A 288358-nucleotide genomic window follows, 5' to 3' on the forward strand; every position below is an offset into this window, starting at 1 on the left:
TTTTTTAAATGGTTTATGCATCTTCAGGATGAATCTGGAAAGTCTCTACCTGGGACACATCCCAGGAAACTCTGACCCGCATTGACGGGATATTTGGGTTACTGAGGATTCACAGGCAACCTGGGTGTGCATTTTCAGGATAGTGGTGGATTGATCATTGTGGACACACATCCAGGAGGATTTTGCAGGAGAGGAAGCAATAGAACAACTTGGAGAGATCTTTAAAACATAGTAAAAATAGAAAGAAGAAACAATAAGATATCTAACAGTGCCATGTACAGAAGTTGAAAACGCATGCGCATAGAACAGCAGTACACATTTTGTAATAATATATCAAATAGAATGCACATTAACACATTGAAATGTTGAGGGAGGGAAGCATGGGTATGGAGTATGGGTGGACTTAATGAATTAATGATTCAAGCAAACAGCCCAGAAAATCAGCAATCATTTACTCTGAGCTGAAGAGTATGACTAACTCAACCCCTGTACAGGGTCTTACAGAAATGTGATCTCTTTCAGAAATTTTCTCTGGGACTGAGGTAATTCTCTTCACAGACTTTAAGACTACTTGCTTTGTTAAATATTTGACAGGACTCATTTTACACATGGATTATGTTGTCCATTGTTCAAAATAGTGACTTACAGATTTTTGGAATAAAAGAACCAGAGTCGTCCTTTAAATGCAGATATCAACAGTTATCTAATGTTCAATTTGCTAAGAAAGGAAATATCTTTTTTAAAAAAGGCTAGGTATTTCCCCATAAGTCCTATTAGCAAAATTGCACGGATTTTCTCTCTGTCTTACCTATGCTATACAGACATATATACATACATGCATAATAATATACACAACCCACTTTCCTTTGGGCTGGGAAAAGCATCCTCACAAACCAGTGTTTCTCAGCCTTGTTTTCATTATCTTTCCCATTCCCCCACAGAGTCTTTTCAGACAATTTTTTCCTAATCATACAACCCCATGAAATTTTAATATAACAGATATACTATATATCTATGTCTTATGGCCCTTGGGAGAGTCACCAACCATTGTAAAATATGAGAATTTTTTCAGCCCCCAAGAACCAATTTTCACCCTCTTGGGAACAATATCACCCCCATTGAGAATGCATACCCTACACTAAAGCCAGTCTGTGAACCAGGATTCAAAACCACTCTCGTAGGAAGTAAGATTCCAAGAAATATTATCCCACCTTTGTGTCTGAAATCCCTCCTTCAGCAATTCATTGTTTTGTGTTCATCACTTTCCATTTTCATCCTGTCTCTCTTCTAAGTATCAAACATGTCAGAGACACAAAATATTAGGAATACAAAACATCATTTTAAAAATTAAAATGGAGGACACCTGCTAAGAACAATATGCTTTGCTAAACACTAGGAAGGATTGAGAGTTGACTCGGCTGCAGTCTCATCTCTCAGAGGAGTTCAGAACTGGTGAGACTAGAGACATGGGTACAAACAAGTGAATGAAGGTGGGAGTGGAGGTAATTAGTGTGGGCTGGAGCCTCAAAGTGAAAAACTGGAACACTCCCTTATCATCATGTCATTAAGTTTATTCAGTCTTTCTTCTGGCAAGTGGAGAGAGCAAAGGAAGGAGCTGATAAGCTTGAGTAGGAGAGATATGCATTCATTCATTCAACAAACATTTACTGAGAACACACCATGTGCCAGGTACTGTGTGTTGGGGGCTGATTCGGAGACCCAGTGTAGGGCACTGAGTCTTTACCTTCAAGCCCATACTTCTCCCAGGGTGGATGGCTGGGGAGAGCTAACATTCCAGCAATAATAGCAGGAGCTCCTCTGCTTTGTCAGTCACTGCCACACTGGTCCCAGGAACTCCACTCCTGAAACTAGTGTTGTTTCCTTTCTCAGGCTGGGCTGTCAGCAACACGGTAATGAGATGGGCACGTTGTACAACAACCCAGTCTCCCCTGCGACTGCCTGACGGCGCTTAGAACCGTCTGTCACGCAGCTGAACAGTGAGCTCCAAGCCTTAGCAAGGTGGCAATTAAGAAAATTCAAGCATATCTTCATTTACCCTAGTGGAGTTCTTCATTCTTGACAGTTTGTGAAATTACAATGTTAAGTAAAGACATTGCCAGAATGTTCTTAGCTTATTTGAAAACTCGTTAACTAGAAAATAGTGCAGTAAATTTATACACCTAAATGATGTTTACAGTTCTGTGCTGTGTCTGGAGGTTTTTTTTTTCTTACTTTTTCCTTTTTTTGTGTCATTCTGTCTCATTTTTGGTTTGATGCTCTCTGAATTTCAGGAGTTTTTGTTGTGTTTTGCTTTTTCCTTTGATTTTAAGTAACATGCTATGTTTGGTACTGTGTAAAATGAGGTTTACCTTCTGCATAGTCTGAAAGAGACGTTTATGGAAAGTCTAAACTTTGGCGCTAGGCGTTGCTGAGGAGTTTTGCCCTTAATTATTCCCACAAATGCTACGGATCCATGGTGTGGGTGATCTGCAAAGCCTTTCCAATTAGTTTTGGGATACAAGCTAACTCAAAATATTCAAAACCGAGACCTCTCTCCTCAAATGTTGGATGTTATTCTTTGTGTACCTCATTACAGCTGAATTATATTTTGTTCATTGTGGTACAAAAAGCTGGTCTCTGAAATAAGGACTAGGTCTTAAACCAGCTCTGTTATTAACTAGCTGGGTGACTGTGTCAGTCAGTATAGGCTGATGATGGTGCATTAACAAAGGGCCTCACCTGTCAGCTGACAACAGCAAAGCTTTATTTCTTGTTTGCATTGTTTCAAGTTGGCTGTGGCTCTGCCTTGCTTCATCCTTGATCTGGAACCCAAACTGAAGCAACAGTCCCTATACAGGACGCTGCTGCTCATTGTGTAGAAAGAGGTACAGAATATGATAGAACCACATGATTGTTCTTAAAATTCCTGTGTGAAAGTGGCACACGCCATTTCTACTCATATTTCATTGGCCAAAGTAAATAACGTGGTAAAATCCTATGGCAGAGAAGTGAAGACGTAAAACCATTCCACAGAGAGGAGCAGCAAATATCTTGAAGAGTAACAATCTACAAAGTAACCTTGGGGAGGTATTAGACTTCAGTTTCCTAATGTGTAAAATGGGAGGATAGGATTGGGCATTTCTGAAAATCCCATGCTTCTAATAAAATGAATGTAACATTTGAGAAGCTGGGAAAGGTGCATATTGGGAAATCCAGGCTGAGATTAAATATTGTCTCTGGGAAAATGGGTAACTTCTCTGGACAATACAGTACAGCGTCTACATCACGTGAGATGAAGGAGCGGTGATAGTTGCTTGATTTTTGAAAGAGGGTTTCACACAGTAGCTAAGCAAGCCATCCAAATGGCATGATCTGAGGCATGCTAAATCCTCCCCTACCAAACCTGCCAGATGTCTAATGGACTAAGGTGGCAGGGAACACCATATTACTTCAAGTTCTTGGGGACCTGATGGTGGGTTTCGTAGGTAATTCGCTCTATTGTTTTGGTTACCAGCAAAGTGGTCATTGTCAGCTTTGCACAACATAAAGCGAAGTGTACGTAGGATTACTTGAGGCATAAACAGGCAATATTTGGGCATGTGATGCGGTTGGTTTTAGCACGTCTGTTCAATGATCTCATTCTTTCATATACACTTATACGTTTTACCCCCAGAAGCTGCCTCAGTAAGTGTCTTCAATAGTAAGGGTCAAAGCACCTCCAAACAACCAAGGGCTGAGGACTCAGAGAAAAGAGCCAGGTTAAATGTCCCCAGTGAGCCTCCTGTTGGCCAGCTGTGTCTAGAATGGCCCTTTCTCTGATGCATTGGTCTCTCTGTTCCCACAGCGGTGTCTTGCAGCAGACAGCCAGATGGCAGTGATCTATGCCTCTGCGCTGGAGAGCAGGTAGAGCGAGAAGGAAAACGAAGGGATTTGCCAAGCACTTTGTGCAGAATAGAGACCTCAGTCAAAGGAAGTGGGAGATGGGCCATTTGTCTTGGACCTATCATCACTGCCTCTTTTCCTGTGTGCTCACGACCCGCCTTGTGAGCTCTGTGTCAGGGCAGTCAGTGACTCTGAGGCAGGGCCCAGGGCCTGGGTTTCTCACCCTTGGCACTGTTGCCACTGGGGGCTGGGCAATTCTGTGTTGCGGGCATTTGCCTAGGCATCGTAGACGGTGTAGCAGCATCTCTGGCTTCTACCTACTAGATGCCAGTAGCATCCATGCCCCAAGTTGGGACAACCAAAAATGTCTCCTGCCATTGCTGGATGTCCCCTTGGGGACGAAGTCACCTCCAGTTGAGAACCACTGATCTGGAGGATGTGGGTTTTGAGCCACTTGAGCCGGTTGATTGTTGACTGCAGCACACGGACCTGTGCCTTGCAGTGATGAGTTTCTGTGCACTTTGTGTTTAAAAGTGTTAAAGAATGATCAAGAGTCTGGCTCTCCCAGGTTAGTAGTTACCTCTGTTATTCATTTCCCAAATCAACCCAGTCAAATGAATCATTTTTATCTCAACCCCTCTGCCATGGTTGACTGATTTTGCTCCCCTCTTGTTTCTAGTTTCATGTAATGTCTGATTACCATAGAGAAGTATTCAACATGGTTCTCATGTAAGAGTCATTACAAATAGGCTTATTCCTCAGCTTTAAGTAGGAATGGACGAAGGGTTTTATATCACTTTATTGAAATAAATGTCTCACTAGAAATAAAATGCTTGAACATTGCACAGATTGATAGAATAATACAAAAAGCCCAAATCAGTCAATACCGGGACCTAATCCTTTTTAAATATACTAACAATGCATATTTCTGATTTGCTTTCATTTACGTTGTACAAATTAGAGCATCAGTTCGCTGGAAAGCACCCTTAAGTGATAGATATAATTCTTCTCACTGGAATTCTTGGAATATATCTGTTGGATTTGTATGGTATTTGCTCCTTTTTGAAAATATATCAGGAGCTCCTGGCCGATCTTGGGGACAAACCTTGACAGATATAAAATAGCGTGTAAGGAATGGGCTTTTAGCCTAGCGAGTGTTTGAATCCCTGGCAATAAATTAAGCCTGTGGATGGCATATCCCCTTGCTCAGCTCCTGCAGGGCCCTCCCACCTACTATGAGAGCAATGGTGTACTGTAATGCTGCCTTTCCATCATGTGATACAACCATAAAATGACTGTCATGAGCTAGTCGGGGAGAGACAGAGGGGGCCCTAGGGGGAGTCAGGAGGGGCTGGTTGGGAGGCATGGGAAGGTGAGGAGACAGCTGAATGCACTACTAGATGGCGTTCAGACTCAAGGGAGGGGGGCCTGGGGTTCTCTTCAAGATCAGGAGTGCTCTTTCCCCAGGACCGTGCTTTTGGTTTTAAGGGCTGAGCCGACAGTTAAGCACTAGGACCCACTATGTTAAAAGAGCCATGATGGGGTGTTTTTCCCAAGCACCATGTGGCCGCACACCTCGTCTGGCACAATTACATGGTAGTTTAGAGCACGGATTCTGCAACCGAACTGCTTTGGTTCAAATTCTGGCTCTGCCTCTTACTAGCTGGTCATCTTGGGCAAATTACTTAATTCCTCTGTGCCTCAGTTTCTTCCTCTGGGAAAAAGGGTGAAGTACTAAAACCTTCCTCATAGGTTTTTGTAAGGATTAAATCAGTCAAAATGTGTCACGTGGCCACAGTCGAGCCTGGCACATAGTAAGTGCAATATGGTGTTGACAGGAATATCTGTAACACTTGGTAATCCCTCTTTTATAAAAACAGTAAGCGTCAACCGAGATCCTTCTAAATAGAGTTTCCAGATTTAGTCAATGTAAATACAGAATGCCCTGTTAAATTTTAATTTCAATACCCCAAATTATAATTTTTTAGTATAAGTATGCTCCATGCAATATTTGAGCATACTTTAACTAAAAAAATTAACGACGGCTACCGCTGTTCATTCTGAGACACCAATCCTTAAGAGAGTGTCCTAGTCTCTTCACTGATACTTTAGATGTTGTAAAATGAAATATTTTTCAGTTATGCCTCATAATACTGTTTTCTGGCCCGCATTTATAAACAGCCTCCTTCCACCCTTATAAAAAACATACAACTCTTCAAATACTCCTAAATATATACTAGTCCCTACCTTCTAGAAAAATCTCATAGTAAAACCCAATTCTTCCAATAAGCTTTTTCTCATTAATCCCATCTAGCTCCCTCTCTCTCTGCAATTTTTATTCTATTTGTTTTATCAGTTAGCAGATAGTTAAATGTTTCCTTGAAATGTTTTCTGATATCTCCCATGGACTTCCAATGGGTTGCTTTATAACTTGAAGCAATAACTATATCTTATAAATATAAAATATTTCCCAATTGTACACACACTGAGTGTTCAAAGGGCTGATGAATATTGTACACACGTATGATGACACAAATGCCCTATTAGTCCAGTGGTTCCGTATTTGTTCATGTTTGAGTTGCACTGGCCTGAAGAGCTTTGAATAAAGTGGCAGAATGCAGATTATCAGTTGAATTACAGCCCTTTAAGAAGGAATTAGATGTATTTTTCCCTAAGTGTGGGTCACATAAACTCATCTTTCACAGAGTCAGATGTGCTTTAGGAAACCAGGAGGACACCTGTAATTCATAGCTTAACTCGCGGGCACATTATGCTGGCTTATGCCGCAAAGTTTATGGTAAAATTACAGTGTCATTTCCCTAGAGAAGTTGGTAGTAAAATAGAGTAAGTGGGTCTCTTAAAACTGTTTCAGTTCATCTTGTGCTCCTTTTAGATAAAGATCGCTTGAGAAGCGTGAGAGTGATTTTTCCATGCTTCTAATTGACATTGAAAGATTCTGATATGACCTAGAACCAATTTTCTCAGACCCTATTTGCAGACAGTAGTATTCAATACCAACATTTTATTTTGGAAAACCCTGAGGTCAAGATACTGATGATTTCACATTATGCCTCACAGTCTCATGAATGTCAGATTGGAAATTCCTGCCTCATGTCCCTCCCTCTGTTTTAACACTTAAGAAAATGGATGCTCTGAGATGTGATATAACTTCCTAGGGTCACACAGCTTGGGAGTGTCTGTTTTCCTTCCTCCATTACAGGAACATGGTGAAGAGAAAAGAAATATATACTAGATTCTTTAGCATCTTTTGAAGAAAACTCCATAGAAATGGAGGCCTTGTTATTAATAACATTTTCTGTACTGTCTTGGCAACGGTGTGTGGGCTCAAGATTCACGGTAGCTTCAGTGCTGTGTTTTGGGTGGTCCTGCCTCCGAACTAGGTGTTGACAGAAAAATAACACAGCACAGCAGGGCAATTCAGGGAAGAGTCTCATAAGGACATGTGGGACTTGCTGGCTCCCTCAACATCCTTTCAGTTGTAAGTGACAGTATATATTTCAAATTTGCTTCAGTACAAATGGAAAATAATGTGTTCACCTAAGTAAGAAATCCAGGTGTTAGATTCAGGCACACCTGGATCTACAGGCTACACTGATCACTCTGTCTCTCTATATCTAGATTCTGCTTTCTTCCCAGGTAGGTTCTCTTCATGCAGTGAGCATGAAAGCCCCCAAGCTTACCAAAGCCCCCAAGCTCACATCCTTCTCATTATTGCAGAGGGAGTCTATTTCCTGGTAGCACCAGGAGAATTCATAGAGGGGTTTCTCATTGGCCCAGCATGATGCAGTTTCATATCTCTTGACCAATCACAAAGGAGAGGAATAGAGGAATCTGATTGGCTAGGCTTGGGTCCCATGTCCAGCCCTTGAGCTGTGGGGTAAGGAAACCACCACCAAGAGCCACATATACAGAGAAGAAATGATTGGGGCTTTCCCTAAAAGAAGGGACATTAGACAAACCACAGATGTTGTGTCTATGTATTTATTTACATGCTCACGTGCGTGCACACACACACACACACACACACTCCTATCGCTGCTGCACCTGTTCCTGATTGTAGCCTAATCCAATCCATGGAGTCAGCAGCAGAGTTTAAAGGTATTTATGGATGGTTTAATTTCCCATTTCTCTTAAGATTGCTTAGCTCCGTAAGGATCTCTTTTCCTCGTCTAGTCAAATAGTGAGGAAAATCTGCTCTGTGGCTCTTTGTTGAGGTATTCATGACCTACAATTTGTTTCCGACTGGGACAGCTGCAAGGTGCCGTTGGTCTCGTGTAGTTGTTTCCATAGAGACAAAGAAGGTTACAGAGCTCATGGAATTAACCCTCAAGCGAGTCAGAAGGCGTGAGACCTAGAATCCCAGCTGGATTATTAAAACCTGAAAGATACTGTTGGTCTTCAGAGAGTCTTGGAGGCTCCTTCATTTATTTACCAAACATTTCTTGAGTACACTATGCATCAGGCATGGTTTTGGGCATAGAGTTCAGGGGGGTAAACAAGGCAGACAACAGCCCATTCTCACAGAGCTTACATTCTGGTGGCAGAGGGAGAAGATTATCAAGTAAAACAAAGAGGAAAATAGAAATGAGGAGATAGGAGAATCCCTGGGAGGGCAACTCTTAAGTGGAAAGTCAGGGAAGGACCCTCTGGGGAGACGTCTTGAGCTGACACTTAAATGATGGAGGAGCCATACATTCAAAGATTTGGGGAAGGAACATTCCTAGTCAAAGACTCTGAGGTGGGAAGAAACATAGTCATAATATCAGTAATAATAACTAGTACTTACGGAGCACTTACCATTTGTCAAACTCTCTGTTAAGCACTTAGGTGAGTGTTCTCATTTTAATCTTCACAATCATGTTCATAAGGAGGAAACTGAGGCTCACAGTGGCTAAATAATCGCCCAAGATGCTTCTGGTAAGTGGCAGAACACTGAATGGGACCTGAGCAGTTGAATTCCAGAGCCTGCAAACTTAAACCTTTCAGAAAATGTAAAAGGATTCAATAGCTGCTTCTTTACTTGAAGGGATACCATGGGAGAAAGACTGGGCTTATTTTATGAAACTGTGATTGTCAGGAAGTATGTAAAGTATGGGAGCAACAAAGTTCTGAATGCCTGAACTTTCCAGAGTGGAATAGGCTGCTCCAGACTGGAGAATGGCCTGAGTTTGGTAGGACTGCTTAGAGAAAACTCAAGTATTGCATAATTGACCTCATCTTTAAACTCCCTCCTAACAATGAGATGCTACTTTTTCAATTTATTTTTCTAGCAAGGTCAGAATCAGGAAAGGACTCCTCCAGACATACTCACAAAATCGACTTTAAAAACTCAATAGAAAGGCAACTTATTTTACAACAAAACTTAGGATTTATCATAAATCCCCATGCTTTTGTAATAAACGCTGCTGTGCCATATGCCCCCTTCAGTTCAAGTTTGAGTGTAAATCATAAAAAGTCCATAATCCAAAATGCTTTATGTTTTTATGATCACAGAAGGCTGCCTTGCCTTTCCATTCATGATTCATTTTTCTTGATGGCTCCCTCTAGATCTTAGAAAATAATTAAAACTAATGAACAATCCGCAATGGCAGTAAAGCAATGAGCATATTGTTTCCTGTCTGGGCTCCAAGCTTGATGAAAGGAAAGACTCACTGAGAAACAACCCGCTGATGTTTTGTACTTCACTTCCTGACCACCCACTGAGAACAAATGACAGCTTCGGGGAAAATCATGAATTAAGATTTTTTAGCACTTTATAGAATAGTTAGAGTTTGCAAGAATACAATTAGTCGGTATAAGTGCTGATTCCCCAATAGAGAAGGATTCTAAGATATGCACTTCTTGTTTTCTCTTACTACTTTCCTGTATCGGTGGGATCATGTTTCCATTAAACCAGATCTGCTAATCACAAATAGCACCTAAACCAGAGGGACTGATGTGCCCAAGTGTTGGTGGTATGGTGATTAGCATAGCTGCCTTCCAGAGTGGCTGATATAAAAGAGAGAGCGAGAGAGGCACTCATAAATTAACCATCGTATCACATTTTTCCAAGGTGAATGATGTGTTTTCAACAGATATTAATAGAGAATATTTTATTCAGGGGGTTTATCTAATCAAAGAAAAGTAGAAAAGCAAAGCTTCAGGTTAAATCAGTCCTCTCGGAGATTGGAAGTTTGAATTCTGAGGTTTTCTCCAGAAAGTAAGAGAGAAGTGAAATTTGGGGGGAGAATTGATTACTTCCATTCATTTTCTATTGTGTATTCTGTATCTACATCTATGGAAAAGTCCTTGACATTTTTGGTTGACTTGATACTTAACTCAATTTAATTTGACTGGTCAAGCGATTAACAAATCATAGTCAGTAAAAATAGAAGTTCTGTCTTCTTTTGCTTTTCTTCTGCAAATGACTTTTTAAAAATAAATCCCATGCACTAAAGATACAGCAAAAGTGAATTAGCTTTTAGCATCGACCTCAAAGGGGATTTAGATGATAATAAAAATACAGTCAATTCTTAATTGCTTTGAAGCCGACATTTGGGGCCTTCTAGAGAGTTTCTTCCTTCCTTCATTTCCTGTCTTTCTGTTTATTGTCTCCATGTGGGAAGGAAGAAACCACAGGTGCTCCAAAAATACTTTAAAAAGACTTTGATGTAGAAGAGTTGCTGGGAGTTGGTTAGATTTTGATCATCCAAGCTTGCTCCACCCGCTCGTTGGTCCAGCAAATTGAAAGTTGACAATACAATTCCAGACACCCAAGTTAGGAAGCTTCTGTGGATTTGCCATCTGTATTGGCCCCAGTAAGGCAGCGAAGAGAGCTGAGTTCTACCTTCGGAATGCCCTCAGCGGCCACACCTTCTTCTGTCTTTATTAGTATAGAATCTTAAAACCTCAAGAATGGAAAAGTTCAGCCGTGTCCTCCCTAACCCCTCAGGTCAAAACTTGCTCTCAGAAAAGGATCTCACACCTGCAGAATTGCAGATGACTTTTTAAGTCTTTTTATTTACTGTGGAATAAAATTGGTTTGGGGTTGAAAAGGGCAGAAAATATCTGTGAGTTGGTTGAGGAAGGATCTTAGGGGTTGGGAGACATTCAGAGTTTGAAACCACCTTGGGTGTTAAGTCATATTTTATACAGGAAACACCCACTTAACCTGTGTTCAGGATTGTCCCTGTCCCTTATACATAAGTGAGGGCAGAGTTCTTTTTTTTCCCCACTTTATATTTTATTTTATTTTCTTATGTCTTTTTTTAATTGAAGTAGAGTTGATTTACAATGTTGTGCCCGTCTCTGCTGTACAGCGAAGTGACTTAGTTATACACATATAGACATTCTTTTTTTATATTCTTTTCCATTATGGTTTATCCCAGGATATTGAATATAGTTCCCTGTGCTAGACATTAGGACCTTATTGTTTATCCATCCTATATATACTAGCTTGCATCTGCTGATCCCAAACTCCCACTCCATCCCTCTCCCCCCACCCTCCCCCTTGGCAACCACAAGTCTGTTCTCTATGTCTATGAGTCTGTATCTGTTTTGTAGATAGGTTCATTTGTGTCATATTTTAGATTCCACATATAAGTGATATCATATGGTATTTCTCTTTTTCTTTCCGACTTACTTCACTTAGTATGATGATCTCTAGTTGCATCCATGTTGCTGCAAATGGCATTATTTTGTTCTTTATTATGGCTGAGTAGTATTACATTGTATATATACATGTACCACATCTTCCTTATCCATTCATCTGTTGATGGACATTTAGGTTGTTTCCATGTTTTGGCTATTGTGAACAGTGCTGTTATGAACATAAGGGTGCATGTATCTTTTTGAATTATAGTTTTGTCTGGGTATATTCCCAAGACTGGGATTGCTGGATTATATGGTAATTCTGTTTTTAGTTTTCTGAGGAACCTCCATACTATTTTCCATAGTGACTGTACCAACTTACATTCCCACCAACAGTGTATGAGGGTTCTCTTTTCACCACACCCTCTCCAGCATTTGTTATTTGTACACTTTTTAATGATGGCCATTCTGACTGGTGTGAGTTGGTACCTCATTGTAGTTTTGATTTGCATTTCTCTAATAATTGGTGATGTTGAGCATCGTTTCATGTGCCTACCGGCCATCTGTATGTCCTCTTTAGAGAAATGTCTATTAAGGTCTTCTCCCCATTTTTCGGTTGGGTTGTTTGGTTTTTAGTTGTTGAGTTGTATGAGCTGTTTGTATATTTTGGAGATTAAGCCCTTGTTTGTTGCATCACTTGCAAATATTTTCTCCCATTCCATAGGTTGTCTTTTTGTTTTTTTGTTTTGTTTATGGTTTCCTTTGCTGTGCAAAAGCTTGTAAGTTTGAATAGGTCCCGTTTGTTTATTTTTGTTTTTATTTCTATTGAAGGACAGAGTTCTTAACAAAGATCTAGTTCAGGGTACAGCAGTCTACAGTCCACATACCAAATCCAGCCCCCCCACCTGTTTTTGTACGGCCTGTGAGCTGAAGATGACTTCACATTTTAAAATGGGTGGAAAAAAGTAATGAAGATTTTGTGACACATGAAAATGATATTTTGAAATGAAATTCAAATTTTAGGGTCCATAAGTAAAGTTATATTGGAACACAGCCATGCGCACTCATTTGCATATTGCTTATGGATGCCTTTGTTCTACAAAGGCAGGGTTGAGTTGTCATGACAGTCCATGGAGCCTAAAATACCTGAAATAGTTCTTATCTGTCCCTTTAAGAAAAAGGTTGCCAGTGCTTAGTCTGGGTCAGTGTTTTCAAAACAGTTTCCTAAAGATCCTCGTTGTTCAACAGAGCTTAACCTTAGAGCAGAGAATGGGAAGGGGAGGCCCCAGGGAGAGGCTCCCTGAAGATGTCCCATCTGCTCAGAATGGTTCTGCTTTTACTTCTCATACTTTAAAATCTACAAATGAATGTATAAAAGTTTAAAGCCACTGCAACAAGCAGTAAATTTTGAAATCATAAAGTGTTTTAAATCTTCTTAACACTTTTCCAAATTAAATGCCTAGTAACAAGCGATATACTTTCCAGGAAACAAGGATCTGCTGTCATTATTTCACCATAAAAGCAGAGATTTCCATGGAAGAAGGAGAGAACTGGAAACTTATCAGGACCCAAAGCAGTGCTAGGGATCTACCTTCTTTTCCTCACTCTTCTGGCCTTCATCTCTGTCTACATCTGTTCTCTTTTCCTCCTCTCTCTCCATACTAATTTCCTCAACCTCTTCACACTTTCTTATTCCTTCCTAAATGAAGGTGACATGTGGCTTTGGCTTGCCATGGCATCCTGTAAGTTCTGCTGCATTATATTGAAAATTCTTTGTTTCTCTCCAAGAGAGAAAACCTAGCAGTTAAAGTCATGAGCTTTTGGAGCCAGATTGCCCTGGTTTGAATCCTGGCCCTTCTACTTACCAGCTGGGCAGGTTACTTCACTTCTCTCTGCTCCAATTTCCTTGTGAGTAAAATGGGATAATAATTTTATCTATCTCATAAGGTTGTTGTGGAGAATTAAATAATATTTGTAAAATAGAACTATGGCTGGCAGATAGTAAGCATGATGTAGGTGTTTGCTATTATTAGTATGTGATTGGCTCACTCAAGCTGTGGGTGTGCCCCGGTCAACGTCAAAGTTTTTGAGGGCTGATCTTCTGTCAGCTATCACCCCTCAGTCTAATCAGCAAAGGTTGGGTGATAGGGTCTGTAGACTGCATTAAAGGCTTCAATTCTTTATCCCTCCCTGTATCCATTCCCTGTGTTGTATAAGGTTGCAGTATCCTCCTGTGTTGGTGGGACATCTTTTCCATGTCTTGACTCTGTGCTTGATATGTGACTTGCTTTGGCCAGTGGGAAGTTGGCTGACAGTACAAACAGAGGTTTGAAAAGTGCTTACACATTTGGGCTCATTCTCTCTGCCATCTCTGCCATTGTCATGAGAAGGTCATGCCCAAGTTGACCTGCTGATTTCAGGAGGAGACTAAAAAACATGGGCAGCAGAGCCATCCCTGGCCCAGGCAGCCTAGAAGGGCCAATCCCCAGTCAACCTGCAGACTGATGAGAAATCAGATATGATTGGTGTCTTATGCCTTCAGGTTTTAGGTGGTTTGTTACACAGCATAAATCATTTTAGGGAGAAAAATAACTGATTAAATCCAGTTACTTATCAACTTATTCAATAACAAAACACTCCTCAAGTACGTTTATATTTTTTCACTGATTTCATTAAGATGTTTTTTTTCAAATAAGCTATTCAGAATTCCTAACTCCAAAGTTGCGAATGTTTTCTCTCCTTCCATTGACTCTTCTGGCTTTAAATCTTCTTACATCATTTTCCTTGTAAACTCCACAAGTCTCTCCATCGGGTGGAGACAAGATGTTTTGCCCTGCCAGTGCAAATTCTCTTTGGAATTCTCTTAAAACTCGTCTGTTGTCAAAGGGCACTGCAGGTGGTTTGCATAGCCATGGAGGGTGAAATCAATTTCCAGACATCCAACTCAGCAGGCTTCCCATGGGGGTTGAGGAGAAAAGGAATGGAGGAGCAGTCTGAGTTCTACAATATTTGTGAACTGGAGATATTTTCCTTCAGGGGAGGAACAAAACCGACAGATACAGACACACACGTATAAACAAAGTTCACTTCAAAGGGAAACCTTTTCTTATAGAAATCCATCTACTAAAGCTGAGAGTAGAGACATAGGGCCAAAATAATGTATGATTGCAAGTCAAGATGTTTAGCCTTTGGTCCCAGATGCGTTTATTTTCTACATGGGCCATGCAGTCTGGGATCAGAATACAATTTACAGTCAGCTAAAGATCACATGAAGAACTGTCTTCTGAGAAGGGGTCCTGACTATCATGTCTTGTATCCTGCCTTCTAGGGTGGCCCTTTGAGTTGTATTGCCCCATGTCTCTGAAGCAGCAGTGTTGAGCAGTGGTTAGTGTTGAGCACTAACCCTGGAGCCAGGTTACCTAGGTTCAGATCCTGGTTCTCTCACTTGTTAGCTGTATAACTTTGGGCGAGTTACTCAACCGCTCTATCTTCTCATGGGGTGGTATTGAGGATTAGATTAATTAAAACATTTAAAATGCTCAGAAGAGTGCTGGGCACGTACTAAGCACTCTATAAACGTCTGTAGTTGTTACCATCCTTGTTGTTACACCTGTGACAACTCTTTTGCTGAAAAACCCTGCATGTCTTCTGGGAACCCACCCCTTCCTTTACTTTAGTTCATAGTCTGCAAATGCTGGCTCCGCCCTCCGTAGTCCTGCCTCACCAGTTAGAGCCGTCATCGCCTGGCGCAGTGATGCACTGAGGTCTGAGTATGTGACTCAGTCTAACCAGCGAGCTGTAAGCTTTAGATTTGGCGGGCTTGTGAGAGAGAGGCATGCTTTCTCTTCCACTGGACATCAACTCATAAGGAAATAAATTAGAATGGAGCCCGTTACGAAGAGCAAAGCCAACAGATGGAACAAGAGCTGGTCCCAGTGACAACATTTAAACCCCTAGATTTAGCCCTCCCTGCTATCGTGGATTTTTTTTTTTTTTTAATGTGAGGCTATAAATATCCTTTTGGCTTACATGAGTTGAAGTTGGGTTTAACAGAAAGAGCTCTTATACCCCTTCTAAATATTTTTTCAGAAAGTTTTATTGAAACTTGGGTCCCTTTTTTGAAGTTTTTCCTGTAGATTCAGGCCATTTCAGATCAAACTTGAACGAGCAAACATAAATTAATCAAAATATGACACTCTCATTCAGACTGAACTGCCAGGAACTGTCATTTTAGGGTACTTTTACTTTTGTGGGGTTTGGGGGTATAGGAGGTTACAGTGGAAATCACCCCCTTATACCTCTGTCCTGAGTTGTGTATTAAACCATGTCAAATCTAAGAATTCATGGAATATAAAACTGGCTAATAAAACAAAGCAGCTTTGATCTTCCCCCTTCATGAGGTTTATTCTGACAGTTTGCAAGTAGATGAAATAGATAATTGAAGTCCGTTGTCACAATAACTCAGTTCAAATGTATTGTCAGATTAACAGACTTAGTTATCCACTCCACCAAAGGACTGTAAGAAGCAAGGCTTCACATCATCCCTTCTCATAAACATCAGAAAGGATTAAAAAGGATTCCCAAGTACATGAAATTGTGAAGTGGGCAACTTTTGCCTTCAGTGAGCTATGCCCTATTTCCCCTTCCTAGGCATGGATTATTTGTCCTTCTTTCTTCTACATTCTTGCTTCTAAAACACTTGTCTTTATGCCTAGGAAGAACCTCCATTTCTTTTCTAGTAATGGTCCCGTTTATGGGGCCCCAAGGGTGTATACGTAGTCCAGGCTGGGGCAATGACAGTCCTTCCCCTCCACAGTCAAAGTGATTGGTCCAGAGTATGGGCATGTGAAGCGAGGTTAGCCATTTACAATCCTTTGGCAGATTTTTCTTTTTAATTTGAAGCTGAAAAGGAGGGTTCTTTCCTTGTGTGGTAAAAGATCTGTTAGGGTGTAAGTATAGAGCTGCCTGCAGCCATGGAGAAAACAGGTCAGCAATCAGCAATCGTAAAGAGTTAGGCTGTAATAGGGAGAGTCAAAATGTAAAGAAGCAGTCTTGGCAGCATTCAAGGCCTTAGTCCTATTCATTCCTGAGGGAAGCTTTATCTCTGCCCTGCCCATGAATTTGTTGTATAGGTAAATAAATATGTCATCATTTCTTGATAGAGATTTCTGGTATCAGCTCTGACATGTAAAGAGCTGGGAGACAGCTTCCCATCCTTACAACAAGAAAAAACTTGACAAACTGAAAATCAATTAATTTTCTTTGACTTTTATTGAAAGTCCCAAGGACCAACAGGTTTTGGAGAACCCATTCTTCCATGATCATCACCCCCAGGGACCCCACTAGATTCTCAGTCTAAAGTTCCCAGAATGAGCCACTCATGGCTCTGGAAGGGGCAGCGGGAAAGTAATCATAGTAAAATTCACCCAGAACCTTCTCTGTAACAAAGATCTACTCTCCAGGAAAAAGATTTTGCCAGAGTCTTATGCCAGTAGAGGAAGGACATTCCTCCACTTCCAGCACCTCAAGCCTTCCTGTCTGTCCTCTGAGGAAGTGTGGAGGCTGGAGCAGGGGGGGCCACTCAACAGGGGTCAGGGCTTCAGGGAAATCAATAGCAAATGCTGTAGGCAAGGAAGGGAGTAAGAAGAATGTGGGTAAAGTTATACCACTCGAGAAACACTTGTGAGGGTGACAAGCCCAAGATTCAGGCCACTAAAACACTGAGATTTCATCAGATTATAATGCTCCCCTTTCCCTACATTAGTACCACACCAACAGGGCCTCAGTATAATAACAGTAGATTATAGCTGAAAGAGCTACAAGATGCAGACTCTTTCTGAGGAAGTATACTTGGGGAAGCCCAAAATCTAGAGAGGAGATAAGAACAATGACACTCGAGAAATTTGAAGCTTCTGTTACCTGTAGCTATGACAAACATTAAACACAGTTCCATTCCTAGCCATATTACCATAAATCCTCATGCTAAAGTCCTATTTATCTCAAATTTCATTACTTGATATAATGTCTTGCTTTCAACCACAATTTATAAGACAAGCCAAAAACAAGGAAAAAAGGTAGTCTGAGGAGACAAAGTAATTGTTGGAAACAGGCTCAGATATGACATATATGTAGGAGTTAGCAGATAGGATACTTAAGATGTATGATTAACATGATGTGGACACTAATGGAAAAAAATAGACAATGTATAAGAACAGATGGGTATATTAGATGGAAATTCTATGAGAAGATCAACAGGAAATACTAGAAACCAAAAACACTGTAACAGGAATGAAGAATGCCTTCACAGACTTGACACATTCGAGGAAAGAATCCATGAGCTTACAGATAGATCAACAGAAACCAAACTGAAAGGCAGAAAGAAAAAATAGCAGAAAACAAATGAACAAAAAAAATCCAAGAACTTTGGGACAATTTCAAAATGTATAAGATACATGTAATTGGAATATCTGAGAAAAGAGAAGGGAGCAAAAGAGATATTTGAATAATGACTGAGAACTTTCCAAAATTAATGACAGACACCAAACCAGAGATCCAGGAAGCTGAGAAAACACCAAATAGGATACATACTTAAAAACTATGCTTACGTATAACATATTCAAACTGCAGAAATCCAAAGGCAAAGAGAAATCTTGGAAGAAGTCAGAGTAACACAATACCTTAACTGTAGAGGAAAAAGGATAGGAATTAAAGCATACTACTTGTTAGAAATCACGCAAGCTAGAGCATGAAGTGAAATATTAAAAGTGGTGGAAAAAACTGACCTACCAACCTATAATTTTATATCCAGCAAAATTAATCCTTCAAAAATAAAGGTTATAGAGAGACTTTTGCAGACAAACAAAAACAGGGAATTCGTAACCAGCAGACCTGCCCTGCAAAAAATAGTAAAAAAGTTCTTCAGAGAGAGAGAAGGAAAATAATGTCTTGAAAACTTGAGTCTACATAAAGAAAGGAAGAGCTTCAGAAAACGAATAAGTTAAGGTAAAATAAAACAAAACATTTTTCTTACTCTTAATTAATCTAAAAGATAACTGTAAAGAAATAATAGTAACAACATATTGGTAATTATAGCCTATGGATCAGTGAAATGAATGCCAGCAACATCACATGAGACAGGAGGGATGAATTTGGAATACTGTTACAATGTACCTGAATTACAAAAACGAATATAATGTTACTTAAGGTGAAGTCATATTAGTTTAAACTGTATATTGTATAATGAGTGCAAAGCTTCAGTTTGGGAAGATTAAAAAGTTCTGGAGATAGTGGTGATGCTTAGGTAACAGTGTAAATGTACATCTAAAAATGGTTAAAATTGTAAATTTGTGTTATGTATATTTCACCAAGTTTTTTTTAAAGACTATAAAAATGTATATTGTAAACTCTATGGGCACCACTAAAAGTGCTTTTTAAAAAGTTTAATTAATATTCTAAACAAGAAATAAGATGGAGTCATATTAAATGCTCAATTAAAACCAGAGAAGGCAGAAAAAAACGGCAATAGGAGGTAAGGGTAGGTATCAAAGAATAAATACAATGAATAAAGAGCTGTTGAAAACATGATAGAAATTATATCAATAACCATTTTAAATATGAATGGTTTAATTATGCCAATTAAAAACAGAGATTGTTACAGTGGATTAAAAACAAAACAAGACCCAACTATATGTTATCTATAAGAAACCCACTTTAACTGTAAAGACTTAGATAGGTTAAAAGTAAAATGATATTCTGTACTGACACTAATTTTTAAAAATCTGGAATAGCCATATTATTTCCAAACGAAGCAGATTTTGAAACAAGGAAATTATCAGGGACAAATGGCGCATTACGTAATGATAAGGGAGACAATTCTCCAAGAAGACATAACAATCCGTACTGTGTATGCACCTAACAAGAGTGTCAAAATACATGAGGCGAAAACTGATAAAACTGAAAGGAGAAATAGGCAAATTTATTATTATAGTGGAGACTTCAACACTCTTCTGTCAGTAATTGATAGATCTAGCAGGCAGAAAATCAGTAAGGATATAGATGACGTGAACAGCAGTATCAATCAACTTGATCTAATTGACAATTATAGAAGAGCAAAATACACATTCTTCCCAAGCTCACATGGAATCTTCACCTAGATAGACCACATTCTGGATCATAAACTATACCTAAACACATTTACAAAAATCATAAAAAGTATGCTCTCAGACCACGGAATTAAACTAGAAATCAATAATAGAAGCTTAACTGGAAAATTCCAAAGTATCTTAAAAATTAAACAACACACTTCAAAATAACATGTGCATCAATGAAAAAATGTCAAAAGAAATGTTAAAATATTTTGAATCAAATGAAAATAAAAATACAATTTACCGGCTTATAAAATTCAGCTTACCAGTGCTTAAAGGGAAATTTACCTCATAAAATACATATATTAGAAAAGAAGAAAGATGTATAATCAATAATATATGGTTCCACCTTAGGGAACTAGAGAAAGAAGAGTAATTATTCCTAAAGCAAGCAGAAGAAAAACAATAATAAAAATTAAAGGTGATATCAATAAAATTGAAAATAAAAATAAAATAGAGAAAATCAACCAAACCAAAAGCTAATTCTTTGAAAAGACAGTATCTTAAAATTGATCAGATTATCTCCTGTTACTTACACCCAAAAGTTCTGATTAATCTATATCACAATTATCTCCACCTTCTAAGTGTTCAGCAGTTTTTCTCTTTCCCACCTGTCCCTCTCTACCCTTTGTAGAGGAATTTTTTCTGATAAGTGGGTTCACACTAAGGCATTAATGAGGTAATAAAAATAATTCTAGGCTTAGTGTGCACTTCCGTTTCAGCAGTGCCTGGTATGATGAACGTGCTCAATAAATATTTCAACAGGAACCACTGGAAGTGATGAGATCATCTTTAACGCTAGATACTTGGAAACCACTGAGTCTAGATTGGGGAAGCTTAATGTGACAGGTGTCCTTCAGTTGGGCCACCTCCTGAGACCAGGTCTCATCCAAAATTAGATTGACGGGCTCACCTCCATGGTTCATATTTGCCCTTTCTCCCTAACTCCAAGCTGGAGATGACCCTTGTGGTGAGCAAATGGAGAATCTCCTTGCCGACTGGGTCTGTTCAAGTCCAGGGTTCTATGTGTGGGAGCAAGAAGTGCGTGTTTAGCCTTTAACCACCTACCACACCCCACAAACAGAAAAGAGTCTGTTAACAGACAAGTCATGGCCTTTGTAGGATAGGACAATTTGTAGTATGAAATTTTAGGAACCAGCTTAGGGATTTTCAGTCTGCGCAAAACAGATGTGTTCCATCGCTAAATTGGAATAATTGCTGGGTTTTTGCGATTTTCAGAAAGTATAACTTAACGGATAAAATTTTCTCAATTTTAAGCTTTTCCTTGGCAAAATTTTCTAGGCTTTCTGCATCTGCGACTGCTCATCTGCTGGTGAGTGCTAGCTGATAACAAATCAAATGAATAAGTAGAAAGCAAAAGTTAAGGCAAACAACCAATCACTCTTAATTCAACAGCATGTTTTTGTATGGATGTGTGTTTGTGGTTATGATTTTATATTGTGACATACAATACAGTCTTATTTTCTGTGTGGTGTTGTTCCTGGAATTAAATGTATCAATATTTCATGGTGTTCTATGAAAAGCGTAATAAGCTCCAAGTGTTCAGTCATTATGAACTCTTCTTAAAAGATCCAGAAAGTATAGTTTTTGTAGATCGTATGCCAGATATGGAAATCACGTTGTCTGGCATCTATAGCCTGGTAACCCCCAACCTCAGCTCAGTCAAATAGCCAGAAGAAGGAGGGGCACAGCTGGGCCCCTCATCTTACATTTCCAGGACTCTCCATATGGCAAAACCATGAGGGAATGCTAAGAGGAGGAAGCCCACAAAGGAGGAATGTTCATGTGCGGTGTTCATGGGGCCATATTTTACTAGTGAGCAGGTGTCTTAGTCTGCTTGGGCTGCTATAACAAAATACCATAGACTTGGAGGCTTAATCAACAGACATTTATTTCTCCCAGTTCTGGAGACAGGGAGGTCTACAGTCAAGGTGCTAGCTGACTCAATTCCTGGTGAGAGCTCTCTTCCTGGCTTGTAGATATCTGTCCTCACATGAGAGAGAGAGAAAGAGAGAGTAAGCTCTCTACTGTCTTCTTATAAGGATATTAATCCCATAATAAGGGCCCCACCCTCATCTAACCAAATTATTTCACATAGGTCCATCTGCAAATACTATCACATTGGGGAGTTAGGGCTTCAGCAGATGAATTTGAGAGAACACAATTCAGTCCATAGCAGCAGGATACCTGTGCCTTGCCAGAAATGCAACCACGCTCCACTTTGCTTCTGAATTCCTGTCCCAGTTCTGGGAGGATATTCTTCCCACCACCTTTTTAAGTTCCTGCTTCCATATGATAGAGATGAGAAGCTTAAGTCCAAGGACCAGGCCAGATGTTCAGATTCATGTTCCGATTTGTATTCATCAAAAAGGCCATCCCCAGGACTTCCCCGGCGGTGCAGTGGTTAAGAATCCGCCTGCCAATGCAGGGGACCCGGGTTCGAGCCTGGGTCCGGGAAGATCCCACATGCCGCAGAGCAGCTAAGCCCGTGCACCATAACTACTGAGGCTGTGCTCTAGAACCTGTGAGCCACAACTATCGAAGCCCACGTGCGTAGGTCCTGTGCCCCGCAGCAAGAGAAGCCACCGCAATGAGAAGCCCACACACCGCAATGAAGAGCAGCCCCCGCTCGCCGCAACTAGAGAAAGCCCTCGTGCAGCAACAAAGACCCAACACAGACAAAAATAAATAATAAATAAATAAATTTATTTTTAAAAAAAGGCCACCCCTTGGGATTCAGCATTAGCCAAGTAACTACTAAGCTCTTACCTTATTCCCCATTCTGTGAATTATTCTTCCTTGGATGTAAGCTTGTTGCCTGAACAGCCCTGGTGGAAAAGAGGTACCAAGGCAGGACTCAGCTCCCCAGATTCTTCGCATCAACTGTTTACTTTCTTTCCTACCAGAGGATATTATATAATTATGTACCAAGTCATGGCCTCCAACTTTATTTCAGCCATTTCTATGTTCTGTGCTCTGGTAAATGTTACCAGTGTCCTCCTAATTACTCAATCAATAGACTCCTTAGTCACCTATATTATTTGAACTTTCTAGGTCATTTAGTATTATGGACTGCTCCCTTTGTTAAACCTTTTCCTCCTCCCTTAAGTTCCAACACAGCCCTATCCTTAGTATCTTCCCACGTTATGTCCACCTAGCATGGGGTTACTGGATGCTCTTCCTTTGTATTCCCTTTTAAGGCACTGCCCATATCTCCCTTTCTCTTCTCCCTCCACCTGCTCTACCTGGGTGCTCTTATCCAGTCCCATGCATCCATCTGTCACCTATGTACACATGGTTCCAAAACAACATCAGCAGGTCCTGGCCAATTTCTTCATTTATCCCTAACTAGATGCCCCACAGGCATCCCAAAGGAGCATATCCCAAGTGGAACCTGTCAACAGTTGACCTAACTTCCCCTGAATTCTTCCTCTTCCTACATTCTTGAATATGATGATGGGGATATTAACAAAGATGAAGAAGGAGGAGGAAAGAAGAAGAAAGCATATAATTATAAACTCTCTCTTCCAGTGCAGTTCTAAGTGCTTTGTGTATGTTCAATCATTTAATCCTTCCATTAATTCTATAAGGTGTGTGCTATTACTGTCCTGAGTTTACAGATTAAGAAATGGAGGCAAAGACATAGTGAGTAACTTGCCCAAAGATACGTACTGAGTAGTGTCAGTGTCAGGATTCAAACCCAGAAGGACTGGCTTTCAGTGCCACCTTGCACACTACTTCTCGCTGACTCTAAACATGGCACTGGTACTCATCCAGTCACCTGAGAATGAACCTAGATACTCCGTCTTCCTCAGTATCCAATCAGCCACCAGCAGGAAACTTGAATGCTCGGGAGGGAGGGTTGTGGAGAAGGAAGAAAAAGGCCCTTCCATTTTTCTAGAGTTCTGAAACATGGTAAATAGATGAACAGGAATTAAAAAGCACTCATAATTTTGAAAATTCCTCATAGCCCAGTCTGGAATGTCATGTCCCATTTCTGACTATGTTTCAAGTATTTATTCTACACAAGCATGACTGATATAAGAAATGACATGAAAATGATGCTTCAGTAGCAGAGTGAAATTCAAAACTTGTGCCTGTGTAAGATGAGATGTGTTAGTCTCATTCCAAAGAAGATTTTTCCTTAACGTGGAATCAGAACAAAGGGTGGATCCTTTGGAGAGATGGGATGGTCTTTAAATTCCATCACAGGTGGGCCCCGTATGGTAGGATTATAACATAGATACTGTGGCCTTGTTAGTAAAATCCTTTTGGTCCATGAATAATGGACCATTGGTAGGAGGAGCCTATCTCAGCTAAACTTTTCTTTGCATGAGGAATATGTGAAGACTGTGTAGTATACCTCACAGTTTTCAAGCTTGAACATTGGGAATACATTACAGATGTTGATTCTACTACATAAATGTTACAGATAGGGGGACAGGAGTGAGTTTGTCTGAAAGTTAGTCTTTTAGTAGAGACTATTTTGTAAAGTTTTCCCCAATATTTGAGGAAGATAAGCTAACATAACGACTATATCTTATAACATGAGCTGTTTTCCTTTCAAGAAATATTTGAGCAAAGGCACTATGCCAGGCACTAGGTAGCTGCTGAGAACACAGCAGTAATTAGACAGATGTGAACTTTGCCCTCAAAGACCTGGGAGACAGAGTTAAAAATAAATAAATAAACAAACAAAGAAATAAATGGAAGCAGACTAGTCAAATAATTATGTCATAAGAATGTTATGAAGGAAACAAAAAGTAGGCCTAATATGAAACATAATTCATAGGATCTCTCTAAAAGCAATCAAGGTAGACCTCTCTGAGGAGGTGACATGCACACTGAGTCCTGAAAGTTGAAATATTAGCACTTGCCCCCTCCCCTACCCCAGCCCCAGGATGGGGATAAAATGCTTGTCTTCTCTTTGCTGTGTCCCCATCCACATTCATCTTCCTGGTTCCGTTGATCATACAGAGTGCATTTCCCAGCACTCTGAGACGTTCCAAAACCTGAGGCCACGTTCTGTTCACCGAAGTACCTTGCCACTGCTATTGAAGTGATACCACTCAGTTTAAAAACGGGCTAATGATCTGAATAGACATTTCTCCAAAGAAGAGAAAAAAATGGTCACCAAACAGATGAAAGGATGCTCAACCTAATTAGCCATCAGGGAAATGCAAATCAACATCACAGTGAGATACCACTTGACACCCGCTAGGATGGCTATAATCAGAGAGATGTAAATACTAGCAAGGATGTGGAGAAATTGGAAGCCTCACACCCCCCCCGCTGGTGGGAATGCAAAATGGTGCAGCCAGTTTGGAAACAGTATGGCAGCTTCTCAAAAAGTTAAAAATAGAATTACCATATGACTTAGCATTTCCATTCCTAGGAACACACCTAAGCGAAATGAAAACATATGTCCACACAAACATTGTACATGAATGTTTGTAGCAGCTTATTCATTAATAGTCCCAAGGGGGACACAACCCAAATGTCCATCAGCAAATGAGTAAATAAACAAACATGGTATATCTATACAATAGAATATTATTCTGCCACAAAAAGGAATGAATGCCTGAGTGGATGAACCTTGAAAATATGATGCTAAGTGAAAGAGGTCAGTCACAAAAGATCACATATTGTACAGTTCCATTTATATGAAATTTCAGAATAGGCAAATCCATAGAGACAGAAAGCAGATGAGTGGGTACCTAGGGTTGAGGAGAGGGGAGAACTGGAGGATACCTGCTAAAGGGTCTTTTGGGGGTGATTAAAATAGTCTAAAATTGATAGTGGTGAATTATGCACAACTCTGTAAATATGCTAAAAACCATTGGATTATACACTTTACCTGTGTGAATTATACAGTATGTGAAATATAAATAAAGCTATTATTTTAAAAAAAATAAGTGATAGGAAATGGAGTCTTGAAATGGAGGGCGGGATACAAGTGTAGAAAAGGATTATTTTTCTCCACGACAACTCTTCACCTTTAAAGTCACCTCTTTCTGCCTTTGTCCAAGAGGAAATTGCTGTATACAACCGGGCTGTTATGGCAGTGATAGATGGTGACATCCTAGCTCTAACACTGAAAAACAATCTCCTTCCACACATGGAAAAAAATGGGCTCTTGGCTGACTTCACCCTAACGTGATTTTTATTTCTCTTGCAAAAAAAAAAAAAAAAAAAATTGCTAGGAGCAATCATTTTGTATACTCTAGAATCAGAAATCTATCATGAGTCGTGCCTAGACATGGGTCACAATACAGTGAGACATGGAAATGTTTAATTGATCCCTTCATTGAAATTGCATTTGTTTAACAACTGTATGAGAACTCTGTGTTTTGAGTGACAGAAACCCAACTCAAACCAGCTGCCTGAAGAAATGGAGGGAATGAAATGTGTCAGTATTTATACCTGGGGAGTCCAAGTGTGGATTTAGTTCTCGGCTGCAGGGATTCGGAGTGTGAATGCTCTCTGATGCTCTCTCTGTGTCGTGTCTCTCTTGTGTCTCTGAGAGCCCTGGCCTATGTGTTCATAACCTGTGAGCTGAAACCGAGAGCAAGCTGTCTCTCTGACTGATTTAGTCAGGTGTGAACATGGAATCTGATTGGTCTGACTTTGGTCACAAGTCTGTTCTTGAGCCAGTCACCATTTCCAGAGGGAAGTACACTGACTGGCCCAGGCTGGTCTGCACACCCACTCCAGTCCCAGTGTTGGGAGAGGGGCATTGTGACTGACAGTCTCACAAAGACCACCTGTACTGATGGAGGAGTTGCTCAAAGGAAAGGGGGTTCTGTTACCAGAAGGGAGATGGGAATACACACTGAGCAGGTAAAACCACAGCCCACTGCAGTGCCCATCACGTGCAGAAGGCTTTACTGCCAAGTTGTGGGGCAGAATGAGGCAGAACCACCCTCTGAGAGGGCTGCCCGGCCTGGACTCCAGTACCATCCACCTGGGGCTGCCACCTTGAAGGTGCAGGTGGCACATTCAAGGTGGCAGCCCCAGTCTCCACTATATTTCACCCTGTATCCTCCCTTTCCCTTTTGAAATCATTTATCGTCACAGGAGAAGGGCAGACGTTGGATGAACTGCAAACACTAATGAGGAACATCATCCGTGCCGCCATCTGAGTACAAGTAAATTAGGTATCACAATACACTCTATCAAACATTTTAAATGGCGCAATCAAATGAGAGGTTTATGATTCCAGAAGCACTAATGATACATCTATACTTGTTGCAAATTGTTGTTTTATGCAAAGAGTTTGTCATACCAGCTGCTGTGTTGTATGAACTGCTCCTTTTTTATCTTTGACCCAAAGATACTTCAATCAAAGATTCATTCTCCTATAAACAATGACTTGCCACCCACCAAGACTGGCCAAGACATGGAAAGTACATGTAAGAATAATTGCTTGAATCAGGTTTCTTTTGGTCCCCAAAATGCTTTGTCAATCTGGTTGAAGAGAGAAGTTCTTTGAATTATCTCCGAGATCCAGATGTGTAGGAAAATGGCAAGTGTTTCTGCAAGTCAGACTTCAGTATCTAGATCTTATTAGTTAAATGTAGAGGTGGTTCTGATTTGTTTTTTTTTTTTTTTTTAATGAACTCAGTGTCTTGATCATTAAATTGTCAAATGTAATACAGTGAGCCCAGCTGGTATCAGGAATCAAGGAAAAGAACCACATTATCGACATGTTATGTGGTAGTAGGAGCCACAGAGGAAATATTTATTGAGATCCAAGTGTTTCCACCCTATGCTCACAAAGAGGCCTTACACAAACTAATTTGGGGAAGGAAAGGCCATTCTCTATTTTTCAACTATGTACAGGCCTCAGTGCCTTTGGTAGAAATGAGGAGACTTAAGAACACTGATCTCCATCATGGAGAACGTCTTACTACCATTAGTAACCAGAAGACTGAGACGGAAGTGTAGTTCAAGGAAGCTACAGATGCACAGTGTCAGGGGCTGTTCTGGAAGATATGATGGCCTCAAAGACATCCAGGCATGTCATATCCCCAAATGGCATCTAGTTAAGGAAAAATGAGGCACCTAGAAACAACTCACTTCGAGGGAAATGGTGGGCTCGTTGGGGGAGACACCACATTACTTGTGAGGTTGATCCATCAGAGTAGAGAGTGATCCTTCTCCATGTGGACCCTCTAAAATTCCACTTGTAAACGGTCTTAACAAGACTCCAGTCTTTAGATTCCTGAGGCAAAGAGAATTGGACTGTGGTTATGTGGAGTCTATCTGTAGGTGAGAGCCTTTCCTTTATAAAGCACTGTGGAATTATAAAACACTACCACAGGCAGGGTCTCATTTAATCCTGACTAAAACCCTGCAAACTAGTTTTTGTCATCAATCTTACAGGTAAAACTAAACCTACAGAGATAAAAACCACATTCCAACCTAATAGCAAAACCAAGGGTGGCAGCATTATCACGTATTCGAAGTCCTCTGCCCCTTCCACTCTCCTATCGACATTTATCTCCGGCTCCAGATTCTTTTTCTTCCTTATCTAGTCACCATTCTTCCTGCCACTTCTCTCTCTTCCCATTGCCTCTTCATTAGTTTGGACCACTGTCCCTATGTGTCAGGATTAGAATATTGCCTATGTAGTGACCACCCTGTTTTCATCTTGCTCCCGTCATCCTTCACACAGCAACCAGCATTATCTTTCAAAAACGCAAATCTGATTAAAACCATTATCTTGCCCTTTGGATCAAGTCTAAACTCCTTCAGGATCTAGACCTTGCAGATTTCTCTTACCTCCACCCATATCCCATCCTCTACTCCAGTCACACTGAGCCACTTTCAGCCAATCCCTATTCACTCTCATCTCCAGGGCTTTGCATGTGTTGTTCCCTGTGCTTGAAATGCACCTTCCATCACCCACTTTTCTGCCAACCCCTTTGATCTTCCCTGGGCCCTTCACCTTGGTATCCACTCATCATTAAGGTGCTGCTTATGTTTTGTCTCAGTTTGGATGCTTCCTTAATCTTCCTCACCACTCCTTTTCTAGTATCCCATTGCACGTAACACTTCTGTGTCACTTCTCACAGTCTGTTGAACTTGGCTTTTGTATCATAAGTAAATCTTAGTTTCTATAATATATAAACACAAAAATGTTAATGGACATTAGAATATATGCTTTTTTTTTGGCTTAAACCACAGTCTGTTGAACCTGAACAGTGCAGGTATTCAACAAAGCAGCCTTCCACTTGGGATTCAGGAACCCGGGCTCCTTCCATCTTGTGGCTTTGCCATCTTCCACAGTCATTGCAGAAGAGAAAAAAGAGTGAAGAAATTAGACCCAGTTCTTTTTTTATTTTTTTTTTGGACCTAGTTCTTGACTTAGCTTGAAAATGACACACATCACATCATTCCCATTCTATTGTCAAGAAGTCATCATGCGGCTACACCTGGAAGCACGAAGGATTGTGAAATATCCCTGACAGGGCAGCTGCTTCCTAGCAGCAATGCTACTTGTGGAAAAGGAACATATATCTTTGGTTAACTGACTGTCTATGCCATTCCTTAGTCCTTTGTCTTCCCTGATACCTTGAAAGTGGGAGTTGTGTCCCTCTGTCTATCCTCTAGACAATATTTGGGAAATTAATATATATGTATATATATTTATGTATATATTTATAATACAGATCAGTAACTTTAATATTTTGTGGGTCACAGACACCACTGAGTTTATGTCATATAAAGAGATAAAGTCATGTACATTTTCTCCAGAAAAAAATGCAAATTCATAAAATTTTACCTATAATTTCATATCTTACATGTCACAGAATAGGTAAACTCATCACCTGTTCTCAGATAGAATGAAGGCGGGCCCAGGAGAAAATCAAGCCTGCTCATAAAATCTATAGGGGGGTCCTTGGACTCCACGTTAAGAACTGTGGTGTAGGACATATAGTATATGTGAACAGGTTCTTTGCATCTTTGGTTGGTTGGTTCAAACACAGATTTTTATTCCTGGGAAATACCATATAAAGTGGCTATCTTGCCGTCATGATTAAGCACTCTCTCTTCTATGTTCCCACACCATTTTCTATGTCCCTGTATCAGTGCCCAATGGATTTAGAAGCTGGTCTCCCATCTAAGTTGGTTCACTTCATCTTCATCACCTCAGAGCACCTAACACACAGTAGAGCACACTAAACACATCCTGAACAGTGAACTGGATCCGTTGAGCATCAACCCTCTACACCACATGTCCCAAGGAAAATCAGCTCAAGGTCTACCCTAGAGAGAAAACCCAGCACAGCACAGGTAGTGACTGAAGGGACAGTTACATTCCAGAATGACTCATTCCCAGCTAAAGGGGAAGGCAGGATCCATCTGGAAAACAGATGGAATGCTCCCTTTTAGCACACATAAATTAAATCTCACTATCGGCCAAAACAGAAAGTTAACATTGATTTTGTGGGGGTTTTTTTCCTCCTTAAAGAAAAAAATCCCTTTGTTTATGAACTAAAACTTCATGACAAATTTTTGTTCCATATTGTGATTGTAACACCTAATTTCCTAATTAAATATGCTAATTGCGAGTTACCTCACAACTACAAAGCACAGAAGTATAATTATGTAATAAACAGCTTTTATGAAACTTTTGTGGGGAAGAGGGCTGGCTGAGGAGACAGCTGCTTAGCAAGAACAAGATTGGTGCTACCTCGGGGCCCCTTGTGTCTGAATTGCCCGTGGGTAACAATTACAAGTTGGCTCCTTGCTTGAATTTCTCAAGTTTTAAGTCTGAGAAAACCTCTTTCTGTAACGGAGGGCATGGCAACAAAGCCACTGTGTGGTGGGAAAGGAGAAACCTCTTCATGGAAAAAGGGGTTCCAGGGTGAGACTGGAACAAACCACAACTTTCTCTGTGGTGCTTCAGTACCATGGGATTGCTCCCAGTGCCCCCTCCCCACACGCACACACACAACTTCCCCCCATCATTATCTACCCACTAAGAAAGTCTTAATGACTCTAGTTTCCCAATCTTTTATGAAACACAATCACAAGCAATAAGAAGATCAGAGGGCGGTGTGGCCAAGATGGCAGAGTAGGAAGACCCTGAGCTCACGTCCTCCCAAGGACACATGAAAATTACAAGAAGGAGATCAGAGGCAAGTGGATAACTAGTAGAATGGACCTACATAATAAAGACCTGGGAAAAAAGGAATAAGAATAGTGGAAGAAAAGCCCTTGAACTTAGGCTTAAGAGTATTTGGTGATTTGGTGTAAGTATAGGAAGGAGGTTTGGGGACGTGTTGCTGATCAGTATGAGTGGGGTTCCTTTCAGGAGGCACAAGTAAGGATTGGGATTTCTTTTAAATACCCTGCAGTGCCAAGACTGTGCTTCTTAGAACGCAACTTTGTGTAAATACTGGACCATGTCAGGCCCACAGATATATTTAGGCTACACGTTATCATCTTACCCATATTCATTCCCAAAAAGCAAATATCTTGTATTTATTTCTCTGCTGTTTTTCTCCCCTACATAACTTACTCACCTTCAGCATATATATATGTGTGTGTGTGTGTGTGTATATATATATATATATATATATATATATATATATATATATATATATATATATATATGGATGGATAAATTCTAGCTGCCTTTTTCTCTCTTTCTTTGGTTGTCATTTTTAAAATTTTTTATTTGCATACAATTTTAGGGGTTACCTTCCATTTACAGTTACTACGAAATATTGGCTGTGTTCTCCATGTTGTACCATACACCCTTGAGCCTGTCTTACACCCAATAGTTTCTACCTCCACTCCCCCACCCCTACACTGCCCCCTACCCCCAATGGTAACCACTAGCTTGTCCTCTAAATATACAACAAACTAGTGAATATAATAACAAAAAAGAAGCAGATTCAGAAATATAGCTGCTTTTTAAAATAAATCAACATTATTATCACAATTATTACATCCACAAATATTTCCCAGTCCTGTAAGACCTCACATTCAAGCATCCCTTCCTTTTCTCTTGGCTCTTTAGGGTTTTTGGTCGGTTGTTTTGTTATTCCTCAGTTCACTGCCATCAAATCTATCAAGTGGGCTTTAATTTTTCTAATCAGCAGTCCAAAGTTTGAGGCAGGTAAACACTTAAGCTGAAGCATTCAGAAGAAATTGATAGAGAAAAGTTGAAACTGTGTCATGTCAACTGACGGAGCTGCAGCCACTGTAAAGTCCCATAATTATGTTCCTGTTACTCCCTACAAGATGCTACGTAATCCTCTCATGAGACTGTGCATTTGAAATATTATCCATGAGCAAAATTATCAGGTTAGATTGATTTTCCCTCCCATGTTACTTACATAATTGAAGCTGTAGTCCAGCAGCCATAAATCAAGTCACATCACGTTGAAGTGACTGAGTTGCTGGTGGGGTGTTGGAGAGACACTTTGATAGCACCCTGTCAAGATTTCGCTCCTGGTTCTTCCCTCCTGTGAGGTGAGAGACCAGCTAAGCCTAACGTTTCCCAAGCTGACTGGTGTGATAGCATAGTCTCATTTATTTAATGAGGGAACTCATAGGCACTAAAATTTATTTTTCCAGAGTGGAATACAGCAAAAATTTCCTGAACCCTCACATAACCAGTGGCATCCAGGGTAACACAGGGAGACCAAAAAAGCCACCAACAGCCACCCAGGGCATTTTTGGTGGCACAAGCTGATCAGAAACAATTTCTCCAGAGAAAACAGATAGGCTTATATCTAGAATATTCCACTACATATGTCAGAAAGAAAGATTTTGAAGTGAAGGTTATACAGTATGAAGGAAAATGTATACTCAGGAGAGCACATTACTTAGTTCATAGTAGGAGAACCGTAACGATTGGTTAAATAAATATTTTTAAGTTAAAAGATGTTGATGGTTTAATTTTTCTTCAACCTTTGTGCTTATTTTGATAAATTCTATACACAATTCCATAAGTTTCATGAAAGGGGAGAAATGGTTTTTTTTAGATGCCATAATGTAGAAAATTCTCCTGGGTTTTGGTTCTTAAATTCATTTTTCAAAACTTTTTATTTTGAGATAATTTTAGACTTAAAGGGGCAAAAATAGTGCAGAGTTCCCACATTCTCAGCTTCCCCTTCTGTTAACCCCTTACATAACTGTAAAACACTGATCAAATCTAAGAAAGGAAACTTCTACACTGCTATTAATTAAACTGCGGAATTTATTCAGGTCTCACTAGTTTTCTACAGTTGACCTTTTTCTGTCCCAGGATGCAGTTAGGATCCCAAATTGCATTTAGTTGGCACGTTTCCTTAGTCTCCTTTTATCTGTGACAACTTCTTTTTCTTTCCCTGTCTTCATGACCTTGTCACTTTTGAACAGTACTGACAGTTGTTTTAGAGAAAGTCCCTCAATTTGTATTTGTCTGATGTTTCTTCACTATTAAATTGGGGGTGTGCATTCTTGGAAGGGATACCACACAGGCGATGTGCTTCTCTCTGTATCAAATCAGGGGGTATATGATCCTTGATAGGTATTATGGGTGATGTTAACTTGGTCACTTGTCTAAGACAGTTTGCCAGATTTCTTAAATATAAAGTTACTTTTTTTCCCTTTGTTATTGCTAAATACTTAGAGGAGATCCTTTGAAACTATGCAAATACTCTCTTCCTGCTTAAACTTTCACCCATGAACGTTAGCGTCCGTCAGTGTATCTTCCCAGAGGCAGTTGTTACTCTGGTGTGCCACGGATGATTTTCTGTTTCATTCTGCTTACATTTATTAACTGAAATTCTTCTGTACAGAAGAGTCATCGCTTCTCCCTCTTTTATTTGTTCGTGCATCTACATCAGGGTGGGCTCATGGGTATTTATTTTGTACTTTGGGTTATAATCTAAAACTGTCATTTATTTGATGCTCACGTTGGTCCAGCTTTAGCCATTCAGAGCTCTTTCAGTATGTACCGTTTCAATATGCCCCATCCTTCTTGTTTTGTTTTGTTTTGTTTTGGTTTGGTTTGGTTTTTGAGCCCTTCCTCACTATCTGGCACTCCAAGATGCTCCAGATTCATCTTCTATTTCCCCTGCCCCAGTCCTGGAATCAACCAATTCACCAAAGAGCCCTTAGTTGCTTTTACTGGAGAATGGTGTTTAAAATGGTGATATTGAAGTGTCACAGATTCATCATTTTTAACATTTATTTGCCAGGTCAGTGCTTCAGGAATTCTCTGTTATGGACTGAATGTGTCCCCCCAAATTCATATGTTGAAATCCTAACCCCCAGCGTGATGGTCATTGGAGGTGGGGCCTCCAGATGGTACTGCAGTCTGAAAGTTTGTGTCTTCCCCAGGATTCGTATGTTGAAATCCTAATGCCATCGTGATGGTATTAGGAGGTAGGGTTTTTGAGAGGTATTTAGCTGATGAGGGTGGATTCTCATGAATGGGGATAGTGCTCTTATAAAGGAGACCCCAGAGAGCTCCCTCATCCCTTCTGCCAGGTGAGGACACAATGAAAAGGCTGTGAACCAGGGATAGGGCCCTCACCTGACACCAAATCTGCCAGTGCCATGATTTTGGAGTTCCCAGGCACCCAAACTGTGAGAAATAAATGTTTTTTGTTTAAGCCACCTAATCCATGGTGTTTTTGTTACAGCAGCCCAGACAGACTAAAACAGTCTCCCATCCCATCCGCCCCCATTCCCCCACAAAACATAAAACACAAACCCTCAGCCCTAAATATATCTAACACATTGACACATAATCGTGTTGACCAAGAGCAATATTTTTTTAAATTCACAATCATGGCATGGGCAACAACCAGTCGCATTGAATGCTAGCCTGAACCCCGGGGCAGGGTCCTGGACTTGCCCCCTGTGACAGGTATTTACAACCCTTTATTTCTAGGTCTTGAGGAGATACTGGGAAAGTGGAAAGTGTAAGGGGGACCCATAGGAGGAGCCACAGCAGCTTAGGGCCAAGCGACAGGCACGCAGGGGACCCAGCGGTAACAGTTTCCCACTGGTAGGATTGTTTCTGTACTTTAAGTATTGGTAGAGCCATCGTGATACCGTGATTTATAATGAGAAATATATATTTGGTCTTCATCCCCATTTCTGGCACAGAGCTCCTAAAACCACTGGAATTTCATAAGTTTGAGAGTGATAAAGATGTCTCTTCTTAGGTTATGAGTTGAGTTTTGGAAAGCACCTGAGGAGGTGGGCTGGTTGGCAGGGGACCCAACCATGTGATTAGAAGGTTCGAGCTTTCAGTCCCACCCTCCCAACCTCCTACCTCCGGGAAGGGGAAAAGGGCTGGTGATTGAATCAATCGCCAACAGCCAATTATTTAATCAATCATGCATATGTAATGAAGCCTCCATAAAAACCCAAAAGGACAGGGTTCAGAGAGCTTCCAGGTTGGAGATTCTAGGAGAGCAGTGCATTCAGCGGGCATGAAAGCTCCACTCCCTTTCCCCCTACCTAGCCCTATGCATTTCTTCCATTTGGCTGTTTCTGAGTTATACCTTTTTTACAATAAACTAGTAATCTAGTAAGCAAAATGTTTCTCTGAGTTCTGTGAGTCACTCTAGCAAATGAATAAAATTCAAGGAGGGGGGCATTGGAACTTCAAATCTGTACCCAGTTGGTCAGAAACACAGGTGACAACCTGAACTTGTGATTAGCATCCGAAGTGGGTAAGGGCAGTCTTGTAGGACTGAGCCCTTAACCTGTGGGGTCTGATGCTGTCTCCAGGTAGTACATAGTGTCAGAATTGAGTGGAATTATAGGCCACCCATCTGGTGTCTGAGAATTGCTTGGATGTATGGGAAACCGCCCCCTCCAAACACAGACACACACACAGACACAAATCAGAACAGGATGACATAATTGTTAGCCCTTCATGTACACAGCAGCTGAATATCAGGCTCTGTGTTGATACCTTATAGGCCCGGTCCTCTACAAACTGGATGCTAATCCTGAATAGTGATACTGCATATGGGTCAGTTTAACCTTCTAGCTGAGGGCCAGGACTTTGGAGTCAGCTCAAACTGCATTTGAATTCCATTTCTACCACGCACCAGCTGTGTAATGCTAGTCAAGTTACTTGTCCATTCTGAGCCTCAGTTTCCTCAGTAGAAGCAAATAATGAGAATACCTACCTCAGCAGCATTATATACATGATATAATCCATATGACATGGCATAGTGCCCAGCCCAGAGTACTGGCCCAGCAAAAGTTAACACTTTACTGCTACTATTATAAATAATAATAATAAAGATAATAATGTTAGTCATTATTTGATCTATCATTGAGTTTACTTTTTTCTACCCTCCATAGAACCAACAAACATTCCAGTATGTTCCCTGCCAAAGGGAGGGACTCTGCAATTTTGTCAAGATGATGCTACGACAATGAGATGGAGCATTCCACCTCCAGTTATTAATTACCTGGCATGTTTCACAAAACTGATCAACTTTGCATGGCATGGTAAGAGAACGAAATTTTGCTTTGTTTTGTCTTTACGAAGCCAGAAACGGTAATTGCATAGAAGAAATTTGATCTCTGTTGGCATGATTAGGTAGGATGTTAATTAGTCTTCATGCTATAAATATCTTGGGCACAATTTTAAGGTTTGCACCACCTGTAATTATAGAGTACTGCAGGCAAAAGTAATCTTAATGAAATTTTAGTTTGATAAACTCGTTGTGCACAAAAGAAAATTGAAAACCAGAAAAGTAAAGGGACTTTTCCAAGGTCACACAACAGCATAGTATGTTTACCTCAGGACCCCAGTGCTTTCTTTCAGACACAAAATACCATTCTGCAGATAATTAATTAGTACGCACTGCTTAGAGGTGAAAATTGTGCCCTGGTGACTCCAGTGTTTAGCTGACTTGTGTTGTATGCCATGTCTTTAAGCTGGCAGCATCTAAAGAGGTAAGCAGAGAAAGCTTCATAATGGTGATAACAGTATCCTTTCAGATTCCACAAATGTTACCTCATTTTATGGTCAATACATCCCTGTGATCACTGTACTGTAGATAAGAACACTTAAGCTCCTGGATCTTGGATTTGGAATGATGCACTCCTCTTGTGGCAATCAAGGAAGACTTTGTGGAAGAGGTGGTGTCGCAGTGAGCTTGGGCTGTTATAACAGAATACCATAGACTGGGTGGTGTAAACAACAAACATTTATTTCTCACAGCACTGGAGGCTGAAAGCCCATGATCAGGGTGCCAGCATGGTCGAGTTCTTGGTGAAGGCCCTCTTCCTGGTTTACAGATGCCCATCTTTTCATTCTATCCTCACATGGTAGAGAACAGAGAGGGAGGAAGCAAGCTCTTATCTTTTCTTATTAAGGGCACTAATCCCATTCATGTGGGCTCCACCCTTATGACCTAATTACCTCCACAGGCCTACCTACTAATACCATCATATTGGATGTTAGAATTTCAACATATGAATTTTGGGGAGAATTCATTCATTCCATAACAGATGGCATTTAATTTGGGACTTGAAGGATAACGTAGAATTTTACTCATGGAATCAGAAAAAAAGGGGAGACGTTTCAGGTAGAGGAAATAGGGTGAGCAAAAACAAGTGGTTTATCAGGGTGTTAACAAACTCCCCCTTATGCCTTGATTTAATGTATTAAATACTACATGGGAGGTACCAAATGAAAAAGGTATTTTCATTGGTTGTAGAATTTCAAGGGCTTATCAAACAGTTAATGAGCAAGAATTGTGTACATTTTGTGGTTACAACTTTAACATATAGGCAGAAGGGGAATTTGAATTTTATCTTCCAGTGGCCATAAAATAGTATCATGGTACTGTAATTATTAACATAATCATTAAAAAAAACAGTTTAGTTAAATTTAAGAAACCCTAGACTCATGAAGGCATAGTGTCTTCATCAAAGCAGCTCTAGTCCAGACAAAGCGAGCCTTCTAAATTGACTGTGATGCTTTGAAATAATTATAGTGTGTTCTGAAAAGTAATTATTATCAGCCGCCACTGCTTTCCACCATGAGTTCTAATTTAATTACATTTCCTCTGTTTAAAATGTGCTGTACTCTAAGGTACAGCAATGGAAAAAGGAGTTTGTTACTAAAAAATATAATAAAGGTATTTTTTACACTGAAGGTAATTAGTCTTGGACATAACTGCTTCCAAGAGAGACGTGGGATTATGAACTCATTAATTTCAAGTGGTCATTGCTACAAAAGAATGTTCATCTTCAGAGGTGGGGAAATAGTTATCTCCCGGGTGAAATGGGTATAGAAGGAAAGAGACAGAGCGTGTTCATCTATTCACCCTACCAGCTGCTCAGTGCCTTCCAGGGATCTCTTTCAGCCAGGCTTCCTTATTCCAAGAAAAATGAAGCTTACAGATTTGTTTTATCGATTGTGAATATTTAAAGCACTTTTCTTTTTTTTTTTTTTATAGCTACTTTATTTATTTATTTTATTTTATTTTTGGCTGTGTTGGGTCTTCGGTTCATGCGAGGGCTTTCTCTAGTTGAGGCAAGCGGGGGCCACTCTTCATCGCGGTGCAGGGACCGCTCTTCATCGCGGTGCGCGGGCCTTTCACTATCGCGGCCCCTCCCGTCGCGGGGCACAGGCTCCAGACGCGCAGGCTCAGTAGCTGTGGCTCACGGGCCCAGCTGCTCCGTGGCATGTGGGATCTTCCCAGACCAGGGCTCGAACCCGTGTCCCCTGCATTAGCAGGCAGACCCTCAACCACTGCGCCACCAGGGAAGCCCGATTGTGAATATTTAACAATTGCATTTGGCTTCCAACTCCTGTTGATGAAACAACCATTTTGCACAACTTGTAAATTCACTTTTCCCATATATAATGCTGAGAACAAAAGTGGCTGTGCGCTTCCCTGGCAGAAAACCAAGCCATACTGACTTTTTACAGAAAAGTCTTTCCCCATCATTCTCACAGCACATGGCTTATCTGGTGGCACTAAAATTCCTCCTGTTTCTAAATTCGCCGTCTCCCTGGATGGTGGTGAAGAATCATTGCATTTTGTGGGTGGAAAGAGTCCTTTTGATCACAGGCTCACCGATTTTATACAGATGACGTGATTGAGAGGTGTGGGCTTTAAATGGACTCCTCAGGTCACCAAGATGCCAGGCAGAGCAGAGACTAGATGCCAGGTCATTCCATTGAGACAGGGAATATTCTATGGGAATGAAATTGGCATTTGACCTTGACCTGTAGAATGAAGTTAGTCTCCACACTGCCCCACAGTTTTGTTTAACTGTGATTAGTCACTGCTTCTCAGAGTCTTCCTAACAGTGTTTCAAATCTGCCATGTGAACATTCCTTTAAGACAAATTTTAACTGCACATTTCTGGATCCTATGCCAGACCTATTCGATCAGAACATATCACAGTGAAGTTTTAAAATATTGCTCTTCCCCAGTAGCTCTCAGTCTGGGTGGAGGAGCTTGATGTAAAATTCAAGGAACCTCTTTGGAAGCACACATACCAAGTATTCCCTTCATTACTACCCCTGGTGATATACCTAAGAATGGACTGTGAAAAAGAGTATCCCCCAATATGAAAACCATTGCTCTGAAGAACACCAGCAACAAAAATATACCAGGTTAAATATCCTGCAGTAGAATAAATGTGTTCTGTGTACTTATTTCTAGCTGCTTATAGGGAAAGACACAGATAGAATGATTAAAAACAAAGAAAAAGTAAAGAGCAAAGTCAATGAAATAAAGATGTCTTGGGAGAGAAAAACTGTACAGAAAATGGAGGTTAATGCAACTAAGACAGAGCACATAGCAACTTCTGAGCTTCCTGGCAACCAATGCAAAAAGGGAAATACAAAATGCTGCAGTGCTCTCATACTCTAACAGCAGTTCAAAGGAGTACTGGGTTTTTCTAAGCATGAAATTCTGAGAGAATTTAAGAAAATAACATTGAACATCATGGGAGCAATGTTTGTCCTTTTGCATGGTTGTTCTAGCACTTTCTGAGTATTGTGAGCCAAAGCAATAGGACTCTGATCCCTATATATCCCTTGGTCTCATCTCATTGTGCATCGTGGGGAAACAAGAGAAGCAGAGGCAGAAAAGGACATTTTGGAGGAGTAATAACAGCCTACCTCAGTTTGCCTGCATCATGCAAACAAAGATTTTCCACGTGAAGCTGTTGCCATGCACAAGAAATTTGGCAGCTGCCACGTCCCCGTCAAGCTAATGACTCCTGTAGAGATCCAATCGGGGCAACTTTGTATTAGATGCACTGCAGTTCACCAATGCCACAACCCCAAGAACACAGCCTTAAAGACTCAGACATCCAACCAATCATATACTTCGGAGAATTCTTGGAGAATATGAGCTCTGGTTCACTGCAGGAGCTTACTGCAGCACCCCTTAAATTACCATCCCCAATGTGTCAGTGTAAAAACCAAGCTGCTCTTCCCTTTGGCTGAAAATTCTATGACGTGAGTGGTGTTCTGTCAAAATATTTCTCAGAACTTTTCTTGAGGCTATAAAGCAAACTAAACAACACAACTTATCTACAGGTCAGTTACTCTCCAGAGAGCCATAAAGATAATTTTTTGTTTATGTAAAGGGGAAAAAATTATTAAAAACAAAACCACAAAATCTGGCCTACAGGTTTTATCTGACTCCTTTTGAATGCTCTGATGAAACTCTAAACTATAGTAAGTTTGCCCTCCAAAGGAAGAGGCTATCAAAAGTAATGCAAGTAGTCTATTTTAGCCATGTTTTCTTGAACAAGTAGATTAGGACTTATGTGATTTCATTCTTCTCATAGTGAGATGCTGTATATTTTTAAGTCTTGTTTTTAAACATGCAGCCTATCACACCAAAAGATATTATCAGGCATATTGGTATATCATCTCCCAGGAGGAGGAGGCCTCAGACGCAGCAGACAGTTTTGTTTGAGCTGCCAAGTGCTCTGGAAGAAAAATATCACCCCCTCACCAAGGGGATTTCACTCTGGACCATGACTCATATTGCTAATTGTGTGCCTGATTCTCAGGTCATGCTTGAAATCATCCAGTTCAAAGGGGAGCTCCTCAGAGATTTTCTTTTGCAAATTTGACACTCAAATCAAAGAACGGAAGTTACAAGTCTCCAGGCCTCTCCTTTCCTTATCCATCCTTACGAAGACTTTACTCCTCTGCTGTTCCATCTCAGCCAGAGAAGTCTGAGGTCCTATGTCAGTCTCAAAACACTGAAGATTTTTCTTCACTGGACATTTGTACCTGAAAGCTAGCCCTGAATTGTGTCCCTTCACTCAGGGGTGGACTGAACAAAGAATTGGATGGTTGTCAGACCCTTTGGGAGTGGGAGGAGGTGGTATCAGCGTGACGCTGAAGCTGAACACTAGAGCTTGAAGTCTAGTCTCCCCCCGCCCCCCACCTTATAGAATCACCTACTGCGCCACCCGTTGTCCCAGATATGAGCTTTGTACTCCTGGAGGACCCACATCACCTCTCAGAGACACAAAGCATTTCTAGGAAGGGTTCTCATGACTCTTAGAGATGCCTCTGTCATTCTCTTTCTCTCCTAAAACAGTCGAAAGTTCTATAGGTAAGTATGAAATGGCTCCCCAAATCACACAAGAATGTGCAGATTCTCAAGGAGGCTAAAAGCTGCCACGATGACACACCCCATAAAATCCTCCTGATGGGACCAAATATGGAATAACGGTAGCCTTGAGCATCCCCTGACTCCAGGGCTGGTGACCAGTAGAGAGGAGAGAGCCCATCTAAACACACTTCCCCCCTGCTTCACCTTGGGCTGAAAATGCAACTTCCTACATTCGTTTCGAAATGTAAATAGGTTCTGTCTTATTTTTCTCTGAGACAGGCTTGAGTCAGAGGGCAAAGGACTTCGTGACAACAGAACAGAAAAGGGGGAGATCCGTGAGTGGCACAGAAATCAGAGGCAGTGTTTGCCGAAGGAGAAACCTCATGTTTTCAGTATTTTTGCCCTAGGCCCCAGTTCAACTTAAAGGCAAAAAAAAATTTACTCTGAAGAGCTAAATATCATCCTCTTACTATACATTTTACTAAGGATTTCCAAGGACAATATTTTATTTAAGCTTCCTAATAATAAGGCTAGTTAACATTATTATCTTCTTTTTTTACGAGAGGCCTAACACCATTCTCATTGCTTTATGGATACAAAAAATAAATAAATAAATCTCATCGGCCCAATATTACTTGGAAACATTAAATGTCTAACAGGATGGAAGAAAACTGAAATTCATTGTGATTAGGGGAGTGGAAGAAAAAGCTAAGACACTCAGAGAATAAGAAAAAGTAGCATAAATGGGATAACCTCTGAGCACGTTCCAGCCTTCAGCATTCCAGGTCAACATTTCCCAAAGTGCCGTCCTGCAGACGCTGAGCCTCAGGTTCACAGGTGTGCTGAGAACACAAGTGTCCCATGCTCCAACATGTTTGGGAAACTAACAAAATTCTTCGCTGCAGGTCTTCCTAGGGTTATTAACGTGTATAAAATATTTCCTAAAGGTCGTGGGTAGGCATAATTTACCCACCACTTTTCAGGTTTTTGCAGGCCTCTTCCTTGCTGATTTTTACATCAGGAATCCAAGATCTTTGGCTCTATAGCTACTTCCATATAGTTGGTGAAGTAACTCAAAATACTGACCCTGGGTTGTTGCATCCTTGCTACTCTCTGCTCTGAAGGACTGTGGATAAGTGAATCCTGTAAATAACGAAGGAAAAAAAGAAGAGGCAGTCACAAATACATTGGATCAGTCAATGTTCACACCCATCCCTAAGAATCCAACTTCAATCTGATTCAAGGGCTTTGTGAGCTCATATTCAAAACAAAAGGAGAATCTATGTTCTGCATCAGCCAGTGATATTTGGGTCTGAGGCATCATCACTGGTTCTTTATGGTAAAAGGCAGTTTCCAGTGATTTCCAAATCAGTCGGTATTTTAAATCTTCTTCCCTCCAACCCACTCCACACAGACAGAACAGAACACTTAAACTGAATGATCACGAAAAACAAATGTCAGAAGTTTATCATATACACACAGATGCGATTTTAAGAATCTGCTCTATGGGCCTCCCAGGCTTTATTCTTGGCTTAACTAACTTCCCTTAAGTCACTGAGAGTCAGCTCTCAAAACCAAACATGGAACTCCAAGGCTTTTGTGCCAGGAAGGCACCAGGGTGGTATGAAGATGTAATCAAGCCAGGTGGGAAGGGGTGAGTGAGATCTCTTTGTACTTCTAGGTGATCTTCAGTGATGGTCATCAATATAGTGTTACTGAGCAAAATTATATCAGGCAGACCAAATGGAATAATCCCTTAAAGAAGAAGAAATTGTTTGCAGGTGCAAACAAGCATGAAATAGAATCCTGCTAATGAGTTTCTATTACTAGTTAAACACATAATCAAATTATTTAGGCTCAACTCATGACAGTGAGAAATCAATTATTTATCATAAATCTGGGGCTGTGTATTGACCATCTTGGTATGTGTCTAACCTGGTCTGTAATGAATAAATGTTTTGGTTTCAAGAGTGTGTTGTCATTAGCACATAGGTAATGAAAAATCATAAACAGTTGAAAAGTTCTGAAGTGATGAAAAATCAAAATGGCTAAAAAGTTTTCCTTCACGGTCTTTTAAACAAAAGAAGTGTATGAGGGTAAAAATTAAATTTCTTCTTTTTAAGAAATGGTCCTGAAACAGTTGGCTATCCATGTTCAACAAAATAATCCTGAACCCAGATTAGCTAAATTTAATAAAAATTTAACACAAAATGGATCATAGATCCAAATGTGATACCTAAAAGTACAAAATTTGTAGAAGAAAACCTTTGTGACCCTGGGTTTAGTAAAGATTTCTTAAGACACAGAAAGCATGGTTCATAAAAGAAAAAGAGTGATAAATTGGATGTCATTAAAATTAAAATCTTATTTTCAACAATACTGTTAAAGAAAATGAAAATAAAAGCCATAGGCCAAAGGAAAGTATCTGCAAAATTCCTATCTGATAAAAGACTACAGTCAAGAATATATAAAGAATTCTCACACTCTATAATAAGAAAATAAACAACCCATTTTTTTAAATAGGCAAAAATTTGAACAAACATTTTACCGCAGAAGACGTATGGTGGCAAAGACATACATGAAAAGATGTTCAACGTTATTAGTCATTAGGGAAATGCAATTTAAAACCATAATGAGCAATGATTATACAACCATTAGAATGACTTAATTTTTTTAATTGACAATATTATATGCCTGTGAGGTTGCAAACCATGGTTGGCAGAATAATGCTGCCCACCTACCCAGCCCCCAAAGAAGTCCACGTCCTAACCCCCCACACCTGTGAATATGTAATGTTACATGGCAAGGGGCAATTTTGATTGCAAATCAAAATAAATTTGTTAATCAGTTGACTCTAAAGTAAAGAGATTATCCTGGACTAGCCAAGTATCCAGCATAGTCACAACGATCCTTTAAATGTGGAAAATGAAGGTGAAGCATCCGTGTCAGAGTGAAGCCATGTGAGAAAGACTCCACCAACCATTGCTGGTGTGGAAGATGGAAGGGGCCACAGGCCAAAGAATGTGGGCAGCCAAGAGGAGCTGGAAAAGGCAAGGAAATCTTCTCATCCTAGAGCCTCCAGAAAGAAGTGCAGTCTGCCACCACCTGCCATCCTCTATTCTTCTGACTCTTTCTTTTGAATAGTGTTTACTACATGTTTTACAAGCCTGATAACCTATATTAGATTTTTTAAGGGAGAAATGAGATGTTTTGGATATCTGACCTCCAGAACTACAAAATAATAAGCGTGTGCTGCTTAAAGCCACCAAGTTTGTGGCAATTCGTTATAACAGCAGTAGAAAACTAATACAGAAACTAATTGGAACGCTCCTAAATGTCTGATGAATGCATAATGAGTACAAAAATTGTTGTGATGGGAAAGCAAAACTTGGCATTATCTAATAAAGTTAAAAATACATCCACCATATGACCCAGCAATCTCATTCCTAGATATTTAAACATTGATCCACTCAAATGTTTATTGCTACTTTTTTCATAATTTATCTCTGATTAGTAGATAAATATGTAGTGGTATATTCACAACGGAATGCTCAGTAATAAAAAGGGGGTGAACTCACTAAAGAAAAGGGATGCAAACAGTAACAAGGATGACTCTCGAATGTAACAAAGTGAAAGAAACCAGACTCAGAAGTCTATGTATACTCTGTGACTATGTTCATATGACTTTGTGGAAAAGACAGAACTATAGGGAGAGGAAACAGGCCACCGGTTCCCAGGGACTGGATGGGTGAGGGGATTGATGGTAAAGGGGGTGATGGAACTATATCAGATTGTGGTGGTGGTTACATGCTTGTATGTGTTTGTCAAAACTCATAGAATTGTGTACCAAAAAAGGGTAAACTTCACTGTTTGTAAATTTTCCCTCAGTAAGCTTGAATATATGTATAAATTCTCCATGCAAGACAAGCTGCCTTTGAAGTCAAGGAATCTAAGAAACCCTGTCTACTGATGGCCCCTTGCTATTATCTCATAAGAGTTACTTTTTAGAAAAAGAAATTTTAGAACTGGAAGGAATTTTTTTTTTTTAACGTCTTTATTAGAGTATAATTGCTTTACAGTGGTGTGTTAGCTTCTGCTTTATGACAAAGTGAATCAGCTATACATATACATATATCCCCATATCTCCTCCCTCTTGCATCTGTCTCCCTCCCACCCTCCCTATCCCACCCCTCTAGGTGCTCACAAAACACCGACCTGATCTCCCTGTGCTATGTGGCTGCTTCCCACTACCTATGTATTTTACATTTGGTAGTGTATAATGTCCATGCCACTCTCTCACTTCGTCCCAGCTTACCCTTCCCCCTTCCCGTGTCCTCAAGTCCATTCTCTACATCTGCATCTTTATTCCTGTCCTGCCCCTAGGTTCTTCATGACCTTTTTTTTTTTAGATTCCATATATATGTGTTAGCATACAGTATTTGTTTTTCTCTTTCCGACTTACTTCACTCTGTATGACAGACTCTAGGTCCATCCACCTCACTACAAAGAACTCAATTTCATTTCTTTTTATGGCTGAGTAATATTCCATTGTATATATGTGCTACATCTTCTTTATCTATTCCTCTGTCGATGGACACTTAGGTTACTTCCATGTCCTGAACTTTCCCTTTTAAGATTCTGTGCTCTGCAAAGGGGAAAGGTGGAGGGGAGGGATAAATTAGGAGTTTGGGATTAACATATACACACGGCTATATATAAAATAGGTAATCAACAAGGACCTAATGCATAGCACAGGGAACTCTACTCCATATCCTGTAATAACCTGTACAGGAAAAGAATCTGAAAAAAAAAAATGAAGTATGTGAATTTCACTGTACATATTCTCACATTACATGAGACCAAATGGATTTCTATAGTATCTTATTACACAGGACAAGAATAAGGATTGGTGGCTTTAAGTAGCTTTCAATAGAAGGTAGATGCAATATGGTCTCAGTTCATTAATGTGAGTCTGATTCTGTTAGTTCCACTGACCTCCTGGGATCTAGTCCATAATATCCAGTCAGCACATCTTTCATTAAACAGCGATGTATAGCAGGGATGTACTTGCTTCATTCATTCAGTAATTTACTGAGCACCTACTATGTGCCAGAACTGGGCTTAATGTTTTCCATCCATTACCTCAGTGAGTCCTGTATAACATTCCTAGAACAGTCCAGTCCTTCCTTCAGTTTTCTGAGCCACTCCTGTGTCTCTCCCAGCTGGTGACCCAATACATGGCATTCTTGTTGGTTGACTTGTTTTAGACCAATTCGAGATGGATAACTTGTAATTGCAAGAGTCCTGACAAATAGAAAAGAAATCACTAAAGAAGAAATCCAAATGTCATTGTATGTATGCAAAGTTCTTTACCACCCTAAGAATTAATAAACTGAAGTGAAATAGTAATATCATTAGCTCTCTATCAAACTAAAGAAGACCAAAAGGTATACTGATACTCAGGGCTGGTTAAGGTACAGGAAGTGAACTCTTATAAACTCCTGGTGGGCGTGTAACTTCAAAAGCCACCTGAACGTGTGAATCAGCATGTGGCATGTGCATTCCTGTTAACCTAGCAATTCCTCCTCTAGTAATTGATTCTGAGGAAATAATTGTATAAACTTACAAAGGTGCATGTACAAGAATGTTTACTGCAGAATTGTTCATAATAATAAAAAATTGGAAGAAGCCCAAACGTCCCTATTTGGGGGATTTTTGGGGGGTAACATTTGATTTATAACATTGTATGTTTCATGTGTATGCCATTATATTTCTACTTCTGTATGCCCTAGAATGTGCTCACCACCAAAAATTTATCCTCCGTCCATCACCATACAGTTGATCCCCTTTACCCATTTCTCCTTACCTCTGGCCTCTTCCCCTCTGGTAACCACTACTCTGTTCTCTGTATCTACTTGTTTTGTTTCTGTTTGGTTTGTTTTGTTCATTTATTTTGGTTTTCTTTGTTTATATGCTTTTTACTTCCTCACATGAGTGAAATAATCTTTCTCCACCTGACTTATTTCACTTAATGTAATACCCTTAAGGTCCATCCCTATTGTCACAAATGACAATATTTCATCTTTTTTATGGCTGAGTAGTACTCCATTGTGTTTATGTTTACATGTATGTATGCATGTATATATCACATCTTCTTTATCCATTCATACATTGATGGGCACTTAGGTTGTTTCCAAATCTTGGCTGTTATAGATATCTTTTGAGATTAGTGTTTTCATATTATTTGAATAAATAACCAGAAGTGGGATACCGAGGTTACATGATAGTTCTATTCTTATTTTTTGAGGAATCTCCATATTGTCTTTCATGGTGGCTGCACCAATTTACATTCCCACTAACAGTGCATGAGGGGTCCCTTTTCTCTACATCCTTATCAGCACTTGTTATTTCTTTTTTTTTATAATAACCATTCTCATAGGTGTGAGGTGATATCTCATTGTGGTTTTGATTTGCATTTCCCTAATCATTAGTGATGTTGAACCTCTTTTCATGTGCCTGTTGGCCATCAGTGTGTATTTGTTGAGAAAAAAATGTCTTTTTAGCTCATCTGCCCATTTTTTCATTGGAGTGTTTGGTTTTTTGTTGTTGAGTTGTATGAGTTCTTTATATATTTTGGGTATTAGCCCCTTATGTGACCTATCTTCTGCCATTCAGTAGGTTGTCTTTTCATTTTTTTTTTGATGGTTTCCTTGCTGTGCAGAAGCTTTTTAGTTTAATATAATCCCAATTGTTTATTTTTGCTTTTGTTTCCCTTGCCTAAAGGGACACATCTAGAAGGCTATTGTAAGACCAATATCAGAGAACATACTATATATGTTTTCTTCTGGAAGTTTTAGGGTTTCAGGTCTTATATTGAAGTTTTTAACCATTTTGAGTTAATATTTGTGTATGGTGTGAGATAGTGGTCTAGTTTTATCTTTTTGCATTTAGCTGTCCAGTTTTGGGGAAATTAACTTTTTAAATGATGGTATGGTGATAGAGTAGAATACTGTTCAATGGTTTTAATGATTACAGCAGATCCTTAAGTAGTGACATTTGAAAATGTCTACAGTGTACTTTCATGTGATCGAAACGCGATACAGAATAGGAAATATAGCGTGACCTATTTTTCATTTAAGATGTATGTGTTTATATGTATGCATAAAAGAATCTGGGTGATCTGGTTATCTCATGGGGACTCAGGATAATGAGGGAAATTTTACTTCTGCTGAATTGTTTAAATATTTCACAAAAAGTTTATATTATTTAAAAGTTCAAAAAATATGTTGCCATATTCTTATGGGAGGAAAGGATGTAGGAAAAGGATTAGACCCATAGCCTTGGGAATAATCACATCATGGAAGAAGTGAGCTACTTAGGCTTTAGTTAAACCTTCCGTGAATGCGGAGTAGCTACAGATTGACAGACAAGATTTGGAAGGAACATGTAAAATTTTCATATGGTCCAAAACATAGGAGCTAATCTGGAGCTGGGTTAAATCTCCACAGCTTTTCCCCCTTCTGTGCCAAGTGCACCACCATTAGAAGTAGACCCCTATGCCCAGCCCCTACTCCACTAACAGCAGTTTTGATCTACTGGATTCAGTGACATGACTCCATCACTGGGATTTGTAGAACACTGGCAGTCTTTACTGAGAGGGCAGAGAAGGTTTAGGTTTCGCCACTTTTAGGTTGAACCCTTTGAAATTACCACCACTGAACCACTTTGACCTATAGAAAGGTCAACCTATGATTCATCAAAACACACTCTAACACAGAAGTTTATATTTTATACAGTCTGTACGAAATGGTGTCTTCAGCAGCCCATAACTACTGATCAAGAGGCAGCATATATTCAGTCTGAGTGGGTATTTGGTCTCCCAAGTTTGGATGATACAAAAAGGCATGGTTGCACGATCTGAACTGTGTACAGTTGCTAACGTTATTTCAAAAATGTTGGTAGAAACTCATTTCAAAGCTCTCCTCCTGCCACCACCCACGTACCACACGAATTTCTATCCCATCTCTGTTTTTTCACACTTACTAGAAGAAGCTTTTAGAATATCTTGTTGTTTTTGCTTCAGAGAACTATTAAACACAGAGGCAAAGCGTAAAATCAAACTGTGAAGGTTCTCAGAAGCTAAAGTATGCTCTGTCAAAGATGTGAGAGCAAAGCTAAATCAAATAATGACTTGTAATTTTTAGGTGGCCTAAGTTATAAATTGCAAGGCAGCAAAGATAATTAAGAATAATGTTCGAAAAGGTAGACTCAACATAAATCATATAAAAAGGATAACAAGGTTTATCAACTGGACCAATTTTGAGGCAGGTTTTAAGTTGGGTATATTTGGAAGGCACCAAAGCAGATGATTAGATACAGTATTCAGCTTAATGTGCAGGAAAAGCAATTGGGATGAAGCAAATCAGTTTCCTGACTCTGATGCAGGGAATGTGGAGGGGTTTATTAAATATAAATTTAAATTTAGATTTATGGCCAATGTTGATCAACTAGAAAGAAACTGACATTATCGTATCATTATTTTTTAATTTCTAGCTTCAGATGCCTTATTAAACAAACAAAAAATAGACTGAAAGAAAAAAGTCAGCATCAGTTTCAGAATAAATTTTGCCTTTTCCCATAATTATTTCATTCTATACTCATTTATTCCCTGCATCAGTGTCACAGAGAGCGCACTGCAAGTATAGAACATTATGTTAAGGTGTAGATGAGACACAGGGGGAAGACATTTTCTAATATTGACCTTTTATATAAATGAATCAAGTTATTCACATTTTAAAAGATCTTTCTATGACTGATGATGCCAGAAGCAATAGAACTTGTCTAGGGAAAGTAGTGCCAGGTGTCCATTTCTTAGGAGGTGTTTTCTAAGCAAAGTCAGATGTACTGAGGTATGAGGATGAGCAGAGAGGACAGATGTGGGAGGTATCCAGAGGGGTTGTCACTCCCATGTACTGGGGTGAATAAAACTCAGCTACTTCATTCTGGGAGATGCTGCTGAGTGCTGGTGTGACAAGGCAGTGTCCCCCTTTCAGACACTCCCCCACCCTTATGCTGCTTTGCCTAGGAGACCCAGCACGGAGTGCAAATGAAACCAGTGTAAGGTGGAACCCTGGAGAGGGATGTTACTCAGGTTTTACCATGTAACGGGAGGGGGCAGAGAACAGCTTAAAAACTTGAGATGTGATTAGGTCATGAATGTGGAGCTATCTGGAGAAACCGAGGAGAAAGAAGGACTATGCCCTACTCTGGAATAAGCCAGCTGCTGAGTTTCCGTGAATGGTGAGTTTATTTTCCGGGGTCATCTACCAGGACCTCTGCCATTGCTCAGGGTTGTCCGAAGTCCCAGATATTCCATTCCCACCACTGTATGGGAGTAGACCCACCTGTCGCTGCTGATTGATTCCTAAATCCTTGATCCCCAGGTGTGAATATAGTTTCCCGGTGCAATTCCCACCTGACTGGATTGTCAAGGCGTCGTGCCTTGGCTGCCTGACTCAGAGTCTCTACAGATTCCTTCCCGTTAGCAGACTTCTGGTCATTGCCATCTGAAGGCCACCTTGTCCTTTTGCCACTTCTAGCCTGTCAGGGAAATAGCTCAGTCCTCCCCTGCTCTGGGGGATTGGAAGAGAGCCTCTTTCTCCCCTAGAGGGGTTGGAATGAGAAGAATTTAGGGCAGATGGGTGGAGATGGGTGTTTTATCTTGCCCATTTGCTAATATTGTTAGCACTAAGTAGAAAATGAGTTTCTGGTCCCCTACGCCACACCCAAGCCCCACTTAGGAGGCCCTCGAAGGCCCCAGTGAGCCCCAACTCCAAGTCACGTATCCATAATGGCAGCATTTGTTTCCATAGTGCACATGTGATACATCGTGATAGGTTGATGACGGAAGATACCCAGGATAGTTTTCAATGGTATAAATATGTACCCGATGACTATTTGAGTAACATAACTATCACATTGCATCAAACTCATGAATTTATGGATTGTGTAGGATGAAGCTATGGTAGAAGTGGTGAGTTTATTTAAAGAATAAACATACAGGTGGTACAGAGATATTGAAAAATAATGAAGGGCCGCACAAATGACTGGAGGTCAAGGGCACTCACGCTAGAGGATTTAGGAGCACAGGTAAGACACCCACAGCAGCGGGCCTGGATGGTTCTACCAGGAGCCTTGTGCAGAGCTGGGTCCTTGATTTTACACTCCGCCCTAGAGATTGCCATGATGCCAGGTTGAAGCAAACTTTCCCTTGTCCAAAACGTTTGGCATGTCCCAGTCCATGAGCCAACACCAGAATGCAGGATAAAGATGAGCTCCCGTTGTGTTTGCCAACTTTGGACCCAGGTTCCAGCTTCTCCCCTGGACCCTCAAACACGAAAGTGTTGACGATGCTTCTCTCAGTACCATGGTGGTTGGGGCCCCTCCTTCTAGGGATGGCTCCGCTGAGTGCTGCTAGACAACCCGGTTGGGGCGGGTGGATGATTCATGGAGGGACTCAGACGTGAGCTCCCCCACCTACCCTCAGTGGGGATCAAGGCCGTTTGGGGGTACTATCCTCCATGGAGCCAGGGGAGGGGAAATTTTCTCCATCAGTATCTGTAATAATAAGGGTCAGCATTTAGAGTGGTCCTCTGAGTCAGGATCTGTGGAGTAATGTGAGAAAATATTCATGGATAAACACTGATATGGATATTCAGAAATTTTACTTGTTTTCTTCCTGGTTCTGGGCATTGTTAAAACTACTTGAGGTTTTATGGTTAGTAAGTGAGGAGTTACTGAATATTAATAGAAAATACCTATATGGTAAGTGTATTAGTTTCCTAGGGCTGCTATAACAAATTACCACAAACTTGGTAGCTTAAAATAATAGGAACATAGTCTCTCACAGTTCTGGGAGTTCAAAATCAATGTGTCAGCAGGACCATGTTTCCTCTGGAGGCTCTGGGGAGAACCCGTTTCTTGACTCCTCTGGTTTCTGGGGGACTTTTCGTATTCCTTGGCATTCCTTGGCTTGTGACCACATTACTCCAATCTCTGCCTTCATCTTCACATCACCTTTTCCTCTATGTGTGTTTCTCCCCCTTTGTCTGCTTCTTATAAGGACACTTGTGACTGAATTTAGAACCCAACCCAGATAATCCAGGATAATCTCTCCACCTCAAAATCCTTAATTTAATCACATCTTCAAAGACCCTTCTTTCAAATAAGGTAACACTCACAGGTTCCAGGTTATATTAGTCATAGTATTCCAGAGAAACAGAACCAACAGGATGTGTGTGTGTGTGTACACACAGAGAGATGCATATATATGTCCACACACAATAGGGTGTATATGTGTGTGTATATATATGTACACACACACCTCAGAGATAGTGCAGGTTCGGTTCCAGACTGCCACAATAAAGGAAATAAAATATCACAATGAAGCAAGTCACATGGATTTTTTTGGTTTCCCAGGGTATATAAAAGTTTTGTTTACACTATAATGTAGTCTATTAAGTGTGCAATAGCATTACGTCTAAAAAAAGAAGTACATACTTTAATTTAAAAATACTTTATTGCTTGAAAATGCTAACCATCTTCTAAGCCTTCAGTAAGTTGTAGCAGTAACATCAAAGATTGCTGATCACAGATCACCATAACAAATATAATAATAATGAAAAAGTTTGAAATATTGTGAGGGTTACCAAAATGTGACACAGAGACATGAAGTGAGCAAATGCTATTGGAAATATGGCGCCGATAGACTTGCTCGATGCAAAGTTGCCACCAACCTTCAGTTTGTAAAAAAAAAATGCAATATCTGTGAAGCTCAATAAAGCAAAGTACAATAAAATGAGGTATAGTATGCATATATATACATATATGTGTATATATGTGTGTATACACACACACACACACACACACACACACCACACACATAGATTGATTGACTGATTGATTGAGAGATTTATTTTAAGGAATTGTCTGATGGTACTGTGAGGGGCTTGGTGCGTCCAAAATCTGCAGGGTAGGCCAACAGGCTGCAGACCTAGGAAGGAGTTGACGTTCAAGTCCAAAAGTAGTCTGCAGGCAGAATTCCTTCTTGCTCAGAGAAGGTCAGTCTTTGTTCTATTAAGGCCTTCAACTGATTGGATAAGGCTCACACACATTATGGAAGGTAATCTGGTTTATTCAAAGTCTACTTATTTAAATGTTAACTTCATCCAAGAAACACTTCATAGAAAAATCTGGAATAATGTTTGACCAAATATTTGGGCACCATGGTCCTGCCAAGCTGACACATAAAATTAACTATCACCCAGGGATTCAGCTGTGGGCATATCTTTGGGAGCCATTATCGGCCTACCATAATAAACATGTATTATTTACTATGGTAGGCTGATACCATAGTAAATACATGCTTATGTACTTCTCTAAACTTTTATATATTAACTCATTTAATATTCACAACAACTTTAGAGGTAGAATTATTATTATCTCACCTTACAAAAACAGAAACTGAAACAGAGAAGATAAGGAATTTGACTAAAATCACACAGTTTGTAAATGATGGAGCCAGGGTTTGGAGTCAAAGTCTGGTTTAATCCATCAAATTTGGACTAAGGGGTCATCTTTCTGGTAAATCTCCATCTTTATTGTGTCATGGACCTTTGAATTACATTCAGTATTTCACATTTCTGCTGTATATTTTTTACTTGCTAATTCATTGTATGAGAATAATAAATGCTAAGGGTAGGGCAGTTTCTGTAGTAATTTCTCCTTTTTCCTCTTCTTTCTCATCTTCCTACTGCAGCGATTATATCGCACCCTGTTTTGACTTCTTACACCTACCTCGAAAGTGGCCTCTGCCTTCATTTGACACTTGATAAACACTTACCGGGTCTTGTCTCATGCCAGGCCCTATTCCAGGTGTTGGAGGCACAGTGAGAACTCTGTGTTTTATGTCAGGGCTAGCAGCTTCCTCCTGAACCCATGTGTTATTCCATTATCTTTCCCTGAGCAGATGCCAGAAATTGGCTCAGAGGAACTAAGAGGAAGGCTGTCCTCTGATTCAGTTCAGACCTAAAGGGGTCGGTGAGATACTTTGAGTATCTGCTGATCTTGGGAGAAGATAGCAAGGGTGTTAAAGTATTTATAATCATCCAGGCCTTTCCTTATCTCAAAACCTGGGTATGGCCAAGAAATCCAGCACATCACAAAGATGAGCCGGACAGATGTAAATAAAGATCCAGGTAGAGCTTAGGCAGCCTTATGCTGCTGCTGCTTCCCGGGCTTCCAGCAGAACAAAGAGAATCTCCATCTTCTTAAACTGAAACTTCATAAAACTAAGGATATTTCAGTATCTGTTTCCCTCTTCCTAAAAACTGCTTTCGAAAGATTGAGATTTTAATATCTAATGTTGTGTATTTTCTGTTACAATTAAAGTTTAACGAGAATCCTTTTCTATTTCAGTAGGGCTTCTGTTTTCTAAGTGCTTTCACACATGTGATCTGGTTCAGCCTCCCAACAACCCCACTGGATAGATAGGACAGGAAGGTGCCTCATGTTATAGATGAAGAAACCCAGACTTGGGGGAGTGAAGTGCCCAAAAAAGTCTGAACAGTAACCACAGGCACCTCTGTTTTAGAAAGATAAGAACTGCCATGGTCCTTTATCATCTCTCCACCATCGAAATGATTTTCTTGAGCTGGCTAAGGCCTAACAGTTCGTTGAATAAAGTCAGGTTATTGAAAATGACCAAATACATTCTATGCAAAAATTTAAGTACTCTACATAATTTCAGTCCAATATAACCTATTATGATACAATGAGGGAAACATATTAATTTTTATTGCACTTATTTTTTGTAGCACAGGCTCATGACAGAAACTGAGCCACTTGGATAAAACTGCTCCAACCTGACCTGATTAATTGGTCAATCTTTAAGTCCTAGCTACAGATGAATATATAAAGAATCCTTTTTGCCTGGGAAAATGTGAATGCATATTCTACATGGGGGGTTTTAAAGTGGTGATTTTACTCTCATATTATTTACGCTAACAGTTTTCTAAACCAAGTTTTACCAGAGCTTCTAGAGCACGTATACCCCACACATGGAGATACCTACATACATACACTAGATACAGTTAAAAGCATAAACTGAGGTATCGGACCACGCACATATATCAGTAATAAGCTCTGTGACCTTAGATAAATTACTGAATCTCTCTAAGAATTGTCTTCATTTTCCAGAGATAGGAAATTAATCATTTGATCTGTCTCATGGACTTGTTTTGACAATTAAGTGATATAAGGACTGGACAATGGTAGGCGTAATTGCTTGCCGGTGATTAAGGCTCAGTACGTATTACCTATTATTGTTACATTCACAGGTCAGTCTCATCTACCCAAAGTGCCTTAGGCAGCAATACAAAGGAGAGTATAAAAGAGAACCAGAGGGCAAAAATCAAAAGGCCTGTGTATTCCTTTCCTACTGCTGTTATAACAAATTACCACAAATCTACAAGTAAAAAACAACATGAATTTATTATCTTACAGTTCTGGAGATCAGAAGCCTGATATCAGTTTCACTGGGCTAAAATCAAGGTGCCAGCAGGCCTGCATTCCTTCTGGAGGCTCTAGGGGAGAATCTGATTCCTTGTCCTTTCCAACTTCTAGATTGAGTATATATAAGTCCATGCCACTCTCTCACTTCGTCCCGGGTTACCCTTCCCCCTCCCCGTGCCCTCAAGTCCATTCTCTACGTCTTCGTCTTTATTCCTGTCCTGCCCTGTTACTTTTAGAGGCAAGCCTTTTCCTTCCATACTTTTGAAGTTAGTTTTAGATAGGATTTGGAGTATCGGGTTGCCTTTTCTCCGGGTTTGAGGAACAGGAAAATTAAGCTTAAATGCAAAGTTGCCTCCAAGTTACCAAGTGTTTTGGTAAAGTACAACAACTGGTGAGGAAAGAAAGAAACCAGGCAGTCCCATAGAAAATAAAGGCATCAGGATAGGGTATGGATTTTTAAAGCCGTGTGTAATCTTTTCAGCATGTCTGAATAATTTGAATTAGAATGTTAGAGCCCATTATTTTCTGTAGTTTTAAAATGACCATGAAAATGTATACTCGTCCACAGCCCAGGGTTAGGAGAAACAAAGGTACCAGATGGAAATCACAGAGTATGTTTGATGAAATCTCTGTACTTAGGAGACCTCTAATACCCTTTGCTGCTCTGTTCTAAATCTTATTTTAATTTGGCTTTCGTGAAATTTTGAGACTAGAATAGTCTGGACTCAGCTCAAGAATAAATCAGTACCAAATTAAAGGCAGTCATACAAATAAAAACCTCTTCCAGCCCTGGCACCGCGGTTCCAAGTTTGAAGTGACCAGAGAACACACATTTGCCTTAGAATGACCCCCTATTGACAAGGTAAGTTGACTAGATGAGGTTAACGTCTGAATCTCCATGTAAGCCACCCTCTGGAATCAAAGAGTTGCTTTTCTGCAAAGGGGGAGATTGTAAATACAAATGAAATACTAGATATGAAATTCTTTTGAAAGGTCTAAAGTACTACACAAATGCAGACTGTTAACATTTTCAGTAGATTTGTTCATATTCCACAGAGGCATGTTTGCTGCAGATCAGGTATCACATGCCTATTGGAATCAGATCCGGTTTCAAAGCCACCATTTACTAAACATCACAGCCTACGCAAATTTTGTAACTTCACTGAGCTTTAATTTTTTCATCTTTTATTGGGAATAATAGGAACTTCATAGTCAGGAAGGTTAAGCAAGAAGGGTCTGACACAGTGATTCAGTTAACATTAGTTTCATTCACTTACTTCCTCACAGCACGAGGGTCGGTAACATCTCTCTATGAATGTGGATGTCCTCGGTGCAGGATTTTGCACGTGACTGCTGAAACTCTGAACCTACAGTGAATAGAAGTCACCATTAGATGTGGTCCTTTGGCTAGCCCAAACAGGAAAACACTACATGCCTCGAAGTAAACCAAAGGTTAGGTCACCTGGCACAAATTGGAGATGTTGAACCTTATCAGATGGAGTGTTTGCCTACCTATCAGGCGAGCCCTCCTGGCTGAAGTTCACAAACCTCTTGAGTCTGAGAAGAAATTAGAAATGTCAAGGGCAGAAAGTGCCTGTGACTATTCTACACAGTGATAATTCAGAATCTTACACCATTTGAGAGAGAAGGTCAGGGCAGGGAGTAGAGGGAGAGAGAGAGAGAGGTTGAGAGGTTTCACTTCCATAAGATTGCTAACTGCCCCCGAGACTCAACGTCAAAGACGGGCATTGTTTTTGAGAACTGGCACTTTTCAAAACCCTTGTGTGCCAGTTATGTTCCAAGCATGCTAACTACTTTACATCCGTTATCTCATGTAAGCCTCAGATGACAACTTTATGAAGAGGTACAATTATTATCACAGTTTCTAGGTCACCACGCAGGTTATCCAGCTTTAAAGTCCATGCTGGCAATGATCTTGTGTTGTCATGTCCTCAGGAGAACCTCTTTCAGATAAATCCACAGATAAAAGAGAGTATTTCGCATTGTGTGCGATTGTACCCCTGGCTGTTTGAAGATAATTTTAAGTTGTTCATAACATTAAGTAACTTTGACTAGCATAGTAAGAAAATTACTCCCTTCCTTTTTTTGTACCACAAGGAGAACCTCTCAGCCTGGTGTTGGCATCTCTTAACTCCTCTAACGCTTTTTAATCCCCGAGAGAGCAGACCTCAGGCTGATGAGATTTCTGTTGCCAGTACTGTCTAGCTAGAAATTAATATCTGTTCTTACTTTCAGTATGTATATTTAATTAATTTCTAATTACTGCTGTACTCCTATTTATGGGAGTGGGATACATGTTTCCTTTTTAAATATATTTCCATTTATTATAAATTTACTTCCATTAAAAATAGCTTTAAGGTGTATACCTAAGACCAATATGTTGTATGTCAATTATAAATAAATAAATAAATAAATAAATAAATAAATAAATAAATAAATAAATAAATAGGAGGAAGAGGAGGAAGGGGATTCCCACCAGGAAAATGAGAAGTAGACAGAGCTTTCCTCAGCAAATCTCCATGTGAGGCTCCCTCCATGCAAAGTCAGGGTGAAAAATAGAGTTAAGAGGATGACTGATGGAGCAGTGAGGGAGATGGGACTGTCTTGGGTGGCTGCCAGGTTTCAGATTAGATTCAACTTTTCTCAGCCAAGATTCCTGGAAGCATCAAAAGCTCTGACGTACAGAGGTGTCTACTGTATATAGTAAATTAATTCACTATCCTCCTAAGCATCTAGAATGGTTCTATCTGTGTGCAAAGAAAAAATAGCTTTTAGGAATGTTACTGAGTAAATAATAGTACAGGTGGCATAAAAATCATCAAATGTGGTACAACAGCAATGCTCAGAAACGTGGTGTATTCTAGACCAAAATTTGAGACATTCTCCACTGAAATACAATAGAGGCGCCCTAATAGAAGCCACTGTAAAAGGGTGAATCCTGCCCTCAAGTAAGAGCTGCAGTCCCAGTGGTTTTCCATCAGGGGCAGTCTTCTCCCCCTGGGAACATTTGGCAATGTCTGGACACATTTGGTTGTTAAAAATCTGGAGGATGGAGATGGGTGTTGTACTACTGGCATCTAGTGGGTAGAGACCAGGAATGTTGCTAAACATCCCACAGTGCACGGGACAGCTCACAACAAACAGTTACCCAGTAGTGTTGAGGGGGAAAAACCCTGCTCTGTCCTGACTGTAAGTGTTGGAAGTTCTTTCAGCTACTGCCACTTATCTTATCTGAAGGCCAAGTCCCTATTTGATAAAGTTCAGATATCACCTTATGGTTGACAATTCTTGTTGGGTGATTTGACCATTGGTTGTAATTTTCTGCTTGTTCCAAACACATTATTTGATTATAAAGTATCTTTATTTTAACTTTAAATTCAGAGAGAGCCCCCAGCAGTGAGGTACAGTCTTGTCCTTGGTCCTGTTATAACCAGATGTGTGGGCCTTTTGCTAACCATTTTTTAAATTGTTTCAACTTTAAAAAGGAACCTCATGTGGGTAGTTCTGATCAAAGGAGTGTGATAGTTTTTATTTCAGCTGCTTGGACCATTTCATTGAAGATTTTCCTACAATTTTTATCTTTTAGCTTATTTTTACCCTTTCACTTGTAATCTATATTTTATTTTTTTAAATCTTCCTATAATGGCATGTAACTCATGGCATGCAATTAAACAGGTGTGATGTTAGCATTCTGAACCTCAGTTTCTATTATTGGAGAATGCACAGGGGCCTGGTCTGAAATTGTACCAACCTTGGTCCATATCCAGAAACTGGATTTTCAGGCACATTACATGAGCTCATTTTCTTGTCTCTTTCTCCTCAATATAAACTTCAGAAAATAAAAATTAGTTCATTGAAGGTTCTATCACTGGGGAGATTAAAAAAATCAGAATTTTTCTGTAATGACATTATCCTGTGTTCAGTGAAAAATACTAGTTTCACCCCTAAAACGGAAACGAATCATGCAAAAGTCTATAAATTCATTTTTATAAAAGAATGAAAGAATATTCAATTGCTTGATTTTTATCCTAGAATTACCTGAAGGCGGGGAATCTTGAAAGCACAACAGTGTTTACTAATAACTGACCTCTTACGTAGTTAGCCCCTACCCTCGGACTCAGGCTATTTGTCCATGTTGGGTGGTACCTTATTGACTGAATATTTGTCAATTCTGTGCTTCAGCAATGCAAAGCAATTACAAAATAAAATTTCAAATCCTACAAATCTTGCCCCCAAAATGTAGGATTTCAGAAAGTCTAGAGTAGGAAAACTGTTCTAATTGAACACAAAGCCATTGACACATAAGGGTCTAAAGAGTTAGACAGTTAGCAATTAAGAGAAAATCGACAAGAATGATTGCAAGATAAATGCCTCAGAAGAGAAAGATTTAAATATCAAAGAGAAAGAGAGACCCCTGGGAAAATTGATGAAGCCTTCAAACACTTTTACAGAAGTGACTCACTTGATTATCACACTGTGAAAGTCAAACATGAAATAAAGGATATTGTTTCACTCTACTCTTCAGATTGGTCAGAAAAAAATTATTCTCGCCCCCAAATAATCAATGCTTGGTTCAAGCTGTGCTCATTCTGATATTTTATACATAATTACATTTATAACTTAAATGTTGTTAACGTTGCAATAAAATTTTATAATTTTGATTTCATTTTTCATGATATCATTCCAATCAAACATTTCACTATTTGCTATGAATTTTTGGTTCCCATATTAATTACATTCATTTAAAATAGGCTTTTGACAGTACCAATTATCCATGGACAACTATCACCTTTTGTAATAGCATCTCCTAAAATAGTAGAGTTGAAAGAATTTTCAGAAGGCCTTGAGTTCGCCACTCTTTTTCAAATAAAGAAATTAAGACTGAATGAGAATGTCACCTGTCCCAAGATTACAAATTATACAGAACATTTTTTCCTTTTTAATTTATTTATTTTATTTATTTTTGGCTGCATTGGGTCTTCGTTGCTGCGCTCAGGCTTTCTCTAGTTGTGGAGAGCAGGGGCTACTCTTTGTTGTGGTGCGCGGGCTTCTCACTGCGGTGGCTTCTCTTGTTGCGGAGCACGGGTTCTAGGCGTGCGGGCTTAAGTAGCTGTGGCATGCGGGCTCAGTAGTTGTGGTTTGTGGGCTCTAGAGCGCAGGCTCATTAATTGTGGCACATGGGCTTAGTTGCTCCGCGGCATGTGGGATCTTCCCGGACCAGGGCTCGAACCCGTGTCCCCTGCATTAGCAGGCGGATCCTTAACCACTGCACCACCGGGGAAGCCCTGTACAGAACATTTTAATAGAGTATAAAGATCACTATAGGCCAATACAATAATTTCTAGACAAGAAGGATAACTCTTTTGAAGACCCTTTGTTGGTGCTTCTGAATTTGAAATTGTTTATTTATATAAGAGTAAAACGTATAACTATTTTTGCCCATATTTTTTTCAGTCCCCTTTATGTTTTCAGTAAATGGGTAAGAGAATAAGAATTATCCCTTATTTACCACTGCCTCTGGATTAGTCATTTGCTGCTTGCTCCTCCTGAAAATCTATTCCAGCTCAGTGTTTATTTTTATTTTCTCCTTCACTTAGTGTAATCTGTGATGGATCACTATGCAATTAATTCAGATTACCAACATATCAGTATGATAATCTTGTCAACTACCTTGTATTGAATATGGTCCTTATTTGACAAGTTCTCACGGTCTCGTATAAGAAGCCATATGAATGCATCTGCTTTTGTCACACTCTGAGGATGATGGAATTACCATGTTCTTACAGTGTTTTTTCTCCCCACTTCCATCCCACCCACCCCATTTATCCCAGACTTCTCATAAGTCCAAATTTCTAGCTTCCCTTTGGAAAGGGGGCAGATCTTGGAGTATCAATTTGCAATATGCACCAGTTTGCCAAGGCTTGGTAACACCTGGCCCCTTTTTACAGAACACCCGTTTTGTAGTGTGCCTCAGTAGCGTCAAGTCCTATCGCCTCTGTAAAGACAAAATAACAGTTGCTATGTTGTATTTGTGTGAGTCTTTTTCTTACAGTGATGTTGAGGTGAATTATTTCATGTATCCATGTCCATAGAGAAAGAGGGAAGATGAACAAAACAGAGAGGGCTGCGTATCTCACAGAGAATAGGAAGGAGCTTTCTTACACTCAGTTGTTTCCCCCAGGAATCCCGTCAGCACTTGAGTTGGCACTCTCTGATTTAACCTATTGTTCTCCATCATTTAAAGTTTATATTAGGCTTCTCAAGAGAAACAGAATCATTCGGACTTATTTAAGGTAGCAGTTCATGTGATTATGGAGGCTGAGAAACTCCACAATCTGCCATCTGTAAGCCTGAGACCCAAGAAAGCTGGTGTTGCATTTCAAAGGCCTGAGAGATGGGGAGCCAATGGTGTATATTCCACTCCAGGTCTGAAGACCTGAGAACTGGGAGCATGAAGGGAAGGAGAAGATTAATGTTACAGCTCAAGCAGTCAGGCAGAGCTAATTCAAACTTCTTCTGCCTTTTTGTTCTGTTCAGGCCCTCAACAGATTGCATGATGCCCCCCCAACACACACATTGGGGAGAGCCATGTGGTTTACTCAGGACATCAGTTGAAATGCTAATCTCATCTGGAAACACCCTCACAGACACACACAGAAATTATGTTTAACCAGCTATCTGGGCATCCTGTGACCCAGTCAACTTGACAAATAAAATCAACCATCACAGTGTTCTTGTTGAGGGCACGAAAAGTATGAATCAACAAATGAATTAACACAGAAGAGAAGTGTGTATATGCTTTATGGACCAAGGAAGCCCGTCCATGGGGATATTCCACCAGTGTTTGAAAGTGTATACCACAAATCTTATACCCGAGAGTTTTTTGTACTGGTCTACTGGGTATTTGATTATCATATTGTTTATTCCCAATCCCATGCCTTTTCCAGAGAAGTTTGAGTTCTGCCAGAAATTTACATGAAAAGAGGACAAGACAACAAAAAGTCTCTCTCTGGTATTTAGCGCTTTAAAATCATCTTGGATTTACTTACTCATTTTTTACTTCCTTCCCTCCTCCTTTTATAAGGTCACCATAAGGAGGTCTCATGCTATCTAAAACTGATTTCAGCTTAAATGGAAAGATTTGCTTGCTTATCTTTTTTTTAATTGAAGTATGATTGACATTATATTAGTTTCAGGTGTACAGCAGTCATTGGGCATTTGTATACATTGTGAAAGGATCACCACAATAAGTCTAGTTATCGTCAGTCACCATATAGAGTTACAGATTTTCTTTCTTACGATAATAATTTTTAAGATTTACTTTCATTTTTAGAATACAGTATTATTGACTACAGTCACCACGCTGTCTGTACCTTACATCCCCATGGCTTACTTATCTTATAACTGGAACTTTGTACCTTTTGATCCCCTTTACCCATTTTGCCCACCCCCAATCCCCCTCCCCTCTGGCAACCACCAGTCTGTTCTCTGTATCTACGAGTTTTGTTTTGTTTGTTTATTTGTTTTGTTTTTTTAGATTCTACATATAAGTGAAATCATACAATATTTGTCTTTCTCTGACTTATTTCACTTAGCACAGTACTCAAAGTCCATTCATATTGTCACAGATGACAAGATTTCATTCTTTTCTGTGGCTTAGTAATATTCTATTCCATTATATTATATATAAACATATATATGTAACATCTTTATCCATTCATCCGTTGATGGACACTTAGGTTGTTTCTACATTTTGGCTATTGTAAATAGTGCTACATTGAACATAGGGGTGCATGTATCTTTTTAAATTAGTGTTTTCATTTTTTTCGGATAAATACCCAGAAGTAGAATTGCTGGATTTTATGGTGGTTCTGTTTTAAATTTTTTGAGGAAGCTCCATACTGTTTTCCATATTGGCTGCACCACTTTGCAGTCCTACCAACAGTGCACAAATGTTGCCTTTGCCAACACTTGTTTTCTCTTGCCTTTTTGATGCTAGCCATTCTAAGAGGTGTGAGGTGATATCTGATGTGGTTTTGATTTGCCTGTCCCTAATGATTAATGATATTGAGCATCTTCTTCATATACCTGTTGACCATCTGTTTGTCTTCTTTGGAAAAATGTCTATTCAGATCTTCTGTCCATTTTTAAATCAGATTGTTTGGGTTTTTTGTTGTTATCGTTATTAAGTTATATGAGTTCTTTATATATATATATATATATATATTTTTAACATCTTTATTGGAGTATAATTGCTTTACAATGGTGTGTTAGCTTCTGCTTTATAACATAGTGAATCAGCTATACATATACATATATCCCCATATCCCCTCCCTCTTGCATCTCCCTCCTTCCCACCTTCCCTATCCCACCCCTCTAGGTAGTCACAAAGCACCGAGCTGATCTCCCTGTGCTCTGTGGCTGCCTCCCACTAGCTATCTATTTTACATTTGGTAGTGTATATATGTCCATGCCACTCTCTCACTTTGTCCTTCCCCCTCCCCATGTCCTCAAGTCCATTCTTTAGTAGGTCTGCGTCTTTATTCCCATCCCGCCCCTAGGTTCTTTGTGACCTTTTTTTTTTTTTTTTTTTTAAGATTCCATATATATGTGTTAGCATATGGTATTTGTTTTTCTCTTTCTGACTTATTTCACTCTGTATGACAGACTCTAGGTCCATCCACCTCACTACAAATAACTCAATTTCATTTCTTTTTATGGCTGAGTAATATTCCATTGTATATATGTGCCACATCTTCTTTATCCATTCATCTGTCGATGGACACTTAGGTTGCTTCCATGTCCTGGCTATTGTAAATAGTGCTGCAGTGAACATTGTGGTACATGACTCTTTTTGAATTATGGTTTTCTCAGGGTATATGCCCAGTAGTGGGATTGGTGGGTTGTATGGTAGTTCTATTTTTAATTTTTTAAGGAACCTCCATACTGTTCTCCATAGTGGCTGTATCAATTTACATTCCCACCAACAGTGCAAGAGGGTTCCCTTTTCTCCACACCCTCTCTGGCATTTATTGTTTGTAGATTTTTTGATGATAGCCATTCTGACCGGTGTGAGGTGATACCTCATTGTAGTTTTGATTTGCATTTCTCTAATGATTAATGATGTTGAGCATTCTTTCATGTGTCTGTAGGCCATCTGTATATCTTCTTTGGAGAAATGTCTATTTAGGTCTTCTGCCCATTTTTGGATTGGGTTGTTCGTTTTTTTGATATTAAGCTGCATGAGCTGCTTGTAAATTTTGGAGATTAATCCTTTTTCCGTTGCTTCATTTGCAAATATTTTCTCCCATTCTGAGGGTTGTCTCTTCGTCTTGTTTATGGTTTCCTTTGCTGTGCAAAAGCTTTTAAGTTTCATTAGGTCCAATTTGTTTATTTTTGTTTTTATTTCCATTTCTCTAGGAGATGGGTCAAAAGAATCTTGCTGTGACTTATGTCATAGAGTGTTCTGCCTATGTTTTCCTCTAAGAGTTTGATAGTGTCTGGCCTTACATTTAGGTCTTTAATCCATTTTGAGTTTATTTTTGTGTATGGTGTTAGGGACTATTCTAATTTCATTCTTTTACATATAGCTGTCCAGTTTTCCCAGCATCACTTTTTGAAGAAGCTGTCTTTTCTCCATTGAATATTCTTGCCTCCTTTATCAAAAATAAGGTGACCACATGTGCGTGGGTTTATCTCTGGGCTTTCTATCCTGTTCCATTGATCTATATTTCTGTTTTTGTGCCAGTACCATACTGTCTTGATTACTGTATCTTTGTAGTGTAGTCTGAAGTCAGTGAGCCTGATTCCTCCAGCTCTGTTTTTCTTTTTCAAGATTGCTTTGGCTATTCGGGGTCTTTTGTGTTTCCATACAAATTGTGAAATTTTTTATTCTAGTTCTGTGAAAAATTCCATTCGTAGTTTGATAGGGATTGCATTGAATCTATAGATTGCTTTGGGTAGTATAGTCATTTTCACATTGTTGATTCTTCCAATCCAAGAACATGGTATATCTCTCCACCTGTTTGTATCATCTTTAATTTCTTTCATCAGTGTCTCATAGTTTTCTGCCTACAGGTCTTTTGTCTCCTTAGGTAGGTTTATTCCTAGGTATTTTATTCTTTTTGTTGCAGTGGTAAATGGGAGTGTTTCCGTAATTTCTCTTTCAGATTTTTCATCATTAGTGTATAGGAATGCAAGAGATTTCTGTGCATTAATTTTGTATCCTGCTACTTTGCCAAATTCATTGATTAGCTTTAGTAGTTTTCTGGTAGCATCTTTAGGATTCTCTATGTATAGTATCATGTCACCTGCCCACAGTGACAGCTTTACTTCTTCTTTTCTGATTTGGATTCCTTTTATTTCTTTTTATTCTCTGATTGCTGTGGCTAAAACTTCCAAAACAATGTTGAATAATAGTGGTGAGAGTGGGCAACCTTGTCTTGTTCCTGATCTTAGTTGCAATGGTTTCAGTTTTTCGCCATAGTTCTTTATATGTTTTAACATTGACCCCTTACTAGATATACAATTAGCAAATATCTTCTCCATGTGCTCAGAGAGCTTTCTGCCTATGTTTTCTTCCAGAAGTTTTATGGTTTCTGGTTTTACATTCGTGTGTTTAATCCATTTTGAGTTAATTGTTGTGCATGGTATAAGAGAGTGGTTTGGTTTCATTCTTCTGCATGTGGCTGTTCAGTTTTCCCAGCATTACTTATTGAAGAAACTGTCCTTTCCCCACTGTATATGCTTGCCTGCCTATCTTGAGAAGAGCTGACTAATGCCTTTTTCTTCTCTCCAAGTAAAGAAATCTCTAGAATGTGAAAAACTGTGGATAGCAGGTCCCAATTCCCAACAGACAGACAGCTCGTTTACTTAACATTCTGCTTTGGAGGCTACACTTAGAAGTCAAGTTCCTAATCAAAGCTCCAGTGGAATATTTTTAAATGCAGCCAGTAACCATGCAGATAATGTCCATACAGGAGAGGTAAAAGCTCTTTGGCATATTTATATCTGATCTCATCTATTAACCTCGAAGAAAGGTAATGAAACTTGCACTCAAGAGAGATTATATTATCTACTTCAGAATAAATCTGTTTAATGAGTAAGTAATAAGCAAATTTTTAAAGAAAATAAAATTCCTGGGGACTCTTGAGAAAAAATTTAAAATCACAATTTGGGAATGTGTTTACCATATAACTATGTAAATGATAATTAGCTCACAATTTCTGAGCCAGAAAATTTCTTCATTAGTAAGTAATGCACTAGAAAGAAAACAAACCACTACCACAAGATCTGCCATGACCATCGGTTAAATATGGATTTCTAGAATCCTGTTTTAACTAGCTGTATTAAACTACCCTGTACCAATATCAAACAGTAATAAAGACACTTGGAAGCGGGGGTGAAAGAGAAATGAAAAAGCTGTGATAAATTTTTTAAAAAAGTACCTTTATCTTGAGTGATCTATAGAATTATGAAAAGGATAGGAGATGGTTAACTGTGGTGAAGGAGATTCATTTGTGTTGTTTGCCTATTTACGGGGGGGTAAGACAGAGGTTAAATGATAGAGCTTATTAATGCTTTGCTCAACCCTTTTAAGTCCCTTCCCCACCCCCAGCCATTACTTTCCAAGGCAATTGGAAACTGCTTCCGGCGTTCAGAATCCTTCACCATCTGGCCTTTGCTTCTGTGTTTTAAACAGATTTCCTACTACTCCCCTCAGAAAGTAGTAAAGCCCAAGGTTATGCGTCTGGGTTTAATTTCTAATTCTACCATTAACTGTGTGTGGGACTTTGGATGAGATAGTCTCCATCTGTAAAAGGAGTCATTCATCATAGGCCTACATGAGGATTCAATGAGATAGCCTATGTCATGGACTTAGCTCCGTGTTTGACATAAAGTCGGTGTACCAGAAATGTTAGCTATTACGAAGATAAATTTAACTTCTCTCTGTTCACTAGCGGTGACCTAGCTTCAGGCTTTTGTGTGTATTAGTCCTTCCAGCTCAAAGAGTCTTCCCACCCCCTCTCTTCAAGTCCAAATCCATCCTTCACGTGCCTTTTCATAAAGCTTCCTGACTCCCCACCTCCTCTGAATGTCACCTTTAGCTCTCCTGCTTCCTCTTCTTTTCCCTGAAAGACAGGCAGTCCGCAGTGGACCGCACACTCCGTGAGGACAGGAGCATGTCCTGGTCATCTTAGTTATGGTCACGGTGCCAATGCCAGCGTCCAGTGGGCAGTAGGTGCTAACCCTGGGGCATGAGAGAGGCAGAGAGAAAGGAAACGAGGGGAGAGGAATGGGAGCCAGAGGGAGAAGAGGCAAATGGAAGATGAGAACACAGATACATATAAAAGAAGCCCCCCCACCCCACCCCCAGAGGGCTGAGGAAGGAAGGACTGAGTGGGGGAGAAGGAAAAGCAGATCAGAGGTATATGACTATGGTTTTCCCTCTATGGTTGTTGCTGCCAGCCAGTAAATGGCTCCTACAGCTCTTCAGTGGGCTCTCTGCTAGAATAAAGCCACTCTGTGTAAACAGTATCCCTGTGTGGTCATCAGAGAATGTGCAATAGGCTCTCTGTGCAAGGGACCATATAATAGGCTCTCTGATGAAGCTGCTGCTTAGACCCCTTGCTATCTCTGTGCACAGCTCTAATGAAATCTCAGAGTGTGTTAAAACTAGGACCACTGGAATTATAGTGTTGGAAGGGATGGAGGGGGGAAGGAGTTAGTCTTCCTGAGGCTCATGAGCTCTAAAAGGATGACCCCTTCCACCACCACCCCGGGATGCAGCCAGCCTCAGTGTCCATGGAAATAATTCTCACTGTGATGCTTGCTCACAATTCTGGTTCTTCCCTTACCTACACTCTACAGCTGCTGCTGCCTGTTTTCTCTACAAGGTAGATTTGGGGGATTTCTGTCTATTTTCAGCCATCCTGTTAGAATTTAATAATCCTCTTCCAGGGTTGTCTCTGCCTGAGATTTTCATTACTTGAGGTCCAGAGCAGCCGCTGGAGAGGTCCTGATAAGGAAGGTTGAGGCTGGGTGTCACTGGGGACAAGAGGGTGTCACTCCTGAATTCTCCTCCCTGGAGCCCAGCTGTCCGGAGCTCAGGGCCGATCTTGCAGACTTCAGAGACAGCTGTTCATGATGTGTGGTTTCAGGGGCTTCTGAAGGGGCTTTGCTCCCAAATTCTCCCAGGTCAGCCTCTGTTCTTTGAAGGACCTTGGACAAAAGTAAAAGCTCAGCATACAAATACCTTGAGATAATAGATACAGTTTGATGTCATACTATGTGCTTAGTCTCACACTATGCATTTTACAGACATTATGGGCTTTAAGTTAATCCCTAGATCAGTTTTATTCGTTTGTATATTCATGACATTTACAAAGCATCTATGCTGTTTCAAAATATGGAGATAAAGCAGTTAACAAAATAAAGTCTCTGCTCTCCTAAAACTTACAGAAATAAACTAATAAATATATAATATTTCAGGCGGTACTAGTGCCCTGATGAAAATGAGCAAAGCCCAGACAGGGAGAGGGGAGGATTTTTGTTTTATATAAAGAGGTCAGGGAAGGCCTGCCTGACAAGGTCATTCTTGAGCAAAGATCGGAAGGAAGCCGAGTAAACACGCTGGGAAGAGCCGTATAAGCACAGGGGCCAGAAGTGCAAAGGCCCTGAGGCAGGAGCATGTTGACTGTGTCCCAGGAATAGCATGCAGGTAGGTGTGGTGGGCTTGGAGTGCGGCAGAGGAAGCGGTAGAGGTGAAGGCAGGCAGGAAGGAGAGCATCCTGGTCATGCATGCTCTGGTCGGGGTTAGAATTTTGGATTTCCTTGAGTGAGATGAGGAGTGCTGAGCAGGCAAGTGCCATGAGGTAAGTTGTGTTTCACAAGATTCACTCCTTCTGCTGTGTGACAAACCACAGGAGAGAAAGTAGAAGGCGGCAAGAGTCAGCAAGAGGTGCTGGCTTGGACTGTGGTGGTCAAAGTGGTGAGAAGTGGTTGAGTTCTCAATACAGTTGCTAATGCATTGAATGTGAAATATGTATAATAGAAAGAAACGAGCCAAAAAGATCTCCAGAGCTTTCAGCTAGACCATTGGAGTTGCCATTTTCCAAAATGGGAAAGGCTGAGAAAGGAGCAGGTTAACCTACATCTCTGAGGTAGGGATTGTTGCCCCATTTTACAGATGGAGAAACTGAGGCATTGCCCAAGATCACATAAGTAGAAAAAGATGAAGTGGATTTGACCCTAACCTTATTTGATTCTATCAACCTTAATTCCACAAGGCAAATATAAATTACAAAATATATAATGTGTGATAATATGTCTTATAAAATAAATTATATTACTTACGATTCTCTTAGTTACAAGTGGCAGAAATTCTAGAGAAGCTAACTGAGGCAAAAATATAGAAAATAAAGTAAAGGAGAGGGTAGTCAACTCTGTTGAGTTGTGTGGCTGGGAAGTATACTGGGGTAGGTAACTCATAGAACCGAAGAACGAGCTTTGGAACCTGGGGTCTCAGAACCTGAACTGAGGGCTCTGAGCCAGTAGGGCTGTCTCTCTGTGCACCTGGCATCCTCTTCTTGCCTTCTTCTCTTGAGCATCAGACTTAATGTCTCCCATCTTTGCTGGGCCTCTTCCACAGGATGTCAAACATGGACATTAGCAATTACAGCTGTAGATTCCAGACAGAATAGAATTTCTCTCTCCCAACATTTATATACCAATCCAAGGTATAACATATTATTATTCAAAATAATTATTCCCCCAATCCCTATAAGAGGATTGTACCTCCCTATCCATTGCCATGTGACTTGCCAGGCCTCCTATGGGATAAGCCTGCATCCCACTTCATTGGCTTTGAGCTTGGCCATGTGATGTGCTTTAGTCCCTGGAATGAAAGTGAACAGTGTATGTCAGTTACAAACATAAGCTTTATAGCTTTAAGAGACATCACAGGTTTCTGCCAGCCCTCTTGCTTTTCTCCTGTGTCATGAGACCAGGCATACCCCTTACAGGGGCTGCTCCATAGGCCTGGGTCCAAGAATGAAAAGATACATAGAGGCCCAAACCCAACATTAATCTGCTGATGTGTAACATGAATGAAAAGATGTTTGCTGTTTTGAGCCACTGAGCTACTGAGGATGTTTGTTACTACAGCAAAGCTGCTGGATAGGCCAAGGGGTCTCCCTTTGGTTATCTTAATGTCACATGCCCTCCCTTGGACCAGTGACTGAGCCAGGGGAATGGAGCACCATGTTACTGAAGGTAGCCTAGGCTGTACTGTGGTAACATTCCCCACACCTTCGTGGTTCAGCCGATCAAACTTTATTTCTAATCATACAAATACCAGTGTGTATCAGCAGGGCTCTCCTCCATCACATCACTCAGGGGTCTAGGCTCCCTTCTTCTTACACCACTTGATCTAAATACCTGGCCTCCAAGGTCCCGAGACATTGGAAGAAAGCTAGAAGTTTATAAAGGATGTCTTTAGGGGCCGTGATTGGAGATTGCCATACCATTTTCATCCATAGCCCACCAAGTAACATGATTCCACCTAATAGCAAAGCAGGCTGGAGAATAACAAAGTTCTCCCATGTGCCCAAGGAAAAGAAAACGAAAGTGAATTTGGTTATCTGGTGGCGCATTCTCTGCCATAAGAACTAGGTTTGCCCAGCCTAAGCCATGTCCCACCTCTGTGGTCTTTATTACAAAAGGAGAATAGGAAAAGTGAGAAATCCTGAACAGTAGAAACCACTGTGCACTCTGCGAGGTAACATTGCTCTGGGTCACTAACTGTACTGGCTTAGGAACCAGGAACCAGCTCTGGTCCTGTATCTTTAACTTAGAAAGAATAGCAGTAAACCCTTTATCCAGGAGTCTACTTTCATCATATGTAAAATGTCAAAATTAAATATTACTATTTCGGGGGTCATGGACCTCTTTGAAAGTCTTGCAGAAGCCAAGGACCCAAAAATTGCATAGACACAAGAAAGATTTAGTGGGTTCAACATCCTTCAAAGCTTATGTGCTTCAGGTCACAATCCTAGAAAATGATACATCAGGCCCCTTCCAAGTCTGACACTTCATGATTCAACTGGATAGATCTGAGGGAAAAAATGGAGGGAAAAAAGGAGAGCTGTTGGGCAGTGGAGCAGAGACCTAACCTACAGGCGATGAGCTCTGCAAACCTGCCCCATGGACTCTCATCCTCTCCTTTTCATCTGCAATAAAACTTACCCACAGACATTTTTATTGGGTCCCGCTGGAACAGATCAAAAATATATATATCAGGTAGATTTATTTTCACACATTTTCAATGAGTTGACAGTCTCTTATTCTTAACTGAAACATGGTTTTGGCGATATCACCTCATTTGCAACGCAGCCCACTTTGTGCATCTGAATGACAAATTGTTGATCTACAGGTTGGTAAATAAGGAAACAGCCATCAGCTGTGCCCTGTTTGGGATCGATCGTTAACATGAATCAGTTTTACATGATGCATCGTATATCTTGGAGCAGAGAAAAGAGCATCTCTGGAAGGCAGAGATTGGAGAACATCTTGATTACACCACCAACTTCTCTAGGTAGTTTGGCACTTATACCGTCTCCTACTTTTCTGTTTATCAGGAAAATTGGTCTCAGTCCCTTTCATTAAAATGTTATTCTTAGGAAAGAAAGACACCTAGTTGCACCTCACAGGATTGGGGTGTTGGGGAGAAGTGGAGAGGTTAGCCTCACTCTATTCTGCGGCCATAGCTGAGATCCTTGCCTTAGACTAACCACTGTGTAAATGCCCAAGGTGGTTTTTGTGGCAGAGACAGGATGGGGCAATTTGAAGGTATTGTTACTCCTAGAATTAAAAAAAAAAAAAAAAAAGTTTAAAGGGCAATCCCTAACTCTGGCATCTTCACAATTGAGAGTTTGTTCATTCCCTCATTCAGAAGACATCTATTAAGTGCCCCAAGTGCATTGGGTATTGTTCTGAGATGACAGAGGTCCTGTTCCAAAGTTCAAGAGTCCTATTTGAGTTGGGGAGATAAGATACCTATCACAGAGTCACCTAGTTAACAAGGAGATTCTAAAGTCAGCATCAGAGGCCCAAAATGCCCATAGTCAGCATTCTGCACGAGGTCCCAAGGAAAGGTGTGGGCAGTGTTGAGGACCAAGGTGTCTTGCTCAATAAGTCCAACAGAGCCAGATTTTCCAGTAGTTGGAACAGATCATCAGTTCTTTGGTTGAGTAGGATATGAAGGAGTTGACTTCCCAGAAAGAGGAAAATCAAATCAAATTTGGTGATCCTCAGTGCTGTCTCTGCCTTGGGAACTACATCTGGTGCAGCATAAGCCATATACCCACCTCTGTAGTCAAGGTTCACTATGTGAACCTCTCAGTAAACTGTATGGGACAAGTGTTTAAAGATACATGTTTGTATTACAGCATGTCCTAAAAGCATGTCCATGGGGGCTGGAACCCAATATTTATTCTTATCTCCCATCTGGGTCCATTCCAGGGCAAATAACCATTGAATGGAATGACATGTGAAATAGTCTATTGTATATAAATTTAAAACACATCATTTATCTTTCTTCTTTTATCATTTGCTACATACCTTTTTTAAGTTAAAATAACCTTTTACAAATTTTTTACTCTGTACACTTAAATATATTTCAAGCTAGAGTGTGAAAACTGCCATAAGACATGGACAATCAAATGCTACTAGCCCCTTACAACAGAGGAATGGTTACTTCCAGGTGAGATCGTTGAGACTGACTTCATGGAGAAGGTGGAGTTTGAACTGATCCCAAAGGATGGTGAGATCTAAATATTTAGAGGTTGGGAGAAAGACATTTCAGCTGGAGAATATAATCAGAAAAGGCCTAGAGGTGGCCATGTGTGCATGTATATCACAGAGGGCAGCCATAGTTAATATCACAGAGGCAGCGATAGGTAGTGATAGAAAATAATTTGGAAGAGAAAACTGCAAGGCTTGAATGCCAAGCTTAGGGTTTTGAGGAGGACGTAGGGAGTCAGGACGTTTTTCAGGTGAGAGTAACATCATTAGTCTAGTGGTGGCGTAGTGTTGAAGCATTAGAAGTGGAAAATTTGGAGGTTTGAAAGCCTCTTAGTATACAGCCCAGAGGTATAAATCTAAACTAGTCAAGATGTAGGAGGAGGGGATAAAGAGGAGGAAAATGGTTCTATGGGGGCTGACTCCATGACTTTAGCAGTTAGCTTTACAAAGGGATGAGAAGAGAATGAAGAATTAGAGATGCATGTTCCTGTGTGTGTGTCTCTCTCCCCAACTAGACTGTTAAGTCTTAGAGGGAAGGGACTCTGTGTTCGTGTCTGTATCTCCTGAAGTATCTAACATAGTCCTTAGTATAAAGTCGAAGCTCAATAATTGTTTGCTGAATTTCATCCCATCCCACAACATTTTTGCTGTCTATTCCCAGAAACTCTGCTCCCTAGAGGATAGAAGTCAATTGGTCCCCATGATAAAGCAAACCTAGGTCTTTCTGGGTCATAATATCATGGATAGTCCTCTCAGGTTTAGACAGAGAATGGAGCCAGCCATTGGTAATGGACTTGAAAATTGATTTCCTGTATGGGTAACAGCTAGAAGGATATCTACCCTTTCTGTGGTTTCATTGTTTGATTATTGCTTTTTAGTGACTTGGAATAATAGAAACTCAGAAACAGACCACTAGTCCAATGTTTCTTACATCCTAAAACTCCTCACTGCTTTGGCTAGACTTTCAGGCTCCTTGCTTGAAGATTTCCAAGGTCAGAAGATCACTGCCCTGACATTATTGGATGATTCTATTTGTTTCCAAGTTCTACAACTTTTACCTTTCTCCTCTGTGGTTTTTATGTCACAGCTATGGGCTGCTATGTACGTGTAAACACCAGCCTGACCACTGCCGTTTTCGTATGGTTGTGATCCCTTCAGGACCTAAGGTTGCCTACAAATAAGATAGAAGACTATTTAGAAGGATCTTGGGAGACTTTATTAACACATCACATTCCTGTGGAATAGGAACCATGCTATGTTCAAATTCAGGCATGACTGGGGAAGGAAAACCTTCACAAATATTTTTAAGCTGAATTTTATGATATTTGCAGTAGCTTTCCCCAATCACCACAGCGTCCCACATGGCAAAAAGGGCGTGGATGGGGAGTCTGATTAGGGGCCTCATCTCATTCTTGGGTTTTCCTAGATTAATAATATCAGATTAACTAACCTCCTTGTGATTTGACAATCCAAATTTTGCTTATCATTGGAGTTGCTGGGGAGAGAAGGCGAGAGATACTGTAGAAAAAAACAGAGATACTCTAAAGCATTTAGTTGAAGCAACAGGAAGGGGAAACACATCACAAAAGCCATCTTGTAATTCTACATCAATTCCTGAAAATCCACTTAAGGTCCTTTTGCCTTGAGAAATATCTCAGGTCTTTGGCAGACAATAGGGTGAAGGGGACATGATATTCTCCGGTATCACACAGCAGTAATCTGCACCTACCAGCCCTATTTTTTCCCCCTAGAGAAAGTCAGATGCTTCTTCCACATTGCAGCTCTCACATCTCCATTTTCTTCATGGGGCCATATGTTCTCAGTTCTTCCAGGCAACCAGCTACTTGGGGATTCAAAGATGATCAAGACTCAACCTCTGCCTTAGAAAGTTCACAGTCTCCAAATTGTCAGGGTTTCCAGACCCTCCTCCCCTGCCTTTCCAAGAGCCTTTTCTACATACTCTATGATGTATCATTGTTCTGTGAAATGCGGCATTTGGGATCAAAACCAGTAGCGTTTATCTAACCTGACCAGTTTGGAAGGTAGTGGGACAGAAACCTTCCCTGTGTGTTAAACATTATGCATTTGGTAATGAAACCTAAGAACCTGCCAGCTCACGATGAGCATATGCTTAACTGGAGCTCTCTGGTCCAGATATCCTGTGTGTCTTTGTGCAATCTTCTTCTTTAAACTTTAGTAAAAGGCTATATATATATATGTGCTTTCCCATCAGATTTATCTTAATGATTTGGACTCTTGATTTGTGGTTTATTAGTATCAAAATCCTTTTTAGATGCCAGACCCTAGCAGACCCTCTGGTCTGCCAAATGTGAAGTAATGAACTATAAGAAGTCAGGTGCTGTCACTTGCAAATCCCTCACCATGGAGTACTCTAGAAAAGGGAACAAGAAGAGTTGAGGTTCAACACTGAAAAGAATACCTGCAGCAAACTCTGCCTTTATAGGGAAAAAAAAAGTGAAGCTCTCTATGAAGAATTTGAACATTCCCATTCAGACTGTTTTAAAGATATAAATCTAAGTTCATCCATACAACGCTGAATGGTTTGCTTAATATCTGGCACACCCGGCTCACAGGCTAACTCCCTCCCCCATGCCTGCGTGCGAGTATCACATCATCTGGAAGGAAATGGCAATTCCATAAGCTCTTTCAAGGAATTTAGTGCTCCAGAAGGAGCTATATTTTTCAGGGGCTCCCAAACTCACCCCTGAGGTACCATAAAAGATTAAGCTTGCCTCATTCATGGGAAGTAGCTTTTTTTTTAATCCTGATTTATTTCAGATTTGTGTAGTAAAGCATTCTGCTCGACCCCATGTGGATAAGAGAAACAAAGAAAATAGAAATCATGACACAGAAAACATTTTCTGAAAACTGTTTCCTTTTCCCATCAAGATGCATTTCAACAATATGCAAATTAGGTGGTGCCATTGTACAGTAATTATGTTTTCTTAATGTTTCCACAACAGCTCTGCTTTTGCCAGACTTCAATATTTTAGCAGCCTAATGGTCACTTTAGAAGGGATGAATACCCATTGTATCTAGAGAAGGAAGACCTTGGAAAATCAAATTCAGATAATGCAAAGAATACACTTTCCATTGCTAATTTGTTTCGCAGTTATCTTAGCAAGGGAGAAAAATAGAGTGCTCTCTCCAGGAAAAAAAAATATTGGATAAAATGCAAGTGAATTAGAAACATCCTGAAATGCAAATCCCTCAAATTCTAAACCTATACTTAAAAACCTTCCCAGGACCCTTGGACACACAGGCTGGATCGATCCCAGCGTATCTGTGACTCATCAACGTGTGAGCCACTGGATGCAAGTTCTGGGCAGTTAATAAATGCTATCTTTTGTCAAGTCCGTTTGCAAAAATGCATTAGATTAAACAAAGTTAACCAAGTTTTATTCCTATAGGAACATTCTTTAATACGGTGATATTGAAGAGTTGTCCAAAGCCAGATAAAAGCATTCCCAAACTATGTGGAAATGGAACCCTGTTTTCACAGAGACTCAAGAGATCGGTGTGCCAAGAAATGCTCTTTGGGGAACACTGGCTACACCAGTCCCCATTATTAAAATAATAAAACTGTAGCCCAGGAAATTAAAGAGACTCTTCTGAGGACACCCAAGTGACTCAAGGTCAAACTAGAAATAAAATCTCAGATTCCCTGATTCTCGGCTCTCCACTCCCTCTTGCTCAGTCACTGCCTGCCTGTTGGCAGAAGCTCATCTGATATTGACACATTTATAAATGTTTCCTTTTTAGAAGATTCCAGAATTTTTCTATAGGGAACAACAGATTGGTAATATCCTAGTGTATGCTTTTCATATCCTAGATGAATTTTACAGTTTAAAAAATGCATATCTGCCCCTAGATAATTGTTTAAATAGATGCAACCCTTTATAGCAGCGGTCCCAAGCCTCCCTACCTCCAGGGCCGGGGAGGGACTGCACATGAAACTGCTCAGCTTTAGCCAACCACTGCTTTGTGGAAATCTGAGCCCTCGTTACTAGTTCTGATTTTTTTAAGGAGAAAGCCAAAAGTGAATGTTTTTGTGTGAAAATCATCTACTTAAAATTGTAACAAGTGTTTCAAAATAAAAAATAAAACAAAATGTTGGCCAACAAAATAGATCTACAGGTAGAATTTGGCCTGTTTTCAGGCTGCTGGTTTTCCATCTCTGCTTTACATTTTCAAATTATTCCAGTTCTCTCCTTTGGCTCTGGTCAGGGCAGGCGCAGTGGTGGGAGAGAGACTCTGGGAGTCCTGGGACAGAGGCAGACACTCAGCAGGTCAGAGCTGTTGCCCACTTCCATCTTCCATAACGACCAAATGACGCAAAAGAAGAGAGAAAGCCCGAGAGAGACAGAGAGACGGCCAGAGATAAAGAGAAGGAGAGAGAACAGTTAAGATCCTGGGCTCCTCCCACTCCACTTTTATCTCTGTCTTCTTTTTGATTTTTTAATGTATTTTTAGTAGAGTTTGTTTTTTAGAGCAGTTTTAGGTTCACGGCGAAATGGAGTGGAAAGTACAGAGAGTTCTCGTATACCCCCCGTTCCCACACAGTGTCCCCCACTATCAACATCCAGAACCAAAAAGGCACATTTGTTTCAATCAAGGCACCTACACCGACCCATCATTAGTCCGTGGTTTACACTAGGGTCACTCTTGGTGTTGTACATTCTATGGGTTTAGACACATGTATGACACAAATCCATCATTATAATATCACAGTGAGTATTTTCACTGCCCTAAAACCCTCTGTGCTTTGCCTTTTCATCCCTCCCTCCCCCCAACCACAGGCAACCACTGATCTTTTTACCTTCTCCATAGTTTTGCCTTTTCCAGAATGTCGCATAGTTGCAGTCACACAGTATGTAACCTTTCAGATTGGCTTCTTTCACTTAGTAATATGTATTGAAGTTTCCTCTGTGTCTTTTCATGGCTTGACAGTTTGTTTATTTTTAGTGCTGGGTAACATTCCATGGTCCGGTTATACCAGAATTGATCCATTCCCCTACTAAAGGACATCTTGGTTCCTTCCACGTTTGGCAGTTATGAATAAAGATGCTATACACATCTAGTGCAGGTTTTTGTGTGGACATGAATTTTCAGCTGCTTTGGCTAAATAGCAAGGAGTGAGATTGCTGGATTGTACAGTTATGTTTGGTCTTGTAAGAAACTGCCAAACTGTACCATTTTGCACTTCTACCAGCAGTGAATGAAGTTCCTGTCGCTCCACAGCTCTTATCTCTTTTAATACCTGATATAGCTCATTGTTCTCAGCTTACTGATGGATATGTACTCACCGAATGATGTGGTAGAGGAAGTTTCTGCTTCAGGGGCTGGGTCTCAGAATACCTGAGGGATGAGAGCCCTTCTTCTGTTTCTTGTGGGTTTGGTTCATTTTGGAAGTTGGATGTTGCCTGGCAAAACAGCTTCTCACCAGGGTCTGGCCATAGGCCCCAGGCCCTCACGAACTCTCTCCCGACATTTTCATGGGGAGAAATCCATTTCCTCGCTACTATTCCAGGAAGAAGTTGGGCAGCATAGATTGTGAAAGATTTTCCCCTCCGGCTTTTAAAATAGCCCAGCCTTTGGTCTGAGAGTTGGCAAATTGAGCTGAGTAGAGCTATGGATAAAATTAGAAAGTCCTAAAGCCTGGATGGCAGCAAACTTCGCTTTTTAACTTCTGTAACACTTTTCTTACGTAGCTGGGCTCAATGACATGCAGGCAGAAGACAACTTTATTGTCTCCCATTATATGTTCGAATTCACCACTTGGATGAAATCTTGGTCTGATCTCAGAACTTGCAGATAATTATAAAATCTCCCCATCACTTTTCATCCTCAAAACAATCTCAAATCAAGGAATTAAAATCTTCATTCCAGTGCAAGAATCAAAACTCTAAACTCTTATCTGATAGTAAAGATTCTCAGCCCCAGGCTCAGAAGTGCTTTGAGTCTCTTAGTTTTGCTGAAGCCAGAGGAGACAGAGGGAGCCCCGTGGTTTACTTCTTGGTCTCCTGGTCCTCATCAGCTGATTTACCCTCCAGGCCTGGGACCAGGGGGCGGCAAGCAGGTGAAAAGAGCTCAGTCGCATGTGGCTGATGCTGCCATGATTTGGCATCAGGACCCTCTGCACTTGGAGGATGTTTGAATCTATCTCTTTCTCTTTGGTGCATTTTTTTCTCTAGTTGACTACTTTTGTAGGTTTCTCAGTGATTCCCTTCTAGGAACCTCCAATTGCCCCGCAGGGATATTTCTCTTCATCAAGTCTCATAAGATTCCCTCCCTTAGGCTCTGGAATAATACCACAGGGGTTTACACCGATAATTGTGAATAAATTACCCAAACCCCTGATGTCTCAGTTTCCCCACCTTTGAAACAAGATGATAATAGAGTCTACCTCATAGGGCTCTGCAAAGGATTTAATGACATTATTAATGTAAAATGTTTAGACTAGAGCTTAGCATATAGTAAGATCTAGTAATAAATGTTGTTATTGTTAATATAATGTACAAGTAGTTTGAAGGCAGTGTCTAGAAGATTATTACCAAAGACACAAATTCCGTGTCGAAGAGGCTAAGAACTAGCTACAAAGAATTCTGGCATAGAGAAATGAAGAAATATGTTCTAAAGTTACACATGATGTCATGGTAAATTAGAAAAACATTGGACTCACTTTCAGGAGACCTGGATTTTAGTCCTAGCTCTGCTATCAACTGCTGTGTGTTCCTGAAACTGTAGCAGAAACTGTCTGTTCTGCACCTCATCTTCCTCCCTGAATTTAGATTAAGAAACATGATTTTCAGTTCACCTTTTGATTTTGCTGGTTTGGTACTAGCCAAATTGTACAGTCCTCAGTGTCTTCGTCTTCAAAATGGAATCAGCAGCCCAGCCCACCCCAAAGTTTTGGTAAAGATCAAGTGAGATGCTCTGTAAATGAGCACACCATAAACTCTAAATCCTTCATTCAGTCACTCAGCATACATTTATTGACCAACTCCAGGCCCAGATGCTATGAAACTGTAAACTATCGCTAACATCACCATGAAGGAACTCGGTCAACTCCAGTGTTTCTTCTAGCGCTAAAATTCTTGGAATCAAATCATAAAAAAAGGAATCCTTCCCATTGTCCATGAATGGTTTGCACCTAGTAGTGTAGAGAAACATCGGAAGTAACTCTATCCAACTGAACATCCTGTGGTGATGGAAACATTCTGTGTCCGTACTGACCACTATGACAGCCACTAGCCACATGTGGCTACTGAGCACTTTAAATGCAGATAGTGCTACTGAGGGGTTGACTATTTAATTTTACTTAATTTAAAATAACTTATATTTAGGAGAACTTGCAATGTGTTTCAGTGGCGCTGTTTCACCTGTTGTTGGAGCTCATCGGGCTGGCTAGCCCCCCGCCTCTCCACCAGTTGTGACGCATTCCTTCCACATCTACCTACATGAAAGCATCCGTCTGTGATGAGGACGGTGCAGTGGTCCACACAGAGTCCAGCACCAAGAGGGAAAACCGTGTGGCTGACAGGGTCTTGGTGCTCCGGCTGGGTGTCAGGCCTGAGCCTCTGAAGTGGGAGAGCGAGTTCAGGACATTGGACCACAAGAGACCTCCCAGCCCCATGTAATATCAATCGGAGAGAACTCTCCCAGAGATCTCCATTTCAACGCTAAGACCCAGCTCCACTCAATGACCAGAAAGCTCCAGTGTTGAAGGACACCCCATGCCAAACAACTAGCAAGGCAGGAACATAGCCCCACCCATTAGCAGAGAGGCGGCCTAAAATCATAATAAGTTCACAGATACCCCAAAACATACCACCGCATGTGGTCCTGCCCATCAGAAAGACAAGATCCAGCCTCATCCACCAGAACACAGGCACCAGTCCCCTCCACCAGGAAGCCTACACAATCCACTGAAGCAAACTTACCCACGGGAAGCAGACACCAAAAACAACGGGAACTACGGACCTGCAGCCTGCGAAAAAGGAGACCCCAAACACAGTAAGTTAAGCAAAATGAGAAGACAGAGAAATACACAGCAGATGAAGGAGCAAGGTAAAAACCCACCAGACCAAACAAATGAAGAGGAAATAGGCAGTCAACCTGAAAAAGAATTCAGAGTAATGACAATAAAGATGATCCAAAATCTTGGAAATAGAATGGAGAAAATACAAGAAACGTTTAACAAGGACCTAGAAGAACTAAAGAGCAAACAAACAAGGATGAACAACACAATAAATAAAATTAAAAATTCTGTAGAAGGAATCAATAGCAGAATAACTGAAGCAGAAGAAAGGATAAGTGACCTGGAAGATAAAATAGTGGAAATAACTACCACAGAGCAGACTAAAGAAAAAAGAATGAAAAGAATTGAGGACAGTCTCAGAGACCTCTGGGACAACATTAAATGCACCAACATTCACATTATAGGGGTCCCAGAAAAAGAAAGGGACTGAGAAAATATTTGAAGAGATTATAGTTGAAAACTTCCCTAATATGGGAAAGGAAATAATCAAGTCCAGGAAGCACAGAGAGTCCCATACAGGATAAATCCAAGTAGAAACACGCAAGACACATATTAATCAAACTATCAAACATTAAATACAAAGAAAAAATAGTAAAAGCAAGGGAAAAACAACAAATAACATACCAGGGAATCTTCATAAGGTTAACAGCTGATCTTTCAGCAGAAACTCTGCAAGGCAGAAGGGAGTGGCAGGACATATTTAAAGTGATGCAAGGGAAAAACCTACAACCAAGAGTACTCTACCCAGCAAGGATCTCATTCAGATTCAATGGAGAAATGAAACCTTTGCAAACAAGCAAAAGCTAAGAGAATTCAGCACCACCAAACCAGCTTTACAACAAATGCTGAAGGAACTTCCCTAGGCAGGAAACACAAGACAAGGAAAAGACCTGCAATAAGAAACGCAAAACAATTTAGTAAATGGTAATAGGAACATACGTATCGATAATTACCTTAAATGTAAATGGATTAAATGCTCCAACCACAATACATAGACTGGCTGAATGGATACAAAAACAAGACCCGTATATATATGCTGCCTACAGGAGACACACTTCAGACCTAGGGACACATACAGACTGAAAATGAGGGGATGGGAAAAGATATTCCATGCAAATGGAAATCAAAAGAAAGCTGGAGTAGCAATTCTCATAACAGACAAAATAGATTTTAAAATAAAGACTATTACAAGAGACAAAGAAGGACACTATATAATGATCAAGGCATCAATCCAAGAAGAAGATATAACAATTGTAAATATTTTTGCACCCAACATAAGAGCACCTCAATACATAAGGCAAATGCTAACAGCCAAACAAGGGGAAATCGACAGTAACACAATCATATTAGGGGACTTTAACACCCCACTTTCACCAATGGACAGATCATCCAAAACGAAAATAAATAAGGAAACACAGCTTTAAATGACACATTAAACAAGATGGACTTCATTGATATTTGTAGGACGTTCCATCAAAAAACAACAGAATACACTTTCTTCTCAAGTGCTCATGGAACATTCTCCAGGATAGATCATATCTTAGGTCACAAATCAAGCCTTGGTAAATTTAAGAAAATTGAACTCGTATCAAGTAGCTTTTCCGACCACAACTCTATGAGACTAGATATCACTTACAGGAAAAACAACTAAAAAATACAAACACATGAGGGCTAACCAATACACTACTAAATAATCAAGAGATCACTGAAGAAATCAAAGAGGAAATCAGAAAATACCTAGAGACAAATGACAATGAAAACAGGACTATACAAAACCTGTGGGATGCAGTAAAAGTAGTTCTAAGAGGGAAATTTATAGCAAAACAATCCTACCTCAAGGAAAAAGAAATCCTACCACCAAGAAACAAGAAACAAGAAAAATCTCAAATAAACAACCAAACCTTACACCTAAAGCAACGGGAGAAAGAACAAAAAAACTCCAAAGTTAGCAGAAGGAAAGGAATCATAAAGATCAGTTAAGAAATAAATGAAAAAGAAATGAAGGAAATGATAGCAAAGATCAATAAAACTAAAAGCTTATCTTTGAGAAGATAAACAAAATTGATAAACCATTAGCCAGACTCATGAAGAAAAAAAGGGAGAAGACTCAAATCAACAGAATTAGAAATGAAAAAGGAGAAGTAACAACTGACACTGCAGAAATACAAAGGATCATGAGAGATTACTACAAGCAACGATATGCCAATAAAATGGACAACCTGGAAGAAATGGACAAATTCGTAGAAAAGCACAACCTTCCGAGACTGAACCAAGAAGAAATAGAGAATATAAACAGACCAATCACAAGCACTGAAATTGAAACTGTGACTAAAAGTCTTCCAACAAACAAAAGCCCAGGACCAGATGGATTCACAGGCGAATTCTATCAAACATTTAGAGAAGAGCTAACACCTATACTTCTCAAACTCTTCCAAAAAATTGCAGAGGGAGGAACACTCCCAAACTCATTCTATGAGGCCACCATCACCCTGATACCAACACCAGACAAAGATGTCACACAAAAAAGAAAACTACAGGCCAATATCACTGATGAACATAGATGCAAAAATCCTCAAGAAAATGCTAGCAAACAGAATCCAACAGCACATTAAAAGGATCATACACCATGATCAAGTGGGGTTTATCCCAGGAATGCAAGGATTCTTCAATATATGCAATTCAATCAATGTGATAAACCATATTAACAAACTGAAGGAGAAAAACCATATGATCATCTCAATAGATGCAGAAAAAGCTTTCAACAAACTTCAACACCCATTTATGATAAAAATCCTCCAGAAAGTAGGCATAGAGGGAACTTACCTCAACATAATAAAGGCCATATATGACAAACCCACAGCCAACTCATTGTCAATGGTGAAAAACTGAAACCATTTCCTCTAAGATCAGGAACAAGACAAGGCTGTCCACTCTCACCACTGTTATTCAACACTGTTTTGGAAGTTTTAGCCACAGCAATCAGAGAAGAAAAAGAAGTAAAAGGAATCCAAATTGGAAAAGAAGAAGTAAAGCTGTCACTGTTTGCAGATGACATGATACTATATATAGAGAATCCTAAAGACGCTACCAGAAAACTACTCGAGCTAATCAATGAATTTGGTAGAGTAGCAGGATACAAAATTAATGCACAGAAATCTCTTGCATTCCAATATACTAATGATGAACAATCTGAAAGAAAAATTAAGGAAACACTCCCGTTTACCATTGCAACAAAAAGAATAAAATACCTAGGAATAAACCTACCTAAGGAGACAAAAGGCCTGTATGCAGAAAACTATAAGACACTGATGAAAGAAATTAAAGATGATACAAACAGATGGAGAGATATACCATGTTCTTGGATTGGAAGAATCAACAATGTGAAAATGACTCTACTACCCAAAGCAATCTATAGATTCAGTGCAATCCCTATCAAGCTACCAATGGAATTTTTCACAGAACTAGAACAAAAAATTTCACAATTTGTATGGAAACACAAAAGACCCCGAATAGCCAAAGCAATCTTGAGAAAGAAAAACGGAGCTGGAGGAAACAGGGTCCCGGACTTCAGACTATACGGCAAAGCTACAGCAATCAAGACAGTATGGTACTGGCACAAAAACAGAAATATAGATCAATGGAACAGGATAGAAAGCCCAGAGATAAGCCCACACACATGTGGTCACCTTATCTTTGATAAAGGAGGCAAGGATATACAGTGGTGAAAAGACATCCTCTTCAATAAGTGGTGCTGGGAAAACTGGACAGGTACATGTAAAAGAATGAAATTAGAACACTCCCTTACACTGTACAGAAAAACAAACTCGAAATGGATTAAAGACCTAAATGTAAGGCCAGACACTATCAAACTCTTAGAGGAAAACTTAGGCAGAACACTCTATGACATAAATCACAGCAAGATCCTTTTTGACCCACCTCCTAGAGACATGGAAATAAAATAAAAAATAAACAAATGGGACCTAATGAAACTTAAAAGCTTTTGCACAGCAAAGGAAACTATAAACAAGATGAAAAGATAACCCTCAGAATGGGAGAAGATATTTGCAAATGAAGCAACTGACAAAGGACTAGTCTCCAAAATTTAGAAGCAGCTCATCTAGCTCATTATCAAAAAAACAAACAACGCAGTCCAAAAATGGCAGAAGACCTAAATAGACATTTTTCCAAAGAAGATATACAGATTTCCAACAAAGACATGAAAGGATGCTCAGCATCACTAATTATCAGAGAAATGCAAATCAAAACTACAATGAGGTATCACCTCACACTGGTGAGAATGGCCATCATCAAAAAATCTATAAACAATAAATGCTGGAGAGGGTGTGGAGAAAAGGGAACCCTCTTGCACTGTTGGTGGGAATGTAAATTGATGCAGCCACTGTGGAGAACATTATGGAGGTTCCTTAAAAACCTAAAAATAGAACTACCATATGACCCAGCAATCCCACTACTTGGCATATACCCTGAGAAAACCATAATTCAGAAAGAGTCATGTACCACAGTGTTCATTGCAGCACTATTTACAATAGCCAGGACATGGAAGCAACCTAAGTGTCCATTGACAGATGAATGGATAAACAAGATGTGGCACATATATACAATGGAATATTACTCAACCATAAAAAGAAACGAAATTGAGGTCTTTGTAGTGAGGTGGATGGACCTAGAGTCTGTCATACAGAGTGAAGTAAGTCAGAAAGAGAAAAGCAAATATCATATGCTAACACATATATATGGAATTAAAAAAAAATGGTTCTGACAAACTTAGGGGTACAATAGGAATAAAGACGCAGACGTAGAGAATGGACTTGAGGACACGGGGAGGGGGAAGGGTAAGCTGGGACGAATTGAGAGAGTGGCAGGGACATATATACACTAGCAAATGTAAAACAGATAGCTAGTGGGAAGCAGCCAAATAGCACAGGGAGATCAGCTCGGTGCTTTGTGACCACCTAGAGGGGTGGGATAGAGAGGGTGGGAGGGAGACGCCAGAGGGAGGGGATATGGGGATATATGTATACGTATAGATGACTCACTTTGTTATACAGCAGAAACTAACACACCATTGTAAAGCAATTATATTCCACTAAAGATGTAAATAAATAAAATAACATATTTAAATAGCCACACTTGGCTAGTGGCTACCATATTGGAAAGTGCAAATTTCTAGCACCTAAGCAAACGGTGGTGCAGGACAGAAAAAGAAATGCAGGCCATGGAGTCTAATTTGAGAGATGTATTTGCAACTTGGTGGGAGTGTATGTTTGACTGCAGATATTTGGTTTTTTTGTTTTTCAGTTTTGAACCCTAGAACTTGGATAATTTGGATGTATCTGGAAAAGACTCCAACTTAAGTTGTAAAGATTTGCCCAGTTCCTTGCCCTGAAAAAGGAATGGGGAAAATCCTTAAACTTTCTGTTCTTACAGAGTATAATTATGTGCGTTTTATGAACTAGGAAGAATCAGGGACTTTTTGAAATTTTCCACTCATTGGTCCTTAAAACAGGCATGATTTAAGAGGTACTAGGTACAAACAAATGCATTTCCTCCTAAGTGTACCATTATTGGGGATGTGATAATGAATGATTTAGAAAACATATATTAAGTGCCTCTAATTGTGTAAATTCTGTAAATCAGACATTGCTGGATGGTATTAGAGGCAGGTAGGCTTACAAATTCGCACCCTGAGCAACAGGTTGGCATGTCTTTTGGAAAACAGATATTCTGAAATGCCTGGTGTAACCAAAGGGATGATAGACTCCAAGTTCACTCTCATGCCAGGCCCGGGCTTTTCCCCACTTCTATGAAAGTGGTGAAATTTCCCAAATCTATTAAAATGAGATAGCCAGACAGGGGAGACAATGTATACATAGGAAGAACTCTGTGTTTCGCCTCTACTATTCATGCAGAACACTTCTGTGACGTGATGTGTCAGCTTTTTCCCACACCAACCAATTCTGTAATACTGGCTGGGTGTCCTACAGTTCAGTTTGGTTCTGACCCTGACTACCTAGAGTTAGGCCAGAACCCCCAAGTTACGGGTCCAGACCTACAGGACTGCCCCACTTCAGATGCCCAACCACAAGTCCCAGGTTGTCACCTGCGCTCTAACCAACCAGCTATAAATCGGGGTTCCTGCAACCCTTGGACTTGATCATTTGCTAGAATGGCTCACATAACTCAGGACAACATAATTTACTGCTTTATTATAAAGAAGATAATAAAGGACAGAGATGAATAGCCAGATGAGAGAAGCTGTTTCCTTACCTTTTCCACCTTCTAGATTCCTCCTGCTTTCCTTGGCCTGTGGCCTCTTTCCTCCATCTTCACAGCACATTGGTTTAACCTCTGCTTCTGTTGTCCTATCTCCCTTTTTCTCCCCTTGACCCTCTTGCCTCCCTCTTAGAAAGATGCTTGTGATTAGATTAGGTCCACCCAAATAATCTTGGATAATCTCGCATCTCACGATCCTTAACTCAATTACATCGGCAAAGTCCCTTTTTGCCATGTAAGGTAACATTCGTAGGTTGTGAGGATTAGCCTGTAGACACGTGTGGGGACCGTTATTCCATCCCGGAGTCCTAAGCAGGTAACAAGCGACTTGAACAGTGAGCAGTGTGCCGCAGGCTCTCTGCTTTGCTTGGACCAGTTGTTCTCTGAGTGTGTTTCCTGGACCAGCAGCACCTGGGAACTTGACAGAAATGTACCTTCTTCAGCCTCACCTCAGACCTGCAGAATCAGAAACTCTAGGGAAGTGGAGCTCGGCAATCAGTATTTTAACGAACACTTAGGATGATACTGACGCACCGCTGAAGTCCGAGAACCACTAGCCTGGGGAATGATGTGGGGAATCAAAGATTGATATTCTTTTCATGCTCTTGGGAGCAGCTGTCTTTCCTGTATTCTCTGTCAAGGAGAGATGTCTTTAAGTTTTTTAGAGGCTAAATTTCTTTAAGATTGACTATCATTATGTATGTGTCATAGTTATTCCCTGCATTGCTCCAAGTGGGGTTTAAGATGGCTTACAAAATCCAGTTAAGTCATCTTAAGTAGGTGAAGTTTTAGTCCAGTTTTGTTGTCTCTGGGATATTTGTGCAGGGGAGGCAGGGTTTTGAGGAGAGGGCAGTGGAGGGCGCTACCCCTTTTCTCCTTTTTACCACCCCATTCTCCACTCCACCGGAGCAGCCTTGCATGTATTAGTTATGAGTCAAAAAACACGTTGTTGGAGGAGGTGGGATAAAGTAGGAAGCCACTGATTTACAGAATTAGAAAATGTTAGAACCAGAAGAGGTCTCCAAGAGCATGTTTCCAAGGCTCTCATTTTACAGAGGACTCTGAGGCCCAAAGAGGTCACACACAAGGTCACACGGTTAATGTGCGGAAGTCAGTACTAGCGGCCCAGATCCCTGATTTTATGCCAGTCACGTAGCACCTATAAGACAAATAAAAAGTATGAAGTGTTTTCACCTAAAACAAAGAAACGTGACTAAAACAAGGTGACTCTGACCTGCTCTCATTTTCATTAAGGCTCCGTACTGTGAGGGAAATCAGGTAGCAAAATGTGAAGATGAAGATATTGGCTGTAATGTGGAGCAGAATGAAATTGAAATCTATCTGAGGTGTGTCCAGAGCAAGAGTAGGCATAAGAAATCATTCTAGTTCTATAGAAATAAAAACCCTTTGAAAGCAAAGGTAAGAATTTTAGAAAATCAATGGGGTACTTGAGGTTTCTGAAGCCAGTTGCTGGGGCAGGTGGATGGGGGAGTGAGAAGTTGCCTGTACAAAGGAGAGGGGTTATGAGAATAATGTGAAAATCCAGATGCTAAATTATAGAGCCAACCCAAGGAGTTCTTGAAATTTCTTTATAGAAATGAAAATATACAAGAAAAGTGTTCACCAAGAGAGCTAGCTGAAGAATGAAGACCAGGATTTCCTTTCCTTTAACACAGAGGATGAAAATGTTGATGATTTAATAAACAGGAAAGTGTATAGAGGTGCAGGTGGGGCAAGACAAGGAGGGGGAGGGTGATCCAGTGAAGAAGTAGGAGAAAAATGTAGAAATTTCTCACCACGGTCTAACGCATTAAAATGTGGGGCTTTAAAAGTAACCAAGAGAATATTTTCCTGGTTTCTCTTTTCTTTTTATTTGATGGTTTCTTTCTTTTTTTTTTTTTTGTCTTGGTGAGAGGGAATAAGTTTATTCTAGTGGTAAATATGATTTGGGAACTGATGAATTCAAATCATTAGCTTCAGTATGAATAGTCAGACCTCCTAAGAGGGACTACTGACCCACTTACTAATTTTCACAGGCAAGGTTAGGGGAAAATTTTTCCACTTTTAAAAACTTAGTTGAGCAATTTTTAATGCCTTTCTTTTCCCATCTGTTTTCGTTTCTTTATTCATTAAGTAGAAAGAGAGCGTGTGTGTGCGCGCGCGCGAGTGTATGTGCCAGAGAGCGCGAACGAGAGATCCAATTTCCCCCCATGCACTCTCTGTAAATGTCAACTGCGCCATCTGGTGGCAAATGGGTATTGGTGCACCTGGCCTAAATTTCTCTTTGAAAGATGAACATCAAATTTGAAAAATACCAATATCATGATTTCGCATTACCTTCAATCATTAGATACCAATTCTGATGCCCTGAATATTAAGTAGGATTCAAAGTGAAAATTAACTAGATGCTTGTCGTAAAATATTTGTTATGAAATGAAGGGCAATTAAAAATTTAATAGATACAAAACTTTTATCAGGTTCTTACCCATAAACAAAGCTTAAGAAATTGTCCAGGTCTGTGATGACAGCTGGGAAGGCTTTTATTTTCCACCCAAAGTCAAGGGGGCCCCCCTCAACCCTCATCCTTCTCTACTTAAGCCCCTTATTATTTCTTTCATATTTATTTTTTATAATTTCCTATTATTTTTATTTGCTTTTTCCTCCAGCATTGCTTTTAAAATGAAGTAAATTTCACAAGATTAGGGATTGCTTTTGTGTTTTTCACACTTGTACCCCCAGTGCTTATAGTAGATGCTCAATAAATATTTGTCAATGAATTTAGTTGAACTAAAAATACTTCATAATAAAACCTGAAATTTAAGAAAATCAGTTATATGAACAACCAAATTAGAAAAATCTCTCTGAGTGAAGTAGACTAACATTTTTCAAGAAATTCAGTCCAAGTGGTATGGATATATCCCCGGTAGTTTCAGAAACTGCAGTTTTTGAGGCCATGCTTCTGACAATAAAACTGCTAGCATGCATCCATTTTTCAGTGGAGTGGCATTCGTTTTAAAAGCCCCCTTATTTAGGCTGGGGTCTTTAGCAGTTAACTGGTGCCTTTCAGAATCAACAGTCAAGTCAAAGAACAGCTGGAAATACACATTTCGATGTTTGCTAGATTCCACTGGGTTATTAAGTGACATTTAGATAACTGAGTTAAGCCCCACCATTGGGAGCTTCATAACTAGCTAAGCTTGTAGATGTCAACGCATTGGAAGCAAAGTGCTCGGGCTCTGCTTTCTTGGACATGAACTTAGTCATGTCATGTGAAGCATTCATTTTCAATCATAGTACCACACTTGTACTTTGACTTCTGACAAATGCCAAGTGTTTCCTGACATACATATTCTTATCATGCAAACCTACTTGAGCAGCAGAAGAAATGGTGGAAAGATAACTGAATTGCACATGGATTTGAGGTGGACATGGTGCAGATTTCATGTTCAGTTGAGTACATTCAATTTAGAGAGCAATCTTGTAGGTTCCCGAAGATCCTTCTAGGGGCACTATCCACTTTACTGAAAGTTCAAGAACCTCCCAAAGGAAAATGGGGTGCAGAGGAATTAACCACCGTAGTAAAGTTTTGCTCATACTTAGGGGAGGGGATGTGCTCTGGTTGGCCCTTCTTCCTCCTCCTTCCCCCTCAACCCTTGCTGGGGATCCCAGTGAACCCTGGAGAGAGTAAGGAAGTGGGGCTCTACCAGCTGAATTATTGTTATTTACAACAATAGTAGGATCCAAAACTTAATGTTTATTAAAATCACCTGGGAAGCTTGCTAAAATGCAGAGTCCTGGGTCCAGCTCCTTCTACGTCTATAGATGTGTAGGAGCCAGGAGTCTGGTAACCAGGTGAGGCATAGAACACACCTTGGGACACCGCTGTTTACTACTCTCAGCCCTAGGAGTGTGTGGCCTCTGTCTTCTTCACCACTGTATCCCAAGCGCCCCAGGCACATGGTCGGTATGCAATGGATAGCTTGTAGGGTGGGGATGAGGGATGGGTGGATGGGTGGAATGCTGGATGGAATGACGCAAGATTATGTAGATTCAGGAACTTAAAGACAGGGTGAACCAGAGTAGAAGAGAGAATGGTGAAATTTCTAAGGTTCCCATGGATTCTTTGAATTTATCTTTAAATTTCTGATACATCATATGCTGCATTTGCCCCCTGATTTTCTGTGACCTTTATTTAAATACCATCTCTCTTTAGAAACAGAGTAATTTTGTCACTTGGGATTAAAAATGATATTTTTGTAAAATGGCAAACCATCCTGACATTTCATAACAAACCTTTTAACAAATTCCTGTTCTCACTCAAAACTCTTCTTCCAAGTAGAACAAAGCCTCCCATCAGTGGTTTTATAAAAACAAAATGCTTGTTTGCCATGAGAGTCCCGTCAGGAGGGCTACAGGGGGCAGTGGAAAGAGAGTAGGCTGTGAGCCAGGACAGCTGGATTCCACCGACAGCCCCTCTTCTGTAATCATCGTGTGACCTTGAGCAAGTCACGCCCCTGTCTGGGCCCCAGTTTCCTCACCAGTAAGGTGAGAGGTTTCACCAGATGGTCTCGAAGGCCCTGTTGGCTGTACATGTTTTTTAGAATCACTCTGAGGCTTTAGATTTCCCCCCATGCCTCGTCCTTGGGAGCAAAAAACAGACTTTCCTGAAGGCCTCCACTGAGTATGTTTGGGGAGGCGGAATTATGCCCCCCTAAAGATGTCTGTGTTTGATCCCCAAAACTGTGAATGTGCTATCTTACATGGAAAAAGGTATTTTGCAAATGCGATTAGGTTAAGGACCTTGAGATGGGGAGGTTAGAAGGGATCATCCAGGTAGGCTCCGTCTAATCACAAGTCCTCAAAATCAGAGAACCTTTCCTGACTGATCAGAAAGAGAGATGTGATGATGGAAGGGGGGTCAGAGAGGTCACTGGTGGCTCTAAAGACAGAGGAAGGGAGCCAGGGGCCAGGGAGCACATGCCGCCTTCAGAAGCTGCGAAGGGCAAGGTTCAAGGCTTCCCTAGAGTTTCCAGAGAGGAATGCAGCCCTGCCAGCACCTCTGTTTCAGCCCAGCCAGACGCGAACTGGACTTCTGACTTACAGAGCTGTAAAATAATAAATCTGTCTTGTTTAAGCTGCCACGTTTGTAGTAATTTATTGTGGCAGCGATAGAAAACTAACAAATATGCCCTAAGAATCCAAGTACTATTCAGGAGTTTGGCACTTTCCATAGCTCATTGGGTGGGAAAACCAGGACCTCCTGGGAGAGGACTCATGAGGGTCATTTGGCCTGGGCCTCAAACTCATCAGGATCCTCACATTTAGATGTGTTGACATTGGTCTCTAAAGAATTCCTTTGAAATGTGTGTGTGTGTGTACATATATGTGTATGTATATGTACATACACTAATATGTTCAGCCAGAGCGATTTTTCAGCACCCCTAGGAAAACCATTGAATGGTCTAAAAACACACTTGATAACTCATAACAAATGCCACTCAGGCTAAGCCAGTTGCGGTGGGTATACCCAGTATAAATAGTAAAAGGACCTTCTGAGGCAAGTAGCCTCTATCGTGTAGCTCTGGATCATAAAGGTAATTAGTCTGGGTTTGAGGAAGTTGGAAGCCAAAAATAGCATCCAGATACATGTGAAGTCATAGAGCAGAAGGGGACCGTCAAGATCTCCCAGGCCGCCTCCTTCACCTGCAGGTAACTAAACTGAGGCTCGAAGGATCAGGAACTGCTCCAAAACAAAACCTGAAGTACTCTTTCTGCTACAGCAGAAGTTCTCATCAATGAGAAGAAAGCAGGATTGGAGAGTAAACTTTTATCACAGTATCTTAGAATCTGCGTTGCCTGAGCCTACCTTGCAATTCAGTGGGTGCATCACGTTTTGAGGTCTTGCTCCCCAAACCAGGAAACTGACCCTGATTTGAGGGGACAGCCGTGGAAGGCGAGGCAGCTGGATGTACGAGCTGACACACAAGCTGTCAGCTCAGGCTGACTAGAGACTGGCAGACACATCTCCAAATAATAAACCGAATTTCTGCTTTAATGGGGTCTACAATCTGCTTTGGCCTAAATTATCTGGAAAATTTGGAAATCATCAGTAGTTTGATCCCTTAACTAACATTAATGATCACCATTTAGAATGATAGAGCTGGAAGAAACCTTAGGAGTGTCTAGTTCACTCCTCGATTCATGCACATGGAAACGGACTCCAGAGGTTAAGGGCTGCATCCTAGAGGCAGAGCCAGCACTTCAGCCCCATTCATCAACCCCCAGGCACTTGCTCATGCCCTCTGCTCACTGGAACTTACATGATGCTTTCCTGTGAGTGAAGACCCGTGAAGCATCATGAAAAGTGGTTTTCGTTTCAGCCCATGTACTCTCTTGTCAGTCTGAGAACTGTGTCTCTTGAGGTCAGAAGTCATGTTCTCCGATAGAGGGGGGAAAAAATGGACTTGTAATCCCAACTCTTGGGTGAATTAATAAAAGGCATTCCACTTCTAGGCTGAGGACACAGCTTTTTCAAGGAGACTGGAATGGAAAGCACTCGTTACTCGCCAGTGATTTGATACTCTAATCACCACAGTGTTTGGGAAACCCACAAACTCCTCACTCTCCTCTCATCCAAGTAGCACTATGTGAACAGTGTTATTACACAGTGATTATCCAGACACTCAGCTTAATATACTTAACAGTAGATAAAGATGTCCATGCAGAGTCATTAGATAAACTTGAATTTGATGTGAAACCTAATTTGAAGATATTATTCAAATACTTCAGACCTCAGGCCTCTGCTCAGATTGCCCAGATCTTTATTCCTGATTTCTCTAAATTCACTCTCTGAATGAAGAGGCACCCAAAATGCTTACCTGTCAAGTGCTACCATTTTAGGAAAATTCATTTTACTGTTAATGCTTAAGGAACTGGGGGGATTTCAGATTTGTGGTATCTGCATTCTACTCTGATACTTGATGGGTGTCCCTGTGCTACTTTCAGATCTCATCCTAGACATGAAATGCATATGTAAGATGAGTTGTGTTCAATGAGTACTGTATGTGGATTATCCATTTGCAAAGACTGATAATGCCACAAAATACTCTTAACTTTGAAACTGTGAGTAATAAAATGTAATCTTACTTTGATCGTTCTGAATGCACTTTAAAATCATGCAGTGCCTTGGAGTCATTGCAGAGAATATTGCTTTTTATAGATCATGGAACCACAGAACTTTGGAAGTGAACAGGCCTTTGTCATTCAGGTGAGGGTTGATAACTAGGTTTTGTATAGTTGCCAACTACAATTGATTGGTATGGCTCTGGTATGCCAGGCTGAGAAGAACTCTTTGGCTACTGGGGCTCGGTGGACAAGTGTTATGTGATCGATTAGCAATGTCTGCCCTGGGCAGGAGGAAAGAATAGTCACTGGCAGAGCACATATTTTCTTTCCTTAACAAGTCCAACTTCTTCATTTTAAAGATGAATAGCCTGAGGCCAAGCTAAGTTCAAAGGACTGGTCACAATCAACCAGCTGGTCTGTGGTTGAGCAGGACTGGCCACTGCTATTTTTATCATAGCATGCCATCTCTGTAATATCAACCCACGACTTCTAGATAGGAAATCAAATAACAGTTTCTTGGGTATCTAAAAATTTTGGCAGGGAAAAAAAAGAACACAACAAAGCAGAAAATATATTTGGATGGTGATGTACATTACCTAGGAAATTGGTGACAATTTATTGAAAAGTTCAAAAGAATTTGATCTTTCAGTGAGGCACCATGTAGTTTATAATCATGCTTTTGAAATTCATTTTTATACACTCAATATATATGTTTGGATGCCTTTTTTATGCAAGGTACTGTATTAGAGTGGTGAGAATAGTAATGAGACATTCTAGGCAAAAGTCCCCCAGCATCCATTCAAGAGACATTTACTGAGCACTTACTTGAGGCGGACAATGCACTCAGTCTTGGAGATTCGAAACCAAGTAAAACTCTGCTCTGAAGGAGTTTTCTCTTAGTACGCAATATCTGGCACCACAACCAACGGTTAGAGCAACTTTGTTTTGGCTTCTAGATCTTCAGGGGATTCCAAGAAACCCAAGATAGAGATGACTCTCTAAAGCAAGCTAAAGCATAGTAAGGGAGAAGCTGGTAATTTTTCAAAATAAATACCCAATAAAGATGGGAAACTTCAGGTTGTAAATATTTTAATCTTTTACTGAAGTAGAGCACACTTCCTAAATCAAAATGCATGGCTCACTGCATTAACACACAATGAACAGAGTAATTATATCCTTGAAGCCATCACCCAGGTCAAGAAATAGAACATCACCAACCCAAAAACCCCTCTATCTTCCTCCCCATCCATACGTCTCACATCAGCCCCAAGGGTGGCAACTATCCTGACTTCCAACACCAAATTTTTTTTTTCAGTTTTTGAACTTATATCGATGGAGTCACATTACATTTTTTGTTTTCTATCTGTCTTCTTTTGCTCAACAGTAGTTTTGCTAGAATTATTCTTGTTCTATATAGCTATAGTTCGTCCAATTTCTGTTACTGTATAGTATCACCCTATATAAATAGACTTCAATTTCTTTATCCATTCTGTGTTTGGAGGATATTTGTGTTACTTCCAGATGGGAATTGTCACCGAAAATATTTCTATGAACGTTCTTGTACATGCATCTCTACTGGGGACATCCCTACGATGTAATAGCTGGGTCACACGTGTGAGCATTATGTAGGCACTTCCAAAACGTTTGCCAAAGTGGCTGGAACCAATTTATACTCCTGCCTGTAGCGTTGGAGAGTTCCCATTGTTCCACATCCTCATCAAGATTTGGTATTCTTAGTATATTTAATAGTAATCAGTCTCGTAGGTGCCCTAGAGTTTTAATTTGCATTTTCCTAAATTACTAAGAAAGTCAAACGAGTTCTCGTGTTTGTTGGGCATTCGGATATCGTCTTTGGGGAAGTACATGTTCAAATGTTTTGCTCATTTTTCTTTTGGACTTTTTAAAAAAGAATTGTACAAGTTCTTTGATAAGTTGGATTATATTCAAAGTAAGAACTTCTTTTCATCGAAAGACACCACAAGAGTGCTTCCGTCAGGGTCCAGTCAGACATAAACCATCCCAGGTTACTTGGAAGGAGAGAGTTTAATACAAGGAATTATTTGCTAGATACAAAACTGCCATCTCTGTAACTGAATATCAGACCAAAAAAAAAAAAAAAAACACTAAGGTCTCGCGGAGGTAGCAACTGCCAGAAAGAGCTACCCCGACCTGCCTCCCAGAACTGGAGGAGCAAAGGGAAATGTTGACACTATTAAACTCAGAAACCCTGAGAAGGGGCTTCCGCTGAGCTTGCTGAGCAGGGATTTGGGCCTCTGAGGAAGAGGCACAGCCAGCTGGTGCTGGGTCTCTGAGACGGGACGCAAGAGTGCTGCAAAAGCTCCAAACTGGATTTGATTGCTGCTCTGGCAACAAACTCACGCTGTTGCAATGAAGTGCTTGGTGCCTTGGGAACAAGAAGCAGGCCGGAAGGCTCAGTGCCCTCCTCCTCCAGCCTCGCAGTGTCCCGCTAGCGCTCCCTACCGGCGGCTGTCCAAGCCGAGCCTGGTCGGCCATGGGGGGCCCCATCACCACAAATAGAGAAGAACGGGGTCGGAGCTGAGAGACGAGAGCTTAATACTTATCAAGAGAACACGAAGGCAAAGAGTGGGGAAGATACAACCAACAACAGGCTTGAATCTAGGCTTGAGATGTGTAGCAGTTCAAAATAGCTAACCTTTAAAAGTTAAAATGGCTCAGCTAAGCACATGTTTGCCGTGTACCCACTTGCTGTAAAGCTTCACCACATCATCACGCCTCATCTCACATCAACCCATTAGGATGAGAACTCTCACTATTCCTACTGAAAAGATGAGAAAATAAAGGCAAGAGAGTTTAAGTAACCTGCCCAAGGTCATCCAGCCAGGAGGTGCCAGGTAGAACAGATAACAATTCAGATCAATCTAACTCATTTTTATCTTCATATTCCAATCCAAAAATAAAGAGGATTTACTATAAAACTGTACAGGATTATGGTAAATGAGACAGGAAAATTCATAGCAGGTCTCCTGACTCCAGGGAACTTTTACAGTCATCAATATTTTCTGGTCAGATTAGCTCATAAAAATATGGCAGATAACATCAGTATCTTTACCTTCTTTTGAAGTCCTTATCTTCTTTTAGCTGGTCTTTCAGGTGTCCTTGTCACTGTGGTGAAAAAAACCACAGATCCTATTGATGTGCTTGAAGCTACTTTTACTGACTGTCGCTTTGATTTCTGTACTTTGTTCTCGCAGATGGTAATTGTCTTTGGATGAGAACAGTCCTTCTATGCCTTTTCTACAATCAAAACCTAGACCCACGCTGCTCCCCAAGCCATAACCAATAGGAAAACTGTCTGGTTTATTCCTTTCCTATACACAATTGTTTGAATGCAGTTGAAGCACCTATAGACACAGCCACTGCACTTTCCTCATTGTGGACGCTGCGTCCACATGCTGAGATTTGGAGAAACTATGAGAGCTCGTTTATTCATTTATCATCAGGCTGAAGTGTAGGGTGAGCTAAAAACCTGACTTCCTTTAAAAGCTGAACCTGTGCGGCGCTCTTGTGGAAATAGTTGGGGGAGCTAAGTCTCACTGGGCAGCCTGTGGCTGTCAGGCGCTGGGGCGGTTACTCCCAGCCTCCAAATCGGTGTCCCCTAGTCCTCCCCTCCCCACGTCACCTGACCCTCCACCTGGCGGCCAAGTGCTAATTGCCAAACCTGATGACGTGCCTCCCTGCTCTGGGGAAGGTGGAAATTCTTAGTGTGGTCCTCAGGGTGTGCTCTCCCTGCAGCCTCACCTCAGCCGCCTTCACCTTCCGCCCTGTCCTCCAGCCCCCTGGGTCCCTCCTGCCTCAGGGCTCTTACATACGCCCTTCCCGCTATGCCATCCCCTACCCCGCAGACACCCTGTTCCCCGTAGTTGGCCCTCGCTCACGCTTCAGGGATCACTTCCTGGGGAAGGGGTTTTGGGCTTCCCTCCCCAGACAGGCCAGCGCCTCCGGTGAGAGGCTCACAGCTCCCTGGAGTTTTCCGTTCCGGCACCCATCATTTGTGATAGGTGCTTGCATGTCTATCAAATCCAAGTCTGTTCTGTTTTTCCCACCAGCGTGTAGCTTCTCAGGGAGGATGAGGAGGCCGGTTTTGTTCACCACCGTATGTCCTCAACACCTAAGAGTTCACTGGAACATGGTCATCGTTCAAAAAAGATGTCGTGAAGGGGTAATTGACCTCCATGAGCACCGCTGGTGGCGGGTAGTGAGCAACCTCTTTATCCTAGGTCTGCTCGGAATTTTCCTCTCCACAAAGGCCATTGCAAAGCAGTATTCTCCCGTCAGCTGCTTTCATTTGTTTTTATCTGTCTGGGTAGGCTATAGCTTGATGCACCCTCTGTCACAGCAACACACACAGGTTGTGGGGAGCCCTGCATGGGCGGTCCGATTGGGAGGTTCTAAGGCGGGGCCCAGGGATCTGCATTTAACAAGCACCCCAGACATCCTGGGCTTGGCTTGAAAACATTGGCCCAGCCACACATTGCTCCATCCCCTCCCCAAACCAACCTGACCTCAGAAATCTTGTCTCCATTTCAGGACCTCTGTATCTTCAACATTCTGCCCTGCATTAGTTTCCTTTCACCACTGTAATAAACTGCCACAAACTCAGTGCCTTAAAGGACACAAATTTATTGTCTTACTGTTCTGGAGGTCAGAGGTCCAAAATCAGTCTCAGTGAGCTAAAATCTAGGTGTTGGCTGTGCTTCTTCTGGAGGCCCTGGGGAGGCTCTGTTTCCTTGCCTTTTCCAGCTTCTAGAGGCCGCCGAGTTCATTGGCTCGTGGTCCCTCCTCACCGCACCTCTGCTTCTGCATCACATCTTCTCTGACTCTGACCCTCCTGCATCCTTCTTATAAGGACCCTAGTGATGATACTGAGCCACCCAAATAGTCTATGGTAATTTTCCATCTCAAGATTCTTAGTTTCACACATCTGCAAAGTCCCTTTTGCCACATAAGGTAACATAGTCACAGGTTTCAGGCTTGGGTTGCGGAGCTCTTTGGAGGATCATTATTGCGCCCAGCATATGCCCCAACCCTCCCCCCAGCATCCTTCCTTTCCTCCTGTTTCTAAGGACTGAATGTCCCTCGTATTTGCCAAGGCTTTCACCACACCCGCCTCCCTTCTGCTCTGCCCCTCGTCCCACAGGGTGTGTCCCACCTGTGGTCAGACCATGCCTCTCATGGTCTTCAACTAGAGTGACTAAGTTCTTTTTGGAGACAAACTGGTGTGAATTTGAATTGCCAGCTCTGCTGCTTCCATGCTCTGTAGGCTTAATAACCAAACTTCAACTCTCTGGTTCCCTTCCAGTGGGCTTAAAAATGCCTACATTTGGGACTATTGGGAGGATTAACTGAAATAATGGATGGAAACTCTCACCCAGGGCTTGGTTCAGCTAAGATAGATTATTACAATCATTATCTTCCATGTGTTCCCCCTTTCTTTTGTCCTAACTTGGGGCCTGGAGGCCTATACTACCTTTTTTTATTGACGTGCATTTGATTTACAATGTTGTGTTAGTTTCAGGTGTGCAGCAAAGTGATTCATTTATGCATATATATATATATATATATATATATATGTGTGTATATATACTCTTTTTCAGATTCTTTTCCCTTATAGGTCATTACAGCATATTGAGTAGAGTTCCCTGTGCTATACAGTAGGTCCTTGTTGGTTATCTATTTTATATACAGTAGTGTGTATTTGTTAATCCCAGACTCCTAATTTATTCCTCCCCCCTTTCCCCTTTGGTAATCATAAGTTTGTTTTCTATGTCTGTGGGTCTATTTCTGCTTTGTCAGTTAGTTCATTTGATTCATTTTCTTTAGATTCTACATATAAGTGCTATCATACAGTATTTGTCTTTCTCTGTCTGACTTGACTTCACTTAGTATAATAATCTCTAGGTCCATCCATGCTGCTGCAAGTGGCGCTGGGTTCTGTCTGTGAGCCATCCCTCTAACAGCACATACTGTGACTGGATAGACAGAGGCTGGACTCTTCTGTCTGTCATGTTCTTTTTCAAGCTGAATTTGGTCCAACAGTTGTTTATCAACCCCATCCCAGCACTGGGCTATTCACGGAGCATGCAGAGATGAGTGAGGCATGTTCTCTGTCCTCGGCAGACACTCGCAGACAATGGGACAGATAAAAATAAAATTTCATAACAAAGTGGCAAATGCCATAGTTGCTTGGAGAGATCAGGAAAGACTTTTGGATGAAGGGACACTTGAGCTGAGTGAGGTAGGAAATACTTTTGCAGGAAAAGGGTTATGGCTTTTCATATTCATCGATTACATCTCTGCCCAAGGCATTGAGCCAAACCATCATCAGCAAGGTTTACACTTGACTGTTTCAGAATAATAAGAGCTTCACCACTCTGGTCTTTTAAGCCCAAGCCTGGCACAGTGAGAGCTTGTGCTGAGGGCCTGGCTAATCCCAGGATGCTCTGCTTTTCCAGGGACAGGCCGGACATATATTTAAAGCAGAACAGTCACTTTGCTTGATTGGAGTATGGTGACTGCCCAAGCATCTTAGCCAACACAGAGAGACTCCTGCGGAGAGTACCGTAGCCATGTGATAAAGCACAAAAGACATCAAGCTGGACTATAAATCAGTGGCTTTCTGACTTCTTAGATCTTGACTCATTACAGCAGTGCAAAAGCCCTACCTCTGTCCATCCTACGTGTTCCGGCTTTCTAGAACAAAAGAACTCCACGATGGCTAGGTGATGGAGTGAACACAGTAACAATCACATCTCTGAAAATGCTTCAGTCAACCAACATAATGATCAACAAGGGCAAATCCCAAAATAATCTCTCAATTACATTAATTCATGAAACAATGAGAGCAACAGTCCAGGACCAAGACCGACTGAGACAGCACAGATGCAGTCCATGTAATACAGAGCCCTTCCAGAAAGTCCTGGGAACCCCTTCACCTCATGCTTCCACGTTCTCATACTGCCATACTTGCCGTACTGCCAAGGCATTGGGTGGTTTCCAGACTTCTTGATAGAATAGAAAATTAAAGTCTTTAGCAAAGTCTAATAATACCCCAAGTTTAGTTTATGAAAACCAAGTTTCAGTTACCCTTGTTTTTAAACTTTATTAATAAATAGTCCTACTTGTGCATCAAAATGAAAATCTATGCGCTTGTGTCTACTGTCTGCAAAGAAAAGGCTTTCATCCTGGGATACGTTTACCGTCCATCCAGGAAAACCCCTGCAGCCTGCAGTGGACTCACGGCCACAGCTGAGAACTCTACTCTAGAGAAACCTGCGTGCGTTCTTCCTCTTCCCGCCCCACGGACTTGCTTCTCCATGCCATCTGTCTTGGGGGAAGCTGAGGGGTGTCCAAAGAAGCAAGAACAGTGCTCCAAATCTATAGTAAAAGGACAAATCTGGAGGTAGATCCAGGCAGTGGAGAGGCAAAGACCAAGTGGATAGGGTAAAGGTTAAGGTACACACTGTGAGCTAAGATCTGAGTTCACCAAGTCATAGAAAATGAAAGCTGATTGGGACCTAGAAAATCATTCAGCCTGAACCGCCCACTTCATAGGGAGAAGGGGACTTGTGATCACAAAAAATAGGGATGATAGCACCTGCCTCTCAAGACTGCTGTAAATTCAATGAAAGGATAGCATGCGTATCAGTTTTGGATCAGAGCAACCATTTAACGTGTTTTTGCTGGTCTGCAAGTAACAGAACCAGAACTAAGTCTTCTAACTTAGAGGAAGTGCTCTGTCAGGCTGCCAGGAGGCCCAAGCACACAGGAAACTGATAATAAAACAAGGGCCATCTTGAGAGCATGGTTCTGGGCCCAGCACTTGGTCCACTCAGGTGGATTTTATATGTTTCTGTTTGGATAGCAATGAACCTCGAAGCCAGTGTATGACTCCATCTAGTAAAGTAATTCTTTATACACTACTCTCCCACGGCAGGAAGTTCCTCTAGATAGCGCTTGTCACATTGTGGCTTGTGCTCTCACTTATGTGTGTCTTATTTCAACTACTTTTGTGATCCCTTTGGGAAAAAAAATACACCTTTTAATTTTTTTTAAATTATGACAGTACTTACAGTTATGTTTACACATAAATTATTGTAATCATGACATCTTGGAAAAATAGAAAGGTTTTAGAAGCCAGTGGGGGGAGGGAGGAATCCCAGTATCCAGAGGCAACCAGTATGTCAGAATATTTCATTATTTTGGTTGTGTATTATTTTGTTTGTCCATTTCGTTCCATATATATCAGTCAGGATTTTCAGTAACAAAAAGAAACTGACGGTGTGACTCATTCAAGCAGAGAAACAATTTGTAAGGAAGAGATCAAATGACTCAGAAAATACTGGACATTGACTTGGTTTCCACCTTGCGTGTTTTAAATAATGCTGATGCAAACATCTTTGTGTGTAAATTTTTGTCTGCTCTGTGAATTATTTCCATGGGATAAATTTCTAGATGTAAAGACTAAAGGTGAACCCTTTTACATACTAAGATCCCTCTTCTTGGGTCCTTAGTTTTGATTAAGCTCTCAGATGGCTAATGTTAAGTCTGTAAGTAATTTTTATGAAGGAAATTGAGCGAGTGATACACCCCTTCAGTGCTTGCCGATCTAACATGCTTACACTCTAAGGCCTACCGACTGCTCGTTGCTATAGCCACATGCAGCGGTCTGATGTTATCACTGAAATGTGGACAATTGAAGGAGAAGCTTCTTCGTGCTGCCACTGCCACGCTAACTAGCCCTGTGTCAATGCCGAGTCCAGTGGTTTAATATGAGTGGTGAGGACCCTCCTCCTCTTAGAAGGTCCCTGCACTCCTTATAGAAATGCGTCCCCTCCTTCCAGCAACCGTCATGGTTTACATACAGTTTCTTTTGAGAAAAAAAAGCAACATATAATGTGGCCGCTGCACTGGGTTCTTTGTTAGGTTGTTTATATGCTGCTTCCCCTGCCCCTCACCTTCACACTACAACCCAGCCAAGGGCAGAGACTACATTTCAGTCATCTTTTTTCTCTAACTAACTCATTATCCTCATTTTCCCAGTAGGATGTAAGCTCCCCGAGGACAGGCACTCCTGTGTGTTTTCTCACGCTGTCAGTTTCCCTGGTTCCTGTAACATCACCTCGCACACAGCACACAAACAGTGAACGTGCTTATTAATCTGAGTTGAAGAAGAGCCAAGTAACTCAGAGTCTGGAGTCTTAGAATGATTTTCATCTCTGACCACATCCAGGTTCTGTTCTCAGCTCTGGAGCTGGCTTACAAATCATCTAAGCCTTTTTCTGTCTACTTGGTCTTCCAGTTAGTTTCTCTACCGAACACATTATTAGACTGTTTTATCCATCTTTCTATTTTTCTTTCATTGAAAGCCACATTTCTCATGCATCCATTAATAACTTCACATGACATACCTTTCCCAATTAACACCAAGGATCTGAGTTTTTCTGCCTTTTCTTGATACCAATGGTAAAGTCAGTGGCAGCTAAGAATGTATTTACTAGAATTTGGGGACCCAAATCCTCTTCACGCTATTGGAATCATATTTATTCAGACCCTAATTTGATCGGTTTTTCCTTTCTCTCTTCTCATCTCCCTCATGAGTTGCTTGACTTTCTCATATAGTGCAGATGTTATGAGATAGTTTATTCTCATTACATCTGTACTGGTCATCGTGCTGGTGTCTTATTTTTGAGCTAGTAGCTTATGAAGTTACTCAGTTCCTGGCCTTGGGTCACATCACAGCATTTGAGAACTGTCCATGGATTGTCGAACCATGGTGCCCCTTAAGTGTAGAAGGGTGATGAGACGAAAAGCATCAACCTCAAGCGTTCCACTTTCATTTGTTTATTTATTTATTTATGCATCCGTGTAAATTTTATCTGGGCAAAGTATTCTGAAACATATATGGGTATATATCTGAATATATGTGTGTATATGTGTATATATGTTTGTACACATATGGACATTCATGTATGCGTACACACACCCACAGACACACAGGAAAAGCTCTGAGTTGGTTCCACCCTGTGGCAGATGTTACTGGTGCAACCAAAGTACAGGGTATTTTGAAGTCAGGCTTGGATTCACTTCAGCCAGTGCCGTATGCGTGGAGGGGACAGGTGTCACCCGCAGGCAGGAGCATTTAAGAGGCAGTGCTCAATTCTTCAGGCCTTTTTCTGTACCATGGCAATCAGGGATTATAGACGTATATACCTATAAAGAGGTGGCACAAGGCTGAAGAAGCAGATTAGACTGGGGATCCATCTCAGAGAATCACCAAACCCAGAACAGACCTGATTTGGGAGGAAAAAAAAAAAAGAAAAACTTGTGTTAAGCCACTGAGATTTTGTTCTAATTGCAAAACTTCACACGTCCTGGCCATTGTAAACCCTTACACGCAAGGCCAAGAATAAAAGGCCAGCGGGGGAGACATTGAAATGACCCAGCCAAGACCACAGCTGGAAAGAAGGTAGTGACTAGAACCCAGGACTCTGCGCTCCTTGCTTTGCGTTCATCTCCCTGTGATACTCTGGACGCCTTTAACTGCGGTGGAAACAGCACGTGGCGTCAGGAAAAGCTCCTGGATGAGTCATGAAAACAGTATACAAGTTTAAAACCATAAATTGCCCAACACTTTACCATCTTGCACGGTCTTCCCTCTTTTACCTGTCAGGTCAGAGATGGATGGGACGGCAGGAAGTCTCAGTAAATTGCAGCATTAAGTATCATCACAAATAATCATTTTTGCAAATAATCCAACCTGCTTGGACTTGAATAGGCTCTGGTGTATCTGAAAATATTACTGTAGCAGTCAAAGATGTATATAAAGGTATTTTTTCGAATCCCAAATTATTCACCATATTACTGAAATACGAAAGTGAGTAGTTAATAAAATTGTCAGCATTTTGAAGGGGCCATGAAATATCCTTATACATCTGGTTCTATGCCTGCTCTCTCCCCTCTAGGTCTGCATAAACAGCCAAGATCCATCTTTCATTCCCTTTTAACTCTGGGATTTACAGGATAATAGATGCCAAAATGCACATCCCGTGACAATGGCTTCCAGACCCAGCGCTTGAAGGTGAGAAGTAAAGAAGAGATGCATTGCCGGTTAGAGTATTACTTTTCCTGATATTCAGGTTGCCCGCCCACCCCCCCCCCCCACCGCAAATTAAAAAGATCTCTCCACTTGGGCAAGTTTTGGAAACTAGTTATGGTTTCTGGAAATTAGGAACATGAGAATTAACAGGATTTTAATTCCAAAGATTTTTTTCTTAAGTTAGTAACAGCACTACTTCATGAAAATGTCGCAGAGCTACAAAGAATTGAAGATCCCTGACTCCAACCCTTTCTTGTCAGGGAATGCGAAACATGACTGCGAATCCTCCACAGTGGTTGTTGAAGACTGCATAGACCCGGCACAGTGCTCCAGGCTCCTCAGGGGCATATAATTCATTGTCCAAACTGGCACACTTTGGAGAGGGGAATGGGGCAGTGGGTGCTCTGGTCCACTAGACACACACCACGGCTGCCGTGGACCAGTTAGGGTTGGTGTCACTCTCCCTACACGTGCCCATACAACAGGTGGCAAACACAGTGCCGAACGGATCCAGGCAGGGCCACCCCATCTAAAAGGGCAGCTGCCGGTTGGCTCAAGGCAATTGTCCCCACACATGAATCTAAACTACAGTTGCCAAATGTTCCCGGTTTTAAAAGGAAATCAATATTTGTATGTGTACCCTTCAATTTGTCAATGTTGTCAATTCATTCAAAAACTCAAAATACCACAAAGACCAAACACTTCCTTCGAATTCTCGCTTGGGGGTCACCAGTTTTTGACCTCTGTCTTAAGAGTGGTAGACAGAACTGTCACCCTGGAAGACTGGGAAAGGGCTCTGGGGACGAGGTAAAGCTGTCACTTAAATGTGCTTTTGCACACAAAGGTAAGGAGTCAGAAGATTTACACAGTTCCAAAATTAATGAATTAATCCCTTCATTTAAAAATGATAAATATAACTACAAGTAAACCTAGCTTTGATTTTTCTGAAGTTCATGATTTCCTTTAAAAACTCTTTTTGGCTGTTTGGACTAGCTTGGCTGGTTTTATTGGGCAAACCAATATGGAGCTTAATCTTCATCCCTGCAGGAGTGAGTAGGAATGATATCTCTTCCTTTAATCATGAAGGAAAAACTTTCCCTTTTCACTCTTCTCCATGGTTGCCAAGCTGACTTTCTTCTCTGTGTTACATCAACCAGAACTGTATCTCCTGGCTGCCACAAGCTGCAAAAGATCACAGGGAAGGGGAGTGGGCTATGACGGGCTTAGAGCAAATGTGACTCTGTGGGGCTGGGCACACCATTGCCCCAAACAAAATGAGGGTTCTTAGCCAGGAAGAAGAGAGGAATTGGTGTCGGGTCAATCAGCAATGTCTCCCATAACTGTGCAATTCATTCATTCCTCCATTCTATAAACATTTTTTTGAGCACTTATTAAGTGACAGGCCCTTGGGACACAGGAGCAGACACAAGGGGCATAGATATCTGACTCCCCCCACTGAGTTTACATGCTTGGAGTGGGGAGGATATTTTTAAAAAGTAAGCTTCACAGTACTTTAGAAGGTGATGCAGTGCCCTGAACGAAAATAAAACAGAGAAGGAGGATAGAGGGTGATGAGACTGGGGTGGGGTTGCAGTTAGATATTGGGTAATCTGGGAAAGACTCCCTAAGGGGGGACATTTCATCAAAGACCTGGAAGACGTAAGGCAGCAAATCACATGCCCACACGGGGGCAGAACATTCCAGGCAAAGGGAATAGCCGGTGCAAAGGCCCGGAGGTGGGAGCGGCCCCTGTCTGGTTGTGTAACACAGGGGCCAGAGCAGTGGGAGAGCCTGGACGGTAGTGAAGGGAGGTCAGAGCAGGATGTGGGGGCCACTGGGAGGAAGTGGCTTACAGTGAGGTGGGGGGGGGGGGTGAAGGAGGGGCTGTGAGCGGGGTGGTCACGTGGTCTGACTCTGGCTCCTTTGTTGAGAATGAGCTGTGGGCACCAAGGGTGGAAGCCAGAAAACCATCACTGAAGCTAGTGCAGTAATCCAGGCAAGAGATCATTGGCTGCTTAGACCAAGGCGGTAGTTTTCTTTAACACATTAAAAATATATTTGCAGATAATACAAAAGCCAGAAGGGAGCCCAAAATGTCTCTTCCCAGTATGTGTATCCCTTGCTGCTAACGTAGTGTAGAAGCCAGAAATTAAAAGTGCAGTGGGGCTTTTTTGATTCGCATTTTCTCTCATCTAATATTAGCCTTAATTATATCCTATTAAAGTTAATTCTCGAACTATAAGACAAAGATCTATGAATTTATAAGTTTCCTTTCCCACTGGTTTGCAGAGCTCCTTATCAATGAATAGATTTCATACAAACAAGAAGCAATGTAAGCCACTCAGTGTGATGCCTTACTTCAAGATAAAGTTACCCAATTAAAAATAAATGGTGAATGATCATGTTTTCCTTTCTGGTTTTAATAACCAGGGCTTAATTCAAGAAACCTGCTTGCTGAGATGCTTTTGTTCAGTGATCATTTGTTGTTACCCCTCTTGAAAGACAAAGCTATGGATGACTGGGCACACTCCAGCGAGGGGGGGAGGGTAATGAAATGAAGGCGGGAGCAGATGGGGAATGTGAATGGAGGCGAGGAAAAGGAGGCGAATGGGGAGTGAAAGGTACACAGATGGTAGCATCAGTGACCCTGGGGCTGAGCACAAAGGAAGAAAGAGGAGCGAGTGCTTTTCCAGCCACATCTGCTGACCCCACCAGGCTCACAGCTGTCCTTTCTTGCCCACAGGGTTCTTGGTTGACCCGGTGTGCAGGGCACAGTGCTGGTACCACCTCTGGGGAGGACCCGGGAAGGTCAGAGCTTCCTTGTTTAGGGGCCAGATGTTTGCAATGTAAAGAAACTTATGCTGCAGGTAAGCACAGTTCTTTGCAATTCTATAAACCATAGTAACACTGCTAATGTATATATATATGTGTACTTGCTATCACCCTTCACACACACACACACACACACACACACACACACACACACACACACACACACACAGAGCCCAACCTTTCTCTCATTGTTCTCTCTCTCTCCTGTATTCTCCTTTCTCTCATCCTTCACCTGTCTAGAGTGACCATCTTAATTCTACTAACCCATCACAATAATGTATGCTATGTAATTGTTATTAACCTATAATCTGTAACTGTTATATATAACCATAAAAGGCAATGCTATCATTAATACTGCAGCCCTTGTTAATTAGAACAAATGTGAGATGCTGTTTGACCCATTCTCATTTTGCAAATGGGTAAACTGAGGCCATAAATGACTCGACCAAGGCCCGAGAGTGTGTTCGGGGACAGAAGGCAGAGTGACTCTGCATGGATTCATCAGCCTCTCTCCCGAGGTTTTCTTTCGGCTTTTAACTTTTCAGTGAGCAAACTTTTGGAACAAACATATTTTACAATATCGCATTCATTATTGTTTTCTTCAGAGCAATGCTGCTTCTTCCTCTCACCCTTCTCCTCCCCACCATGTTTAGGTGTTTTATTGCACTTAAGGATTTTTCAGTTTCCTCCTTCGCTGAAAAGATGACATTGAAAAGATACTAAGGAAACTTTTGTCCATCCTCCAAAACAGGAACCTTACCAGTCAACAGAATTATGTATCTTTTTGCATTCTGCAGTATTTTTTTTTTTTTTGGCCATATAATGACTCATTTTTGTTAAAGTAATAATGAGTAAGCTGTTTTATATTCTGACACTCTCACTTGCCAATCATAGGCCTTTTTGTATTCTGTGTTATCATCATTTCTAGTATTTGTTTCTGACCAATACATGTTAATTATATATGTAAACTACTTAAGACTGTTGAAAAGAAAATCAGCTATAACCCAACCGCCCTTGTAATAATTGATGCATTGGCCCAGTCTCCATGTGTACGGTTTTTATTTTAAAAATTGGAGCTAATGCTGTAAAATTGGGTTTCTATTTGCTCCCCGGCCCCCTCGTTAAGAGGGAGGTGGAGACTAAAGAATCTGAGCCTGTTTCTCCACGTGTAAAATGTCGTGCCAGGGACGGGAACAGGCGAGGGCTCTGCACCCAGCGAGGCGGGCACCAAGTCACCCAGGGCCTCGGACACAGCGCTCAGCCCCTGTGGCGACGGCCCTCCCGCCCGCTGCGCCTTTCCGGGCGGGCCAGCGCGCGGTCCGCCCCGCGGGCGCCGCCAGAGGGCGCTGTGGCCCGGGGCGCGACGGCGGCGGCGCGGCGCGGACCCTCCCCCGGCGGCTCGGCCGCCGCCCTGTCCCAAGCTCCTCTGCGGGTAAACAGACATGGCCGGCGAGGGAGATCCGCAGGACGCTGCGAACAACATGGGCAATCACTTGCCGCTTCTGCCCGGTAACCGTCCGGGGCCGGTCCCTGGCGGCGGGAGGGGGCGAGGCCCGAGCCGTGAGCGGCACGGCGGGGCCGGGGAGGCGGGCGGGTGCTATGGAGCCGGCGGGGCCGCGCCGGAAGCGGCCGCGCATCGGGCCGCCGGCCAGGGACCCAGTAGCGGCGCTTCTCCCAGCGGCTCGGTCCCCCGGGCTGGGGACGAGGGTTTGGAGGCCGGGGAGGGGGGTCTCCCCCAAAAGGCAGGGACCCCATGCTCTCCATCCTCCGTGTGTTCAGAACTTGGCTCCCAGGAAATGGTCTGAAACTGGGTCGGGGGAGGAGCGGGGGACTGGGATAGAGCTCAGCAGCCCAGACTTTTCCTCGACTTCTTCCCTTTGATAAGGGTGACAGCTACCATGTATTAACTGTTTGCCACGTCACGGGCCTTGCCATAAGCGCTTTGCATGCGTTTCTCCGTTTAATCCTCCCCACATTTCTTTTCTAATCCTGATTTGGTGGGTGAGAAGTGGATTGGCAGATTAGTGTGTGACTTGCCCAAGGTCACACAGTTGCAGGGCCAGGACTCCTGTCCGAGTCTGTCTGCATAGCTGGTGTCTCTCAACCACTTCACGGCCAAGACAGTATTTGGTCTGTTCTTAGGCACATAGTTCAAACACATGGTAGAACAAGCTTAATTAGAGATACTTAGGACTGTGAGGTTAAACTCAGTTTTCTCTCTCTTTTATGTTTTGTGAAAATTTATACTTTGGACTTAACGTTGGAATACTGGGTAGGAAAAAAACCTGGAATAATTGTACAGTTTTGTCGTGGAAGGCTCTAGACAGGAGATGCTCTCCAAGAGGTGTATCAGCCAAACTGAGACTATTAGCTGAGTCCCTTCACTGTGTGTCAGGAAGTAAGGTATGATATACAGTCTGATACTTGAGGGGGTTTATCATCTGTATGAGCCTCCTGAAAATATAACTAGCAGAAGACCGTTGATTTACGCCAGTTAAGCAAATGCTCTTACCCTCCATCAGAGGGAGGGATTGTTCAGGGCCGAAATGGATTGGGGGAAAGCCCTGTGGGGTGTACTGGAGACATCCAAAAGCATATAACTTAGGATAGGCATGCAGAAGATAAGGCCTGGAAGCTTGGGTCGGAGTGTTGGGAATCTTGCATCTCTTGCCAGTGAGACTGGGGGTTTCTTCCGTGGGTTGCAAAGAAACAGTTGTGGGTTTCAGACCTAAGAGAAGCTGTGCTTGGAGGACTAATTTGCCCACTGGGAGTGGCGTGGGTTGGAACAGGAAGAGACTGAAGGCATGCCCTCCATATACGAGGGACCTTTTCCAGAGAAATACATCAGGATCAGACTCAGTGATCGATGTGGAAGCAACCTAGCCGAATTGAACTTGACTGAAGACCTGAGCTGTTTTTTCAGAGACATCAGCCCCGCTCTGTCTGTGCCAAAGCCAGCGTGTCAGGGAAGATGCTGATGTTCTGTTGGCATCCACAGGGTGCTCCTGCATGAGATGAGTCATCACACTTCACCCTGGAAGCTCTGAACACTCAGTGTGTTTTGTCAAAAAAAAAATCGGGTGCGAAAGGGCTCAGAGAGATTGTCAGTACGATAATCCTGCTTTTGCAAAGCATACATGAGTTTTATTTGTAGAAACATTGGATTGTCCATACATCCATGTAGAATGAATTGTTTTGAAGAGTAATCCACTTTAAATGCTAAGGAGCTAGCTTAATATTTAAGATTCGAAGAATCTGTCCCAACCAAACAAAACACTAATAGATACACAGCCAAGTGGGGGAAGTGGGTTTCTGCCCTATCTATGAGAAAGACTACTTTGTGTAAGGAGATCATTTAGAGACGAAGTTGGAACAGTTAACATGTAAATTTTAAAATTATGAATTCTAGCCTTTAAACTAAAATTTGACCTTTTAAACTCTGTGTAATAGAGCAATAGAGTGTCAAAATGCTTAGTGAAAACCATGGTGTCAGAATTGTGAATGCAAGGAAGTAGATTCAGAATATTTCATTGGTTTAGATTTTTCTTTGTTATCTCTCGGTCTCTTAATGAAATTTCTTTGTGCTTAGGAAAATTTTGTATGAAGCGTTAAACCACTGAACATTTGAATTTAAATTGAAATAATTATGTTCTCTTTGACAAAGCCTTATATCTAAGGAATTTATAAGAATTAATAGAGAGTCCAAGGCAGTTGACATGTTGAAAAACATTTATATTTTCTTGTCAGGGACCTAGCTGGAGGTGGTTTGATTTAAATAATGATATGCACAAAGGAAAATAACTATTTTGTAAAGACATTTTATCCATTTAGAAGTTTATTTGGGGGCTTGCTTGCTTTATTCCTTCTTTCTTTCCTTCCTTCTTTTCCTTCTCCCCTCCTTCCTTCCTTCTCTCCCTCCCTCTCTCCTTCCTTCTTTCCTTCCTTCCCTCCTGTCTTCTCCAGAAGCTCCTTAAACGTTTGAAAGAACTTTAGAGATTGTTCTTGTTCATGCCTGTCATTTTTCAAATGAGGGAACTAAGGTTTAATCAGGTGGGATGAATTGTCTGAGGTGTCAAAATTAGTTCCTAGCAAGGGAGAAGAGGTAAACCTCCTCTGCAGAAGAATTTCCAATCATTTATGCAGGTAGTCCCCCTTCAAGGAGGTGGAACATAATCCCTGCTCCTTAGATGTGAGTTGTCCCTAGTGATTTGCTTACAAAGAGTACAATGGGGAAAGGAGGGGGAAAGTAGCTTTCCAGTCGAGAAATCTGACTAACACTACCTCATCCAGGTGATCAAGGTCAGCTTCAGTAGTTATAAGTGACATCAGTAGTGTGCACCCTTGATAGGACTTGATGAAAATGGCTCTTCACCTCCCTAGGCTTCCTCCCCAAAACACAAATCCTAATTGAGGGACATTCTACAAAAATGCCTGGCTAGTAGTCCTCAAAACTGTCAAAGCCATCAGAAACAAGGAAACTCTGAGAGACCATCCCAGCCCAGAGGAAGCTAAGGAGACATGACAACTGAATGTAATGTGGTGTTCTGGATGGGGTCCTGGAACAGAAAAAGGATATTAGATAAAAGCTAAGGAAATCCAAATAAAATGTGTTTAGTTAACAGTAATGTGCCAATGCTGATTCCTTAGTTATGACAGATATACCGCACTAATACAAGACATTAGCTATCAGGAAATGGATGTGAGGTATACAGGAACTCTCTATTATCTTTGCAACTTTTCTGTAAGTCTTAAACTATTCTAAAATTAAATATTGATTTTTAAAAAAGTAGTTGGTGGAAGAGCCCAGCCTAGACCCCAGCCCTCCAGCTGCCTCTTCACAGTACTGTCCAGATTCCCAAGTGTGTGTGGTGTTTACAAGAACCTCTCTTTTCATGGGCCCAGAATCCTCATGAAGGAATTATGTATTTGAAAGGGAACATAGCTTTTACATGTTCATGCATCTGTTTTGTTTTGTTTTGTTTTCCTTATAATATTGTACTTTTACAGCAGAGGATGAGGAAGAAGATGAAATTGAAATGGAAGTTGAAGACCAGGATAGCAAAGAACCCAAGAAACCAAACATCATAAATTTTGACACTAGTCTTCCGACATCACATACAGTATGTAATTTTGTAACAGATCTAGTATGATAAATACGTACATTTAACTGTAGATGGAAGTTCTTGAAAGCGAATGACTGCTTTTAGCATTACTGGAAATTACCTCACACCAGAAGTTGTGGATGAGGACGTGGGCTCTTGACAGTAGATAAACAGTCTTCAGCTGTAATTTTTAAGCGGTTTGATACCATGTCTGTTACTAGCTGTAATTCTTTGAACAATTGGTGCTCTTCTTACGTCTTTGCTAGTAGTGGGGCTACTAAAGTACTTCTTATTCTCTGTACTGCTGGGTCCCAGGGTGTTGATTAACATTCTAGCATTTTATACTTGTCATTTATGCTCTTTGGACATAGAGATGTCTAGCTTAGTCAAAATCAAATATCAGGTTGGCCAAAAAGTGCCTTCGTTTTTTAAGTGAAAGTAAAGGACATTTTTCATTTTCACCAAGAACTTTATTGAACAGCGTATTCACCCTTTTGTTCCACTACCTTCTGCCATTTTTTAGGCAACTTCATAATTCCATCTTCCCAAAACTTTTTATCTTTTTGAGCAAAGAACTGTTCCAAGTGCCTTTTACAGTCTTCCAGGGAATTGAAAATATTTTTCCATTAAGAGAATTTTGTAAAGGCCAAAATAAATGGAAATTCGAAGGTGCAGTGTCTGGTGAATATAGCAGATGAGTCAGAACTTCCCAGCCAGGCTGTAACAGTTTTTGCCTGGTCATCAAAGAAACATGCGGTCTGCGTTATCCTGATGGAAGATTATGCATTTTCTGTTGACTAATTCCGGACGCTTTTCATCGAGTGCTGCTTTCAGTTGGTCTAACTGGGAGCAGTACTTGTTGGAATGAATCGTTTGGTTTTCCAGAAAGAGCTCATAATAGAGGGCTCCCTTCCAATCCCACCATATACACAATATCACCTTCTTTGGATGAAACCGGCCTTTGGTGTTGTAGGGGTGGTTCGTTTCGCTTGCCTCACGATCTCTTCCATCTGCATTTTTGTACAGTATCCACTTTTCATCGCCCGTCACAATTTGTTTTAAAAACGGAACATTTTCATTATGTTTCAGTAGAAAATCACATGCAGAAATATGGTCAAGAAGGTTTTTTTCACTTAACTTATGTGGAAACCAAACATCAAAATGATTCACATAACCAAGCTGGTACAAATGGTTTTCAGCGCTTAATTTGGATATTTTGATAATGTCGGCTATCTCCCACGTGGTATAATGTTGATTATTCTCAGTTACTGTCGATTTGATCGCTGTCAACTTCAACTGGTCTACCCGACCGTGGAGCATCGTCCAGCGAGAAATCTCCAGCACGAAACTCCGCAGACCACTTATGACACGTTCAATCAGTCACAGCATCTTCTCCCTACACGGCACAAATCTTTTTTTTTGCGTTTCAGTTGCATTTTTACCTTTCTTAAAAATAATAAAGCATACTGTGACGAAAATGTTGCCTTTTTTCTTCCATCTTCAATATTTAAATGACTAGACAAAAATTCACCAATTTTGATCAGTTTTTTTTAAAAATGCACGCTGATATGACAGCTGTCACGATACAGTCTAACAAGATTGTTTTGAGTGAAGTTGAAGACAACTAAGCGCTACTAGAGCCGTCTTACGGAAAACAACGAATGAACCTTTTGGCCAACCCAATATTTTGAACTTAAAAAATGCTCTTGAATTTTTATGTATGTGAGAGATTCTTCACAAGAAATTAGAAATTCTACTTCTAGGAGTCAAAAATAGATTTTCATGTGGGAGCTGATACAGCAAGTTTATTATTTAAATATTTGTACCCTCTGTGTATGTTTCCTTATGCGGATATGCTGTTCAGTCTGTTGAACTTGTGTTTTTGTTCCATATCTGTAACGACACTGACCCCGTGTGTGTTCCTCTGTAGTATCTGGGCTCTGATATGGAGGAATTTCATGGCAGGACTTTGCACGATGACGACAGCTGCCCAGTGATTCCAGTTCTGCCCCAGGTGATGATGATCCTGATACCCGGGCAGACCTTACCTCTTCAGCTTTTCAGTCCCCAAGAAGTCAGTATGGTGCGGAATTTAATTCAGAAGGATAGAACCTTTGCAGTGCTTGCATACAGGTAAAATCTTAGAGCTAATTGACTTAACAGTCTCTCGTGCAGTCCCAGGAGAGGTGGTTTTAAAGCCAAAACTGACTACTGTTCTGCATGCACAGGAGATGGGATGAGGTTGGGAAGTAAAACATTCGGATAAAAAGTGTGAAAGTGCAAGTTGGAGTATTTCGGTATGATCATTACCATCTAAATCAGGCTTTACCTTTCACACACATTTGAACTTTCTGGTATTTGAAAGGTTTCGTATCATTAATATTTAACGAAAAACATTTCTCGAATCTTATTTTCAAGAACTATCTTTATTTAAAGAAAAAGAGGACTTTACATTGTAATGTAAAGGATTACTTTTACAAAAGAGCAACTAGTTATTTCACCGTCTCAAAATTCCTAAACAGTCCTTTTACAGACCCGCGCTAAATTGAAGCTGAATTTGAAGTATCCCATGACAACTAGAGGAAATCAGTGGTAGAGGCAGGATATCCATACAGGAAGGTCCCCCTCCCGCCCCGGCCCCCCAGTACAGTGCTGCCGATAAGCAGCAGAAAGGATGGTCTGCTGAATAAAAAGAATGTTTGGTTTGGGAAGCGAGAGTTTAAAGTCCTATCAGTCCTAGGTCATTTTCAATGACTAGCAATCTGTTCTTTTCCTAATGGGCTCTAATTGTACTTCCTGAAGCCCCTTTATATATCTCAATTCCCTGTGTGATTCTAAAATAAATAAAATTAAATAGCTTTGCAATGAGAGCCGATTGCTATAAATTGTTTTCCCATGTGTATTGCTTTTGTCAACTTTGCATATCTGAAAACTAAATGTTCAAAACTGTTTCCTTTTTAAAATTTACCTTGGAAGTAACGTACAGGAAAGGGAAGCACAGTTTGGAACAACAGCAGAGATATACGCCTATCGAGAAGAACAGGATTTTGGAATTGAGATTGTGAAAGTGAAAGCAATCGGAAGACAAAGATTCAAAGTCCTTGAGCTCAGGACACAGTCAGACGGGTAAGAAACACGATGTGTCTTAAAGGTCCTTGAACATCATAAAATGAAATGGTTTTCTTATATTTTTTCTGTTTTGCTGACCCTTCACATTTTGTGACTTTTAACTAGTTGTTCTTTTCCCTTTGAAAGTATAGCCTAGGGGTTTCCAACTTTGCTGTGCATCAGATGCCCTGGGAAGTTTTTAAAACTATAGATGCTTGAGTTCCAACCTCCCCTCGCATCCCTAGAGAGCCATCAGTCTGGGAGTGAGGCCACAGCATCTTTTCTGATGATTTCCAGGTGATTCTTAACGTCCCTCTAGGTTTGGGAACGGTAATGTAAACCCTACAGGCAGTGTCATGTAGGGCAGGGCTTCTTTGGGGTTGAAGACCTCTCTTCAGATTGAAAAGCGTGGGAGGTCAGAGCCTGGTGAGCTGCGTGTGGCATCCCTGTGCTTGGGGAGCCGTGGCAGTCAGCCTGCCACCTCCTTCTGGACTGTGGAGGAGCGTTTACACTGAGTGCCCTTCTCCACCGTGAGTGTGCTCTCACCCGTAACGGATCGCATACTTAGTAAGTGACCAGGAAGCACTTGTCATCTCTGTTCCTTGTACAGTTTAGAAATTCTCTGAGTGTTCTGTTTCAGCAGTCACTATTCTGGCGTGGCTCTCATGGTTAGGGTTTTTTCACAAATTTAAGGAATACCTCATTTTACAAAATGCAGTTCACCTTTACTCTTAAAACAAACAAACAAGCAAACCTCCAAAAAAAACCACACAGCATATTGTCCTCAACACTGCGTGTTTCCTTTTACAGGAGTGGTTCTTAACTATGGTACCTAAAAATCACCAGTGAATCACCAGTGAAGTCTTAGAAACAGATTCTTGGGTCCCCCCAGCCCTAGTGAATTGGTCTCTTATCTGTAGCCACGGTTGAAAGTCTTGTCAGGTCTCTGTGTTGCACAGGTAACGTCTTCCGAACGCATGGACACTCAGAGGGATCTTTAAAGATTTAAAAAAGAATACGAGCTGCCTGTGGGCAATAACTTTTTGTCTGCGTTGTTCACATAGTGGACGTTCATAAATATTATTGAACTATGAAAATATTGAGGGGTCAGCCGCCCTTTGGAGCTTGAGAGAGCATAGAAGAATGAGGGATAGGGTGCCAGAGCCCTCGGGGGGGTTAGTGCTACCCTCCTGGTGACCCCCACCCAGAGCATTCGCTGCGCAAACCCTCCCAGCGCTGAACACAGTGTACTGTCATTATAGGGTTGTGTGTGTCTCCCTCGAGGCGAGCTGCTCAGGACAGTGGCTGAGACTTCTATGTGTTCTGCATTTAGGACCATCAGTGTTACGTGAATGAATGAAAGAGTGTCCCCCTGAGGGCTCTGCATTGAGACAGTTAGCAAGCTGTTTTGTTGCTGTGGATTTTACTAACAGTTCCATTTTTAAAGTACTTACTATCCTCATGCTTATAAAATTTTGAGTATTTGTGAATACTGTATTCCAGAAACCATAATGGCAAATTGACTTGGGGAAAAGTATACTTCTGAGACTGTCGACATCAGTGACTTGTGATTGTGGACAACTAGTTTGAACACAAGATGGCAATAGACCCTTAACTGTGAAAGCAAGTCAAGGGATATACCTTTGACTCTAGTAGAGATGAGCGTGAAACTGATAGGGCCAGACAGGACTGGGAAAGGGCCCATTCTCTATAGTATCCCTGAGACCCACTGCCACAGCCTCTCACAAAAGTGAGTCTGTCTTAATTTAAAAGACCTCCACGGAGTGAGAATCCTCTGTCTCCACTGCCCTCTGGTCCTGTCACTACCTTCACTGGAAATGGTGACACAGAAGGAACTATGGAGATAATCTAGTGCAAGCTCCTCTTTTTTCAAATAAGGAAACGAAGTGCTAGAGAGGTAAGTAATTTGCCTAAGGTCATACAACTAGTAGGCACCAGCTGGTTGGTTCTAGGTCCCTGATTCCAAACCAGTGCTCTTCCCACTAAGCCTGAATTCCTCCATCGCACGTTTGCACCTCAGGCCAGTTTCCTTTTCTTTAGTAATGCAGTACCAGGTAATAGTCATTTGTCTTCTACATAAATGACTCTTCATATGTAAAAGTATACTGCTACTTTTCCAGAGTGAGTCTTTATTTCTGTGGCATCTTCTGAGCACATGGAAATTTATTTGAAAAATTAATAAAAAAAAAATAGAAGTGTATCGTTGAATCACTGTAGGACTCTTCAGGAGTTCCTGAGTATTTCTTACATGTAGAGAGGAAAAGGAGATTAATACTCTATTTGGAATTACAAAAGAAGCTCTCTTACCTGTCATAATTGAGATGAATAATTTTTAGTGAAAAGGGTTAATTAAAAATAGAAGTCATAAAAATTTACACATACATATCTTAAACATTTTATTTTAACTTAAAATATATAAATGTCCCTTCATTCATTTTACGTTTGATGGAAAGACAGGATACTTTCTTCGAATTGGGTCTGCGGATTAGAGATGGCACTAGTCTTTCTTGCATTAACAGCTTTCATTGTGCATCATCTATCTGCAGTTTATACCTGTAGTTTTTCTTCAAAGAGAGGTTCTGAAGATACTCACAAGGCTGTCTGAGCACAGAAGCCTTGCAGATTTGTGCACTTTTTTTCTTACCATTAGAATTGTCTGAACCTAATTTGAAAGCATTTTTTTGGCTCAACCTAATATTCATTGAAGCAGTTTTAATTTTGTACTTATATTTTATCAGTTGCTATAATATTTATATAAACTATCAAACAACAAGATTCTACTGTATAGCCAGGGAACTATATTCAATATCCTGTTATAACCATAATGGAAAAGAATATGAAAAAGAATATACACATAGACGCACACACACACACATATATGTGTGTGTGTGTGCGTCTGTATGTATGTGTATATAACTGAATCACTTTGCGGTACATCAGAAATTAACACAACATTGTAAATCAACTATACTTGAATAAAATAAAATTTAAAAGAAAACTTCCACTTCAAAAAAATATTTATGTAAATTATGCAACTGTAATCACAAAACAACTGCCATAAACAGGTCAGGAAGAAACAAAACTAGTTTATGTTACAACCAAAACTCATCTGCTGGGAGAAGAAGCAGCCGTGTGCAGCAGACCCTGGGCGGGCTTCACAAAAGGAACAGAGACCAGTGCTTAACCCTGTGAGGCAATTCAGACATCAAAGTGTCATAAGTTTTTGTGGGTTGAGACAGTGGTTACAATGAAAGACCACTTTAGAATTCCTAAGCATGATTAATAGTGAAGCAGAGACTTGTAATATTTTTCTAATTATTTTGTAATATATTTGACTTCATCAGTCTGACAGTGTTTTGTTCCAGCGTTTGGATGTGTTGATACCTTCTGCATTTGAAAAGGTATGCTAGGAAATTAAATGGCTCATAAGACTGTGGTTCAGAGGTACAACCTTCCTCTTGGCATTAATTCATGATGAGATGCTTGCAATTATGATATTCTCAAGTAGCATTCTAGAATGATGACTTTATTGGCATGAAAGTTGAAATAATTTTTAAAGTAAAAAAAAGATAATATGATGGATATTTTGATTCTTTGCATATTCAGGGTAAATGCTTAGGAATGAGAAAAGGAATGCACATAGAAATAAGGCTGTGTGTAATTCTTTAGTCTTATCTAATCTTATCCATGTAAATGGGTTCTTGATTTCTCTTCCTTTCTCTACCTACTCCTCAGGTTCGGTGATTTATGAGAAGGGATAGATGTAAGAGTCGGGCAACGTAAAGAGACGGGGCAAGGGGAGGGGCGGGGTGTGTCTAATGATGTCTGAGGAATTAATTTAGAAGTTATCAAGATATGCATAGGGGTTGGTTGTATATTGATTTTTTTAACTTTGTTTCATTTATAGACTATCTGAAATGTAAAAATCTCCCTTTCCATTCCACAGTGAGATAAAAAAATCTTAGGCTACCTTTGGTTTTAACTTTGGTATGATTTATGAAATACAGTATTTTTTGAAAATTTCTTGTATGATAATAGCATATGATGAGTATGTTTAAAAAAGAAAACTTTGAAAATCTTAGTATTTAAAATTACCCATAATGTTTAGAAACTTAATAGTTGGAGTTAAGATTATCTAAAAAATGAACAACATGCCTGGTTCTCTTTATTTCAGAATCCAGCAAGCTAAAGTGCAAATTCTTCCTGAGTGTGTGTTGCCTTCAACCATGTCTGCAGTTCAGTTAGAATCCCTCAATAAGTGCCAGATAGTTCCTTCGAAACCTGTCTCCCGGGAAGACCAGTGTTCATATAAATGGTGGCAGAAATACCAGAAGGTGAGAAACTTCTTTTTTATGCCTCTTCAAAACAACAAAGACAGGTTGCTTTTTTCCTGTTTAAGAAAGAGACACAAGCAACTCTCATGATCTCCTTCCCCAGACTCCTTCTGGACAATACTGTAGCCGCGTTTGATTGTGCTGGAGCTTCTAAAAATTTCATAGGCAGCTGTTTATGTAAAAGCAGTTTGCAAAAGTAGTAAAATGTTACAATACTGTGAGGTATTCCAGCTATTATGCCTGTAAGTTATGTATTAATTAATAACTCGTGGTTTTAAGTTCTGCAGGAGTCTCTTATTAGACTGTGGTCAGATGAGATGCTTGGCTCTTGCGTCATAAATGCTTCACCTCAGAAAAAGCGTTTGGGAGAGTACACAGTAGTGAAGTACGTTTTGCTCCTTCTGGACTTGTGAAAGGAAGATTTTTTTTGCTCTTGTACAACACTATTGACTTCACAAAAATTGGCTTGAGACTAGGTGCTCTTTAAAAGTATTGCCTGTTGGGGCATTAATTCCTGTGTATATCCTTTTGGCTAGATCATTCTTTCTCTTAGAAAAAATACTGATGAAGCTTGTTTGTACTCATTTGTGAGATGTATCAGTTATGAGTATAAAATACCTAATATTTATGATTTCTACCTAAAGGAAAAAATGTACCAGTTTCTAAATTTAGAATCAGTTGGCTTTTTGAGATTTATCTTTTAAAAATATGGAAAGACAATTTTCATAGTAACCTGAAAAATCCTGTGCTAATCATCCTTTACTCTTTGTCATGTAGAGTAGTGAAGTTTTTAATTTTGATGTAGATGAGCATAGGATCCTAATCTGATGTGATTAGCATATATTATTCATAAGAGGGTCTCATACACTAGTCACTGTACCTCCACTCTTAGTGGTGTTGCAGTAGAAGTCATCCAGTTTCCAGAGAGAGCTTTGTGCAGGGTGGGTGGTTGATGGGCAGCAGGCTCATGACTGGCTTTCTGTAGGCTCCTTGGTCTCGTTAGTTTGTGTTTCAGCTCACCAGTCTGTGTCATGAGATACTGTGGCTTAATTAGTGTTTCTAAGAAGATTCTGATGAGAAAGTTTAATTAGACTGCTTAAAGTTTCCCAAGCTTTGACACTAAAATTTTTGAAGGTTTCAGAATATTGATACTGCCATAAGTTTACAGTAGCTTTTGTATAGCTGTGCAGTACTCGTATTTTCAGACTTGATACAGGCACTTTAAATATACTTTCACTCTTGCTTATTTTAGCAGTGGGACAGTGGAAGGTTTTGCCGTCCTAGTCATTTTCAGTGTAACTGCTGAAATCAGTATGTGGAGGATAGCGCTGCCGGTACGCGGCTCCGTGGGGCGGTTTTGGAGCGTGTGGAGTCATTTAGCGCCTGGCGGTGAGTCTGGCACTGGGTGGTGCCGAGACGTGGTTCTTTGGTGGGGTAACCGCACCAGGGCGTGCCTCCACAGCCTCTCGGTATTTAGACAGCTGTGTATTTCAGTCACTGGGTAAGTTTTCAGGAGGTAGTATTTTGATTTATATAATAGTTCTTCCATACCAAGATTTTTGTTAAAAACTCTTAACCGCTTGTAAATCGTAAGTTAACTCTTTGCACAGCTCTAAGCATAGAGTGAGAGTGATTGGAGTTAATTCCTGACTTAAGTGCTCTGGACGACTAGTTCTGCGTTCTCTTTGCAGGTCCTTGCCATCTTAAACCTGAACTTGGGTTAGGCAGATAAAACTTTGTACATGTAATTTTTGTGTGAATTACTGATTAAACTCCTCCTATTCTGTGGTTAAAGCACCTCCACGTGTTCACATTGAATTCAGAATTAGGCCTTTGCAGCTGGGTTGTCACTGGCTCAACAACAGCAAGGAAGGACACGTGTGCAAAGGCCAAGGAAGCACATTTTTGTTTGGAACCAGATCTTTTGACCTTGCCCTGTTGTCTTATTTCTCCAGTAATTCTGGACTCTCAAACATGAGCCCTCAGTTATCTTCACATTCAGAGTTGCCAAGAACTAAACAGAAGGTGCTAAGGAATGAGAGAGACATAAAAGGTTTTCAGAGATAGAAATGCCTCATCCCGTGTATTTTTCAGATCGTTCAAGGGGTTCCCTTGCTTAAACTTCGGGTAGAGTTTCTTAGGTTCTGAAATTTGGATCTAGATCACTAGGCCAAGAAAAATTGCTAGCTGATTTATTTTGGACTCCAGGTGCCCTACAATCTCTGTTCTACTTTAGAGAGACCACTTAGAGCCATCCTGCTGGCATCAAAACGTGGAGTGGAGCAGAGGGAAGGGATGGCAGATGACACCAGTGGGAACTCCACGGGCCCTGGTGCCGTCTCAGTGGGTCGTCCTATTGCACCCGTAGCCGGACACTAACTTGCGTCACAGCACTTGGCTTCAGGCAGATCTGGGGCTCGGGTCAGCCCTCTCTGCAGAGTTTATTTACATCTGGCTTGTGCATCTTTGTGTCTGAGAAGTGGTTCACGGGGCCAGAACTGGGAGATGCTTAGTTGATTCTTAAGCCAACTCGCAGTAATTGGGTTGCCACCCACTTTTCCACCAGAGAAGATACTTAAAGGGTCTAGGAGTGGAGTGTAGTCTTCCTGACATGTATTCAGTTAACCTTGAAACTGTGTGCACACCTCTCTTAACATTTGCCATTGAAAACTAAAAAATCCAAATGACAAAATTATTTACGCTTCTGTTATCTTCCATCCTGACAAGGGAACATTGGAGATGTCCCTAATGATTAAGGAGTTAGGCCAGTATTATCAGGAAGCACTCTTCCAAACCCACTTCTATCTGGAAACCTTCCTCATTCAGTGATTTGATCTTTGAAACTCATGTTTACTTATTTCCTTTCTTATCACAGTGCCGTTCTCTCTTCACTGGGTTTACTGAAGTGGGATTCCCTGAAAGAGAGGAAAGTGTTGTTTCACCTACTTGGAGTACAATGTGAATGTTTCTAAGTACACTCCCTGCTTGCCCAGACTATCTATCTACTTGTTCATTTATAAAGCCCTTCTATGTTAATCAGAAAAAGAGTATGAAGTATAAAAAGAAATCAAATGTGGGTGGGCTTCCCTGGTGGCGCAGTGGTTAAGAATCCGCCTGCCAACGCAGGGGACACGGGTTTGAGCCCTGGTCCGGGAAGATCCCACATGCCGCGGAGCAACTAAGCCCGTGAGCCACAACTACTGAGCCTGCGCTCTAGAGCCCGCGAGCCACAACTACTGAGCCCACGTGCCACAACTACTGAAGCCTGTACGCCTAGAGTCCGTGCTCTGCAATAAGAGAAGCCACCGCAATGAGAAGCCCGCGCACCACAACGTAGAGTAGCCCCCGCTCGCTGCAACTAGAGAAAGCCCACTTGCAGCAACGAAGACCCAGTGCAGCCAGAATAAAAACAAATAAATAAATTTGTTAAAAAAAAAAAAAAGAAAGAAATCAAATGTGGGAACATATTAAGAAAGTGACTGAAGCGTATCCGTCTGGTCTCTGCTAAATTTATAAGCCATGGTTCCTCCTGCTTCTCGTACAGAACAGCGAGGAACTGAACTAACTCAGAAGGGGGAGGCCCCAAACAGGAGTTCACAGGTTAGCTTCTCAGTCTTCTTCCCAAGTTTCTTCATGAAAATACAGATAAATATTCTAACTTCTTTCCTTTTTCTTACCTGAAAGGATCCATACTGTCCTGCACCGTCTTCTCTCTCAAGAGTGTAGGAGATTCTTCTGTATTCGTTTTTGGAGCACTGCTTCCTTCTTTGGAAAGCTGCACAGTATTCTCTGTATGGATGCACTATAATTTATATAACCAGTCCCCTCTGGATAACAGACCTGCACTAAGTGCTGTGTACAAATGACCTTTCATACAGGTGAATATATAGGGCAGATTTTGAGAAGTGGGATTATCGGATGTCAGGGCAACTGCACTTGTAATGTTGACAGGTGTTTTCAAAGTACCTCACTAAGGAGGTTGTTCCTATCTCTGTCCTGATTGTCAGTGTTTCACCAAGGCTTTAGGGTATCCAGGTTAATTTTTGCTGATCTGATAAGTAAAATACAGTATCTTGTTGGAGGTTTAATTTGAATTTCTCTGAATGTGAGTGAGCTGTGTGGCATTTTGTGTTTAAGAGCAATTCATATTTCCTTTAGTTGGAATTGTCTTCATAGTCTTCGCCCTTCATTGATTGCTAGGAGTTCTTTACACATTAGGAAGCTTATCCTTTTGTCTATGATTAATGAGTTCCAAACATTTCCTTTAGTTTGTCATTTTTTTTGTCTTTTAACTTTGTTTTTGGTGTGCTGTCATACATAGTTGAATTTATCTTTTTTTTTTAATACTTCCATATTCTGAATCATAAGTAGAAATACTTCCCTGTGCAAAGGAGTCTTCATTCTTTAATAAAAGTAAAACATGTCATCTTTTACTGCCGATTTCATTGTCTTTAATGATTAGAATGTAAGCTTTGATCCAAGTGTAGTTTGTCCTGCTATGGTTTCAGTGCTCCTTTTTCCAGGTAGCTCTCCGTTGTCCTTTGACCGTTTTCTGAGAGGGTCATATTTTCCCTCACTGAGATGCTACCTTATTATAGACCAGATTCATGTTTTTTATTTTATTTTTTCTTCTGTTCTGTGATCAGTTTGTTTATGCCTCACCAGGATACTGCTATAACTGTGGAGAGTGTATAATTTTGTAAGTAAAAATATGACCAGTAACCCCTCACTGCTCTTCTCTATTCAAGGTTTGTTTGGCTACTACTGCTTCTTAACTTTTGCACGTGGCCATTAGAATCTGTTGTTGCCTTGTTCCAGGATAATAATAGTAGCAGAAGGAGCAATGATATTTGTTGTCTATTTTTATCGTAGAGAGAAGAAAAGTCTTGAAATCGTGGCTGTGTGTATTCAGGGATTTCCTCAAACCAGAGTAGTGATTTCCCTGGCATACACCTTAAGCTTATAGTTGCCCATCTGCCATTGTGAGCTTATAAGCCTCGGGATCGAGAAAAAGCTCGCCATTCCATTCCAGTTCTTATAAGCAAGTAGGATTTGATGAAGGAAGGAAGGAAACAAAAACTTGTTTCAAAAATTCAAAAGCTTGAATTATTTGGATAAATTGTTTTGATCATTTACATTGCTGAGTGTGATAGGTGTTAATACAACAAACGACCACCTTTGGTCACTATGTAAACCAGTGGTAACATTTTACTGTTCACACTTAGCCTTTCACATTACTCTTCCAATTTCATTGCACTTCAAAGAACCATTTAAGTGGAGTTTGACACTTTTTGAACATTCTACATTGTTGGGAGGCAAAGCCGAAGCTATAGTTATGAGGCTTAAAAATGGAAAAAATGTGATGGATTACCTGCACGTAACAGACAGTCATTTGAAGGGCCTTTCTGCCTGCTTTCAGGAGTAAATCCTATTCCTGGAGCGAATACTACTTCGTTGGAGAATCAGTCATTGGTCCCTTTTAAGCACCTAACTTTTTGGCTAGTATTAAAATTTTCCTGAAGTATAGCCCTTTTAGGAAGTGAATCATGGTGTTGATGGACTTGAAGAATGCCCATAAATGCTGGGACTTATCATCAGTATTACCCAGATAAAAGTCGGGCCTTTCCTATTGTGCCAGGAATCTAAATGGAACTCTTAAATTTGAGGATATTGAAGTGGCTTAAATTTTGGCAGTTCAATAAAAGCTAGCTGATCTCTTCTGGTTTACTTCTCTTCAGTTTGTACAGTTGACTTTCTAAAGGGTGAAATATTAAGGTTGTAGTACGTATATTTAATTGATTTGTAAATAGAACTGTAGAATCTGTCAGGGTAATCCTGATAAAGAATTTTAGAGGCCGCCTCACGTTGAAAAGTAGGGAACAGAGACCTGAGGCTGCAGCTTGTTCACATTCACAAAGCCTGGTAGGGGCAGATCGGATGGTCATGACACTGACCCTGATGGTGCCTTGCCCTTCATATCCTATTCGCTGTATATTATAGTAAGGAGTAATGTTTATATATAAATAAATTATTTTAATTTCTCTTTATCTTTCTGTGGGTGTCAAATTACTTGCTTTTGTATCACAAAAGTGATCATTTTGATGTGTAAAGTATATATTAGTGACTGAATTCAGAGTGTGTCAGTCATCCAAACTGAAACTTCATTGGATCTTTGTCATTTCGTAATGCTAAGTGTACCCCTCTAGAAAGTAAGCCTCTCCCCACTAAAACATAAGCTCCACAGGGCAATGATTTTATTCCTTTGCTGTGCTTTTAATCATTGGTATACACCAAATGCATAAAAATAATGTCAGGTACATCCTAGGTGCTCAAAATATTTGTTGAATAAGTAACGGTTGGAGTCAGACCCCCTGAATGCACGTCCTAGCCAATCCCCATTTACCAGCTGTGACCTTGAGCAAGCATCCTTCTGTGCCTGTTTCCTTACCTTTAAATTGGGGTGATAATACTGCCAATCTTATCAAAATCTTTTAAGACATGTAAAGTGGTTGCCGTTACTATTACTGAATATTCAGTTACCTGATGGGCTGTTAGCATTTTTTATTCTGTAACTGGACTCTGAAAAAAATTCTTACTAGCGTTAGGTTTTGGTCTGACTCCTCAGGCTTAAATCACTACCTGAGCATGTGCTCAGAGGCCATCCCAGACCATCTTTGGGAAGCTTCAAACATAAGAATTATATTGAGCCAAAAATTCTTCTTTAATAAGAATCCATTGGTTAGAGCTGTAGCCCACGAGCCTTTGAGGGCAAGTGTGTCCTCATCCACGTAGCAGTTTCTGAATTATTCGTAAGCAAGTATCACATCCTCTTGAGAGGCAGCTCCAAAACACACATCCCTAGTGTGAACTCTAGACCTATCTTCAGCATCCTGGCCCCTGACAGGGAAAGTTCCCATTTCTGACCATCACAGAAGAGCAACGTTACTGTCTCATCTTAGTGCCTAGTCTTCTTCTAATAGCGCTAGAATAAGATTGTGGGGGCAGTAGGGGGTGAGCTCTGCAGCGCGCTGGTTAGTTTACAACCATCAGCTAAGACCCCAAGTCCTCTCTGCATGTGCCGTGTACCCACGCTCCCCATCTCGCACCCACTCACTTGGTCTTGCAGGTGCAAGCGTAGGATTTCCCTTTTATTTTGTTAAAGGTTATCTTGCCTTTCTTGTTCCACTCTGATAGTTCTTTCTGACCTCCCGTACCCCTTTCCCACCCAGTTTCATGTGTCATGCCCTCTGTCAATTGACAGCTTGTGTACAAAATTACAAATATGTGTACATATGTAGGTTTTGTTTTATTAAGAAAACGTGATCATTCTTTATATTCTATACATTCTTTGGTCAGGTGCAGAATCTTCTCTGGTGTCAAAGTATTCTGTTGTATTTAACTATTGTTGAGAGATGGTTAGGTTGCTTACAACCGCAGTGCATCCTTTCAATCCTGTTTTCGTGTCCTATAGAACACTTCCCTGTCCAGATTTTCTTGGTTGTTTTTACACATCTGTTCTCTCAGATGAACTTTAAATTATACTTCTAAGTTCCAATCTCATTGGTATTGCATTGAATATATACTCTGAGGACTGACATCTTAATTATTGGGTCTTCGCAACATTCAAATGCTGCAGGAATTCAAGTAAAAACATCATTGTCAAATATAATAGATAATCGTCTATTATGGGATTATCTGCAAGCTTTTCCATCTTTTTGAAATTAGAAAGTCTTCCTGGGCCAAGATCATTTTTTAAACGTGTTCCTTTCTACTACAAGATCTTGATTCTGTGGTGTTTTTTAAGTGACTTTTTTTTTTCCTGTTTTCAGAGAAAGTTTCATTGTGCAAATTTGACTTCATGGCCTCGCTGGCTGTATTCCTTATATGATGCTGTAAGTAACTTACCTTGAACTTTGTGCTCCTGGGGCAAGCCATGGCATAATTAAGGGTCATTAGAACAAAATAGGCTTTCATACCCAGTGCGGTTTTATTTTTGGAACTAATGCCATTCATTACATTTAAGTGGAACAGGCAGGAATCATACTGCTGGATAGACTTGGCTCTCAATGTGATAGATTTTTAGTTTTCCCTCAGTTTATAGTGGCTTGCAACCTCAGGACAAGATATTGAGGCATTTTAGGGTTTATTAAGCATTTGAAATTTTGCTGAGTCAAGGGCTAGTTACATTTAGGAAAAATAAAGAATCCTTCAACAATGTTTTGGTTTTTTCCTAAACAAGTATATTAACTTCAATTTCCTGATCCCTAGTGTACTAATTGATGCATCCTCCAATGTTTTTGCACCTCAGATTTTTTTATTAGGCATCATGACATCTTGAAAAATTAAGAGACTGCTGGAATAGTTCAGAGAATCTGGCTTTTAGACACAAAGACTGTGTTCAAAGCCTGATTTCTGTTACTTTTCCTGTGGTGTGGGGCAAAACTTGATTATCTATAAAATGGGTTATCGTCTTCGGGATGTTGCGGACGTTCAACAAATGTTAGCCTTTCGCTTAGGGAATCGGCCTGCCCACAGATATGGAGCCCTGGGCAAACTAAACCCATAGGTTGTGAGCACTTACCACATGGGCAACACTAAAGGAAACAACAGTTCCGTCTGCCCTTCAGCAGCTTCTGAGCCATTACAAACACACAATAGACAAGAGTCGTTTTTGCGTCCACTGGTGAAAAGACAGTGAGCATCTTATGTAGTTAAGTGCCAAGGAAGGTGTGTAGGTAGCAAGTGCGGGTGCAGCTTACAGGGACCGACAGAAGAGGCTTCCTAGAAAAGGGAAGAGGAGGCCTCTGAGATAGCCAGAGCGTGGGAGGAGAGGCCTGGAAAGCCAGCCTAGTGCTGGGCAAAGCTGGGTCTTCCATCACTTCTGCCTAAGAAAACAGACACATTTAAACTCGGAATTTTACTAGGTAGTGATGACTTAAATTGCTGCTAATATATTAGGTTTATTGAGTTGACAAGCTGCCAGTAAAATGTAAAAAGTCTGTGAACCTTATTATGGCTACTTTTGTTTCAAACAAAACAAGGAAACCTTAATGGAGAGAATCAAGAGACAGCTACACGAATGGGATGAAAATCTGAAAGAGGATTCTCTTCCTTCAAATCCAATAGGTATGAAAAATCAGTTTCCTTCCTGTGACCTGTGATGCCTTACTGAAAGAAATTTTGTATGTTTTCTGTTTAATGAAAATGAAACCAAAAAAAAAATTTTTAATTAGTATTCTGAAAAGCATACCCACTTCTTTTGCTTTGAGCAATTACAAAAAAAAATGAGTATTTTTTAGTTAATAGTAGCAAAGGTCTTAAATTCTCTGAGCACTCCTATTTTAGGCAAGGTTTTCATAAAAAGTTCAAGTTGCAATAAATGGCTTGCATCCAAAAACACTTGAGTGTGAAGACTCTCCTTTCCCTGGTCTCCAAGGTGCCATTAAAAGTGAGTGCAGTACCACGACTTATTATTACCTTACTTACAGATCTGTTAATTAGGTACAGTTTAGCTATTTTTCTAGTCTCATAGCAAATAAGTGACTTATTCTAACATGGGTTTGATTTCATGTTTAATTTAAAAGACATTTACAAAAACAAGTATGGGAAAAGAAGTTACACTGTAGAACTTCCTAAGAGCTGGTATACTGTAGTACTGTTTATAATTGTGTGAAATGTGTTCTTTGGGAACCCTGTAGAGAAGGGTTTATTTCAAAAGGATGTTATCGCATTCATAAGCTATCCTGATACTTAACTTCTTCCTAAGTTTAAAGTTTGAAAAACCCACCATGTCTTTAAGATTTTTCTTACAGAGTAGCTGCTTGTCTTCCTATTGATGATGTATTAAGAATTCAGCTCCTTAAAATTGGTAGTGCGATCCAACGACTTCGCTGTGAACTAGACATTATGAATAAAGTGAGTAAAGTGAATATGTTCGGATGCCCACGTTCAGTCAGTCTAGAGAGTGAGGGTGCGCTGTTAGAACGATCTGTAGGGTCCATTCATGTAGTCGTGGAATTAGAGAGCTAGTTGTCCATCAATCATCATGGTTGGCATTAAAAATATTTTAAAGGATTATTTTATGTATTTCATTTGGGATCATAAGACAGAAACTTGAATTGTTTTGCATTCCTCAGATATAACAACCTTTATGTGATCTTCATTCAGACTTTGAACACTTGATTTCTACATGAACCATGTATGGTTTTATATATATATATATCAGTCACTATTTCTCTATCCTAGAAGGTCATTAGTTTTGTGAGTGAATGTGTGTTAGATCTCAGATTGTGTTTTTCTTGTTCCATCTTTAAAACTATGTTGTTGAATGGCTGGAAGGAAAATATGATAATCAGAGGGATCAACACCTTGGGAGCATTTTCCCACTAATTTTCTCTCAAATTTTTTTAGTGTACGTCTCTTTGCTGTAAACAATGTCAAGAAACAGAAATAACAACCAAAAATGAAATATTCAGGTGAGATCTTTATTACATTTTTAGTATAGATCTGAATACGTTTTTCCAACTGCCATTACAGGCAAGACCGTATTTCGGTTCTCCATATATTTCCCTCCATTAAATTACAAATACTCAGCAAATGAAATGGGGGGGAATTAACTCCATGTTGGCCAGAACAACAGTGGGGGGTATGTAAGGGATTTTTCATAGGTAATGAGCATGGTGAAGTAAAACAGCTGAGCAGTTCTCTCCTCCCCCCCCCCACCTCCTTGTTGAAAATCTGTCAATTAGAGGATATCTTCTTAGTGCCTACCTACCATGATATTTCACTCAAATATCAGTTTCGCCACATAGCGTCAAAGATAAAGGAGGACATGCTTCTGAACGTGTACTGATGCTTTTCTGACAAAAAGTCATTATAAATCAAGAAGGGAAGAACTGCTGTTTGCAGAGTACTCAGATGCCCAAGAATGACCAAGTGGAAACGTGTCATTGGACTTCCCCTCTCAGGCTCCTTTAGGGGAAGCTGAGTCCATATATATTTTACAATGTCTATCTTGAGGAAGATTTTAAAAACTAGCAGTATTTTTTCCTTTTTGTCATCATGGAAAACATTTAGACCAAATAAAACTGGGCTGACTGCCAACCTCTTATTATTATTAGTTTTAACTAAAAGGTTAAAAACTATAGCTCTTAGAACCTTGTTTCTTGGTGAACTTTTAAAATATGTTATTTCCACCCCACCCCATTTTGACTTGACTTGTCCTCTGTGCTGATTCTCTGTTTTAGTTTATCCTTATGTGGGCCGATGGCAGCTTATGTGAATCCTCACGGATACGTGCATGAGACGCTTACCGTGTATAAGGCTTGCAACTTGAATCTGATCGGCCGGCCTTCTACAGAGCACAGCTGGTTTCCTGGGTAATGTGGTGGTGGTCACTTTTTTTTGGTTTTGCCTTAATTGGGAAGAAAAACCCAGAGTCCTAAGCAGAGCTGCTAGAATTATAATCAGAAATAGACAATGAAGTGAATAATTCTATTTAAATGTTCATTTCATGAACGGCTAGAAAAAGCTCTTCTTGCACAGTCTCACTGAATATAATGTTAGGGAGAAAGAAGGTGGCAACTGCACTTCTCCTCAGATTAACTATACACTTAATCCACAATCCACACTCATTTTCCTGTCAGCTCAATCTGAAAATCAACTGTTGTATGACCCCTTAAACAACGTGGATTTGAACTGCTTGCATCCACTTAGACGCAGATATGTTTCACTAGTAAAAATACTACAGTACTGCGTGGTCTGCAGTTGATTGAATCGTTGGTTGCAGAGGAACCGCAGATATGAGGGCCAACTGTAAATTATAGGCGGATTTAACCCCTGTGTTGATCGAGGGTCCACTGTGTATCTGTATCATATTCTGTAAAGTGTTAAACTAGAGAATGTTACCCAAGCAGTGATAGACACCAAACACACAGAAACCATGCTTGCTTTTCTTCTAGTTTGCATGTTTTGTTTTGTTTTTTGCTTTAGCCCAGTGCCCTTCAGAGTATGACAGATTCCTTGAGCCATATTATCTTCAAGACCCCCTATTATCTGTCCAAATACTGGCTCAGCCTTTTTATTTTGAAAGAGGCAAGCTGAGTAGGGATTAGTGCTTATACTTACTCTTCTGGACCTAGAACCATATCACTTAGATTGTCCAGTCTTATTTGATATCCTTCTTAAGGACGAAAACTAGAATTAACATGTTAACATAACATAAATACTAAATGGGGGCTATATCCAGGGGAAAAAGTACCATTACATGGTTTGGGCTTTTGGTTTGTTTGGGTTTTCTTTCTGTAATGCCATGGCTTGTATTTTTGGATGAATTACCTGACAAATCATTCTCATTTTATAAGAGTAGTCCTGAAATCTTTCTTACGTGAGAAAAACACTTACCTCCCCCATCCCCAGTTGTAACCCACACAAAAGTGTGTATTTCTACTGGTGGTTGCTGTTTTCTAACTTGAGTGCAATACAAAACAAAGAAAATGCAGATGCAATTTAGAGTGTGGTCCTGGCAACCAGCAACTTGTATAAAAACATCTGTATTAATAAGATTATTTATTCTTTTTTTCTTTCTTGGCATTGGAGAAAAAAAATTTAAGCACAGCTTAAGAGCACAATCAAGTAACATATATATAGAGACTGACGCATTACCACGCTGAACCATACAAACTAGAAAATCTTTTTGTGAGGTTTGTTTCAGGAAACTGTATAAATCCAAACTCAAGAGTATTCCTTCTTCCCCATCCTTAGAATTTGGCTCTAAGATCTGTCTTCCTAACAAACAGGTTTATATGGTTGATAGGCTGGGATACACAGCCTCAGCTGATACCTTTCCTTAATTTTATAGGTTCGCCTGGACCATTGCCCAGTGCAGGATCTGTGCAAGCCATATTGGATGGAAATTTACAGCCACCAAAAAAGACATGTTACCTCAAAAATTCTGGGGTTTGACTCGATCTGCTCTGCTGCCCACGATCCCAGACACTGAAGATGACATAAGCCCAGACAAAATAATACTCTGCTTATAAACGAATACGGTAGGGATAAGGTTCCTTAGCAAAATCAGTATTCTAACATCAGGTCTGCTTTGGAAATTACTGCTTTTGATGCATACCTAAGTAAAAAGCGACATTACATGGAAGGTTGCAGTTTCTTAGTCAAACAAACAACAGTATTTGAAGATTAGACTAAAATACACTATTGAAGAGGATGAAAAGCAGTCTAGAATACTTGGTTTCGGGAGTTACCTACTTTAGGAGCTTGGTGCTCTTATTCTGCGGGATCTGATAGGACATGAAGACATCTGTGAAACTGGTGAGAGTATTCCCTGCACAAAACATACCTGAAATTCCTATAAATTCTTAAAATGTGAGGGTTCCTCATTTGATCCTGATACATGGAACAGAATGGCACGTTTGTATCAATGCTCAAAACAGCAGAAGTTTCCAAAAGCTAGGGTGCCAAGCACTAGCACGGTCCCTTTTTGAAAGAGGCAAGGCAGTGTGTGTATTATTTTAAAAGGGCTTTGTTCTTTCTGATTTTCTTTAATACTTTCAAAATTTACAAATCAGTATCTCAGAGAAACTAAAGTACACAGTTTGAGCCCCAAAATAAAAGTTCTCCTTTCCTAACATGTTTGTTTGTTAGTGAAAATAGTATTTTGTGTGTTTGGTTATTCTGTTCCAAAGTTTCATTTGAACCTAGACTACTGTGGAACACAGATGTTAAAACACGTCCCCTTCCTACAAGTGAGATGTGCTAATGTATTTTATAGGCTATTTTGTTCAATGTAAACTAAAGAAACTCTGTAAGTAAACTGTAAGAGCAAAACTAAATTAAACATGTTCTTTGTTTAAATAATGTAAAATATCTACTCATAAGCGGATAATCTAGGTGTAAGAAATAATTCTTAAGATAAAGTTCTAGACAGACTGATTTGCCACCTACCTCTTTGCTTATACATTCAAGGGGTTTATTGGATCCTTTTACATTTGCGTAATTTTGATGTTCCTTCACTGCTTTACATAATTCATTGGGAAAAGTTCACCTAATCAGGTACGATGGATGTGGCCAAAAACGGACTGTTAAATTTCTCATGTTTGAATTTGTCAATATTTTCTTTTTCCAAACATGCAATGGTTTTGACTGCCTAGCCTGGAATCCGCAACTGAGTATAAGGTTGCACATTTATGTAAAAAGAGAGTAAATGAAAAGCAACTCAAGGACGCTGTCGGTTTTTTAGCATGTGCCCCTTCTGTATTCGATATGCCTAACCTTTACTTTGTTACAACTAGTAATAACCTTGGGTTTTTAATGACTCTACTATTTGTTCATATAGTCATAGTCAGTCTTACACTGAACTAAAACGTCCTCTAAACCAGGTGTAGTGAGGGAACATTTTGCCCCCTGAAGAGTGTAATCTCAGAATGTTCTATATTATTTACTGACACTTGCAAATAAAATTTCCTGGTATATAAAAACACGCATATACTATTTTAAAAAGTCTCTTTATACGTGATGAAGCCAGACCTCAAATAGCTAAATCTGCATACTTCCTACATAGCACAGTAGGAATTCTACAGTGTTGGTTCCAAATATATCTTAATATACTTAAATATTTCAGTGGGTTATTTTATAAGACGTTTAATTACTGACCTGTGTGCAGTCGTTTCTGAGGCTCCCTGTTTGTACACTGAGTGTTTGTCTGTCACACTTCCTCTTAGCAGGGCTTTAACAGAAATATGCTTTTCAAAATTGTTTTATCAAGGTCCAAAATTGCTATTTGCCAGTAGCGCACAAAGATGCTATGAGTGGCTACACAGAAAGGAAAATTATAAAATGTCAGAATAAATAATACTTGTGTGTGATACACCTCTTCACCCACTGCAAGCATCTGGCCTCAGATCTTTAAAGAGCAAAAGGCCATAACCCTTATTTTACTTTAAAGTGACAGGAGTACTGTCACTATGTATATATATATATGGCACCTGTTTGTTTGTTATATATATATATACACACACATATATAGATACCCACATTTATCTTCCAAATTCCAAAGGAAATGTTTATTAAAATAACGGGCTCAAGACTAACCCTCAAGCTAATCTTTCCCGGCTTAGCAGGAAGTTACAGAAATCGTTCATTATGGCAGAGAAAAGTATCAACTACATACTAAACTACAGCTCCCTAGAACAAGTCAAGTCCTGGGTGTAGGAATGACGGCCACGTGGGACACATCTGATCTTCACGTTTTATATACGATACTTTATGCAAATTTGTCAGCTATTTTCAAGCACAGGTTTATTCTGGAATTCAGATAAAAACTGACACTTATCATACACAATCGTTGTAGAAAATTAAACCAGGTATTTCAATTGCAAATACTAAGCAACATCTTTTTCAAAACAGTTATTACCACGTGTTAGGATTAATCTTAGTACTGCCCTGTGCAAAAACAAACCAAAAAACCCACTTTTTAAAAAAAACCTAGACAGATTAAGCGAAGCCAACTCTTTTTTTTCCTCAGTAGGAACTATTCCAAAAGAATTACAAGGTTCAGTGATATAAATCAGATTAAGAGGACGTAGACTTTCCTTTAGTGCCTGAAATATAATTGTATTTCACAAAATAAGACCTTTATTCTTCTGAAGAAATCCTCTAAGCTGGCTTTTATTCCAGTCTCTTAAATCTCACTATGCCAGTCTCTTAACTCTCACTAAGGGCGGAGGGGAAAAAACTAGTCTTACCAAAACGTTTCTGCTTTTTTAGTAGCCAGCTCTCATCAATTTTAGGTCTTCTTTATGTAACTTAGCAGTTCATCTTTTTCCATTTGGTAACCACTTTTCTTCCACTGTTCTCTCAACTGCTGTAAGAGAGCCCCAATTTCTTTTCCAGAAGAAATGCCCACTTTTCTGATGTCATGGCCACTTACAGGAAATGGAGGAATGGACCACTGCTGCATCTCCTTCAGAAGACCGTGCTCTCCTTGGTACTTGAGGAGTTCACACACACGAGCAGTTGCATCAGATTCTCTAGACTTAAGGGCCAAAATCAAACATTACCACACTTGCTAATGATCTTATCCTAAAATTTAAATAAATGCTCAATGTGAAATTTTTCATTTAAAATAAAAGAAATTCACATAATACTTTGTGGGTCTTAGTATTAATAAATTTGTTCCACAATTAGCAAAGATGATTTATATTCTGACCAAGCCTAGAACATACTTACATCTATAATGAAGTCTTGATAGGGTTTCAAAGGTTCTGAACTATCTGTTGCTTTAATTAAATCTTTCCTGTTTTTAACTATAAATAAACCGAGATTCTTCTCTTCTTTTGAAATCTTCAACCTCAGATCCAGTTTTGTGACATCATCCTGTACTTTGAACAGTGAGGTCAAGAGAGTCATTGGCTTTGGGGAAAAACCTTCAACATTTTTACTGACTTTGTTAAATTCTTCTAAACTTGCATTAGCAGGCAAGCCTGTAGGGACAAAAGCATTTTTCACCCATTTTTAGAGAGGATACATTTAATAAAATAAATTCCCATCTTAAGCAAACCCTGTTTCCGTTTGCAGAAATGCCCTGGCACCAGGGCTCACTAGGGGTCCAGTCTGCTGCTCCATGTTACAGAGGAACCACTGCTACACTGCTGCTGTCCTCTCCCACGTCGCAAACACCGGCTGTTGCTTCTGAATATTAATTTTAATACCTACTGAACTATTTCCATGTATAAGTCAGGTCTTCTCCGTGCTTTACGTGTATTAAACTCCCGGAAGCTCTCAGCCCTTCCATTAGACAGATGCCGTCACTTTCATACCCCTCTGTTAGATTCAGAAACTAACACGTAAGGAAATAACGCAAGTCACGAAGCTGATAAGTGGCAAAGCCTCACTGAAACCCAGGATGGACTGAGTGCAGAGGCCACTGTGCTCCAGCACAATGTGCTCTCTCTGTGCTGTCCCCTACCCGTAAAAAAACTGTCCTACTCCTGGCCTCAAAGTTTATTACCATCTTTTAAAATACTCCATTTTTCCTTTTAGAATTGGTAAACGTTTTTTTTCTTATGAAATTTTTAAACCAGACGTGTTTCGTGGCCAAAAAGGCAAACATTTTTTAAGTTGGACTCACCTATGTAAGGAGCCACATCAAGGTCATAGATGAGGTGAATCAAATGATGTACGTGGTTACTAGTAAGAATTTTTTTCAGTTCCACCCAAATCCTCTCTCCTGATATTCCAGCCAAGCCTTTTGCATTTTCTGCAATTGCTTCCAAAGTCTCAGGATCGTGGTCACCAGGTGTATCTACAATTTTCCCATAAAACCTACAAAGCAAAAGTCTCAGAGTGTACTACCTCTAATGCTGGTGTTTCACCAGAAAAATCTGCTTTTCATTTTACCAGTACTATTGCAGACATCTATTTAATCAGAAACAACAGCGAAGTAGTTAGATCTAGGAGGGACCTTAACAATCATCTGGTCAGTTCACCTTCTCTCTTTTCTCACATGAGAAAACCTGAGGTCCAATAAAGTGTACGTAACCTTCTTAAAGTCAGCAGGAACCAGACCCCCTCCTCAGTGCACTTTCACATCACTGACTGAAACGTTAGAATGGCCAGCAAAAGAGGTCTCTGAACTGGTACTGACGGTGGATGCATAAACCAGAGCAGTCTTGTCCAGGCACTAAAACAAGACTTGAAATGCCATGCTGGAGGAGTCTTAACCCCTCAGAGATTGCCTGTCTGTACACATCAATACTTTTAATTAAGAGCTTCAAATAAAACAAATCTCGCTGCAGACAAGGGAGTGTTGTATCATGGGCTCTCAGAACTGGAAGCATTAAAGTGTACCTGTTTTTACCACTCGTATCTTCAAAATTCAGTTCATTAGTGATCTAAATTAAATGACTAAATGGCTATGGCTGTGCCTCAGTCTGTGTCCTATTATTTGTAAAGAGAGACGGTTTGCAAACACTGAAGTCTAAAGGGATAGCATTTGTTGACAAAATATGTAGACTCTGTCAAAGAATATTCTGAGAGTGATCCCAACCAGTGAAAAATTAATATCAGTAGACATAAATTAGCCAGTTACAATAGTTTTTTTAAATGTTAGAGTTCAGAGTTGAAAAAGCATTGCTACCCACAAAACCATCCAAATGCATTTCATACCTTCCCAATTCTTCGGACAGATTTCCCATGACCACCTAAAACGGTAAGCCATATGAAGGCATGCTTTCATTTCACTCACTACTCTGTTCAACGCACCTAGCACAAGGGTTGGCTTGTGATAAGCCCTCAAGTATCTGTGTAATGAATGACTGGTGCAGAAAATATTCAATCAAAAAGAAAAAAAGACCTTTTTAAAGCTGAATTATTTAAAAGATCATCACAGAAAGGAGCAAGTGACTGTTTTGGACAATGAAAAGATGCAGTATCTAAGTATTATCTCATGAGCCACAGTATCCTGTCTCTTGGAGACAGACATTTGGGATGTCACCATTGTGTACACTAACCTGCTGTGCATTTCACATGATCAGAATTGTGCTCTGGTAATAGTATTCAAAACTGTATCATTAATGTAATTTATAGAAATCCTTACCTGAAATATCTTAAAATTCGAAGATAATCTTCTTGTATCCTCTGTTTAGCTTGTCCAACAAATCTAACTTTCTTATTTTTTAAATCTTCATAACCATTAAAGTAGTCAAATAAAGTACCATCGAAACCTATTCATTAGAAAAGAGGGAAGAAAAATCACTAAGAACTGGAAAACAATGGCACATATACAATGGAATATTACTCAGCCATAAAAAAGAATGAAATCTTGCCATTTGTGGCAACATGGATGGATCTCGAGGGCATTATGCTAAGTGAAATAAACCAGACAGAGAAAGACAAATACCATATGACCTCATTTTTATATAGAATCTTAAAAAAACAAGCTGACAGAGAACAGACTGGCGGTTGCCAGAGGCTGAGGCCAGGGGCCGGTGCAGTGGGTGAAGAGAGTCAAGAGGTACAAACTCCTAGCAATAAAGTAAATAAGTCCTGAGGAGGTAATGCACGGCATGGTGACTACAGTTAACAATATTAACTGTATTACATATAAGATACTAGACCTTAAAAGTTCTCATCACAAGGGGAATAAAATTCTGCAACTATGTATGGTGTCACATGTTAACTAGACTTTTTGTGGTGATCATTTCTTAATATATACAAGTAGCAAATCATATTGTATACTTAAACTAAGGTTGTATTTCAATTACTACCTCAATTCAAAAAATTAAAAGGAACTGAGAAAAAATTTGGAAAACTCAAGAAAATTAGCTAAAATCTATCACAAACAGTAAAAACTAAGCAAAGTGAAGAGTTACAAGGTTGAAATAGACACATGAATAGCATTCATCTATATCCAGTATCAAATGGAAGATATAATGGAATAAAAAGCTGCATTTACACCAGCAATTAAAAGACAATACACTCAATGAACTAAATAAGACCTATGCCAGTATGAAGTGGGCTGAGACAACGTCAAACAAGCTGATTTTCAAGTGAATAATGGAAAATAAACAAGAACTACCAAAATAACCCGGAAAAAATACATAGTAGTAAAAACTATCTGGAGAAATTAAGTACTAAAAGTAATAAATAATAAACCACAGGAAAAAATTTTATAATCCTGAAATAGGGACGAACTTTCAAAATATAATTACCAAGAAAAAAACAACAAAACACAATACCAGAGCCTTCAAAGAAATTAATAAATCCAACTACATAAAACATCAGATATGCCTGCATAGCAAAAAACATCACAATGCAAAGCATTAGACAGATGACGTACTGGGAAAAACACATTTCGGTCTGTATCATAAAGACAAATGACTAATTTCGATAATCTACAAAAAGCTCTTAAATAGAAAAAGACCACATAAATGGAAAAATGAGCTAAAAATATATACAGGAAATACAAAAAGCCTCTTTAAAAATGAAGATTTTCAACCTTAGTCATAAGAAATGCAAGTTTATGAGATACTGTCTTCCAGATTTGTATCAGCTTGGCAAGGATCCAAGTCTTATTGCACTGTCAGCAAGAGGACAGTAAATCTGATGGTGACACTTCGCCAAGCAGCCTTTTAAACTTTGTGACTTTTGAACCATGTGAACCTAATATCCATTCAAAATGTTGTAAACCAATTTCTACCACAATATGCTCTCTCACATGTTGAACAAAATGAAAAAACCTAACAAAACAATTTTAATATAAAGCACATAAAACCTCAGGTATGAGTAAAGTGATCAATTCATCCCAGTTATCCCAGGACTTTCCTGATTTTAAAACTGGAAATCGCATGTCAGGAATTAGCTCAGTCCTAGGCAAACTGAGACAGATGGTCACCCTGAGAACTAAGAAGGAAAAAGAGAAACACTTTGAGCAAAGACACAGGTACCATTCAACCACCCAAACTGGGAGCTCTGTGAGCCTAAGAGGGACTTCACCTCGTGGCATCATAGAAAGGAAGCACTGCCACTACTACAAAAGATAACCACTTGTCATTTTAATTTTCTTGAACCTGAATGCTCTTTGATTATCCCAAATGCAACAACACTGGTAAACTCAGGCTTAATTAACACTTGCCAAGCTCTTTTGGCTGACAGGGCATTTTGACACTTAGAGCCAATTTATAAGGCTCCAGATTCAAAAAGATATAACAGGAAATGAAAATAAACAAACTACATAAAGAGACAAAGATAACGATTACAAAGTAGAACATAAATGTGGTATATATCTGTCTCTTCATGTTACTTCTCTTAATGAAGAGACTCTTAACTCCCTGGGGAATGTGGAAATAACAAGATCTTTTTCAGTAAAGAGAAGATCAAATTTGGAAGAAAAAAACATAGTGTGACAAAACGGAAAATAAGGGTTTGAAAAGCAAAGTAACCCTCACCCCCAGAACCAGGAATGCTTTATCTGATAAGGCTTGAAAAAAGTCTGGATGGGAAAATGGGCTAAAGGTAAGGATTACTGAGTATATACAGGCGTGTACTTTGTTTTGCTCTGAATACCCTTTTAAAAAACATGATGAATAAAAATGAGAAATAAAGCTGTGTTGCGAGCATAATGTGGTGGTTAAGGATGCGACCTCTGGGGCCAGGCTGCTTCAGCTGGAATCCTAATTCTCCAATTTACCAGCTGCGGGACTTGGAGCAAATTATCGTGAGTTAAATACCAGGAACTACTCATAGGGTTGGTGGGAAGATTAAATTTATGTGATGGGCTTAGAACATTGGCTGGCACATTATGAGGGTTCAGCAAATGTTAGAAAACAGTAGTACCAACAAGAACAGCTTTTATTTTTATAAAATAGTCTCTTGAAAAAGGCTATTAGTTTCTCTCTTTTAGTTATGTGTGCGTATGAGAAGCTAGTTGTAAGGTTTTTCATACACTGCAGTAGTTGGAGCAGTTTAAATAAAAACGATGTAAGAAGAAATTAACACCTGGAGTTCCACCCCCTAATGGAGAGAAAACATGCCTCCAGCTGGGCTGCCTTTGGTCATAAATCACCCAGGCTTCGGAAACCAATCAAGCCTCTCCACGACTTGAGCTCAAGTACTTAACATCTCTGAGTCTGTTTCCACATCTGTCGAATGAGTTTAATACCCACTTTATGGAATTTTTCTGAGAATTAAATGAGCCAAAGTGTATCAGGTGAGCACTGATGCGCCTTGAACCGAGTAGGTGCTGTAGAAAAGTGATTTGGCATTAATGTAATTAGCGAGAGACCCCATCTGGGCCTACAGCCCCCTTCCCCATCCCACGAAGTGGATCCCATTGCTTCATCCTTTCACAGTTACCGTGCCCCAAAGTTGGTTACGAAGAGTGGACGCTCCATCTCTCTTTTCTAATCCAGAGATTTAAACCTGAAGAGCTTGTCTAAAATTTAAAGGACAAAAAATAATGCTTCAATTGTGCACCAAAACACTAACGTAATTCACATCTACTCCCATTATGATTCCCACTCCTTTCATGAACAAGTTAAGCTGAGATGATAAACAGGTTCCCTCTCACACGCCAACTCTGACGGAGCACAGACAATTCCTGAAACGCGACGCTACAGAAGACGGTGAAGCGGCGCTCGGCACACGGGGCAACGGGCAGCGGAAGAGGTGACGTCACCGACCAAGTGCACCACCGGCTCCGGCAGAGGAGAGGCTGGAGTGTGCGCACAGCAACGACAGGGGAGAAGGGGCACGGCGTGTGTGTGTCTGTGCGCGCGTTTCTGACCCGAAACCTAACAGTTTTAAATGCGATTCATAAGGTGCCAGGCACTGTGCCGGTGACCAGCTCCTTTACTCCTCACAACAGCCCTGCACAGGAAGCTAATGTCACCTTCGTCATTTTACAGCGAGAGAATGACCGAGCCCGAGGAACCCAGGGATCTTGGCTCCAGGGTCATCTTTAACCAACAGGCCGTCTCTTAGAAGAAACTAATGCAGCCTCTCAAGCTGGGGAACATTTCCAGGATGCAGGTTTCACTCAAAATGAAGGCATTCGGATTGACTGAATTAAAACATTATCTACATATATTACCTAAAAACATAGAATTTATAGTGAGATCTCTGCGTTCAGCATCTTTCTGCCAGTCAGTTGTGAATTCGACCTCAGCATGTCTTCCATCAGTGGCAACGTCAATCCGTAGTGTAGTAATTTCAAAATTTTCTTCATGAAGCTGGAAGTAAATATATGTTTTTTTAAAATTCGTTTTTAGTATCACTGGATGAATTGAAAAAAACATGTTAGTCCTGACAGGTATCTTCTTTCTTTTTACAGTCAACTAGTGCACGTATACCTTGAGACAGGAAGACACCCACAGTATTCAAAGATAGATCCAAAGAATAATTTTTAAGAAAGAATAAACCCATCTTAATTAAAAAAGATGAGTCTGACATACAAAAATGGCATATCTGACAAATCATGTGGCAGAAGGGAAGAGCCCTTAAAAATAGTATATTCTGGTTCTTCAATTTCAAACCAGGCTACTCTTTGAAATATTTTTTAACAGCTCCAGTTTGCAAAGAGCTGAATATCAATTTACAGAATATACACCACTGAGCAAACGACTGACAGAGGAAGAAATACAGGTACCACATCCTGCAGCTCCTTTACTGGTAATCATCAATGAGGTTAAAATACAGTGCCACATGTATCTTGGGAAGAGAGATTACCTCCAGCTGGGAAAAGTTGGGTAGCCTCATGTTAGAGGGACATGTGGTCTTAGCCTTGAAAAATAAGTAGGATATGTACATGCAGATGTGGGAAGAAGAACATTCAGATGAAGAGAAAAGATGACCAAAGGCACAATGGAGAGGAAGAGGGATACGTGTAAGAGAAAGCACACTGGACAAACAGCATATCAGCATGTAGGGGAAGACAGCAAAGGGTGCTACATGCCAAGCAGGAGTTTGGAATCTCTTCCTTAGGAACTGAAAGTCATTAATGATCCGTAAAAGTCTGTTCTAGAATTTCTCTCAACCTCATACATATTCTTCTCTACAAACAAACTAGTTCTCACTACAGAATTTCAGAATCAGGAATTTGAGGCACAAGTTATCCCACAGAAAAGGGTATGAAATATGAAGACTGTTGAAAATCCGTGTAAGAAACAATTAGACCTCCAGAGTGCCTCCCTCACCCAAGCAGAGAAACAGAGATTAACCAGAAAGGCTGACCCCAAAATAATCAGACCTTGGGGCACCAGACACATGACCATGGGAGTGATGCACCACAATGAAAATAACATGAAGAAAAACCAACATGACCCCTATCCCTTTCCCCACTTGGTTTTCAAAATGCTAACAAGCAGGCTTATTCTAACCTGGGTAACACTGGAGGATTCCTCTGACGTCTCCTAATGAAAAGTCCTCCTGATATTGACAGTGGTGGTCCCATAACTAACCGGCTGACGCTTCCCACACAGAACTACAGTAAAGTGCTCAGGTCATTCTGCACACACAAGATCACCCAAACATAAAGAGAGACCGAAAAATACCCACACCGAAGGAAAGCCAACAGCAAAGACAGAACAAGCTCAGAGGAAATAAAGACATTGTCGAAGTACCTATAATTGATGCCCTAAGGGAAATAAGAGAAGATACTGCATCTGAAACAAGAACAGGAAGCTTTCAAAAATACTGTAAGAAAGACCTCTTGAAAATTCAGAAGACAGCAAAAGTTGCCAATACAATAGGAAAATTGGATGATCAAGTTAAGGCAATCTCAGAGAAAGTAAAATAAAACAAATGAGAATATAAAATAAGAGACAAAAGATAAAACTAGGAGATCAGTCCCCGTGGTCCAACGTCCAACATCACGGGATTTGTCAAAGGGAAAGACATTTAACAAAGGGGATGACATCAAGAGGGGAACACAAGGGGGCTCTAAGTGCCCTACACAATGAATGAAAAAATAAGTCCGAGCCTAGGCACGTCATCTTGAAATTAAAAACACCAGAGATAAAGAGATCAGAAAGGCATCCAAGAGGGGGAAAAAATAATAATAATCAGGTCTCAAACAAAGGAGAGATCTGAATGAGCTCAGACTTCTCAGTGGCAGCACGGAAAGGCAGAGAAACAAAGCCTTTACATTTCTGCCTGAAAATAATTCCCAGCCTTGAATTCCGCAGCCAACCAAACTATCAGATCAGTGTGAAGGTAAAATAAAAACATTTCACACATGTAAAGCTCTCTCAGGTTACCAAAATGAGGGCATAATCCAGGAAAGACTACCACGGGATCAGGAACCAGGAGGTCTGATAAGTAAGAGGCCAAGGAAGCTCCCAAGATCTGGTGCGGGGAAACGCCAGGATGAGAGTGGGGAGCCGGCCTAGGACGCACAGATGGGAGAAGACAGACTGCAGCCGGTGAGCTGGCTCCAGAAACAGGAACTGAAACTTGATGTGGTGAAAGCCACCGGGAGGAACTGCACAGCACAGGATGAATGAATGAGCAGCACCCGAGAGCTGTGTCACAGAACTACGCCGTTAACTGCAGGGAAAACCCAAAGCACGGAACACGAGGAATGCAGTCGAGACACACTGCACGATCCAGCCACAAACAACAGTTACGCACTTACTTAACCAAAAATTATGGCACATATGTACTGAGACGATGAGGGAAGGAGCATCGTATGTGCTTGCTGTTGAGGAGGGTGTGATAAGAAGGCCCAATCATCTTCCCTGCAGGACCTCAATGAGCAACATCTTAAGACTGGAAATTAAAAACGAAAATGAAACACTGGAGCGTAGAAAGGTCTTTTTTAGAAATGTGGAGGGGAAAAAGTAACTACTATAAAAATAAAAGGGCCTTCAACAAAGGAGGATGCAGGATTTAATAAGGGGGTAGAGGAGACTGACTTTTTTTTTTAACTAGGCTTTTTGTTATTTGCTTTTTAAAAACTAGAAATGATCTATAACAATTCTTTAACTTACCAAAAAAGGCAATGCAGTTCCTGTCAAACTTTTCACTCACCCTGGCAGTGATCGTCCCGTGCTTTTCTCCTTTGTTGTTGATCATACGAACGCCGACCGACTGAAACAGCTCCTTCATTTGAGCAGGGGTAGCAGTGGTAGCAAAATCCACATCCTGCGGCTTTACTCCACTTAATAAATCCCTCACTGCTCCTCCTGCTATTCTTAACTCATGATTTTCTTTGATGAATAATTCTGAGGTGAAAAAGAACGTTTTCTGTTTCAGTGTGTTTCTTTCAAGCACAGAAATACAAGTTTTCCCATCTACTTGGGATAGCAGAGATTATTGAACTCAGCCTTTTTACATAAAAATTAGGCGAACAAGGCCCACAGCAATGAAGCGACCTGCCTACAGCAGAATGCCTCTAACAACCATGAGAAACAGGGAATGTGCAGAATTTCTTTTAGGTTAATTCGGAAGATCATTTAGAATTCCACAGTGCTTCAAGGTCATCAATGTAAATGTGAATTACTACTAAAAAGTAAAGTGAATAATTCCGCTGTCTCTCTCCGGGTTTATGTGCATACTTTAGAAATGTGCAGTGTTCTTGCACATATTTCTCTCTGTGTATTATGCTGAGACAACATATTCATGCAGGAAGCCGTCAAACATTAGTCCATCACACCACACACGATAAACGTTATAGCTGAGAACCCTTCAAGAAACAACCGACATCTGATGTTTGAAACCAGCTCAGAGCTCTTCTATGGAGAAGCCATATGACACTGGGGCCACCGTGAGGACCTGAGTCCAGGACACCCAAAGCAGGCAGAGGACAAGGCCGAGTCCACCACAACCACCCACGTGACTCAGGGACACCACAGGGACCCAGTGAGCATGACGTCCAGGACCCGGCCTGACACCACCACCACACAAGCCTTGGTGTTGCTGTGAGCTGGACATGCACATGAGGCCCAGGTGTCCTCCTGTGAATGCCACCGTGGCAGAGGACATCCACAGCAGACAAGGCCACGCTGCGACCAGGAGCAAGACAACCTGTCATCATGTCTGAACACAGATGAGACACAAACACTGTCCAGACAGCACCCTGTTAACAGTTCATACGTGTGATACTCCTAGTTCCCAGTCAGCGTTAGCCTCACACTGTGTTCCCACCTTCCAGGTAAGAATTATTAAGACAATCACAGGTTAACCCCTGCTTCCTGACACCACCTGATGCACAGCAAAGCCCCGCTTCTTCCACTTGCCCCCAAAACACGTGATTCAAGCTCAAATCCTACAAGACGTCCTTTCTACAGCCCTGTTACGCAGAGGCCCCAAGGTGCCCCAAGGTTCCGCATGGTCAGGGCGCCCCGTCTCGGCGAGGGGTGCTCCTGCTGGTCTGCGGCAGGAGGGCGCTGACCCGAGCGTTCGGCTAAGCGCGTCAGAGCTCTAGCCGCACTGACCACAGCGCAAAGCGCCACCCTCCACCCCCACGCCAGCCTCTGTGCTCTCCGCCGTCCTCCTCCCCCACCCGTGCTTCCCAGACCTTCCAGCTGCAGACCTCTGGAGACGCCCTAAAATGATCTGCGAAAAAATAACAATGGTTCCCTCCCTCTACCTTCTTGCCTTAACTAAAGGCTCTCCCACAGGGTTACCACTTCCGTGAGCCCCCTCCCAGAGCAAGTGTGCAAACTCCTTTAACTCCACATTTCCATTCAAGTCCCAATGAGTCCTTAAAATGGGGTCCATGGCCCCTTAAAATAAAATATAAAAATCATCTGTTAGTCCTAAGCTTTTCTGAGACTTAGAGAGGTAAGGTAAACAAGAGTTTCATGAAATAGTACTTACCCTTAACTATACATACCATGCAATCTAATCTATTCCATTCTTTATCTCTTTTCCTCTATTTTTCAAGGCTGGTCATGACCACTAAGCTGACTTTATGACCCACTAACCGGTCACACAGTGGGGAACACACACTGACCCAGCTCACCCTTACTCAACTCCTGCGATTCAGTTTAGGAAGTCTCTCCTCGTGGTGGAGTAAAGTGAATTCCACCTAAGCTACGAGAGCAGCCTATCTTTAATTACATGAAAATTACCTGTTTATGTCTTTGTCTCCCCACTTCTCAGGGTAGAAAACCTATCTCACTCAACCTTATACCAAACTGGCTCACGATGGAACTGAAGTGTGACACACAAGCTTAAGAAAAAGAAAGAAAAGGAAAAAAAAAGGGTCGCTGCACTGAAAAGTGTACTTTTAAAAAAGATTTTCTTCCTTCAACTTGAGAGTACATAAGAAACTGTTGGAATGCAAAAAATGGGCAAGTTTTACTTTCATTTGAACCTACTTTAAGAGGATGAAGGTCAAGGCTGAACACAAAGATAACCACTGTTTTGAGATTCTCAAGCTGCCTCTACTAAAATAAAACTGTAAGTTCAAAGTCATCCAGTGTATTAACTACATACGTTACAGAAAAAAATGTTCCAGAACTCGAAGTAATCTATTCATCATTTTGATTAGCCCTATGGAAATGGGTAACTATGTCCAAAAATTCTCACAATTCTAACATTTTGATATAAATGAGAATGGCACGTAAAGGCATATGTACGTGCCTGTGTGAAACAGCAGTCACAAAAACTGCAAGAAAGGCATGATTTTATATTGACCCAAAACAGTAAGGATTATCCAGCTTAAAGAGGCTCCTTTTTCCCCTCAGTTACTGACACCTTCAATCTTACAGAAACAAGGACACATTCCACACTCCAACAAACTCTGTAAACTACATGCATACTCAAGTGAACATAACACCTCATACAACTAAAGTTAATGTACACTCAAGCTTAAGACTCATGAAACGCAGGGTCTCATCATTCCAAATGGTCTTAATTTGTGTCAGCTGCCACATCTGATAGCAGGCTATTATTAATCAGTCTGAAGAGCAACCTAAAGACCATGACATTAATTTGTCAGAAAACTTATAATTGTCCTCTATCTTCTAAATTTTATTTTAACTTTCAGTCAAATTCTCATTAACTGCTTCACTTTACAATTGTGAGTTTTGAGTGTTGGAGGCTGTAGGGATGGAGCGCGGGCAGGAAGTGTTAGTAAAAAGACCACTACACAGCACAACCGTTACTACCAGAAAAGAAACTACCTGTTCCTCAGCGTTTCTAGGAACTCCCAAACTTCAAGAGTGATCAGCTACTCCAATTGTCCCAAATGTTAATACGACTTGGTGACATCACATACCTAAGCAGCGGACAGCTAACGACGGAGCACCATCTCCCAGCAACCCTGGCTCGTCCACTAACCATGTAACTTATGCAAAAAGCACTAGGTTTGGAACTTCAGTCTCATGTATACAATGAAGAAATAATTTTATACGCCACTGGTATTATATGGCTGTCCTTAAGCAAAAGGAAACATAAATTACATGACATAAACTGACATTATAAAACGCTGTATGAGCATAATACACTGTCCTAACCTCCCAAATTCTTGCACGCTGGGAACTAACTTTACATTTGGCAAAACAGCTATCAGGATTCAAGAACTGGTACCGTATGAAACTGCACAGCATCACCGTGCAACAGCCATCTGTTTTTTCCTTTGTGTGTTTTTGTGCATTGTTTTCATACAGAACATTATATTTTACCAGGATACTCAAGTCTTTAGAAAGTAGCAAAGATCAAATAAAACTAATTAGTTGATTTTCTAACCATTGGGCACTGCACTAAAAGATTCCATTCTTGCCAGTTCCACTATAACCTAGAAAAACGCAATCTTAGAAGATGCCCATGCTCCAATTTGCCAGTCTTTCAAGGACCAGACCATTGGGCAAATACTACCACTCTCTTACCATACTATTCCGTCTCTAACTTCCTTAGGACTTGACCTCTCAAGGTGGAGAAAACTCAGCTCTTGAAGTCAGGGTTAGTAAGCCAAATGCAACTGTTAAAATAAAAAATGTTCAAGGACCTACAGTAATCAATATCCACAGCCTTGTTTCCAAAAGAAAAATGCAGAAGGATCTGAGATAGGCCCCCAAGAGTTAACTCCCTACATCTAATCATTTGGCCCTTACAATGGAAGACGGGAAGAGTGGGAGCTGGGAAAGGCATGTAAAGAAAGAACAAGCTAGAATTCAACTCAAAGTTGGAGCTTCTAGACGTGAGCCATATGAACAGTAGCCACACGTGGTTCTTGAGCACTATGAAATGCGGCGAGTCTGAATCAAGACGGTCGGTACGTGCTAAGGACCAGAATTCAAAGATTTACAAGCAAGAGTAGGAATTATCTCACTCATAATTTTTACACAAATTTGACATTAAAATGATGGTATCTTAGATATACTGAATTAAGTAAGTTGATGTACTAAAAATAGTTATTAAAATTCATTTCACCCATTTCTCTATTTTTTTAATGCGGTTACCAGAAAAGTTTATGTAGCATATGTGACTCACTTCTGTGGGCCAGTGAGTTTCTAGCATTTTTCACTCTAATTAAAACTCACAGCAAAGCACCTGCTTTAGGCCCTCCACTTCAACACTATGTGAAGAACCTACAAAAATCAACAAGTTCTGTACCATTTACCTCTGACATACACCTAAAAAAATCACCTTATTTCAAGCATAGGAAAGTAGCTTTGTCAATAAGCTAATGCAAGGAAAGTCATTTTAAAGCAATGGTTCCTCCACCTTCTGGTCATGAGAATTAAGAGGGTAGAGTTTTCATCAGAATTTATAAATGCCCATGCTCCCTAGAGATTCCGATTCCAGTTCAGTAGGGCAGGAGTGGGACACCAGCACCTGTATGTTATAAAAAGCTCCCCAGGTGAATCTAATGGACAGCCAGGGTGGCAAACCAACAGCTAAGGTCATGTTTCTACATCCCTACACCTTAATATATTTCTGAAGGCGTGACTAAGATACCATAGGCTTTGAAACGCAGCTGTGTGCACTGCAACAGCAGTAGCTGATACTGAGAACCAACATAAGAAATGACAGAACTGCGGCAAGCAAGATGAAGCTGCTGTAATCCGGCACTTAGCTCAAGTTGTTTCCTGTGTTCCTTCCAGATAAGCTTTGCAGGTGCACAGATGGACGTAACTCCCACTTCCTTCTACCTTTAGTTGTTTCACAAAGCACTTATACCTGGGGCGGAAATATAGCTTAGTGGTTACAAGCTGCGTTCTCAAACCAGACTGCACAAGTTCAAAACCCAGCTCTCCAGTTATTAGCTATAAAAACGTTGGAAAAGCATTTCACATTCCTAAGCCTCTGTTTCTTCAACCATAAAACAAGAGAAAAAGTACCTACTCCTTAAGTTAGCAGGCCCAATTCTGTGATGCATATAAAGTACCTGGGGTGACACACAAAAAAGCCATGCATTTTAACTGCAATCATTATTTGCCTCTTCTCATGATTTGGCTATAGTTTTGGATTACCCATGGTAAACCCTGCTTTCATTAGCTTAACAACAACAAAAAACCATGAATGTTGGCTAAAGAACGTTAACCCTCTGCCTCTCCATTTTTACAGGCTTCCAAAGCAAGAAGAGGCATCCTAATCTCTCACCTGTCAGACTCTTCAAGCCTTCTGTGAAAAGTGACTGGAACTCTGGAGATTGCAACTTCATTGTAAACAGAGAGTGCTTCAGAAGGCACAGTCTACTCCAGCTGCAGCTCAGCAACTGCCTGCGCCAGAGATCCAGGCACCTTAGCATCTGGAGAGAAAGTCACCAACCACGCACCTACAAGACAAGCAAACATGCCCAACGATGAAACTCCCGGGTGAAGGACAACAAAGGGATAGTCTGCGATTTTACTTATCAACAGAGAGAGACATTCATCTCCTGTTCAGAGGAAAAACTGAAAAAAGCGACAATGGGAGGGAGAATTACAGCTGGATCTACGCTTGTCGTTATCTGGTTTTGCACTCATGAAGGACATACTACTGATACTACACCCGCATATTTATTTTACTGTTAGGGTGCTCTTCCGGGAGGTGCTTTAGAGCGTGAGGGGTACAGGGCTGCCGAGAACAGTGGTTCCATAAAATGTAACTCAAAGACTTGCAGGAACACTTGGTCTCCTCCAGAACAAGGCACGGTCACATACTTGCCCACACGCACCTGAGACTTATGACCCAGGGATATTTCCTAGGCACCGTAAAATAAGGTATTTCCCCATGACCGGTCCTTGCTGCCCGCTTCTTCCTCATTCACCATCCGCCCCTCCCATCACGTCGCCTGAATCCCACCCACCCACACACCCCACCCTCCGTCCTCCGTCATCCCACCCCGCTTTCCACATAAGGTGGGCCTCCGTGAGGCGGCAACAACAGAGCTCAAGTGACCCCTGACGGAAACCACTAGAGAAGAACCATTCCTTTACTTGGAAAGCAGGTTTCAAAGAGCGGCGCTTCCCACCAGGGGGCGAGCTCCCCTCATCCAGACCACTGGGGAGGACAAACACCGCGCTTCCTTCCACCTCCGATTCAACTCAGAAAACCCCGGGGGGGGGGGGGGACCCAAGTCCTGAAAATGGTGTGTCCCGCCCCTCCCACGACAGATGCTGGACAGAAAAGGGAGACGCTCAGGGGCCCGGCCGCGAGGAAGGGAAAGCGCCCAGGGGAAGCCCGATGAATCAGCCCGCGGTAGGCGAGACGTGGCGGACACGCGGCCCCGCGACCTCCACGTCGGGCTCCGTCCCCTAGTCCGGAAGAGGCCTCTCACCGCCCCCGGCACCCGCCTTCCCCAAGACCGGGCCCGCGCGAGAGCCCTCCGGCATCTCGCGTCGTCGCCGCCGCTCCCCCCCCTCCAGAGGCGCGCACCCGCAGGTACCCCGCGCGCCCGCTCACCGGCCCCGCTGCGCCGTCATCGCCGCGCGCACTTCCCGGCGGCAGGCGAGGGGACGTCACTGACGCGCGCCGGTCGACGGCGAATGGGAAGTCGCAGCAGGGCGTGGGCGGGGCCCGGGCAGGCTCTCCCCGGCCCTCCCACCTCCCCGCGGGAAGCCGCTCGCTGGACTGCGGTTCCCTAGCTCTTCCCAGGGCTGCGCAGCCAGTCGTTGCTCCTGGGGGGAACCCGAAGGACCAGGGGCTGTACGTTTGTTTTAATTACATCTCACCGCGCCTCTCTCTGGCCCTGAGGTAGTTAGGCGCCCATCTGCACTGCATACCTGTGTGACCTTGGTCGAGTGACACCGGCTTCCTCTGTAAAATGAGACGATCACTAGAACCTCTCTCAGGGGCTTGCCGGGCTTAAATGTCATGTTATTCCCTAGTAAAGAGGAAGTGCTCAGTAAATGTGAACTTGTTATTCTTGCCTGCTCCCCGGTTCGCACTTGACTCATGTTACTATTCTATACCCTAATCTCTGCCCAGGAGTAAGAACACATTTTTTTAAATACACGTACCTCGACAAGACCTAGGCAGAGGGTTCTAGAGACATTCGTTTTAAATTAAAAGCCTCCGGTCCGTGGAAATTACTGGGCATATTTTATTTTCCCATCTGATTTTTGTAACCGTTGGCTTTCACGGTCTGGAGACTTTTGCAGCTGTAGAGTGAAAAACTTGGATTTGATTCAGTGCTTTTGTTTTTCGGAGGGCAGAGAAGAATGAAGAAAGTGGCCAAAGAGTGGGAGGACAGCCCTAAATTCTTAACATGGGAAACTTCCAAGAAATTTTCCAATAACCTAAAAAATAACTAAAATCTGCATCGTATAATGTCGTTTTAATATTGTAAGTGTAGTCTTTTAGCTTTAACTTTAATGTCCCTGAAATTGTCCTAGAAAAATTCATATGCTGTGGTATTTCTGTGGCTTCCCTTGATGAGACCTCTTATCTTCAGAGGGGTTAAGTGTTCCATTTTGAGGCACATATGACTAGCCTTCCAAGTTGCCATTCAGAGACAAAGCATTGATTCAATCCAACTTCTTAACACAGTAATGAAAATACATATGTATACGTCTCCTAACTAAGCTGGCCAAGAAAAAAATACAGAGAGCATTTAATGTAAAAGATACCATCAATGGGGACTTCCCTGGTGGCACACTGGATAAGAATCCACCTGCCAATGCAGGAGACGTGAGTTTGAGCCCTGGTCTGGGAAGATCCCATATGCCCACATGCCGCAGAGCAACTAAGCCCATGCACCACAACTGCTGAGCCTGCGCTCTAGAGCCGTGAGCCACAACTACCGAAGCCCGCGTGCCTAGAGCCCGCGCTCTGCAACAAAACAAGCCACCGCAATGAGAAGCCCACACATGGCAACGAAGAGTAGCCCCCGCTAGCCACAACTAGAGAAAGCCTGCGCACAACAATGAAGACCCAACACAGACAAAAATAAATTAATTAATTAAATTTAAAAAAAAAAGAACCATGCTTACAAGTAAAAAAAAAAAAAAAAAGAGCCCATCACTGAAGACATATGGACATTAACAAGATAATAGGAGACATAGGAGACATTACAGACAATTGTATGCCAACCAATTTGATATTATAGATGAAATGGACAAATTCTTTGAAAAATACAACTTATCAAAACTGAAACAGGATCGAACTTTTAAGTCTGAATAGCCCTTTACTATTAAAGAAATCAAATTTTGTTCAACAAACTTCCCACAAAGATAACTCCAGGCCCAGATAGTTTCAGTGGTCAAATTTATCAACTACTTAAGGAAGAAATAACACCAATTGTGAACAGTTTTTGCTCAGAAAATAGAGGAGGGAACACTCTTTCTCTCATGTGAGGCCAGCATAGCACTGATAACAAAACTGAAATAGATATTACCCAAAAAAGAATTTACAGTTCAACATCCACATGTACACGGAAAGAAATACCTCTAATAAAATCTTAGCAAATTGAATCCAGCCAGGTGGATCAAGTTGGGTTTATTCCAGGAATGCAAGGTGGATTTAACATTTAAAAACCAATCAATGTTACTCACCATATTACAGGCTAAAATATAAAAACTATATGATCATCCCAATAGATGCAGACAAGATGAAACCTAGCAGGACCTTGCGGGGCTCCTGGGCACAGAAGCCTTTCAAACACTTGCTAATCAGGGAAGGGAGGGGATGCAGAGACAAGGGAGGAGCAATCAAGAAACATTAGTGCAGCCTCAGGGCAGGTCCTGGTTCTGCCTCAGGCGATACACATAACAATATCTTTGAGCTCTTTTACAGAACTAAACCCCCCCCCCCCAACAAATGGAAGATGTTAGCATTTTTCATTGCAGAGAAGCTCATCATGAGACCATATGAGGCCAGATTAAAGGAACAGGAGAAGCTCATTAGGAGATCACCTGAGGCTAGATTAAAGGAGTGAAGGCCCTGCACACACCCTGATCCTTATCAGCAACTCCACGCTTGAACCATTGCTGTTAAACTCCTCACCAAATCCTCCCCGGTTGGGACTTAGTTTTTGAAGGGCACAAGCCCGCTGTGTCCCCCTTTGCCTGGCAAAGCAATAAAGCTATTCTTTCCTACTTTACCCAAAACTCTGTCTCTGAGATTTGATTCGGCACCAGTGCACAGAGGCCGAGTTTTCAGCATCAAAAGCACTTAAAATTCAACACACATTCATGATAAAAACTCCAAAAATTAAGAAGACTTCCACAATCTGGCAAAGGGTATCTCTGAAAAATGAGCAGCTAATATCATACTTAATGGTAAAATATTGGCTACTTTCTCCCTAATATCAGCAACAAGAATGCCCATTCTCCGTACCTCTTTTCAACATTTTACCATAGTTCAAGCCGTTAACATAAGGCAAGGCAAAGAAATAAAAGATATAATAATTGAGAAGGAAGCGAAATTGTCTTTGTTTTCAGATGACATAATAATTTACATGGAAATCATAGGAATTGACAAAACTACTAGAACTAGTAAGTGAACTTAGCAAGGTCTTAGGATTCAAGGTTAATAAATAAAAATTATTTGTATTTTTATACAGTAGCAGCAAATAGTTCTAAATTCAAATTTTAAGAGTAGCTAAAGTATATATATATAGATATATAGTATAATGTAGAAATAAATAGAATAAAAGAAGCTATATGGTTGGTAACCAGGCATAGGTAAAGTAATTCAACATCAGCATGCATTAGGGAAATGCAAATTAAAACCACAGTGAGATGTCATTACATACCTATAGAACATTTTAATCAATAAGAAACAAACAAAAAAAACCCTGGTAATATCAAGTGCTGATGAGGATGCGGACCACCTGGAACTCTCATACATTGTTGGTGAGAATACAAAGTGCTGCAGCCACTTTGGAAAACAGTTTGATGATTTCTGGTAAAGTTATGTATATACTACCCACCATACAACCCAGCAATCCTGTTCCTAGATATTTACCTGAGAGAAATAAAAACTTATGTTCATACTAAAAAAAAATGTATGTGAATGGCTACAGTAGCTTTATCAATAATCATTCAAGCCTGGAAATAAGCCAACTCTCCTCCAACAGATGAATGGGTAAGTAAACTATGGTCGATCCACACAAAGAAATATTACTCAGCAATACAAAAAAGTTAACTGCTGGTCCACACAACACGTCTAAAACTCCAATCAAGAAAGCCAGACTCAGGAGGCTACACTCAGAATGATTCTACTTACACGACATCCTGGAAAAGGCAAAACTATAGAGGCAGAAAGCAGATCAGTTGTTGCCGGGGACTGGAGACGGAGGGAGGGGTGTACTACAAAGGGGCAGGAGAGGATTTTGGGGGGTGATGGAATGGTTCTATATGTTGGTGATCGTGGCGATCACATGACTGTGTGTCTCTGTCAAAACACACAGAAAGGTACACGAAAAAGGGTCAACTTTCCTGTATGTAAGTTATACCTTAATAAACCTGACCAAAATACTGTCTTTCTATATATTAGCAAAAAAACACCTAGAACATGAAGTTTTTTAAAAATATATGTTTAAAGGCTCTCAAGGAATGCTTATTCAAATGGATTCAATTTTTAAAGCACTGACATATAAAAGTAGAACGAAGAACTTGGAGGGTATTAAACTAAAGGGGGAAGAACTCTGTAGATAAAATGCCCCTCAACGCTCCTCCCCAGTGTAGTGAAGCTAACCATAGCTCTAGAGACGTCCTCTGTCCTCCACACAGGATGTTTACTATTATCTCTTAATACAGACCCATCCTAAGGACCATAAACATTACCTGCCAAGGAGCTGAGATTTACCACACTGAAATCCTAAAGGAAGTTTTCTCTTTGTATAGTATATACCCAAAAGTAAACATTATGAACAGAGAGTACTGTTAGGGTTCGGCAGGTATCTATACTCTGGAAACACCACAGCCATGAGTATGATTCTGCAGTTAGAAGGCAATGTATTATTAAAAAGAAATGTCAATAAATTGAGATAAGAACAGTTTAGAAACATGTATCAATATTTATTATATATACCAACTTCAGGTCTTAACAGTTATCAATGCACATTTGAAAACTCACTAATGCTTGTTGCAATATAAGTTCAGTGCTGGTTAAAGATTCTCGCAAGAGTGGACAGCTTCCATCTTTCTTCACAGGAAATCAGATCTTTGATTCCCGTCTATATATCTAAGTGGCCAAAATTTGGCTCCCAAATGTCTAGTTGTCTCTTCACTCATCTAAGTTTTGGTTGTGTTCCTCTGAAACGGATTCATTTCTGCCAGCTAGAGAGAAGTAATGGTGTATGTATAGCAGTTATGAATGTAACACTGTTTTCTTTCTTCTTTTCATCCATCCATCCATCAAACGTTTGTTTAGTGTCCACTATGACCAATGACATGCGTCAATACTCACAATAAAGATAAGTTTATCTAACTATTTATATTGTGCTTAGAACAGGGCCAGGTGCTGTATTAACACATTAATCCTCACAAACAGCCAATGAGGTATTTTACCAAAGAGGAAACTGAAGCATAGAGAGGTTAACTTGTCCAAGGTCACACAGATAGTAAGTGGTACAAGCTGAAGCCAAACTCAGACATTCTGACTCAAAAATCACCACTGTCCTCTGATAAAGCTGGAAAAACAGACAGGGACCAGATCATGCAGGGCGGGGCACTTCACAGGATGACATTTGGTTTCTTTTTAATGGTAATACAAAGAAACTAAAGGTTTTCTACATAGGGCTTTCTATAAACCCATTTGTGTTTTCACCGGATGGGTCTGGCTGTAGCGTGGAGAATGGCTAGAAGGGTCTGGTGCATAAATTTAGTATCTCACAGTTCTGGAGGTCAGAAGTCTAAAATGGGTCCACAGGGCTGAATTCCTTCTGGAGACACTTGGGAAGAATTATTATTATTATTATTATTATTATTATTGGTCTTTTCCAACTTCTAGAGGTTCCCTCCTTCCATCTTTAAAGCCACCAGCGTAATATTTTATTTCCTCTCTCAGCCTCCTGCCACTTTCTTACAAGACCTTTGTGATGACATTGGGCCGCCCCCGGATAATCCAGGATCATTTTCCCATCCAAAGATCTTCACCTTATTCACATCTGCAATGTAAGGTGATGTGTTCATGGGCTCTGGGCATTAGGATGTGGATATCTATGGGGGACCATATATCAATCTACTGCAACCCCAAGTGTGTGCTTTAGTGACTGGGGGATGGGAAGACATAGGAACACCAAGGATTATTAAGTTACAAGCCAACTGATTGTTCAACTTGGGACATTCACTTCATGGATCTTAATGCAGAATACTTTCTCCTTTTTTTTTTTTCTTTTCTTTTCTTTTCTGGGCTTTAGGCAGGTGGTTTTATTTCAAGTAAAAACACAAGGCTGAACAGAGGTAGAGCTATTAAGTGGCAGGGTGATAGCCTTCGGATCGTAGTTCTGCATTCCCCCCGCCAGCACCTCACTCCAGGACCCTTTAGCAAAAGCCCTCCTTAATCACTGCTCCCAGGAGCATTTGCATTCTAAAATAGGACAGAGAAGGGAGACTAATGCTTTGCATAAAGATATGAATTTATAATGAAAGCATGTTAGGCCCCTTGGAGATATCTGAGGCAATATGTAGACAAAGGCAGAATAAAAACATAATTATGAGCAAATTTTAATATTCTGCAGTTTTGTAGTGGTGGTAGTGATCTACTCAAACCTGTCCCCCACCCTTTTCTTTTTTTTTTTTTCTTTGTAAGGCACACTGAGTAATTTGTTTAAAAGAACAAGTTCTGTTTCAAGAGTGCCTTCTTTCATTGAAACAACAAAAAGCACCTGTTTGAAGAAAAAGTCATTCACTCGTTTTGTTCTCATAAAAGTTTAATAGAAGCCAACTAAAGTTTAAGATGTCCCAGAGGACAAATAAAGATATTTCTCAGCAAATGTAGAATCGCAATTTTCATTGGTGCTAGGGGATTTTCCACACAGATGCAATTTTATTTTACATTTAAAACAGGTAAGTAAATAGACAAATCAATTTTAGCAGTTCTGAAATTTCATACTGGGTCATTAGTTTTAAAAGATGGGACTTCAGTAATAGTTAAAAGAACAGAGGCCCAAGGGTAAAGACTGAGAATAATCACCTTCAAAATTCTGACTTAGCAGCAGCCTCAGATCAGAACCAAGAGTGGTGGCACAGTGGTTAAGACTCTGCCTGCAAATGCAAGGGACACAGGTTCGATCCCCAGTCCGGGAGGATCCCACATGCTGCGGAGCAACTAAGCCCGTGCACCACAACTACTGAGCCCACACGCCACAACTACTGAAGCCCACGACCGTACAGCCTGTGCTCCGCAACAAGAGAAGCTACCACAACGAGAAGCCCTCAGGCCTCAACGAAGAGTAGCCCCCGATTACCCCAACTAGAGAAAGCCCACGCGCAGCAATGAAGACCCAACGCAGCCAAAAATAAACAAACACATAAATATGAAAAAAAAAAAAAGAGGAGTCCAAACCAGCTTTCTTGTGATGTTCTCCATCGCATTTATTACTTTTAAATATAGAAATTCCTATGGAATTCCCTATTGTAATTACACAAACCCCCTCTTCTTTCCTTAAGACTGCATACTCTGATGGATTCTGACAAGACCAAGCTAGATAAAATTAACACCTGTCCTCACATCTAGTGGTAGAAACAGAGATATAAACATAATATTCAGTGCAGCATAAAAATAAAATTGACAGGTAAATGCAGCAATTGAACACACACTCAAAGTAAAGACAGTAGAGACAGAGAGGTCTTCCCATAGGAAATCAGACTTAACCTAAAATAATTAAAACTTTCTCAAGACGAATCTCCTCCTCCTTCCCCACCAACACCAAATAAGATATTTAGTCCCAGTTAAGTACTTGTTCTACTGTTCCTTTTAAAATAATTATGGCAATTATATAAGGTTTTGCCGTCCTGGGCATTGTGACTTTGGAAAGCACCATAAAGAAGCTGTGCTAAGTAACCTCTCTGAGCCTCAGTTTATATATATGTAAAACAGGTTTATAGGAATGTGTGTAAAGCAATGGACAGTCCCAAGCACATAGGAGGTTCCTTCTAGACTAAAAGGGAACACTAATTTACATTAGTAAAGTAAGTTTAATTTTTAGGTTTTTTACATTCTAGTTCATTTCCTGCATCTGGCTTTGAGACCAAAGAGCTGGCCCCTGCAAACTCATTTCACACTATATGCTTATATCAAATCCTTATGTTGTTCACCTTAAACTTACACAATGTTACATGTCGATTAGATCTCAATAAAACTGGAAAAAATAAAAGAGTAAAATAAAACTGATCACTGAGTAAAGAACTGAAAAAGCTTAGGTTACTGAGATTCCTTACTGAAAAAACACATGCTTTTAACTTTAGCTGTACACGGTAAATCCAGATAGATTTTACACTGGAATTGTTCTAATAACACCTGGGATTCTATTTAAACCGTTAGTCCATCTTTCTATTTTTTTAATAACAGTTTTATTGAGACATAATTCACATGTCATAAAATACATCTATGGTTTTTAGTATAGTCACAGAGTAGGCAGTTGCCACTGTAATCAATTTTAGAACACTTTCATTACCTCAAAAGAAACCTCGAACCCTTTAGCAGTCACTTCCCATTCCGCCCAAGTTCCCCATCCAGCCCTAGGAAAACACTAATCCACTTTCTATCTCCATAGATGTACCTATTCCAAACATTAAATGTAAGTGGAATTATGCAATATATGGTGTTTTGTGAACTGGATTTTTTTTTTGAATTTTTGAATTTTATTTTTTATACAGCAGGTTCTTACTAGTCATCAATTTTATACACATCAGTGCATACATGTCAATCCCAATCACCCAATTCATCACACCACCACCACCACCACCCCGCCGCTTTCCCTGCTTGGTGTCCATACGTTTGTTCTCTACATCTGTGTCTCAATTTCTGCCCTGCAGAGCGGTTCATCTGTACCATTTTTCTAGGTTCCACATACATGCGTTAACATAAATTCCACATATTCTTAACCCACTCATCAGCTATGGACATTTGTGTTGCTTCACTTTTTGGCTGTTATGAATAATTCTGCTATGAACAGTCACATATAAATTTCCGTGTGGATGTATGTTTTCAATTCTTTGGAGTATTTGCCGAAGAGTGGAATTGCTGGGTCATATAGCAACTCTATGTTTAACTTTTTTGAGAAATTACCAGACTGTTTTGAGAAATTACCAGACTGTTTTTCGAAGTGACTGCACCATTTTACATTCCCACCAACAGTCTGTGAGGGTTCCAATTTCTCCACATCCTCACCAATGCTATTATTGTCTATCTTTTTTATTTTAGCCATCCTAGTGGGTGTGAAGAGGTATTTCACTGTGCTTTTGAGTTGCATTTTTTTTCCTGATGGATAATGATGTCAAGCAGCTTTTCATGTGCATATTGGCTATTGGTACCTATTTTGAAGACATTTCTATTCAAATCCTTCACCTATTTTTTAATTGGGTTATTTCTCTTTTCACTGTTGACTTGTAAGATTTTTTTTTTTGTAGATACAAGCCCCTTATCAGGTATTTGATTTGCAAATATTTTTTCCTATTCTGTGGGTTGTCTTTTCACTTTCTTGCTCGTGTGCTTTGTTTTTATTTTTTAATTCAAATATACTTGCTTTACTATGTTGTGTTAGTTTCTGGTATACAGCAAAGTGATTCATAGATACATATATTCTTTTTCAGATTCTTTCCATTATAGGTTATTACAAGATATTAAATATAGTTTCCCGTGCTATACAGTAAGACCTTGTTGTTTACCTATTTTCTATAAAGTAGTGTGTACCTATTCATCCCAAGCTCTTAATTTATCTCTCCTCACCACCGCCTTTGGTAACCACGAATTTGTTTTCTATGTCTGTGAGTCTGTTTCTGTTCTGTAAATAAGTTCATTTGTATTATGTTTTTAGATTCCACACATAAGTGATATCAGATGATATTTGTCTTTCTCTGACTTACTTCATTTAGTATGATAATCTCTAGGTCCATCCATGTTGCTGCAAATGGTATTACTATTGCTGGTGTCCTCTGTAGCACAAAAGCTTCTAATTTGGGTGAAGTTTAATTTATCTTTTCTTTCCTTTCACTGCCTATGCTTCTGCGTCATATTTAAGGAACCACGGCCTCATACAAGGTCACAAAGATTTATATGTACGTCTTCTTCTAAGAATTTTATAGGTTTAGCTCACTGTTAGGTCTTTGGTCCCTGTAGAGTTTATTTTTGTATATGGTGTGAGGTAAGGGTTGAATATCATTCTTTTGCATGTGCATATGCATCACTTACTGAAAAAACTGATTTTCTCCCCCACTGAATCATCTTGGCAACTTTGTCAAAAAAATCAGTTGACAACTAATGTGAGGGCTTATTTCTGGACTCTCAATTCTATTCCATTGATCTCTATGTCTCTAATATTTTTAAAATATTTTTTATTCCGGCATTTGCTTAGAATAAAACATTGGTATATAGAGAAGTATAAGAAGAAATTTAAAGGAAATACCATAAGAACCTGCTGTATAAAAAAATAAATAAAATTCAAAAAAAAAGAAAATTAAAAAAAAAAAAAAAAGGAAATATCAATCCCCCTGTGGGAGAACAAGCTACTGGTTCCAATTCTCACTCCTCTCTAATGGTTATATACACACATGCCCTTGCCTTATCAAGGTGGGGGAAATGTACTGTGAGTGTGGACCATCTGACCCTGGGCTTGTCCATGCAATTAGCTCTGACTCTTGGGAGGTCAGTGAATGTGACATAAGCAGACACTTCAAATGTTCTTGTACAGTTGGTCTTACTTTCTTGCACTTTGGGGATCACACGAAAAGAACATGTCCTGCATAGCCCCAGGTTCCAAATGAACGACAGATGCTTGGAACAATCTTGAACCCGCTCTGTGATTGGGAGCCCAGCCAAGTTTAGCCAGACCCCAGCCAAAACTCAGAGGCTTGGGCAAGAAATAAATGCTTATCACTGTTTCCCACTACAGCATTTGTGGTTGGCTGCTCTGTAGCAATACCTAACTAAAACGCCTACCACGTAGAGGTAACCACTCCTATCAGTTTGCTCTTCTGACAGAGAATGAGATTATGAAAAACAATTACATATTTATATACGCATATTTGCACTCCTCTTGTTTTTACTTAACATTTTCCCATAATACCGTGTTTCAAAGTTCTTGATAAACACGCCTTTTACTATCCACCTATTTCAACCTTTAAAAGCCATACATTTCTCTTAACCATTTCTATATTACTTTTATTATTATAAGTAAAAGTACAATGAATTGTGTTTACTTTCCCTCTCTCAGATAAATCTTCCTCTACATTTCACATGTTTTCCAAGGAATGGATTCCTAGAAGTAAAACCTTTAATAAGCACCTTTAACCAGGGTTCAAGGTAGAACCACTGCACCCAGATTTCCATGTTACTACTATTCATATTTTCACCTACACTCTTCAGCTAAACCCAGACTATTTTGCTTCTTAAGAAATACAGGCAAATTTGATTTCACTTTTTGAAAAACCATTTTTGTGAATTCTTCTAGCATGTTCCATTATACTGTCTTTGGACATTTACAATTTATTCTAAAGAAGAGTCGTTCCCACAAAAAACAAACAAAAACAAACATGAAAACAACTATACAAAGCCCTCCCTTTCTTATTTTCCTTTGGGCTTATTTGGAAATAGGGCATGGGACAAAATGTGAGCTCATTTGTTTTTGCTTTTAATATTGGCATAGTTGACAGAGTGTCATATACCTACAGTGATGGTATCCAGGGTACAAGCCAGGTCTAATTTTCTTTATATCTGTAACAGTGCCTGGCATGATGCATAGGTGCATTCAATAAACATTCGTTGAATAAAGTGTATGTAAGAAATATAGAAAATGTTAAAACGGCCCTTCAGACCAGAAATTACTGCCCTCACAATGATTAATAACTAGTTTTAAGGCTTCCAGAGTGACAAATATGTTACAACTAAAATTAGATATAGGACTCTAAAGAGCAGACCACATGGCTGATACTATATCTGAAATTTTCTGGGTCCTTCTTAGCAAACAAATGTATCTCTCTCTCTTCCCTCTTCAACTTTCCTTTCCCCAAGGAAAAAAATCACGTTTTTTTTTTTTTTCCAGATCATCTAATAACAATTTTTCTTTGTTTGTTAACAGCTTTATTGAGATTCATATACTCAATTAATTCACTCAAACCCCTTTGTAGTTAATATTAAGCAATATAAAATTTCAGGCTTAATGCCTTAATTCTACTCTATTTTTTTTTAACATCTTTATTGGAGTATAAATGCTTTACAATGGTGTGTTAGTTTCTGTTTTATAACAAAGTGAATCAGCTATATATATATATATATATATATATATATATATATATATATATATCCCCATATCTCCTCCCTCTTGCGTCTCCCTCCCACCCTCCCTATCCCACCTCTCTAGGTGGTCACAAAACACTGAGCTGGTCTCCCTGTGCTATGCGGCTGCTTCCCACTAGCTATCGATTTTACATTTGGTAGTGTATATATGTCCATGCCACTCTCTCACTTCGTCCCAGCTTACCCTTGCCCCTCCCCATGTCCTCAAGTCCATTCTCTACGTCTGCATCTTTATTCCTGTCCTGCTCCTAGGTTCTTCAGAGCCTGGTTTGTTTGTTTGTTTTTTTTTTTAGATTCCATATATATGTGTTTGCATATGGTATTTGTTTTTCTCTTTCTGACTTACTTCACTCTGTATGACAGTCTCTAGGTCCATCCACCTCACTACAAAGAACTCAATTTAGTTTCTTCTTACGGCTGAGTAATATTCTGTTGTATATATGTACCACATCTTCTTTATCCATTCATCTGTTGATGGACGCTTAGGTTGCTCCCACGTCTTGGCTATTGTAAATAGAGCTGCAATGAATATTGTGGTACATGACTCATTTTGAATTATGGTTTTCTCAGGGTATATGCCCAGTAGTGGGATTGCTGGGTCGTATGGTAGTTCTATTTTTAGTTTTTTAAGGAACTTCCATACTGTTCTCCACAGTGGCTGTACCAATTTACATTCCCACCAACAGTGCAAGAGGGTTCCCTTTTCTCCACACCCTCTCCAGCATTTATTGTTTGTAGATTTTTTGATGATGGCCATTCTGACTGGTGTGAGGTGATACCTCATTGCAGTTTTGATTTGCATTTCTCTACTGGTAAGTGATGTTGACTATCCTTTGATGTGTTTGTTGGCAATCTCTATATCTTATTTGGAGAAATGTCTGTTTAGGTATTCTGCCCATTTTTGGATTGGGTTATTTGTTTATTTGATATTGAGCTGCATGAGCTGCTTATAAATTTTGGAGATTAATCCTTTGTCCATTGCTTCATTTGCAAATATTTTCTCCCATTCTGTGGGTTGTCTTTTCATCTTGTTTATGGTTTCCTTTGCTGTGCAAAAGCTTTTAAGTTTCATTAGGTCCCATTTGTTTATTTTTGTTTTTATTTCCATTTCTCTAGGAGGTGGGTCAAAAGGGATCTTGCTGTGATTCATGTTGTAGAGTGTTCTGCCTATGTTTTCCTCTAAGAGTTTTATAGTATCTGGCCTTACATTTAGGTCTTTAATCCATTTTGAGTTTATTTTTCTGTATGGTGTTAAGGAGTGTTCTAATTTCATTCTTTTACATGTAGCTGTCCAGTTTTCCCAGCACCACTGACTGAAGAGGCTGTCTTTTCTCCATTGTGTATTCTTGCCTCCTTTATCAAAAATAAGGTGACCATATGTGCGTGGGTTTATCTCTGGGCTTTCTATCCTGTTCCATTGATCTATATTTCTCTTTTTGTGCCAGTACCATACTGTCTTGATTACTGTAGCTTTGGAGTATAGTCTGAAGTCAGGGAGCCTGATTCCTCCAGCTCCGTTTTCTTTTTCAAGAATGCTTAAGCTATTCAGGGTCTTTTGTGTTTCCATACAAATTGTGAAATTTTTTGTTCTAGTTCTGGGAAAAATACCATTGTTAGTTTGATAGGGATTGCACTGAATCTGTAGATTGCTTTGGGTAGTGTAGTCATTTTCACACTGTTGATTCTGCCAATCCAAGAACATGGTATATCTCTCCATCTGTTTGTATCATCTTTCTTTCATCAGTGTCCTGTAGTTTTCTGCATACAGGTCTTCTGTCTCGTTAGGTAGGTTTATTCTGAGGTATTTTATTCTTTTTGTTGCAATGGTAAATGGGAGTGTTTCCTTCATTTCTCTTTCAGATTTTTCATCATTAGTGTATAGGAATGCAAGAGATGTCTGTGCATTAATTTTGTATCCTGCTACTTTACCAAATTCATTGATTAGTTCTAGTAGTTTTCTGGTAGCATCTTTAGGATTCCCTATGTATAGTATCATGTCATCTGCAAACAGTGACAACTTTACTTCTTCTTTTCCGATTTGGATTCCTTTTATTTCTTTTTCTTCTCTGATTGCTGTGGCTAAAATTTCCAAAACTGTATTGAATAATAGTGGTGAGAGTGTGCAACCTTGCCTTCTTCCTGATCTTAGAGGAAAGGGTTTCAGTTTTTCAGTAATGAAAACGATGTTGGCTGTGGGTTTGTCATATATGGCCTTTATTATGTTGAGGTAAGTTCCCTCTATGCCCACTTTCTTGAGGGTTTTTATCATAAATGGGTGTTGAATTTTGTCAAAAGCTTTTTCTGCATCTATTGAGATGATCATATGGTTTTTCTCCTTCAGTTTGTTAATATGGTATATCACATTGATTGATTTGCGTATATTGAAGAATCCTTGCATTCCTGGGATAAACCCCACTTGATCGTGGTGTATGATCCTTTTAATGTGTTGCTGGATTCTGTTTGCTGGTATTTTGTTGAGGATTTGTAAATCTATGCTCATCAGTGACACTGGCCTGTAGTTTTCTTTTTTGCTGACATCTTTCTCTGGTTTTGGTATCAGGGTGATGGTGGCCTCGTAGAATGAGTTTGGGAGTGTTCCTCCCTCTGCAATATTTTGGAAGAGTTTGAGCAGGATAGGTGTTAGCTCTTCTCTAAATGTTGGATAGAATTCACCTGTGAAGCCATCTGGTCCTGGGCTTTTGTTTGTTGGAAGATTTTTAATCACAGTCTCAATTTCAGTGCTTGTGATTGGTCTCTTTTTATTTTCTATTTCTTCCTGGTTCAGCCTCAGAAGGTTGTGCTTTTCTAAGAATTTGTCCATTTTTTCCAGGTTGTCCATGTTATTGGCATATAGTTGCCTGCAGTATTCTCTCATGATCCTTTGTATTTCTGCAGTATCAGTTGTTACTTCTTTTTCATTTCTAGTTCTATTGATTTGAGTCTTCTACCTTTTCTTCTTGATGAGTCTGGCTAATGCTTTATCAATTTTATTTATCTTCTCAAAGAATCAGCTTTTAGTTTTATTGACCTTTGCTACTGTTTCCTTCATTTCTTTTTCATTTATTTCTGATCTGATCTTTATGATTTCTTTCCTTCTACTAACTTTGGGCGTTTTTTGTTCTTCTTTCTCTAATTGCTTTAGGTGTAAGGTTAGGTTGTTTATTTGAGATGTTTCTTGTTTCTTGAGGTCGGACTGTATTGCTATACACTTCCCTCTTAGAACTGCTTTTGCTGCATCCCATAGGTTTTGAGTCATCGTGTTTTCATTGTCATGTGTCTAGGTATTTTGTGATTTCCTCTTTGATTTCTTCAGTGATCTCTTGGTTATTTAGTAGCGTATTGTTTAGCCTCCATGTGTTTCTATTTTTTACAGTTTTCTTCCTGTAATTGATATCTAGTCTCATAGCGTTGTGGTCGGGAAAGATTCTTGATACGATTTCAATTTTCTTAAATTTACCAAGACTTGATTTGTGACCCAAGATATGATCTATCCTGAAGAACGTTCCATGAGCACTTGAGAAGAAAGTGTATTCTGTTGTTTTTGGATGGAATGTCCTATAAATATCAATTAAGTCGATCTTGTTTAATGAATCATTTAAAGCTTGTGTTTCCTTATTTATTTTCATTTTGGATGATCTGTTCATTGGACATAAATATCAATAAAGTCCATCTCGTTTAATGTATCATTTAAAGCTTGTGTTTCCTTATTTATTTTCATTTTGGATGATCTGTCCATCAGATGATCTGTCCATTGGGGTGTTAAAGTCCCCTGCTATACTGTTGATTTCCCCTTTTATGTCTCTTAGTATTTGCCTTATGTACTGAGGTGCTCCTATGTTGGGTGCATAAATATTTACAATTGTTATATCTTCTTCTTGGATTGATCCCTTGATCATTATGTAGTGTCCTTCTTTGTCTCTTGTAATAGCCTTTGTTTTGAAGTCTATTTTGTCTGATATGAGAGTTGTTACTCCAGCTTTCTTTTGCTTTCCATTTGCATGGAATATCTTTTTCCATCTTCTCACTTTCAGTCTGTATGTTTCCCTAGGTCTCAAGTGGGTCTCTTGTAGACAGCATATATATGGGTCTTGTTTTTGTATCCATTCAGCCAGTCTATGTCTTTTGGTTGGAGCATTTAATCCATTTACATTTAAGGTAGTTATAGATATGTATGTTCCTTTTACCATTTTCTTAATTGATTTGGGTTTGTTATTGTAGGTCTTTTCCTCCTCTTGTGTTTCCTGCCTAGAGAAGTTCCTTCAACATTTGTTGTAAAGCTGGTTTGGTGGTGCTGAATTCCCTTAGCTTTTGCTTGTCTGTAAAGCTTTTAATTTCTCTGTCGAATCTGAATGATATCCTTACTGGGTAGAATAATCTTGTTTGTAGGTTTTCCCCTTCCATCAGTTTAAGTATATTCTGCCACTCCCTTCTGGCTTGCAGAGTTTCTGCTGAAAGATCAGCTGTTAACCTTATGGGGATCCCCTTGTATGTTATTTGCTTTTCCCTTGCTGCTTTTAATATTTTTTCTTTGTATTTAATGTTTGATAGTTTGATTACTATGTGTCTTGGCGTGTTTCTCTTTGGATTTTTCCTGTATGGGACTCTCTATGCTTCCTGGACTTGACTGAATGTTTCCTTTCCCATATTAGGGAAGTTTTCAACTATAATCTCTACAAATATTTTCTCAGTACCTTTCTTTTTCTCTTCTTCTTCTGGGACCCCGATAATTCAAATGTTGGTGCATTTAATGTTGTCCCAGAGGTCTCTGAGACTGTCCTCAATTCTTTTCATTCTTTTTTCTTTATTCTGCTCTGTGGTAGTTATTTCCACTATTTTATCTTCCAGGTCACTTATCCATTCTTTTGCCTCAGTTATTCTACTATTGATTCCTTCTAAAGAATTCTTAATTTCATTTATTGTGTTGTTCATCATTGTTTGCTCTTTAGTTCTTCTAGGTCCTTTTTAAATGTTTCTTGTATCTTCTCCATTCTATTTCCGAGATTTTGGATCATCTTTACTATCATTACTCTGAATTGTTTTTCAGGTAGACTGCCTATTTCCTCTTCATTTGTTTGGTCTGGTGGGTTTTTACCTTGCTCTTTCATCTGCTGCATATTTCTCTGTCTTCTCATTTTGCTTAACTTACTGCATTTGGGGTCTCCTTTTTGCAGGCTGCAGGTTTGTAGTTCCTGTTGTTTTTGGTGTCTGCCTCCAGTGGGTAAGGTTGGTTTAGTGGGTTGTGTAGGCTTCCTGGTGGAGGGGACTGGTGCCTGTGTTCTGGTGGATGAGGCTTGTCTTTGTGGTGGGCAGGACCATGGCTGGTGGTGTGTTTTGGGGTGTCTGTGACCTTATTATGATTTTAGGCAGCCTCTGTGCTAATGGGTGGGGTTGTGTGCCTGCCTTGCTAGTTGTTTGGCATAGGGTGTCCAGCACTGTAGCTTGCTGGTCGTTGAGTGGAGGTGGGTCTTAGCGTTGAGATGGGAGATCTCTGGGAGAGCTTTTGCTGTTTGATATTACATGGAGTCAGGAGGTCTCTGGTGGACTAATGTCCTGAACTCGGCTCTCCCACCTCAGAGGCTCAGGCTTGACACCCGGCCAGAGCACCAAGACCCTGTCAGCCACACGGCCAGGTACGTGGGGAGTTTCTTGCCTTTTGGGAAGTCTGAGGTCTTCTGCCAGCTTTCAGTAGGTGTTCTGTAGGAGTTCTTCCACATGTAGATGTATTTCTGATGTATTTGTGGGGAGGAAGGTGATTTCCACGTCTTACTCCTCTGCCATCTTGAAGGTCTCTCTCATCTAATAACAAATGATCTGGTTCCTTTTTGGCAACTGCAAAAACAATTACCTTGGAGATCCCAATGGCTGTCCTTGCACATGACATTCACTGACTTGCAGGACATCTCATTGAGGGTCCCAATCATTTGTCATCTTGCAAACTGAAGCCCTTATCTCACCTGGCCATCACCTCTCTGCATCTCCTCTGTAGGGACCTAGGCCCCTCAGTTCCTACTTGTGCAGTGGCTTCGAAGGGCCTGCCGTCACTCACCGTCTTGGGCTAAGCCTGGAGGTCCCCTTTCAAAGGCAAAGACTCCCACCTGGCTCAGACACTTGATACAATAAGTGCCACTCTTGTCTATTCACACCCGGGCAACATTTTTTTTAAAAAGTCAGCTTTGCAAGTCAGTGGGCTGGAAACTCCCCAGACAGAAATGGAACAAAGGACAGGAAAACCTAGCTAGGTTTACTTAAATTGAAGGTACTGAGGAGAGGACAGCTGAGGTGCTACACTGGGAACCGGGAGATGACAGAAAAGGGAAGGTCCCAGGGTGCGCGCAGACTGACATGGCCACCATCACAATTTGTTCAGGGCGCGTCTAGGCTACAGATGCCAGCAACTGATGGCACCCGGAAACTCCTTCTCCCTCCTCTGCCCCCTCCCATGGCCCACACCCATTTATCTGAGGGCGCAGGACCTGCTAACACAGCAGAGAAGGGTTAATGCATCCCCAGAAAACTGAGAATTGCTGCTCAGCTTGTAGGGAATAGTGGATGCCCCGTTTTTCTGTCAAATCATGTGCCTGGTATTGTGTAAGTAACAGAGGCGCTATACATACTCTAGTTGACTGAAGCACGTAAAGAAAATAGAAACGCAGTGCTGGAAAGTGCCCAGAGAAAACTTGATTACCTTGTCACCCAGGAGCAAACGTTCATTTCAACTCCTGAATAGAACAAAGCATCTTGAAAGAGAATGAAAATGCAGATGAGACAGTTATCAGATAGTGGCTATCAGGACAAGAGAGATCCTTCACTTGACAGCAGTTTAGTCCTCGGGAGTTTCGGTTAAGGCTCGTCCAGAATTGCCCGCTCACAAATGCTCCTTGATATTTGCTTAGAGTAGCCCTGCTGCCATCCCATCGTCAAGGAAACTGGCTGTGAGTTTTTAACCATTACAGCTGCGATGATGAAACAGTGAAGGAGATCCGTCTCTAAGTCAAAAAGTGCACCCAGAGATAAGGTTCACTTTCAATGCCCTGCGGCTGCTTCTGATGACATGGCACTGCACTTCTCAGTAAGTGGGGATCCAAGGCTGATTCATCTCAGAGTGAGTGAGCAAATGTCTCTTTCTCTCTAATAATACCCTGGGCTCCACCTCCTAATAATTTCATTACATGGTGGGGGCGGAGGGGGGATAGGAAAAGTGACAGAGAATGATTTATAAATATATGGCAAACTTTTAAATAAAGAAAAGGGGAAAACAAAACCCCTTGAAACTCTATTACTAGCAGGGACAGAACTAATACTGGTGCTATGGACATGGTATCAGGCAGGTCATATAGACTCTGTGTGTAGCATTCTATTCCTGTGTGTTGGCTAAGTAACTGAGGTGTGCAAATCCGTGCGAAGGTGAGTCACATTAAAATAACCTACAGGTTTTGTTGATGCTTGTGTAAGAGGCTTGTTTCCCACCGTTGCAGATACTTTAGTGATTAAAATGAGAACATGCGTTCTGCCAAGATTTCTGAGGAAATATGTGAATTTAGAAAATAGGGTACAGGATATAATAAAATATCTCAATATTTTGAGGAAGTTTCAGTTAATTGAGAAAGCTACAAATTAAGAAACAAAAACAACAAAGAAGGAGATGATTGCACTGCCTCTAACTGAAGGCATTCTGCTTTTTGTTTCTTCTGGGGCTTCTAGGATTTTCAAGGATTTTCTAGGATTTGTATATAAAATGTACAAAAACTTGCTGAAATATCTCACTTGGTTTTATGTTCACTAATTCAATTTTCACCCAAAGCAATGTAAACATATTTCCATGTATACAGAAGAAATGGATGGAATGAAAAAAAAAAGGAGAAAGAAAGGAAGACAAAGAAAAATCAGAATCTCTTATTACTCTATTAGCCTAAAATTCATCAACACATGTAAAATGACTGCTTTTATAGCCATATTGATTACTGTATTTGATACCCAATTTAATGAATTATCAGGCCGAAAATTCCATTACCTGGTACAACGTCTACTTCTTGTAAAAGGGTATGCCCTCTTTCACAGTTATTGCAAACTACGTTAATGTATGTAGCTATTGGTTCAAAGTTTGCATTTCAAACATAATCAAGTTTTGGAATACAAATCACCTCATTTGTTTTCATTACTTGAAATGCTGCTTGGGGAAATTTTTAGGCAAGTTACCAAATGTATTACACCTCCCCCCAAACAGACCAGGCTTGTAACATGTTCCCAGCCTGCTGTGCTCTCATCTAACTTGTCCCTATGCTAGGTTTTACCCTAAAGAGCTTGACATGTTAAGCGTTGTGTGTTAATTTGCCTTTACTCTGTATAGGGCCAGGCATGTGCAGCACCTGCCCTGCACCTGACACTGTGCTAGGTGCTGATGGATGTGGTCCTGGCTTTCTGCTACTGAGTACAGTCGTGGGAAACAGGAGCACCGCAGGAGACAGGTAAGCCCGGGGAAGGGGGTGGGTTTGGGGAAGGGAACGCATGGATGTGGGATGACAGTGCACCATGTGCAATTCGCTAGAAGACATCCAACCACTGGGAGATTTGCAGCAAACTCCTTCTGCCAGCAGTTTCCAAATACTCAGGGTGGCAGCACCTTTTCTGCCTTGGCTAACGAGTGTTTATGACTGTGGCAACAATTTGAATCCCTGAGTTACATTTTAGGACTATTTCAGAAAATTAATCAGAAGTTCCGTAGCAGGAAAAAAAAAAGTTGCCTGCCTTACATATGGTCCTTATTACTCACTTGTGTTTTTAGGAGTGTGTAGATTTCTCATTTGGAGGTAAGGCAACATACCTAGCTACCTAGCTAAACATGTCATTTGCATTTTACACCTTGGGTTATTTATTTATTCTTCATCCCCCAAGAGATAGGTTTTATTGCTGATTACAGTGTACAGGAAAAAAAAAAAAAAGAAAAGAAAAGACGAAGTAAAAAGTAAACTCTACTTTCAAGGGCTTAACAGACCATGAATCCTCTCAGTTGCTTTTCAATTTCTGTGCACTGAGATTGAGTTTGAATTCACTGTCACCACAGTTGACTCAAACAGTTTCTTTAAAAAGGGTAAACTCAACTTTGGTTATAAAAAACAAATGTACCGGGCAGCAAAATATGTGGGAAAGAGAGTGGGGAAAATATTGTCTGAACTTCAGTAGAATTTGATGAATTCTCAGGAACACTGGGGAAATTTGTCGCCAATTGTCAGGACTTCACCCAACTTTCTAGAAACATCTGTAATGCAAGAGATGGTGCTCCGGTTTCCTCTAAATTTCAAAGAATATAACACCTACTAGAAGCCAGATTCTCAGAGAGCGCTCGAGAAATTTTAGATTGACTCAGCGAAATGTCACACGAACAGTAGCCCATGGGCTCTCTAAGACACTGAGCGTGCATTTTTTTTTTTTTTCTTTTCTTTTTTTGGCTGCATTGGGTCTTCGTTGCTGCACGCAGGCTTTCTCTAGTTGTGGGGAGCAGGGCTACTCTTCTTCGCGGTGCGCGGGCTTCTCATTGCAGTGGCTTCTCTTTGTTGCAAAGCACAGGTCCTAGGCACGCAGACATCAGTAGTTGTGGCCCGTGGGCTCAGTAGTTGTGGCTTGCGGGCTCAGTAGTTGTGGCTCGTGGGCTCTAGAGCGCAGGCTCAGTAGTTGTGGCGCACAGGCTTAGTTGCTCCACGGCACGTGGGATCTTCCCGGACCAGGGCTCGAATCAATGTCTCCTGCACTGGCAGGCGGATTCTTAACCCCTGAGCCACCAGGGAAGCCTGAGCGTGCATTTCTGACAATCGTAAGTAGGAAACCCATGTTTGCTGCATTCTGCTGAATCTGAATCTTATTTTAACAATTTAATGGTTTTCTGCTGGATTTTAATTGGTAGCCATGAAAAGAATGAATTGAACATGTCATTCTGATATATTTTTAAGGTAGTGAAATAGCCTATTACACAATGAAATATTACCCAGTTGACATCTATATAGCAGTATATCTTTGGATTAAAGAGATGACCCCAAGAGATTCAAGTTGTTTTTCCAGTAAGGGTGATTGCTATGCCTGGAACCAGAAATATTAAGGCGACATGAGCAAAGGCTGAAGGTGCTTTCAGGGAACAAGCACAGCAAACAGAATTATAGAAAATACGGGATCAACTGTCAAAACTCCAGTAATACCCAGCCTTGTGTGGAATTTATCTGGCCCACAAAAAATTGTCATTCTTGGTAAAATTTATACTCCCACTTGAGTATCTTATGTTACTTATAAGACAACCATTTTTCATTCTAACCTATCATCCTGTTTAAGAGAAAATATCACAATAAGATGGGGAAAAACAGTGTATGGCTGTTTTATGGCCAAATAATTAATCATCAGAAAATTTTTGAATGATTAAATTTGAAAAATAATTCTATTTTCAACAGCTATAAAATCAGAACACATAACAAATTCTAGGGGAGACTGCTTGGTTGTATAAAATATTCAATTATCTCTCCACTGAGACATTCAATAGTTTATTACTTCAACAATTTAATTGCAAAGGATAGACATTTATTATTTTTACACGTATGGTTATAACTTACTACTTACTCTGCCAGGCAGTAGAAGTCACTCCAGAATATCAATGTTACATTTTTTTCTGACCTAGAATTCTTCCTGTTAATGATGATTACTGCCAAGTTAGAACACATGTGATATTATTTCCGGAAATGCTGACATTTCAAAGACATCACCTTCTAAACTTGAAGAGGAAGCTATCTTTGTTGTCTGTTAAGGATTTTTAATTTTTGCTTCTCAGGCTCACTAAATTACTAATGCTTCCCTTTAATTCCTTAACATTCTCACTTATTGAAACCTTTAAAAATACTAGAATACTTGCTTTTATTGTCACTGTTGTTTTAAAAATTCTTTTTCTACATGGTGTGAAATCATCAGAGAGAAAGAAACAGGATTATTCTTATCAAAAGCGGCATAACTCTGATTAGTAGTACTTAAGTTTATTTGAAAAAGGAATTAAATGCTTTGTGTGCTGTTTCTGTTTTCTATGTTGTGACATTTTACTAATTTCATTAGCAAGTTAAGCAGTGATAACAGTAAGTTAAGTCGTAAAAGTGAAGAAAGCGTGGTTTTTGTACTTCCTGAACGTATCCATTTAGCCAAGTTCTATCTTCTGTGGTTCTACCAGAATTGTTTGGAAAACACTAAACCATTTAAATAAATCTTTAAATTGAAAATCATGTCATTTAAATTAGTATAGAACAAAGGTTTTATGGTTGGAAGATCTGAGATTGGGTCTATGCTCCATGATTTACCAGACACGTGATTTTTGGCAAATTATTTAACTTTTTAGACACCTTTTCACCATTGTAAATTGGATAATAATCACACACCATTTCACTGGTGGGGAGGCGCCGGAGGTAGCTCATGAGAGAAAACAGGAAGAACTGCTTTGTAAAAGTGAGGGCAGCACACAGCAGGTGGAATGTTATTTTTGTTCTTTAAGTTCATATGAAAAATGCCTTTTGAAATTTTCGGAGGAAACACTCAAGATTTCTAATCTACAATTCCCAACAAGAGATCCTCCACTCTTTTCTTTCACATGTAAAAAAAAGTTGCTGAAATGACCTAACCACTTTTTCAGATGGCCACACTTGAGTTATGCTAACTTTTCTACTCTAGATTCCTTTTCATTGTCCGCTTATTTCAAATAAATAGAAATATTGTTTTTATCTTCTCCAGGCCTATAACTATGTTTTCATTTTCTTTTATAGTCTGTTCCTTTCTGGCTTCATCAAAAAATTCAGCCTCTTCACAGTTCAAAGTACCACACACATTCTAGGTTTGTGATACAAAGTTTCTCTTTCCCACATTAAAACTGTTTTAGATTTAAGTTTCTTGCCATGTTGGCTCATATTTAAATAGTTATTAATGAAACTGGCAATGGTATTTACTTTCAATTTGATTAACTCTGCCTAGAACTTTTACTGTTCAAAGATCTGCTCTGGTCTCCCGCTGAATAGCAATCCTCTCCTATTTTCTTTCTTCTCTTCTGGCTTTGCAAGGCTGTGTGCAAGGCCACCAGAGATGCCTTTCCTCACTTGTGTGTGTGTCAAGAACTCTAGTCCATCATTTAGGACTCGATTCAGAAGTCCCTTTGCTCCTACTGTGCCCCATAAACATCTTTATGGGAGCAGCTTTTAGACTGAAATTACAATTATCGAGTTACACTTCATTCTGCCCCTCAGATTACAGATCCACACTGGCAAGACAAAGCCTAAGATTTTTTCATATTGGTATTTCTAACATGTAACAGAAAGTTCATAAATGTTCGTTAAATGGCAAAATGACTACATTTTTCTTTAGAAAGGAGCTGCCAGTTTTTCTTTAAAATGGCAACAGGTGGCAATTTGGATTTTTGTCTCTGTTTTCTGCAGGATGTGATCATCATGGCACCTGCATCACTGATTCTTTTGGCGGCCACAGTGATACTGCAAGTAGACTTACTTCCTGATAAAAAATGTAAGCACCGTCTATTAAATTCAATATTTCTTTTTTTGAGAAAAAGTACATTACAAAAAGGATAGCATTATTTTCTCCTAAATAATAATTAACTAGGAAATGATCATTTTTAAAAAAGGGATGGAACATTTATTCTTATCAGAATGCAAACTCTTTAAACCTGCTATATTTTAAGAAAGCAAAGTCGGCTGAAATGCACACTTTATGCTGCAGTTTACCCACACTTCATATTCCAAGTGTGGGTAAACGGGCACTCAGAATAAAGCTGCAGCTGATGGCCGTATTTGGAACGTCTTCCCAGGCAAGGGAACGGTTCCAAGTCCTCACAACCAAAGAATAAGAAGCTTCCAGTACGTTTGCTTCAGAAACTTGTTGATCAATGGGTTTAAGAAAAAAAGAACTGTCACATGGTTCCCCCATCAGCACTGTCTAAGAGACCTTGCTATGACCACGACAATCTTCTGTATCTGCACTGTCCAGTGATAAGTGACTATCGAGCACTTGAAATATGGCTCATGCAACGAAGATAATGAACATTTGAGTTTATTTAAATTAAATAGCCACATGTGGCCAGTGGCTACCATAATGGGCAGTGCAGTACAGAGCCTGAGAATACTGTATGTGGCAGGTGTGGAAGCAGAGTCGGGGAAGGCTACTGAATATTAAAGGTCAGTGGAAACATCCTCACATGTAGTAAATTAATCAAAGGAGGTTTCATAATTGTACAATATTGTAATTTTAGCAAAAATTATAAAGTTGTATAAACATATGCCCAAGAAAAAAGACAATGAATGTATCACATGTTAATGTCACTCTCGGTGATAGAAGTGTGGGTAAATTTTCCTTTTCGTTGTTGATCATTTGTGCTTTCCAAGATTTCTAAGAAGAACAGGCATTGATTTTGTAATTTAAATGAAATCTTTTATTTTGTGAAAGCTTTTATTTTCAAGGCAACATTAGAGAGCGGTTCATTAACGGGGGGAATAGACACTTTTCTTTCTATAAATGCCTATTTGAGTAATTTTGCTCACAAGTTTTTTTGACCTTGAATAATAAGAAATAAATCCATTTAACATCATGAACCAGTACATATGCAAATATGTGAGTACACTTATATAATAGAAACAAGAGGTTCACGAAACAGTACTTCTTATATATTTGATGCACGTGGTATTTTCTATTTTATTTTCTTCCATGTCATTAAACACATTGCTACCCACAAACTAATACATTATTGTAGTCCATTAATGGATAATGACCCTTTGAAAATTATGCTTGTATTGAGTAATGATATAGTAAAATATTCAGATTTCAATAAAATACCTATAGATGTTATAGGTAAATACCTGGGCAAAGTAAAAAAAAAAAAAAATGAGTTAAAAACAGTTCTAAGGAAACTTTTCCCAAGATTATTTCAGGCTACATTCTGATAGCCATAATAAAATACTATACTACACAACAAAATACTTAAAAACTTTAAAATGTTATGTATAATTAAACATTGTGTGGCTTTTTTCTTTTGATCTACAGTTTTACTTCTCCCACCCGTCAATTTCACCATTAAAGCTATCAATTTAGCTCAAGTTCTTTTACGCTGGGAACCAAATACTGATCAAGAACAAAGAAATGTCCAGCTAGGGTATCACGTGAAAATAAATGCTCCACAAGAAGAAGATGTAAGTGTTTATTCTGACGGCAATCCTTATTTAAATTTTAATTTTGACTGCATCTTCCTTATCAAAGGAATTTTAACTAAAGAAATAGAAAACCACTAAAGGGCTTTTTGTTATATTCCCAGTAGAGCAATGTCTCTATTGAAATGACTGAGAACTAGTGCCACACCTGCATTAAACAGCAGCTTGGAACATTTCAACTTTGGGACAATTCTTCCACTTAAAAATCAAGTTTAGTAACTTCTGAGGTACAATGGTTCAGATATTGGTTTTATACAATTTCCTCTAAAATAGCCAAAAGAACAGAAGACAAAAGCCGAATAAAAGAGGAGGAGGGGAGGGTACCTAATCGAAGAGGCCAAGTTCGAATCCCAGTTCGGCCACTTCCTGACTTTAGAATCGTGGACCAGTCACTTAACCTCTCAGAGCCCCAACTTCACTGCAGACATACATTAAAGCACCAGGTCCCTAGTAGATGCTCAATAAAATTAAACAAATTAAATTCCAGTCAATATGGAATTCTAGAGAATTTTCTGTCAAAAGTTACCTCTGGTGAGGAGACTAGAACTAGAGGTGGTGGTCAAAGGAAACTGGAGCCTTCATTGTAACATTTTGTTTGTTTTTATAAGAAGCATTTATTCAGGTATCCTGGAAGAATTAATTTTTATATTTTTATTATGTATTTTTAAAACATGTACACATCTCGAACTGGGTAATTTATTTATTCATTTTTTTGTTTGTTTTTTTAAAGGAATTCTTTTTAAATTTTTTATTGATTGATTGATTGCCGTGCTGGGTCTTCGTTTCTGTGCGAGGGCTTTCTCCAGTTGCGGCAAGCGGGGGCCGCTCTTCATCGCGGTGCACGGGCCTCTCACTGTCGCGGCCTCTCTTGTTGGGGAGCACAGGCTCCAGACGCGCAGGCTCAGTAGCTGTGGCTCACGGGCCCAGTTGCTCCGCGGCATGTGGGATCTTCCCAGACCAGGGCTCGAACCCGTGTCCCCTGCATTGGCAGGCAGATTCTCAACCACTGCGCCACCAGGGAAGTCCTATTTATTCATTTTTAAAACCACTTTATTTTGATATAACTGACCTGTAAAAAGCTGCACCTATTTAATGTCTATAACTTGATGAGTTTAGGGATAAGGACATAACCTTGAAACAGTGGGTTTCATTTTTTCTAGCAAAACGATTTCATTGCATTCTGTTTACGTGCCATTTTAAAAGTGGAAGAAAACGCCTAGTTGATTAAAATAGTTCTCTCAGGGCCACTTCCCCTTTGCATATCGTGACTTGTGGGTCTTATTTTTAGTACGAAACCAGGAACACTGAGAGCAGACGCATAACCATCCTTCATAAAGGCTTCTCAGCAAGTGTGCAGACGGTCCCGTGGAACGACCGCTCCCTCCAGCCAAGTAGCTGGGTTTCCGCGGAGCTTAAAGCCCCACCAGGTAAGGCAGGCCGCTAAGAGCCCAGTTTTATATTTCAAGCTTTGTAAACACAGGGAAGTCAGAAAACAAACACACCTCAGTTTTCTCTTCTTTTGTTAGTCACCAGTTCCTGCCCGGTGTTCTTTTACCTCATCAACACCCTCACCAAGACCATGATCACTTCTCAGTGTCATGACCCAGCCAACTGTGTCTGGCACGTCCCTGCCAGCACTGCGGATATTTCTCACTCCCCAGCTCAAAAGACAGAGGGTCATAAACAAAATCTGGGCCAATCAGGTCTCTCATAATTGGGTTCCAAGACATCTTTCCAACCACTCCCCCTACGTGATTCCTCCGCTTCTCAGATGGATTTCCAGGCATGACCCCTACACACCGGCACAGTCCTGCCTCGGAGCCCTCGCTTTCCTGGGCTCACCTGACTGCTTTTCTGAATCCTTCCTATACTTCATAGCCCAAATCAAATCGTACCTGCTCTGTGAAGCCCTTTTTGATGTTCCCCAATCACCACCCTTTCTAAAGAAACAAGCAGAAGCTGTCATGGCAATGTCTTGTTCTTTTTTTTTTTTTTTAATTTTTATTGGAGGATAGTTAATTTACGCTGTTGTGTTACTTTCCGGTGTACAACAAAGTGAATGAGTTATACATATACATATATCCACTCTTTTAAAAAATCTTTTTGACCATCTAGGGTCTCCTGGAACCTCAATTGTGAATTTAACTTGCACGACGAACACCAAGGCAAATAATTACACACACTTACGGCCGTACCAAGTTTCTCTTCACTGCACCTGGCTTGTTGGCAAGGGTGCCCCTGAGGACACGCAGTATTTTCTCTACTATAGGTTAGTATCTGTTTTCACTTTCGCGAGTGGGTTGTTTCCTCCAGCCTTAAAAACTTATGAGTGTTCCAATTCAGGTATGGCTCTTGGACTGAAGAATGCCAAGAATACAGCAAAGACACCTTGCAGAGGAATATCGCCTGCTGGTTTCCCAGGACTTTTATCAATAGCAAAGGGCGCGACTCGCTTGCAGTGTATGTTAACGGCTCAAGCGAGGAAGCTGCGATCAAGCCTTTCGATGAGCTCTTTGCCCTTCATGCCATTGGTAAGATGGGCTTGACTCAAAGCCAAAAAAACCGAATCGCAGAATCTCAGCACTGGGAGGGGTTATAAGGATCACCTTGTTTAGCTACTTGTCTGATGCTAAGTGACCATCTGCCCGCTGCTTAAGAACCACAGGGTCAAGGTTTGTCAGCCTCCGCGCTCCTGATACATTTGGCGAAAGGACTCTGTGTGGGGGCTATCCTGTGCCTTACCAGGTGTTCAGTAGCAGCCCTGGTCTCCACCTACGAGATGCCAGTAGCACCTCCTCCCCCCCAAGTTGTGACAATAACAACGTCCCCTAGGGGATAAAATCTCCCCTCGTTGAGGATCACCGCTCCAGGGAAAGTAAACTCACTGCTGAAAGAACCCCGTATCATCTCTCAGCAGCTCTGGATGCTTTGGTAACATTTCTGCCCATGGGTCCTGTGATGGGCTGGTGCCACCCCCAAACAGGTCTGATTCTTTTCCCCACAAGATGGTCCCTCAGCTATCCGAAGGCAGCCCGGTTTCCCATCCTGAGATCTCTCTTCCCTGGGCTACCAGCCCCCAGTTTCTCATGCATTCCTCTTATGATCCTCTACCCTTCTAGACTTTCTCCTCTGGGTGTTCTTGAGTTAGAGTGTCCCCCTTACCATGTGATTCTCAGATCTAAGCACATTATTTAAGCTTTCACTTGCTCAGTTCTCAAAACTAGAGACCTTCTCCTTCAGCCGAGATACTTGTATTGATGCAGCTCACCAGGAGCCTCTCACGTAACATTTCCGGTTCTGACGTTCAAGGTCGCGGTGGCGGCCTGCTTAGCAGCGGGGGCTGTGGAGCCAGGCTGCCTGCACTTGGATCCGGGCTCCTCCACTGACTTGCTGAGTGACCTTAGACAAGCTGGTCACCTCTCTGGGCCTCAGTCTTTTTACCTGAAATATGGGGAGAAATCAATACTTCCTACAAGGTCTTTGTGACAATTAAGTATGTTAATAATTATAAAGTGCTTACAAGAGTGCCTGGCCTAAGTATCCAATAAATACACAAAATGTTATTATTCAAAGGACATGGTTTGGCATGTGACATCTATATCTGTTTCTATGTTTCTATCATCTATATGTGTATCAAACGGAGTATAACTTTGTTTAAAGAATCACAGCACTTGCTAAAGAGGTTATATAATTCTCTTCAATAGAGTATTACTTAGATGACCTAAAAATATCACTTTCATGAAAATAGGTAATAAAAAATGCTGAGGGGGACGTGAGAAACAATGATAATTAAGATGCCAGTGGACACAGCCTGGGACAGACCATGGGCATTTTCTTGTGTGCTATTCATTTTATTGAGACCAATTTCTCAGATTACTAAAAGAAATAAATGCTCTTTTGAAGAAAAATTTTTTGGCTTAGGGGATGGTAGGCTCTGGAGCCAGTGGGCCCCATTCTTAGCTCGTCCCTATGACTCAGTAACTGTGAGATCTAAGACACATAACTTAAGACAAGGCCAGTCACTTAGAAATAATTTCTATCCACATCAAGTGGCCATAAAACAATCATGTGAGATCTCAGGGGGAAGAACTGTGGAGTTATATGTAAAGACAAGGTTAGCCCAATCCGTTCTTCTTCTGTAAGAGAAAACTAAATCCTCACAACAAACCAAAACAAGATACACAAAACAAAATGAAATAAAAACTGAGGCCCAGAAAGAGGAAATAATCAGTCCAGCCACACACCTGCTTCGTAGAGCAGGGCTTCGTGGAGGCTCCAGGGCATTTTCTCTCCAGGATCAGGTTTACCCTCAGATCGGTCCAACTCGAGAAGTAAAAATGGATGGTGGGCTGGGTCTTGCAGTAAGCTGAAGGAAAAGGCATTTAACCATTCGATGCCGTATGAAGTAGGAATCCTTGAGGTTTACGGGAGAGATCTCTCCTTTAGCACCACAAGACGGGAGTCAGATGTGAGCCGCTGGAGTCCTGTGGCTTGCAGATTCGTTGATTAAATCCTGGTGTACAGTACTCGAGAAGACGTAGCTTAGAGATGCCTTGAGAAATGTGGGTGGATTAAATTTATCAACCGTGATCACCGACCTCTTGGTTCTTTAACCTAGATCGAGTAAATCCTCCAGCAAAAGTCACAGCAGAGATTGAAGGAACCTGTCTCTCTATCCAATGGGAGAAACCAGTTTCTGCTTTTCCGGTCCATTGCTTTGATTACGAAGTGAAAATTTACAACACAAGGAAGGGGTATTTTCAGGTAATGCTTCAGCTCATTCTGATATTTGATGATAGATTTCTTTTAGAGACATTTAAAAAATTATTGTCAGTGACTGCGCTGGTTACACCTTGGAATTAACAAAGTCAAAGGTAATCTAATCTACATCTATCTGGGTTTTATGAAAATAAATCAAACCTTACTGCCTTTTTGTCTTGAAAGGATCTATTACTTCTGGTTGAAAATAATGCAACAGATCAGGTAAAAGTTCATTAGCACTACTGTTGGTGAAATGGTGCAGCTGCTACGGAAAGCAGTACGGGGATTTCTCAAAAATTAAAAATAGAATTATCATATGACCCAAGCTTTCTACTTGTGGGTACATATCCAAACAAATTGAAAGCAGGGTCTCAAAGATCTTTGTCCATCCGTGTTCACAGCAACATTATTCACAGTAGCCAGAAGAAGGAAGCAACCCAAGTGTCCATCGACAGAGGAATGGATAAACAAAATGTGGTCTATCCATACAATGCAATATTGTTAGCCTTAAAAAGAAAGACAATCCTGACATGTACTGTATCATGGATGGACCTTGAGAACATTATGCTAAGTGAAATAAGCCAGTCACTAAAAGACAAATATTGTATGAATCCACTTATATGAGGTACCTAGAGCAGTCAAATTCATCAGGACAATGGTGGGACAATGGTGCTTTGGGGGGCTGGGGTGAGGGGGGAATGGGGGGTTTTTAACGAGTAGTTTCAGTTTTGCAAGATGAAAAGAGTGCTGGAGATGGGCTGCACAATGTGAATGTACTTTACTACTGAACCATGCACTTAAAAATGGTTAAGATAGTAACTTTTGTGTTATGTGCATTTTACCACAACTTAAAAAAAACCCTGCCTCCTTAGCCCTAATGGACAAAAAGTTCAAGGGGAAAGGAACTGAATTAAAGTCAATATTTATTGAGCATCAACTATGCATTATGCTTTATTATCCTCACAGTTACTCTATTATGTAACGATCATTTTCATTTTACAGGAAAGTGAGGCACAGAGAGATTAAGTAAGTTGCCCAAAGTCACAAAGCAAGAATACAATAGAAGTCAGGATTCAAACTTCTGCCTTACAAATTCAATTCAATTCAATTCAATTCAATTCAATTCGTGTTAATAAATATTTACGAGCTGGCTTCTCTGTGGGATATACAGAGATAAATAGGTACTGTTTCTGCTATCAAGGGGCCTGGTATACTGGATGCACTCACTGAGCCTCAGAGCTGCCTGACCATCGTAAATGTCAACGTGGATACAAAGGAGGGAGTGGACAAAGCAAGCTGCCAGGGCCTCCACCCAGGGGAGGGGAATTGAACGGAATCTTGAAGGATGAATAGAAACTTGCCTAGTGGGAGAAGCAGAGAAGGACTTTTTTTAGCCAGCACTTCCCCATGTATTTAAGCTCACATGGTGAAAGACTGGCTTTCTTTTTTAAATTTCTAATCCACCCTACATTGGTACTTCTGTAAAATACAATAAAAATGATTTGCTAGAAAATATCGCATATAGCCAAAGACAAGCCCAGCGATCTTGGGCTTGGACGCCATGGCAATGCCAGGTTGCTATGAAAGCTCCCAAATTGTTGTCTCCATTTCTGTATTTATCTTCTCAAGGATCAGCAATAAACAGCTCCTGACTCACACGAGTCCTCCAACCACCCTTGGAGTGGCAGGGGTTCTAGGCAGAAGGAGCAACTCCACAGCGTGAGTGAGCATGGTTCCTTCAGCCAAGTGGCAGTAATTTACTCAGCCTGGATGTAAGGCCAACGTTGGAATCATAACTCTAGCTCTTACACTGGGACTTCTCCCAGAATGACTCTAAGATTTTGTTTATAAAAAGAAATGGTTTCTCTTTTTAAAACCATGGTCATAGGCAATGGAAACCACTAAAGTGTTTAGCTTGATAGAAAAATGTGAACACATCTGCAGAATTGCACAATTATTTTGGTAGCGGCATGAAAACTGGGTATGGATGGAGAGGGGACATGTGCACATAGAATACCAGTTTCATGGCTACTGCAACGGGCCAAGCAAAAAATGATGAGACCTAAAATGGCAGTGGTTTTGGGGCAGGGACGAAGAAGGGAGAAACACATTCAGGAGTATGTAAGATACAGGAGGCCAGGGACACATCTCGGGTTTGGGGTATTAGCTGCATGGTGGGGACACTGACCAGTAGAGAGAATATAGAAGGGTTTGTTTGTGAGAAAACAGCCTCATTTCAACACTAGACAATGTTAGCCTGTGTTGCCTACGGCAAACTGGCATTTACTGAGTGCGTATTATTAGGTTGAACTGCCCAAAATGGCTGTTTTTGCAGGTCAAAAATGGGTTGTTGAATATTATCAGTTTTCATATGATTCAACCCAATATATCTTTAAACTTGGGCCTTACAAAGTTAATTCCATTTAATTCAATAATCCATTAGGTGGTATGGTTCCTATTTTACAGATGAGAAAACTGAGGCTCAGAGAGGTCAAGGAAATTGCCCTGCAGTTAGTTGGAGGTAGACCTGGGATTCAAACCCCCTTCTTCCTAGATTCAAGGTCCTTGCTCTTTCTGCTTCCTTATGCCCCCTCCACCCCTGTCTCCTTGCCCCCTGGCTTGGGGTGAGACATTGTATCAGGGATCAGCGAACTTTCAATGTAAAAGGCCAGAGAGTAGGTATTTTAGGCTTTGCCGATCATACCGTTTTTGTCACAATTACTCAGCTCTGCCATCAATACAAGCAAATAGGTGTAATTTCTGTGTTTGTGGACACTGAAATGTCAATTTCATGTACTTCTCATGAGTCACAAAATATTATTCTTTTTATATTTTTCAAACACTGAAAAATATATAAGTCATTCTTAGCTTGCAGTCCTTAAAAAAACAGGTAGCAGGCCAGATTGGCCATAAACTGCAGTTTGCTGGATCCTGTTGAATATGACGGAAGCCATGCAATATTGTTAGTTAGGTGATTAGAGAACATCCAGGAACAAGATGAGGGAGGTTATGCATTCTGCTATGTGCCACTCCAGTCTTTCACTCTGGAAATATCAGTTGGACCCGGATGGATCATCTAGATCTTACAATTGCCTGTTTTATTTATTTTGCTTACTACATAGCTTTCCCCCGAAGGGTGACTGCCAACACCTCCATAGTGAAGCGGTCTACAATAAACTAATCGACGTGAGTCTTAACTGATTTTAAATGGGTCACTGAATACTGAGTCACATTACTTACATACGACCTCCCATCCTGATGATTGGCATAATTTAAATTGCGTGTCCAGGGATTCTTACAATGCTATTTTTTCCCATTTAGACAGAAAAAATGACGACCAATACATTCATCTCCATAATTGATGGTATTTCTGAGTATTCCATTCAAGTGAGAGCAGCAGTGAGCTCTGCGTGCAGAGCGGGGGGGCCCTCCAGTGAGTGGAGTCAGCCTATTTATGTGGGTGAGTATCTCGTGTTTATTTTAAAGCAAGTGACCTTACTTGTGGTTATAACAGACCCTCCTGGAAAGTGTACACCTTCACTTGTGAGTCTTGAAATGCTTTCACGTCCCTACTAAGCCTCATCCTCTGGCAGTCTGCTGCCTTTTCGACCAGAGGTGGATTTACCATGAGGCCAATGAAGCTCCAGTGTTCAAGCTTCTCACTAGTAAGAGCCCTTCCAAAGTCTGGTACTGTTTTTTTTTTTTTTTTTTTTTCCCCAGATTATCTGGTTCTACTTCTATTCAGTTTTTCCGAATTAAATTTTTTTGTTCTGAAATAACTGTAGATTCATATGCAGTCATAAGGAATAATGTCAAGAGAAGTTTCTCTCAAGAGTAACTTCTTGCAAAACTGTAATATAATAGGGCAACCAAAAAGGTGGCATTGCTACAACCCACTGATCTTATTCAGATTTCATCGATTTCATATCTACTCATTTGTGTATTAGTTCTATGCAATTTTATCCCACGTGCAGGTTCATGTATAGGTCACCACAAGGGTCCTTCCTTTTGCCCTTTTTTAAGCACTTGCATTTCTCTCTCCTCTCCTCCATTCCTAACCCCTGTCGACTACTAATCTGGTCTCCATTTCTATAATTTTCCTATACCTAATTTTGAATTTATACTTTTGTCTCATTTCATAAAGAAGATTCCAAAACTGAGTAAGCTCAGGGCCCACAAAATCTGGATCCAGCCCTGGGCCTTCAGCATAACAGACCTAGAGGATCCAAAGGACTGGGCATCACCTGGGCTCCGGCACTGGTTCTGCAGCCGTTTTTACTTATGATTAAACTGACTAGCTTACTTGGCAAATAATATGATCATTGTATGTGTCTGTGGGATTGGAGAAGGGTGATGATGGTGGCTCTGAATGAAAGGGCAAATTTCCATTCTCCCTGTATGTCAGGGAGACATATATTTATGTTATGGCAATTCCCTAACCTGGAGAGGTGGCGTTGCACCATGATGCTAGAACATGCACACCCTCTGTTTGTTATTATCTGCGTATCTTGGCCAGTTAAAAAAACAACTAGTGTGTCTCATGTATGGGCCACAGACATGCAGCCTGGGGATGCAGACCTATGTGGCTAAGTGCTGCATAAGAGCTACAAGGACACAAAGAGGGGGGAAGAATTCTGGAGTCTTCCATAGAAAGCTCAGGTTTAATGCCAGCCTTAGCACGTACTGACTACATACCCTTGAACAAACCACTTCTCTCTGCCCATCCGTGGATTCCCAGGACTAAGGAGATAACCAATATCCACCTCTCCTGTCTCACAGGTTATTGTGAAATACAAACAACGACAGCACATAACATTTATTGCTGACTCTCCTCCAAGCCCTGTGCTAAGTGCTTCACATGCACTAGCTTCACTAATCCTATCCACCAAACTGCTCTGCAGATGAGAAAACAGGTTTCGAAAGTTTAGACAGTTTGCTTAACTCTGCATGGCCAGTAAGTGGCAGAGAAGGAATTCAAACCCAAGTTGACTGACGCCAGCACCAGAGACCTTAGCTCTATGGCATGGGGGCCGGGACGCTGCAAGCTGCAAAGAGCTAAACCAATTAAAGACGTATTTAAGGGATCCTGGTAGCTAACTTTGTGGTTATGGTTGGTCAAGCACGTGATTATCACTCGCCCTCATCCTACGAGGTAGTTAACGCTCCACTGAAGGGTGTACCTAAGGAGAGATTTCTTGTGGCATATGCTAGGATTTTCTATCATTTCATTCATTCACTTAGGCTAATGGGTGTCTCTGCAGGACATTCCTGGGCAGTGACCCATGGGCCCATGTGGATGTAAGTCAGCCCAGATGCATAGCAGGGAGATTTCCAAGGGAGATTGGGAAAGACAAGGAAAGACCCGAGAAATGGAGCTGGGTTCTGAGCCTGCAAGGGGACTGGCCTTACTGAGTCGCTGAGTTTCCAAAGGGGAAAGGAGCCCCTAGAGCTGTGTGACACGACCAGCACAGCCTTATGGCACGGCCGCCATATCACCCCACTGGAACTCAGAGGACCAGCATGAGCCTTGCTGGGAGAGGGAACCGAAAGGACAAAAGGAACTGAGAACCGGCCAATTGCACCTACTTCATGTTTCTGCCAAAGCCAGACTTTCCCCCTCCCCCCTGCATCCTCCCCAGGTCCAGGCCCCAACCTGACGAAACAGACCCACCGCACACAGGCACCCCTTCCACACCGCTTTATCTGCACAGACGAAATCCACTCTACGCCCCGAGAGGGGGACCAGCAGAAGAAACGTGAATCCGTCGCAGGGAATTTTCAACAAGGCTATGAATTTCTTCAAATGCCTGCGGTAGAAGCTTAATTTTCATGACCCGCATTTGGTGGATTTTTTTTTTTAATGCTTTGTTATTCCCCAAAGGCCCAAAACTCATTGGCCCCCAATTATTGATATTTCTGAGTGTCTTCCCAACATCACTGCGCATACAGTGTCAGAGTTTTTTTTTTACTTCTTTTTTAAAAATTCTGTTTGAGGACCTCAAACCAACTTGGAGACCAAGGTGGGAACCTTGGCTACGGAGCCAGTTCTGATTTTTTAGTGTTTGGGTTTTGAATTCTCATCAGTGTTGTCTGTTGAGAGTTTAGAACTTAGAGAGCGGAAGAAAGCGAGAGACAAATCAGGAGATCTAGGTTTTGGTCGTGGCTCTGCCAGTGTCTAGCTCTTTGACTGATGTTAGAGATGCGGAGATAATATTTCATGAGCCCAGTAATCGGAGACTGCTTTGACAGCTGTGTTGAGAGGGAATCTCAGGGTACATTCAGGTCATCCGAAGGTGTGGTCGTCTGTTGTCACCCCTGCAGGGGTCAGGGTGGTGACCAGCGTGGCAGGGTTTGGCTGCCCCCGACCTCGTCAGTCGCCTCTAACCCCTCTGGGTCTCAGTCTCCTCACCTGTAACATGTGAGTCTCCTCACTTGTAAGTTCTTCCCTACTCTGCCTTTCATGTTCTCTTACCCCCATCAACCACCGACAAAAAGTGCTGAGAGAGAGAGATCGTGACCTGTGCTGAGAGTTTATTTTAAGCCTGTTTTTAATTTATTTTTCACTCTCCACTTTAGAGCTGGCGCCCCATGATTATTTTCTAAATAACAGCTTCCTAGCTCGGAACCGGGCTCATTATCGTTTGCTCTCAGGTGTGCCTCACTGCCAGCACCCACGGCAAATCCCATTTCATTTGCTGCCAGCCCGGTCGTGAAGATGAGCTGATTCATATTACCATGCGCCTCATAAATCCATCCTTTCTGGAAGTGACTTCCCTGCTCACTTTAGGATCGTTAGTGAATTTAATCAATGCCGGCTCTCTACTGTCATCAGGATGCTTAATAAACGTCACAGGAAGCCCGGGCTCCTCTGGGACATTCCACGTGGCTCTTCCTCACCCGGCGAGGATGCAGCACTAATAATGCTCTGCCCGCGGCCTACGAGGCAGTGTTTCCGCTCCATTCATTTCCTCTAGACCTCCTTCCTCCACTCCTACCTTGTCTTAAAAATGGCACCCTGGAGCCCTCCCCTTCCACTTTCACACCAAGGCCCGACTCACATATCACCTCTTTGCTAGAGATCATTAAGTCCACCTCCTTTATTTGAGGGAAACGGAGGCCCAGAGATATTAAATAATTCAGTAGTTATCAAACAGCCAAGAAGTGGCTATTAATGGATAATATTCTCAAATAGGTGACGTATGAGTCAATTAGCGAATTGGAAGAGATTCAATTTACTAATTAACCCATCATCACCCAGGGTTATTGAATCAAGAGAGAGACACCAGACGACTAAGTTTTGACTGATGAAAAGGGAGGGCGGAGGAGACAGGACTGCTGTCCTGCTCCGGTGGGCAAGGTCCCTGGACAGTCAAGAGGCACAGGGGCAGCCGTCAGGGGTCCAGCCAGCCACAGTGGGCTCTTCACCTGCCCTGAAACTCTGCCCTCCTGTGCTGGGATTTCCAGAACATGGAATACTTCTTTTTCTTTTTCCTCAGATGGAAGGAGCAGTTTCATCTTATCAGCCCTCGTTATCAGCTGCCCTTCCTCAGCTGGTTTCTCTGCCTTATCTGAAGGGCGAACTTTCCACTTTTAACACTTCTTCCTCCTTTTGCAACTTTCTTAACTTCCGGACTCTTCTGTTCCCTTATTATCTGGGCCATCTCCTGTTTACCAAAACCTGGTGTCTCCTGAGTGGTTTCTGGTCTGAGTGAAGATATTCCTTTTCTCAAGTCCATCATCTTCTCTTCTCTCTCCCCTCCCGGAAGCTCAAGTATCATGCAGGAAACAAGCAATAATGAAAACAAAGTTTCCGACAATAACGCCCTTCCCCGTGGAAAAGAGCGTTACACACGTGTCCACCCAGCCGTGCTGCCGGTCAGGCTCAGTGGCTCTGAGTCCTGCATATCAGTGACGGGTCTTCCCCCCCAGCACAGGCCCTGCCCCTCAAACAAACCACTGGGTTTTGCCCTGACCTCACTGAAGTCCGTATCTGAAGGCCAGGATCTATTCGATGATGGTACCAGGTACCAATTAAAATGTATTTACAAAAAAAAAAACACATTGCTTTAGGCTTGAGATGTGTAGCACTTACACCCCGGGGAGTAGGGGAAAGTTCACCGCATTTCTCAGATGGCTCAGCTGTGCAGTCAAGGTCAACACGGGCGGCGGCTTCCTTTCGGGGCATCTTCCTCGAGACCTGTTACTCACAGGAAATCCTGGCCGTGGCTTTCTGTCACAGTTTGTTTGCGTGTGTGTGTGTGTGTGTGTGTGTGTGTGTGTTTAGGGTGGGGGGAGCCTTAGCGTCACATCACACATTCTAGAATCAGTAAGGACTTCATGAAAAGAGTTGGAAGCAGAAAATCAGGGAGGGAAGTAAGAACTGGGGCTGGGATGGAAGCAAGGTTCCCACTGGGAAACTCTGGTGCCTTTTTCCTCGGACGTGACATTCATGGGCTGTGAATGAGTGAGGAAACCCGGCACACCGGCCCCAGGGCACGTGGAATCAAAACCTGGAGGGCTTGGTGTCACCTTCGAGATCCTCCAGCCCACCTCCTACATTTTACACCTTGCCGGCTCCACCTTCAGACTCCGTGCCTGTGCTCTTTTTCTTTTCCTTTCGTCACCATCTTTCTTTTTACATCCTCACACTGTCGTGAAACAGGGAGAAAACCAGGAAGGAGAAAGGTGAAGGGGAGACACTGCAGAGGGCTCAGATCCACTTTCCCTGGGTCTTCCAAATGCATTTTGCAAATTCAAAAGCTTTTGTGAAGAAATGGTGGGCTTCTGGATCATTAGTGACAAAAACTGATTGAGGAACAAAAAGCTGACCCAGTCAGGAACTTGAAAAACCCACCTGGCTTCCCTGAGGGTGATACAACATGTGACGATGCTGGGTTTTCTTTGTAAATGGGGGGTTTCGGGTTGGTAAATGTGGTGGCCGCTTTGGTCCACTGTTTCCTTTTCCCCAGGCTCCTGTGGTTTCCAGCCTGGTAGCCCCACGCCTGGCAGCCCTACCGCTTACTCATTCCCAACAGGGGAGCAGGGCCGCCTCAGCCCCGTGGCCTGAGGGAGGGCCAGCAGGGAGCTTTCAACTTCTGTCCCCAAGTGTCAGGAGCAGGGAGCTCCCCTGTGCTTTCAGGCCCGGCCGCCTGGAGGTGTGGTGTCCACACCAGACTTCCACGCGTGACCTCTGCCTCGAGACAGCCCCGCCAGATGATGGGAGGAAGGTCGGACTCCCCTCTTGGGGCAGGCACTGTGCTTGGCGTGTTCACCTACGTTATTTTATGTATCTTCACAAACACAGGATTTTCCTAATTTACAGATGAGCAAAGAGACGCAGAGGGGTTAAGGAACTACCCCAAGTGACAGAGCTAGGAAGTGATGAACCCGGACCTAGAACACAGCCACAGGACTGGGTCCACGCCGTGCTCTTTCTGTGATGCTTTGTCACCCCTTGGGTGACAGTGCCAGCCAGGGAGACAGAGGCAGGAGGATTGGCTGTGGAGACTGGCGGCAGTGAAAGGGTTGCCTTGCCAGCTCCTGAGCTGGTCAGCCTCCATGGAGCCCAAGCAATGGGGACACTTGCATTGACCTCTTCAGGCTACTCTAGTCTAAATATCCCCTTAGGAGTTGTCCATGGCGTTCATTTTAATACAAACCTCCTTGAGGGTGAGGACCATCATGCTTTTATGCCCTTTCCTACTCCCTAGTATCTTGAATATTTGGTGTTTTCTTTCCCTCCAGGCCTGAGCTTATGACTTTGCCTTCTGAGGATTCTGAAAGGGCTCCAATCTTAGTCTGGCTTTGATGATTTAGGGAAATTATCTTGATGCCTTACTGCTGACACGATGTGTTTAATCATAATCACAGTTATAATAACATTCATTGAACACCTACTATGAACTAGCACCGGGCCAATCACTTTACAGGAATAACTCAGCCAGTTCTTATCCCCGTTGAACAAAGCAGGTGATGGAAGCTCCTGAGGGCTCCCTGCTCAGGGTCACCTCTGTTGTAAGTGGCAGAACCAGGATGAAAGCGCTTCACCCGTTTCTTACTTCTATGTGAAGAATGCAGCCTCTGCAGCTTTCAGTTGCTTTAGCAGGTTGGTAGGACAGGGCCAGGAAACCCCTTACAGGGAAGAAAGTTCTGGGTTGCCTAGGGCCCCAGAAGGCACACACCTCTTGGTGCTGTGTGCAGAAGTCTGCAAAGAAGAAGATGGCAAAGAGGAGTTCTCTATTTAGCTTCATCAAGTCATGTCCTACTGGGGACAAATGCAGACCAACAGTACGGCAGTGATCCCTCTAGGGAGTCCTGAGCGCGTGAAGGTACACCTACACACCATCCCCATCCCAAGCATCTCCATGTCCTTTCCATATTTTGGGTCATTGAGCCCAATTTCCCCAGATGAACACAGAACACGTTTTGTGCATTTTGCTCTGGACCCTGGACTACCTATGTTCGGTCCACTGAGGCTGCATTTGCCGACCCCTCTCTTTCACTCTCCTGAAATCAGGTAAAGGGATTTTTTTCCCCTAAAAAAAACCTCCCACAATCCACTTGACAGCTGCCTTACAAAGCTCACCCCCCCAAAGGGCTTGCTTATGATTTCTGCTTGCATTGTGAGCCTGTGACCGGCTTGGCGGGTCCCTTCACAGACGATGCCGCGGCCTCCCCCTCTAATGAAAGACAAGTGCAGGAGGCTTTGTAGACTGATGCACCTGCATCCTCTCAGTTATCCAGCCCTGTCAGTGCCCTCAGAACTCCTCCCAGCGCCTGCTGGTTTAACAGAGTAGGGCTGCTTCACTGGAAGAGCCCCATCAATTTACTAATGAGCTCTTTTCCTGCAGAACCTACTGTTGAGTCTGAAATTAGATTCAAATGCAATATGGAATCCCTAAAAGTCGTACTTGTATGAACAGCTTAAGGGTGGAACAAGCCTCCAAACCAAATTGACCTCCTAAGAGTTATTAGTCTGAACTACAAAGATCATACAATTCTAGAACAAGTGGGGCTGCAGCACCAGGAGGAAAATGATTTGACAAAGCTCTGAGGGAAGCCAGAGGCGGAGCTGGGACTAGGTCCAGGGCCTGATTCTCTTTAACCACCATGCTATTCGTCCCCCTCTGTCCCTTTCCCACCATACACTCCCAGGACGTACAGCACGAGCAGAATTGTCATTAGTTGGCTAATTCTCAAGGTTAAATGGTCGAGACGTCAGAAACTGAGGAAGCCAAGGTCACCAAGAAAACAGACAGCTGAACTCCCAAATGCTCCAAGTTGTCAATATTGGGAGAACATCCTAGAAGGAGGTGCAGAGTCTGAAGGGCTTCTTCTCCTTGGCAGGACAGGCTTTGCGACTTCGTCTTTCTAAAGCTCATCTCTGCATAACCAAACAGTGGCGCCCGTCAATTTCTTGAAAAGAAACATCTGTGGCTTCCGTTTTGACGGCAGAAAAGTCATTCTTGAGTCAGAGAAAACATTCAAGTTACCTTGAAACACTTGTTCTTAAGAAAATGTCCAAAGTCAGAGACCCCAGAATTCAAATTAATGATGTACCGAGGGGTCTCCCAACTTTTACAGAATTAAAATTCTTAATCATTTTGACCGGAAAGATATACACTGTCAGGGGGAACTGCACCCCTGTTCTACCTTCAGTGAAATCAGAGGAGGTGCTGTCTTCAATTCATTTTACTTACATAACTGACTCTCAACTTCGTTTTTGCATTAATAAATAACGTAACGGTAGATAATCCCCAAGCAATTTCCATTTGGTAGTGAACATGTGAAAGCTTTTTCTTGCCCTGGATTTACCTGCCAGTTTAGGTTTTCTTTGCAGTAAAGCTGACCTCGGCTCTGCTGTCTGGGGGGTTAGCTCTGTTCTCAGGTGGCGGTAGGGGAGTAGTTCTGAAGCAAGGTGGGACACTGCAGAAGCCAGGTGGGGAGAAATGACTCATGTGCCCCTCCCTCCAGGCAGTGACCATGACTTTGCTTTCCACATAGTACCTTGCATGCACCGCTAACTTTTTTTTGATCGAAAGAAATAAAATCACTTGCCTCTCCAAAGAGGTTTTGTTAATTCAGAGAGAATCTTCACTTATCAATGTGAGCGCTCAAGTGAACAGCTAGAGAGTGGTTTAACTGAAAAGATTTGTGTAAGCACGCTCAGAAGTGAACGGCACTTTTATCAGGACCTGACATAACAGCCTGCAGAGAATTGCACAATTTGAGACACCAACGGGACCCAGGGTGCCACCCTGATAATTTTGGTAACATCATTCTTTCTGCAGAACTCAAGCTTCACCTGTTTAACCTACTTGTAAACAGGAATAATTTTGCTACTGGCATAACCCTTGCTAAATTTATAATCCACGTATATGAGTCTAGAGTTTCTGAATGTACTTGTTAGGGGACTTGCATAATGGTTCAAAGTGTACTACAGTGAGTTTCAGAGATGGGGCAATGAGGCAGGCAGAATCCCTTATGCAGGAAGTCAGAGTGGCAAATAAAGCGAGCTGGTATTTGATTTCACGGTAGTAGTTCGCCCAGTTGCTCTTTATATTAGCTACGTGCAAGTGCAGTAAAAACTAGGTTTAACGGGACACTCGGTGACAATCCAGAGAACTGAATACTAATCCTAGAACCACTGAGTGTCTATGGGATTTGGGAAAATAAAAGGTTGGTAAAATGATGAAAAGCAGAGCCTCAGAGAGCCAAAGTGTGGCCACCACCTGTTTGTAAAATAGCTATAAATACATGAAACTTCGTTTTCAACGCCATGGTCAGAGGTTTTAAATAAAGTGAGTCAGTCCTGGCTAGAGCCTAGGGAGCATCAGGAGGAGGGGTCGCTTACAAGGCAGCCCCCTTCTCCTGGAGACACAGCCTGCGAACCCAGCCACGTCCAGCAGCTGAGACACAACAACAAAACAGGGCTGCCTTGGAAGGAAGCGGTATCCAGCCGGGAAGAGGCCACTCGGGGGGGTGTTCCGTGAAGCGCCTGCCCACGCGGTGGGTCCTGGGTTTGGGGGTGGTGGGCAGTGGGATGGGGTCCCTGCACCGTGGTTAAGAGCACAGCCGCTCAGCACGCCCTGGGCTTCACCCCCAGCTACTAGCCGTGGTCCTCAGCTGACCCCCTCCGCCCTTCTCTGCGACAGCTCCCCCATCCATCAAACTAGGACAGCAGCGCCCACCCTGAAGCACTGCTGTGAGAATTCAAGTGAGATTGCAAGGTGAGCACCTCGCGGAGTGCCTGGTACCTGAAAAGGGAATGTCGAAACATGTATAGAAGATAAGCTATTGGTGACTGCTGGTTTCTGATAACTTTTATTTTTTGTTCTTTTCTACAAATTTCCAACTTTCGCCAATGAAAATATACTAAAGTCAATTTTGTGAGAGGTCAGTATACACCAAATGACAATGCCCTGGATTGGGTCAGGGGTACTAAAAAATGTGCTGGATTGAGAGCGTTCTTAAGGGTCAGAGTTGAACTTCCTCATTTTTGCAGATGAGGAAACTGAGGCCCAGAACGGCCACCTTCACAACAAGCTAGGAATAGAACCCAGGTTTCCAGACTAGGCAAAGTCATGAGACAAAAGCATGCATATCTTGCATTTATGATAGTACAGATGAACCTATTTGCAAAGCAGAAATAGAGACACAGATGTAGAGAACAAACGTGTGGACACCGGGGGTGGGGAGAAAGGGGGGTGGGATGAATTGGGAGGTTGGAATGGACATATATACGCCACTGGGTATGAAATAGGTAACTAGCGAGGGCCTGCTGTATAGCACGGGGAACTGTACTCAGTGCTCTGTGGTGACGTGGATGGGAGGGAAATCCAAAAGGGAGGGGATATGTGTATACATGTGGCTGGTTCTCTTGCCTTTATGGTTGGGTATGATGTACTGGTGTAAACCAAGTGGATGAGGAAAGGAGGGAGGGGCGACAGAGGATGAGAAGAATCCAAGTGCCTTCCAAGGATTCCAGTTTGGGATCTTGGAAGAGGGGAGATCAGAAGGGGGAAGTTGTGAGGGAAGTTGTTTTGATGTGAAGAAGGGTGTGAGTTTGGTTTTGAATGTTGTCAGCTTTGAGACACATCCCAGTGGGTTCCACCTACAGGCAGTCTGAGATCCAGACCGGGAGCTGGGCGGGGATAAAGACTCGGGAGAGGATGCCATGGAATTAAAAGACGAAGCTGTGCTCAACAAACTTTGCAAAGTTCAAAGAATAGACCATAGTGGAAAATACCAGAGGGTCAAGGCTGAGCGGTGAGGGGCAGTTGAAATTAAAAAGGGGGGAAGGAAATGATATTGAAGAAGAGGAATATTTGGGTAAAGGAGCCAGTGGCTTGGTTTCCAGGTGGGTGCAACCATCAAGTTTGAAATTCAGGAGGGAGGTCAGGAAAAATAAAGTTGGAAAAAGAAACTGACCGTCCTTTGGCTTCAACCAGGAGGAAGCCACCAGCAATTTTTTAAAGTGCTTTCTGAGACGGGAAAATGAAGCTGCCTGAATCCCTTATTCAAGAAATGAGGCTGGGAAATAAAGTAAGGAGGTATTGGATGATAGTTGGGAGAGACGGCAGAGCCAAGTAATGGCTTATTCAAGATAAAGGACTCTATGAATATTTGAAAGCAGAAAGGAAGAGATGGAGGAGGAGAGATTAAAGCTTTTGGGAGGTAGAAGATAAACCTCAAGTAAGAGTCTCAGGAGGCCAAAAAAGAAAAAAAAAAAAAAGTGCATGAGATCAAGGCAACATTGGAATCACTAGCATTAAATCCTCAAGACATCTCTCCATCCTGATACCTGGAAAGATTTGAGTTTTAACTATTTTGGGGCTTTTGGAAGTCTTAAGATATTTACAAGGGGCTTGAAAATTCCACTTACATTCACTTCTCATTTTATAATAGAAACCGTTAATGGCAAACCAAGGATTAGGACCTGCTTCTCCTGGTGTGGGGTGTATATCTCACCTCTGTACTTAGAGCTGCTGTCACTAAATTACCTGTGTCTTTATTTGCTTATCGACTTCTTCCCTCAATTGCAGGAAGGGAGGGTTCACAGGCTTTCTTTTAACCATCTCCCAGCAACATGTACAATGTCCCACACATAATAGGAGCCCAATAAATATTGGCTAAATGGGTGAATAACGGAATGAATAACACAGAAAGGACCCACGCATTCAGGGAGATAACTCAAGATTTGCATTCTTCTCTAAAAATGAATCAGGCAGTTTAGCAAGCGGGTTACCCTTTAAACACCATTTGGTAAATGGCCTTGGGTTTTTCTTGAAGGCATTTCCAGTACCTTAAAAAAAAATCACACACCCCAAAGCTATCATCAAAGCCCATAGAAGAAGATATCCTTGAGTATAGATTAGAAGCAAATTTAACTAGATAGTCGGGCAGCATGTGGCATATTTATACTTTCTGTACTGAATCAAGTTAGCATCTACGTTCCCATCTGTGAAACAGGTATAATCGTAAGAGGTGTTGTGAGGATAATTCAGATTGTAAACTTACAACCGAGTCTGATACCTTTGTTGTGAACTATGAGTATTATCCCACACTGTACTTCCTCTAAAAGTCCAACTTTGTAAAATGTTTTGATTGTACTGCAATTAGGTTACTGAGTAGGCTTACATTTTTGTACCTTTTTCATCCAAAAACCTTAGTACTCACCAAAAGCTGCTAAGCTCCAAGATCCAGCTGGCATATTGCCTAGAATATACTCCATAAATATCTGCTCACTGATTAAATAATGCCTCAAGATTAAAAGTGGCCTCATCGTCATTGCCGTTATTTCATTTCACCCTTGTATCAACTTTGAGAGACGGATGATCCCTGCCCGCCCTGCCCCATTTTACAGATGAACGACCTAAAGTTCGGGGAGGTTCAGCTGCTTTTCCAGCATCACCCAGCACCTTCAACTCAGACCCAAGCCCCCTGATGCCCTAGTGTAGTCCTCTCTCTTTTCTGCTGATGATTCGAGTTCTGATTTCTTTTGCTTTTTTTTTTGCTTTTTTTCATTAGGAAACAATGAGCAGAAGCCCTGGACAAAATGGTTCCTTATTGCAGTTACGGCGACCATCTGCTTTATCTTGTTAATTTTCTCACTCATCTGCAGAACGTAGGTATTCTTTTCATTTGGGTGCTTTCACTGGGATCTAAATATTGGATTTTTACCTTCTTGCCATGTATCCACCGGATGGAGGGTTCTTGTTATCAGGTGGAATTTATGACATTTTTGTGTCTTCCTGGACAGCCTTTCCAAGATGAGTGTAGACCAAATAAAAAACTGGGAAACAGGAGGTGATTTGCAGAAACTGGACACAGAGCACAACACAGCCCTCAGGCATTAGATACCCCCTTCCTGAATTTGCCAACAGTCTATTCATTTCCATGAAGGATTTTTTTTTGGCTGCACAGCGTGGCATGTGGGATCTTAGTTCCCCAGCCAGGCATCAAACCCGTGCTCCCTGCAGTGGAAGTGTGGATTCTTAACCACAGGACTGCCAGGGAAGCCCCTCTATGAAGGTTTTTACATTTGTGTTTTTTTGATTCCTTGACTGCCTTCCACTCCAAACTTGGTTGCCTCTGTTGAGCCCCCAGGGCATGCTTGTTACGTCTTGGGTAAAGGAAGGCATCCCATTGGATGCTGAAGTCACTATGGTGCCTCCTGTGTTATGATCCCCAATTATGAGGTACCAACTCCTACCCTGGCCCTTCGGTCATCCAGTCCCTTAGTGGCTGATCGTTCCCAGGTCAGACGCAGATTCTAGAAGTGTCATGCAGATTTGGTGGCCAAACCTAGAGCTTGCAAATGGCCCCATAAGAACTTCTCATCCCTTCTGGCGTCCAGGAAGGCCAAGTGCCACTTAGGAGGCTGCAGAACATGTTCTATCTTAGCTTTTTCACAATTTAGAAAGTGACTTTTATTTTAAACAGCTTCACTATTATAAATGTCTCATCAGATGGCATCTATAGGCTGGGGGGCGGTTGGCAGCTCAAAGGAGAGGAAAAAGACAGTAAACCCTGAGAGCTGGCGCCTAGGGGGAGGGGCCGCCTACCAGCATCGTGGGTAACCCTGGGGCCCCACGCACTTGATGTACATCATTTTCAGAAATCAGGCCTGGTAACACGCACCAACATGAAGCAATTGCCATTTTGTCTTTCTTGGATGATCCAGAAGTCACATCAGAGTCTTGCAGTACCCCCGAGGTCCTCAACTATTATTACAATGTAGATATTTGGAAGTCTTAGTCAATGAAGATTTTGAATTTACAAAACAGCAGGTTCAGGGATTAACTAGGTCAATTTTTAGAGTAGATATTTAAGGACAAGAAAGGCTGTTCTTGCTTAGCTATTTCCCTTCTTTACTCTGTTTTCAGATGCCACTTATGGACCAAGTTGTTTCCACCTGTTCCGGCACCAAAGAGTAATATTAAAGAATTCTTTGTAACCACCAACTCTGAGGTAATATTGAAGGTTCTTATGATATGTCATATCTGCCCAGGGCTGGGTCCCCAGGGATCTGTCACTGGGTCATTCGTTTTCCATGTTACAAGGCAGGGTCTTTACCCAGGAGGCCAGGTGCCTTCATGTTGCTTTAGTCATTCTGCTCTTTGGCTGATTGTTTTAATATATGTTCATTACAGTCTTTGAATATTGCAAAGGTCCTACTCAATTATGAGTGATCTCAACAGTCAGACTTGAATTTTTATTTTCTATCACCCAGCTCTTAAGTGACCTTGGGCAATTCCTTCAACCCCATGGGCCCTGACTTCCATTTCTGCACAGTAAGGGGCACAGATGACATGGTCCAATGACCTGTTTAGCTCTGACATTCTAACAATCAATGTTTCTACACATGGGTACCCCAATCAGTAAAGTTTTTCAGAGGGATTTTCCCTACTTCCTTAGTATAAAGAACCATAGAAAAGGCAAATGATTTCCCCAAATATGTTTTCTTAGGCGCTGTTAACCATTCAGAGCACTCAGGCTTAACTGAATGCTCACTTACCAATGGCATCCAATTGTTCTAGCATCACATGGTAGAAGTCATCCTTTCCCTAGTGAAATGCCTTGACATCTTTGTTGAAAATAAGTTGTCCGTGTATATCTGTGTCTACTTCTGGACTATTAGGTTTCATTGATCTATTTGTCTATCTTTATGTTAATATAATACTGTCTTGATGACTAGAGCTTTATTGTAAACTTGGAGACCAGGTAGTGTAAGGCTTCCAAACATGACTGTTCAAAGTTGTTTTGGTTATTCTAGGTCCTTTTTATTTCCGTATAAATTTTAGAGCCAGTTTATCAATTTCAACAAAAAAAGCTGCTGGGATCCTGACCAGGATTGTCTTGTATTATAGGTGCATTTGGGGAGAAGTGACATCTTAAACATAACGAGTCTTCCGATCTGTAAACATGACATCTCACCTTATTTTTGCAGGTTTTCTTTAATTTTTGTCAGCAAGGTCTTGTGATGTTCAGTGTATTGCATGTTGCTTGTCAAATCTGTCCTTAAATTGAATGGTTATTTAGATCAGGGGCCAGCCGACTTTCTGTAAAGAGCCAGATAGTAAACATTCAAGGGCCAAATGCTTTATCACACTGCCACTGTAGTGGGAAAACATCCACAGACAATATGCAAATGGCTCTGGCCAATAAAACTTTATTTACAAAATCAGGCAACGAGCCAGACTCAGCCCACAGGCTGCAGACTGCAGACCCTCATCAAGCAATTTTCTTAACAAATTTCATTTTCTCTCTGATAAAGTTATTCATGGTAGGAGGAGTCAACTGGTGCCTGGTTGTAGGGGCGTTTGAGTCGATCATTCACTCACCAAAATGGATCACTGCAGTAAGCGGTGACCTTTCTTTAGAGTTTACAGTTCGGGTGTTTGGGATGATTTAGCGGATGACAGTTACTGACCTACTGAAGCAGAGAATCGAGGCTAGCCCTATAGTCACCCCTACCCTCAGTTCCACCCTTGTGGTCTCCTTTATCAGGGGGACTGCCAGCTTGCTCCTGTTAACCCGTAGCTTTTCTGGAAGGAAAGTGTGCCCCACTGTGAAACTTGTTTCGCTTCCTGTGAATTCATGCTGTGGATCCCTCCTGGATCTGGCACACTCATGCCTGGAAAGCACCTGTGGTTTAAGCAGCGGACTCAAGTCATCTGTCCCAGCTTCTTAATAGCACATCTTAGTGCCGGTATCTCATTTTCCTTCACAGCCCCCAAAGATTTCCTTGCACATTCTGAGGTTGGTAAAAGAAACTGGCTTAACAGCTTACTGTGTAAGTTTGCGGTTTGTTGTTAATTAAAATCAAGTCATGGGGATTTCCCTGGTGGTTCAGTGGTAAAGAATCGCCTTCCAGTGCAGGGGACGTGGCTTTGATCCCTGGTTGGGGAACTAAGATCCCACATGCCGCGGGGTAACTAAGCCAGCGCCACAACTACTGAGGTCAGCGCCTCAACTAGAGAGCCCATGTGCCACAAACTACAGAGCCCACACGCCCTGGAGCCTGCGGGCCACAGCTAGAGAAGAGAAAACCCACATGCCAAAACTAGAGAGAAGCCCACACAATTAAGACCCGATACAGCCAAAAAAAAAAAAAAAAAAATCAAGTCATATGTGCAAAACAACTCTTGGGGTAGACAGGCTGGTTTCAGAATAAGCAAAGGATTCATGTCAAAACCCATCACTGCCAAGCTCTTCTGGACAACGCACCCTCCTCTCACATTTCAGTGGGTCAGGAAAAACAGATCACTGAGAGGGACGGGGCAGGAGGCCTGCAGGGTGGAGGGGGAGAGTGGGGAGAATTGGGGAAATGAAGTGTCACCTCCTGCTCTCAGTTCTACCACCTCCACCTGGAGGAGTAGGTGCCTCAGTACAGAGCTAACCATAGCTGGGCCACGTGTGGCAGTGCCCCAGCCTCTACCTTCAAAGGCAGAGCCTGTGCAACCCACTTCTGGGGCCTTTGCTACAAGGACAAGGAGGGGGTCCATTAGAGTTATGGGCAAACCGCCGGGAAGCCTCCCGCTGGCGGGAAAGGAAACCCTCTGCTTTTCATCACCGCTCACACCTCTCAGCTTGATGTTGGTACCCAGCATCCTGGGATTCAGAGGGTAGCTGCCAACCCAGAGAGGCTGTTAAGCATGTTTTTGCTTGTCCAGGCCTGAGTTAGAAATTGTTCTGTAACACTCAAGAGACAGGTTCTGGTGGGAGGAGAGGGAGGGAAGAAGGAGGGGGATGAGCTGGCTTAGTGATAAAAAAGACTCACTGAAAAAACTCTTACTCTGAGCTTTCCATTTGGTACAAACTGGTTTCCAGCCATTCTTTGTTTCTACGCTGGTAACCGGAGAGGGTTCCTTCCCAGATTAAGTAGACAACAACCTATTAAAAGTACATAAGGCAGAGAGCACAGTTGCCGTGTTCATCACTGCGTATTCAACGCATCACATGGTGTCCAGTGCAAAAAATGTTCTGGGACTTCCCTGGCAGTGCAGTGGTTAAGATTCCGTGCTCCCAATGCAGGGGACCCGGGCCCAATCCCTGGTCAGGGAACTAGATCCCACATGCATGCTGCAACTGAGAGCCCATGTGCCACAACTAAAAAAGATCCCATGGGCTGCAACTAAGACCCAGTGCAGCCAAAAAAACAAAAGTGTGGAATGATTCCTACACTGTTGGTGGGAATGTAAGTTGGTGCAGCCACTATGGAAAACAGTATGGAGGTTCCTCAGAAAACTAAAAATAGAATTACCATATGATAGAGCAATCCCACTCCTGGACAAAACTATAATTCAAAAAGATACATGCACCCCTATGTTCACAGCAGCACTGTTCACAATAGCCAAGACATGGAAACAACCTAAATGTCCATCGACAGATGAATGGATAAAGAAGATGTGGTTCGTATATACAGTACAATGGAATACTACTCAGCCATAAAGAATAAAATAATGCCATTGGCAGCAACATGGATGCAACTAGAGATTATCATATTAAGTGAAGTCAGTCAGAAAGACAAATACCATGTAATATCACTTATATGTGGAATCTAAAATACGGCACAAATGAACCTATCTACAAAACAGAAACAGACTCATAGACATAGAGAACAGACTTATGGCTGTCAAGGGCGGGTTAGGGGGGAGGGATGGGCTGGGAGTTTGGGGATGGTAGATGTAAACTACTGTATATAGGATGGATAAACAACAAGGTCCTACTGTATAGCACAGGACACTATATTCAATATCCTGTGACAAACCATAATGGAAAAGAATATAAAAAAAAATAATATGTATGTGTAGAACTGAGTCACTTTGCTGTCCAGCAGAGACCAGTACAACACTGTAAATCAACTATACTTCACTTAAAAAAATATGAAAAAGATGTGCTGAATGAGTAAAGTGAGGTCAAGTGACCTCAAATGAGTAAAGGGGGTCAAGGAATACAATCTCTTACAGGAGGTATTTTTTTGGTCATGAATTTTGTAATTAATATCAGCATTATTTATAATAGCCAAAATTGGCCATAATACCCCTATTTAAGGGAAGACTATAGTCAACTGTGGACTATAGTCAACTGTGTTGACTATAGTCAACAATGGAACTATTCAAAATGAGGCAGCCAAAGAACATACAGTCATCCCTCAGCATCTGCAGGCAGCATGGTTCCAGGAGACCCAGCGGGCACCAACATCCACAGACGCTCCAGTCCATTATGTAAAAGGGTGAAGCCTGTGGATACCGAGGGCTAGCTGTATGTAATTTAAAGTAGGATGTGATGCTACGCAGAAAGAAATCCACTTATAAAGCTCTTCATATAACTGTAAAGATAACTTTCTATCTAGAAAAAAGGGCTGAAGACAAACAGTGGGCTGTGCTTGGGAGTTAAGTTCATTGGTATTTTTTGGGTTTTTTCCTACTTCATTTTCCGTATTTTCTTCAGTGACCATTTACTATTTTCATAAGCAAAATTGACTTGAAACCAATTGTAAAGAAATTCAAAGACTCAAAAAGTTCTCTAGAAGACATCTAAGGAAGGATGGTTTGTTTTGCAGAAAACCTGTTCTGGTGAAACAGAAATTGAAGTCATAAGCTATGTGGAGGAGGATGGATCTGAGACCCTGGAGGACTCCGTGTTTTGACTGTCCCTGGAGCAGTGTCAAAACCAACTCACGCTCACGAGCCCCAGTGATAAGAATGGGAACAACTGTTTCTTGGCTAGGAGGAGTTTACCGGACACTCAATTTAGCTGCAAGGGGAAAAACACGCATACAAATCCCTCAACACAGTCTCCTAACTCACACAGGTTGATTGTTGCATCTGACTGTCCTGCCAGGTCTGATCTCTGCACAGGGCAGCACCTCCTCACCTGCCAGTCTCCTGATCTGCATCACTCACCTCAAACACTTCTGCACGAGAGACAGTTATTAAGGCTAACGTCAACTGTGTTTACTCTGGTAGTGCCAGGTTGACTGGTTCAGCTGCCACGGGTAACGATCAGCTAAAATCTCAGGAAGAAGGCATTTTGCACCATCCTGGAGTGAATAGTGAACTTGGATTGAAGACTATCTTCCCTATAGCAAGTGGGAGCCATGGTGTTTTTATTCGGAGTTCTGGAATACTTTTTCTTTCAAGTAGTGTGTGTGTGTGTGTGTGTGTGTGTGTGTGTGTGTGTGTGTGTGTGTGTGTGTGTGTGTGTGTGTGTGAGAGAGAGAGAGAGAGAGAGAGAGAGAGAGAGAGAGAGAGAGAGAGAGAGAGAGAGAGAGAGAGAGAGAGAGAGAGAATCTCAAGTTCTATGGGCACAATCAAGTTAGCATCATTTGAGGCAAACAAATTTCAAAACATCAGAAGCTAACGTATCAGTCCATACCAAAGGAGGGGACAGGATTTTGTTTGAAGATTATATTCTCAAAGCCAGCCTTGATATTCTGGGATTATACTGAGAAAGGCATTGGGTGGAATTGTGTTGGAAGGGGATCACTTAATTAAGAATGAGTTTTCTGAAAAGACGTCTGCTTGCAAAGACTTCAGAGCAACTTGTTGGGCATCTGGTCAAGTAGTGCTGGGTCAGCCCTAGCCTTGGAGGTTTGGAAGGGGTCCTACAGGTATCCCAACAAACATGCCAATCTAGACAGGAATTCCTCCTCTAACATCCTCCTGTATGAGTCTGCAACTAGATCGGTGGCCCTTGTGATGGGCCATGGGCTACAGGGAGAACCAAGTACAGGTGTGGCCTGGGCCGAGAGGGGGTAGGAGGGACACTTGGTACTTGAAGGGATCCAAACAGGGCTGATTGTACACGGCCCTGGAGCAGGAAGCTTAGGACAGGGAAAGGTCACAGTGCTCAGAACGAACCTCCACTGTGGCAGACTCTACATGCTTTTCATAGTTGATTTAGTCAGTTTGATCCAGGAATGGGGCATGTTGACTACCAAATACTTCCAGGGGTTGTGTTTCTTTTCTTTTTTGGTTGCGTTGGGTCCCCGTTGCTGCACACGGGCTTTTCTCTAGTTGCAACGAGTGTGGGCTACTCTTCAATGCAGTGCGCAGGCTTCTCATTGCGGTGGCTTCTCTCATTGCGGAGCATGGGCTCTAGGTGCACGGGCTTCAGTAGCTGTGGCACAAGGGCTCAGTAGTTGTGGTGCACGGGCTTAGGTGCGCCACAACTTAGTTCCGCAGCATGTGGAATCTTCCCGGACCAGGGCTCGAACCCGTGTCCCCTTCATTGGCAGGTGGATTCTTAACCACTGGGGAAGTCCCCAGGGGTTGTTTTTCTGATAACCATCCACTGCAAATAGCAGGACTTGGGCCCAGGACAGTAGGCACAGCAGTCTGGCAGCTGTCAGTTATTGCCTATTTCCAAGAGTTATGGACTGAATGCGCCCCACCCCCCATTCACGTGTTGAAACTCTACACCCCAATGTGATGGTATTTGGAGGTGGGGCCTTGGGCAGGTGACTAGGTTGGAATGCTCATGAATGGGATTAGTGCTCTTACAAAGGGATCCCAAAGAGTTTTTCCCACATGTGATATGAGAAGTTGGCCTTCTGCAACCCAGGAAGAGGACTCTCACCAGAACCCCAGCATGCTGACACCTTGATCTGGGACTTCCAGCCTCCAAAACTGTGAGAAATAAATTTCTGTTGTTTATAAGCCCCCCAGACTGTGGTGCTTTGTTACAGCAGCCTGAGCTAAGATGTCAAGTGTCAGGAGCTGCACCAGACGCTTCCCAGACATCACCTCTAATCCTGAGAAGCCCACATGCTACTATTGCCCCTGTTTGACAGATGCAATCACTGTGGCTCAGAGAGCATGTTAGATATGAAATGGATAGTGAGGGGCTGAATACAGGCGCAAGTGACCCCGGAAATGTGGAGGGGATGGCTAGGAAACAAGCTGAAGTCCGCTTAGGGATTGGGACCAGGAGGGCATGGCTGCAATGACCGGCAAAATATCTGATCACCTGATCTAGAAGCTCTGTGAACGGTGTTTAGGAATCTGTAAGAGTCTTAGGTTAGGCATTCTCAAACTTGAGCGCATCAGAATCACCTGGCGGGCTCATTAAAGCAGATCAGAGCTTGTGACTCAGTAGGTCCGGGGGGGCTGAGAATCTGCTTTCTCCTAAGCTCTCAGGTGATGCTGATGCTGGTCTCCTGACCCCACTTTGAGAACAGCTGCTCCAGGTGATTCTGGTGAATATCAAAATTTGAGAACCAACTGTTTTGTTGCAGGAAAAGCCCTGCAAAAAAACCAAAAAAAACCCAACAAAAACCCTACCCCTTTTTCGACTTATTACTCCACATCTGATCTCTTTCAAACTGGGGCCCGGAAACCTAGGACTGTGAAAACTGCCTCTGCCTAGGAGGCTGGACGACAAGGAGAGAGCCGTCCCCGGTGTGGCAGTTCTTTCTCTTTGGTGAGGTGCTGGCTTCACACCCACCTGCCTCCACCTCAGTAGCAGCCGTCACCCTGGTACTGAGCCCAACCCACCGCCTGATATGGGGATATGAGTGTCAGGGCAGCACAGAGCAGCCCGTGTCTCCCCACAGGGTTAGGCCCTGCCTTTTCTGGCTTGTGGAACTGACACTCAGTCTTTGGGAACGTTTACCCCACGCCTCCTCCTTCGTGAAACCTTCCAAAGCAGAGTTTGCTTGATCCTGCCTCTGGGGCCTTGTTCTGGGCCTCAGCCCCCTTCTTGGAGCAGCTGCCCTGTAGGATGGGCCATCCAGGACGATGGGGCTCATGTGAAGTGCATTTTTATCTGCAGCCTCTGGGACAGTCCCTGACTCTTAGAAGGGATCAATGCTTCTTGGACCCTCTTAAACCCTCTTCTCACCCCGGCACAGCCCCTTGCGAACAGTGGAACTGAATGCTATTTGGCGGAGATCATCAAGGTCTAAATTGAAAGCACGGAGAGGAAGACGGGTGTCTAGTGAGAACATGATTGGAAATAACCAGGAGGCTCGCGTGTGCCTGGCCATCTGGCTGGTGTAGCCTGGGTCTCTTTCTGCTGATGCTGTGGCTATGCTGCAATGTGTAAGTCACTATGTAAAAGGACTTGGGTTTTGAGTGGTGTGTCCTGCTTTCACTGCCCTGCCATGGCAAATCAGTGTGAACGCTTCACAGCAAATACCCTCGTCAGCAGGTTGATGTAGGCAACCCACCTCTTCCCATCTCCCACCAGGACACGGTGGACGGCCACCTCCCTCCCAAGAGCCTTCATGCTCAGAACAAACAGTGCTTCTGAACGACAGCCTTTCCAATAAGGATTTCAGCCCCATCTGAAATGCAGTGTTTGCGACGCGCTGAGTGCGCCGGGGAGACCAGAAGGGGAAGGGCAGTTTGCCAAGAGCTCGGCCACCTGAGCCTCACTGAAATGCCTTAAGGCCTGGAGCTACTGATGCAGGCTGGGGAGGAATTCCGTGGGGGCCGAGAACATCCTGATTAAAAACCCAAACGTTTTCATGGGGGAGGCTTGTCTGTGTCAGGACCATCTGCTGGTGGAATTAATAATCCTTAGGCGCTAATTTGTTAAAGAAAAAGTAGATATCTGGAAGCGAGAACGGAGAACCGAAAACAGTCTTTGATGGCGCGACTAAAGGTGAAAAACCTAATTAGAATAGGACTTCGTGTCAGCCCAAGGGTCTCCGTGACGACCCCTGTGCAGCTATTCCTGCTTCCACAGCCTACAGACCAAGTTCCAGGGTACCAAGTTTTCAAAAACTATTTCTTGTTAAAAAATTAACCTTGTTATTTTCCCCCGTATCCCCCTTTTAGGTAATAGATATGAATGTAAATGCAGTTCAGAACGAGAAACGCCGAACAGAATTGACAGTGAATTGTCTGCACGTTGAACAGGAGCACATTTCTCATTTCCCCCCCAAATATTCTCATTCTTTGTCCACACTACTGTCTGCATTATCTCTCAGCTAGGACCAATGCAGCAGCCTCTCAGTATCCTGGCCGCCGGTATTTCCTTTACTTTGAAGCATCTCAGCAGAAGCACATCTACCTAGATCACCCCTGCGCAAAACCCTTAAATAACTCCACCTTCAAGTTCAAGCTCCTTTTAAAACCAAGTCCCCTCTGACTTGGCTTCTCCGTAGCTCTCCAGCCACGTCCCCGGGGAGCACCCCGTATCACAACCACCATGTCCCTCATCCCTCCAAGCCACGCCTGAAGCTTTCTCTGATGGACAAGCTCCTTCAATCTTTTTTTTTTTTTTTTTTTCCCATCTTGTAGACAGTTTAGCTTCTAAATCTCGGCTCTTTGCCACCAGGAAGTCTATGTTCCCCAAGTACCTTCTGTTGCATTCTATTTTACCACTTATTATTTAAAAATTTTCGGTCTCCTTTAAAGGGGAAACACTCCGAAATCGAGAAGGCGGCCGTGTTTATCTTCGTGCCCTCAACAACTGCGTAGGAACTGGGTGAACTTAGACCATGAAAAATTAAAGTCAGTTTCTTAAGTGTAAGCCAGACTAGACAACTCTACTCATCTCAGATAGAACCGAGCTCTAGGCAGCGCGCTCACTTATCAACGCTGTGTGGGAACAGTAGAAATATCACCAGAGTTTAACAAAGAAGTTACAAGAACTCACGGTTGGCGCGGCTCTCCCTTCCTCGACCTCAGCGGCCGGCCTGCACGCGGGCTCCCGGAGCCTCTACCGCCCGCTGACCTTCCGGGAGCCCGTACCGCCCCTTCTACTCACGTGACTCACGTGCCTTTTGTTAAAGTTCCAGTGGGCTCTTTTCCCCGTGAAGGTGTATTATTCGTTTTCTTTCATTTATTAAAATGAAAACCCAAGATTTGTCCCTGCCAGGTGATAAAATGAAAGAATGCATAAGCCTGGGGGAAAACTGGGGGAAAGAAATCAACACTTAAGCAACTGGTGTCATAGTTCAAAGGTCGGCCAGCTTCCTCTTAAAGGGCTCGATAGTAAACCTTTTCAGCTGTGAGAGCCATCGGGCCCTAGCTCCCTGGACACACACACACACACACGCCATCCTCGGAAAGGGGTGGGAGAGTTCAGCAAACCAAAGAGAGCTTAAAACAGCAAACTCGTGCTGGCACCCTCAGCGGCATCAACCTTCAAAGACCTGATCACACATCAGCAAGACCCTGGAATTTTGCACTAGAAATGATTTGCCTCAATGAGCAGACAACTTCTTCCCTGCATAAACTTGCCAGATTTAGCAAATAAAAATAGAGGAGGCCCAGTTAAATTTGAATTTCCGGTAAATGTTGCATGACACATGCTTATACTAAAAAAGTACTAGTTTTGAAATCCAAGTTTAACTGGGCCTCCTGTACTTTATCTGGCTACCCTGATCTTGTAGGATAGCCCGAGTGTGAAAAACAACTCTGAGACACCTGAAGCCAAGTAAAACAAACAAGCAAAGACCATCCTTTGTAGTTAAAGAAGTCCAAGCAGCTGAGCTAGACCGCCGTGGAGCAAAGAACTCACCACACCTGAGCTGTATGGGTTCTCCCTGCAGGAACCCTACACCTGGGAGCCCTGCCCGTGCCCCTGGTCACTTTTCAACAACCCCGTGTACAACTTCCTAGGAAGCTCACTACCCTTCTTGTTGGGAACCGGTATCCCTATCTATCTATCTATCATCTCCCTCCCTCCCTCCCTCCCCATTGGTATAAATATCTAACTATTTGGAGAGAGGCCTGGAGTCACAAGCCACCAGCATCTGAATTCCTGGCCTCCCTGGTCAGCTGTGTGATCTGGAACAAACCTGCGAACCTCCCAGCCTTGGTCCCCCATGGACCAAATACGAATACTATGTGGGAACTAAACCAGCAGGTTGACTTGCAGAGACTGGCACATACTAAGAGCATCATTGTTGTCCGCGATTATTATTATCATTGCGTTTCTCTGTATTGTGACAAACGCCGTGGCTGGTCCCTTGCCTTCCCCACCCAGTCTCATTCCAAACCAGGTGATTTCACACCAGCCTTAGAGTGTCCCCATCTCCTCCATTCTGTGGCCCTTGTGGGGTCCCCCTTCCTGACTGCCAGCCACTCCCCTGTGCCTAGAACAGGGCCTGGTACACAGAGGGCACCAGGTTCCTCTGAATGGCTGTCCTGTGCCTGGTCCTAGTTCAGAACCCCTCCACCTCCCAACCTCAACCTCACACACCTCCCCTCCTCCCTCACCACTGTCTTCTTGCTGACTCAGTGTCCTGACTGCCCTCTGGTTGAATTTAAGAGACCAGCTTCTTACCCTCTCTTGTCCTTCCTCTCAGTAAATCCTTGTTTCTAGGCATTCAAATGCACTGAATTGAGAGTTCTAAATTCTTGTCCTGACTTTCTAATTGTCTGTGTTACCATGGGCTTATCGTATCACCTCTTTCCCTCCATTTCATAAGTGAAAAAGGGCTAAAACCTGCATCTCCTGTTTCTTAAAGAGCACTTTGAACACTATAAAAAAAATTCGAGTTATAACTCTTTGTTAGTTAAAATCCTAAGATATACACCCTTCCTGGGATGGTTTTGTTATTCCTAACAACAGGTAAGAATATGTAGTGAAAGTCCAATTTACAGAGATTGGGAATATCACATTTAAATTACTTCGGCTTTGCCGTTTCCAGACATTCAGCTCTATCATTTGGTTGACCTTTTTTAAAAAGTGCTTTCTCTCCATGTGGTCTATATTATTGGAGGGCTTCTCATCTACAATGGAGCAGACTGTTGGTGATAAAGAACAGAGGCTGATTTTGTTGAAATTGTGAGCTCTGTTGAGTGTTGTAGTTTATCCTTGAGTTGTGGAATTGGAACATTTATTCTGCATGGCCCATTTAGCACGAGGGGAAAGGGGCCTCCTTTCAGAATGGGCAGTCTGACTGGCACATGGTAATCATATCCTGGCAGGAGGGCAGAGCCTGGGGAAATCACTCCAAATGGTGCCATGGATTCTCCACCTTCTAGTTTTGTTAGGGTCAGAGATGGGGGCATAGGAGCCTGGTAACAGAAGTCAAGAATCATAGCCAGACTCTAACCCTGAGATACTCTCTGTCTACAGGGAGGGAGAAGACATGAATGCCAGTGATTTAAATACCAGATAGTGGATAGATAGACACTCATGAGTATTCATGACACACTCTGGAATCAGAGACGAGAGGTCAATGCCAGATAGGGAAACTGAGAGAGGCTTTGTGGAAAACCTGGCATCTGACTGAGGGCCCTACCGCCTAACTTCTTTTATTAACATTATTACATATTTTAATTTTATTAATTTTATTATTAAAATGATTAAATATTAATATTTACACTAAGTGAAAATACTTAAGAAAAAGGTGATAATGGATGTGTCAGGTGAGTTCAACTCATTTTGGTTATGGAACGCACCCACATTCTATGTCGGTTTTTTTGTGACTGTCTCAAGTCACTTGGGAAAAAGAACAATGGCTGATTTATAGAATAATTTGCTAGTATTTGGAGAGCTGTGATTCTAGAACTTCACAAACGTTATCCTGTCGAATAAGTGGCAATTGTCTGAATGCACCCCGGGTGATCAGATTCCATTCATATTCTTAGCCACTGTACTAGGCTGCCTATGTAAGGCCCCAGTGTGTGTCATTTTGTATAGAATAATTTGGGGTAGGTCCAGAGATTGACTCTAAGTCTTTGATTTTTAAAAGGCTTGCTCCTGAAATCACTATGGGTGGCCAGAGGATTCTTCAATTGTCACATAGGAGAATACAGCCAATTCTTAAATCAAGACTACAATGAGATATCACCTCACACCAGTCAGAATGGCCATGATAAAAAGTCTAAAAACAATAAATGCTGGAGAGGGTGTGGAGAAAAGGGAAACCTCCTACACTGTTGGTGGGAATGTAAACTGGTACAACCACTATGGAGAACAGAATGGAGGTTCCTTAAAAAACTAAGAATAGAGCTACATATGATCCAGCAATCCCGGTCCTGGGTATATATCCAGAGAAAACAATGGTTTGAAAAAATACATGCATCCCAATGTTTATTACAGCGCTGCTTACAACAGCCAACACATGGAAGCAGCCTAAATGTCCATCGACAGATGAATGGATAAAGAAGATGTGATACATATATACAATGGAATACTACTCAGCCAATAAAAAGAATGAAATAAGGCCATTTGCAGCAACATGGATGGGCCTGGAGATTATCATACTAAGTGAAGTAAATAATCAGACAGAGAAAGACAAACATCATATGATATCACTTATATGCAGAATCTAAAAAAATGATACAAATGAACTTATTTACAAAACAGAAACACTCACAGACTTCGAGAACGAATTTATGGTTACCAGGGGGAAAGCGTGGGGTTGGAGGGAGGGGTAGATTGGGAGTTTGGGATTGACATGTACACACTGCTATATTTAAAATAGATAACTATTCATGGAAAAGACTCTGACAAGTACAGGTTTCTGGTAACTGACTATACTGCTGAACCGAATGAATAAGCATTTTCAGAACTCTAATGGAAAACTGATGAACTCATAAAAGTGCTAACAAAAGATCAAGATAAAAAAAAAAATTAATTACATGGGACTGAGTGAACTGATGAGGATGATTATAATTTTTGTGACTTTCTGTTTGAATAAAAAATAAAATAAAATAGATAACTGACAAGGACCTACTGTTTAGCACAGGGAACTCAGCTCAATATTCTGTAATAACCTAAATGGGAAAAGAATTTTAAAAAGAATGGATACATGTATGGGTATAACTGAATCACCCTGCTGTACACCTGTAACTAACACATCATTGTTAATCAACTATACTCCAATATAAAATAAAAATGAAAAAAAAAGAAAATACAGCCAATTCTTGATTATCTGTGTTAATGGAGGTAGCACTGATAATCCGATATGGTGTGCAAAAATCACCTGGTGGTTGATTACATTAAAATACTTTAAAAATTACATGACATTTTAGTAGCTAATTATGTACTGTTTATGTACTTTTTAGAATTCAGCATTTTTGCAGCATATTTGCAGTAAGGCACGGCTGGTGGGAGAGACTGGGAAAAGGTTCATCAGGATTGAAGGCTGCTTCCCAGATGTAAATAACCAAAAAACTGACGGTAGGAATAACTCAATCATTATCTTAAGATAAAAGCTTACGGCAGCTCCCACCTCAGGCTGGAAGGATTCCGAGCTCACCTGAAGATGAAATTTATCACCCAGGTCTTCTGCCCCCGTGGAAAGATGCTGTTTCGTACACAGGGTTTGTGGGCTTTATAAAAACTCAGGAATGCTGAGAGAATCCACTTATCTGGCAAAAGAGAATCTCCTTTTATACAGTTAAATCATAGGTGGACTATCCACACACAAAATGAGCATCACAGTAAGTGCTGGGAAAGATTAAATAAGCAAAGCAAATAGGCACTTTTCTAGTGCTTCTCCTTCAGAGTCACCGTGCAAAAATCCCAAGCAGTAATACATTCCCCCTGCACATATGAACTGGTACTAGGGGCTGGGGAATCCTGCCTGGAGGGCTAAGCATAGAAAGTGTGCTGCTTAGACCTTCTTAGCGTTTATTATCCCATCTTCTAGAAACATCATCTCAATTTTCCTTTAACAAACTCTCTCTCCCCTATGAATGCATGATCGAGATGCTCTGGCGGTATGACACAAATTCGATCGATCAGACTCTTCTAGGAATTTGGATACTGAACAGAGTGGCATCAAAATCAGAAACAGAGCCAATTCATCCCCACAATAGCTCCCCAAAAAGACTTTGCAAAGTTCCTGCAGGCTTGATCCTCAGAGTGGCCTGCTTCTTATTCTCGCCAAGGCTTGGGCATTCAGTGTCTCCTTGGCTCATGTTATCTGACCAGGGTCATTCCTTTTTGTTTGCTCAGGTTATCCAGAGTTGCTTCTGTTGCTTGCAACCAATGAGCCTAACCTGCAACAACCATGGGAACCAACAAATCAGACACGTTTGGGTGAAGGTGTCTACGGGGCACTTTTAAAAATCATCTTGAGCTCGGTCAGACTCAGCTAATCCAGGGCCTCATTTATCAGATGATGAAGCTGAGAGATTAAAGGACTTTTTCAAGGCATCAAGTCAGAAGCCAGGCCTTCTGACACTTTCTGCCACCTTGCAAAATAGTGACACAGTCTCCTCTGATTGGTTCACTAGGGCACACAGGTAGGCAACTGATGCAAAATGCTACTTCAAAGACCCCTTTGATCAATTAATCAATGATTATTTATTGCAAGGCACTGTGCTAGGCACTATGGAGAGTACATGGAAGATAAGACCAAAGTCCCTGCCCTCAAGGAGCTTACAGTCTAGTTGGGAAGACAAGGCATACATACAAGGAAAATTAGGTGACAATACAGGAGTTAAGTTAAAATGCAAGATAACAGTACAAGAGATTTCCAAAAGTAGTACCTGATTAATTACTAAATGAGGGGTATCGACAGGGCTTACAGCTCATTCAGAGGAAGGATGTCACCGAGGACTGGAGTGTGGGAAGGCTTCACAGACGAGCCTGCCCTAGGACAGTGGGGATTCAGGGGATAAAGAACAGTGGGGGGTATTTCAGGAAGGGGCAGCCAGATGCCCAAAAGGCACAGAGGTGAGACCAAAAGCAAGCAGTGTTCAGGGGCCAGTGAGGACTCTGTGTGGCTGGGTACAGAGTTAAGTTGTTATTAGATTAAGAAGGGCCTCAAGTTTAGATTCTATCCTTTTAGCAGCGTGGTTGGGGAAACCTTAAAACAACAGATAGCCTTAGATTAAATACAGAAAAGACTTAGCTAATCCAGAGGATCTATTCAAGTTTGATCTTCAGGACATTTATTTGTGGATTTTTGTCCCTCTCTACCTCCAAAGAGGATTTGCAATGATGTTTTCAGGGTTGTCAGTTCCAAAGGAAGAGCTCTGGGTCATCTAGCTTTGGATCGTGGCCAGAGACTTCTGAGTCCCTCTATGATCTTAAATTATAACTAGCACAAGGGTGAGCTAACAAATTCCCTGACAGGCAGGCAGGAAAAATGCTCCCAAAAGACAAGTATCTTTACAAATGACAGAATATTTATTAACAATACCTTTAAAAAGAGATTACATATGCTAGATCACTGGTAAATATCATTTACACTGGGGTTGGGAACTACCTGGGGTATCATTTTTTTTTCATTCATTTTATTATTTTGTTGATTTTTTTTTGCATGTGATTTTAAATTTTGTTTTATTTTAACATAGAAGTAACCATATGAAACTAAGAAAGGAACACAGCTTGAAATACTGACAATATTTTTTTCCAGTTACCACCCTAGTTTTTACACAAGTGGAATCCTGATTATGACTTTATTGGATAAATATAGCTAGAAGGTTGAAAAGTTAAGGAAAAATGACAAATTACAGGCAAATTTGAGCTCTCTGAGAAAGAAGAAAAGGTGGCAGCGTGTTTACATGTGAAAATTTTTATAGAAAATTTCATTACCTTTTATATGCACTGTTCCACTAGTGTCAGCTTACAAAACCTCCCCCATTATTACAAATAGTTCTTTTCATAAGAATACAGTTTTGTTGATATTGTCATTTTCCAATGTGTGATTTTTAAGACGTAGAAGATGAAGCTTGTAAAGCGACAAGGCTACCTATTGCAAAACAGGAGAATCACCGAGATACCACACCATTGTACTAAAGATCTTTTATAGAGTCATGAAAAAAATTCTTTGTGGCAGCTAGGTGCTGAAATAGGAGAAATCTGCCAGACTCCATACATAATTTTGATTCAAAAGAAGGGCTCTATTATTAAAGAGATACACATATTATCTATAAGAAATTTTGTAAAGAAGTTACGAATCCATCAACAGAGAATTACCCTTTTTGTTGTTAAATGTACATTCAAGACAGATACATTTAAAGATAGTAAAATTATCTTTTATCCTTCGAAAGACATGGTTGACTCTATTAACTTTTGGTCTATGTTACTACAGGATATTTAACTTCCAATGTCATGTCTAAGAAAATGCTACTACTACAAAGACAATGTTAACTGAGTCGAGGGAAAAGAAAGTCTTACCGTAGGATGCTAAATTCAGGGATGGGAATATTGCACAAGGTACCTCTTGGGCAGTTAGTTTAGGTTTAGAGATTGCAGCCATTCCTGAAACCATCTCAAGTTGTGTTGAACAACAGAATTCACAACAGGGCTGGAAAGCATATTGTACATGGCAAAACGACTTGATTCAGTACATTCGTCACCCCAAGAGTCATTTCCATACAGCAGCCTTGAGTTACAGACCAAGTCTTCAGCTGTTCTGCCACTAGACCTTTATAAAACTGTACAAGGAATCTGCAATGTATTTACCAAGGTGAGTTTCCAACTCTGTCTTTAAAGGAACTACTTTCAAATAATAACCATATGATTGTGTTGCCCATAGCATTTTACAGCAGAGGAAAAAAATTAATATCTACATTTCATGTTAACTTTAAAAAATTCTATAAAACACTAAATATATAATAAAAAATATGCATATAAGGACATATGTAAACTGCTTTGGTAACATCATATTACAGATGTCTTCAGTGCATTGCAGAGTTTCCAAAGAAACTTCAGACAAAGCTAGATTTGCTTTGAGGAAGTACTGTAGAATGCCATTCCTAAAGAAGCAAAAAACATTTTTTTTTCCAGTAATAAGATGTACTCGAACAACAATATTACTTAGTACTGGGTGTCTTCAAAACAACTAGCTAAATGTTGCTTATATTATAAACAGCAAGTCTTTTAGAGAACTGTTGTCATAAACTGGACCTGGCTGTGAGGGAGATCATGATCGTACTGATGGCCGACAGCGTGCATGCGTTGGAAGTGGATGGCCCGGCTCCTCTTGCATAGGCATCTGGAGAGAGAAGAAATTTACTCACCCCGGCAACAAAGGGAGGCGGCGCCCCAGGGCTTTTGGAAACGGAAGAACTATCTGAAGTCTACTGGAAATGACCATCTCTTGTTGACGTTTTTAGTTTCAGTTCTATGACTCCCTAGCTATGAACCTGGGAGCAGGTGGTGGACATCTCTGGACCTCTGTTTAAGCATTTGTAAAAGGAGGGTGTCCCCCTCTAACATGAGAAGAAACTTCAATATGACTGGTAACATTACTGATAAATTCTATGATATCAGTGATGCAGCAAAATAAACATTGATGTTCCCTTTCGAATTCAAGCTTAATGCTGGGCACAGAGCCATATGACACTTAATTCCTATAAAAACCCTGAGGACCTCTGGTATGGTTATTACACCATTTAACTGGTAAGGAAATGGGGGCCCAGAGAAGTAAGATAAGTCTAAGATTACCCAGTTAGTAAATGGCTGAATGGGGATTCCAACTCATGCCTGTCTAAACATACCTCTTTTTTTTTTTTTTTTTTTTGCCCAACAAGATATTCTCAATACTTTTAAAACTTTTTCTTATACATCTTATTTTTTCACAGTAAGAAGTTACCAACTGTCATTTGAGGTTTTATCAAGATTGTAAGATCTTTGACCAACAAAATGGAAAACCTCTTGACAAAGAGGTCATGTTTTGCTCAGTTACATCCTTATCATCTAATAATTTTACCAATAAAATTGCTTAAAATGTTTTTGTAATGAATTAAACCAAGAATCATCAGTCAGTCTTTAAAAAAAAAAAAAAATCCTTGCAATGATAAGCAAGTATGAAGTCAGATTTAAAGAAAGTGAGATAAATTAATCCCCAAACAAATTCTCATCTTGTGTTTTTTTGGCCTGGAGATTACTCCCACATCTCACCATAAATCTGGTTCCTTTCAACAGAAGTTAGAGCCCTCTACTGACATGTAGAAACCAATTCTCCCCAGTGTTTTAAAAGACAAAAATGCCTTTAGTGTTTGTATGCAAAAAAGGTGCAGTAAATATAAACCTCATCTGGAAACTGGCAAATTACTCCTGAATTCAGAGCATGTCTTGGCGCAGCCTTGGTTTCCCACCTGAAGTCCTGCTCTGTGTTCATTAACATTAACAAGTGCTTATTCAGAAGAAGGGTGAAATGACCATTGAACATTTTCTTTTCTGATTTGAGGCATCCAAATTTTATAGATGCAATTAAAATGGCTTAGTGGATGCTTTACTAAAACTTGATATCAGCAAGAATACTAGACCCTTTCCTCATCTGAAAAATACTATGATGGACACTTGGCAAAGGCGCTGAAGCTCAGAACTCTGTAGTGAGGGTTGCCCATGATTTAAAATATCGTATCTCCACTGATGGCTTGAAAGTTCATATCTCCAGCCTTCACTGAACCCCTTATCTCTAGACTGTTAAATCCAAAGGCCAATGAAAATCTATACTTAGATACCTAATGGCAATCTTATTTTCTTTATTATTGTGGTAAAATACACATAACGTAAAAGTTACCATTTTAAAGTGTACAATTCAGTGACATTAAGTTCACTCCAATGTTGTACAACCGGGACTGCTATCTAGTTCCAGAACTTTTTCATCATCCGAATGGAAACCCAGTACCCGTTAAGCCACAATTCACACCGCTGGCTGGTCACTACCAGCCACTAATCTGCCTCTATGGATTTGCCTGTTCTGTTTTTTTTCTTTTAATTTCAAATAAATAAAATCATACAAAAAAACCCAAAAAATAATATGCTGCTGAGATATCTGCAAACATAGTATTTGAAAACTAAGTTGAATGTATTTGGCTCAAAAAAGAACACCCTCTTCAACAGTCTTTGTAAACAAACATAATCCTGACTATATGTAGACATGTGCATTTATGTACATATGTTACATACACATGTTCAAAATAAACAGTGCCAAGTGCAAAATATTTTCAGCCAAAGACATTATATTGTGTCACTACGGACAGGTTTCCAGATCATTTTAAAGAACGCTTTGCTTGTTCTTCCTGAGTCACGCTTTTAACTTTCTAAGCTGTAATTTTGGGGTTATTGTAGATGCAAACTACATGGGTCCACATGGAAAAGCCTGGGTGACTGATCTGGGGCTGCTTTAACCTGATTTTTGATTGCCAACTGATTAAATCAGTCAAAACTAGTCAAACTGTCTTCTGCACAAAACTACCTGGGATCAGAAAATACCAGTGGTCTGAGGAAGGGGGATGGTATTGTCCATTTTTATTTTAGCCTTTATTTTTTTTCGGGCCTAATTTCACCCTAGCCCTGACTCACTGGGAAGCTTAGGAGATAGGGCAGACAGGGAGAAGGGAGGCAAAAAAAGACATTCTTACTTGATATCTTTGGAATTCGAATCTGTTCACTGCTGCTGCCATCGCCTCCATCACTGAATGGCTTAATTTCTATTATATAATCTTCATCAAAAGGCAAAGAAAGCTCCACTGATGTTTTATTTGTTTCAATGACAGATGTGCTGCTTTGTCTGCTCCATCTGTACAACACCTGCCAATATGGAAAGAAAAGGTATCACCTGTTGTCCTCACAAAGGCCCCAAGGACGGAGCATTCCTTCACTTTCACCTCTGGGCACCAGTGAAACGCAGGGACGCCGAGGTTGTCAGGCTGCCCACTTGCATCTGGAAGGCTCATTTAAGAGCGAGGGGCATGTCTGCAGCTACCGTTGATTTCATTATGAGGAAAGAGTTTAAAGCGTTGTGCAGCATGGCAGCGGGGCTAGCATGAGTCTAATGACGTGCTGTGTGGCCTCATGTAACCTCTGGGAGGTCAGTTAACAAACATGGAGAAGGTGGATGTACAGAGCTCAGTTACGCATGAGGGTCTTTGGCATGAGGACAGACTTGGCTGCTGTGTGACCGTGGTCCACTTACTTTCCCGCTCTGAGCCTCACTGCCCACATCTGTAAAATGGGGACAATAACACCCACTTTTCTGGGAAGTCTTTACGATTGCATAGGATTGAATAAAATGAAGGGCTGAAAGGAAGCATGTAAGAAACAGTATCTATGAAGCCTTAAAAGGAACAAAAGGTACAAACATACACGGCAAAGGTTAGAAGCAAAAACTCAGGCGTAAAAATCAGGCAAAAAGTTGTCATTATTATTAATCCTTTGGAAAGAGGACATTTCAGAACAGGGAGAGCATCTCTGAAAGACAAGGGCTATAACCCCCTTTTTCCTCCCACTGGACCTCTTTTTGAGCTACAGAGAAAAGAGGGGATGTTACGGGCTAATTACTGTCACTCTAGAAGTGTCTGTAGCTTCAGCAGTGCCACTCTTTGTTTCCCTTCTTGGTTTCCTCTGGGTCACAGACTAGGCTGGTAGTTCATGTGATGAGATGGGCAACTAGCTCTCTTGAAAGTACATTCACCACCTGGCATTGCCCACTCTGGTCACCAACAATTCCCATCATGAACAAAAGATAAAGGCCCAGAGAGGTGCACCTGCCTTTCTGGATATGATAATTGTGATGAGAACTGTCCCACAAATACTTTCTGATGTTTACAATGAGCCAGGCACTCGACTGACATGACCATGTTTAACTGCCACAACAACCTGACAGGACAGGCACGGTTACTCTCTTCTGCAGATGAGGAAACTGAGGCCCAGAGATGTCACAGAGCTGGTGAGTGGTAAGATGAGGGCTCCTAAGCCTGTACTCTTAAATCACCATAACCCATCGTTTCTCTTGACAATAAAAAAAAAAAAAAAAAAAAAAATAGGGTTGGGTAACATGAATGGCTCTGGTCCTGGCTGTGTGTTAGAAGCACCTGGGGAGCTTGTAAAACATACCGATGCTGCAGGTCACTGGTTCTCAACAGGGGCGGGAGCGGGGAGGAGTAGTTTTGTCCCCGGGGGCATCTGGCAATGTCTGCAGACATTTTCGGTTGTCACAACAGGGGGGTGGGTCCTCCTATAATGCAGAGGACAGTCCCCACAACAGAGAATTATCCAGCTCAAAGTGGCGCCAGTGAGGAGGCTGAGAAATCCTGCTCCAGCCTCGCCCCAGCCCTCCTGAGTCAGGCTCCGTAGCAGAAGGGTCCAGGCCGTGATACATCGTTAAAAAAGATCTTCAGGGGATGTTCATTCAGGGAATCATGAATGAGATCAGGGTTCTCAAACCTGAGCCTGCATCAGAGCCGCCTGGAGGGCTTATTAAAACACAGAACACTGGGCTCCACCCCAGAGTTTCTGATTTAGTGGGTTTTAGGGGGAACTTGAAAAATCTGCATCTCTAACAAGTTCCCAGGTAATACCATTGCTTCTGCTCCAGGGACCACGCTTTGAGAACCACAGGACTGGCTCTTCTTTCCCTAAGACCCACTGTAAATTCTGATCGGCTGAGGTCAGAGACATAGGGTTACCCTACCACTGCCAAAAAAAAATCAAACACAAGTGAAATTCATAAAATTCCCTTAAAACGGTTTAGATCCCATTTGTTTCCTGGCATTTCATCACCTTTATTTATGTCTCTCTAATACAAGGTGGAAAACACAATTTCCTTGAGGTGGAGAGATTCATAAGCGTCCCCCTTCCTTCTCAGGGCATCAGGTGTATCAAACTCAGCATCTCCTCACTAATGATCAGGTTCAAATAAACCCTGAAGCACATTCAGGACTGGCAGAGCCTCTCATGATGGCCCTTCAGGAACATGAGCTGGCTGATGGGATGCAAGGGCACACCTGGCTTTGAGGAATAAATTGCTTCTTTGATTCACCTCTGCCAGAGCACAGAGGATTCAACTAGTTTCAACTGTAAATCCAAAAGAAAGACTTCCAGGAAAAAACTGCCCTTTTATCAGCATTGCTTATCAGTCTTCTAATGATGGGGACTGCACTGGCACCTAAATAAAGGCCTGTAAAACCTTTATTTACACTAAACACTTGGTTCAGCTGATTGACTTAAAGGCTGTGCTTGCATTTCCTATAATCCAGGGTGGAAGACAAGGAGAAAGAGTGAATTTGTGGGAATAATGATAATAGAATCAAACATTATTGAATGCTTACTATGTGTTTGAACACTTTATATTCTATGTGCAAATACAGATTACCCCTTGAGGTAGGCACTGTTATTATTCTGATTTTAAAGATGAGAAATCTGAGACCTGGAGATGTTTAGCAATGTGCCCAGGGTCTCATGGCCAGTAAGTGGGGGACCCAGCATTCAAACCCAGGCAGTCTGGGTTCACAGCCTGTATTCGTAACTAAGACCAGCTTGGCCACCACTGTGGGCAACTTGCTTCCCCTCTCTGGTCTCTGTCTTCGTGAATGCAAAACAAGGGGGGTTAGAGAGTAGAAAGCTCGTGGCCCATGTGTAACATTTGGCCTGCATATTTTAACTATTCGGCCCTTAGTGGGTTTACATTTTTTTTTTTTTTTGAGTTCGATGTCAACATGTAAAAACCAAGAAACTATACATGATAAAGTTTTGGGTTCTACTAAAAACTGGAAGATATGGCGGCACTGGCCTACATTCCTGTCTGGCAATAATTGGCTGGAGCTGAGAAGCTACTGCCTATCCTGGACCATCACAAACTCTGTAGCTTATCACAGTCTCCAATACTTCCTATTGTGTCACATTGGCATGTGTCTACCTCAGGACCTTTGCATATCCTGTTCACTATGCTTGGAACACTCTCAGAGAGCTGCCTATCTTACTCTCTCCTTTTTTCATGGCCCAATCGAAACGTCACCTCTTGATAGAGCCTTTCCCTGTGCTTTATTTAAAATAATGTCTCTCCTATCTATCCCATGGCACTGCCTATTCCCCTCACTCTGAGTTATTTCTCTTGGTAGTACTTTATTACCACTTGATCTATTTGTTTAGTGATGGCAGGCAGAATAGCTGAGTGGTTAAAAGGTGGGACTTTGGATCCATACTGCATGTGTTCAGAGCACAGGTCTTCAATATACTAGCTGTGTTAACAACACTGTACCATATACTTGAACGTTGCTAAGAAAGTAGATCTGAAATGTTCTCACCACAAACAAGGAATGGTAATTATGTGATGGGATGGAGGCATTAGTAAATGCTACGGTGGTGATCTTTTTGCAATATATAAATGTATCAAATCAACACAGTGTATACCTTAAACTTACACAATGTTATATGTCAACTGTATCTCAATAAATCAGTGAAAAAAATACTACCTATGTGAAGTAGGCAAGTTACTAAACTCTATGCCATGAGCTCTGTATCTATAAAACTGGGGCTAATAACTGCACCTACTTCACGGGTTATTACAAAATTAAGAATTAAAACAGTGCTTGGCACGTATACTGACAGTATTTATTGAAAGGATTAAATTAACTTAATCCCTTTACATAACCTGCCTGGCTCTGTAGACAGTTTAGTTTGTGATACTGAAACCAGACGCTCTCTTTTTATCTCAAGTATCATAAAGTAGCTTGACACTTTGTGCTGAAAGAATATTTTGCGCCTTAAACTTTCTAAAGTCAACTTCTTTTTGAGACTATTTACACAAGCAGAAATCCCACGAATCTCGACGATTTAGGTAGAAAACCGAAAATACACACACATACACACAGATGCATAATTTTTACAGAACTCTATATATCCCTGAACATTAACATTGTATATGTAGCATTTCAATATCTATAACCAGTTACAGTGAGATTCCTTGGGATCTAAATGAGGAGGTGTAGGGAGTCTGGCTCCTCCAGTCCCAGCCCTAAAGGGCAGGGAAGGAATTGAGTCGAAGTGGAAATCAAGAAGAAGTCACAAACGGCCCTTTACTACCACCTGGTCTGACCTTGTTAACCCTCTTTCCTCTACTGTCAGCACATGTGCTTTCTGCAGCATTTCACACACTTCATACCCAGCCATGAGTGATGCTTCCTAAGGCATGAAATTCCCAACTCGGAGGTGCCACTCTATTTTTCATAGATATAGTTTAGATCTATAAGACACAATGAATCAACGTGAAAAACCATATTTGGGAAAAAAAAAAGCCTAAATCCATGGCTCTTGTTGTGTTGTCTTTCTTATTTTTTTCCTGAGATAGTCTGTTCTTTCCTTGATTTCTGGATAGGACTCTATCTTAAGCTGTGGTGTCCTTTTTCTTTTTTGTTTCTTTTCTTTTTCTTTCTTTCTTTCTTTTTTTTTAAAATTAAGTCTGTGGTTGAGCCCTTGTGATGAATATATTAAATAAATACATTTTGGATCGCCCCCACACCCAGCACCAAATTAGCCTATATCATCTGATCTGCTGCTCACATCTGAAAAGGTTCCATGCTCTCCAGCTGTAATTTGTTCCAATGTTATATTCTAGTTCTACAGAAATAAAAAGTTTCTCCAGTCCTCCATGAAGCCCCAGTTCTTTTCTGGGAGCTGAATACCGCCGTGTTGGTCTTATACTGCTTGATTCCACCACAGCTGCCCGATTCTGTGCTGCTCAAGGGAATCTTCTAGATGTCTGCAGAAGTGTCTGTTGAATTTTAAAATATATATAAGAAGGGCCTCCTTGGAAAAGTGCTACCAAGACAAGCTCATATGAGAGTTTCTGAGAGGAGGCAAGAAGACAAAGAAGTAGCAACTAAATAATACTCATTTTCCAAGTCTTCTTCTAAAAATGCCTATGATCTTTTAGACCCAGTTCACTGAAGTAAAATTCAGCTTGCATACAGATTCCTGCCCTGTGAAAGCTGAGGGCACTCCCAAGTCACTTTACTCAATGGCCTTCGGTTTTCGCATCTGCAAAATGAAGGGCTTTGGCTGGATGATCTTCAGGATTTCTTGACCGGCTAACATTTTGCTTGGTTCCCTGAAGTATTTTAGGCAGCTCCCTGCCTTTCAAATTTATTTCAGCACCAGCTTCAACATGAGTTTAAAATCTAGTAAAAGGTTCACTCATGGAACTTGGCCCCTCCACAGGGACTCCTAAAGCTTTCTGAATTTTTATTGTGTTTTCTCTCTCTGTTCTACTGGGCGACACTGGAAACAGGGAGGAAGACTTTCTCGCTCCTGTTTTTGTTTGTTTGTTTGTTTGTTTTTTCACTCTCCCCCTTGGTTTGGTTAAATTAATTCGTCCCAGATCACATCTGCATTTCTCTCGTGCTGTGTTCAGTCCCGGCAGTGTTAGCCTGGGTCAGACCCCAAAGTTGCAAGGTCTGTCTTCACTTTTGCCTTCTTTCTTTGCTTTCTTTGAGTCTACTCTCTCCCCTCTCATCTTCCAGCCTACCAAACCCCACATCTCTCTCGTCTTGCATAAAACTGATCAGATGAACTCTTTCCCATTATGTCGCACTAAGAGACTAATGATTAAGGAGTTCAAGAAATGAGGGCTCCCTTTAATACCACCATAGTGAATGCATCCTTGGCTGGAGAAATCATGGGGACCATTCAGGCACTGTGCTCGTGAGGCCCACAGTCTGGGGATTCACAATAAGTCATCAGCCAATTACAATTACCCAAGAGGATGGAAAGTACTTTAAAAAAATCTGACAAATAGCGAGAGCTCTGGCCATCAGGGAAGGCTTCTCATCTTAGACCCGAAAGATAAGTGGCCGATTAAGGATGCAGATGTAAGAGGTGGTAGTCCCAGGGGGACAGAATAGAGGTGCAAAGGCTCAGGGGAAAATGAAGATACTGGAAGATTTCTCCTTTAATAAAAGAGAAATGCAGTCCCAGAGAGGTTACATGATTTACCTAAAGTCACATAATGACTAGAGGACCAAAATGTGGTCGTTTTTGCTCCATTCTGTAAGACCCTTCCAGAAAGTTTGCTTTTACAAAGGGATCCAGTGAAAGGTCTGAAGATTAGTTCTTAGGGAATGTTTCTCTGCTGGCAGAATACAAATCACTGTGCCACGTGGATGAAGGAAAAATAGTCCATAGCAGCGAGGGTTTCCGAATCCCTCTCTAATCACATCACCTAAGGCTCTATGGCCAACTATGTCAACTCCCAGTTCCAGGCCTGGCTTTACTAACTGTAACTAGTGCCTGACAGCACTGTCACTATGCTACTCTCAACAGCTGCATCCAAAAATGTCACCAAATAGCAGCCTGCAGGCTTGATGCATCCTGCAGACTAGCTTTGTTTGGCCTGCATTGCCTCAGATGTTGTTTAAAAGTAAAACAAAACAAGATACTTAAAATGCCCTTTGATTGTGGCACCAGGGCTACATCCATTTTCTTTTCTAGTTCTTTAAAGTCAGGCTAACATTTATGGGATCAGGCAAACGAATGTCCTAAAAAATCCTTGTGTATATGTATGTGTATGTACGTGTGTGTGTGCGTATACATACCCCTAACAACAGGAACATGAACAAAAAAGATTAACCATTAGTAATAGGGAGAAGTTACTACTGTTGATTAAAAATACAATCAAGACAAGCACAGAACAAAACTGACAGGAGAAATGTTTAAAATGTGGTTCTTCATGATTTTTTGGAGACCCAACCACAGGGTCTTTAACTATTTCTGATTGTCTCTGCCTGAGCCCAAAGTATAGGCGATTCTCTAAATCCTGACCAGCTGTCATGGGCTGTTGACAAAACTCAGACTAAACCACTTTGGTGTTTGGGAGAAAGAGGCTGCGAGAGCTCTGTCAGGGAGAGTGAGGGCAGGTTTCTTAAGATTCATGAGAACAGTCTGTCCCCACTAACAGCAGGAGTAGGTGCCTCTGCAAAAAGAAATTACCCACTTTGTATCCTTTTACTTCCGACTCATTATCCAGGGCCTTCACTTGATCCCAATTCAGGATAATTTTGGAGTCCGATGAATTCCATATGATGTTTCCAGGGGGTTGACTTGGCGCTGTAAAAAATTAAGATATACGAAGTCACAGATTATTAAGTCTCAATGGATACTGAGGAATATCTCCTTCCTAGAATTCGCGAGTGGAGGCAATTTAACGGGCTATTGCACTAATATGTGTCTTCAAGGTCACTAAAATCTGCCGAGATACAGCACTGCAAATGGAAAAAGATTCAGTTGGTCGCCTAACATTTATAGCTAAAAGAAGTGGCCCTTCCCAGTGAGGAGAAAACATTTATCTTTCTGTCCTCTGGAGCAATGAATTTTGCATGCTATTCGGAAAGGTTCAGTTAAAATGCTAAGGTAAATCTGAATTTCCATAATGATACCAATTAGTATGTAAATAATCACTGGGAGGTGGGGATGGGGAATGAACTTGGAATATGTTTGATGAATCTCTAAATTATTTCTGAGCAAGAATGTTCTTACGTGGCTTTCTGGTTGTCACGTTGACCGTCGCACTGGAGGGGCCTGTCCCTGCAGAATTATATGCCTTGACAGCTAAATGATACAGAGCACTGCCTTTTAAGTTGGTGATTTTTGTTGATGTCTGATTTCCTATTGTTCGTATTTTTCGAGCATTTTCTTCTTTGTCATCATGTCTCCAATATTTTACCTGAGAAATTAAAAAGGAAGACCTTGGATGTCATAACTGTTAGGGATATCTCCAACATCATCAGGTGATTTTTTTTTTAATACAAGATTCTTATGACAGAGTTAATTTTCTATATAGCAAGTCGTAAGCAGAGCTTTCAGAACCAAGAGCTTTGTGCGCGCTGAGAAATTATCGATAATTAAAAAGGCCCCCTTTTTGTTCTTAGCTTCAGAGTGAGACGGTACACTGGCACAGTCATGGTTGGGTCTTTCTCCCTTTTTCCCCACCTTGTTTTGAGCCCAAGTGATCCTGGGTGTATCAGAAGTCATAGCTCATTTTGCCAACCATCTTATTCATGCTTAGACCTGCATGTATTTAGACAGAGCTCTCTGGAGAGTACCATGGAAACGGGTAATCTCACAGTGGAATGCTCAGGGCTTCCATTCATGCTCCTTTAGAAACAACTATTCTCTAAAACAAATGCCTCTAAATGGAACTCTAGGTCTTTTTCCCATCAGAGGGTGTGTAGAAAGTTCTCACTGAGGGGTAGGGACCCTTTCCCAGAACCAAGGCACCTATCTCTTGCTTACCTCATACCCTTGTATCCGACCTCTATTCTTTTCCATAGGGGAGGCCCAGAAGACTTCAACGTCTGTTGCAGAAAGACTTCTGGCAAAGATGTTGGCTGGTGCTTTGGTGGGTTCTGCAGATAAGTATGGAAACAGTTATGACTCTATCAGCTGCATCAGAATAGGCTTCTAGATGCAAAGGCATCATATGGGCAAAGAATCAATGATTATAGAATAGTCCTTAGTGATTATGATCCAAACCCTCATTTTACAGAGAAACCATGATTAACAGCTGGGAGAGGATGGTGGTGGAGATGGTGGTGAAGAGACTTCTTCAAAGTCTTTGGCTTCTAAATTTAGGGGTAGGTGGAAGGGAAGTAACCCAGGATACTTAAGTTTAAGCACCACGTCTCATAGCCAGCAATTTATTTAACATACATCCTTCTTAATTAGCATTTGTCCTAGGTGAGAGTCGTAGTCACTGGTAATGAAAATTAGAGAGACAGAAAAAAGGAGAGTCAACTGACTTGACTAAGTTTCAGGAGGGCCGGTGACAGTTCAGTTCTGCACAGCCAGCTGCACGTCTTACAAGCTTGGCTGTACAAGTCATCTATGCTTTGTGGGCTCAACCTCCTCAGCTGCAAAGGAGAGTCTGGACCCAGTCTGTCCCCTAAATTTCAGTTCTTTTTGCCAGATTTTTGCCAGAGCTGTGTACCATTTTTATGTAAAGATTTTCCTTTCAGTGGTCTTTCTTAATGAAAAAACTAGGCATGTTGTGAGTTGTAACACAAATGAAATCCTGGTTTTGATTTGATAGCTGTATTTCTTTGTGATGCAATTCAAATCAATATATAAGTATTAAATAATTTTAAAGGTTCATCTAGTACCATTTACAGTCAACTTGTGTGCTCCCTCTGGAATGCACATTATGTTCCAGAAAATGGTGTACATGGAGACCCCTAAGGTTTTGTCTATTTATAACAATGTATGATTCTATTTATGTGTTAATTCATTCAGTATTTATTAGGGGTCTGTGTGTCATACACGTTTCGACACTGGTGACACAGAGGTAAAAAATAAATAGCCGGCCCTCAAGAAACACACCTTAGTGAGAATATAAAACTAAAATTTAAAATTCATAATACATTGAGATGAGAATTATAACAGAGCAATGTTAAGACACAAGGAAAAAGAGAAGCACCTCACTCCATGGGCCTGGGGAAATGAGAGAAGGCCTTGGTTGTTTGAGTTGAGTTTTGAAGGATGACCATGAGGTCACAAGGTGGGCAAGGCAGGGAACATTAAGAGAAGTTGAAGCATATACTAGGGGCTCAAGCTTGTTTGGATAACTGCAAGTCCTTTGGATATGGTTGGAACATGGAGTATGCAGGGAAGAGGGGCAGGAGTTGAGGCAGAAAAGAGAGGTGGGGGCTAGATCATGGAGGACCACCGAGTCTAAGGGGCTGACTTCTTTATCTGGACGGAAGAATTTATTGCCTCTTCACTTACTCCAAGTCAATGACTCAACTTTTAATATGGTCTCATTCTGAACATCACCTTTGAAACAATGAAGGCAAACTCCAATGGAAATGAAGACCATTAGGAGAGGTATTCTGAGAGCAGGGATAGCACAGAGGCAGTAAAAATGAGTGAGAACCCCTAAACATGATAACACCGGGGGTGACAATGAGAGCAATCACACTGCTTTGTGACTTACTCTATTCTTTAATAACAGAATAAGTTTTGAGTACAATATGATTTATGAGAAAAATCATATTGAGAGGAAATACAAATTATATTTTGGCATTCACTTAAAGGCATAAAATAAAATATAATTCTGTTGAAAGTAATGTGATGTATATGTAGACATGAAGATCTTAGACGGTACTTGAGATTTTGGTCCTTAGTAGTGGAATTAATAACGGATAACCATTTGTTTTTATATACTGTGGAGTTGCTGTCTTTCTAAGAGATTGGTGGTAGATGATGAATCATATTTTTCATATTACGCTTTTCTTGATTCAGGATATGCCTTCAGTTTATGGGTAGAGTGCTAAATTGATTGTACGTCCTAAAGTCAACATCTCAGAATTGAAGAAACATCATACCTTCTTCTGCAGAATATACCACCGTGGTGGGACTGAAAGGGCCTTCTCCTTTATTGTTGAAGACGCCCACTTTAACCTCGAAGGGAGAAAAGGGATGCACGCTCTCATTCCTGAACACGTATCTGGAGGCGTCCGCGGAGGCCAAAACGGTCAGCATCCAGATCATTTTGCCATAAGGCCGGAAGGCCACCACGTAACCAAAGCCTCTGCCGTTCTGTAATTCCTCAGGGACCGTCTGGGAAGAAAGGGAGGCGGTCCTCAGAGGCCACAGGACTTTGATGCAGATGCTACATTGTTTTATTCCACTCCCCACCCCCACACACACCCCTGTGTCCACGCTATCTTACTGGGGACTTTGTCGAGAGTCTTCAATTTGGGACTTGCCATCAGTCTACCAGAGATATTCAGGGGGGATTGGAGCAGGGTTAAAAAAAAATCAATGAAAACCTGCAGTGGAGAGCCTGGCTTCCTGATGGGGGAAACCCAGCTCTGACACTGTAGGAAATGACTGTGGAAGACACTGGACAGTTGATCCAAAAACCAACATTTCCAACATGTACCATCTAGTAGGATTCTTCCTCCAGTGTCACACGGACACTCATTGAAAGAGCGCTCACCAAAGAAGTGAGGACCATCCTGGCTCAGGCCAGATCTCCCCTCTCAGCGCGGAAGTGCTGAGCTGGAAGCGGTGAGTGGTTTCTCTCTCTGCTGGGGCTCTGGTTAAATGACAGATGTGAACTTCCGCAGCTGTTGCCTAGAATCCTTCAAAATCACTGTGGACTCTTTCTGAAACTCTGACCTCCTCTCTCAAAATCAATTTTTAATAAAGTGGTGACTAACACACCTCTACGTTGGTGAAAAAATACTTTACACAAGAGGGCTCCTGCAGCAAAGCCAATCTTAGGAAATTGTGCTGGTACACAGAGTCTATTGTGGGCAGGTGTTTTAAATCAATTGGCCTTGCAGTAATTCAGGAAAAAAAGAAAAACTGGTTTTCTCTAAACCAGCCTTCTTTAATGTGCATATTATACATATATACATTTTTTCTTACGCTGTCTTCCCTTTCCTGATTGTTTTTCCTGTGATCAACTGAATTAAAACTTGACTCCACAACTGATGGGCAAGTGCCATCTTTTCCTGCTAGCCATTCACATGAGAGGGAGTGTTTGCACTCAAATGGATTTTTGCTGTTAAAAACAGAGAAGGCAACTTCCCATATATGTTTAACACAGAGTAAAATAATAAAATAGCCTAGGCTAATGTATGTTCCTTTCGTTCTGCGATTCATTTACCTCCCAGGTTATAACCAGTTCAGATTTGCTGCCTCCGCCTCCACTGACGTTAGCTGGGGTGACTTCAGGGACTGTTCAGGAGACAAAAAACAAGTCATATCAGGTGGCAAAGGCCAGGAGGGCCAGCAAAGTTGCCTGGCTGAGGTGACTCAGTTTAAACAGATACTCGGATGCACACAGCTTTGTCTTCTGAGATCAGAAATCGTATGGTCAAGGGTCCCGAAGCATCAGCTCGCGGAAGTGAAACATACCCAGGAAATTGCTATTAGTTACCTCTTTCCCATTCAACAAGAGGCACACATGTTATCTGACGTGACTGAACAATGGTTCAGCTCCACCCCTAGAGGCCAAAGTCCAGGGGGATGAGGAAAGGACTGATTCTAAGGTTCTGGTTCTAAGGCTTGGGTAGGCGTTTATGAACCACGTGGCGGTACACAAAGAAGTGATGATACACTGCCTGTGCAGAGCTCACAATCTAGTTGGAGGGTGGGAGCACATGCAGGACGATTACAGAGCAATGTCGACAACCAACAACAGTGCAGCACAGACAGAATGGAGGAGTGCAGAGGCCTTCTGAAGCCCAGGCTGGGCTAACGGCTACTCGGAGGAAGGTGAGTTTTGAGCTGGGTGTTGAAGGAAGTGGTGGACAGAGGTTGACCCCTGGCTCACTGTGCTTAACCTCTTTGACTCCCAGTTTTCTCTGTAAAAGAGGGCAAATTATGCTAGCTTCCCCCTCAGGACTGCTGAGAGGAATTCATTAAATTACGATTTTGGAGGGGAAAAGGAAGCATGGGGATTAGCTATAGTATCATCCTGTAAATGAAAGACTCCAGACAGAATCTAAAAATGTCCGGCTGGGGTATAGATTTGGTGACTGGGAATGTCCCCTTGGATAAAGCCAATGAAATAGAGCCAGATGGATTTGTGTCCAAGGGTAGGGTCAGAGTTTCCATTTGCTCTGGGGCCTTGCTCTTCCTTCAATAAACATTTGGCCTCATCGCAGCTGGGACCTTCACACACACCCACACTAGGCCTCCCACTCTATGTGAGACAAATACAAGGGATGCAGATGAATTTATGTTGTCCTCTCCCCGTGCTCACCCAAGCTGCATACACAGAAGCTCCTACAAACTGCCGACCAGGCTTGTGTGAATTACTAGGATGTTTCCAATCTTAGCTTTTGGGAAGGGTTTATACCCTAAGAAAATCTTACTGAACATTTCCGAAGAACTTATTCTTTACCACTTGACATTTCTGTGAGTTGATTTTATTTGAAGTGTGGGTGTGCATTTGAAAAAATAATAATCCTGGTAGGAGAGTCTTGGTGACAAAGGAAACAGTGAAGAAAGACGTGGTGTTTGAGAGAACGAAGCAGAGTGTCTCGCCCTGTACCAGGGAACTCAATGAAGAGTGAGAACATAACTCTGGATTGAAACTCACTGCTGGGACTCACAGAGAGAGAGGACAAACTAGTGGTTACCAGTGGGCAGAGGGAAGGGAGGAGGGGCAATGTAGGGATAGGGGAGTAAGAGGTACAAACTATTATGTACAAAATAAGCTGCAAGGACATATCACACTGGGGAATATAGCCAATATTTTCTAATAACTATAAATGGAGTATAACCTTCAAAAATTGTGAATTACCATATTATACACCTATAACTTATATAATATTGTGCATCAACTATACTTCAATAAAACTTAATAAATAAAAATAAAAACAAAAACACCAACAAAATAATGAAACTCCCAGGTGGTAAAGCTGAGCATCTATTGGTCTGATTTCTGATGATTACAGTGGCTCCAGGGAAGGGTGGGCTGGCATAGAGCCTCATTAGGGCTGAAAAGCAGGGAGATTCAAAGCCTTTCCCTAAGGAACAGGAGCTCCTGTATCCTTGGTGCTACTCACGGGCCTCTTCTGTCCTCCGCTTCTCAGAGGGCTGACTGGGCTCCCCAATCCCAATCATGTTGGCTGCAACTGTGCGGAATTCATATTCGACCCAAGGGTTCAAACCCACCACAGTTGCTGTGAAGGTCTTCCCATCAATGAGTTCTGGGACTGAAAGACATCAAAAAGTGAGCATGTTTCATAGGATTCCATGTTAGGAAGATAGGAACTTCTATCCATCATCATCGCCATTACCGTGTTCGGGGCGTTGCTGCAGGTCTGAGGGTAGCTGCACAAACAGCCCTTGCAGGGAGGTAATCCCAGACCTCTCTGTGCCAGACTAATAAACTCAAATCACACACCAGCAGATGACATCACAAAATACAGTCTTCAAAGCCCAAAGCTACTTGACCATAATCACTATTGTTCTCACCTCACATGTGTCTCAGCATTTACTGTATCGGGCTGGGCATATTGTTTAATTCTTACAACTATCCTATGAGTAAGGTGAAATTATTCTCTTCATTTTTATAGATGAGGAAAATGTACCACATAAAGGTCAAGTGACTCGCCCAAGGTCATACTGGATTTGCACCTCTGTCTGACTGCATGGCTCAAGCTCTGTAACTTATTATAACAATGGAGTAATAATGCTATAAATCCACACAACTACTGTTAATGAACTGTATTAGCATATCAAAAGAAAGAATCTATGAACATAAAAGGAACGGCCCATGAAGAATAGAAAAAGAGTCAGAGAGGCAGAATTTGATAGTGTTCAGCCAGCAGGATTTGGGGAAGGCCTCCCTTCACAGAGGACAGGGCCCCCTGCTTGATGCCACAAGCCATGGAGCTCTGGACCTGGCTTCTATGCTCACTGCACAACCTTTTGGGTTTTGAATGAATTACTATGAAGATTTCCCAATGGGCCCAGGAGACTCAGAGGGACGTCCCCTGTGACAAAGCTGAGGCCCCTGTGACTAGGCTTCCGTGGCTTCTAGCCTCCTCGGGGCCACACTTATATAGTCCTTCCCTCCAAAGGTGAAGAGAGTGGGTTCTGGAGTCAGACAACCTGGATTCCAACCCTAACTCCACACTCAGGAGCCAAACGACCTTGGGCAAGTTGCTTCACCTTTCCATGCCTTGGTTTCCTCACCATAAAATAAGGCTAATAACAATATCTATTCACGGTGCAGTTGAGAACACTCAAGAAAAGCACTTAGCCGAACACATGGCACATAGTAAGGGCTTAACCAATTCCAGCTGTTTTCTTTTGTAAACCATCATTATTATCGTCATCAGAATCAGCATCTTCATCCCACTCCTTTCCTTCATTATATTTATTCAGCAATTTATGTTTTTTAAAGTATCACAACCATTTCTGTATGGGGTCATAACAATTCTTATTATTCCCATTTAACAGAAGAGGAAAATGAAGATGTATAGAAATCTGCTGATTAGCAAAGTCAGGACTAGAATTCTTATCTCCTTAACTTCCAGATTTTTCCTTTCCTTCCTTCCTAAAACACTCCTGTGACTCAGCAGAAAGTCAATGATTCAGCTGGAAACACAGAAACCCATTTCAGAGGTTAGATAAGCTAAAATGGAAAGACTAGAAGAGTGTGTAACTTGCTTGCAATAACTACTTGTTTGTCCATATTTTCCTCAAACGAAACCTAAATAACAAAACGAGTCAATTTGGAGGTATAGACAGCAGCAGGGATGGTACGGCCAACACATGTATTCTTTAATTTTACAAAATCTCACGCCTCTTCATGCCCACATGTATCCATCTGAAAAAATGGGCAGCAAGTCAAGAGGCTCCACGCAGTCCTTAGATACGGGTTTCTTGAAAGCAGTGTACAAACTTTACAAGGACTGTGACTATACAGTAACATAACCCACTGCTTTTCAAAGTGCCCCACTAGCGGTACACATATGATTTTAGGCAATGCACAGATAGATGATGCATTTTATTTTTATAACTAATGTATTTTAAAATGTGTGTCAAAAATATAACACAGCAGACCTACTATCATTTCAGACTTATTGCTTAGAACAAACTAACAAACAAATATGAATCAGTAGAAAGAAAAGTATCAAATAAACAATAGTATACTGGTTGAGGTATAGGAAACACCGCCATAAAGTCTCATCTGTAGCTGTGTCTGAATGAGAACCTAGACGCCTCTCGGCTTCTGCCACAGAGCTGTGTCCATTCTGCTGAGTTTCAGAAGCCCCTGTGAGACACCAGCACCAGGCATCCAACATGGTACCTGTATTAACTGCTTGCCAGCCCACGGAGAACGGAGTCCTGGCTTGAATGACATACGTGGTGATGGGGCTGTGGTTGTCAGGCCCGGGTCTCCAGGAGAGCTGAGCGGTGGTGTCTGTAATTTCATCTATGGTCACAGCCTCTGGGGGGCCTGGAGGACCTGAGAAAGAGCAAGACCCTCAGAAGTTGAGCAGTGTTCAAATGTCCAAGGATGGGACCACTTAGTTGAATGGGGCGCTGACCTATTCAACCGTTGATTCATCCACCCACAGATTCATCGCTTGTCAATTCCTTTTTGAATAGCTATTAGGAGCCTGGCTTTCTTCTAGGCTCTGAAACTACAGAGATGAGCGAGACATGGCCCGGCCCCTTCCTTCCACGGCTTCACAGTATAATAGGAAAAACCAGTAGGCGTACAAAGAATTACAATAGAATATTTGTTCTAGATGCCAAGAGAGAATATTGGGGTACCACCAGGGCCCAAATTCATTAATCCATCCATCATATATTACAAGTTCCTACTACGGGTTGGACACTGTTATCTGGGGACATAGTAGTGATAAGTGAAGATTGGAGCCTTCTGGAAATGGTCATTTCTACCCCTGATGATGTGAGCGAAAATGACTTTAGAACTTCGGGGGTCTCAGTGCTGCTCTGTACATTCCAGCTGCATTGGAATGTCCACATGAAATGCCAGCACACACTTGTGTGCCAGGGAACTGCTGTGAAAGTGGCTTGTGCGCAAGAGCCCCAAGACTGTGGCTTCTTCAAAGCGATTTCAAAATCGGGTTGGAGTCGAAGGACCACATTGGCAGTTTCTGTAAGTTTCATGCCTGTATTTCCCTCCTTCTGCTCTGGATGTGCATTTTTTCTGCCATTGTACTCAGACCATTGAAACGGGAGGAAATCAGTTTTAAATGAAGGCTTGTAAATCATAAAGAAACAGAGGGCTGGAAAGTGGTTGGTAAGCAAACACAAAATAACAGCAGAGCCAGAGCAAAGACTCAAAGCTGTCCTTGATTCCAACATGAAACGCTCTTAGCAGGCAGTTAAAGGCATTTCTAACAAGTGACCACCTGGGCAGAGAAGGTGAGTGTGAGGGACACATAACGACACAGCTTGTGTCCATTTGACAGGAGTAAGGAGATCTTCCTGGCAGGGATGTGCTGAGGCCCGGGACAGCAATCACATGTTCTTCCAAAATACTACGGGGCCACGGCGCAGGGGCGGGGAAGAAAGAGACCTTTCGCAGAGTGCTGAGAAGTTAATGGCAATTTCTGGAAGTAACACTTTGCTCTGGGACTCACTTCCGCACCCTTTAAGTGATGCCCTAAATTTCTTTTTCCTTTTTTAAAAATCATTTTTTATAGACCCACAGATGAGACTAAATTTATCTTCTCCCTCCTACTCCTGAATGAAAGGTCTGCAAGTCTGTATGCTGGCACTGATTAATTTTCCATAGTGACATTTCAGCATGTCAGTCTAATGCCACCTAGATAGAACTGAGGTAACCTCTGGTCTTCAGGACTCTTATTAACCAAAGAAAAGTCCAGAAGACAATATAATCTTTTTTTTTTTTCTCACCAGCTTTCTCATCCTAGCATTCCCATCCTTTTTTAAAATAGATGCTCCTTCCATGGCCTTTAGAATCAAAATATCACAAGGAGACAAGTGTTCCTCTCCACATTCCTCAATGAATTAAATTGATAGAGGAAGATCTGAGCCCACTGTTGGCAACTAGGAAGAAGGACATGAAGGGGTGGCATGAAGTTGGCCCCTGGGGTTAAGATGGTACTTTCATAGCGCGGTTTGCTGTTTATTATGTCCCTGCTACCAGCCCCACCCAAGTGTAGATATGCTACACCCTACAGAATGTTTACCACCTTTGTTTTGGGGAAGATGGGTCTCTCTTTCAAAACGACAAAATGAGCAAATGTTTATCCTCTGAGCCAAGTGTTAACATGGTCTGGGGCTCAAACAGTTTGTGTCACAGGCAACAGCAGAGGGAATGCAGGTGTTACACCTGCATCCCTGTTTCTTTCTCAGGGAAGGGTGGCCTTTCTAGCTGCTGTTCGAGTGCTCTAGATTAAATAAAGTAGGTATCAGAGAATCAAGGAAGCCAGAGCCAAGACTCCAAGCTTTACTAGTTTCAGATACAAAAATCTCTTACAGGTCAGTGAAATGCATACCAGCCTTGCCTCTGCAACACGCAGAAAAGCTGCAAGGGCAGAGCTAGGAGGAGGTAAAACAAAAGATTATGGTTTAAAATGGCATATTAATTTATTGGCTTTATTAACTGATCAGGCTAGATGTTCTTTTAGACCGCATTTGCAAATTCCTCTTGGTATTTAATGTTATTTTCTGTGAAATGAAGTATACAATATCATTTAAGAAATTCAACTATTACTAATTTAAATATTTATTAGTCTAATTTATTGGTGTTTAAACTGCTGATCTGAACATTATCCTAATGAAATAGAGGATACATTTTCAACAACAGAATTCTTTTGGTCCTCAGGGGGAGAGCAGACCAGCTCTGGTGTATTTTAAAATGGAAATAAACCCGGTCCCGTAGGTCATACTATGGGTAGCTCTACCCAGGTTGGAAGTTTTTTCTCTTCTCTGGCCCTTATTCCTTCCATTATAGAAAGGTTTTTAAGGCGATTTAAAGGGGAACCAAAGCAGACCTGGTGGAAAAGCTATTTTTCTTTAACCTCTCTTGACATTCAGTTTGAGTTGCTAACTTCCACACACCTCCCCCCTCATGTTATGCCCACAGGATATAGCAACACTTTTTGTGGCTTCCAATAATATCTTATTCTCTGTGTACTCAGATTCATCCTGCCTACAAATCTGATACCGCCTGGATTTGTTTTCTTGCACTCAAAATTCTGCTGGCCAAAGATTCCTAAACACCAATAGTTAGGGTTCGAATGAAGGAGACACTGGCTAAGAGATTATTTGGATGTTCTGATTTGGCTTTACATTTAACTTTAGCAAACCCCTGGGCGTGCATCAGTTTGATTCTGGCATGTACACTGGTTCACAAAGACTTGAACTTTAATTAAAAAATAGTTCTTAAAAGTCCACTTACTGTTCCTGTAAACATTGGTTTGGTGAGGCTCAGCCAAGTCAGTCACAGCCATTTGGATGAAGTTAGGCCATGTCTGTCATATGCAAGAGAATCTCACCAATGTCAGTTTTGACATCAACTTCCTGCTTATTTACTATATCCCAGGCAGGAACTATTTCCTTCTAAAGCCATATTTTAGAAACTGGACAGAACTATTAACTTCAGGGGGAAAAAAATGGGAATAACTGGTGATGATTTTACTTAAGCCACTGTTACATCAGTGACCTAACTCACTACAGTAAGTCCCCTACATGCGAATGAGTTCCATTCTGAGAGCGAGTTCCTAAGTCCAATTTGTTCCTAAGTCCAACAAAGTTAGCCTAGGTACCCAAATAACACAGTCAGCTATATAGTACTGTACTGTAATAGGTTTACAATACTTTTCACACAAATAATACATAAAAAACAAACATAAAAAAATAAGGAAAACATTTTTAATCTTACAGTATAGTACCTTGAAAAGTACAGTAGTACAGTATAACAGCTGGCATACAGGGGCTGGCATCAAGTCAACATGCAAGAAGAGTTACTGACTGGAGGAAGGAGAGGAGGTGGGAGATGATAGAGCTGAAGGATTGTCAACAACAGGAGACGGAGGGCAAGCTGCAGTTTCACTCACACCTGACATTGATGGAACGCAAGTTCGCATCTTTGAAAGTTTGCAACTTGAAGGTTCGTATGTAGGGGACTTACTGTAATTTGGTTGAGCCCAGATGAAACAGCAAAAGGCACAGTTTGATTCTTCTTTAAGCCATTTGCTTTTCTTAATCTAAAGTTATTCTGGTGTTGAACTCCAACACTATAAATCACAGTACTGGGAGCATTTATAGGAGTTATTTTCAGTACAGAGTAACTGGATTTGCTCTGCACTTTCTGATCCCCTACAAGAAACAGCTGCACACAAAACTTCTGTAGACTCTTAACCACTGTTTACAATGTTTACCTTCTATCGTCTTTTCCCCTGTAATTCTAAACCACTGAGGTTTTTAGAACTCTGTGCAGGAGCAGATATCACAAACATATTTTAAGAACAAAACCCAAAATTCCCATACCTCTCACAATCAGGTCAGCAGCGGCAGACAGCTTGTCTACACTTGTCTGGACCATGCAGACGTATTTCCCAGCATGCTTCAGCTGGATGTTTCGGATCATCAAATCACCAGCTGAATCCTGCTGATAAAGTAGGGGAAAGTGGCTACAATTACTTTTTAATGAGCTCTAAATATCATTATCACATGAAGGACACTGTGACTAATGGATTTATTTTACACTGGCTGATGCAAACATTAGTGATGCAAGCCATGGCCTATTAAAAATACGTGCGCCTGCCTGAGAGATAAGAACAGCACCATCTTCAGAACACACCTAGGACAAGACCTCAGGTGTCTAGCTTCTCTGTGGCTCTGGAGCAGCTTCCCATCCATGTTGGAAGCACTTAAACTTACGTAATAAAGCGGCTGCTGACCTAGTCCTGTGGGTTTCTTCAGATATGCCCTCGGCCTACAGCCTTCGCTGGCACTGCAGTACTTGGGGACTCTTTATTTGGAAAGGGGGGGCAAGCCCACATTTGGAAGCATCTGTATTTTACTGCACAACCCTGTCTTATAGCCATCATTCTGACTGCTCCCAGGTTTGAATGAATGAATTATGAGGACCGGACTCTCCAAGGAAATCTTGCATCGCCTGGTGTGGAACAGTGCTAATTTGTTTTCCAATGCCAAATGTATGTTTGATCAGCAGATGAATAGGACTAATTACGTCCCGGTACGGATGTCTATGTGCCCTAGAAATATTTCTACATCATTCACCAGCATGGTACTTCTAATAAATGTGAGGAGACGCCGCCACAGGCCATCACCAAGCTGGCATTTTAACTGAAGAACACTGCTACACCTTGGAGTTCGGTTTCAGAGCTCTGTTAATCAAAAGCTTGGAGAACAGCTGTTTGAGCAAGCGAACACCCAAGGGTTCAGAGTCAGGAAGCTATGCTTGTTTCTAAACCTTGATGGATGACAAGATAACATAGGTTATTTTGGCCCTATTGTTATTCTTCTAAATGACAATAATATTGGATAATACTTAACGGTACTGAATATCTGGCAAGCATATATTACACCAAATACTGACATGTCCTGTGAGGTAGGTACTTTTATTATCCCTACTTTACAGATGAGGAAACTCAAGCACAAAGAGGTTATTCGTCTTGCCTACTGTCACTTAGCTGGTCAGTGGCAGAACCAGAATGTGAGCCCACACAGTTTCATGCTCCAGTCCCTATTCTTTACCAGACTGCTGTACTATCAGCTGGAAAGATCTTATTCTCATTCTAAATTAATGTGTACTTAGTTTCCCTCCTTGGTTTCAGTACAGCATATTACATATTTACCCACGGCAATGAAAGACACAGAACTGCCGATAGTTGTAAACAGGATTAGAAGAAAGGCAAAAGCATATCGTCAAGAGACAGCTGAAGTTTTGGGACTTAGTTGTCTGGGGCTGATCCCTGCTGTGTGACTTCCTGTGAGTCTCTTAATGTCTCTGGGCCTTAGTTTATTGACCTGTGAAAGAAGGATGCATTGCCTACCGTGCTAGCTTGTGAGAACTAAATGAGATTGTATGTGTATGTGAAATCCTGAAAACTGTGAAGCACAGGCTAAATTTAAACTAGTATTACGGACGGCTACTATCAGTTTTCTTTGTGAAACAATTATGTCAAAGACATTAAATCTAATTCAAGGAGAGCTGTGATTTTTTTTTTTAAACCTGAAATCTATTTTTCATTTATAACACTTGGATTCTCATCCAGATTCTACTATTTACTAATCAAGTCTTATAATTGCTAGTAAAATAGGATAATTGCTACCATATTTCACAGAGATTCTGTGAGAATTAAAGAGCTGATACATATGAAAATGCTTGATAAATGATTAGGCACTTTGCAAATATAAGGTATCATCATCATCATGATTATTAATACTATTTTACCTAAGACATTTCATGTGCTAGGACTTTGAACAGAGGCTTAAACAAAAAATATGCCTCACAAGGGGGTATGTGCAGGGAAAGTGGGAAGTCATAGGGGTTTAAAGGAAATGGCTACATTCTCTCAATAATTTGTTTTATTCAACAAGGGCTTGAAGGTCAAAGAAACCAGTTGTAGCCAGCAGATTTCAGAGCACAGAAATCCATTAACAGAATTTTATGGCTGTGTGGTTTGGAGTGTGCTGTCCTTACTTGCAGATTTTGACCAGATTTGTGTTTTTAAGGTAAAAGTGAAACAAAGAAAAAAATAAAGTCGGGATTGAGGTATGAGTCTCACAGAAGGAGACCCCAATAACTTTCTCTTTCCCTTCGAAGTCATACAGACCAAACTGTTTACTGAGATCTACATTTATGTTCCTACCAAAGAGAACAAAACAGCACTGTTGTCTGCTCTGTTCCTGACCGAACACTCAGAGCCGCTCAGAGGACAAGGAAATAATAACTTTTCCAAACACTGCAATAGGTCAGCTCTCTCAAGCGTCGTCTGTACCATACTGACCCAGGAAGTAGAAACTGAGAAATGGGCTTGACTTCAGAATTGCTTCCTTACCTCTTCTGTTATCCAGCGCTAACCCTACAGACACTAATGATCCTGGTGACTAATACACTTAGCTCTCACAATTTGTAGCGCTGTCTCGCATTTTGCAGTTACTTCTTAGCAAAGGTTGATTGGTGCTAGTACTGGGTATCACAAAAGAGACAAACACTTCCCATACAAAAGGCTAATGAGAGTGATTCCATGGACAGAGGTCTCGACAAAAGGCGGTCACTAGTGCTTGACTCCATCACGGGTATCTCCACCTGTGCCTCAGCCCCGGCTGATGTGCAGCCCGTCCAGCATGAAGTGCATATCTGCCTGATTGGCAGGACATCTATTTTGATTGCCCAAGCACCTGTTCTGATTGGTGGGTGCCTGTGCCATTCTGAGAGATAATATTTTTATTTTTTATTATCTCTTATGCCCAAGACATTTATTCTAGTCTGAAAACAAATATTCTGCTTAATCTATGAAGGTTTATCTCAGTATATATGCTCATGTTATTAGAATTAATGTTACCCTTCCTTCAATGAATACAACCGTTAATGTTTCTCACATACTTCTTTTGTGGTAGGCATTGGGCTACGTAGTTTTCTAGACCTGAAGGTATTTAATATCCTCAATGCCTTTGTGAAGTAGTTAATATCACTCTCACTTGGGCAAAGTTATTAGGCTGAACCGTATCAAAGTGGTTCAGAATGGTTAATAACGGCAATTTCATCCAGCCTTCCTCAACCAGGGCTCCAAGAGAGAATTCCTAATGACTCGAGTCATCCACTGATGTAATGAATTAACTTCTGTCTCACGCATCTAAAATGGTACCAGTTGTATACGATCATTGGGAGAGTTGAGAAAATAGTTACTCAAACCATTTTTGGTGTTCTGTAATTCAGTGGAGAGGTACTGTTTGAGAAAGGCAGCAAGAATGTAAATAAGAGGAACAGCACTAACTTTGAGAGGAACATAGGCCCTCCACATACCATACGGATAATTTATAAGCCTTCGTCCATTTATTCCCAACATAAGGGATGGGGGTAAGATGAGGTGAGTAAAGCAGATTCCTGTCGGAGCATGAGGGATGGGAGGGCTTTTCAACACAGACTCATGCTTATATTCTGCTGTCTTTGATTGGAACCCTCCACGATAATAGCAGCCAGAATGAACCTGTTTTGTTTTGTTTTTAAAATTTTTTTTGGAGTACAGTTGATTTACAATGTTGTGTTAGTTTCAGGTGTACAGCAAAGTGAATCAGTTATACATACATATATCCACTCCTTTTCAGATTCTCTTCCCATACAGGTCATTACAGAGTATTGAGTAGAGTTCCCTGAGCTATTCAATAGGTCCTTATCAGTTATCTACTTTATGTATAGTAGTGTTTATATGTCAATCCCAATCTCCCAATTTATCCCTCCCCCCTGAATCTTCATTACTAATAGGAGAGTAGGGCTATGTTAGGGTAGAACAATTTTTTTTTTAAGATTTTTTTTGATGTGGACCATTTTTAAAGTCTTTATTGAATTTGTTACAATATTGCTTCTGGTTTTTTTTTTTTATGTTTTGGTTTTTGGGGCCATGAAGCATGTGGGATCTTGGCTTCCCGACCAGGGATTGAACCCGCATGCCCTGCATTGGATGGTAAAGTCTTAACCACTGGACCTTCAGCGAAGTCCCAAGGGCAGAAAAATTATTTTTGAGAATGATTGTGATAGATTCAAACTGTTTCCACAGTTAACCTCTTCTTCGTGTGAGTTCAATGATACTATGTGTGTTTTATGGAAAGTAAGGCATTTTGAAAATTCAACGATTAGAATTCAAATTATCTGGAGATATTAAATAATCTGATCAGACTTTCAGATGCAAGAAAGAGAGCCCTAACCTCACAATGATAAGTCTTCTACAAGAGCCAAAGGGTGTTTAATCAGCAGCCTAAAAGCATCTGAGTAAACTGTCCTTAAGCTATTTTCTTCATCAGGTTCAATGGCATATGGTACAGTATGGGGCAGAGGACTTGGGATTTGAAGTTTGAAGCTTTGAAGCTGATTTCTCCAATTTAGTAGCAGTGAGGGCCAGGCAAGCCATATATCTCCCATTAACCTCAGTTTTCTCATTCATACACAGTAATGAATAACTAACCTATAGGGTTAAGGATTATGAGGATGAGAAAAGGCGTGGCCTATAGGTGGCTCAATGAGCAGGGCTGCATTCATCACGCAAAAAGGAGCAGATATTAACCAAGAGATTTTGGAAATAAGGTGTTTGAACAAAAGTTAGTCTAAACAACTCGTTTGAGTCAGTTTTGAGACGTTTAGTTGCTGACTGCATTTCCTGTGGATAGTATGATATTAATACTTACCCCTCCGACTCTTTCAAAGTGGTCCCCATCTTTGTCAAAGTCTATCAGGTGTCCATTAAATGACCAAGTAAACACGATGTTTAGCGAGTGATCGTGGGTTACCTGGCATGGCAGAACGATACTTTCTCCAACAGTGACATCCATACTGGAAGGGGGTACCATTACCCTTGTTGGATCTGGAGAGTGAAAACAAAACAACAAAGCCTGTGAGCTGGTGTGGAAATAAAACATAGACTCCAAGTGCAGGATGAAATACTAAGGAGTTTTGCTTTATTTTGTCTTAGTCTGGGCCCGGCAAACCTTAGTCATCTGGGAAACTCAGAGTCGGGCCAGGAGGTCATTTTTAATATGAAAAGATGAAAACATTTATTATGGGAACCTTCACAGAGCAGCAGAACTCAGCTGGGAGCCCTGGGGTTAGCTCTCTCAAGACACTTACGGATGGGCCTACTTCTGGCAGACTGCTCTGAAATTATCTCTTCAAAAAGGTTTTTAGATCTCCCCAGTTTCACTAGAAAGCAATACTGCAGCTGAGTGCAAACAGGAAAATCCATGTTAATTTGAAGTTTGTTGGGTTTTTTTTTCTATTATAAAAGTGATACATGTTTAGTATAGGGAATTTAGAAAATTCAGGGAATTTGAAAGAAGGGACCAAAACAAAACAAAACAAAATCCTACTTAGTTTCTTACTGTCCAGATAAAACCCCTATTTTCATTTTAGTATAATTTCCTCCTGTCTTTTGGATTCATAGTTTTTCAGTTGTCTTGTTTTGCATTATTGTAAACATGCTACACATGTGATTTTCCTTTTTTCTCTACTTAACATAGGCTTATACCTTTATCCACATATTTTTATAATCTGCATAATATGCTGTTAACAGTTTCAATCATTTTGAAACTAGTAAACATTTTAGCAAATTTTATTATAATTATAAATAATGCTGTAATGAACATCACTGACAAAATGATGTGTATATATAACTTATTGAACAATAGTTGATTTACAATGTTGTGTTAGTTTCTGCTGTACAGCAAAGTGATTCAGTTATACATACATATATATACATTCTTTTTCAGATTCTTTTCCACTATAGGTTATTACAAGATATAGAATATAGTTCCCTGTGCTATACAGTAGGTCCTTGTTTATTTTATATACAGTAGTGTGTATCTGTTCCTCCCAAACTCCTAATGTAGCGCCCGCCTTCCCCTTTGGTAACAATAAGATTGTTTTCTACATCTGTGAGTCTTTCTTCTTTGTAAATAAGTTCATTTGTATCATTTTTTTAGATTCCACATATCAATGATATAATAATATTTGTCTTTCTCTGTCTGACTTTACTCATATATTACTTCTTTAAAATACGGACTACTACTTCATTTTTAAATTCACCCTTTACATTACAGTTTTAATTGGGAACAGAAAGGACTTGCTTAGCCAAGATAGTTTATAAACTCTAAACTACATTCACACATAGGTAGTCTCTTATTTCTCACTGAAATAGGCTTTCATAAATGGTGTCAGAGAATAAAATGGTGAAAAACAATTTGAGTTAAATAAAAAGGTCATATAAGTGCCTAAAAAATGAAATTATGAATTCAGCCATATTCCAGAAATTTCTCTGTACTAAACCAAGTCAAACAAAACCAACCAATCTATAATAAAGAAGACAAATCAAAAGCAAACAAAAACAATATAAGAACAATGGTTAATCCCCTTCAACATTCACAGGATTGTGTTTCACACACTGTGTGGCACATAAACATTTATTGAATGTAGCTCTTAGATTAAAATCTCAGCTGAGAATCTTGTAATGGAGTCTCATAGAAGATTTTTGATTGGTCTTTTTTTCCAACAACCCACCCACTAAAATTTCCTCTTTAAAGAGAGTATTTAAAACAGTTTTTCTACCCTTTTATCCAACTGTGGAAAGCAAACATCTCAGGTCGTTAAAAAAGGAAAGTCTGTGTCTATAAATAGATTATAATCTAGTGGAGGGATATACTTTTGCTGTTTTCTGAAAGCAGGTAAAGCTCATGATGAGTGGACTGGTGTGCTTTTAGTCACTGCTGAACGAATGATGTCCATGAAATGAGAAGTGAAAAACAGGTACTTCTAGCTAAGAGGTAATGGGAGACAAAACTGTTTGTTTCAAAACCTGAGGCTTTTTTCAAGTCACATAATCAAAATATACTCCATTGATTAACTGACCCACAGGAAAAGATACAGATTGAGATTTTTTTAAATGAGCGAAGGAGTTGAGAGCAAATCACCTTAGAATAATGCTAAGCAGAAAATCTAGGAATAGCTCCATTTGACTTAACATGTCATTTATCATTTTTTAATTTAAATTTTCACCTATAAAATGAAGATTGGAACATATAATTCCTGGACAAAATGATATGTGTCTATGGTTTGTATTTGGCAAGATGTCACCTTATTCTATTTTAAATAGCTGTCCACTGATTTCACAATTTAGATTTTCATTTTAATGTACCTTCATTCATTTGTTGATCTATCTACCAAGCACTCATTAGGTGTTATAAGGATAACAGTGTCCTAGTACCAAGAAAGATATAAAAAACTTATTTGTAAAAACTAATTGAGCCCCTCACATTCTAGATACCATGTTACATGCTTGACAAGGATTGTTTCATTTATTCCCAACAAATAAGTAGTATTATCGGCTCTATTTAACAGATGAGGGAAACTGATACCTAAGGGTGGTTGAGGAATTATCTATTGTGCTAAGCTGACTCCCTTCATTTAGCTGAAAACATGCTATCCATTCACAAATCATCCATGCAACAAGGCTAAGGGCATAATATAGCAATTTGCACTCTTGATTATGTGTAGTCATCTGAGGATATGTAAATGCAGAAGAAATTCAAAGAAGGCCATGGGGTGAAGATGGTTTCAGAGGGCTTCACTGCAAGAGTAATCAAGTTACTGCCTTAGACAGGTAAAAAGCAGTGATGATTTTACGCCTAAAATGCTGGCTCTAGCTATAAGCTTACACATCACACTGATGAGTGCAGAGTCAAATGTCCAGGTTCAAGTCCTTAAAAATGTCTTGCAGTTGGCACCTACCTTAAAGCCTAGAGTCATATACAATTCTGGCTGACATTTTTAATTGACATTTGTTTCCTAAAGAAATGTTCATCCCTTTATGCACATGTAGCTATCTGGGACAGATTTTATTACTGGTGAACTCAGTTGCCTGTTAACCAAGGACCAGAGAAGTGCTCTAAATCAAGGATTATGCTGGTACAGTTGCTGTGCTGACAGCTGCTAATTCATTACCTTAGCACTTGGCACCAATTCACATTTTGAGCCCTGAAGTACCAAGAATCAATGCAAAGGAAGTCAAGCACTGTACACACACCAGAGAGGTCTCCTTGGGACTAGAGAAGATTAAACTAAAGAGGTTCAAAACCTCATTAGCTACTTGGTTTTCTCAAATTGTATGCTTGTTCAGTACTCCTGTTTTCTGTGTTATGAATTCTGATGCTTTTTACTTGATGAATTTCTTGAAATTTGAATACAAACACTGTACACAAATAAACAGATGGCTTCTTCAAAACAAAACTGTCTCCCCTCCTTTGGTTTTAATTCATCAAGATCAGGAAGAACCTATATTTACGACTTCTGTTCTGAAGAGTCACTCCAGCTATTGTTCTGTGCACAGAACTCTCAAAGGCAATTAGAACTCAAGACGTGAACTGATGTCTGGGTTTGGATGTTATTAAATAGCAACAATAAATAGGACCAACAACACTCCTAAACTTTCTAACTTGTGGTTGGCTCATCCCATGGAGAATGATAAATTCAGAACTCCAGAGGACTGATGCTCCAAAAAAAAAAAAAAAATATATATATATATACATACATATATATATATATATATATATACACATACATATATATATATATATATATATATATATATATATATTTACCAAGTGCTTAACCCTCCTAGAGTAAAAAAAATTCTTTTATGCTTTATAGTGTTTTCTATAATATAGAGAGGTCAGAAAGTAAAGTATGCTTTGTTCTAAAGGTCAAAACAACCATGGAAGGTAGATTTAATTATTAACCACTCTGTTAATGATTATGTCAACAATTAGATGCATAATTTCTTACACTAACAATGAAATATCAGAAAGGGAATGTAAAAAACAATACCTTTTAGAATCGTACCCAAAAAATGCCTAAGAATAAACCTGACCAAGGAGGTGAAAGACTTATATGCTGAGAACTATAAATCATTAATGAAGGAAATTAAAAAGGATTCAAAGAAATGGAAAGATAGCCCATGCTTTTGGATTGGAAGAATTAATTTTGTTAAAATGGCAATACTACTCAAAGTAATCTACAGATATATTGTGATCCCTATCAAATTACCCATGACATTCTGCACAGAACTAGAAAAAGTAGTCCAAAAATATATATGGAACCATAAAAGGCCCAGAACTGCCAAAGCAATCCTGAGGAAAAAAATAAAGCAGGAGGCATAACTCTCTCAGACTTCAGACAATACTACAAAGCTACAGTAATCAAAACAGTGTGGTATTGGTATAAAAACAGACATATAGATCAATGGAACAGAATAGAGAGCCCAGAAATAAACCCACACACCTACGGTCAATTAATCTTCGACAAAGGAGGCAAGACTATAAAATGGGAAAAAGACAGTCTCTTCCGCAAGTGGTGCTGGAAGAGTTGAACAACTGCATGTAAATCAATGAAGTTAGAACACACCCTCACACCATGCACAAAAAGAAACTCAAAATGGCTTAAAGACTTAAACATAAGACATGACGCCATAAAACTCCTAGAAGAGAGCATAGGCAAAACATTCTCTGACATAAATTGTACCAATGTTTTCTTAGGTCAGCCTCCCAAGGCAATCAAAACAAAAACAAAAATAAACAAATGGGACCTAGTCAAACTTATAAGCTTTTGCACAGCAAAGGAAACCATAAAAAACAAAACAAAAACAAAACAAAGCAAAAAACAAAAAAAGCCCACAAAAAATGAAAAAACCTACAGAATGGAAGAAAATATTTGCAAATGATGTGACCGACAAGGGCTTAATCTCCAAAATATACAAACAGCTCATACAGCTCAACAACAGAAAAACAAACAACCTGATTGAAAAATGGGCAGAAGACCTTAACAGACGTTTCTCCAAAGAAGACATACAGATGGCCAGAGGCACATGAAAAGATGCTCAGCATCACTAATTATTAGAGAAATGCAAATCAAAACTACAATGAGGTATCACCTCACACCAGTCAGAATGGCCATCATTTAAAAATCTACAAATAACAAATGCTGGAGAGGGTGTGGAGAAAAGGGAACCCTCCTACATTGTTGGTGGGAATGTAAGTTGATGCAGCCACTACGGAGAGCAGTATGCAGGTTCCTCGGGAAGCTAAAAATAGAAATACCATATGATCCAACAATCTTACTCCTGGGCATATACACGGACAAAACTATAATTCAGAAAGATACATGCACCCTTATATTCATGCAGCACGATTTCCACTCCATCGACATGAGTGGATAAAGAAGTTGCGGTGTATATATCATACTAAGTGAAGTAAGTCAGAAAGAGAAAGACAAATACCACATGATATCACTTATATGTGGAATCTAAAATATGGCACAAATGAACCTATCTACAAAACAGAAACAGAATCGCAGACATAGAGAACAGACTTGTGGTTGCCAAGGGGCAGCGGGGAGGGAGAGGGATGGAGTGGGAGTTTGGGGGTGGTAGATGCAAACTATTACATTTAGAATGGATAAACAACAAGGTCCTACTGTATAGCACAGGACAGTATAACTAATCTCCTGGGATAAACCATAATGGAAAAGAATATTTAAAAATGTATATATGTGTATAACTGAGTCACTTTGCTGTACAGCAGAGACTGGCACAACATTTTAAATCAATTATACTTCAATTAAAAAAAATGTAAAAAAAACCTCACATACATTTAAAGCATGTAATAAAAATGTGGACTCTAACATCTTAATGTTTTTTGTAATCTCTTAAATTTAGAGGTTTTTTTTTTTAAAGAAAATTATCTCTCATATTGAAGAAACACTTTGTGTTCACTGTACTTTCTTTTCCTATTAATTTTAGCTAAAATTTAATGTTTAATTTTCATTTTTGTGTTTTCTGCTTTGCTCAAATTGCTTAAGGAGAACATGTATACTTTTATAAAAACAATTATTTTTCTTAAAAGAAATCTGGCTGCACATATTCCAAGATGTTAACATTGATCAATTCTGACGAGCATGAAAAAAAAAAGATGCATAAATTATAACATATTACTCAAGTCATATTATATTCTGACTTTCACTGTTGGAAGAAAAGCTTTCTGATTTCAGGCTTTTATTATCTGTAAAAACAAGTGCCTGTAGTTTATGGGATAAGAATTCCATTTTGATGTTGCTTGCCTTTTATTACACCAACCCTTCCATTTCAATTTATGATTTCTTTACCTTTCTCTCACAGTGCCAAGATATTCACTTAGCGCCTATCAAGGAAAGTGTTTAAAATGTGTGTTTTAGTCATCTTCATTCATGGGAGGTATACATCTCCTTTTGTTAGTGAATTTCTTAACTGTAATGGTTTTGATGATGCCTTACAGTCAGGTTGTGTCTTCTTTTTTATATTAAATTTTGCAGCGAAACTTTAAAAAATGGGATCCTTCAAAAACAAGAGTTAGTGAAAGAGCTGACAGTCAACTCACCTCAAGTGACACTAAGGGGGATTGGATAGAGAACTATTTTTAATAGTCGTTAAAGGCCACAACAAAGACAGTTGATTAATGATCACAATCAACCTGGAGGGAGAATCTCTAGGGATGAATTTAAGCTCTCTCTGGTTGGTCATATTTTTTTCAATAAAAACAAAACCAGTGCTGGATGTACTATTTTTCATCGATTTTGCATGAAACACACATAAAAAAGGGATACCCTGAACATGAGATGAGACTCAAAATTCCCAGTGATTTCAAGCTGGACCAATTCTTTATTTTAGTATGAGATCTAGTAGGGGTAAAGCAAAAAGCTACACTTATAAAATCAACTACATAGGTTCAGGCTGGGGGAAAAAACTGGGTTGGCAGTTCACATGGAAAAGACTTGAGCATTTCAGTCTCAACATGGTCCATGCCACTGCCAAAGAAAGCTAATGCAATCTTCAGCTGCATCTAAGAGCATGTGGTATTCCATCTTAGAGAGGTAAAAATCCCATTATATTCTTCATTAACGAGACCACAGCTTACTAGGAACATCCTTTGGAGTCACTGACAGATTAGTCCACCTAGGTTAGTGAAGGAGCTAATAAATCTATAACAGTTAAAATAAATGAAAATGTTTGAGTAAGAGAAATGAGAGGAGACATGAGACTGGTCTGCAAATATGTGAAGGGTTTATAGGCAGAAGATGAATCGAGCTTATTTTGTGTCGTCCCAAAGTAGAAAGCAACAGTAGCTACAAAGAGGCACAGTCTGGCTCTACATGAAAGAGAACTTTCCAAATAATCTCATCTTATCAACAGGAAGATGGGCTGCCTCAGGAAAACATGCATCACCATTTCTAGAAGTATTCAAGTGGAGGTGGCCTCCGTCAGAGAGGGTGTGTCAGGAGACACTGAAAGCCAGCCAGGGTAGATGAAGCCTATTATTTCTCCGAAGAGTGTATGAATCCAAACCACTTTCCCAATGCTTTCCTGACCACTCTCCTCACAGGTGATCCTTTCCTTGTGTAAAGCTCGTCAGCAGTAACTGTCTGTTCTATTTCTTCAACATTAAGCTTGAGCACTGTTGTGGAATATCACTGACATATATCCCGTTTCTCCCTTGTAATCACTTTCCTGGGGGTGGGGGACCACATCTTACACTTTTATAAATCCCCCGTGCCTAGCTCTGTCCCTACTCATGAGAGTCGGTTAAAGATTAATTGGGTGATGACCCATGAATGGTAGTGTTGGTGACTAACCAAAGTAGGGACTTGAACCTTGACATGATGTAGATTGGGAAGCTGTTGTGCTGTATTTCTTATTATTTATCCTGACTTGAATTGACTACTGAACAGAAAAAAGTAGCTACCTAAGGGCTTAATCACTGTGTAAACTCTGACCCTTTGTCTGTGCTCATTGCTGATTTTTGCCTCCAAGGCCACATTTAGAATTTTTTCTTGCGTTTAGAAAATAATTCATTTGAAAAGTAATTTATTTAAAAAATAATTTATTTTGAAATAATTTCAAACTTATAGAAAAGTAGCCAGAAAAGTACAAAGAACTCTTTCACCTTTGCACAGACCCCTCCACTGTTAATATTTTATTGCATTTGCTTATTTCCTGTTTTTTCTTACGTATAGTAAAGATATGTAATATATATATGGTATTATCTATAATTTATATTTACCTATTATCATTAGTCTTTTTCTGAACCTTTTGAGAGCAACTACAGACATGCTATCTAATGGGTAGACACGCTACCCTTAAACATTCCAGTGTGTATTTCCCCAAACAAGAACACTTTCCTAATAACCAGCACGAAATCCTCTGAGTAAAGAAATCAACCCTGGCACATCACCACTATGCAATTCAGGTCTCATTCAAAATTTGCTAACTTTCTCAGTAATGTCTTTATCTTTTGGTCCAGGACCTTATCCAGCAATAAATGTTGCAATTAATTGTCATGCTTCTTTAGACTCCTTCATGTTAGAACATTTCTTCAGTCTTTCCCTATCTTTCAAATCCTTGACAGCTTTAAAGAGAATAGACCTTACTTCTTGTAGGATGACTCTCAACCTGGATTCATCAGATGTTTCCTCATGACCTGATTTAGGTCTGTACTCTCAGCAGGAACAACACTGAAATGCTGTGTGGTACCTTCAAAGTGTGTCGAATCAGGAGCTGTGTGCTGTGACGTGAACTCATCTCAACACTGACCAATGACCATGTTAACTCTAATCATGGGTCATGCTGGCGTATGCCTGGCTTCTCTCCTTTGTATTTAGCATTTTCCCCCTTACAACTGATTAGCACTTTGTGGGGAGGTATTCCAAAATTACACCAATATTTTGATGCTCATCAAACCTCCACCTACCAGCCTTAGGATCCATTGAAGACTCCTGCCTGAAGCAACCACCTCTCTGATGTTGCAAAATGGCAAATCTCTATCATTTCTTCTACATATACTAGATGACATTCTACTTTAAAAAAGAGCTTTCCTGGGACTTCCCTGGCGGTCCAGGGATTAGGACTCCGCACTTCCACTGCAGGGGGTGTGGGTTCGATCCCTGGTCAGGGAACTAAGATCCTACATGCCGCGCAGCATGGCCAAGAAAAACTAAAAGAAAAAAGAAAAAAAAAAGCTTTCCTCTCTCATTCATTCATTCATGAACGTATTCATTCATTCTTGGCTTCCTATTTTATTCAATGAATTATAATACATTACTATTGATATTTATTTCGATGTTCAAATTGTCCCCATTTTGGCCAGTGGCAGTATTTTTGAGCTGGCTCTCGTGCCCTTGGGACATTTTGTTATCATTTGTTAAGTGTTTCCTTACTTTCTGGCGCAGTAAGATGTTCCAGGCTCATCTTATATGTTGCTATAGCCCTAGAATCAGGTCAGCAATTTCCCCAGAGAGGACTGGTTCTTTTTAGTGGAGGATGGTTTTGAGAAACCAAGATGTAGATACCCCTCTGTTCATTGATTCTGGTCCCTTTCAGCCAAAGGGCTGAGCATGCACATACACACACACACACACACACACATGTTTATAATACACATACATATACATCTCTAACTGTCTCTATATTTTATCCCAAAACACTTATTTGCTTAATCAACTTACTTTTTGGTTTGGTATAATCAATCCCCCAACTTTGTCAACTGTCTCCTCTGCCCATCACTGCTGCACCCACGCTCCACTATCCCACGCCCTGGGATTCTGGACACACAGACGCATGCCTCCATATCCCTCTCCAACCCACCTCACCGCCCTGTATCCTCAGCCTGTACTGAATCCTCTTGTGTTGGGAAGAGGAGGGATAATAGGAAGACAAAGGAAAGCAGTGGAAGGCAAGACAGGACTTAGATCGCTTTAGTATTCAAAACATAAAATGTTTAAGTGAATATACTACAGAAAAATAAAATTTAAAAGATGGCTAACTCTAATTCTAGAGCATATGCTATTTAAAAATTAAAGTTTTATGCTACTTCTTAGAAGAATGGATATAGAAAATGTATCACTTTACTAAAATTGGAACACTCTGAGCTCTGCATTTCACACCTGGGTGAAAATTTAAGTCAATACATTTATAAAAATACCTGAGGCATTACTTAAAATTAATTAAGCTTTTGGAGAATAATTCATTATTAAATAGAATAAAATTTAAACCTAAATTTTCCAACGATAGATGAATGGATAAAGAAGATGTGGTATGTATTTACAATGGTATATTACTCAGCCATAAAAAGGAATGAAATTGGGTCATGTGTAGAGATGTGGATGAACCTATCCACAGCACAGGTCTGTCTTGTTCACTTGCCAGGGCAACACACCAAGTCTAAAGACGTTCCCCGGAATGACATCAAGTCAAGAGATTATCATAGAGTATGTCATACAGAGTGAAGGAAGCCAGAAAGAGAAAAACAAATACCCTATATTAATGCATATATGTGGAATCTACAAAAATGGTACAGATGAACCTATTTGTAGGGCAGGAATAGAGACGTAGATGAAGAGAACAGACATGTGGACACAGCAGGGGGAGGGGAGGGTGGGACAAACTGGGAGATTAGGTTTGACATAAATATACTACTATGTGTAAAATAGATTAGCTAGTGGGAACCTGCTGTATAGCACAGGGACCTCAGCTCAGTGCTCTGTGACCACCTAGATGGGTGGGATGGAGGGGTGGGAGGGAGGTCCAAGAGGGAGGGGATATAGGTATACATACAGCTGATTCACTTCATTGTACAGCAGAAACTAACACAACACTGTAAAGCAATTTTACTCCAATAAAAAAAATAAATAATAAACAAACAACAGAGATTTAAGTCCAAAAAAAGGCATTACTTAAAATTAAGCTTGTAGAGAATAATTCATTATTAAATAGAATAAAATTGATTAATATTCTAATTATTCTTCTCTGCTAGGTCATTTGGCTCTACATTTGAGAGCAGCTATCAAAACAAAACAACAGCATAGCTTCCGGTTTGTTTCTTTCTCTGACTTACTTCTTAGAAATCCATTCTGTCAGGGAGTCAGGTAGGAAGCAGGGAAGGATGGGGTAGGTAAGGTTATCCTTGAGAAATCTACACTACTTAGTTAAAAGTCCTTTTCAGATTGCTCCATTATTGCTACTTTTGAGAGTGTGAATTCTTCTCTTTGTTGTATTTGCCAACTATCTCTTATGGTGGCAGACTTCCTCACTGTCTTTTTTTTTTCCTCTGGTTGTGGCGAGCGGGGACTGCTCTTCGTTGCGGTGCGCAGGCTTCTCATTGTGGTGGCTTCTCTTGTTGCGGAGCACGGGCTCTAGGCGCGTGGGCTCAGTAGTTGTGGTGCACGGGCTTAGTTGCTCCTCAGCATGTGGGATCTTCCCAGACCAGGGCTCGAACCCGTGTCCCCTGCATTGGCAGGTGCATTCTTAACCACTGCGCCACCAGGGAAGTCCCCCTTCACTAATTTTGGTTTGGAAGTTCATCTTATAAGGGAGTTTTTCCCTCCTCATGAACATTCCTCCCTATGTGTGGTTGTAAAGCCCCGAACAGGTTATGGGAAGGGTTTGCAGTTTACACTCCATGCGGGAGCAAAATATAGGGCATCCCACCTTATATTGTACAGGCCTGGCTCTTGTTTCCTTAAGTGGCCTTGCTGCTCACTCTGTCCATAAATAAATTCCCTTTAAAAGTTCTTAAATCTGAGAATTCCCTCTCCCCTACCCCACCCCTGTTTCCTGGCAGGGAGCCAAGATCCAGGTCCTGACTTTAGGCTTAGGCAGCTTTATCTGCCAAAATACCCTGATGAAATAAAATATATTCAGTGTATAATCATCTAGATAATATCGGGCATCTATGTATTTGGTATTTGTTTCCAAGTCTCCATTTTGGTTATAATTACTACTCTTTTGGAAATCTTTTAGACACTTGATTTCTTTTAGACATTTACTCTTTACTTAGATTTGTTTTGTACTGAGCAGCTAGGCCTGTGAAATGAGAATTTAGAAAATTTTAAGACAAACGGAGGCCAATTCTCTTTGTTTATCTTACCTCTCTTTTTGTTAACACAATTTAAATCTGATTTTGTTGAGTGAAGAAGTGAAGGGCACCAGTTGAAAAAAAACCAATGATTTTATCTTGGCTGAAGACAAGGAAACTTTCCCATTTTTGGTGGTGGAAAAACCACAGTAACGGCATAGGGCACTTCAATGAGTCAAGGTTTTTAAGCAATCCATGCCAAGAAGCACTGCCACGTAGTATTGTGACCTGGTTTTTTTGAACAACTTGTGCACCTTGACAAACAACATTGGAAGAAAACATAAGGCAAATTCTGGCCCCAGTCGGACTGAGCAGAAACTGGAGCCTTCTGTAAAGCAATTTACAAATCACCTCTGAGCAGAATGCTTATGGATCTATTTTCAAGGACTAGGGAAAAAACACAAAGCAGAGCTGTTTAATAAGCCTGACTGCCACAAATGGAAACTGCTACACACGAGTCAATTGAGGGTGGCCAGGTATTGGGAAACAAGCAGTCAAATGATAATCAAAGTTATTAGATTTGCCTGGTCAAAATGTGTAGTGTAAAGCACCTACTTAATTATGCAGACTGCTCTCATGCCACCCGGTTGCCTTTCAGGCTTCCAGGTCAGTTACAACTATTAATAATGACTTTTTGTTTTGTCTTGTTTTGTTTTAAATAAGCAAATTATCATTTGTCTTAAAATCATTCATGGTCATCTTGTTTGCTCTTTTTTTACCTGCCACCAGGGCAAGCCAACCTCCTGGGTTTGGATTTGTGCCATGTTTTAGAAGCAAGATTCTCAGTTGGGATGTCTTTCTAAATGGAAAGAATTGTCTGCAGGTGCGCAAGTGTCCACTATGAATAAGAATATTCTGCAAACTAGAAGCCATAACAGAGGTAGAGTAGGATATGCTAAATTTGCCCTCTCATATTTTCTTTGTGAAGCTTTCTTTAAGATTTAAAAGGAATGATCTAAACAGACTATTAGAAAAGACTATTCTCATTGACAAATTAAATAAATTGCATCTTCAAGTCAAGATATAATTAAAATTACTCTATGACATTTTTGGGACCGTGACTGAAGACGAAAAAGAATGATAAATGGGAGTTACAGGTATCTTTTAACCCTGGAGAAACATTTTCATTATATAATAAATAGAATTTTTCTTTTTGAGATGGAGGGATTATAGGCCTGTTGTTTTGCAGCTACTACACGTGAGTAACTCTCCCTTAAGAGCCACTGGGCAAAAAGTTACAAAGAAATCCCATTAGTGTCAGTAAAATAAAGTAAATCCCAGGGCTTGCCATGCATAAGAATGGCGTAATGAGTCTTTGCTGATTAAAGGAATATATTATTGTATTTGATGGGCATCTGGCTGTATCTACCGATACAAGGTAAGAGAATATTTACCTAAACTACAAAAGAAGTGAAACGTACATCATGAGGCAAGGGCAATGACTTCCACAGACAATGCATTCCATTGTCATTATATGCAAAATAACAACTAGTGCCCCATTCTTGCAGTTTGCTACACGGGGAAGAATTAGGATCTGGTCAGTAGGTGGTGCCGAAACCACAGCAGAAGGAAAAAGCATTGCGTCTTTCTGTTTATCTGGCTCCTGTCAGCAATTTTCTAAGTGTTTTCAAATTCCTCCATTTAAGGACTCTGCATCTTGGAAAAGAGGCAATAATTCTCATACTCTAAAGTGGTATTTCTTCATTTGCCTACCGATGTGAGAGAAGGTCACCGAGGAGTATATGATGCTTAAAAAAGAAGGTATGACTATCTTTGCCCACATGACTAGGCCCCCCCCTCTACGTGGTGCAGGAAGGATTGATGTATAAAGCTTTCTGCACAACAGAATCAAACAAGCCCACCCACCCTAGCACCTGGGCCACTATTGACTAGCTTGTTTGGAGGCTTGTCCATAATTCTAAGTGAACTTTTTCCTGACACCCTTCAGGATGGACAACTATTAATAGCTCCCAGGTCCCTGCAACTGCTGAGATCTCCTGTGTGCACAGCAGGCAAGACACCCTGAGTTGAGCTAACTAACAGGTTCCTCTCCCTGTTGCACTGCCTGCTTCAGAGTGTGATCTGTATACACATTCAATGAAATTTAAAGGAAGAAGAGGGAAAATGAGGAGAGGCCTCAGTGAAGATTTCGTTACTGATCTTCACTGGAGGAGAAACAGGCAACTAGCTGGGAAACACACTCCCGTCGGGAAGAACTCGTTTCTGGGGTAGATTCTGAGGGTCATTGCACATTTAGTTCCATCTTCCACACCAGAGACAGGGAAACTTTTCTTTCTATTGAGAGTTGCTGACCCAAAGAGGGAAAAAAAATCAGTTGAGGGTCAGCGAAGTAGAAAGCAACTTAATTTAGTTTATTTTCAGAGAGATGTTTACAACTTTTCATGCCTTTTCAACTAGGTACAGGGAACATGAAACTCTAAAGGTACATCAAATAATTTAAAACTTACATCTAGTATCTATAAAGGATAGTGGAGATGAGGGAGAATGGGAAGGCAGGGAGATGGAGAAAAGATAAAAATACAGAGAAACAGCAAGAGAGACAGAGGTAGAGAGTGGCAGAGTCGCCTTCTCCACGAACACCGAAGAAACTCTGCGCTGAATAAAGCACACAAACACCAAGAAGAAGGCATGCAGAGGCAAAAGAAGTTTTGGAAAGTGAAATAGCAGTCTTTTGTGGAGCAACATACATTCCATCCTTTGGTTTTTAGGCTATCAACAGAGAAAACCTTTGTTGGGAAAGATGCAGCTTTGTAAATTTAGTCATTTACAGATAAGTTCTGGAGGGGAGGAAAATCTGCTATCCCGAAATGTGCCTCTTTGGCATGAAGATTAATTTAGGCTAATTCTTTTTAAGAAACAGAAGACTCACAAAGTCTTTTTTTTTTTTTTTTTTTTTGGCTGCACTGTACAGCATGTGGGATCTTAGTTCCCTGACCAGGGATCGAACCCACGCCCCCTGCACAGGAAGTGTGGAGTCTTAACCAATGGACCACCAGGGAAGTCCCAGAAAATCTTTCTTTTTACCTCCCCCTTAGCTGCCTAAAGAATTTACATAGAGCGCCTGTTTCCAGAATAGGGCCATCACCAGAAATATCTGCCAAGAATACGGGCTAGGTGTGGTAGGGGAAACTCGGCAGGGCCTAGAGATCAGAGCCGCTCTGGGTCCCGGTGTCTCTGCCTGGCCCAGCAAACATTTGTGTCCCAAACATTTGCTTTTCCGTTTCCAGGTCCCTTGCCTTCCTCCTCTTTGAGTCCCAAACCAGTACCCCCAACATCCTCTTTTGTTCTTACCTAAAGATGGTATTTAAAGTGAGGGTTTTGGCCATTTGGGGGAGTTATTCAGTTTTCCTGGGTATCTCCCATGTATACCTATGGTTAAACTTTTGTTTGATTTTTCTCCTGTTAATCTGTCTCATGTCAATTTAATTCCTAGACCAGCTGGAAGAACCTAAAAGTGTAGAGGAAAATGTCTTCCTTCCTGAAAGTCGCATCTTGCTACTTGCACCTAAAGTGTGCTTGGAATTTAAGTCAGAGTTCTAGTTTGACCCAAGTCCCACATTTTCTACATATTCATTGACTGTCCTCTACAATGACAACTGGGCTTTGCCGTGATGATTACATGAAGCACTGCAGTGTTAATACCATCTAAATATACTGAGTCATGATCAGCATTAAAAATTGGTGAGATATTTTAGAAAGGGATTTATTAAGGGCAAAAAGAGAAATTGTGTTCTGGCTAGGTCTTGTTTAACTGAAAAAAAAAAAATTAACTACTTCCTCATTCCAGAAACACGTTAATTACTTGAATTAAAACCAACAAACAAACCCCTTAAAAGTATATGTGTGTGTGCATGCATTCAAATGTCCATTCTTCAAATCCTTTTAGACTTTACAGGAACTGTACTCATTTCCTATCCATTAGAATCTAACAGCTCCTTTCTGGTAGGGAAGATAGTATGGCAAGACCCCAGTACAGGTTATAACAAATACAAACACATTATTTGTATGACTCATGCCAAGTCCCAAGGGTGTCTCTCTGGGCTGTGGTGCAAAAGAGTGAACAGAGTTTTGCAAATTGCTGCAGCATCAAATAGACCAAAACTCACAGCGAGGTAAATAAGAAAAATCAATTCATTCATTCATCTAAGCGAGCAAGATATATAAAGCACATGGCCCTTTACATTTGGAGATCATTCTACAGTTTACAAAACAGTTTCTCACCCATTTCCACAGCTCTCTTGAACCTTAACTTAGACTCCACTGGGAGTTATTTCTGTATTAGGTAGAAAAGCAAACAAGCTCAGAGAGATCGTCTTGCATTTCGCCACTATACCAGGATACACTACTTTGCTTAACTCCAGAGAGGACCATTTCTGCAATGTTACCTTGTGCAATACAGCAGCCAACAGAATGCCCTGCCATTTCTTCCCAGTCTGGAAGCTCCCAAACAATGTTGGAGGACCAGAATCAAGCTGGATGCTCATTTCACTGCAAATACGCCCAATCCCAGAGCTTGCCTCGGAAATGGCACCTGGGAGTTATTTCTCATGGAGTAAAATACCTTCTTTGAGTGATTCTTTGATGTTGACATAGGTTTGGCTAAAAATGTCAGCATGATAAAATGTATAAAACACTTTATTTAGTGCCTTAAAAATCTCATTTCCAGGTTTGGCCATACATCAGTGATTAGGTATGTAACCATCAAGAAGTCATTCGACATCTGAGCTGTAGTTTTCTCATCTGTAATTTCGAAGTGATGTTATTTGGCATCCCAGGTTGACTATGAAATTCAAACTGGGTTAATGGATTTTCACATGCTTCATAAACCATAAAGTTCTACCTGAGTGTGAGATACTATTATTACCATTACTATTGATGACGATGATTTGCTTGGGAAATAAAGGAAAAGGAGAGACCTATTTTGAGGATAAAAAGAGGGTGACATTCTAAGGGAAAGAGCTCACTGTTGTAAGTCATAGTTCTGACACAGCTGCTGGCTGCTTAATAAAAGCCAGTGAAGATGACAAAGTAATTTCTGGTTCAAGCATGAATGCTCAAGTACAGGCGGTTATGTTCGATTGCCAGATGCTTCAAGCTAGCAGCTAAATCCAAAGACACCAAAGACACTTCATGCAACAACAATATCCTGGCCTCTCAAGTCAGAGCACTGCATAAATGCACATCCCAAAAGGAAAGGATGTCACTGGAAAATTACCCGGGAGGAAGAGCAATCGTGAAACTGATGAGAAAGATGGCAAATTCCACAAGAATCATTAAACTACTGGTTAGAAAAGGAAGTAAAACATGAATAGGGAGGGACTCTCCTGGTTGTCCAGTGGTAAAGAATCCGCCTTCCAATGCAGGGGATGCGGGTTCAATCCGTGGTCGGGGAACTAGGTTCCCACATGCCGCAGGGCAACTAAGCCCGTGCGCCACAACTACTGAGCTCGTGTGCCTCAACTAGAGGGCCCGTGTGCCACGAACTACAGAGCCCACGTGCTCTGGAGCCCGCTCCACAACTAGAGAAGAGAAAACCCGCACGCCGCAACGAAAAGCCTGCACATGGCCATGAAAGATCCCACGTGTCGCAACTAAGACCTGACACAGCTAAAATAAAATTAAAAAAAAAAATTAAAAATAAATATTAAAAAAAAAAACATGAATAGAGAAAATGCAGCATCTATAGTGTTGGGTGATAAAAAAGATAACACTGCTGTTTTCTAATGATGAAGATGACCATCCTTCTCGATGCTGGAAGAGGCTACATTCATTTATGATTTTTGGAACGATTTTTGGAAATGTGTCAATGGAAGATTTAATGTGGGTGATTTAACAGAAATTGTTAAAATGTTTACCTGTATTACTCTAACCATAAGTTAAGACTGTAGTGTATTTATCAAGGTGATAAGTAATGTGTTAATGCAACGTTCTCCCTTTTGCTTTGTGGTTATCTGGTGAATAATTTATCTGAGGGGGGAAAAAAAAAGGAAAACAAGTAGATTTATTATGGTGCCTAGTTCTTGTTGACTGGAATTATCATTTCAGGTTCTTGGTGAAACGGTGATGACCCATGCTGGCCACAGCACCATCCTTGAACACCACCATCATCATCACCATTGCAGCTTACATACATTATGGAATATATGTACATAATGACAAACATTATATTTACCATGTGCCAGGATCTGTGCTAAACACCTGCATTTATGACCTCACTAAAATTTAAGCATTGTGAGGGCAGGGAACATGCCTTTCTTGTTTAGCATAGATACCTTGTATGTAGCATAGTTAATGTCAAAATAGGTGCCCAATAAATATCTGTATCATTTAAATGAATGAATCACCAGCAGTTAAACCTCACTACTCTATGATGGGTATCATTATTATCATCATTTAATATACAATGAACTTGAGGCTCTCCTAAAGAGGCTAAATATATTTCCCAAGGACACAGACCTAATTAGAGGGAGAAAATAGGTATTCAACCCCAGGGCTGGTTGACTGGAAAGCCCTATATGTTACTGATTTCCATTCCAATATGACTGCAGCTTACTGCTCACTTTAATTCATCTTGAAAGAGGCATTTGGGTGGCTGCCAATGTTTAGGTATAAATGAGCTTTGCCTCATTCTTTTTATTCTGATAGAGTGTGACATGATGTGTTGGAACTAGAGGTAGTTGCATGAGTGAAGTCATAAGAAGGAGGAGGAAAGAAAGGGAATCCAGCGGAGCCCAGTGTGATGAGGTGAGCAAAGGAAAAGCCAGAAAGGAATCATTATGCTTGATTTCAAATGCTCTGAAAGGTAGTAATGTCCTAGTTATTTATGGAAACCAGCTTCATAAATGAAGGCTCAGCTCAAGAGGAGGAAAAATATATGGATATAAAACATTTCCAAGTTAAAAAAAAAGCATTGCCACATATTATATATTGGAAAATTGGACCCCTTGAATGATGGGCAAATTTGTTTACAGATTAAAAATGTGAAGAGTGAAGCCAGACTTCCTGAGTTTTAATTCTAATTCAATCACTTCCTGACTGTGTTGATCCTAGGAAAATCATTTCATTTCTCAGAGCTTCAGTTTCCTCAGATTTGATGGGAATAAGAACATATACCTGCTACTTTGAGGGTTAAGTGAGTAAATTAATATAAAGATTTGGAAACTGAGCTTGCCACATAATGTTAGCTATTACTAAGACTCTAGCAGAAACAAAGATGCCTCCATATTTCATTCTGAGTAAATGCTGAAATCCTTATCATGGCCAACAACACCCTACCTGACCTCAACTGACACTTTTATTGAAGACAGAAATCTGAAGAACCTCTTTCAGGTGTAAAGATAAATACCTGTACCATGCATATCCAAAATGAAAACTGCTGTGTAGACTCCAGACAAGAAAAGAGGGTGCAGATTCTAGGTAGACAGCTGCACTTACAGACAACAAGTGGTTAAGAAACGGAGCTGCGGAGTCAGAAATATCTGGATGCAAATTTTATCTCTACCGCTTACTAGGTGACTGATTGTGGGTAGGTCACTTGACTGTAAGTCAGTTAACTTGTTTCCTAACTTTAGTAGTCCTGTGGCTGCGTGTAATAGGACTAAAACATGTTAAGTGTGTGATACAAGCTATCTCTCATCACCATCACCATCTTCATCACTGAGCTTATTTGTGCCTGGGTTCCATGCATTGTAACTGCAAGAACTTTCAGAGAATATCAGCTTCCTCTAACATGCAGAGATTGGGGAGGGGGAGAGCAAAATTCAGTGAGAGAAAAATGTCCCCATAAATCTCCAAAGCAATACAGTGGGTCTCTAAGTTATGACAAAAATCTGCCTCAACTTTACACGGAAGCAAAAGAGAAAACAAATTGACAGCTACTAAAAATGATAACAGATGCTCAAAACAATTTGCTGCTAGTGGAAGTATCATAAGGAAATTATCGTTGTGCATAGACATTTCTTTGCCAGAACAGTGTACAAACACCCAGATAAATAGCACAGGTGCTGTCTTGTTCACTTGCCAGGGCAACACACCAAGGCTGAAGACGTTCCCCGGAATGACATCAAGTCAAGAGATTATCATGCTTGTTGTATTCACATTCCAGGACCTCCATTAACTCTCTGGACATCATCAGACACTGTGAAAAATGCTGAAGACAGGACAAAATGACCCTGAGCTGAGAAGATTAATAACCGGTGAATAACTAAACTAGCTCACTGATAGTTTGATATGCTGATTTCTACAGCTATCTTAATGGATTATTTGAGTAATTTATGGGCCATGGCCAAAAATATACTTTACTGGGGGACATGAAAGGTCTGAGCAAAGCCTAGGTGAGTGCCATCTTTAGCTTTTAAATACAGAATCTTTTAAAATCTTTGTTTTCTCCTCTTGTCTTCTATTTAATAATTTTCCAGAGGCCAGAAATCACGCAAGGACTAAGCATCAGCACAAATTCCCAAAGACACCGTAAGATTGCTCACCACACAGGGTCACCCTAAGGCATACTGCTTGACTTTGTACAAGTGATACACGTGGGGAGGTGCGGTACCAAACTTTCGAGGTAATTCCACTCTTTGACGGAAGTCAGTAGAATCAACTAGTCATTAAGAGATCTGGATTCCAATCCAGAGATGGACTTACATGAGGCTAAACACAGATTTAGAATCCTCATCATGTTAGTGGCTGAGGGTCACACACTCAATCCCTATTTCTTTCACAAGCTCAGTCTAAATCATCATGGCTATACAGATAACCTAAGAACAGTGGCAAGTGGGACTTGAATAAATCAGATAAGTTACATAAGTCTTGATTTCACAGGGCTTTCCCTTTCCATGCTATTTGACTATAGAGAGCTGGCCAAAAATAATTTACATACTGGGATGATTTTATGCGAATAGAATAATAAAACAGCAACAAAAAGTAATCACTATGATTATGTGTCAGTTACTGTGCTAGCTTCTCTCCGTAAGTGACCTCATTTCCTCTTCATAATAACTCTATTAGGATTCTGGGACCTCTCTAAAATCTCTTTAAACAGTAGTACAGGGATTGTTTACAAAAGGGCATAAACTGTAAGGATAGAAGAATGGTTGAGGATGTTGGGAAGCCACTGGATGGTCAGCAGACAAGAAGCCCTGATCCTAAGCTGGCAGTGGGGAAACAGAAGGAGCAGCCTGACTTACTCTTTAGACTATCCCCACAAGATCCAGGAAGTGGTGGCCTCAGTTGCCACCGGAAGTGCAGGTGATGGAGCGCTGGATGAATGTTGTTTAGAATCAGTTAAGTCCCCAGTTACTTTTCCTTACTCCACGCAGCCAGATGACTAGCTTCCTTGCCCCAGAAGGATGCCGAGATTTTACTTTCTAAGCAGATAACAGAGGAAGGTTTCTGAGCCAGAGGATACCAGGTTCAAATGAGGGTAGCAAGGATTTTATAAACATGTGTCCTGTGAATGTTGGGGTTCCCAGCTCCCTTCCTCAATATGGCTCCCCAAACACTGCCAATGAGATATCTGTCTCCCGGGACTGTGATAAATTCAAATGCAAATACCTAAAAATATTGCCATGGGGAGGGGTTTTCTCCCCAAAGTGGCTCAGTCATACTGAACTCAGAGTCAATAAACTTGACCCACAGGTTCCTGGCTTCAAGTTAGCATGTTAGTGCCTCCCTCTTCCATATGAGCCAACAACAGAGAATCACTAGACATCTGAGGACAGCTTCTAACATCAACGATCAAGTCCAAGGCAAGTACAGAAAATCTATCATTAATATTTTCAGAGAAACAAGAGAGACTGAATTCATGCATAGACAAAAAAAAACTCCCAATATCACAAATTAAGGAACATTCAGAGACTAAAAGAGAGTTGCTAGAAATTTAAGCCATGGTAATTGAGAGGTAAAGGGTAACTTGTCTAAGACTAATCTCCTGTGGGCTGGCCTCCAGGAAAGGAGGAGATTTTTTGCCAGGCTCCATGGAAACTAGCCATGGCCTAGCGTTTAAGGCAATTAATCCTAGTCAACTCTAACACTGGGCGTCTAGTCCCCAGTAATGTCAGTGTTCTTCCCCAGTCGTGAACACTGAGGTGGTGTTCCTGCACTAGCTCACACACTAGGAACCACGAGGCTCGGCCTCTGTTCTGCAAATTGTGCTAAGAAAGAAGCCGTGCTTCCATAATCGTGCAGTTTGAAGCCCTATAGCCCAAGGTTCAGCACCCCCTTTTGTCATGTGACAGTCAGCTTACTTCGTTTCTGCAGGTCGCCCTAGAACGCTGTGGACAACGGGGGACTCGTATTCCTACTAGTGCTCATGTCTCCGTGAGTTTCTCCCTGGGAATGCTGCTTCAGCAGGTGTGATGTGTGTGCAGCCTGGATATTTGCCTCTGTTAGCCTGGCAGTGGCTGAGATGAAAATTAGTTGGAAGAGAAATCTGAGGAAAGTTTCCGGAGGATAGAGCAAAAACACAAAGAGATAAAACATGGGAAGAATGAAAGAGAAAATTACAGGAAAAAGACAGTCTCGAGAAAGGAATTCTTAATAAAAGAAAACCCCCAATTTCCCAGAAGAAAAGGACATCTGTTTCCAAATTAAATAGGCCCATTGAGTATCAAACAGAAAAGAGAAAATCAGATTTTACACCAAATCACTATACTGTAACATTTCAGAATAATGGAAATGAAGAGAACAATCTGTAAGCGTCTAGAGAGAGACAGAGAAAAACAAAACCAAAAACAGGTCACATGCAAAGGAATAGAAATTAGAACTGTTTTGGACTTCTAAACAGTAATGTTGAATTTGGAAGGCAATGAATCAATACCTTCAAAATTCAGAAGAAAAACTGCTTCTAGCCTAGAATTCTATTCCCAGCCAAAGTACCATCATGTGTGAGAGTAAAAGAAAGAAACTTGGAGAAAAGCAAGCCGTTTTTTCAGGAAACCAGTGCAGCATATGCTTCAAAAAATGAAGGAATACATGAGATCCAGGAAATAGGTGATCCAAAGTAGGAAAGAGATGATAGAAGTTTCCAGGAGGATAGAGGATGGTGAAGTAACATCCTGGAAGGATAGTTTACAGTAAATGTTTAATCACATCTAAAAATTTTTTTGAAAGCTGGCCAAAAGTTTTGGGTTCAAATTAATGTTATAGAAATTAATGTATAGAAACTAAGTAAATAAACAAAAAGATAGTAGAGAAATAAAAAAGATGTGAAAAGAAAATATTCAATAAAAGGAAATTAATCAGGGCTTGTTCCATTGCTCACTTGGGAATAGCTTTGCATAGTCATAATTATGTAATCACGGATTAATTACCTAACCAGGATTATGATTTGTTTATATTAGGAGGACATGGGCAATAAGAAGGGTATTATGTAGGTATGGGGTGTGTGAAAGAGAGCTAAAAACTCATTTTCTATAGTAAGTCAAAAAATAATCCCTAAAATGGGAAAATCAAGCCATAGCAAATCAAGCATGTTACTTAAAGATATAAAAAGCCGTACAAAACCAAAAAAAAGTCCCCCCAAATGAAAGTGGTTACCTCTAGGAAAGGGAAAAAAGGGAACAGGAGAGTTTATCTTTCTTATATTAACACTCCATATATAACCGTGGAGAAAAAATTAAAACTGAGAAAACAAAATTTTGTCAGGTGGACCTTGCTATGCCTATTTCAAAGATGAGGAAACTGAAGCTCAGAAAGTCACACAATTAGTAAGTAGCAAAGGGGAAATTGTAACCTGGATCTGTGGTTGTTCTTAACTAGGATGGTGAACCTAATTGCCTCTAGAAGGGAAAAGACACATCATTTTGCAGATTGTCTTTTATGCGTCAGGTTGTAGGCTAAGTGCTCTGCATAATGTACCTCACTTAGGCTCATGATAACTTGGAGTGGTGGGTATTTTTCCCATTTTACAAAGGCAGAATCAGAAGCTTCGAGAGGAAGTGGTGAGATCTGGATTTGAAGGGAGGTTTCAAAGCCCATGCTAAGGAGCCTATAGCACTGAATATTTTAATCCTTCCCATCGTATTGAATAAGTTGGGGATATTGTCAGTCTTTATGTAATATTCCTAAAGTTTTCTCAATGTAAGCCCTGATTCTTTGACCTGCTATTTTTGAATTAAAAATTCAACTCTGATGTGTTTGTTTTCTTTGGAGGATCTGTACCAGCTAAAATGTTACCTGACACATTTCTCATTCTGTCACCTAACGTTCATTTAGGAGAAAGGCAGTTTTCTGCTTGACTCACTATAACTCCAAACAAAGATTTCGGTGTGACACATTTGCATTTTCTCTAAACTGACAACAGAAAAGGATCTTAGTGCAGACAGAAAACTGTCCAAACTTGATATAAGATCATCCTTCCCGAGAATTAACAGCTCTCCTCTCCTAGCAGGAGCCATTGTCTCAAATACGGAAAAACACACATTCTCTACATGGCTGAATAGTAAGTTATGGTTAATCTATATCACCGAGGACTCTCCTCCGAGAATCCAGAGGAGGAGTACACCACAGAAAAAACATCAATCCCAAACATCCAGTTACTTAACATCACAAGGGTCAGTTCTGGCTTATCTGTGTTGTCCAGTCTCTCAACAGCATTCTACTTTGGATGAAAAACTATATAATAGTCTACAGATAATTCATTGTTGTTCCCATTTTTGTATGCTGGAACTGAATCGACTGCATCCCCTACTCTTTTCTTGCTCCCATGCCAGCGTATGTGTTACCAAGCCAGTCCTTTGTAATGGAGATGCACAAGGTGGCATCTTACCTTCTTGGTATTCTCGCTGTCTAACAGGGTATCAACCAGGAAACAAGTCCGCATTTTCCTAACTTAATGCATTGTTCTACATACTGTTTTAAAATAAAGCTGACTTAATTTCCAAGATGCTTTAAATTAAACCAAATATGACAAACGACAGCACCGTTTTGGTCAGATATTACAGATAACCACGGGCAGATCCAGGTGACATCTGTGTAAGGTATCGATTAAAAGGAGCTGATATCCATCTTTCCAAGCACAGAATAATCCTCTGGCATTACAGAAATGATGGCAATCTTACAGAGAAGGTTAATCAGATACACGGGAAATCGCATCTGCTCCTCAAGAAAGTACAAGTCACGCAGAGATCAGTCAGACACCAGCCACCCCCACCGTCCCTCAGAAAACAGAATTCAAGGCAGGCGGATCCTGGTTTGTCAAACACCTAGTACAAAACAAGACATTCTGCAGGTCTGAACAGTTTTGCCTGCTGAGAGCATTGCTTTGTGGGTTTTATAATACATGTGCCATGGTAAACAACATAAATATAAGAAGTAGATAAAAAATAATGATTTACTTTTTCTGAGAAGAGAGTGACTAATCTCTCAGACCTCAGTGCTGCTACAAAAACACTGCTGGATTCTTGGCACAGTCTTAGGGAACCTTAGTAAGACACAAATTTAAGCACTTTGAGACACTGCTCTTGAATCACTGTAGTGGAGTTGATGGGGGGCAGGCAGTGAAAGGAATACAATACAAGCACAATGCTGCTGACTGTCAATTAAAGGTACCTACTAAGTGCCAGGGGCTGTTCCCTGCTTTACAGAGAGAATTTGAATCCTTACAACAGAGGGACTTTCCATTTTATAAAGAAGACACTAACACTCCTAAAGATTTATTTTTTTAGGTCAGAGACCTGCCCAGAAGTGTTGGACTTGGTACATGAAACCAGGCTGTCAGACACCAAAGCCCATATCCCTTTCATTGTGCCCCATCGACCTCTATTTTCCCCTAGTCTGTTGCTTATTAATTTCCTTAGCCATTGCTTTAATAACAAGAATTTGCTGAGCTCCTTTGGGAGGCAACATGAAAGAGTAGAAGGAAGAACAGGCTATTGTGCCTTTGCTTGGATATGTAATTTCCCCTTTCTAGTTTCCTCTACAAAAAGAAGGGGCTGGAAGAGATAATCTAATCTCTTCCAAGGATCTCAACGGGTTCTTTCAATTGGGTCAATTCATGAACAGACTGTGAGAATAGGATGATTTTAACATGCTATAAAAGGAGTCTTAGTTAATGTGGCCCATTCCTTCGCTCCTTTGTTCATTCATTCATTCAAGAGATATTACAGAGCTTCTAATATGGGCAAGGCAGGTGCTAAAGACTGTGGTTATGGGTCAGTAGCTCTGATCCTCATGAAGCTTACATTCTAGGTAGGCTGATGGATGATGGGTGTATAAGTAAACAAAACCAAAAAATATGTTTAGATGTTGAAAAAGTGTTTATGAAATAAATGAATAGGGACCATGATAGAGAATAGGAAGAAACTTCTTTTGCTAAGATGGTTAGAGGAGATTCCTGAAGGAGATCTGAGCTCTGAAAGATGACAAGGAGTCAGGCACAAAATGGAGTTAGGAAGTGAGGTGGTAGGAGGAGAACTTTATGATATAGAGAAAAATGATCCAAATATCTCATATTATTATAAGAAAGACAAACATGCAAGCATACTTGCACGAACACACACACACACACACACACACACACACACACACACACACACACACAAATAGACCCTACTTCTGGTAGGTATTTACATCGTCAAAGCCCACTGGCAAAACAAAAACAAAAGCAATAGAAAACACATAAATACATAAATAAATGAAATGGATTCACCTTGTCTTTTAGATGAGGAAATTGAAGCCCAGAGAGATGGTGAATTTTGGTCCAGGTCACCCAGGCTGAGAAACTAAATAGACAAAAGTTAAGGTTGTTTAATTAAGCCCACTGGGAGCAGACTCTACCATGTACCATAGCATTTATGGTTTGCCTCAGTCAACGTTAACTGGTGGGATTTATAATATCCAGAGTCCAACACACAAGTTCTCCTTGTGTCTTGCCAAGATGGCCTCAGGTAATCAATTCAACCCAGTGACACAGCCAGCAATGCTAGCTACTGCTCCAGGCTAGCTTAGGGGATTTCATAGGAGATTTTTCTAGAGGCTTCAAACTTTAAATTGCCAATCTATACCACAATGACAATACTAATGAAACCTAATGTTACTATATGTTTACCACATGGACAGGTAGTGTTCTGAGCATTTGAAAGAATTCTCAGTTAATTTTCTCAACATCTTTATGATGTAGGCACCATTTTTATTTTCATTGTATGCTTATCTGACTCAAAGACTCAGAGACAGTAGAGTATAATGGAAACAACAGTGGACATCGTGTCTTAAGATTGGATTCTGACCCAGGATTACTATTTGCTAGCTGGGTATCTGAAATATGTCACATTACATTTCTGAGCCTCAGTTTCCTCAATTTCCTTGAAAAATGGGGAAATAAAACTAGTTTCTATTTGCCTCACTCAGTCAAGACGGTGTGTGTTCTGTGTTATGTGAAGTGTGTGAAGTGGCCAGTATTATTTTCTTGTAGATACTGAGTCATCTCTTCATTTATTTGAGTAAAACATTAGTGGCAGATGACACAGAAAACCACCCAAGCTAAACTGTGTGAGCAAAGCCTGTAAGTGCTGTTTGTCTACAGGACCCAGCAGGCATGGATCTAAGAAATGTTAAGTCAGTCAAAGTGCTAAAGAAGGAGAGCGGTTGGTTCCCTTGCCTCCTTGGAGCAGTCTCTCAGAGTTATTTGAGACGCTGTCTCCCTGGGCTTAAAGTCCTAAGAATGTCCGCTGAATAAAACGTAACTCTCAACTTAAAAAAAACAAAAAACAAAAAGGATAATGGTTGGGAAGGAAGGCAGAGGGATGGACTAGGAGAGGAGCACATAAGTAGATTTAAGTTTCCAATAATAATCTAGTTCTTAAGTTGGTCATGGGCCTATAGATATTTGTTATTTTAATACAATAATAAAAAATTCAAAGAAGAGTTATAAACACCCAAGGGAAAAAAGCACCCATCATTATTGGCCGTCAAATAGTTGGGAGTTACTTCTTCACCAGAAAAATGAGCTATGCCTCATTTCTCATTGATTTATCAAAATTTACTGAATTGTATACTTGGCATTAGAGATTCAAAAATGAAGAGTAATCAAGGGGGAGTCATAACTAGATTGTTACAAAAATGTGATAGATGAAACGAGAGAGATGTTCACAAAGAAATATGGGAGTAGTATCAGGGAGTAATAAGGATAACTCCCCATGGATGGTGCTACGACCAAATGAAAGAGAGCGCTCAGGAGGAAGTGCTAGAGTTAAGGGAGAGGAAAAGAGAGCTAACATGGCAGAAATGCTTTATTTGTGACGCCAAGTACGCAGAGGCATAGACAAGATGTTTGTAGAACATGGCTGATTGGCCAGGTGCTGGAGCTCTCAATTGGTGGGCTGTGAACAGTAGTCAGAGAGAGGAGGAAAAAAATATTTGAATGCTGATATGTGCTAATGAATGGAAATACATATCGAATTTAGTCTTCCCAACAATCCTGTGTAATAGGGTCTGTTATACCCATTTCACAAGTTCACTCTGAACAGCTTGGAAATGATAATGCTGGCATTTGAACCTCATTTGTCTCTCTGCAATGCTTGTATTCATCCCCCTTTAATATATTAGTAGAGAAGGAAAGAGGTGGACCATATTGGACATACCAGAGACCTTCTCTACCCAGTTACTCTGCTGTTAATATCTGGCATGGTGTCACAGCAATGGAGAGGAACGGCCCAAGATTCTGCAGAGCTACAGCGGATGGAAGATGTGGTGAGAGTATTTCTCCAACCATGTCTTCAGGAGCAGAGTGGAGGGCTGTGATCAGAATAGAAGCAGGGTCAGGAAAGTCACCTAAGTAACTGAGAATCATAACGCTGGTGATCCCTAAGAATGTGTCAAGCTCTAGGAATTATATGACACCTGGATATCACAGTTGGTATATTTATTAGTCCCTTTTCTTTTTCTTTCTTTTTTTTTCAGTGTCCAAAATGGATCATAACTTATTTTTTTCCTTTTGAAATTGAGATATAATTCACAGAACATAAAATTCTTCTTTTAAAGTATACAATTCAGTGGTTTTTGTATATTTACTTTTGTGCAACCATCACTACTATCTAATTCCATAACGTTACACGACCTCAAACAAAACAAAACAAAACCCTGTGCCTATTAAAAGTCAATCCCAATTCTCCTTTCCCCTATCTTCTGGCAAAAGCTAATCTACTTCTGTTTTCAGGAATGTGCCTGTTCTCGACATTTCATAGAAATGACATCATACAATACATGGCCTTTTGTGTTTGGCTTCTTTCACTTAGCATCATGTTTTCAAGATTCATCCATGTATCAGTACTTCATCTCTTTTTATGGATTAATAATAGTCCATTGTATGGATAGACCACATTTGGTTTATCCGTCCATCAGATGATGAACATGTGGGTTGTTTCCACTTTTGGTTATTATGAATAATGCTACTATGAACATTCATGTACAAGTTTTCATTGCTTTCTCATACATCTACACAGGGCTCGGTTTTAAAGTCAGTATGTAAAACAAAGGTTTTATATACTGAAAATTGCCCTTAAAAATCGAAACATTGTTCAAATGAGCCAGTTTTCTCGCCAGCTCTCTCTTTGGCTATGAGCCTGTTGACATGGCTGGCTTGTGTTTGGTGGCCATAATGTATAAAATCAACAGGTAGTCAAACACTGGAATCCCATTCAGTGCAGTGAAGTGATCATATTTTCAGAAGTATATGAAGACTGAGGCACACTTAGCCCAGGGTCCTTTCAGATCCCAACCTCGTGACCACCCGTGGATGGACTGGTTGATAAAACTGACCACACCACATAATTTGCATTTTTTCTCTTTCCTTCAGGGATTATAGCCTGAACTAAGAGAAAATAGATGTTTATACAATGCAAATCTCCCGCGCACGGAGATTTCATCTCATTTTCTTTGAGAGCCTGAGTGAGAGCACCTCTGGATAGATTTTTTTTGTTGTTGCCATTGAGTGAAAAAGAAATTGGACATTAGAGGGCTTTCATGCTGTATTCCAACTTAAGGACTTCTTTATCAGACCACAGAACTTCAGAACTGGAGGAGGCCTTAACTCTCTCTATTCAAGGCTCTTCATTTTACAGGTGAGAAAACTAGAGTCTGAGGCAATAAGATCCAAGTAGTGTTACCCAATTGGCCACTAAGAGATCTAGGAACAGAACCCAGGTGGGCAGGACCTCGCTCACGGTTCTTTCCACTGGATGGCGATCATTCCCACATTCACAAAATTTAGAAAAAGTAAGCCATACCTTCTCAAGTTTTTTTTTTTTTTTTTTTACTGTTCACAACCTTCATAACCTAGCACACGTTGTCTACTGTTTCCTTCTTTCTCACTCTCTCTCTTTTTCTTGTGCTAAAGCTTAACTCTAATCCACCTCCAGGCTGGCAGGGGTTCCACGAAGACAAGTTAACCAAGGGAAAGAGCTATTTTGTCTATAATTTATGGCTTTTCCTTTATACATACAGAGCTTTCCCAAACATACTGGCACATTAATGACTGCAGCTGGAAGATGGCACCCCGATTTTCTGGAGCTGAAGCTTAGCACCAATATTGTCATTCAAACACAGTAGTCAAATCAATTAGAAACATTCATGAACATGAGAAAATGAGTTTGTAAGTATTTCACGACCACTGTTTTAGTACCATTAAGCCACATTTTCCCTATTTCTTTGGCAGTTGACAGGAATCCTCAGTCAGCAGCTAGAGAAAGCAGAGTCTTTTTAAAGACAGGGCTAATTTGTTTCCTGGTGAGAGGTGACAACCTGCCTCAATTTGCTTCAGATTTCTCAAAGATAATGACTTATGTTCTCTTGTCCCAATTAACCACTGGCTGCTCCTGAGAAGATCGTGTCCATTCAGATAACTGAGTTTCTATACCCACTGATAACCTCCTGGTAGAGATATGGGAGTGAAATGCAGATTTGGAGTAAAATCTTATACAGAATTATAAATAGAAAGATTTGAAACATTCCCTTTTCCAGTCTTCTTTCTCTTATATCCCCACCATGGTCAATTTATATCTACTTAATAATTTAATAATTGGAAATAATCAAAAGGCTGGTCTTCCCCCCAGAGTCATGAGACCCACTTAATACTGCATGTCAAATGCTTACACAGGTCCTGGCAGTATAACCAAAGTGTGATTTAGAGATATGAGTCAATAAGGAATCATGAGGTCTGGGGTCAATTTAGAGAACACATGCCCCCCTGTCTAAAAGCATTCCAATTCAAAAGTTTTAAACACTCACAGCCAAAGAAAACCAGTCTGTGGGTTCAAGTAAAGTCAGCCATGAGAGCTACCAGTTTGCAACCTCTGGTCTACAGCTGACTTTTAGAGACTCTTGATGTTTCCTAACACTCCTCTTCTCTCTCCTCCCCTGCCTCAGTCCTTCTCATTCAGTGGTGAGTCTGGGAAAAAGCAATAAAGAATTTCTGGCTCCATGCCACTCTTTCTCCTGCAAGTGTGAAGGAAGCACATACAGTGGTTTGATTCTCCATGTTGCAAGTTTCAAGAGAGAGATCTGATGTTGTACAGTGGCACAAGTCTACCCAATTTGGAGTTCAGTTTTAGGAAGCCCACCATTGCTGTTTACCCAGTCACATTCTTTTCTATACGCTGTATGAGTTACAAAGCTGACATTTGATTGCCATCTGCCTGATGGCCTTGGCTTACCTCTCAAAGTGTTCAAAACTCAGGCAATGAACAAAGGTATCATTTACTGAACACTCTCAAACTGCAACATACAATTAAAGAGAAAATTGATTCTTTTATAGGACTCTATTTTAAGAATATACTATTCATAATTAGCAGAATAACCTTTTCAACCCATGCTGCACTGCTGATTATGGATAAATTCATGCTGGGAGAAAAAAACAGAAAGAGTCTGCCATAAGAAAATAAAGTCAATGTGACAGAATTCAACCTAGTGGCAAAATTTTTGCTCAGGGCTAGAAAAACACACAGGGCAGAAATAAGTTTTTAAAACCATAAAGTCAAAGAACGATAACATTTCAGAATTGGGAGGTTCACATGGACCCAGGTTTACAAAGTCACCTAAGTAGACCATGAAAATGCTAAAATGACTAGGAAATGCCCCTTACAGGCCACTCAGACCACACACTCCCACCTGATGCATGAATTCTTATGCAGTGTTTCCCCGGAGTACTTGTCCAGTCTGGAAATGAACATTATTGATAATAGAAAAATCGTTAGTTTCATCTTCTGCATGGTCTAATTATTTGAAACTTTTTTGTCTTATTGAACACAAATAATATCCTCTGCTCCAACATTTATCACCCATCTATTCAGGGACTGTCTTTTGATACCACATAGAGTTTGATAGCTCTTTAAATGTTTGAAAACATTGATTATCCCTCCCCTTTCACCCTACCTAAATCCTCTTCTTTGGCTTAACCTCCTTCATCTGTGTCTCCTATCATCGGCTCAGTTGTCTTCCTCTAGGATGATTTTAAATTTTAATGTCAGTCTCAAAATAAAAACACAATCCTCCTCCAGTTATACTTTCATCAGGTCTACTGTAGATTTTTAGATTGTCCCTCTCTGGTTTCAGGTCCTCTATTAAGGTATAGATGTAATTTGCTTTTTTTTTTTTTAAAGCATAGAATATTGTTAACTCACCTTTAACACACAGCCTCACCCTAAAATTTGACTCTTTCAACCTGGTTTTTGGAGACAAGTGAAAATCTTTACATTCGCCACTATTAAAATTAATCTTGTTACATTTGGTTCACATGATTATCTTTTCAAGGTCATTTTGGATACTGACTTTGTCATTTCATCTATTCCCTAATGGTTCATGTGATCAGAAAATGTACTCAGCATATTATTAGTAACATCATGTGTCACTGATAAGAAATTCCAATAGGAAAAGGTTGAGGAAAGAGTGCAGAGGGATCGTTCAGGATCTCCCCTCCAGGTTGACATGAATGCCCTAATCAACATTTTAACCAGTCCTCCAAATTATCCTCCAGTATCCTCTCTCCATCTTGCCCACACAGGTATCACAAGAGAGTCTTTTTAAAGGCTTCTTCCTGATGTTATTTTGACTAGCAGGAGAAAGAAACATATTTATAAGAAAATAAGGCTAGTACTTATTTCTTGTTCAAATATCTATGCTGGCAGAAAGCTATTAATGACAAAAGAAGTTATAAAACAGTGTGTATAGTATAATCTTTTAGTAACAAGGATATTTATTTACAGGTTAGAAGACAGACATAGGGACTTCCCTGGTGGTCCAGTGGTGAAGACTTTGCCTCCTAGTGCAGGGGTTGAAGGTTTGATCCCTGGTTGGAGAGCTAAGATCCCACATGTCTCGAAGCCAAAAAACCAAAACATAAAACAGAAGCAATGTTGTACAAATTCAATAAAGACTTTAAAAATGGTCCACATAAAAAAAAAAAAAAAAAGACAGACATAGATTTAAACACACATGTATATACACATACACATATTTCATATATATGCATGCCTAGATGTAATTCTGGAAGAAAACAGAAAGATTATGCGGATCTCTCTGAATGGTGAGATTATCTTTTCCCCTAATATTTCTATAAATAATATGCATTATCACATACTTTAAAAATAATTTTAAAAATCCTATGTTGGTGATAACTGCTTTTATTTTTAAATTCTCTTAGAAGAAGTAAAATTTCCCCTGAAGTTGGTGTCAAGATCATTTAGGTACAGTTGATGGAACCTGTTTTCTTTGCATTAAAAAGAAGATCAAAATGTTTGCCTCTCTAGTGTCCACAGTTGCTGAAATGTGATCGATAGTGTTTCAGGGGCTGCCTCTCTGGAAGTGTTCTCATCTCACCTTTCAAATGTATTTTTCCTGAACTTGCTGGGGATTTTCATTCCTCCCATACATTAGATAAATTTCTTCTGCCTGCAATTACCTTTATATTTTTTAACCTGGTGAACTCTTACGCATATTTTAATTCCCAGTTCAATGATTACCTTCACTCCCCTAGTTAGTCACTCACTCTGTTTTCTTCCTTCCTTCCTCCCTTCCTCCCTCTCTTCCTTCCTATTCCTTCCATAGTTTGAACACAGTTCTATTTCTTGGCTATTGGTATGCATCCTTAGACTGTGAGCTCCTAGGTTTCTGACCTTTGATGTATGCAGGTATTCCCTGGGGAACTTACTAAAAATGAAAAGTCCTGGGTTGCACCCCTGGAGGTTTTTGTTCATCAGGTCAGGGGTCCAGGAATGCGCATTTATTAAAAAAAAACAAAAAAAACAAAAAACCTAGACAATTCTGTGTCTTGTGGTCCAAGGCTCACAGTGTCCTAGAGGGAGAAAGATGGCTACATATTTTGTGTCTTTGACTATTCCCTCATATTCAGACTGCATCAGTGTCCCCTCATCATCTATACGGGTCTTTATAATTTAGTTTCTTTTGTCTTATCCATCAAAAAGTATTAGCACAAACAGCACCAGATGTTTTACTTATGCTGTGGGAAGAGACAGTGTAGATAGATATTATATCAGAAGAGATGTGGGCTAAGCTTATAAGAGTAGGTATGGAAGAGAAGGCACTTCTGACTGGATCCTTTGGATCCCACTCTTTTAGGCAGAGCCCAAGCTTGACTTATATTTATAAGCAGTTCTACTGCTGAAGAGAGAGAAGTGTCAGGGGGGCGGGTAGTTAATATAATAGGGGACATGTTTTCCAGTTCAGGAAGTTTTCAAAGCAGATGTTGCTAATCTTCACTAAGGAACATGTCTTGCACTTTTGCACACTGATTATAGAACTGCTAGAAGGCCATGTAAAAATCCACTGTTGTTCTAAATGTTCTGCTTACATTTCTTCTCCCATAACCAGTAGCCTACTCTCAGCTCTTCAAATGGCTGCATAAAAGAGACAACCATTTTAACCTTTTAGAAATGGATCTTGCTATAGTAAATCAGAGAGAGTTGATGGAAATGTTAATTAACTTGCTTTCATCTTGGTCAGGTTCTGTATTTAACCTAAAGGCCTACACAGTCTTTTGGATGGTTTTCTCAGATTTGATTGCCTATGACAGCCAGAGAAAGTCAATCATGGTGTGGGTGAGGTTACTTGTTTGGGAGGGCAATACCCCTCCTGCCTCTGGCATAGAGAACAAATGCCAAGAAAGGAAGGTAGGTGAGAGTCACTCATGAATTATTCTGACACATCTCTTTTCTGGTTCAGGATTTGTAATAGGCCAAATTTTCCTTTTCAAGGTTGGGAACCAAGTGTTGGCTTCCCCCATGGGGCCGCCTCTAAAATACAAGGAGAGGGATGATGTGAAACACACACATAACACCCCTCTGCTTATGAGAGAGCACTTCCCTACAAACCAGTCTGCATGACAAAACATTATTCTCAGACCACAGGGAGCTTCAATATTTGGGAACAGAAGATAAAAGTGCTTAATTTTACTTTCCTCCTTATTTATAACACAATTAGCCATTCAAAAATCCATTTCAACATTGGACATTATAAAAAAGAAAACTCACTATAGTTGAAAACAAACCACATGGATCTTGAAACATTTTATCACTGAAAAGCTCAATGTAAACCATTTTTTTCCTTCAGTAGGGGACTAGCTGTATGGCAAGATATAAGAGGACAGACGTAACTTAAAAAGACGTACGTGAGAAAGAGAGGGATTTTTATTTACGTATTTGAAAAATATATAACTTTAATAATGCTGGGCATGTGTTCAGACGTGGTAGCAGAGGTAGGTCAGAGATCTATGCTTTTTAATATCAACCTCCTCTCAAGTAAGGATTTTATCACATTAATAGCTAAATCCTACTGATAGTAAAACAGCTGAAATGAGGCAATTAGTATGGCCTATGACAGCCGTGAAGAATGAAACGTGAGGTTTTCAGGGCAAGCCAGATGGATATCTTCAATATACTTCTTATTATCTGCTTGTGGTAATAAGTTCAATTAAACTGAATCAGTACAACACAAGTCTCTTTGAATTGCAGAGAAAGAAATTAATTATGTGCTTCACACTTAATAAAGCCAAAGAGTCATATTCTGTTTGCCTTTTTGTTCGTTTTGTTTATTTTGATTGGTAAGTACTCATTAGGAAATAAGCATTTATTTCATTCTACACTAGGGTTTTTTTCCTTAAAAGAAAATACTTGGATTAAACGGGTTAAATATCACTAGGAATAAGGTCTTCTCTATTCTACAATGTCTAGGAGAGAAGGAGAAAATCAGAACCATTCTCTGGATGATTTTGACTATAATATCTGACCATGTAGAGGAATTCTGACCTGAGGTTTTCTTTTTAACTAGAGATATCACACATGTAAAACTACAAAAAATGTTTACCGATACTCATATTCCCATTTCTAGAATTAACAGTCTTTAACATTTTTCCCATAGATCTCTAGCCTTTTCCCCCTCTGAATATACATTAAAAATTTACCCCCCAAAATATTATCAATACTGCTAAAGTCCTTTCATGTAACCTTACTCCAGATTCCCTCCCTTGCAAATATAATCACGAGTTAGCGCTTATGTTGAGCATGTATTTGTATGTTTAAACATTATATGGTATTATTTTTATTACTAATTCTCTATTAAATCATATTACATGCATTATATGAAATACTACCATATGTATTATTCTTCAATTTGCTTGCATTTTTTTTTTTTTTTTTGTCATTGCAAACAACATAATGAACATCTTTGCAAGTCTACCTCAGAACACGTGTAATTTCCTCTAGAGTAAATACCCTGAAATAGAATTTCTGGGCCAATTTTACTTGTTCTCCCCAGTGTCTATTGCAGGTCACATTCCTACCCATACTGTGTGAGTACCATTTTCTTCACATTCTTACCAACAAAAGGTTTGGTTAGATGTCTATCTTTTGCCAATCTTATATATAAAATGCCATATCACACTGGTACTTTAATTTGCATTTCCCTGATTACTAATGAGGCGGACAATTCTTCAAAATCTTGTTGATCCACATGATGTCTTTTATACTAAAGGCAAGTACGTGAAAGCTGCCTTCAGCATAGAGGCCTTCCTAGGAAAAGGGCAGAGTTGGCGTAGAGAAGCACAGTAGTTAAGGAATTATGTCTTCCCTCTGGACCAAGGATGGAGAAATGATGGGTAGGATGGAGTCAGGGTAGACTGTCCTGACACACAGTCTTAATAAATTTAAATCTCAACATTATAAAAGGAGAGAAGCTCTTTTACAGAGAGGATCAGACAAGAGCACAATCATACCCATGATTGATATTGCTAAAGGCACACTATTTACTAAATCTATGTGGCCCTCATTAGGGCTCACAAGAATCTCAGGGGAAATAATTATGCTCTGTTTCATTGAAATCTTGGCTTCGTGTCTTTGTATAAAGAGAGTTCTAGGTTATGTCATGCTCTGTGAGCACAGGAAGAACAAGATGCACAATCATCTACCCTTTCTTTAGGCTTCTGCTATTTGAGTTAGCTGCTGCAAACTCCAGTGTGGTAGGTCTTCTCACATCTAAAGGATCTAGTACTCAAATGTTCTGGCCACTGTTCTTCTACCAGGAAATCTAACATAATTAGCATTTAGCACTTCTAACAACAAACTTTTCCTTCCTATTCTAGATGCCTTGGGTCAGAATTTGTGTCAATCCTATTAAAAAGACCCTTAATTATCATCTCAAAATAATTGGTTCCAGTGGAAGACATCCAATTAGGTTGAAACGTATTCTGTTATAAGGGCCCAATGTTAAAAGCTTTTGTTGTGGGTTAGTAGCCAAATGTCATTGCTGGTTACTGATTTCTGATTGATCCTCAGTCAAATATGGATAAAGCCTTGAATAACTTTACATAGAAGATGTAGGCTGCTTCAAACTCATTTTCAAAAAAGGTTCCAATTGAAAAGACTCTACATTACCGTGTCGGTCATGCCATGCACGGAAAGGCTGATATTTCTCAATCTCCTACAGTTAAAACAGAAGAACAATTTTTTATAGAGCACTGTAGTAATGTTGCAGAAACTCTTTGGTGTTGGTAAGAAAATTCCCTTTTGTCTGCTACCTGTACGTATAGGATAGTATTTCATCTTCTAAACATTAAGTAAACTCTTGATGGAATGGACAATGAGGACTAATTCTGACAAGGAAAAAATGAATTAAATGTTCAGGAAGCCAAAGGAACATCTTCACTTTGCAGGGTTACAGAATGAGAACACAACATAATCTCTTATTAGGAATATATATGGTCTTAGTTAAATACTACTGAAAACCCTTTTTCTATCAAAGACAGTTAAATTACAAGTTTATTTTTTTCTTAAAATAAAAGTAATTCTGTGCACTGAATAAAAATTAAAATAAACAAAAGAAATATACTTATACATTTATTCAAAATTTTTAAAAATTTAAATTAATTAATTTATTTATTAAGAAATCTTTTAAAATCCAGATGGAATCAGGATAAAATTTGTATACAGAAAAACTTCAAAAGAAAAAAAAAGAACAAATTGTTAGTAAAAGAACAACCTGCAGCCTGAGAGATGTGTATTCTACATGTTGGACAGTTCAACTGATTTAGGCTGGTGACAGTAGGAAGTTCAGGAAGAGATTAATATCTTGGAAAATCTCAGTTGACACGTTTATATGCTCAGCTGATACACTTTACACTGTTCCAGTGTCTGCCAAGGTTTTCTCCTCCACTTTCTCAATCAGTGATCCAATTGCCTCTCCTCTGGATTTTCATCTTATATCCAAGTACTGAGATCAACCCTTTTGATACTGGGGTGGGGCTAAGGGCCTGGGAAAGAAATCTCCCTACCACTTCCAGCTTGTAATCAGACTCAAGGAGATGTGAAAATTTCCAGTTATGTTGTCACCTGACTAGGCTACACCTTGGAACAAATTTTGATGATCTGTCTGGGGAAGGAAAAGGTTATCAAAAGAAAGGATTAGTAAGTATTTTTCTGTAAAGGGCTGAATAGTAAACGTTTTAGGCTTTGCTGGTCAAGAGGCAAAACTGAGGATATTATGTAGGTACTTATATGATCTCTGTCATGATTGCTCAACTCTGCTGCTGTGCAAAACCACCATCATTAATATGTAAACAAATGACACAGCTACATTTCATTAAAATCTTATTTATGCACACTGAAATAAGAACTTCATAAAATTTTTACATATTTGAAAGTATTATTATTCTTTTGATTTGTTTTCAACCAGTTAAACATGTGGAAACCACTCTTAGCTGCTGGGCTGTACAAAAATAGATGGCTAGCTGGATTTGGCCCGTGGGCCATAGTTTACCAACCCTCGAAAATGCAGTCTTCTGAGACTTTGGTGTGTATGATGAGTTTATTAAAAATGTAGTATTTTCGGGTCTCATCCCTAAAGGTACAGCTTTGTTAGGTTAAGGGTGAGGCATTGGGAATCCACTGAACTTCCACTTAGTAGGTGGCATGTACAAAGTTCTTTGATGTAGGATATGGTTTCTCAAAGTATGGTCTGGAACCACCAGACACAGAGTTACTCAAGGTCACTTTGGATGTAGTTCAGCTAGATAACAGCACAGCTTATAGCCCTGCATTTCATTTTGAGCCCTGGAGGTGATCAATAAGACCTAGGGTTGCTATTACCATAATTATCTTGATGAACTATATCCAAGACAAAGAGAAGTCACTCATCTTGAGGACTGCTACTTAGAAATATCCGTCATAGGAAACCTGTACAGTAAAGACACTGTGTCATGCAAAATGGCATGCCTTTAACTCTGCTCTAGAGATAAAAATGAATTAGTAAGTACAATACTGCATGGAAATGTGGCCTGCCTTCCATATAGTTCTTTTTTTTTTTTAATTAACTTATTTATTTATTTATTTATGGCTGTGTTGGGTCTTCGTCTCTGTGCGAGGGCTTTCTCTAGTTGTGGCAAGCGGGGGCCACTCTTCATCGCGGTGTGCGGGCCTCTCACTATCGCGGCCTCTCTTGTTGCGGAGCACAGGCTCCAGACGCGCGGCTCAGTAGTTGTGGCTCACAGGCCCAGCTGCTCCGTGGCATGTGGGATCTTCCCAGACCAGGGCTCGAACCCGTGTCCCCTGCATTGGCAGGCAGACTCTCAACCACTGCGCCA

General features: G+C 40.8%; 4 protein-coding genes across 28 annotated transcripts in view; 2 read left to right on the top strand and 2 right to left on the bottom strand.

The window, feature by feature from the left end:
* The first annotated feature begins 35997 nt into the window (after positions 1-35997).
* CRBN (cereblon) lies at positions 35998-137789 on the top strand. 8 transcript variants are annotated; one of them, XM_082345376.1, is made up of 12 exons: positions 35998-36127; positions 108977-109100; positions 114073-114185; positions 116098-116300; positions 117144-117293; positions 121471-121630; positions 129460-129522; positions 130672-130756; positions 131430-131545; positions 132041-132105; positions 132877-133008; positions 134490-136128. In XM_082345376.1, the coding sequence occupies exons 1-12, from the start codon at positions 36047-36049 to the stop codon at positions 134668-134670; spliced, it is 1473 nt and encodes a 490-aa protein (XP_082201502.1). In that variant the 5' UTR covers positions 35998-36046; the 3' UTR covers positions 134671-136128. The 8 variants fall into 8 exon arrangements, with proteins under 8 accessions (XP_082201502.1, XP_082201499.1, XP_082201496.1 ...); XM_082345373.1 differs by lacking the exon at positions 35998-36127 and adding an exon at positions 106148-106215; XM_082345370.1 differs by lacking the exon at positions 35998-36127 and adding an exon at positions 137537-137789 and having other exon boundaries at positions 108773-109100; positions 134490-134679.
* On the bottom strand, positions 104336-154070 carry TRNT1 (tRNA nucleotidyl transferase 1). 10 transcript variants are annotated; one of them, XR_014232285.1, is made up of 10 exons: positions 153977-153991; positions 152693-152867; positions 147170-147363; positions 144234-144372; positions 140241-140367; positions 138774-138967; positions 137873-138126; positions 137389-137678; positions 136298-136456; positions 132094-133043 (listed from the first exon to the last, which is right to left on the bottom strand). XR_014232285.1 is itself a non-coding variant. In XM_082345385.1 (9 exons), exons 2-8 carry the CDS (start codon positions 152838-152840, stop codon positions 137430-137432), a joined length of 1305 nt encoding a protein of 434 aa, XP_082201511.1. In that variant the 5' UTR covers positions 152841-152867; positions 153511-153937; the 3' UTR covers positions 104336-105427; positions 137389-137429. The 10 variants fall into 10 exon arrangements, 9 of the variants coding, with proteins under 9 accessions (XP_082201511.1, XP_082201510.1, XP_082201504.1 ...); XM_082345385.1 differs by lacking the exons at positions 132094-133043; positions 136298-136456; positions 153977-153991 and adding exons at positions 104336-105427; positions 153511-153937; XM_082345384.1 differs by lacking the exons at positions 132094-133043; positions 153977-153991 and adding an exon at positions 153511-153937 and having other exon boundaries at positions 136277-136456.
* Positions 154071-171334: 17264 nt separating this feature from the next.
* Positions 171335-210643, top strand: IL5RA (interleukin 5 receptor subunit alpha). The gene is made up of 12 exons (XM_082346449.1): positions 171335-174441; positions 178420-178504; positions 180035-180180; positions 181487-181625; positions 182314-182467; positions 182542-182729; positions 184817-184962; positions 188281-188419; positions 200989-201085; positions 202347-202431; positions 207029-208738; positions 208840-210643. The coding sequence occupies exons 1-11, from the start codon at positions 174379-174381 to the stop codon at positions 207113-207115; spliced, it is 1329 nt and encodes a 442-aa protein (XP_082202575.1). The 5' UTR covers positions 171335-174378; the 3' UTR covers positions 207116-208738; positions 208840-210643.
* A 7022-nt stretch (positions 210644-217665) lies between these two features.
* Positions 217666-288358, bottom strand: part of CNTN4 (contactin 4) — a 950427-nt gene continuing 879734 nt past the window's right edge. For 8 of the 9 annotated variants that reach the window (XM_082345363.1, XM_082345356.1, XM_082345357.1 and 5 more), the window contains 11 exons: positions 247963-248138; positions 243079-243199; positions 238895-239053; positions 236640-236789; positions 234731-234801; positions 233439-233673; positions 231352-231464; positions 230596-230782; positions 230054-230166; positions 222708-222876; positions 217666-220330 (listed from right to left, as the gene is read on the bottom strand). In XM_082345363.1, coding sequence (XP_082201489.1) covers positions 220230-220330; positions 222708-222876; positions 230054-230166; positions 230596-230782; positions 231352-231464; positions 233439-233673; positions 234731-234801; positions 236640-236789; positions 238895-239053; positions 243079-243199; positions 247963-248138 — 1595 coding nt within the window. In that variant the 3' untranslated portion in view covers positions 217666-220229. The remainder of the gene's footprint in view (positions 220331-222707; positions 222877-230053; positions 230167-230595; positions 230783-231351; positions 231465-233438; positions 233674-234730; positions 234802-236639; positions 236790-238894; positions 239054-243078; positions 243200-247962; positions 248139-288358) is intronic. The other variant, XM_082345360.1, reaches the window with a different exon arrangement.

This window comes from Balaenoptera borealis (genome assembly GCF_965194805.1).
Source record: "Balaenoptera borealis genome assembly, chromosome: 12".
In the NCBI taxonomy this organism is placed as follows: Eukaryota; Metazoa; Chordata; class Mammalia; order Artiodactyla; family Balaenopteridae; genus Balaenoptera; species Balaenoptera borealis.

Excerpts from the sequence above, each read along its gene's own strand:
- CRBN (XM_082345370.1), top strand. The coding sequence starts at position 108,788 with ATGAAGGCGGGAGCAGATGGGGAATGTGAATGGAGGCGAGGAAAAGGA. Across the intron at positions 114,186-116,097 it reads GTCTTCCGACATCACATACA|TATCTGGGCTCTGATATGGA; the intron begins GTATGTAATTTT and ends GTTCCTCTGTAG. Across the intron at positions 130,757-131,429 it reads TCTTCCTTCAAATCCAATAG|ATTTTTCTTACAGAGTAGCT; the intron begins GTATGAAAAATC and ends CATGTCTTTAAG.
- TRNT1 (XM_082345385.1), bottom strand. The coding sequence starts at position 152,840 with ATGCTAAGGTGCCTGGATCTCTGGCGCAGGCAGTTGCTGAGCTGCAGC. Across the intron at positions 147,364-152,692 it reads AGGCTTGAAGAGTCTGACAG|AATTATTCATCAAAGAAAAT; the intron begins GTGAGAGATTAG and ends TTTTCACCTCAG. Across the intron at positions 137,679-137,872 it reads ATCAAGACTTCATTATAGAT|TCTAGAGAATCTGATGCAAC; the intron begins GTAAGTATGTTC and ends TTGGCCCTTAAG.
- IL5RA (XM_082346449.1), top strand. The coding sequence starts at position 174,379 with ATGTGGTCCTGGCTTTCTGCTACTGAGTACAGTCGTGGGAAACAGGAG. Across the intron at positions 178,505-180,034 it reads CTTACTTCCTGATAAAAAAT|TTTTACTTCTCCCACCCGTC; the intron begins GTAAGCACCGTC and ends TTTGATCTACAG. Across the intron at positions 201,086-202,346 it reads TTCTCACTCATCTGCAGAAC|ATGCCACTTATGGACCAAGT; the intron begins GTAGGTATTCTT and ends CTCTGTTTTCAG.